Source organism: Microcaecilia unicolor, chromosome 6 (assembly GCF_901765095.1).
Source record: "Microcaecilia unicolor chromosome 6, aMicUni1.1, whole genome shotgun sequence".
In the NCBI taxonomy this organism is placed as follows: Eukaryota; Metazoa; Chordata; class Amphibia; order Gymnophiona; family Siphonopidae; genus Microcaecilia; species Microcaecilia unicolor.
The window spans coordinates 40174803-40383541 of record NC_044036.1 but is presented as its reverse complement, the minus strand read 5'-3'; the positions used below and the strand labels follow the sequence as shown (position 1 = coordinate 40383541).

General features: G+C 44.4%; 2 protein-coding genes across 8 annotated transcripts; one reads left to right on the top strand and one right to left on the bottom strand.

Moving 5' to 3' along the window:
• Positions 1–8353: 8353 nt before the first annotated feature.
• EFCAB7 (EF-hand calcium binding domain 7) lies at positions 8354–93593 on the bottom strand. Of its 3 annotated transcripts, none has more exons than XM_030207006.1 (14): positions 93532–93593; positions 78236–78423; positions 66958–67169; positions 65268–65354; positions 60926–61121; positions 59612–59730; positions 42980–43121; positions 42095–42204; positions 40720–40877; positions 35325–35458; positions 26884–27032; positions 21667–21876; positions 13219–13326; positions 8354–9192 (listed from the first exon to the last, which is right to left on the bottom strand). In XM_030207006.1, the coding sequence occupies exons 2-14, from the start codon at positions 78420–78422 to the stop codon at positions 9118–9120; spliced, it is 1887 nt and encodes a 628-aa protein (XP_030062866.1). In that variant the 5' UTR covers position 78423; positions 93532–93593; the 3' UTR covers positions 8354–9117. The 3 variants fall into 3 exon arrangements, with proteins under 3 accessions (XP_030062866.1, XP_030062868.1, XP_030062867.1); XM_030207008.1 differs by having other exon boundaries at positions 67135–67169; XM_030207007.1 differs by having other exon boundaries at positions 93552–93593.
• ITGB3BP (integrin subunit beta 3 binding protein) lies at positions 93343–197314 on the top strand. 5 transcript variants are annotated; one of them, XM_030207014.1, is made up of 8 exons: positions 93343–93470; positions 111133–111178; positions 136348–136489; positions 147397–147451; positions 155920–155998; positions 169506–169599; positions 181715–181771; positions 197115–197314. In XM_030207014.1, the coding sequence occupies exons 1-8, from the start codon at positions 93454–93456 to the stop codon at positions 197165–197167; spliced, it is 543 nt and encodes a 180-aa protein (XP_030062874.1). In that variant the 5' UTR covers positions 93343–93453; the 3' UTR covers positions 197168–197314. The 5 variants fall into 5 exon arrangements, with proteins under 5 accessions (XP_030062874.1, XP_030062872.1, XP_030062873.1 ...); XM_030207012.1 differs by having other exon boundaries at positions 93355–93470; positions 147394–147451; XM_030207013.1 differs by having other exon boundaries at positions 93356–93470; positions 111136–111178; positions 147394–147451.
• Positions 197315–208739: the final 11425 nt, after the last annotated feature.

The following is a 208739-nucleotide window of genomic DNA, read 5'->3' as shown; positions in this document are numbered from 1 at the left end:
GTTTATGTACCTTGTACCCTGTGTGAGAATCCTGAACCCTGATTCAGTCAAGCTTGTTTCTGTATCCTATACCCTGGCTGAGTCTCCTGAATCCAGAAGTCCTGAACCCTGTTTTAATCAAGCTTGTTTAGAATCCTGTTGGTCCAGTCTGTCTGTAAGCTCAGTCCAATAAGTCCTGCTGGCCACCTGCACCTGGGGGCTCAACCCCTGGGGAACGGTAGTCAAGCACAGGTGAAGACCAGTTGCTCTGTCCTGCTTATCCCCTGCTTGCCTACTGCTTTAATTCCAGTCCTGTGGTTCCAGTTTGGTTGTTTCAGCTTTGCCTGTCTACAGCTTCTCCTGCCTTGCTTGTTTACCTAGTCCTGGTTGGGGGGTCTTGCCTACTGCTGCCGCTTGGTGGCAGCAGTCCAAGGGCTCACGTGGTTCCAGTGTCCGACAGCCTGAGACCCTAACACTAATTAAGACGATAACCCAACTCCATTGAGGTAACCTTGTCAAAAGATATATATATAGTCTGCTGAAATTGCCACAACATAATCCCTTCACCTCATTGGGTATTTCTCTGAACATGTTGTAAAACAACTGGACTCAGTATGTCATTCTATACAAATAAATGCAAGATCTTGAAAACCATTGTTGTTATCTGATCACATGGTATGCAAATTCCACTCGGTCTACAGACTGCCAGTAGTGAAGCTTAATTGTTCCCCAACGGAGGACCACATTTTGTTTCTTTCTTCTTCAGGAGGAACAAGTAAAACCTTTGTAAAACAGAACCACACTAATAATGCATCCAATATAGTTACCTATGCACATATCATCATAATACTAACTCAATGTAAACCTTACAAAAATCAACCTTATGGCTGCTTACCGGAGGGACTACATCCACACCATGCCCATGGAAACTGCAAACCTCAAGCAAGAATGCCCTTAAGATCTACTTCTGGGTTTACATAGAAACTCAGTGAATTACTACACATGAAATCAAGATCAAAATGATCGAGCTACCATTCTACTTCTAAGTTTAACCCTCCGGGGACCACGGTGTTCCAATAAAAAATAAACCTTTGCTCTTTAACCAGCAGTATGTCAGTAACCGCCCCCTCTATGCAAAAAAACCTGTAAGAGCGCTGTAAATCATAGGTCATTCACAGAATGACCCTCGGTCACCCAGTGAGCCACCAAAGCGGCTTCCATCTTCAGGTTTTTAATGTTACTGATATGTTCCGCCATTCTCTGCTTCAGTTTCATCTTTGTTTATCCAATGTAATAAAGGTGACAAGTGGAACTTTGGAAGGCTAAGTGCTTTGAAAATATGCCTCAAGGACACACAATGCAATACATGACCTGATGGCTATCACATGTAGTCTTACATTTAAAATAGAATTTTTTAGTGGTCCCTGGAATAGGTAAACTCTCAGTAGTCAATGAAAATTTACAATAAACACATTTACCTCAAGGGGAATGCCCTCCTGCGGACTGAATAAGAGGGTTAATCTGTCAAGTGGTGCTTAGATGGCAAATCTGGCTGCATCAACTAAGACCACTGCTGGACTGGATTGTACAGTCTGAGTTCTGCATAAGGGAATCTGGTTTAGGATGGGCTACAGAGAGCTTCGATGGAAACTCCAGTGGTTGTGAATGTGAAGACGTGGCCGGGCAGACACAAGATGAATTTGGATAGGCTGGAGTGGGCTTTGACGGCAACTCCAGTAGTTGGAACATAAGGACAGAGCTGGGCAGACTTCTATGGTCTATTTCCCAGCAACACCAAAGAAAGACCATGATCAAGTATATAATATCACATTCATTGTTGATTTAAATCTTGAATTGTTAATGAATGTGACTGTTGGGCAGACTGGATGGATCATTTAGGTCTTTATCTGCCGTCACTTACTATGTTACATTTAAAATAGAATTTTTTAGTGGTCCCTGGAATGGGTAAACTCTCAGTAGTCAATGAAAATCTACAATAAACACATTTACCTCAAGGGGAATGCCCTCCTGCGGACTGAATAAGAGAGTTAATCTGTCTTGGAGTCAACATAAGTATCCCCCCCCCCCCCCCCACACCTTTTACAAAGCTGCATGGCAATGCTGACACAGCCCATTCACTCTGACTGATAAGAAACCGAAGGGCCAAATAAGAGGTACACTCATCCCCTAGAAATGTGTCCAGAGTGATTGCTATTTAGTAATTTTCTGCCAGCCCAAGTACCTCGGCCTATAGAATAGGGGCTCGTTCTACTCTTTACATAATAGGAACATCTCCTACTGTTAGCCTACACACTGAAGTTTGACCCCTGCAGCCCTAACAACCTAGGACAGTGATGGCGAACCTATGCACACGTGCCAGAGAGGGCATGCAGAGCCCTCTCTGTTGGCACGTGTGCCGTCGCCAGGGCCACCGAAAGGGGAGGCAGGGGGGGACAAAATTCCCCGGGCCTGGGCCTCCAAGGGGAGCCTGGCCCTGCAGTCCCCTCGCAAAAGCCGGTTATTCTTCAGGGCGAGCCGGCTCTCCTCCCTCCCCTGAGCTACAGGGTCCTTCCGAGTACCTGAAGGCATTCTTCGGGGCAGGCAGGAAAGATCCCCAGTCTTGCCTGTCCGCTGCTGGCGCTGACCCTCCCCTGCTGCCGGATCGCTTTTTTAAAATGGCCACCGAGACTTTCAGCGCTTGCGAGACTTCTGCTGAAGTCTTGGAGGCCGCCCTTGTAAGTCTCGGCAGCCATTTTGAAGAGTGATGCAGCAGCGCCGGCAGTGGGCAGGCAAGACTGGGGATCTTTCCTGCCTGCCCCGAACACTGGACAACCTGGGTGGCTGGAGGGGGGGCAGGGGGGAGAGAGGAGAATCGCTGGGTATGGGTGACTGGAGAGGGGGGCAGGGGAGAGAGGAGAATCGATGGGTATGGGTGGCTGGAGAGGGGGCAGGGGAGTGAGAATCGCTGGGCATGGGTGGCTGGAGAGGGGGGTAGGGGACAGGAGAATCACTGGGTATATGTGACTGGAGGGGGGCAGGGGAGAGGAGAATCGCTGGGCATGGGTGGCTGGAGGGGGGCAGGGGGAGAGGAGGGTTGCTGAACATGGGTGGATGGAGGGGAGGGCAGGGCTGCTGGACATGGGTGGATGGAGGGAAGGGCACGGGGAGAGGAGGGTTGCTGGACATGGATGGAGGGGAGGGAAGAGTGAGGAAGGAGATGAGATGAGGGAAAAGGAAGAGAGGAGAAAAACTGCACATGGATGAAGAAAATAGGCAGAAGCTGGATCCACTGGACAGTCAAGAGACCCAGCTTTTACTTACGGATGTAGGGCAAGAAATGAAGAAGAAAAGCGGAAAGTAAAGAAATAAACGGAAAGGAAGCCCTGGAAACGGAGTTAAGAGGACAGATAGCAGCAGAATCAGATACTGGGCCAGCATGATCAGAACAAAGCCACCAGACAACAACGGTAGAAAAAATAATTTTATTTTCATTATAGTGTTTGGAATATGTCCACTTTGAGAATCAGGTGCTCAACATTAAAAGTTTATATTTATTTACTTATTTATGGCATTTTATCCCACATTAAACATGAATTAGATTGGAACCTGGGATCATTTAATTTGCAACAGCAAAAATCACATTAATTATTCAAAAGCATGCCAAATGCTTTTAAAGTTCTGTAATTCAGGTTAAATTGCCCTGTTGGCACTTTGCGATAAATAATTAGATTTTGGGTTGCTGTTTGGGCACTCGGTCTCTGAAAGGTTCGCCATCACTGACCTAGGAGCATCAATTAAAATCTTATCCCCCCCACTTTAGCCCCTCACTGGCTTGGGGTTTCCTCTGCCTCACTGCGACGTTAGCCACAACCGGAAAGATTATCAGCAACATACACTAAATGGAAACAAGACTGACCCACCCAGGGATGGACGGGATGCATGGCTAACCACTGCAACCTGCTCCTGCTTCTCCCCACAAACACAGCTCCATGCTACAAATGCACTGTTTGTGACCAGCCCACGCGGGATTCAAAAAGTCCCAATTCACCAGTCGAATGTTTGCTCTGCCCACTGCATCCAGGCCTCTACCTTCTCTAGCATCCCAGGCACCCTCTCACGGGAACTAGTGTGGGGACGGTGCACCCCTGGACCTGTTGGCTCAGTTACTTCTGCTACTACTACTACTTAACATTTCTAAAGCGCTACTAGGGTTACGCAGCGCTGTACAGTTTAACAAAGAAGGCCAGTCCCTGCTCAAAGGAGCTTACAATCTAAAGGACGAAATGTCAAGTTGGGGCTGTCAGGCTTTTCCCAACTTCTGATTGGGAAAAGCCTGACAGCCTCTCTTCTTTCACTTGAAGCCCCTGAAGAACACGTCCTCCCTACCTGTTAGGTTGCACAATAAAAATGTACCAACATTTCAAGATATTAATAATTATAGCTGTCATACCAATCCACCTCACACTTTCAAAGGTTTGTTAAATTCAACAGTTTTCAATATGGCAAAGTATACATCGTTCAGTAATAATTATCCTCCCATGTAGCAAAGTGTACCTTGTGTAATAAGAAATTATCTAAGTACTGGCAGCAGCCAGCCCTATAAATGTTATTGCACAGCTGACATTTACATGCCTAGTATACTATTACAGCAGAAAAAGATAGACAGTGCAAAGGTCACTGGTAAAAATAGCTTTCGTGCACTGCTTGCTGCCCTCTTAAACAAGTTCAAATAAATCAAACATTTCTTCATAACTCTAAACTGAAGCAGAAAGTTGAGCCCAGTTCATATGAAGTTTTCTCTCACATGCTAAATAACTTTCTTACTGTACAGTATAATATATTGTGAAGGTTCTTCATGAGTCAGTCAGGTTGCAGGTAAAATTGTAATGCTGTCCTTTACCTTTTTACTTCCCATGGGGGTCCATTTATCAAGCTGCGCTAAAAAGTGGCCGGTGCTGGCGTCAGTGTGTGGGTTTTCTGCGCACTGCAGCCATTTTTTAGCATGGCAGTAAAATGTCCGCCTCGCCATATTTTTTGGTAATGGCCATACACTAATTTCCCCATTAGCGTGTGGCCATTACCGCAGGAGCCCTTACCGCCACCTATTTAGGAGGTGGTAAGGGCTCCTGTTCTACTTCTGTGCTAATCAGGTAGCATGAGGTAATGTGCCTGCGCTATTCGATTAGCGCAGGCATGCCTACTCTCTGCCCATGGGCATGCCTCCCACACTGGAAAATATTTTTTATTTTCCAGTGTGGGATTAACACGTGCTGAGCGGTAATCTCGTAAGGCTGCCGTAGGAAGTCTCGGTGGTCATTTTGAAGAAGCAGCAGCACCAGCCCAGAGCAGCGGCAGAAGCAGGAAAGAGTGGGGTTCTTTCCTTCTCCAAAGAGGTACTCCCAGTGCAGCTCCTCCTCCTACCATAATGGACTTGTGTGTGCAGGTGCGGGGGGGATCTGGAAAAAATGGAGTGTGACTGTGTGCAAGGGGGACTGGACAAATGGAATTTGGATGGAGTGTGAGGGGCTCAAAAAGGTGAATGGCGCATGAGTGCAGGGGGAGGTCTAGAAAAAAGATGGATGCTATGGGCGCAGGGAGGGGGATGGTATCTGTGTACAGGGAACGGGGGAGCGGTAATATTGTTTAAATTATGACAAATAAAATTGCAGAATTTGCACAGAATTTTGAATTTTTTTGCAGAATTATGGCAGGAGTAATAGGGAGAGGAATGTACCAGTGATTTCACAGTGAGAATACTGAAAGGTAACTTTAAAACCATACAAGAACGTAAGACCTTTGAAGTCAGAATGATTGAATATTTTAACACCCAACAGAAAGGACTTAACAAGGACCTGGGGTTCCTAGCCCATTATAAACCATAAAGCTGTATGTCTCTGTTGATCACCCCACCCCTCACCTATCCACATCCATCCTGTTAGAATATCAATGATATGCTTTGATGTCCCCATGCATACTTCCTACCCACCCCCCTCCTCCCACCCTGTCAGACTATCATAGTAATGCTTGAATTTTTCACTTATATACACTGTCAGCTAGCACATTTGCTTATTTCCGATCTGACGAAGAAGGGCAACCTTCGAAAGCTAATCAGGAAATGTATTAAGTTATGTCCAATAAAAAAGGTATCATCTTATTTTCTTTTCCATGTTTTATTTTGTTTGATTTCTATTGATAACCTTAAGAGACTAACACGGCTACCACACTCCTCTCCATAAACTTATATAAATGCATAAATGTTCATAAATAGATTCCATTAATTTTACAATAAGTCTGCTTCTCAACAGCAAAAATTTCCATAGTTTTCTTCTATTTTGGTAAAATCCTTATTTTAAGTCCAATAAGGTGTCTTCTGTCTTCTTTAACAAAGAACTATTTGATCCCATTCTTCCCAATAAAATGATTTTCTAAATCAAAGCTATAATTCACATTTTCATCACAATGCGGCATTTATAGAAGGTCCTAGCTTGTATGTTACGCTACACTGGCCAAGACGACTTCAATATAGAGTTTGATGACACCACCTAATGAGCTGCCTAGTATAAATTATCGGAAAAAGTCAAAAATTTCAAGACTTCTTCTTCAATAATCACCCAATTTGATAAAAGATCAGACAAGTTAGCACTTAAAAGAGCAACTGTTATATGCATACATTGTATACGGTCAACTGAGAAGCCTAATAACAACATTCTTGTTAGTCAGTTTGTGAGGCACTGCAATAATTATTTTTGAACAACAGATTCAAGTTTTGCAGTTTTCTATCAAATGTTTAAAAAAAAAAATTTAAATTCACAATATTACAAGCATACAACCTGAAACTTAGGAGGCACTAAGGGCTCCTGCATTAAGTCCTGAATAGCACTTTCATACCCATTCTCCGCCTCTGACACCCCCCCCCTCCAAAAAAGAAAAAAAAATACCTCATGGTTAGCATGTGCAAATGGCAAAACAAAGACAAATCGCTTCATTGGATCCTGCATTAGGCCATTTTTCCTGTGCTAAGCATACATGAACAGTAAAACAGCCCTACTGAGTATAAACTACAACCCCTCCCCCCAAAAAACAAAACCAAAACAACAAAAAAAAAAAACACCAAATCAATCATGAAGTTTCTCAAACAGATAATGCAAATATGCTTTGTGGAGCATGACACACAGAATACAAATGCAGCAGATTATGGGTACAGAGATGGCATCTGCTGCTTATGCAAACTATTTTTAAATGCTGCTTGTAGATTATTTTCATGAATTCCATAGTATTCTTTAATTAGGACTACAGTAGGCACTATTCAAATTTTAAAAATAAATCACATGTTCATTAACTTCCAAGTATGCAATGCAGAGCAAAAGAGTTGAGAACTTAAGGTGCAGTAAGTGCAAAGCCTGTGTGGTAAATGGGGGTATGTGCCCAGCATCTGCCCTGGCACTTATCGTACAGGGCAGACACTTATCACATGGGTCTCTGCACTATCTGCTGGGGCATGTAACACAAGCCCCGGTAGAATTCACAAAACATATGCTGCCAAGGAGGCACAACACACCCAAACCAAACCCTCCAGACAGCATCCTCCTGACAAATGACCCTACCTCCCAATCCAGCCCACCTCCCCAACACCATACTCCAACTCTCTTCCCCATCCCTGAAATTCACCTGAAGCCACTCTCATCCTGGTAGTTTAATTGGCCAGGGTAAGAGTGCCCCCCCCCCCCCCTCTGCCTTCCACCCTGGAGCTTCTATGGGCTCAAAAGGGCACCTATAACCCCTAGTGGTAGTCTGCTTATATGACAGGATGACCGCTAGTGGTAATACTGCAAGACTACTGCTAGGGGTGACAGATACTATTATGAACCTGGTGCAGTGCTGGGACAGGAGCAGAGGAGAACACCTCCCACCCTGGTCCACCAGACTACCAGGAAGCCCCCCCCCCAGGGAGTCCTGGTGTTAGAGGAGGTGGAATGGGGAGGTGTCCCTGTCAGGAGAGTCTGGATCGGGTGCTCTGGATCGGGGGGGGGGGGGGGGGAATAGGACGGGTGCTTCATTTGGTGAAACCTCTACTACTGGACTCAGTGGCGTAGGAAGGGGGGGGCGGTCCGCCCCGGGTGCATGCCGCTGGGGGGGTGTCGGCTCTGCTGGTTCACTGCTCTCTCTTCCCTGGAACAGGTTACTTCCTGTTCCGGGGCAGAGACAGCAAGGAACCAGCGGAGCCGATGCATCTCCCAGTGATGACGTGCACTCGGGGCGGAGCGCCACTAGTAAGAATGCGCTCCGAGGGGGGGGGGGGTGTACCGTGCTGCACCCGGGGAGGGGGGGGGGGGGTGCGCAGCGGCGACACGCCCCGGGTGTCAGCCGCCCTCGCTACGCCACTGACTGGACTTCTAGTTGGGAGGCTGCACTTAACACCACCTCTTTGAGGTGATATTAAGTGCAGAAACACTATTGGCATTTGCAACAGCTAGTGTGCAGGACCATCACATGCTTTGTCTATGCTAGCGATACCAATTCTTTGCCCATGACATGCCCCTACCTGCTCTAAGCAGCTAGTGTGGGGTATTTACCGTGCTGGTTGGGTTTAGCATGTGGGTATGTGCTAACAACCTCTGAACGCTAACACCTGTGCTAGCTGCTTACTGCAGCTTAATAAATATCTCCTTTAGTATGTAAGGTATTTTTCACAGAACTGTAAATACAATACAAATGGCTGAGGGTACAACACCCTCTGGTAAAGCTTTACCACAGCAGCTAATTTCCTTCTCTATACATTGTTCAGGGCTTACAGCCTTATATTTAGAGGGCTTTATTAAACAGTAAGAAACAATGAAATGTTAAAAAAATATTGTAGTTTTTAAAATTACAAATGTATAATAAAAGATTACAAATGCCATTTTATGCTATTGAATCTAGTCGAAGTTTTTAGAAAATCTCTTCCTTGTATATTACTTTGCTTAAATTGCAAGTTCCAAACACTTTTATGAAAGTAGTTTGAAATTCAGAGACTTTTAGCTATATTTTGTAGCTGCACAACAATATTAAGTAGTTTACAAAGTCAAATAATAAAATACAATTTGAATCATCTTTGGAGTTTCAGCAGATAGAAAAAATATTAACTTGTTTCAGTAAAAGTTAAGCTATAATATTTTGCACACAGTTATAGATCCATTCTTGGTGCTCATTTAAAGGCATCACATGTTGACAAACCTGGAGATAAAAAATGAAAATGATATGAGCTGTGAACCTTTATATTTTATTAATTAAAATTACACTTTGCTTTCTAAATATCAACCATGTTATTGGTACTGTATGGTATAAAAAAGCAAAGTGACAGCCATGCAAATCTGTCTCATGCATGTTCATTAGGAATATCCTGAAAACCCGACTGGTTGGCGGTCCCCTAGGACAGGTTTGAAAACCACTGCTTTCGAGTACATCTTACTGTACTGTTTTGCAAGCCTTGTGATAACATTTTAAATCAGGTCACCAAAAGTAGCATACAACGAATTGCCTATCTGTGGGTACAACATACAGCACTAGACAGCTTTCAGAAGTAGATAAAACTTTTGAACTGAAAGTTATTGTGTTCCATTTCTGCAGATCAAGCTTAAAGTTACGGTGCTGTGGTTGCTTTGACACAGCTGGACCCAGTAAAATTCATTTGCATTTTGCTCATGCCTTTTCATTGGCAGCTTAAGGCACATTACATTCCGGTATACAAGTCTTTTCCTGTCTCTAGAGGGTTTACAACTAAAGCTTCTATTTACAAAACTCTGTTATATGTATGCATATTAACTGCAAAAGTTAACCTGTAGTAGCTGCAAAACCTCCATGGTAGTGGTTGGGGCAATCCCATCACTTGGGGACTTGGGGGAAGGCAGTCTTGGCACTAACATGGGAGAATGGTAGTTGGCACATGCTAATGGTGTGACCTGGGTGGATCTATGATTTACTTCTTTATTTATTATTAGAATGTATTTACTGTTTTTTCGAAAACAATTCACCCAAGGCGGTGTAGAACAAGAATAAGTTGAACATAAGCAACAGACAATTAAAGCAGTAAAAATATTCAAGTATATAGTGTGATATAGTATGGTGTTTACAACATCCACAATACACATGAAAACATTTGAATAGACAGCACAGGGTGTAAGCAAAGGTGGAATAAATAGATAAATAAGGTAGGGTAACAGAGGTTAGAAAATAAAAGGACAAATTTTAAAAAAGATGCAAGTGAAATCAGAAAGGTGCATGAATATAATCTCAGCTAGGCTAGGAGTGGATAAATAAGTCCTGCTACAGTATGTGCAGTTGGTGTTAGTTCTTGTGTGTGTGCGACCAGCAAGTTAATTGCTTCTTCCATTAAAGGCCTGGGTGAAGAGCCAGGCTTTCACTGCTTCCTGAAGTAGAGATAGTCTTGCGTTGAGGGAAGCCTTCCAGGGAGTGAATTCCAGAGTGTGGACGATCTGGAGAAGGCTCGCAGGACTCTTCTTATTCATCAGTTGGAGCTCTACTTATTAATATGCGTAAAGGACTAGATTCTATATATGGCACCTGAAAAATCTGTGTGGAAAAAATACACCTAGGCATATTCTATAAAGTACGCCTAAATCTAGGTGTACCTTCATAGAATAAGCCTAAATTTCCACACGGATTATAGAATACGCTGAGTGCCCGTCTATGCAATAAATTTAGTTGCAGGCTGTTACAAACTGGGTGTAAAATCCCGATACCTAAATTAGGCGCGGACAAGGTATATACTATAACAACGTGCATAGATTTGTGAAACCCCCATGACCCGCCCATTCCACGCCCTCTGTTCAACTATGCGAGTTAGAATTTATGTGCATCACGTTACAGAATACGCTTAGAGAGTTCTGTATGAAAATTCTAATTAATGCCAATTAGTGCCAATAATAGCTTGTTAATTGGCTTTTATCAGTGCTGATTGCCTTGTTAACTAAATAACTTGCACGCACAAATCCAGAATACGACTGGATTTGAGCGTGCAGCTTAAGTCGAGCTATATAAAATCTGGGGGTAACTGGTTAACACTAATTAATACAATTTAACATATGGTAAATAATGGGGCCTATGTAAGAACTGTGGGAGTAATTCTACAATCTAGGCACCCACATTCACTTGCCCCTTGTTTGCACCAATGTCCACAATACTAGCTCTTACATGTGTAAATGTTCACTTGTGAAAGTGCCAGCAGGGCAACAAAGAACTATTCTGTAACAGAGTGCCTAAGTTACAAAGCATGTAAATGCAAGGGGGGGGGGGGGGGGGGGGGGAATACATGGGTAGGACATGGGTTGGTTCACTAAGTTATGTGTGTGTCTACCACATTTAGGGCCTCTTTTACAAAGCTGTACTATTGATTCTCGGTGTGGCAAATGAAAGAAAGCCCATTCAATTCCTATGGGCTTCCTCTCATTGGCGGAACAGGAATCGCTAGCGCAGCTTTGTAAAAAAAAGCCCTTAGGCAGGCACTATGGCTGGTGAAACTGCAGGTGCCTAAATGCTAAACACTGAGACCAGGTTACACTAGAATTCAAAGAAGAGTGACCCAAATGATAAAGGAAATGGAACTCCTCTCATATGAGTATCAATAGAAATCAAACAAAATAAAACATGGAAAAGAAAATAAGATGATACCTTTTTTATTGGACATAACTTAATACATTTCTTGATTAGCTTTCGAAGGTTCCCCTTCTTCGTCAGATCGGCAACCTTCGAAAGCTAATCAAGAAATGTATTAAGTTATGTCCAATAAAAAAGGTATCATCTTATTTTCTTTTCCATGTTTTATTTTGTTTGATTTCTATTGATAACCTTAAGAGTGGACTAACACGGCTACCTCACTCCTCTCATATGAGGAAAGGCTAAAGAGGTTAGGGCTCTTCAGCTTGGAAATCAGAAGGCTGAGGGGGGATATGAATGAGGTCTATAAAATCCTGAGTGGTGTAGAACGGGTAAAAGTGAATCAATTTTTCACTCTTTCAAAAAGTACGAAGACCAGAAGTTACATGGTAATACTTTTAAAACAAATAGGAGGAAATATTTTCCCACTCAAAGAATAGTTAAGCTCTGGAACTCATTGCCGGAGGATGTAGTAACAGTGGTTAGTGTATCTGGGTTTAAAAAAAGGTTTGGACAAGTTCCTGGAGGAAAAGTCCATAGTCCGCTATTGAGATGGACATGGGGGAAGCCACTGCTTGCCCTGGGATCGGTAGCATGGAATGTTGCTACTACTGGGTTTCTGCCAGGTACTTGTGACCTGGCTTGGCCATTATTGGAAGCAGGATACTGGGCTGTATTATTTATTTATTTAGCACATTTGATACACTGCTATGGCCCATATATGAAGCGGTTAACAATGGATAAAAGCAATAACTCAAAAGAAAGGAGAAATAGAGAAGACTTACGGGACTCAGTCAGAGAGTCAGGATGAGAGGAAAGAAATAAAGAATAGATGGGTTTTCAGGGCTCATTTAAAAGTATTATTCTGACCCATTATGGCTATTCTTGTTTTATAACAGAACCTGGCAGTCCAGGTGCACTTATAGAATAGGCTCCTACCACACATCTCCAGGGTGGCTACACAGAGGCACCTACTTCTTGCCAACAGCTGGTGTAAATGCAAGTGCCCAGCTGATGGGAATGCAACTGACCTGCCTATGCCCCTCCAATGGCCACGCCCCCTTTTGAGTGGCATGCTATGAAATTTAGGCACACATTTTACAGAACAGGATATAGGACTGATCTATGCATAACTCCTAATTATTGCCAATTAAGTGCTAATTAATGCCAATAATTGATGGTTGGGCATCTAATTGACAAGCTAGTTTACGCACGGATCTGGAATCCACACCCAAATTTGGGCGCCCTATATAGAATCTGGGGGAACGTGCTTAACTTTAATTAATGTGTGCATGAATATGCATTAAAGAACAGTAGTAACAGACCCCTAAATTTGATATTTTTCAAATCATGTATCATGATCTTTATCATGTATGTTATGAAAGCTATAAATACAATTTCCACGAGTAAGGCAAAGCTATTAAAAATAGCCCTCTTTAACAGTGAATTACTTCCTGCAGGGTCCTGAATTATGGGGAGAAAATGTAACGAAGACTGCTTATCCTTCCATGATTTTGGCTACAAAAATGTGAGGACTTTTGTTTTTGACTGTAAGTATGAAAATTAGAAGATAAAAAACGTCATTACCGTCTGGGATTTTGGTGGCACTTCCACTGCAAATGTGTTGAGTCCCCTGTTACTAACACAGTTTTTACTTTGCTCATTGTTGACATGAATAATCACCTTATTTGTAGACTAAAAGAAAACAAAGAAATATCAGCAAGTACTATGTATAATTACTAGTTTTTTTAAAACAAATTATGTTAAAGATTTGAAATTCTGCTTTACACTCAAGAAACATTAAAACTAACATTATATTGGTGTAGAAACTTCAACATTCTCTTCAAACAATGAATGGACTGAGCAAGAAATAATTTGGCAGAAATACAAAACAACTTTATAGTCTCACTTGCATTAAGAAACACAAATGGGAGTCTAACCCAGTAGCAATGGTGAGTAGTGTTGCACGGGTGACTAAGAGATGTTGGGGTACTGTAGAGACAGTACTCACAAACACCGGGAAGGAATCCCAACCATCACTCAACAGGCATATCTACTGTTGATTCAAGAGTGCACTTTTACTTTGATCCAAGCATAGCATTGTTCCTGCAATGCCTGAGAGAGATGGGAGAAGGAATTATGGGAAAATTCTACAGTCTGTTTGTTTGGCAATTTCTTGAAAATCATTTTATGTTTGTTCTCTGGGCAACTAAGTCACCATCGGGTTCATTTTTGAAAGAGAAGGATGTTCATCTTTCGACATAAATCGGAAGATGGACGTCCTTCTCCCAGAGAAGTCCAAATCGGTATAATCGAAACCCGATTTTGGACGTCTCCAACTGCAGTCCGTCGCAAGGACATCCAAATTTCAAGGGGGCATGTCGGAGGCGTAGTGAAGGCGGGACTTGGGCGTGCCTAATAATTGGACGTCTTTGACCCATAATCGAAAAAAGCAAGGACGTCCCTGACGAACACATGGACATTTTCACCCGGACGTGTTTTTTTAACGAATAAGGCACAAAAAGTTGCCCGAAATGACCAGATGACCACCGGTGAGAATCGAGGATGATCTCCCGTTACGCCCCCAGTGGTCACTAACCCCCTCCCACCCTCAAAAAACATCTTTGCCTCAGATGTCATACTCAGGTCCGTGACAACGCATGAAGGTCCCAGGAGCAGTTTTAGTGGGTACTGCAGTGCACTTCAGACAGGCGGACCCAGGCTCATACCCCCCCCTACCTGTTACATTTGTGGAGGAAACAGCGAGCTCTCCAAAACCCACCACACCCATATATAGGTGCCCCCTTCACCTGTAAGGGCTATGGTAGTGGTGTACAGTTGTGGGTAGTGGGTTTTGGGGGGCTCAGCACACAAGGTAAGGGAGCTATGTTCCTGGGAGCATTTTATGAAGTCCACTGCAGAGCCCCCTAGGGTGCTCAGTTGGTATCCTAGCATGTCAAATGCTGGCTCCTCTCACGTCCAAATGGCTTGCATTTTGGATGTTTTTGACATGGACGTCTTTGGTTTCGAAAATCGCTGAAAGATAGAAACGTCCAAATCTAGGGATGTCCAAATTTAAGGATTTGGACGTCTCTGATGGTATTTTCGAAATGAAAGATGGACGTCCATATTTTTTCGAAAATACAGGTTTCCCCGCTGCTGGATTTGGACGTTTTGCAAAGACATCCAAATCACAACTTGGATGTTTCTTTCGAAAATGCCCCTCCATAGGACTTATACTGGACCATATTGTGCATTTTATTGTAGTTTTTATTTGCACCAACCAACAATTATACTTAATTGGGGCCAGGGGACAATTTCCATGCTGTACTCCACCTCCCTTTTTCACTTTTCCATACTTGCACTAGATGTTTCGTGAAGGGATTGGATATTGAAATTATTTTCATTTCTTCTTCTGGAAACCAGGGCAGATAATGCAATGGGCAATTCTCAAAAGGACTGGTTCTATCTGCACTGTTGGTTATGCTCTCACAACCTGCCAGTATAAGATATGCTTAAGTTAGTGGCCAAATAAAACAACCTGCAGTTATGTAAACCCCCCGCCCCTCCACCACCTCCTTCCCAGCTCCTATATAGTATGGCCTCAGCCACCCTAGGGGGTTTCCTACCCCATATAAACTGAGAAACCTTCTTATGCTGTTTAGATAGTGCTCTTTCTGAGACCTTAATGGGCAGTACCTGGAAGGGATACAACAGCATTGGTAGAATATTCATTTTCAGCTCAGCTATTCTCCTTCACCAGAACAAGTAGCTCTTGTGTCATTTGTGCATATCCTCCAATGCTGTAAAATAACTTGTTGAAGTTAAGCTTGTAGAGCTTACCCAAATTCTTTGTGATCTGCACACGTAAATACCAAGTAGACACTTGGGCCCACCTGAAAGGGACATACTTCTTTAAATTATTCACCTCATCTTAACCCATTTTTACATTTAGGGGTAACTGAAGTGGTCAGTTCCCAAACCTGTTAAATACATTTTTTTCAAATATGAGTTCATATTGGAAACAGACTATCTTTAGAGATAGCTATAGGATGTGTGAAATTTGCACTAAACGTTATTTATTTCTAAAGTATATGGTATCCTGTGAAAACAAATTTTCTTTTGTTGGCTTGAATTCTTGAAAAAACTTGCATTTATTACACACATAAATGTTTAGTATACCAGCAGTGGCAAGAGAAGGCACAGTATTAGCCTACACTCAATTTGTCTCACATTGATTTTTTGCAGTGGGCATCCTGTCTGATTATGGTATTCCTTTCATTTTGACTTTAATAATGTAGATTATAAACTGGTTTGATGTGCTTTACAAAAGGCGGTATGGTAAATGCCTAATATATAGACATAGTAACATAGAAAAATGATGGCAGATAAAGACCTGTACGGTCGATATAATAAATATAAGTACATAAGTATTGCCATACTGGGACAGACCGAAGGTACATCAAGCTCAGCATCCTGTTTCTAACAGTGGCCAATCCAGGTCACAAGTACATGGCAAGATCCCAAAACAGTACAATACATTTTATACTGCTTATCGTAGAAATAAGCAGTGGAGTTTCCCAAGTATATCTTAATAATGGCTTATGGACTTTTCTTTTAGGAAGATATCCAAATCTTTTTTAAACCCAGCTAAGCTAGCTGCTTTTACTACATTCTCTGGCAACTAATTCTAGAGTTTAATTACACGTCGAGTGAAGAAATATTTTCTCTGATTCGTTTCAAATTTACTACTTTGTGGCTTCATTGTGTGTCCCCTAGTCCTAGTATATTTGGAAAGAGTAAACAATCGATTCACCCACGTCTACCTGTTCCATTCCAGTCATTATTTTATAGACCTCTATCATATCTCCCCTCAGCTGTCTCTTCTCCAAGCTGAGGAGACCTAGCCGCTTCAGCCTTTCCTCACAGGGAAGTCGTCCTATCCCTTTTATCATCTTCGTTGGCCTTCTCTGTACCTTTTCCACCATATCTTTTTTGAGATGCGGTGAGACAGTGGTGTGCTGGAGCCGGCCCGGCAGGGCGAGCCGGCTCTCCTCCTCCCCCCCCCCCCCCCCCCCCCCCCCCCCGGAGCTTCAGGGTCTCAGGCTCCAGCATATACCTGAAGGCAGCCACCCTGGTGGTGCAGTGGATTCTTCGGGGCAGGAAAGATCCCCAGTCTTTCCTGCCTGCTGCTGGCGCTGACCCTCCCGCTGTTAGATCGCTCTTTAAAAATGGCTGCCGAGACTTCCGCTGAAGTCTTGGAGGCTGCCCTTCTAAGTCTCGGCAGTCATTCTGAAGAACAATGTGGCAGTGGGAGAGTCAGTGCTGGCAGCAGGCAGGAAAGACTGGGGATCTTTCCTGCCCCGAAGAATCCACTAGACCACCAGGGTGGCTGCCTTGAGGTATGTGCTGGGACCCTGTGGCTCGGGGGAGCAAGTCTGGAATAGGTCGGGTGGGTGAGGTGAGGTGGGGTAGGGACCAGACCGTGGGGAAGATACTGTTACAAAAAAAAGTTGTATTTTCAAACATGCCAGCTTGTGCATAGGATGTACACAGAGGAAGTATAACGAAGGAATAATTTTTCACAGAGGGAGCGGGGAGGACACCTGGGTGAGGTGAGGTGGGGACCGTAGGGAGGATACTATATAAAAAGTTGTATTTTCAAACATGCTACCCCATCACCAATTTGATCCACCTTATCACTACAATATAATTTGTACCCTGGTATGACAGTGTCCCACTGGTTCTCCTCCTTCCACCGAGTCTCCGAGATGCCTATTATATCTAATTTTTCATTTAGTGCAATATATTCTAACTCTCCCATCTTATTTCTTAGGCTCCTGGCATTCGCATATAGACATTTCAAACTATGTTTGTAGTTCCTATTTACATCATGCTCAGTACTTGACTGTATTAAATTGCAATCTTTTGTCTGTTTTTTATTTTTATTGAAGGACTACTATGGTCTCTTTTGATCTACTATGGTCTCTTTTGCAACCTCACTATCAGGATACCCTATCTTCTCTGTTTTGGTGATATCTTTGAAAGATACCTTATGCCGAACCAAGGCGCTTTTGAGTGACTGTCGGCCTTCCCCCCATTTCTAGTTTAAAAGCTGCTCTATCTCCTTTTTAAATGCCGATGCCAGCAGTCTGGTCCCATCCTGGTTAAGGTGGAGCCCATCTTTTCGGAATAGGCTCTCCCTTCCTCAGAATGTTGCCCAGTTCCTAACAAATCTAGCATTCCTAACAAATCTAAAACCCTTCTCCCTGCACCATCGTCTCATCCACGCATTGAGACTCTGGAGCTCTGCCTGTCTCTTGTGCCCTGCGCGTGGAACGGGTAGCAATTCAGAAAATGCTACCCTAGAGGTTCTGGATTTGAGTTTTCTACCTAAGAGTCTAAATTTGGCTTCCAGAACCTCTCTCCCACATTTTCCTATGTCATTGGTACCCACATGTACCAAGACAGCCGACTCCTCCCCAGCACTATCTAAAATCCTATCTAGGTGACGCGTGAGGTCCACCACCTTCACACCAGGCAGGCAAGTCACCAGGCGATCCTCACGTCCATCAGCCACCAAGCTATCTATATGCCTAATGATCGAATCACCAACTACAACAGCTGTCCGAACCCTTCCCTCCCGGGCAGCACTTGGAGACATATCCTCGGTGCGAGAGGATAGTACATCCCCTGGTGGGCAGGTCCTGGCTACAGGAGTACTTCCTACTTCACCAGGGTGATGCTCTCCTTCTAGGAGACCTCCCTCCTCCAAGGTAGCACAGGGGCTACCAGACTGGAGGTGGGACTTCTCTACAACATCCCTGTAGGTCTCCTCTATGTACCTGTCTCCCTCAGCTCCACGAAGTCTGCTACTCTAGCCTCAAGAGAATGGACACTTTCTCTGAGAGCTAGGAGCTCTTTGCATCGGGCACACACATATGACATCTCACCAACTGGGAGATAATCACACATGTGACACTCAATGCAAAAGACTGGATAGCACCCCTCTCGCTGCTGGACTGCTGACTCCATCTTAGTGTTTTTGAATTTTTCAATAATTTAAAACTTGCTACAGTATTAAGGATATTAGCCTAATATAATAATGTCTTTTAGTTTATATAGGATATTGTATGATTTATTTAGTGTTGCCTTCTTAGATGTTAATGAAATGTATTTAAAATTCTGTGAGAGCACTCTTTGCTTGTTATCCTAATTACAATAACTGACTATAAATGTTGTCCTAGGGGTGGGCAGACTAAACTAGATCCTGCAGTGCCTGCTAGAGTCTATCTGTTAATGCTGTGGTACAAAGTGTTTAAAACTAACGGGAAAAGACTATGGAGATTAGTTGATAAAATTTGCTTTTTTATATTTTTATTTTGCCTATCACTAACCTACAATTCCTCCTTTAAACCCCAATCTTTAAGTTCCCAAAGCACAAAGCAAAATAGTGTTCACTTACCAGAGAAATGTCCTCTTCTCTTACAACTTCTCATTTCTGCCTTGAGGAAGATATCCTCTCTTTCACTCCTGTGGCTTAATCTCTCTCCAACTGACTCAGATCTGGAGGCTTCCACACTCAGCCCCACCATTGTGCCATATGCCTCTCAGTCACTGCCTTGCTCCTTCACTACTACAGGGGTGATTTAAAATTTACTGGCCAGTTCCTCACAGATATCCTTATCTGACCAACTCAGCAGGGAGATTTTGACTTTATTCAGGCAAATGAGCAGGCACTATTTTGGGATAATTATTTCTTGCCCTCTCTGAGCTCTCCATTTAGGCGACCATCACTCTTTTCTAACACCACTTTCTCTCAAGTGGGCTATACATTTTTAAAGCAATAAAAATGAAGCTGTAAATGAAGGCTGGAGCCCCAGCAGGAACAGGTAGAGGTCCAGCACAACCCTCTACTTAAAAACATTGTTGACGTTTCTTCTAGAGAGTTTCTTATCCTCTCCTCTCTACCCCACTACCCTAACCTACAGCTTATAATCACTACTTCTAGAAAGACTTAGCAAGGTTATAAGAGGAATCAAGAAGCTTAACCATCTGTTTCAAAGTTATGATTTTCAAATGTGTCCCGCAAAAATACATGAACACACTGCATAAAACTTTCTTCTTATGCAGTAAAAAAGTGAAGTCCTTTCTATAACAGGCTTTCAGCTCAGAATGAATGACTTAGAGGACATTTTATTTATATTTGTTTTGCCCTATGTTTGTTTTTAATGTATTATTTTTAAGCTTTTATCCTGTAATTCACCAAGAATATTTTTAGAATTTGTAAAATATAAATATGTTAAATAAATAGACAGGGAAGGGTTATTTATACCTTAAGATTATACTGGGCTTTAGGGGACACTCCGTGAAACTAGCAGCAGATTTGAAACAAAACGTAGAAAATATTTTTTCAGACAATCATCAAATCACATCAAATCAATTCTTGTATACCGCTAATATCCCCTTTTCCAGGGTTCAGTGTGGTTTACATTCTAAGTGAAACAAAAGCCGATAATGTTAGTGTGAGGTATGAGAACAATTAGAATCAATTGGTGTAATACATGAGACCAAAAACATTATAGAAAAGGATAATGGATGATATTATGAGGTAGAAGTCAATGGATTGTTATGAAGCAGTCTTTGGGAAGAGGAAGATTTTTAGGCTGTGAAATTATTTTGCTAGAAGATGATGCAGTCAAAGCCACATAGCATAGCTGGATTTAACAGTAGCTTGTATATACTGATAGAAAAACAGTCCATAAACAACTATTAACCACTAGCAGACCTCTGCTGCTAGTGTTGACCTCTGGGAGTGAGCTGTAAGGAACAGAACAATTCTTTGCAATTTGCATAGGCCACTGTGAAATACAAGATGCTGGTCTTGATTGACCCTTGGAGCAGTCTTATTTTCTTCTGTTCTTAACATCAGATGAAACTATTTGGCCATTTTACAAAAGCTAGTATAAGGGATTTCCCCATTAGAAATTTTTACTAGATTTTTGAGAGAAAATTTAAATTTTCCACACGAGGCAATCCCGCCATTAAATAAAATATATTATATACCTAATACAATTAAAAAAGTAGAAGGAGAGAAATCAGTGGATTTAAATAACATTACAGCCATTCTGGAACAATCTTTAGAAGAGGCAACCGAAAGAGCAACTTTGATCGTTTCTTTTGTCTTCCAGCAAGATTTGAACTCAGTAATGAGACTTTATTTTAAAACTACAAATCGTATATTTGGAGGACAAAAAATCTGGATTTATCCAGATGTAACAAAGATTACCCAACAAAAAAGAAAATTGTTTTTTTCTATGAGGTCTAAAACAGTAGAAATAGGAGGTTCCTTCCTTCTTGCATATCCATGTAAATGTGTTGTAAGGTTAAGTCAAACAAAATATGTGTTTTTTAATCCTGATCAGCTTAAATCTTTCCTAGACTCAAAACAACAATAGAGACTTTGAAGGAGTAAAACGAGAATTTATGCGGCATCAATTTCTTATTTAGAGATTAATATAATGTAATCTTCACAAATTCCTACCCCCCTTCTTAAATTGAGGTCTAATGAAGCTGAATGACATGTTACTATTGGGGAAAGTAAACTCCTGTATATTTAATTTGTTCCTAAAGCTGTATTTCACTTAACAGTTTTTGTATGTCTGTTTAAGTTGCAAAATTCAATAAATAAATAATTTAAAAACAAAACAAAACCAAAAGCTAGTATAATGAAGAGTGTACTCAGACTGGGATTTAATATTGTTCCCTAGATGTAGGAGAAATCAAGTGTGTGTTGGGGAGTGGTTGCTAGTGTTTTCTTCTTTAGGACCTGAGATTTCCTCTGTAATAGGTGGACCATTAAGATAGGGCTGGAAGGTAAACATAATTGATTCTTTAATGGACTGTACTCTGTGTTGGTGATGCATCAACTATGTTTATGTTGCAAACTTTTTCTGATAAGGACAGAGGGGATGTAGTGACATCATACTGGCATCAAAATCATTTTTAAAAAGTAAAAATTAAATATTACAATACCTTATTTTCAACAACAGATGTGATTCGTGTGTCACTCTTGTACGTATGGATAATCACATGTTCATAACCATCCATTACTTTGGCTTCCCCTTTCAGAATGACTGATTTGCAAATAGCCTTTTCAAGCTGACCACTTCCTGCCTCCAGGCTGGCAGCTTTAATTCGAGGTTTGCATTTTTCAGCATAAATATCAATAATGAAAGGGCATGCCTATTGTGAGAGAGAAATAAAGTGAACTGGCAGAAGCTATAAAAACTGATGCTGCAAGCATGTCTTTGATTTTGCCCAGGGTTCTCTTAACCCTTCAGATTAATGTGTACCAATACTGTAGTTCTTGCAACAGAAATTCTGATTAAGCTCAGCAATTCATGCCCTTAGTGCCAAATCATTCCTTCTCTTATCATGACTAAGGCAGCAACTCTAAACAATAGTGCCTCATTTTAGGTGCCATGAAGGGGTGCGCTTAGCGCCAGTTCTGTAACGGCTTAAGGGCACTCCTAAGCCATTATAGAATATCAGTGTAAAGCCAAATTAAAGTGCCGAAAGTTTGTCACGCCTACTTACGGCAGGTCAATGGCTACAACATGCCTACTTATAACAGGCCTAAGTGCGCAATCCAAGTGGCATGCAAATGATACTATTCTGTAAATTGCGTATGCCACTTGGAAACACACCCATGATTTGTCCATGCTCTGCCCACGTGTACGTCTCTTCACCTCCGACAGTTGCATGCTAAGCGATTTAGGCACACTGTGGCTGATACTCAAAGTGAGATAACTAGCTGGGAATGGCTGTCACCAGTTAACCCGCTTGTTATGCGGTTATCTGGTCATTTTCAGCGGTACTGGTTAATGGCGCTCAAAATGACTGGTTAATGCCGAAGTGGAAGCCGCCTACATTGGGAGTGTTCCGAGTCCGATTAGCTCCCAATATTTAGAACTAATCGGCCATGTTTAGCGCATGAATAGGACCATGTAATAGTTGCCCTATCTATATGTGCTAGCCCATGGCCAGCTAAGTCTGAATACTGAATTAACTAAAAAGGTAGAAAAGAAGAGCAACGAAACTTCTCACAGATGATGTTCAAACCAAAAATTTATTAAAATTTCTTCTAAAAACATGGAACACGACCCATGTTTTTAGAAGGATTTTGAATAAATTTTTGGTTTGAACATCATCTGTGAGAAGTTTCGTTGCTCTACTTTTCTACCTTTTTTGGTGCCCCCTTTTTTGAGTAGAGTATTTTCCTTCTGTTTGCAACTGTATTGAATTAACTAGGCATGAGCTATCCAGCTTAAAAAAAAAAATAGAAATTCAATGCTGAAGCCTGCACAGGGCCCAGCATTGAATTTCTGGATTTAGCACCGGCGGCGGACAAGAAAAAAAAAAAAATGCTGTCCTCACCAGCTGAATATCAGCCAGGCTGTTTATAGAATAGCTCCTAGCACTTATGTACACAACTGCCAATTACTGACAGCAATCATGCCCGTAAGCCTTATTTAGGGATTGTTGTGACAAAACAGTGGGTTTTAAATCTGTAAACTGTATTATTTCTTGAAGTGTATTTCTCTAGTTTGGCCAGCAGGTGGTGCATGTTTATGTTTAAAAGCTGTTACCGAGAAATAACTGTTCCTTCTTTAGTTAACACAGATAACAGGTAACCTGCAGTGATGTGGCCAGCTATTTTTAAAACTTGTCTTTCTGGGGCTCTGACTGGCTCAGGGGCTCAAATTCATCTAGGAAATACTCCAGTCTCAGTTTGGGAAAAAGAGAGAAAGATCTCTTTGCTGAGGCCCTATGAACAGTTATATTTGATAACCTGTGAGCAGCTATATTACCTGTACTCTCCAGGCACTATTCAGGTAGTGAATAAATGTTTAGATAGTTTTATAATTGGTCCATATTCAGTTTGTTTATATGAGAAAGATAAACAAGTTACCTGTTATTATGTGTTGTTTTTGTTCCATCTGTTTTTATGGTTCATTGTTCAATATGTTTTATGACAAACATTTTTAGTTTATTGCCTCTGCTTGTCTGGACCAACTAAGAATCCTGGTGGTTTGTGTGTTGGGTCTGTGAGTGCTTCCTAGGAACTGTAGGACCACTGGGAGTGTGGGCCCAGTAAACTAGAAATCACTGGGGAACACCTTGAGAGTAGGAGACTTACCCAGAGGTGGTTGGGACCCAGTCGGTGGGAGGAGGGTGCTAGTATAGAGCACAAGCAGCTAGTGCAGGCGGACCTGAGCTCTGCTGGGGATAGACCCTCTAAGTGGCCATGGGGTAGCCCCAGGTGGGTGTCTAGGCATTTTGTGACAGTTGTCATTGATTTTCAGCTTAGTTTATGTTGATTCATTGGTTAGGTGGGGTTTTTGGTACTTCATAAGTTGCGGGCAGTGAGGGATTTTGTTGATCAAAGGAGTTTCAGCTATTGATTCATTAACTTTTTATGTCAAGGCTTGATTATGCTAATAGTAGTGTAGTTGGAAATTCTACGGGTAATATTAAAGTAGCTTCAGATGCTCCAACATGCTGCTTTGCGAATTTTGGTTAAAGCAGCTTGGTTTGATCATATTATGCCTTCATTTGTGTATTATCATTGGTTGCCGGTATTTTATCGCATTCAATTTAAATTTTTGGTTTTAACACATTGAGCTTTTATGAAAAAGCCTCATCACTTCGGTACAGAGATAAACACTGAGGTTGATGTATTTTGTGGCCTATGCATGCTCCATGTCTGAATTTGTATCCTCCAGCACCCCCCCTTTTTTTTTTAACTTCTCCACCTCCTCTTTCTCCCCCCCCTTTTCTTAATGTGTTTCTAGTTGTGGATAGTTGTTTTTTGAATGTGAGCTCCAGTTTTGCCATGTTTGTAACTGTTGTTTGTTGAACTGTGGTGCGCTCTTGCTTGTATTGTATTATGATAAAATCCAATAAAAGATATTAAACTAAAAGCCTCATCACTGTTAATGTTTTTAGTTCACAAACATATACCAACCAAACCTTTGAGATCTAAGGACATGTTATTATTAACAGTTCCTTCGGTAAAGGAGACTCATTTGATGGCTACTAGAAAAGCGGCTTTTTTTTCCCCTTGGCATCCAATTCTCTTCCCCCTTTTTTTTTTTACAAGAAGTGCAGTCTTTGTCCCAGTTTAAATGACTGTTGGACACATTTTTTTTATTTGGCCTTTCAGGTGTATCTTCCAGATGGTTAGCTGGGATGGAGCTTTGGGATCTGCTTCAGATTAATTTTAGTTTAATTTTTCAAATTGTTTTTTTAAATCATCTTTCCTGTTTTGTTAATGAAGTTCTTTTCTGTTTCATTTTATTTATTTATTTATTACATTTGTACCCCACGCTTTCCCACACATGGCAGGCTCAATGCGGCTTACATAGCAACAATATCAAGAATTACAAAGTCGTAAGAAGAATATACAGTTTGTAGTAAACGCAAAATTGATGGGGTTAACGGATAAGTGAATTGAACATAGGAGGGATTGGGTGCAGAAGGAAATGGGCGTTGGGAGGTAGGCGTAAGATGATGGAGAGGAATGGATATGGGGTACCAAAAAGGATTTTATCTTTTATGGTATTGTAAACCGCTCTGATCTTAATTTTTTTAAAGCCTAGTGGTATAGAAAATTGAAAAAACTAACTACTATTCTGTAAACTATGAACAGTATTGATGCCTAAATTTATGCATCAGATTATAGAATTGCCTTTTAAATGTTCACATGCTTTAAATATGAAAATCCTCTTTCAGTCAATATGTCAAAATAACCATACTATCTGCCGAAGCATTTGGTTTAGGCCTTTGAGCTGGTCACTCCCCCTTCACTTACTGCATTTTAACCTTTGCAATTGCGCCTACTGTCTTTTATAGAATACTAGTGTACTACTACTACTATTTAGCATTTCTATAGCGCTACAAGGCGTATGCAGCGCTGCACAAACATAGAAGAAAGACAGTCCCTGCTCAAAGAGCTTACAATCTAATAGAGAGCTTACAATGTATGTGTTTAGGCATGGGCACGTGTGTCAGCCATAGAGCTGGTATAAACGCTCCAGTGGCATAGCTACAGGGGGGGGCCAAGGGGGGCCTGGGTCCCTCAAATTTGTTCTGGGGCCCCTGGTTTGGTTGGCAGGGGTCCCCAACTCCCTCCAGCTGAAGCGTTTGTCCAGCACTGGTCTCCAGCTCTCTGCCGCACTGTCTGCCCTGCTCTTCTCCTCACGTCACGTGCATGCTCGTTTTAGTGAAACTGAGCAGGCACGCTATGTGAGGGGAATAGAAGGGCAGGCAATGCGGCAGCGAGCCAGAGACCAATGCTGGACAAACGCTTCAACTGGCGGGGATTGGGGACGCCCGCCAGTCAAGGTATGCGAGGCGGTGGCGGCAGCAGCGGGGAGCAGCAGGCCAAAAAGTGCCTTTCAATTTGGACTCTGAATCCCCCCCCCCCCCCCATGTTGAGGTCTGGCTATGCCACTGAAATACTCGTGCCTAGATTTTGAAGATTCTATAAGTTACATGCATGTGTGCCCTGCCCAGACTCTAGCCATGTGAATGCTCACCTGCTATCAAAGACATGCGCATGTTTACAGAATAGAACTAGCCAGATTATTGCTATGTTCAGGCAAATGTATTCACATATGTGCATAAATGAGTACAATACCAGCATTTAATGTGAATTTGCAGCCTAATTTAAGCAGCTCCTTTGTGCCTATGAGAAAAATTCTTAGTAAATAGCAGGGGCATAGGCAGACACCCAATTTTGGGTGGGCCTGGGCCAAAGATGGGTGGGCAGAACTCAGCCCTGTCCCACGAGTGATTTGGTCTCTCCCTCTCTTGCCTGCATACCATATGTTCTCTTAAACGTCCCCCTCCCCCCATACCTTTTAAATAGCAGATTTTCACTGGCAGCAAGCAGCAAATAATACACACTGCTCATATTGGCTCCACAGCCTTCCCTCTGATGCAACTTCCTGTTCCGCATAGGTGGGAATACATCAGAGGGAAGGCTGGAATGCAGGAAGGACAGGAATTTTCAGCTGGTGGGGCTTGGGAATCCCTGCTAGACACTTCATAGGTGTCCTGCGACTGGGTGGGCCTGAGCCCAAATTAGGCCACTGGTAAATAGGGCCCATTGTGCCTCTAAAGAACTGTTTCAGTATAAGTGCATGCAGCAAGTATAAAACAGATTTTATTGTAAAACTAATATACCTCTGCCATTTCCAGTGCTCTGTTGTAACCCATTGATTCCAAAGTCACCCACAAGTCATCAGGATCCCCTTCACGATCATTTGCTTCCATGAGGTTTAGGTCAATAAATCCTTGCTTTGTTAGTTCATTTTTCTTTGTTTCAAAATTTTCTGTGTATTAAAAAACAAGAAAATCACACATAGATATTTTGAATATATGGAGGGGCATTTTCCATTGGGGACGCCCATCTCTAAGGGTGCCCATCTTCAAGGATGGCGCCATGAAGGGGCGGGGCCAACTGTATTTTTGAAATGAGATGGGCGTCCATCTTTCGTTTCGATAATACGTTTGGGGGCATCCAAATCTCGACCTAAATGATGAGATCGCCGGATTTAGAGATAGGCGCCCTCGGTTTTCCCCCATAATGGAAACCGATGGCGCCTATCTCAAAAATGAATAAATCCAAGGCATTTGGTCGTGGGAGGGTCCAGGATTTGTAGTGCACTGGTCCCCCTCACATGCCAGGACACCAACCGGGCACCCTAGGGGGCACTACAGTGGAGTTCGCAAATTGCTCCCAGGTACATAGCTCCCTTACCTTGGGTGCCGAGCCCCCTCAAACCTCCCCAAAACCCACTCCCCAGAACTATACACCACTACCATAGCCCTAAGGGGTGAAGGGGGGCACCTACATGTGGGTAAAGTGGGTTTCGGGTGGGTTTTGGAGGGCTCCCATTTTCCACCACAAGTGGAACAGGTGGGGGGGGGGGGGGATGGGCCTGGGTCCGCCTGCCTGAAGTCCACTGCACCCACTAAAACTGCTCCAGGGACCTGTATACTGCTGTCATGGACCTGAGTATGACATTTGAGGCTGGCAAAAAAAGTTTTGAAAGTAGTTTTTTTGAGGGTGGGAGGGGGTTAGTGACCACTGGGGGAGTCAGGGGAGGTGATCCACGATTCCCTCCGGGTCAGTTCGGGCACTTTTTTGGGACTTGGACCTGAAAAAAAAGGGACCAAATAAAGTGGACCAAATTGTCGCCACAGACGCCCTTCTTTTTTCCATTATCGGCCGAGGGCGCCTATCTCTTAACCACACCCCGGCACACCCCTGTCCCGCCTTCGCTACCCTTCCGACACGCCCCCAGGAACTTCGGCCATCCCGGCGACGGAAAGCAGTTGGGGACGCCCAAAATCGGCTTTCGATTATGCCGATTCTGGCACACCTGAGAGAAGGACGCCCATCTCCCGATTTGTGTCGAAAGCCTGGATGGTGGCACACATTATTGGCCCAATAGTCAAAAAGCACTTAATTATAGGGCTCTTTATTAAACTGCGCAAAGAAATGGGCTTAGTGCGCCCTTACACTCATTTCTTGTGTGGCTGTAATAAGGCCTTAAATTTGTGTCATTTATGGGGGTGTGCTAATGTTTCCACTCTCTGCCCCAACATGCCCCCTTATAAAAAACAAAACAAAACAAAATAAAAACCGCACACGTAGGGTTCCTTTTACTAAGGCGAACTAGAAAGTGGCCACCACTGTGATTAGCATGTGGGTTTTCCCGTGGCCATTACCTCCAGGAGCCCTTATCACCACCTATTTAGATAATAAAGGGTCCAGTACTAATCAGGTAGTGCGCAGTAATGTGCCCGCACTACCTAATTAGTGCAAAGCATGCCTACTCTCCACTCCCAGACATGCCTCCTGCGGCAAAAAATTTAAAACATGCACTAAGTGCCCTTTTACCATGTGTTAGGCCTTCTGCGCCTTAGTAAAAGAACCCATTAGGGTGTGCAGGTGGCAAATCTAACACAGGTCGCTTTAGCGCGGCCTGTGTTAGGCCATTTTTCTTGCCTTAGGCAGATGTTAGCGTCTAACGTAGCCTTGTAAAAGGGCCCCTATATATGTTCAGTGCAGCACCGAATGTATAAGTGTTTAAAAAAAAAAAATCAACCAGCATTATGCATGTAGAATGTAATTCTATAACTGTGTGGCTATATGCGATCATCTGTGGGAAAACATGACTGAAGTCACCAGAAACAAAAAATTAGTTATTAATGAATTTTATTAGAACAATTTGTTATACTACAGGAGGTTAGAAACTTGTAGATTAGATAAACTAAAGGCCCTTTAGATTGTGCTAAAAATTGGCGTGCCCTAACTGTGCAGACGCCCATAGGAATAGACTGTAGCATGTTTTAGCATGGCTTAGTAAACAGGACCCTAATTATCAGAACTCATTAACTTGTTTGATATTTTGGACTTAAGATGTGAAAATCAGTCCATGTTTTCCCAGAGACAATCACATATATACAGAAGCCTAATCAATAAAGGAAAATAGATGCCTGCTTTCCTTTATCCTTATCTTTTTTCGGAGCCTTGGCAGACGTATCAGCCCCCCCCACCTTGTAACAAATTTGTCCATAAACAACCGCTCAATGAAGGTGAGTGCTGAGATTCACCACGGATTAGCAGTTTCAGGGCAGATGACGTGTGATAGGATGGGGGACCTCAGAGCAGGTCAGCTGCACATCTGTCTCTGTTCACAGCATCACGTGACTCCATTGCCTGCTTTTCTTTATAGAATACTAGCGTAACTAAAATATGCGCTTTTGATTTAGGCGCAAGCACTTATGCCACTTATAGAGCTGGCGTGGGTGAATTTAAATGCTAGAAATACAGCAACAATAAACTTCAAGAAATTTTTAAAAATTATTTATAGTTCTAATAGACCATCATAGCAGAAGCATTTCTAGGCCTAATGTCAACAACAGCTTCAGGATTTTAATCAGGAGCGGGCTGGGGGTGGCGAAGGGGAAGAGTCGGGGCTTATGTGGACACCGGCAATATTCAGCCGAGACCTGCAAAAGTTAAGCGGATGAATTTAGGACAGCTCAAAAGGCTGTCCTAAATTCACCTGCTTATATTATGCAGGCCCCAGCTGAATATCGGGCTGGGACCCGCGTAAAAGAAAATTTATTTTCCCCCTTCCCCTGATGAGGTCTGTAGGCCCCCTCCTGCCCCCTGATGTGCAATGGCACCCCCCCCCCCCCCCCCCATCAAAAGCTCCTCCTGGTCAGCATCTCCCTCCCATCCTCAAGTACATAAGTATTGCCACACTGGGCCAGACCGAAGGTCCATCAAGCCCAGCATCCTGTTTCCAACAGTGGCCAATCTAGGTCACTTTCTTATAAGGGCCCCCATAAGCTCTGGCAGCCAGCCCGTCCTCATTTAGCCCATGATATTCAGTGCCAGTGCCCGGATACGGCCCAGAACTGAATATTGGGGGCTAAACTAGCCAGCAACAGTAGGCATTTAAAAAACACTCACTGCTGCCATTGACTGAATATTAGGGGGACTGTGTTTAAAGTTGATTTCAGCACTTAGTAATATCTTTTAAAATGAGTTCGTCTCCCAATATGATACTTTTATTTTGAATAGTGTTGTATAGTAGCTAAGTAAATGTTACTAGTTACTGTACTTCAGTAAAAGTAAAAGTAACAAATGTTATCCTGTACTTCTTTATAAGTAAAAGTAACAAAACTTTTACTTAAGTAATAATTTTGCCAATTTTTATTACTTTTACTCAGTTACATCTGATGCTTGCAGTAAAAAAAAAAAAAAAGAAAGTAAAAATGGAAGGGAGATGTATATGACAATTCTTCAGTAAACCAAATGAATCTGCAAAACTGGGAACAGGATTTTGCTATTGCAAACCTTTTCACGCAAAGAGTGGATCATCTCATCTCATCTTAAATTTTGTTTTCAGTGAGTATAAGCTATAAGAACACTAAAGTTGTCTGTGGTTGTTGAACTGGTTACTAGTCTCCAGCCAAACAGAACAGTGATAAAGTTGGGTCACTTTAAAGTAGAGATGAAGCTGAAGCTGGTACAATTCTTGGTGAGCAGACATATGTCTTTATCAAAACAGACTGCTCATCATCCATGGGAAATTTTACATTGGGGTAACTGTCCACTGGATTGATAGACAGTCTTTAGAGAGGAAGTCTGGTTGTCTGGCATTAAGACTGAAGGGTTCCCACACATTTGACGTTCTTGCATCAATTCTCAAAAATATTCAAACAGAGTTTACCATCAGATGAAAAATTGTTAGAACAACGAAAGGTATTAATCCGCAAACGAACTTTTTCCGGAGATACGAAGGCGGTAGAACGAGAGGACATAAAATGAGATTGAAGGGGGGCAGACTCAAGAAAAATGTCAGGAAGTATTTCTTCACGGAGAGAGTGGTGGATGCTTGGAATGCCCTCCCGCGGGAGGTGGTGAAGAGGAAAACGGTAACGGAATTCAAACATGCGTGGGATAAACATAAAGGAATCCTGTTCAGAAGGAAAGGATCCTCAGGAGCTTAACCGAGATTGGATAGCAGAGCCGGTAGTGGGAGGCGGGGATAGTGCGGGGCAGACTTATACGGTCTGTGGAAGCGGGACTGGAGGTTGGGAGGCAGGGATAGCTCTGGCCAGACTTATACGGTCTGTGCCAGAGCCGGTGGTGGGAGGCGGGGATAGTGCTGGGCAGACTTATACGGTCTATGCCAGAACCGGTGGTTGGGAGGCGGGGCTAGTGCTGGGCAGACTTATACGGTCTGTGCCCTGAAGAGCACAGGTACAAATCAAAGTAGGGTATACACAAAAGTAGCACACATGAGTTGTCTTGTTGGGCAGACTGGATGGACCGTGCAGGTCTTTTTCTGCCGTCATCTACTATGTTACTATGTAACTCTGAGAAAGCCTTCTTTGTAGCTGAACAGCATGAAGATGATAATGACGATAATGATGAAGTACATAAGTACATAAGTAATGCTACACTGGGAAAAGACCAAGGGTCTATCGAGCCCAGCATCCGGTCCACGACAGTGGCCAATCCAGGCCAAGGGCACCTGGCAAGCTTCCCAAACGTACAAACATTCTATACATGTTATTCCTGGAATTGTGGATGTTTCCCAAGTCCATTTAGTAGTGGTTTATGATTAATTAGACAGCACTACTTCTAAATGCTGATGATAATGACAATAATGATGATGAAGTATTTGTTGCTATATGGAAGTCAAGTGTTTCAGAGATTCCCTTGATCATAACCTGCAGACCCAGTCAGACATCAGTAATACTGCAACCTGGCCTGATTTGAAGGAACTATTTATTAAACTGAACAATTCACTTCCTGCTAGTGCAGTTGTTGAATCTTTTTAGCTGTGCTGAATTAATGGCTCACAAGCATACTTGCATGAGTGGCAGTCAATTTCAAAAACTTAGTGGACTGAATTGTAGAGCAATAAAGTTGTTGGGATAAAAACATTAACAATAGTTGAAGCCATTGTAGTTGTGGTACTTTTATTTTTTACTCAAAAAGTATTAAAATAGGCAATAACTTTTTTACTTTTACTTAAGTAAATGTTTTAATGTGTTCATCACTGTACTTTCTACTTTTAATTAATTAAAATATACATTTAATTTTACTTTTACTTAAGTACTTTGAACAAACCTGCCTGTCCTACATTAATGTTAATTAATGTCTGTGTCCCGCAAATGACAAGGTGGATTCAGATAGGTTGGAGTAGGTTTTGACGTCAGCTCCAGTAGTTGTAACCTATGGACACTGTCAGGTGGACTTCGACGGTCTATGTCTCATAAATGCCAAAGACTATAACCAAGTATTTTATATCATGAATTGATAATGAGTTTATAGTTTTATTGAACTTACTATACTGTTCTGACAAGCAGAGCAGAGCGGTGTACATACTAAAATATAAAAACAATAAAAGAAAAAAGAAAGGAACTACAATATCAACATGAAAGCACACCAGGCAAATAGAAATAGAAGGAAAAAGGGCAAGGGAATAAGGGTCAAACAGCGTACAAGGAGGAGAGCTGGACTGCAATTACGACCTTAGAATACCATCCTCCTAGGCCTGGGTAAAAAAACAAGCTTTCAATTTGCTTTTAAAACTTTTTGAAAGAAGAATTACTACAAAGTAATAAGGGGAGCCCATTCCAAACAAAAGGTGCAACAAAAGAAAGCAGATCGTCTAGCAGTTTCAAGTTGAGCAGACCCAGGACAGGGAAGAACCAAACGGTAGTCGTTCAATGATCACACAAGTCTAAACAGTGAGTTCAGAATGGCGAGGCAAGTTAAATAATTAGGAGTACCTATCCGAAATGCTTTAGATGTGAGAGTTGCTACTTTATGAGTGATCCATTGATTAACCGGCAGCCAATAATGGGCTTTCAAAAGTGGAGTAATGTGGTCACTATGATGACCGTGACAAATAAGACAAACATCTGTATTCAGTAATGAATAAAGTTTCTTTAATGAAGAATGGGGAAAGCCAGCATAGATGATGTTCCAATAGTCATGTCATAAACAGAGAGAGAATCAATGAATGAAAGGTATTGTGATTAAAATAGTGACGTATAGCCCGTAGTTGGCAGAAGACAAAAAAACTAAGTTTAGTCAGGTGCGAAATCTGAGGTAAAAATGTCAAAGTTGAATCCAGAATAATGCCTAAAAACCAAAAGTGCATTACAGGGGTGATAGAGGTATCAAAGACGGTTACAAGGGCAGACGATGGAGGATAAGTCTTTGAATGAGTGTGTCTGTTGGGCAGACTAGATGGACCGTTCAGGTTTTTATCTGCTGTCATTTACATAAGAACATAAGAATAGCCATACTGGGTCACGCCAATGGTCCATCTAGCTCAGTATCCTGCTTCCAACAGTGGCCAATCCAGGTCACAAGTACCTGGCAGAAATCCAAATAGTAGCAACATTCCATGCTACCATTCCTGGGGCAAGCAGTAGCTTCCCCCATGTCCATCTCAATAACAGACTATGGACTTTTCCTCAACGAATTTGTCCAAACCTTTTTTAAACCCAGATATGCTAGCTACTGTTACCACATCCTCTGGAAATGAAATTCAGAGCTTAACTATTCTTTGAGTGAAAAATATTTCCTTCTATTTGTTTTAAAAGTATTTCCATGTAATTTCATTGAGTGTCAACTTGGTCTCTGTACTTCTTGAAAGGGTGAAAAATCGATTCACTTTTACCCGTTTTACTCCACTCAGAATTTACTGTTACTATCAGGCTTATTTTCAAAGAGGACGCCCATCTTTCGACACAAATTGGGAGATGGGAGTCTTTCTCCCAGGGTCGCCCAAATCGGCATAATCGAAAGCCGATTTTTGGCATCCCCAACTGCTTTCTGTCATGGGGATGACCAAAGTTCCTGGGGGCGTGTCGGAAGCGTAGCGAAGGGGGGTCTTGGGCATGCTTAACACATGGGCGTCCTTGACCCATAATGGAAAAAAAAAGGGAATCCCTGATGAGCACTTGGACGACTTTACTTGGTCCTTTTTTTCTTACGATCAAGCCACGGAAAGGTGCCCAAACTGACCAGATGACCACTTACTCCCCCAGTGGTCACTAACCCCCTCCCACCCTCAAAAGTTTTTTAAAAAAATATTTTTTGCCAGCCTCTATGCTAGCCTAAAATATCATACCCAGCTCAATGACAGCAGGTCCCTGGAGCAGTTTTAGTGGGTGCAGGGCACTTCAGGCTGGCGGACGCAGGCCCACCCCCCCTACCTGTTACACTTGTGGTGGTAAATGTGAGCCCTCCAAACCGCCCACCATTTCTCCCTCCTCTCCACCCCTATGTTCAACATTTCTCCCCCTCTCACCACCTATCCCCTCTCTATGCAGCATGTCTCCCTCCCCTCCACCTCATATGCAGCCAAGACTTCTCCCTTCCTCACCCCTCCACCCCCTTCTTCCCCGTGCAGCATCTCCCCCACCCACCATGCCTCATCTTTCCATCTTCCCTCCTCCCTGTGCAGCTGCTGTCCCCCGCCTTCCCTCCCCCGTGCAACATCTTTTCCCCATCATCCCTTCCCCTGTGCAGCAACTTTCACCCCATCTTCCCTCACCCTCCTTGCAGGCCCACCCAGCAGCAGTGTTCCTGTACCTCGCAGCGATTCTGGTCGCAGGCTCGGCTTGCAGCGATTCCCACATGCTGCCTGCTGCTCAACAATCTCCTTGCAGCTTCTAAGTGCTAACTCGGAAGCCTCTCCTCTGCCACAACTTCCGGTTTCTGCCCAGTCAAGATGCGGCAGAGGAGAGGCTTCCGGGTTAGTGCTTAGTAGCTGCAAGGAGATTGTTGAGCGGCAGGCAGCGTGTTGGAATTGCTGCGAACCGAGCCTTTGACCGGAATCGCTGTGCAGGAACACTGCTGCTGGGCGGGCCTGACCCCAAATTGGGTGGGCCCGCCCGTGGCTACGCCCCTGATGTGAATGGTGTTAATTTAGTGCAGGTTAGCACGCTTTCAAGGTGGTCTAATGCTGAATACAAAATAAAAATGAACGCCTTAAAGAAATTCTGTGCTATACTGAGATGCGGTGACATTTAAAAAAGATTATATGTTTTTTAATAAATTAAAAAATAAATACCTTTGCAAACAGCCCAGGCGTCATCATCACACTTCTCACCACTAGTTCTCAGCTCAAAAAAATTGTACTCTTCAAGGCTTAGGAGACCATTTCCATCTAGATCAATTATATCAAATATGTCTGATAAAACTGCTCTAAAGTACAAAAAAAGGAAGTATTCAATGACTTCAAATCCATCCAGTCAGTACAGCCCTGTATTTTTTATGCTTACACAAAGTGCTTCAATTAATATACATTTATTTGAAAAAAAACATTAATGTCTTAAGGGGCCCTTTTACAAAGCTGCAGTAAGCACTAATGTGTGCATACTGCAGGAAAAAATGGCATACTGCAGGGCACATTGAGGTGTCCCGTGGTAATTTTCCCATGTGCGCACGCTGCCCATGCGCAAAAAATATATTTTATTTTTTGGCGCAGGGGGTATGGACTGGGGGTGATGAGTGGCATGTTCTGTGCTAATCAGCGCAGCTACATTGCTGTGCAATAAGTAGTACAGTTTTAGCACGCAAGTCCCTACCGCCTCAAAATAGGTGGCGGTAGGGGCTCACGTGCTAATGGCCACACGATCATGTGAAGATCCGCCAAGGTGGAGGAATGCTGAGATCCCACGACGAAATAACAGAAATGCACAAGGAGTGGGAAATAGACCAGGCGACCAAGAAACAAACGAGAAGACTTCAATCGCATAATTTATATATGTTATTCAGCAGATATATTTGTTCCCTTTTAGACCATATTTTACCATCTTCCTGTATCAACGTTAATTGACCATCTGATGATTTTATATAATTCATAATAAGATCAGTCTTGTGTTCACTTTGGTTGTTTACATATTGTTCTTTTTATTTTATTTTTTTATATTTATTTTTAATTATTATTATTTATGTTTTTTTAACATCTTATGCATATTTTATTGTTTTTCATTTAGAGTCCTGAGGCAGGCCAGTGGCTAAAACATGGTACTGTGTCGAGTGTTCACCAATAAACTTTCTTTTTTTTTTTAAAATTTGTATTAGTCTTTATTAGGTTTTGAGAAACATTACAGAGGCAAATAAGTCACAGCCATCAACATAGGCAAATACAATGCAGATATAACATAGTAACATAGTAGATGACGGCAGAAAAAGACCTGCACGGTCCATCCAGTCTGCCCAAGATAAACTCATGTGTATACCTTACCTTGATTTGTATCTGTCTTTCTCAGGGCACAGACCGTATAAAAGTCTGCCCTCCCCTATCCTCGCCTCCCAACCACCAACCCCTCTTCCCCCCACCTGCTCTGCCACTCAATTGTAGCTAAGCTTCTGAGGATCCATTCCTTCTGCACAGGATTCCTTTATGCACATCCCATGCATGTTTGAGTTCCGTTACTGTTTTCATCGCCACCACCTCCCGCGGGAGGGCATTCCAAGCATCCACCACCCTCTCCGTGAAAAAATACTTCCTGACATCTTTTCTGAGTCTGCCCCCCTTCAATCTCATTTCATGTCCTCTCGTTCTACCGCCTTCCCATCTCCGGAAAAGATTTGTTTGCGGATTAATACCTTTCAAATATTTGAACGTCTGTATCATATCACCCCTGTTCCTCCTTTCCTCCAGGGTATACATGTTCAGGTCAGCAAGTCTCTCTTCATACGTTTTGGAACACAAATCCCATACCATCCTCGTAGCTTTTCTTTGCACCGCTTCCATTTTTTGGACATCCTTCGCAAGGTACGGCCTCCAAAACTGAACACAGTACTCCAGGTGGGGCCTCACCAACGTCTTATACAGGGGCATTAAAACCTCCCTTCTTCTGCTGGTCACACCTCTCCCTATACAGCCTAGCAATCTTCTAGCTACGGCCACCGCCTTGTCACACTGTTTCGTCGCCTTCAGGTCCTCGGATACTATCACCCCAAGATCCCTCTCCCCATCTGTGCCAATCAGACTCTCCCCGCCTAACACATACGTCTCCCTTGGATTTCTACTCCCTAAGTGCATCACTTTGCATTTCTTCACATTGAATTTTAATTGACAAACGTTAGACCATTCTTCTAGCTTCTTCAGATCTTTTTTCATGTTTTCCACTCCCTCCGGGGTGTCCACTCTGTTGCAAATCTTGGTGTCATCCGCAAAAAGGCAAACTTTACCTCGTAACCCTTCGGCAATGTCACTCACAAATATATTGAACAGAATCGGCCCCAGCACCGATCCCTGAGGTACTCCACTACTCACCTTTCCGTCCTCCGAGCAAACTCCATTTACCACCACCCTCTGGCGTCTGCCCATCAACCAGTTCCTAATCCAGTTCACCACTTCGGGTCCTATCTTCAGCCCATCTAGTTTATTCAAGAGCCTCCTGTGGGGAACCGTGTCGAAAGCTTTGCTGAAATCTAAATAGATTACGTCCATAGCACGTCCTTGATTTAATTCTCCCGTCACCCAGTCAAAGAATTCAATGAGATTCGTTTGGCACGATTTCCCTTTGGTGAAACCATGTTGTCTCGGATCTTGCAACTTATTTGCTTCCAGGAAATTCACTATCCTTTCCTTCAGCATCGCTTCCATTACTTTACCAATAACCGAAGTGAGGCTTACCGGCCTGTAGTTTCCAGCCTCTTCCCTATCACCACTTTTGTGAAGAGGGACCACCTCCGCCGTTCTCCAGTCCCTCGGAACCTCTCCCGTCTCCAAGGATTTATTAAACAAATCTTTAAGAGGACCCGCCAGAACCTTTCTGAGCTCCCTCAATATCCTGGGGTGGATCCCGTCCGGACCCATGGCTTTGTCCACCTTTAGCTTTCCAAGTTGTTGATAAACACTCTCTTCCGTGAACGGTGCTCTATCCGCTCCATTCTCAGGTGTACTTTTGCCAGTCCCTAGCGGTCCTTCTCCAGGATTTTCTTCTGTGAAAACAGAGCAAAAGTATCTATTTAGCAAATTGGCTTTTTCTTCATCATTTTCTACATAGCGTTTTGTTGTATCTTTTAGTCTCACAATTCCGTTTTTAGTCTTTCTCCTTTCACTAATATACCTGAAGAAGTTTTTTCAATTTCAACCGTGCAATTTCAAATGAACAGCAGAAAAAAAAATGTATGTATTTTTCTCTGAAAGCTAGAGTTCGCTTACAAAGTACTCCTAAGATTTGTAACAAGATTTTACATGATACCTCTCCCACCCCCAAAAGAAAAGAAAACCCCAGCCCTCCCCCCATCTCCCCCCCCTACCTTCCAACCACAGACTCTCAACACGAACAATGTGACACAAAGGGTTCCCAAATAGCTTCCCACTTGGACAGAGTTTTGCGACGTATGGCCCAAAGTCTTTCCATTTCACAAATGTACCACAGCTTATTTATTTATTTATAGCATTTATATCCCACATTTTCCCACCCTATTTAACCATTTTACCAAAGAAGAAACCCGAGGAGACTTCCAATGAGCTAAACCCAGGTCGGAGAGTGATCCGAAATAGTAATGGGGCCAATACCTGAGAGACAACCCCCCTGAATCAAAGAGATCAAATGGCAAATGGTCAATACAGGAGTAAGAATTATGAGAATGAGAATAAAAGGAATAGTCCGTTCCTTTGGATGATGTGGTCGCCACTCATCGCACATGGCTAAAGCACGGGCTAGGTCAGCCCACGCTTTAGACTTTTTAACATCAATTCCTGACACTGCACCAGACCTATCCAAGGCTGGGTCAAAAGATGCGTTAAAGTCACCTCCTAATACCAGTTTACCATAGGGATCAGATTGGACAACTTTGCCAAGCCTGACAAAAAATTCCCTCTGAGATTCGTTGGGCGCATAAACAGCGACCAGGGTAAAAGCTAAATTATTTAATAATACATGTAAAAGCAAAAATCTACCAGCAGGGTCATGCCTGGTTTGCAACACCTGAACCTGCAAGGAAGAGTGAAGCAAGATTGCAACCCCCCGTTTCTTCGATGCATTAGCAGTAGAAGCGCAATAGACATGTGGGTATTGATGATGAGTCAAATATTTTTCATGTTCCCTCTTTAAATAAGTCTCCTGTAGAAATACAACATGAGGTTTATGGAACAGCAATTCCTTAAATAGCTTTTGATGCTTTTGAGGAGAGTTCACATCCTTGACATTGTATGTCAAGAACTTTAGATCAACACTCATTTAAACTTCAAAATACAAGCTTGTTAACTTTGGAACAACATGGAAACCAAGCAGACCTGAACATGTTGGAAGGAGAAGAGAGAAAAGAAAAAAAACCCACCTTTCCAACACCCCCCCACACCCCCTACCCAACCGCTTTTACACAACTCCACACTGACACTCTTTCCACTTCCAAGCAGCCCACCCACCACTCACACTCTATGTCAGACCCCCCCATCAACGCCCACCCCACCTAACCCCTCCTCCCATCACACACCAAACTATGGCCTCAAGGGAGACCAGGATTGGTAAAAATCAGAAAGGAAAAGATATCACAGCACCCAACCAGCCTACCCAAACCACCCCCCCACCCACCACAAGCATCCTCCCCCCTGCTACAAACTACAAAAAAATCAGAAAGGAAAAGATATCACAGCACCCAACCAGCCTACCCAAACCACCCCCCCACCCCACCACAAGCATCCTCCCCCCCTGCTACAAACTACAACCCCCCCCCCCCAACCTTCATACCTTCATGTATTGCGAAGAAAGCAAATCCACCTTCGAGGCTAGATCAGTGAATTGCACAGCTTGCTCCTCCACTCGTCCCTCTAGGTCCTCCATGCGACCACCCAACTCCTTCAGGTCAGTGCTTAAAATCTCTATCTTTTCAAGTATTTCATTCTTAGAGCATTTAATCTCCTCTCTTATAGTTTGGAGAGATTTAGCTAGCTCTCTCGGTATCTCTTGTGTCGCAGCAACAGGGCGCAACTCCGACTGAGATGCCGCCAAATCCGAGTGCGAGAGAGGAGCCGGGGACACGTGGCGCCACAGGCCTTTGCTAGTTTGCTTCGCTGCATGGTGCTCTGGGTCTTTAAGGGATTGCGACGCACTCTTACTCAAGGTAGCTCCGAGTCTTACCTTCGCCTCTGCTGCACATAAGGGCAAAATTTATATGGAAGAGGGCGAATAAAGCCTTTAAAGATAGGAGGGTGCTGGAGCTTTCAGTTCAGGCAGCAATTTGGCACCGTGACATCACCCAGTTCCTTCCACCAATAAACGTTCTACTAGTGATTGAAGTCTCCTCGTTTGTTTCTGGGTTGTGTGGTCTATTTCCCACTCCTTGTGCATTTCTTTTCACACACCCATGTGAACATTAGCGCATGGCCATTATTGAAAAATTCAGAAAATCGACCATTTTAACCCAGCAGTAGAAATGCCCTTAGCATACAGTAAAAGGGTCTCTAAATTTCTGAGCATAAATAACTACATACAACTCACCTAAATTCCTTAGTGAGTACCAAGTCTTTACTTTCATCTCTGTAAACCAGTTTGGCTTCTGCAGTAACCGGCTTTCTTTTCTTTCTCAGTCTACACCCAGATGTGAATGGGATTAACCAATAAACACCAGACCCCATTTCACCTTTCCATCCAAATGTCTATGTTTCAGATAACAAACAAAAGAAATTAGTCCGTAGGCAGTAGAATGTGGTGGGCCACTGGGGCCATAACCCCTCCCACACTCTACAGCCCTCTCCCTACCACTGCCCCCCTCCCACACAATACAGTATTACTACTACTAATCATTTCTATAGCACTAATAGATGTACGCAGCGCTGTAAACATTATATGAAGGTACTTTCTCTGTTCCTAGTTTTTGTACTGGGGCAATGGAGAGTTAAGTCACTTGCCCAAGATCACAAGGAGCTGCAGTGGGAAATGAACCCAGGTAGCCAGGATCAAAGCCCACTGAACAAACCATTAGGCCACTCCTTGTGCCTCAGTATGCCCTTTCCAGTTCTACCTTGAAGGGCCCTAGTGGTCTAGTGGCTTCTTCAGGGGGCAGGAAAGAATCCCATTCTTTCCTGCTCACTACTGCTATTCTGCCCCGGCATTGCCGTGTTTTCAAAATGGGTGCTGAGACCTCCCATGGTAGTCTTGCGGGTTTCAACAGTCTCGCGAGACTGCTGCAGGGAGTCTCGCCAGACATTTTTAAAACACGGCAGCAGGCCGGAAAGAGTGTTGTTCTTTCCTGCCCCGCAGAGGATACTAGACCATCAGAGCCCTTCAAGGTAGGCCCGAGGAAGGCTCACTGAGGATTGGGGGGGGGGGCTGTTGTGTGCGGCAGTGGTGGGGGGATGGCCTCTGGGCCCCCTAGAGCTTCTGGCCCCTCGGGCACTGCCTGGTTGCCAAATGGTCAGTCAGTCGAATGGTCACTCTGCCCCTGTGGACATGACACCATGGATTATGAGAGACGTTTTTGCTCCTCATCAGGTGCATTGCTGGGCACCTTCACAACACTCTTTGTTAAATCATGTTATCCATGGCTATGCCATGAACAGGAAATCTACTATTTATTTATTAGGATTTATTTACCGCCTTTTTGGAGGAATTCACTCAAGACAGTGATATGAAGGATTCACTAACCTTAGGCTAACCTAGAGTCCAATTCATTAAAGGTTTTTTTGTAGATAAAGAACTAAGAAAACCCCATGGTGTATCAAGAATATAGTGACTGCAGGACTGATGACATCTTTCAACCATATGTGCAAAGGCCATCCTGCAAACAAGATTTTAGTCTAATTGGTTTTTTTAATCTGCAAAATGTAGTATTTTCCATCTTGCTGTAAGAGATGCAAAACATTAAATATCAAACCTCTTTGTTTCTTAGTTCTGTGAAGCACACGAGCTGTAAATCCTCTTCATAGTCATCCTCCTTTAGAACATATAAAGCAGTATCCACTGAAATCCACTGTGATGGTTTCCCTGGTTTTTATTTAAAGAAGTTAAAGTAATGAAAAAAAATGGCCATCTAAGACACTAAGAGGGTCTTTTACTAAGGCGCATTCACGTATTTGGCGCATGCTAAAATTGTGGGCGCGCTAAACGTTAGAGACGCCAATGCATTCCTATGGGCGCCTCTAACGTTTAGCATCCACAATTTTAGCGCGCACCTTAGTAAAAGACGCCCTAACAAAACTATAGAACAGCACAGTTAAACCTTGTATGTATCTTGTGCATAACATTTTCAGAAATATTTGAATCCTTTTCTATTAATATTTCTTAATGACTAGGCATTCATGGCTTTGGAGTTGTCACAAGGAATGAGAAAACGCTTTTTTTATTTTTTTCCTTTTCCATTTTTTTCTGTTCCTATCTTAGATTTAAAAAAAGCAAAAAAAAAAAAAAAAAGCAGAGAAACCTAGCTGGTGAAGGTCTGGGAAAGAAGCTTTCTCAAAGAATAAATCCTCTCAGCACAAGGAACAGGAATCTTTATTCTACAAAATTAATGAACCAAGCAAATGGCCAAATATCTAAGTAAGTGGCATGACAATTTTCCATGGTAGTAAATGATATTTGGACAAAGTCTCTATTGGAGAAAGTGTTTTATGCCCTTTTTAGTTCTACGGACTAGAGAAGCCCAGGTACCTGTGCACCTTTACCCCTAAAGATCTCCCCCAGACCCTGATGATTCTAATAAATTTACCCTTGTTCCTCACTGGATTGAATACCCAGTTTATTTGCATATAAACAAATATACCTTCTATTTGGCTGAGGTTCAGAGGTTTAATAGTTAAATGCACTGTTGATTTCTGAGGAATGTGCAATCTGTAACGATGTGTAATTATTTCATTGTTTTCTTCCAAGAAAAAGCATCCTTTTGACTGTGCGCATTGCCATTCCTACAAACACAAACCAAGAGAACAAACAAACAACACCAAATTATTACCAGAACACTGATGCAACAACAAAAAGGGAAGCACTATCATCCTCTCTAGTCTAAAAATATTTGTTTAGATTTTTTCTTACAACATATTCAGTAGTAGATTAAGTGAGTTATATTTGTGTTCACTGTGTATTTCCCTGTCCCTGGAGGGCTCACAATCTAATTTTGTACCTGAGGCAATGGAGGGTTAAGTGACTTGTCCAACATCACAAGGAGCAGCGGTGGGATTTGAATCGTCCACCTCTGGATGTCAAGACTGGTGCTCTAACCTGTAGGCTACTCCTCCACTTCATATCTGCATCTATTCATACCGTACCATCTTTATTCTTTACAACCCAACAGAAGGTGGAAAGAATTATAGAAAAGGGGTTTAGAATTTCTCTCTGTGGGCAAAATACCTCTCCGAAAATCTAACAGAATGGGATGAAACATGGCATTATGGAGAAACTGGTAAAAACACACAAGTTTGAAAACATCGCTGGTCCCAATATTTTTGTTCATGGGTAAAAAACAAACCAATGTAAAAAAACTCCATGTATGGAGAAAAATCATTTGTTTCTCAAAAAAACCTGACTGAACAACTAACTCCGACTATTGTGAGAAAAAGTGCCCAAAACTATTTCTAAAAAAGATGTAATCTAATTATGTTAACTAATCTAAAGCAAGCCTGTATTCAATAACCACGACCCCTTGTCCAAAATGCCCTTTGACTTATCTTTTCAAATCATGGGTTATTGTGTCCGTATTACATGGCAGTGTTTGGTCCTGCTGACTGTAGACAATGGCCATTGCTCTGCCTCCGCTGGTAAATGTCTATCTTCACATCCAGCGTCATTGTGAATATAATCTGCTTTCTCGCGCTATCATTATCTTCTACAAGAGCACCTTGTTTTGCGAAAAAATTAGCTGCCTCAGGAAGGTGAAAAGGAAATTACAAACATAAGATGAAGAACACTAATGACCAGGGAAAAATATTTAATTTGTGATAACAGTTATTAAATAGTTAAAATGGTTCTGGGCCAGCCCAGTGGCTCAGTGCAGAAGGTCCTTAGTTCAGTCTTAAAGTCAGGTCTTGGCTAGAGCAAAGGATGCTGTGGGGACAACTCTCACAATCTCTAAGTGGTGGTGGTGGTGGGGAGGTAAGGGATCCAGCCATGGCCATTGCTTAAGTTTGCCATCTAGTGGTTGGATTAAGACCCATGATCAGAGAGTTCAGGAAGGACCCTGCCATAGCCTCTAGCCCATGACTGTCACTGCAATGACTACAATAAATATATTAAGAGGGGTTGTAAGATAGTAGAAAAATCACTGGGAAGTTGCAAAAGAATGCATATGGTGCCAAACCAAATCCAATGGTTGTAACTGGGTTGAAAGTACAAGCTGTAGGAAGAGATAGCTGGTAAAAAAAAAAAAGGTTCCTATTTATTGGTGGGAAGGGAGGTTTGTTTTCTTAAAAACCTGAATCTTTAAAACATTCATAAACCATACTATTATATCTACTCCAATTAATTTTTTGGCTGTTATTTAGTTGCATATTAAAGACAATTTTTTTGTGATGTCTTACGTGTGCTGTAGATATAAATTAAATCATGGATTGCTATGCATATACAGTACAGGAGATGGTGCTATGCACACTAAGTTATCATACTATTTTGCAAAAGCATCAGCTAAAAATTACACAGACATATGGCAATCTTACAACACTGCGATAAAAATCCAATAGTCTGTTAGCTATGATTACTTAACTCTGATCAGTTATTGTTGTGCACATTTATAGCAGATACCTGCTCTTTTTGATGAACAAAAATATGATGATGTTTCAAGCAACTGCCTTTCAATAAAAGTGGGTAAGGATTTTACTGTTTTTTTTTTTTTTTTGCAAAGCAGGATGTCGCTGGAGTGTAACCATTGGCTGGATGTAGTGAATCATTTTTTCTCTTGCTTATCTTGCCCTGTGAGGCCTTGCCACATGTTCTTTTCCCCCAAGCTCTCAATGTGAATGACCTCCAGTACTGCCATCATCTCCCACCACCAACAGTGCTAAATGCAGTATCTTTTCAGAGCAACTGTCAATGCTTCAGTCACTGTGCCCTTAAGAACGGTGTTTGGCTGTTCTATAAATGATGAGAGCTACATCTACAGCCCTTCCATTTCCTGGCATAACAGAGAAGAAGCAGCCCGCTATACAACAGGAACCCAGATCCTCTAATGGACTAATGGAATATACTCGGTTAATCATTTCCAGCATTCGCTAGCCATTTGTTTACACTCTATTTGGCTGTGAAGTGAAAAATGGCTCCTGCACAGAAAACCTGATGTTTTGTACACTTACTATTATGTTTGAATAGATTAGAAAAGCAAATTAAATTGCATGAGGGTTATAAACTCCTGAACTGAATTTGAAAAATAATATATGTTTCTTGAAGGCAGTGGTTTTAAATTTTAATATAGAACAAAAATGTCACCGTCTCGCAGTTTACGATTTAAAGCACTTCAGAGCCCAACAAACCCGGAGTTGTTATTTGAAACAAAAATGCTTCTCAAGAGAACAATGAGTTCAGTTTTTCCAGTGGTAGTTACGGTATATGGTCATCATAATTTTTTTTGCACACAGAGGTCTCCAGGTGCCCATTTTTAATGTGTCCTAGCAGTTTCCAGCTTATGCTCTATATATTTGTAGCTATTATTTGCTGTTGAATGAAAACTAGAAAAGGTTGAGTCAAGAAAGAGAAAACAAAAGGAAAAAGATCAATATTAACACTCAACAAATATTGACTTTGCAAAGGGACTTTGCTATTTTCCCCCCATAGGAACTGATATTGAATGAATGATTTATTGTAAAGAAAACAGAAAGAGCACGTTACTCTAAATAAAAATCAATATCATCAAGTTATAACTACAAGTTAATTGACAGGGAAGTAAATCAGGTCTTTGGTGGAAATCCATAACTCAGAAAATTAGGGTTAACCACAGAACTTTGGTAAAAAAATATGAGATGTTTACGTTTGAAAGGATGGAGCCTCGCCCTAGTATAAGCCTGAGGAAACTTGTTCACTAATGGAATTTCTCAGGGAATAAATCCAAATATTATGATAACACTGTATTGGTTACATAGCCTTCTGATTTTGAAAGCTTTTTAAAAAAGCATACACATTTTGGAAAACTCCATTATACTACTGGGTAGACTGGATGGACCATGCAGTTCTATACCTGCCGTCATCTATTATGTCACTATCAGGCTTATTTTTGAATGAGAAGGGCGCCCATATTTTGACACAAATCGGGAGATGGGCGTCCTTCTCCCAGGGTCGCCCAAATTGGCATAATCGAAAGCCAATTTTGGGCATCTTCAACTGCTTTCCGTTGCGGGGATAACCAAAGTTCACGGGGGCGTGTTGGAAGTGTAGCGAATGCGGGACTGGGGCGTGCCTAACACATGGGCGTCTTCGACCAATAGTGGAAAAATAGAAGGGTGTCCCTCACGAGCACTTGGCCGACTTTACTTGGTCCATTTTTTCTTACGACCAAACCTCAAAAAGGTGCCTGAACTGACCAGATGACTACCGGAGAGAATCAGGGATGACCTCCCCTTATTCCCCCAGTGGTCACCAACCCCCTCCCATCCTAAAAAAAAAAAAAAAAAAAACTTTTAAAATATTTTTGCCACCTCTATGCCAGCCTCAAATGTCATACCCAGCTCCATGACAGCAGTATGCAGGTCCCTGGAGCAGTTTTAGTGGGTGCAGTGCACTTCAGGCAGGCGGACCCAGGCCCCCCCTACCTGTTACACTTGTGGTGGTAAATGTGAGCCCTTCAAAACCCACCTGAAACCCACTGTACCCACATGTAGGTGCCCCCCTTCACCCCTTAGGGCTATGGTAGTGGTGTAGAGTTGTGGGGAGTCGGTTTTGGGGGGGGGGGGGCTCAGCACCCAAGGTAAGGGAGCTATGCACCTGGGAGCAATTTGTGAAGTCCACTGCAGTGCCCCCTAGGGTGCCCGGTTGGTGTCCTGGCATGTCAGGGGGACCAGTGCACTACGAATGCTGGCTCCTTCCACGACCAAAGGACTTGCATTTGGTCATTTCTGAGATGGGCGTCCTTGGTTTCCATTATCGCTGAAAATTGGGGACGACCATCTCTAAGGACGAACATCTCTAAGGTCGACCTAAATTTCGTGATTTGGGTGTCCCCGACTGCATTATTGAAATGAAAGATGGACGCCCATCTTGTTTCGATAATACGGGTTTCCCGCCCCTTCGCTAGGACGTCCTGCGAGGACGTCCTCAGGAAAACTTGGGCGCCCCTTTCGATTATGCCCCTCCACGTCCATCCAATCTACCAAACAGTCACATTCATTATTAATTTATCATTGAACCAACAATACAATAATATTACCAAAAACATTTTACTCACTAAGGGCCCTGATTACTAAGCAATGTTATAGGCGTTTTTAATGCGTTCTAACCAAGTACGTGCCTACAATATCCCTATAAACACTAACACACCTTAGTAAACAGAGCCCTAAATTCTACCTTACGTTTCCCCCTCCCCCACTGAGATATACAGTACTTGCATATATAGCATTTGATATGAAGGTGGTACAAAATATGCATACTTAATCCTGATCTGTCCTTGCCGTTTTTGGGCATTAGACTGTAAAAGTCTGCCTGGCACTGGCCATACTTTCCAACTATTAGAGCTGATGTCGAAGCCCACTTCAGCCCATTCAGATCTGTCTTGCTATATATTTATTTATTTAGATAATTTATACCCCGCCTTATACCGCACAAAGCACCCTCTAATCGGCTTACAATGAACTAAAGAAGCAAATGCATTGTCAGAAGTCTTTCTGGCATTGGCCTCACTTCTCCACTGCTGGAGTTGCCGTCTACGCACCACTCCTGCCCATCATAAATGAACTCAGAGCTGTTGATGTGTTAAATTTTGTTTTGATGCTACACGCTTTCAACTTATGGATCCTTTTCTCCAATATTCAAAACCATGTAACCACTGAATATTCCCAGTTAGCGCCTGGGAGATAACCAGCAATATCACTCGATACAGCTGGCTATCCCCACATATTATTTTCATATTCAGCTATTGTAAGCCGCTTAAGTAGCTGGCCCGCTTAAGTAGCTGGTATACCTTTAGCTGGTTTAAAGATAACCGACTATCTTTGAATATCAACTTAGCCGGTTAATTTTAAACCAACTAAAAATAAACTGGATCTTCAATGCTGCTTACCGGAAATGGCCCAGAATTGAATATCCAGGCTGACTGCCAACCGCGGGAGTTAACCGGGTTCCCTCCCACGGTCTGAATATCAGCCTCTTTGAGTCTATCCCACACAACTATCATTTGGGAAGAACCAAAAAGCTTAAGAAAATGAGAATCTGTGCAGTTAAGTTGACAGATTGAGACTGAGAAGGTGATTTTAGGTTGCCAATAAGAACATAAGAATAGCCAAACTGGGTCAGAATAAAGGTCCATCTAGCCCAGTATCCTGTTTCCAACAGTTGCCAATTCAGGTCACAAGAACCTTACAGAAACCCAAATAGTAGCAACATTCCATATTACAAATCCCAGGGCAAGCAGTGGCTTCTCCATGACTATCTCAATAGAAGACAATGGACTTTTCCTCCAGGAACTTGTCGAAACCTTTTTAAAATTCATATATGCTAACTACTGTTAACACATCCACAGGCAATGAGTTCCAGAGCTTAACTATTTGTTGAATGAAAAAATATTTCCTCCCATTTGTTTTAAACTTCCTCGAGTGTCTCCTAGTCTTTGTACTTTTTGAAAGAGTAAAAAATCGATTCACTTCTACTCATTCTACACCACTCAGTGTTTTATAGACCTCTATCATATCTCCACTCGGCCATCTCTTTTCCATGCTGAAGAGCCCTAACCTCTTTAGCATTTCTTCATATGAGAGAAGTTCCATTCTTTCTATCATTTTGGTCGCTCTTCTTTGAACCTTCTCTAATTCTGCTACATCTTTTTTGAGATACTGTGACCAGAACAGAACACAATACTCAAGGTAAGGTTGCACCATGGAGTGATACAGAAGCATTATAGTAGTTTTAGTCTTATTTACCATCCTTTTCCTAAAAATTCCTAGCACCCTGTTTGCTTTTTTGGCTGCTGCCACCGCACACTGGGCAGAAGATTTCAGCGTATTGTCTACAATGACATCTACAACTTTTTCTTGGGTGCTGACTCCTAAGGTGGACCCTAGCATCAGGTAACTATGATTCAGATTATTCTTCCCAATATACATTACTTTGCAACTGAGTACATTATATTTCATCTGCCTTTTTGATGCCCAGTCTTCCAATTTCCTAAGGTCTTCCTGCAATTTTTTCACAATCCACATGTATTTTAACAACTTGAATATTTTTGTGTCATCTGCAAAGTTAATCACCTCACTTGTCATTCCAATTTCCAGATCATTTATAAACATGTTAAATAGCACTTGTCCTAGTATAGATCCCTACGGCACTCCATTATTTACCTTCCTCCATTGAGAAAAATAGCCATTTAACCCTACCCTCTGTTTTCTGTCCAATAAACAATTTCTAGTCCACAAAAGGACATTGTCTCCTATCCCATGACTCTTTAATTTTCTCAGGAGTCTCTCATGAGGGACTCTGTCAAATGTTCTCTGAAAATCTAGATACATTGCATCAACTGGCTTACTTTTATCGACCTGTTTATTCACGCCTTCAAAGAAATGAAGCAAATTGGTGAGGCAAGACTTCCTTTAGGTGAATCCATGCTGGCTTTGTCCCATTAAACCATGTTTAGTTATATGTTCTGTAATTTTATTCTTTATAATGGTTTCCACTATTTTGCCTGGTACTCATGTCAGGCTTACCAGTCTGTAATTTCCAGAATTACCCCTGGAACCTATTTAAAAAATTGGTGTTACATTGGCCACCCTCCAATCTTCAGGTACTACGGATGATTTTAACAACAGGTTTACAGATCACTAACGGCAGATCAGCAATTTTATGTTTGAATTCTTTCAGTAACTTAGGGTGCATGCCATCTGGTCCAGGTGATTTACTACTCTTTAATTTGTCGATTTGACTCAGTAAGTCTTTCAGGTTCACCGAGATTTCTTTCCGTTCTTCCACATTGCCACCCTTGAAAACCATTTCTTTTTAACTGCAATTTATTTGGATCCTTGGTATAGTGCAGCATTTTCCACTCTGGAGTGTTCTAAAACTGAATTTAAAAAAGCTGTTGTGAAACAGTTAAAGTGGCTCATAAGTCTTGAACCTAGTGATGTGTTGACTGGGGCTCTTGGAGAGTCCCTTGTTAAAATTATTTTATGAGAATAATGTGTAAAGCAGCACTGGTAAAAACCCTTTAATAAATCTTGGTAACAGTGAGAGCTCTTTGTAAGAACTTGGTAGCACATTGCTGTTTGGATCACTGTGCTGATGACCCTTATGGTTCGTTGCACGGCATGTTTTCTGCTATCCTCTCAGGCCTTGAGAGTATGGATGCTGGAGGAAACAGAAGGATGTGCTACTAAGCAAGCCAGCCAGGCTGGTGACACTGACTGACTGTAGTCTTCGTAGCTCAGGGCAATGTGCTGAAATTAAATCCACTCACCAACTGAAGAAAAGAAGCATTACAGCCTTCAAAAACATCTTAAGATTTACCAGGCAGACTGATTTCCCCCTTTTATTTTCTATACAGTACATTTTATTTAAACCAAACCAGCACACTGACATTCAAATACCAGCTCCTGCCAGCAGGATCAAAATGCAACCCAATTTCTCACCATAGTTGTGTGGCAAATGTGACCTTTATTTACACTCTGTTATTAAGAATGCGATTTTTTTTTAAACAGAAAGCTTGTGCCTTTATAAAATACGATCCTAGAATCTGTCCCAGTAGAGCACAAACAATGATTTAGACATTTATCTTTCTCTGAAAAGGTGTAATCTGTGCATCTATTCTACATATATAGAGGCATATTTTGTAAAATACATGCAAACTTAGCAACTCCTTCTAAATTCAGGAGCCAATAAAGCAAACAGGATGCTAGTAATTATTAGGAAAGGGATGGTGAATAAGTCTGAAAATACTATAATGCCTTTGTATTGCTCCATGGTGTATCAGCACCTTGAGTATTGCATTCAGTTCTGGTTGCCATGTCTCTAAAAAAGATACAGCGGAATTAGAAAAGGTTCAAAGAAGAGCAACCAAAATGATAAAGGGGATGGAACGCCTCTCAAATGAGGAAAGGCTAAAGAGATTAGGGCTCTTCAGCTTGGAAAAGAGATGGATGATGAGAGATAATGATTGAACTCTACAAAATCTTGAGTGGTGTAGAATGAGTAGAAGTAAATTGATTTTTTTACTTGTTCCAAAAGTTCAGAGAGTAGGGGAAACTTGAGGAAGTTCCATGGAAATACTTTTAAAACAAACAGGAGGAAGTATTTTTTCTCTCAACAAATAGTTAAGCTCTGGAACTCTTTGCCGGAAGATATGGTAACAGTGGTTAGCGTATCTGGGTTTAAAAAAGGTTTGGACAAATTCTTGGAGGAAAAGTCTATAGTCTGCTATTGAGTTGCCCTGGGATTTGTAGTATGGAATGTTGCCACGATTTAGGTTTCTGTCAGGTACTTGTGACCTGGCTTGGCCACTGTTTGGAAAAAAGGATACAGGGCTAGATGGAATATTGGCCTGACTGAGTATGGGTACTCTTATGTTCTTATGTTAAATTCCACCCCCTGGAAAACCTACACCCAGACTACATAAAAGAAGGCAGGCATGCTCTTTCCCTGCGCATACTTTTTAAAAAGAATTTTATTTCTATTCAATGAAACTGTAAACAACAAGTTCTACAGTGTTTGCATTACAATAACCAACCCCCAATAAAATATATCTTGTTCTGTTGTATTTTTCCCAACAACCAAATACAAGATTTAGTGAATGAATATCAGTCCCACTGCTCTCCCCGAATCTTTCCAGACGCCATCCCATTGCTAGTATGCCCCAACCTATAAACCCATAAAACACTTACCATCTCTTATTACAACTTATCAAATCTTGAAGGGGTGAACAAACATGTGGATAAAGGTGAGCCGGTCAATATTGTGTATCTGGATTTTCAAAAGGCATTTGACAAAGTACTTCATGAAAGACTCCAGAGGAAATTGGAGAATCATGGGATAGGAGGTAGTGTACTATTGTGGATTAAACTGGGCAAAGGATAGAAAACAGAGAGTAGGGTTAAATGGTCAGTTTTCTCAAAGGAGAAGGGTTGATAGTGGGGTTCTGCAGGGGTATGTGCTGGGACCGCTGCTCATTTACATATTTATAAATGATCTAGAAATGGGAATAACTACTGAGGTAATTAAATTTGCTGAACACACAAAGAGGGGCATAATTGAACGGAGCGCCCAAGTTTTCCTGAGGCCGTCCTCGGACGGCTCCGTGAAGGGGTGGGGAAACCCATATTATCGAAAGAAAATGGGTGTTCATCTTTCATTTAGATAATACAGTCAGGACGCCCAAATCTCAACATTTAGTTCGACCTTAGAGATGGTCGACCTAAATGTTGAGATGGTTGTCCCCGGTTTTCCGTGATAATGGAAACCGAGGACGCCCATCTCAAAAACGACCAAATCCAAGGCATTTGGTCGTGGGAGAAGCCAGCATTCGTAGTGCACTGGTCCCCCTCACATGCCAGGACACCAACCGGGCACCCTAGGGGGCACTGCAGTGGACTTCACAAATTGCTCCCAGGTGCATAGCTCCCTTACCTTGGGTGCTGAGCCACCAAACCTCCCCCCAAACCCACTCCCCACAACTGTACACCACTACCACAGCCCTTACGGGTGAAGGGGGCACCTACATCTGGGTACAGTGGATTTTGGGTGGGTTTTGAAGGGCTCACATTTACCAGCACAAGTGTAACAGGTAGGGGGGGGATGGGCCTGGGTCCGCCGGCCTGAAGTGCACTGCAGTAGGGACCTGCATACTGTTGTCATGGAGCTGGGTATGACATTTCAGGCTGGCATAGAGGCTGGCAAAAAAAGTTTTTTTTAATTTTTTTTTGGGGTGGGAGGGGGTTGGTGACCACTGGGGGAGTAAGGGGAGGTGATCCCCGATTCCCTCCGGTGGTCATCTGGTCAATTGGGACACTTTTTTGAGGCTTGGTCCTAAAACTAAATGGACCAAGTGAAGCCAACCAAATGCTCGTCAGAGTCAGCCTTCTTTTTTCCATTATCGGCCAAAGTCGGCCATCTCATAAACACGCCCCCATCACGCCTTCCATACCCTTCCGAAACGCCCCCTTTAACTTTGGCCGGCTCTGCGACTGAAAGTAGTTGGAGCCGGCCAAAATCGGGTTTCCATTATACCGATTTGTGTCGGAAGATGGCCGGCGATCTCTTTCGAAAATAAGCAGGATAGTAACATAGTAGATGACGGCAGAGAAAGACCTGTACGGTCCATCCAGTCTGCCCAACAAGATAAACCCATATGTGCTACTTTATGTGTGTACCTGACTTTGATTTGTATCCGCCATTTTCAGGGCACAGACCGTAGAAGTGTGCCCAGCACTAGCCCCGCCTCCCAACCACTAGACTCGCCTCCAACCACCGGCTCTGCCACCCAATCTCCGCTAAGCTTCTGAGGATCCATTTCTTCTGAACAGGATTCCTTTATGTTTATCCCACGCATTTTTGAATTTTGTTACCGTTTTCATCTCCACCACCTCCCGTGGGAGGGCATTCCAAGTATCCACCACTCTGTGAAAAAATACTTCCTGACATTTTTCTTGAGTCTGCCCCCTTCAATCTCATTTCATGTCCTCTAGATCTACCGCCTTCCCATCTACGGAAAAGGTTTGTTGGCGGATTAATACCTTTCAAATATTTGAACATCTGTATCATATCACCCCTGTTTCTCCTTTCCTCCAGGGTATACATGTTCAGGTCAGCAAGTCTCTCCTCTTACGTCTTGTAACGCAAATCCCATACCATTTTTGTAGCTTTTCTTTGCACTGCTTCAATTCTTTTTACATCCTTAGCAAGATACGGCCTCCAAAACTGAACATACGGCCTCCAAAACTGAACACAATACTCTAGGTGGGGCCTCACCAACGACTTATACAGGGGCATCAACATCTCCTTTTCTTCTGCTGGTCACACCTCTCTCTATACAGCCTAGCAACTTTCTAGCTATGGCCACCGCCTTGTCACACTGTTTCGTCACATTCAGATCCTCGGATACTATCACCCCAAGATCCCTCTCCCCCTCAGTACCTATCAGACTCTCACCGCCTAACACATAAGTCTCTCGTGGGTTTCTACTCCCTAAGTGCATCACTTTGCATTTCTTCGCATTGAATTTAATTGCCAAACCTTAGACCATTCTTCTAGCTTCTGCAGATCCCTTTTCATGTTTTCCACTCCCTCCCGGGTGTCCACTCTGTTGCAAATCTTAGTATCATCCGCAAAAAGGCAAACTTTACCTTCTAACTCTTCGGCAATGTCACTCAAATATATTGAACAGAATCGCCCTAGCACCGATCCCTGAGGCACTCCACTACTCACCTTTCCCTCATCCGAGCAAATTCCATTAACCACCACCCTCTAGCGTCTGTCCGTCAACCAGTTCATAATCCAGTTCATCATGTCGGGTCCTACCTTCAGCCTGTCATGTTTATTCAAGAGCCTCCTGTGGGGAACTGTGTCTATAGCATGTCCATGGTTCACTTCTCCGGTCACCCAGTCAAAGAATTCAATGAGATTCGTTTGGCACGATTTACCTTTGGTAAAACCATGTTGTCTTGGATCTTGCAACTTATTGGCTTCCTGGAAATTCACTATCCTTTCCTTCAGCATCGCTTCCATTACTTTTCCAATAACCCAAGTGCGGCTTACTGGCTTCTTTCCTACCACCAATTTGTGAAGGGGGACCACATCCGCTGTTCTTCACTCCCACGGAACCTCTCCCGTCTCCAAGGATTTATTAAACAAATCTTTAAGAGGACCCACCAGAACCTCTTCGAGCTCCCTCAATATCCTGGGGTGGATCCCGTCCAGTCCCACGGCTTTGTTCACCTTTAGATTTTCAAGTTGTTCATACACACTCTCTTCCGTGAACGGTGCTATATCCACTCCATTCTCATATGTACTTTTGCCAGTCAATCGCAGTCCTTCTCCACGATTTTCTTCTGTGAAAACAGAACAAAAGTATCTATGTAGCAAATTTGCTTTTTCTTCATCATTATCTACATAGCGGTTCGCAGCATCTTTCAGTCTCACAATTCCCTTTTTAGTCTTCCTCCTTTCACTAACATACCTGAAGAAATTTTTGTCACCCCTCCTTACATTTCTAGCCACTTGTTCTTCCGCTTGCGCTTTCGCCAGACGTATCTCTCTCTTGGCTTCTTTCAGTTTCATCCGGTATTCCTCTCCGTGTTCCTCTTCTTGAGTTTTTCTGTATTTCAGGAATGCCAACTCTTTAGTCTCTATTTTCTCAGCCACTTGCTTGGAGAACCATATCGGTTTCCTTTTTCTCTTGCTTTTATTTACTCTCCTTACATAAAGGTTTGTGGCTCTATTTATAGCTTCTTTCAGCCTGGACCACTGTCCTTCCACTTCTCATACGTCCTTCCAGCCCATCAGCTCCTTCCTCAGGTATTCCCCCATTTTACTAAAGTCAGCATGCTTGAAATCCAGGACTTTCAGTTTTGAGTGGCCGCCCTCCACTTCAGCTGTCATATCAAACCAAACTGTTTGATGGTCACTGCTGCCCAGGTGGGCACCCACTCTGACATCTGACACACTATCCACATTTGTAAGCACCAGATCCAGCGTCGCTCCCTCCCTCGTGGGTTCCGTCACCATTTGTCTGAGCAGAGCACTTTGAAAAGCATCCCCGATCTCTCTACTTCTTTCCGATTCTGCAGATGGAACCTTCCAATCTACATCCGGCAGATTGAAATCTCCCAGCAACAGCACCTCTCTCTTCTTTCCCAACTTTTGAATATCTGCAATCAGATCTTTATCTAGTTCTTCCAATTGTGTCGGAGGTCTGTAGACAACACCCACGTGGACAGAGGTTCTATCATCTCTTTTTAAGGTGATCCATATCACTTCTTCCTTTCCCCAGGTCCCTGTCATTTCAGTCACTGCGATATCATTTCTCACATGCAGAGATACTCCTCCACCCTTATGACCATCTCTATCCTTCCTAAACAGATTATAGCCTGGTATGTTTGCATCCCATTCATGGGAACCATTGAGCCATGTCTCCGTGATTGCAACAACGTCTAAGTCTGCCTCCAACATCAGGGCTTGAAGGTCATGAACTTTATTGCTTAGACTGCGAGCATTTGTGGTCATCGCTTTCCATCTACATTTCAGTGGAATTTTTATCTTCTGTTTAGTTTCTTGTTTAGTCTCACTTCCTGCTGTGTTGGTAACAAGTGATTTGCTAAGATTGTTGTTTTCTTTGTTCTCTTTTCTACTGACGCATCTTAGTAGCTTTAGCTGGGGGTGACCACTTGAAGTGAACTGCCTCCATATGCCACCCCCGCCTTCTAGTTTAAATGCCTAGAAATATATTGTCTGAATTTCTCCCCAAGGATTTTTTTTCCTCCCACAGTGAGATGTATTTCGGGAAAATCCACTGCTTATTTCTATGACAAGCAGCATAAAATGTATTGTACTCTTTTGGGATCTTGCCAGGTTCTTGTGACCTGGATTGGACACTGTTGGAAACAGGATACTGGGCTTGATGGACCTTTGGTAAGTCCCAATATGGCAACACTTATGCTCTTTTGTTATTCTGAAGTCATGTTATTTGAGTTGGACCTAGGAAGGCTCAGCTGTCCAGGAAGAACAGAGGCCAATGTTTACATTTGGGTAGATATGTTCAAAGATGTCTGGTCAGCATGACATTCTCCTTGAAGGGAGATCACGTCAATCGAGATAAGCTCATCAGAGAAGGGGCTGAAAGGTGAACCCATTGGAAGTAACAAATAGTAGGCTGACAAGATGTCAGAATAAACATTTCTCCCTGGAATTTCCCTAGAACTCACCTTGGACTGTTTAGTGCCACGTCTTCATTATCACAGGCCTCAGGACACACAAAGGAACAGGGGCAGATCTTCATATTGAGGTCCATAATCAAAGTTTATTATAAAAGGCAAGAACTGGAAACAGTTTTTTTCTGGTTGTTGAGATCTTGCGTGTTGGTGAGTAGATGAGGGAAAAAAAGTCTCACTGACTGATTTACCTTCAGGGAAAAGCAGCTACGTTCTCATTCCTGTGTTTTGGGCTTCCACTTTATCATTTATCTCAGAGTAAACAGGCAAGTAAGGGGATAGTTAGCTAAGTAAATAATCTGTATGATGGAGGAGTAGCCTAGTGGTTAGTGCAGCGGACTTTGATTCTGGGGAACTGGGTTTGATGCCCACTGCAGCTCCTTGTGACTGTGGGCAAGTCACTTAACCCTCCATTGCCCCAGGTACAAAATAAGTTCCTGTATATATTTAAACCGCTTTGAATGCAGTTGCAAAATACCACAGAAAGGCGGTATATCAAGTCCCATTTCCCTTTCCCCTTTACTTTGGATAGAACTGATTCTGCTAATGGTTAACATATTCTTTACATGTAGTTAAAAGAAAGTATGATCTCTACTGATCCAGACATGCTTCCTGCTATATTGTCATAGGCACTTTTCCCTTAACAGCGTAACCTGAGGAAATACTTTACCGAAAGGGTGGTGAATTATAGGTGGTAGAGACGAACCCCCCCCCCCCCCCCCCCGATATATAAAACCATTTAACCAGCCAGGAATGGCTCCTGGCCGGTTAAATGGCACTAAACCAGTTATCCGGTTAGCATTTATAGGATAACCGATTTGTGCGATATAACCAGCTATCTGCTAATATTCAGTGCATTGCTGGCTAAGTTTGGCAGTAAAATTAGGCTGCTGAAATAGCAGACTTACCTTTGGCTGGCTTAAACTTAACCAGACAGCACTGAATAGTGGCTTGGTTGGTTAAATTTAAACCGGTCAAAAAGCACTCGGATATTCAATGCTGGTCACCGGAAACAGCCTGACACTGAATATCTGGGCTGACTGCTGATCGTGGAAGTTAGCTGGACTCCCTCCCATGATCTGAATATCAGGCCCAAAGACTGTATCTGAATTCAAGCAAGCTTGGGACAAGTAAAAAGAATCTCTAAGGGAGAGGAAAGGATATTAAATGGCATGGATGTGCAGACTAGATATGTTATATCGTCTTTATCTGCCTTCATTTTGCTGTGTTTGACCTTACACATTGGATGTTCACTCAAGGCCACTACCATTTTGCATATTTTCCTTGCAAATGTCCACACCGTCTGCATACTCTGTTAGCTCCAGTTCTCCTCTGATCCTCAAGTTGTTCCATCACTTTTTTTTCCCAAGTCCTCAAGCTTATCCAAAAGCAGATTCTTACACACCTCCACTTATGCCAACCTTTTATTTAGTTTACTCATGTCCTCCATAGACTCCTCCACTCTCTCTTCCATTTTCTCCATCTGTTGTTCTAGGTCTTCCACATCTGAACATATCTTCAGCAGTACCTCCAAACGGTTGCCTCTTACCACCAATACTTCTACCTTTAATTCTTGAAACCAGGCCCTCAAATCTTTTCTAGTGACCTGGGCTACTGCCCGGTGCTGCTCTCCCTTCTCTCCCACTCTGATATCAATCGCGGCTACCTTGGAAGCCCTTTGACCTGCTCTGTGACTTGTGCTGAATGCATAGTCCTTCAGATCCATTGTTCTGCTGCGAGTGCTCAACGTGGGTAGGTATAGCTCTCGGTTCAAGGTCTGCTGTTATTGGCGTCTTAACAGTCCTGCTTGGTCAATGACGTCATTTCCTCCACCTACACATATGTGTGCATGCAGTCAAACAATTTTATAAAAGCTCTTTTCTGATGCAAAATAGGCTTTACATGTGGAAAATGTTTTATAAAATTACCTCCTATAAATATCAATATTACAATAATATAAAGCATCAGTATTCATATGCTCAAGACTTATATTGAGACTTACTCTCATACAACTGGAATCAGTAATAGTTTCTGCAAAACCTATGTTTTACAAATGGCAACTTTAACTGCTCCTAAATTCAAATGATCACTGTAAGTAGTTTTACCACTTCACTGTGCTGCTTTTAAAGTAATTTATTAATATTTAAAAGTGTTCTTTGTAGCTGTGACATGCTTGTTTTAATACTTTGCTTACACTGTGGACTCATATCTTGCTTTGCTGATAATGGTGAGTAATATGTTTCCAAACAAGTAAATAAATTAAATTTCAAGCTGTCTCCCTATTGCCTTACCTTTGAAACTAAAAGTATAAGTATAAAAAAATAAACCCAGAAAGTAACAGCAATGATATTAAAGATTACCTTTATAGCGTTTGGTTCAATTAGCTTTGAATTTTTAGCACTGTTGGCACCCATGCTGATAATGGACGAAATAGATGCTTTGTAGCTCCGGGCTGAAGAGGGCCGTGAAGATCTGTCAACTAAAATATTGCTATTAATTACTTACATGGTTCACTTGCATGGGTGTTACACTTTTGTCATAGTCAGGCAAAACTAGAACAATTAGCAGGAAATTTGCAGGCCTAGACCAGAAGTATTGGAACAAAATGATCCTCGGTCTGTTACACAGCTCAGATGTGGTAACATCTGATCTGTGTTAGTTGGTTGTCTTCATTTAACAGCTTAAAAAGGCAATTCTCCAAATGAGTGTGCACGGTTATGCATGCGTAAGTGCACAGAAGAGCAGCACTATAAGACAGCACGCACTTGACATGCATGCCACAGTGGTTTCACAGCACAGTAGGCAAACTATTTAATATGCAGCCCAGAATAGCTCCACCTGGAATTTCACCGTCTCTGAATCGGAGGGTCACAGGTTCAAGGCTGGCTGGTGCGCCAATGGAGGGGAAAAAAAAGCAGAGAGTTTTCTCTGAATTCAAGAAAGCTTGGAACAAGTATATAGGATCACTAAGAGATCCTTTTACCAAGCTGAGGGAAAAAGGGCCATGCGGTAGCGGCGGGGGCCCTTTTTTCCCATGTGCCAGGGCCCTTTTTCCCCGCAGTGGGTAAAAAGCCCCTAAAAAAATGGCCATGCGGTGGGGAGCACTCACTGCCACCTATTGAGGTGGCTGTAAGGACTCCTACAGTAACCCGGTGGTAACATGGCGCTGTCCAATTACCACTGGGTTAGTACCATGGTAACAAATTTTCACTGTGCCGGAAATGGCGTGTGCTTGAGGTGGAACTACCACCGGAGGCCACGTTGGGCCGGTGGTAGTTCTGGGTTGCCGTGCATCAACCCTTTAGTAAAAGGGCCACTAAGGGAGTGATAGGGAGAGTAAAGGGCACAGATGGGCAGATTGGATAGGCCATACAGTTTTTATCTGCCTACATTTGTCTATGTTTCTATGTAAGAAGGGCAAAGACATAGGTGGAGCATGGGAGGGGCATGGGCGTGGCTGAAATCTGCACACACAGCTTATAGAATACTTTTAAGTTACATGTGTTATACAGCTGTCTGAACTGGACCTCAGCAGAAGAAAAATGCAGCCTGCATAAATATGTATATGCCTGTGTAAGGCAGGTTGTGGATGCCATCTGTTACTTCATTTGCAAAAAGATATTTAGAAACTTATTTCCAAGAAAGGACTGCTTCCTCTTGTGCTCTCTGAATACCTTTTTTTGGTATGCTGTCAAGGCCAGTTTTCTTTGGGGTTCTTGGAGACGGTTTAGAGGCTGATGATGCTGTACCTTCAGGAGACTTGCCGGCATGACTTCCAAACTGCTGCTGTCTTATTTTACCATCAGCTTCCAGCTTTTCTACTGCTGTCTTGAGACACTGCTCTTTGGTTGCAATAAATAATCTACAAAACTATAGGGCATGAAAGTACAAACACATCAGTTAGATGTTACATTGTGCAGTTTAAGCAAATAGTTTCCAGTGCATCACATTTACTTGTGTAATGTAGAGAAAGCATCACATGACCAGACTAAAATGCTAGGGCCATAAAAGTTCATAGAGCACACAAGTACAGCCTTTATCTATTGGCAAACCATTATATATTCTCAGCCTGTTCAAAGACAAGAAAAAACTGAGGAAACCCTATGATAAAATTCAGAAGCAAAACAAGCTGAGTTTGCACAGAAGTTGTGAAAGACAAAATATTTATTTGTTGCATTTGAATCCCAGATTTTCCCACCTATTTGCAGGCTCAATGTGGCTTACAATTTTCCGTCATGACTTATGTCATTTCAGAATACATATACAATTATTTGTTTGTTACATTTGTACCCCGCGCTTTCCCACTCATGGCAGGCTCAATGCGGCTTACATGGGGCAATGGAAGGTTAAGTGATTTGCCCAGAGTCACAAGGAGCTGCCTGTGCCTGAAGTGGGAATCAAACTCAGTTCCCCAGGACCAAAGTCCACCACCCTAACCACTAGGCCACTCCTCCTTAAATCAGCATAAGGTTTGAGAACCACTAGTCTCTCTAAATAAAACATGTCTACTTGTGTATGGTAGTCATTGGATCTGCGTTAGTTAGTTAGTTAGTTGGCTTCATGTTACAGCTCCAATATGACGCTTCGCTCTACCACCCCAGTTGCAGTCTGGCACTAAAGCCTATCTGTTCTCTAGTTTCACTAGCTGTACACTGCCCTGGTAAAATTCCTTTTCCAAAAATGTGGCCAATAAATAATAACAAATAAATATAAAGTATTATTAGTGTTTCTCTGTAACACAGAACATGATAGAAAAGATTATATGGCCTATCCAACAGAAGGATTTCCAACATGACACTATTACAAATGAGTTCAACCATGATGCTGGAAATGTAAAAGTGGGTGAATGCTCCACTTCAGCAGAGCTGACCCAGGGGCAGTGCCAATATCCAGATCAAGGCTACGCAATTCCAGTCCTCGAGGTCCACAAGCAGGCCAGGTTTTCAGGATACCCACAATGAATATATATGAGAGAGTTGGGTTAAATGGTCAGTATTCTCAATGGAGAAGGGTAGTTAGTGGGATTCCCAGGGGTCTGTGCTTGGACCAATGCTTTTTAACGTATTTATAAGTGACCTAGAGATAGAGTAACTAGTGAGGTAATTAAATTTGCTGACGACACAAAGTTATTCAAAACTGTTAAATCACAAGAGGATTGTGAACAATTACAAGAGAACCTTACAAGACTGGGAGAAAGGGCATCCAAATGGCAGATGACATTTAAATGTATTGTACTGTTTTGGGATCTTGCCAGGTACTTACAGTATAACTTAGATTGGCCACTGTTGGAAACAGGATGCTGGGCTTGATGGACCTTTGGTTTGTCCCAGTATGGCAACACTTATGTATTTATGTAGATTTGCATACCAAGGAGGCAGTGCATGCAAATCATTCTCATGTATATTCATTGTAGATATCCTGAAAATCTGGCCTGCCTGTGGACCTCGAGGACCAGAACTGAGTAGCCCCGATCTACATCTTTGGAAAAGATTTGCTGAAACCAATTCAGGAACATAAGCAGGGAATCTCAATACTGTTTGATTGTTAAGACGCAAGCCAGGAGAGATGGGTTGGGAGGAGGTGGTGGTTGAGGTTGGATAACATAAGAAAAACTTTCCAACTGTAGAGATTTTGTGACCTTTATATTGTTTGTGTTAATGGTTGAGATGTTGTAACCTTGTTTATACTGTTTTGAACCTGTTCTTTGATTTTGTTGTATTGTTGGTCACTTCTGATTTTGGAGTCAATAAAGATATTTTTTAAAAAAAAGTGAGTTCAACCTTATAAGTACATAAGTAATGCCACACTGGAAAAAGACCAAGGGTCCATCGAGCCCAGTATCCTGTCCACGACAGCGGCCAATCCAGGCTAAGGGCACCTGGCGAGCTTCCCAAACGTACAAACATTCTATACATGTTAGTCCTGGAATTGTGGATTTTTTCTAAGTCCATTTAGTAGTGTTTTATGGACTTGTCCTTTAGGAAACCGTCTAACCCCTTTTTAAACTCTGCCAAGCTAACCGCCTTCACCACGTTCTCCAGCAACAAATTCCAGAGTTTAATTATGCATTGGGTGAAGAAATATTTTATCCGATTTGTTTTAAATTTACTACACTGTAGTTTCATCGCATGCCCCCTACTCCTAGTATTTTTGGAAAGCGTGAACAGACGCTTCACATCCACCTGTTGCACTCCACTCATTATTTTATATACCTCTATCATGTCTCCCCTCAGCCGTCTCTTCTCCAAGCTGAAAAGTCCTAGCCTCCTTAGTCTTTCTTCATATGGAAGTCATCCCATCCCCGCTATCATTTTAGTTGCCCTACGCTGCACCTTTTCCAATTCTACTATATCTTTCTTCAGATGCGGCGACCACAATTGAACACAATACTCAAGGTGCACCAAGGAGCGATACAACAGCATTATAACATCCTCACACCTGTTTTCCATACCTTTCCTAATAATACCCAACATTCTATTTACTTTCCTAGCCACAGCAGCACACTGAGCAGAAGGTTTCAGTGTATTATTGACGACGACACCCAGATCCCTGTCTTGGTCCGTAATTCCTAATGTGGAACCTTGCATGACGTAGCTATAATTCGGGTTCTTTTTTCCCACATGCATCACCTTGCACTTGCTCACATTAAATGTCATCTGCCATTTAGCCGCCCAGTCTCCCAGTCTTGTAAGGTCCTTCTGTAATTTTTCACAATTCTGAGGCCATTTCCAGTTCTAGACTCTTGGTTGGGCTACATCTCAAGTTTGACCCTGATCAGTTCACTTAGGGTAAAATTGTTATTTCACCAGATCGAATAATCACTGCACATGCACTTTTCCACTGTGTGTCGTGGTGTGGTGTCACGTCTGTGGCCGTGACCACCCTCAGACTTACCTCATTTCTGGGGGCCAGCAGCTCTGCTGGCTTCTGTCTGTCTTTGTGTTAGTCTTGTCTCTGGCTCTGTGTGCTGATTACTTCACTAGACCTCACCTGTGCTATGCCTCTCTGGGGAGCCAGCATCTAAGATGGCTGCCACCGGCTCTGTGCCAGCTTCCAAGATGGCTCCTGCCTGTCTTTCCTGTGGGCTCACTTCCTATGTGTGTCAAGCCTCTCTTTGGGGTCAGTGTACTTCCTGCTTCTGTCCTGCTGCTGGTGACTCATCAGTGAGAGCCTTCATAAGGAAGGGCTGTGCTTGCAGTCAGGGCCTTTTGCATAAGTGTTATGCTCTTAGGCCAGGTCAGGTTAGTAAGTGTCTGCTGCACTACTGCTTAGCCTCTCTCTGGGTTCCAGCCCAGTTTCTTTCTGTGTCTGTGTCTCTGTTGTCCTTCCGTGGGGGGTCTTCCCTGCCACTGTCTGTCTGTGGACTGTGGGTCCTTCCTGGCTTACCCTGTGTTTGGGGTGAAGCCTCTGCTCCTGGCTTACCCTGTGTTTGGGGTGAAGCCTCTGTTCCTGGCTTACCCTGTGTTTGGGGTGAAGTCTCTGCTCCAGGATTACCCTGTGTTGGGGTGAAGCCTCTGTTCCTGGCTTACCCTGGGTTGGCTCATTTTCGAAACAGAAGGACGTCCATCTTTCGACATAAAATGGAAGAGGGATGTCCTTCTCCCAGAGACGTCCAAATTGGTAAAATCGAAAACCCATTTTTGGACATCTCCAACTACAGTCCGTTGCAAGGACGTCCAAAGTTCAAGGGGGTGTGTTGGAGGCGTAGTGAAGGCGGGACTTGGGCATGCCTAACACTTGGACGTCTTTGACTCATAATCGAAAAAACACAAGGACGTCCCCGACGAACACTTGGACGTTTTCACCCAGATGTCTTTTTTTAATGAATAAGGCACAAAAAGGAAATGACCAGATGACCACCGGAACGAATCAGGGATGACCTCCTGTTACTCCCCCAGTGGTTACTAACCCACCCACCCTCAAAAAACATCTTTAAAAATACGTCGTGCCAGCCTCTAATGAATAAGGTTCTATAACTGTCTGGCAGGTTTTTAAATGTCTTTATTGACAATATACCTTGTTGTAGTCAAGTCTGCCATGGTTGTTTACATCAGCTAGACGTATGATGGTCTTCACTTCCTCTTGACTCATTTTCTCTCCTCTCTGCAAAAAGAATGTTATATTTCACTTTCTCTTACAATCCCATGGAACTTTCCTTTGTTTACTAAAATTAGACCAAATAATTTGCATTAGAAAATTCAGAATCTGTAATATTTGCAGAGGCAAAAAATGAAAATAGATTATTAACGTACTGACTGCATTCGCTAATCTTTTCTGTATGTAAAGATGTATTTGATGTTTTTTATATTGAAATTATTTGCTGTATTTATTCTATTATGAATTTGTATGCTATGTTTACAAAGATGAGCTAAGAAATAGGCTTAGCTTTAAACGCAGGACTTTCCCACGGGCCAAGCCCATTTCTAATGCATCTCTAAAATAGGGTTTTCTTTTTGCAGCTCCCCTGCTAATTTTTTCATTAGCATGCAAGACCTGCAAAAATATTAATGCAGGAGCACTTAACACCTCCTATTTAAGAGGCCTAAGTGCTCCTGTATTGTCTGCATTTTCCAGTTAGTGCATGTTAATGAGAACATGTGAACTGGATATCACTTCCTCACCCATTCTCCACCCGCTTCCAAAAAATTATAAATTAAATATATAGCACATGACTAGCTCGTGATGACAGGCAAATTGTGCGTTTTGCGCTAAGCTTTTTCTCATGCATATTAGGGCTTAGTGCAACTTGGGGCCCTTTTACTAAAGTTTAGCAACACTACTGGACATTAGTGTGAGCTAAGTACCATACGGCCCATAGGTATAAAATAGGACACGCAGCATTTAGTGAACACTAATGTTCGTTACTGCGTACTAAAGGGTCCATTTACTAAAGTTTACAATGCGCTATTGGACATTAGTGTGCGTTAAGTATCACATGGCCCATGGGTATATAATAGGACATGCAGCGTTTAGTACACGCTAATCTCTGTTAGCGCACACTAAGAGGGCCCCTTAACTTGTTAAAAAGCATATGGGCAAGCGGTCCGCTAGTCTCAGTAAAATGGAAGATGAAGAAGCAGACACAGTGGAAGATGAAGTTACGAGCTTTTATTGCAGAGAGTGGGTAAAAGGATGCCCAACACGGCCGTATTTCGCCTAGTGTGGTTGCTTCAGGGTTGATATAATAGCTCAAGAAGTTATTCTGTCATGCTAGTGAACGAGCAAAGACCTCCTGATTGTTGAATGCTCTGTGTTTCCTGGGTGTTGTTTATACCACAACTTAGGTCTCTTACCTTGGGGAAAGTGACAGGATTAAGTCTTTGAGTTATTACATTGCCCCTAAAGTAGCCCCATTGGATGAAACATGGCCTTGTTGGGCGTTCTTTTACCCACGCTCTACAATAAAGGCTTGTAACTTCATTTTCTACCGTGTCTGCTTCTTCATCTCCCCTTAATTTGTTATGCATCATATTTTTATGCTACTGTCTTGTGACGAGTATTGAAAGGTATGTGTAAACTGAGAATAGATTTGATAGAATCGGTTAGGAAATATATACATTGTGGACATAATTCCAGCTCCTTCTTATGGTACTTTTAGTTAATTCTTTTGCAATAACAAAATAACTCATGAAACCCCATGCAAAACTGCATCTAGACAGACAACGATTTCAATGTAATTTCAAAGGCACTCTGTAACATTACTTACTGTAGTAAGAATTTTATAAAGATCTTCATGCAAAATATAGCCTGTGTTACCCGGATCAATTTTTTGAAATGCTTTCAGCAGCTCGGTTTTTGTAGCAGGGTTTTCTTTTTTCAAGATAACACAAAAATCATCAAAATTCAACCCTTTGGTTTTTGATGTCCAGTACTTATTTAGTACCTTTTGAGATGGATTTCTTCCAGCCTGCTGAAGAACTGTAAAATTCAACAACAACAAAAAATGTCTATTTAAAAGCAAAAAGGAAAACAAATGTCTTCTGTTCATCTTAGATGATGCGACTGAAAATGTTTGCTCATGTATCATAAAGGACACCTTCATTGTTTTCTATATTATACGAGCAAGAGATCAGGTGAATAGTTCTATCAGTTAGTAGGACCTCTGGTAGTCTAATAAAGCTAAAGGCTTTATTACCACTACCTTTTTATTTTCTCTTAATTTAAAGTTTTCCAACCAAAAGATCTGTATGGTGAATGAGGTAACTAACCTTAAGGAGATAATTTTATAACAGGTTACCTATGAGTTAAATCAACATAAGCGCCTACTTTATAAAGTTACAGAGGTGCAAAGGGGATCATTTTCAAAACAATTAGGTTACTTGGAGGCTCATTTTCCGAAGAGAGAAACGTCCAAAAAGTGTCACAAAGCACCATTTGGACAAATATCTTCTCAAAACGTCCAAATCGGTATTTTCAAAACCTATTTTGCAGATGTTTACCTATGCAATTCGTCTGCAGTGTGTCCAAATCACAAGATGGCGTGTCGGGGTGTTTTGAAGGTGGGATTAGGGTAGGCTTAGGGCATGCCTAACACTTGGATGTTTTACAGCCATAACGGAACAAAAACTTCAATGTTTTGATCTAGACCTGCTTTTCTAATGAATAAGACAAAAAAAGGTGCCCTAAATGACCAGATGATCACTGCAGGGAATCAGAAATGACCCCCCCCTTACTCCCCCAGTGGTCAGTGACCCCCACCCACCCACCCCCCAAAAATGTGAATAAAAATAACAAACACCAGCCTCTATGACAACCTCAGATGTTATAGCCAAGTCTATTAGAGAAGCATGCAGGTCCCTGGAGTATGTGTAGTGGTGGGTGCAGTGCAGTGCACTGTAGACAGGTGGACCCAGGCCCATACCTTCCCCTACCTGTTACACCTGTGGTGAAAAATGTGAGTCCTCCAAAACTCACTAAAAACCGACTGTACCCACATATGGGTGCCCCCTTCACCCATAAGGGCTACTGAAGTGATGTATAGTTGGGGGTGGTGGGTTTTGGAGGGCTCAGCGACAAGGTAAAGGAGCAACAGTGAGGTGTGTACCTGGGAGATTTATATGAAGTCCACAGCAGTGTCCCCCTGTGTCTGCCCCATTGCTCTCCTGGGATGTCTGGAAGACCAGTCTGCTAAAAATGCTGGCCCCTCCTACATCCCAATGGTTTGATTTTGTGCGTTTTTAACTTGTGCACTTTTTTTTTTTTTAAATGGCCTAAAAAGATAAACAAATAAAGCATAAACCTTGTTGAAAATGGTATTTTCAAAAAGAAAGATTGATGTTTTTCTTTTTTTGAAAACGGTTACATTTGCTATTCAGATTTGGGACGTTCAGCACAAAAAGTCCAAAGTCCGACTTAGAAGTCATATCAAAAATGCCCCTCCACGTAACTTTGTCAGTCTAAATGCTTTGAAAATACGCCTCTATGCATCTTTAAAAATACTAGGAAATTTTCTTTTGGTGTACTATCTTGAATTAACATTACTTTAAGTATTAATAAAAATAATTCCAGTGGTAAACATACAGAAATCATGGCTAGACTGAAGCCACACACATTTATTTACGCTTGCTCATTAATGTTGAGCATAAATGTTAGTGCATAAAGTATACAAGTATTTTATACAGTACAAACATAAATTGCAACTCTGCCCACACCCTGCCCCAGAACGCACCAGCATACAGACCACATAAAACTATTCACCTTCTTAGCACCAGATGCACTTTTACATACATAACCTGTAAGGTTTTATGTGCAAAAAAATGTGTTTATAAAATTACCCCCCCCCCCCCCCCCTCACATTGAATGCCATCTGGAAGGCGCTTCGGGACCTGACTGTAGAGCGAATGCTACATACCTGTAGAAGGTATTCTCCGAGGACAGCAGGCTGATTGTTCTCACTGATGGGTGACGTCCACGGCAGCCCCTCCAATCGGAAACTTCACTAGCAAAGTCCTTTGCTAGCCCTCGCGCGCCCGCGCGCACCGCGCATGCGCGGCCGTCTTCCCGCCCGAAACCGGCTCGAGCCGGCCAGTCCAGTATGTAGCAAGACAATACACTTCAAGGGAAGACTCAACTCCAAAGGGGAGGCGGGCGGGTTTGTGAGAACAATCAGCCTGCTGTCCTCGGAGAATACCTTCTACAGGTATGTAGCATTCGCTTTCTCCGAGGACAAGCAGGCTGCTTGTTCTCACTGATGGGGTATCCCTAGCCCCCAGGCTCACTCAAAACAACAACATTGGTCAATTGGGCCTCGCAACGGCGAGGACATAACTGAGATTGACCTAAAAAAATTTACCAACTAACTGAGAGTGTAGCCTGGAACAGAACAAACAGGGCCCTCGGGGGGTGGAGTTGGATCCTAAAGCCCAAACAGGTTCTGAAGAACTGACTGCCCGAACCGACTGTCGCGTCGGGTATCCTGCTGCAGGCAGTAATGGGATGTGAATGTGTGGACAGAAGCCCACGTCGCAGCTTTGCAAATTTCTTCAATGGAGGCTGACTTCAAGTGGGCTACCGACGCAGCCATGGCTCTAACATTATGAGCCGTGACATGACCCTCAAGAGCCAGCCCCGCCTGGGCGTAAGTGAAGGAAATGCAATCTGCTAGCCAATTGGATATGGTGCGTTTCCCTACAGCCACTCCCCTCCTATTGGGATCAAAAGAAACAAACAATTGGGCGGACTGTCTGTGGGGCTGTGTCCGCTCCAGGTAGAAGGCCAATGCTCTCTTGCAGTCCAAAGTGTGCAGCTGACGTTCAGCAGGGCAGGAATGAGGACGGGGAAAGAATGTTGGCAAGACAATTGACTGGTTCAGATGGAACTCCGACACGACCTTTGGCAGGAACTTAGGGTGAGTGCGGAGGACTACTCTGTTATGATGAAATTTGGTGTAAGGGGCCTGGGCTACCAGGGCCTGAAGCTCACTGACTCTACGAGCTGAAGTAACCGCCACCAAGAAAATGACCTTCCAGGTCAAGTACTTCAGATGGCAGGAATTCAGTGGCTCAAAAGGAGGTTTCATCAGCTGGGTGAGAACGACATTGAGATCCCATGACACTGTAGGAGGCTTGACAGGGGGCTTTGACAAAAGCAAACCTCTCATGAAGCGAACAACTAAAGGCTGTCCTGAGATCGGCTTACCTTCCACTTGGTAATGGTATGCACTGATTGCACTAAGGTGAACCCTTACGGAGTTGGTCTTCAGACCAGACTCAGACAAGTGCAGAAGGTATTCAAGCAGGGTCTGTGTAGGACAAGAGCGAGGATCTAGGGCCTTGTGCTGAATCATGGGGAGAAGGGTGCCCAGGGAAAGCATCCTGAACTTTTCTTTTACGAGATATTTGTTCAGGGCCCTTAGGTCTAGGATGGGACGCATCCCCCCTGTTTTCTTTTCCACAAGGAAGTACCTGGAATAGAATCCCAGTCCTTCTTGCCCGGATGGCACGGGCTCGACCGCATTGGCGCTGAGAAGGGCGGAGAGTTCCTCTGCAAGTACCTGCTTGTGCTGGAAGCTGTAGGACTGAGCTCCCGGAGGACAATTTGGAGGTTTTGAGGCCAAATTGAGGGTGTATCCTTGCCGGACTATTTGGAGAACCCACTGATCGGAGGTTATGAGAGGCCACCTTTGGTGAAAAGCTTTCAACCTCCCTCCGACAGGCAGGTCGCCCGGCACTGACACTTGGATGTCGGCTATGCTCTGCTGGAGCCAGTCAAAAGCTCGCCCCTTGCTTTTGCTGGGGAGCCGCGGGGCCTTGCTGAGTCGCACGCTGCTGACGAGAGCGAGCGCGCTGGGGCTTAGCCTGGGCCGCAGGCTGTCGGGAAGGAGGATTGTACCTACGCTTGCCAGAAGTATAGGGAACAGTCTTCCTTCCCCCGAAAAATCGTCTACCTGTAGAGGTAGAAGCTGAAGGCTGCCGGCGGGCGAACTTGTCGAATGCGGTGTCCCGCTGGTGGAGAGACTCTACCACCTGTTCGACTTTTTCGCCAAAAATGTTATCCGCACGGCAAGGCGAGTCCGCAATCCGCTGCTGGATTCGATTCTCCAGGTCGGCGGCACGCAGCCATGAGAGCCTGCGCATCACCACACCTTGAGCAGCGGCCCTGGACGCAACATCAAAAGTGTCATAAACTCCTCTGGCCAGGAATTTTCTGCACGCCTTCAGCTGCCTGACCACCTCCTGAAAAGGCTTGGCTTGCTCAGGGGGAAGAGCATCAACCAAGCCCGCCAACTGCCGCACATTGTTCCGCATGTGTATGCTCGTGTAGAGCTGGTAGGACTGGATCTTGGACACGAGCATAGAGGAATGGTAGGCCTTCCTCCCAAAGGAGTCTAAGGTTCTAGCGTCCTTGCCCGGGGGCGCCGAAGCATGTTCCCTAGAACTCTTAGCCTTCTTTAGGGCCAAATCCACAACTCCAGAGTCATGAGGCAACTGAGTGCGCATCAGCTCTGGGTCCCCATGGATCCGGTACTGGGACTCGATCTTCTTGGGAATGTGGGGATTAGTTAATGGCTTGGTCCAGTTCGCAAGCAATGTCTTCTTCAGGACATGGTGCAAGGGAACAGTGGACGCTTCCTTAGGTGGAGAAGGATAGTCCAGGAGCTCAAACATTTCAGCCCTGGGCTCGTCCTCCACAACCACCGGGAAGGGGATGGCCGTAGACATCTCCCGGACAAAGGAAGCGAAAGACAGACTCTCGGGAGGAGAAAGCTGTCTCTCAGGAGAGGGAGTGGGATCAGACGGAAGACCCTCAGACTTCTCGTCAGAGAAATACAGTGGGGGAAATAAGTATTTGATCCCTTGCTGATTTTGTAAGTTTGCCCACTGACAAAGACATGAGCAGCCCATAATTGAAGGGTAGGTTATTGGTAACAGTGAGAGATAGCACATCACAAATTAAATCCGGAAAATCACATTGTGGAAAGTATATGAATTTATTTGCATTCTGCAGAGGGAAATAAGTATTTAATCCCTCTGGCAAACAAGACCTAATACTTGGTGGCAAAACCCTTGTTGGCAAGCACAGCGGTCAGACGTCTTCTGTAGTTGATGATGAGGTTTGCACACATGTCAGGAGGAATTTTGGTCCACTCCTCTTTGCAGATCATCTCTAAATCATTAAGAGTTCTGGGCTGTTGCTTGGCAACTCGCAGCTTCAGCTCCCTCCATAAGTTTTCAATGGGATTAAGGTCTGGTGACTGGCTAGGCCACTCCATGACCCTAATGTGCTTCTTCCTGAGCCACTCCTTTGTTGCCTTGGCTGTATGTTTTGGGTCATTGTCGTGCTGGAAGACCCAGCCACGACCCATTTTTAAGGCCCTGGCGGAGGGAAGGAGGTTGTCACTCAGAATTGTACGGTACATGGCCCCATCCATTCTCCCATTGATGCGGTGAAGTAGTCCTGTGCCCTTAGCAGAGAAACACCCCCAAAACATAACATTTCCACCTCCATGCTTGACAGTGGGGACGGTGTTCTTTGGGTCATAGGCAGCATTTCTCTTCCTCCAAACACGGCGAGTTGAGTTCATGCCAAAGAGTTCAATTTTTGTCTCATCTGACCACAGCACCTTCTCCCAATCACTCTCGGCATCATCCAGGTGTTCACTGGCAAACTTCAGACGGGCCGTCACATGTGCCTTCCGGAGCAGGGGGACCTTGCGGGCACTGCAGGATTGCAATCCGTTATGTCGTAATGTGTTACCAATGGTTTTCGTGGTGACAGTGGTCCCAGCTGCCTTGAGATCATTGACAAGTTCCCCCCTTGTAGTTGTAGGCTGATTTCTAACCTTCCTCATGATCAAGGATACCCCACGAGGTGAGATTTTGCGTGGAGCCCCAGATCTTTGTCGATTGACAGTCATTTTGTACTTCTTCCATTTTCTTACTATGGCACCAACAGTTGTCTCCTTCTCGCCCAGCGTCTTACTGATGGTTTTGTAGCCCATTCCAGCCTTGTGCAGGTGTATGATCTTGTCCCTGACATCCTTAGACAGCTCCTTGCTCTTGGCCATTTTGTAGAGGTTAGAGTCTGACTGATTCACTCAGTCTGTGGACAGGTGTCTTTCATACAGGTGACCATTGCCGACAGCTGTCTGTCATGCAGGTAACGAGTTGATTTGGAGCATCTACCTGGTCTGTAGGGGCCAGATCTCTTACTGGTTGGTGGGGGATCAAATACTTATTTCCCTCTGCAGAATGCAAATAAATTCATATACTTTCCACAATGTGATTTTCCGGATTTAATTTGTGATGTGCTATCTCTCACTGTTACCAATAACCTACCCTTCAATTATGGGCTGCTCATGTCTTTGTCAGTGGGCAAACTTACAAAATCAGCAAGGGATCAAATACTTATTTCCCCCACTGTATCTGGGATCTTCCTCTTCCTCCCACGAGGCCTCACCCTCGGTGTCAGACACAAGTTCCCGGACCTGTGTCTGCAACCTCACCCTGCTCGACTCCGTGGAACCCCGTCCACGATGGGGGCGTCGAGAGGTAGACTCCCTTGCCCGCATCGGCGAAGCTCCCTCCGCCGACGTGGTCGGGGAGCCTTCCTGGGAGGTGGCCGCGGTCGGCACCGCACGCGGTACCGACGTCGGGGACCTCAACCTGGGCGATGGGCCAGCCGGCGCCACGCTCGACGGTACCGGAGGCGCAAGCACCGCCGGTACCGGAGGGGTAGGGCGCAACAGCTCTCCCAGAATCTCTGGGAGAACGGCCCGGAGGCTCTCGTTTAGAGTGGCTGCAGAGAAAGGCTGAGAGGTCGATGCAGGCGTCGACGTCAGTACCTGTTCCGGGCGTGGAGGCTGTTCCGGGCTGTCCAGAGCGGAGCGCATCGACACCTCTTGAACAGAGGGTGAGCGGTCCTCTCGGTGCCGATGCCTGCTGGGTGCCGAATCCCTCGGCGACCCAGAGCTCTCGGTGCCGACACGGGGAGGAGACCGGTGTCGATGCTTCTTCGATTTCTTCCGAAGCATGTCACCGGAGCTCCCCGGCACCGACGAGGAGGACGTCGAATCCATCCATCGCTTCCTCGGGGCCGAGACTGAAGAAGGTCGATCTCGGGGGGGCTGTACCGCAGGAGCCCTCAGGGTAGGCGGAGACCCACCCGAGGGCTCACCGCCACCAGCAGGGGAATGGACAGCCCTCACCTGCACTCCACCCGATGCACCACCGTCCGACGACATCAGCAGACGAGGTCCTGGTACCACCGACGTCGATGCAGCTATCCGATGTCTCGGCGCCGATGCAGAGGCCCGATGCCTCGATGCACTCGATGCAGGGGCGGCCGAGGAAGATGGTCTGGATGCTGACGACGTCGATGCACTCGAAGATCCCGGTGCCGATGCCGACGAAGAGCCCGAGAACAACACGTTCCACTGGGCTAGTCTCGCTACCTGAGTCCGCCTTTGAAGCAGGGAACACAGACTACAGTTCTGAGGGCGGTGCTCGGCCCCCAGACACTGAAGACACGACGAGTTCTGAATTTGGATAATTTGGTGGGACAGCCGATCTCTGAAAGCCTTCAGAGCGTTCCAGATCGCTCGCAACTCCAGAAGATTGATCTGTAGATCGCGTTCTTGGAGGGACCAACTTCCTTGGGTGTGAAGCCCATCGACATGAGCTCCCCATCCCAGGAGAGACGCATCCGTGGTCAGCACTTTTTGTGGCTGAGGAATTTGGAAGGGACGTCCCAGAGTCAAATTGGAGCAAATCGTCCACCAAAACAGGGATTCGAGAAAACTCGTGGACAGGTGGATCACGTCCTCTAGACCCCCAGCGGCCTGATACCACTGGGAGGCTAGGGTCCATTGAGCAGATCTCATGTGAAGGCGGGCCATGGGAGTCACATGAACTGTGGAGGCCATGTGGCCCAGCAATCTCAACATCTGCCGAGCTGTGATCTGCTGGGACGCTCGCACCCGCGAGACGAGGGACAATAAGTTGTTGGCTCTCGTCTCTGGGAGATAGGCACGAGCCGTCCGAGAATCCAGCAGGGCTCCGATGAATTCGAGTTTCTGCACTGGGAGAAGATGGGACTTTGGGTAATTTATCACAAACCCCAGTAGCTCCAGGAGGCGAATAGTCATCTGCATGGACTGCAGGGCTCCTGCCTCGGATGTGTTCTTCACCAGCCAATCGTCGAGATATGGGAACACGTGCACCCCCAGCCTGCGAAGCGCCGCTGCTACCACAGCTAGGCACTTTGTGAACACCCTGGGCGCGGAGGCGAGCCCAAAGGGTAGCACACAGTACTGGAAGTGGCGTGTGCCCAGCTGAAATCGCAGATACTGTCTGTGAGCTGGCAGTATCGGGATGTGTGTGTAGGCATCCTTCAAGTCCAGAGTCGATCAGTGAGCGAGATAACCCGGGTGCACTGGGTGCACTTCTTGAAGCCGCTGGAAGGCTTCGATGTCATGGGCGGAAAAATCACGCCGGCGAAATCAAAAGCCGAAATGGCGAAAATTGAAGCACCAAAATTTAGAGGGAGAAAAATCTCGACCGAGGCCAAAAAGAGGCCTACCCCGACGACGAAAGAAAACTTACCGGGGCAAAAAGCTGGAAGTACGGGGAGGATTTACACGAAACCCGGCGGGGGGTTTCCGGAGCACTTCCCGACTAAGAGATAAACTTTCCCGAAGGAAAAAAACACGCTCAAATAAATTGGACGCGCGAGGTCGACTTTCCGGGGCTCGACACGGCGAAAACACGACCGTACCGAGTGCGGACAAAAGAAGACTGGCCGGCTCGAGCCGGTTTCGGGCGGGAAGACGGCCGCGCATGCGCGGTGCGCACGGGCGCGCGAGGGCTAGCAAAGGACTTTGCTAGTGAAGTTTCCGATTGGAGGGGCTGCCGTGGACGTCACCCATCAGTGAGAACAAGCAGCCTGCTTGTCCTCGGAGAATAAATAACTTTGTTTCAGATATAGTCTTATTAGAGAGTTACATGGACAATTTGACTGAACCCTTTGAGAGTGAAAAATTGATATAATAAATGAAGTTCTACACAAGCTAGAAGTGGTTATGATCCTGAAAATGATAATGGACCAGAAACTTTGAATGATAAGGTGGATGTTGTTGTGGATGATTGATGTCGAGATTGTTGTTTTTCCCAGAGTTCCAGGTGTGACTCCTGGAAATATTTCCTTGATTATTGCTTCGAGGGGAGTGAAGCCTGTGAAGGCTTTAATCGGTGGGATTTGAGTATATGTATTGTTGGATAGTTTCTGGTTTTTGAAGGTGAGAGAATGTGGTCAGATGTGTTGTTTCTAACTAGAATCTGGACAGTGAGTGTGTTCTCAGTGGAATGAATTGACCGTGCACCGTGTTTGGTCTTGGAGAGGCCAGCCAGATGATCAATGTGGAATAATGAATTAGATGAGTAATATCTGGGGATAATCAGGTTAATACCATGTTTTCTGTTTAATTGATGATCTTGTCTTATCTCACTCTCCCAATTTTTCTTCACTTTGTGGTCTAAGAAAGAGAAAGATTGTATATAATCCATATATCTAGATGGGATTGTTTTCTTCTTATCTTGTATTAATGTGCAGTCATCTCTGTATTACTGTTTGCAAGTGACCCTTGTAAAATGAAAAATTATAAATAAATGATTTAAAAAAAATTACCCCCTAAGTAAAATGTCTCAACAAAAAGTGCAGTTATATGGAGAGGCATTTTGGAAATGACATACAGATTAGAATTGAGACATCCAGGTCAGCACATTTAAGTATTTTAGAGCTGGATCTGCCAATGTACAGTCTGTTCTAAAATACGCTGAGGATTAGACATTTATGCATTGGTTATGTACACTGGGAGAATCAATTCTTGAACCATAAACTTCTAAGATATCAACAGGGTCGACGCAGCAACATATACATGTATGTACTGGCATGTACATGAGTATGTTGCCATGTTGACCCTCTGGATAGTTGTCTTATGAAGTCTTCAGTGACACCAATGACACATAGACTGAGTTCTGATGAAGTAGATCTGATGTTACTTGCCTGGTGAAATACCAGAAGAGGCTATCAGCATCAAAGCCAATGTGCATATCATTTAGATTGCATTGTCTACACTAGGGATCCCTGTACTGAAAATGTTGGTGTTTGTGATCCTTGTATCAAAAGGGATAGTGATGTGGGATCCAATCCTCTCCTTTAAGAAGACTACTCCTTCTGATGTCACTTCCTTCAGCGCTCCCCTTCTATCTGCTTAATGGAAGATTCACTTCTGTAGTGGAGTGGTCCCTGACAGTAGAGGCAGTTTGGGACTATAGTCTACCTGAAATATCCTCATTTTTCAAGAGGTTCAACTCAGCATTTTAAGAATGTTGAAACACTGAGACTGTGACAACACCTTGGCACAATAGACAACTCCCTGCCTTATGATCTGGGCCAAAGAACTTGTAGCATGCCACATGGGAGTTGGTGACAGACACTGTTCCTCTACAATGACAGCTCTTGAACCTAGACACCGCATATGCCATGGGTAAAAGACAGCCTTTTTCAGAAGTGGAGGAGTGGCCAAATGGTTAGTGTAGCAGGCTTTGATCCTGGCAACCTGGGTTTGATTCCCACTGCAGCTCCGTGTAACCTTGAGAAAGTCACTTAACCCTCCATTGGTCCAGGTACAAAAACTTAGATTGTAAGCTCTCTAGGGACAAAGAAATTACCAGTATATAATGTGTACAGCACTGCATATGTCTAGCAGCGCTATAGAAATGATTAGTAGTAGATTTTATTTATCTGAATGGTAATAGGGAGCAAGGGTTTAAAAGGAGAGCACCTGGATCAAAAAACCTTGGAGCAAAATTATCTAAGGGACCATCAAAGCAAATACTTCCCACAACTCCTACAGTGTGTGATTCTCAATTTGGTAAACACAGTCTTCTTAGAGATCATTTTGGAGCTAGTTAATTTTTTTGTAAACTGTTTTGCTTAATACAAAGAATTGCTATTAAATGAAAACGTAACATTTATATACCTACCTAAACAGAGCTGCTCTTTAGAAGTAATGCTGTCCAAGCTGCTTCTGAACACAGAAAGATAAGCTGCCCTACAGCTCATATAGAAGACCTCCTCTTCACTGTTCTGGGACTTCTTTGCTTCTGAACCTTCAGTTAGTGTAAATTTCTGATTGGAAAGAGATGATTTACTTCCAGAAAAGATGGCCATTCTAGAATTACACAAACACACAGAGAGTCACTTTCTTTTTTTTCCACAAGAAACACAATTAGTTTCTTCTAGGATTAAAGATACAGTGTAGCACACACCACAAGATAACTCATTTCTGGATTCTTTAGCTCAAGTCATGGTACCAATGACTATAGACAGAACCATATCTCAAATCTTTGAGATGTAGGAAGTCCTTGCCTTGTACTCTTTAGCACCTTGCTGGTACTGAATATTGCAGTTTTGCTGGCCAAAGTTGACATTTCCCAAGAAATTTTTATTTTTATTTTCTCAGATTTTTTATTTAACTTCTAGGACATAGATTCAAATCCCAAGTCAGCTAGTCTAGGTGACATGAGACAATGATTTCAGTCTAGTTCCAGGGGCAACACCAGCAGGAATCTCATTATGGCGTTTGTCAAATTCTTCATGAATCTATGAATTCTGCTACTCATCTCGTCATTGACTTGTGACAAGAACACAATGAGGAAGCCACCCAAAGATATTTATGGTCCTTATGGACAAAGACATTTTGGGGCTAAACCTATGGGCAGCCCATAGGATTAGATGCAGTTGATAGCTCTGATAATGGCTCTGTGTGTTTTGAAATGTAGGCTTATCGTTTTGGTCACATCATTTTGGGGCCTATGTACTAAAATCTGTGCTAAAAAATGTTCTTTTTTTAATGGCGTGTAAGCTAAAATTGCATGCTAATATGGTTTGTAATGTCCTATGCACTATATTTTAGCTTAAACCTGCAAATTATCATCTTCAGAGCAATCCCATATGATTAACACAAAAGTGTAGTTTGTACATGGTGGATCGTGTCATTCATCTTGAAGTAAAAGACCTGGTAAGCACAAAGGGTTTCATCCAGGGGCGTAGCTACCATAAATGAGTCTAGCAAAAAGCCAGGGGCAGCCTGCTAGTAGGGATCGCCTGAAAGATGAAAAAAAAAAAAGGATGAGGCAGGGTTGCGGTGCTGGAAGGAGGAATGCACGGCACACTCTACATTTAATCTAGATGTGTTGTCATGCCATCTCCCAATCTTGTCATCAAACTCTTCCCCCTTGTGGCTCAGCTGCTAGTGGAGCACTAAAACACCTGCTGCGGGGCTGAAGTCTCACAATAAGAATCCCGAGACCTTGTGACTCATACTGTGAGAGTTCGGCCCCATGGCAGCAGGACATGAAGCCCTTTTTATTGCTGCTAGCCAGTATGATTTTCTTGCCTTTTGCCCTCCCCCCCATCACACCAAAAGTAAAAAGGCAAACTATACTGATGGACCTGGGACAACTATCTCTAATCTCACGTGCAACTTTCTTTAAATTAGTCACCTCCAGTGCCGTAGCGAGGTCAGCTGACACCCGGGGCGGGTTGCCACAGCGCACCCTCCCCCCTCTGGAGCGCACCCCCCCCCCCCCCGGAGCGCATACTTACATAGGAAAGCGGCAAGGGATGGGCAGGAGGGCCGAACCGCCCCGAGTGCATGTCGCTGGGAGCTGCATCGGCTCCGCTGGTTCCATGCTCTCTCTGCCCCGGAACAGGAAGTAACCTGTTCCAGGGCAGAGGGAGCAGGGAACCAGCGGAGCCGACACCCCCCCAGCGGCATGCACCGGGGGCGGATCGTCCCCCCTTCCTACGCCACTGGTTACCTCACTTTCTAACGCCTCTTACTCTCTTACCTATCTATATGTTCCATCTTTGCTTATACCCTACGCGGTCTATTAAAATGTTCTATTACATATTGTGTTGACATTGTTGTTTGATTTATTCTTACTGTACACCGCCTTGAGTGAATTCCTTCAAAAAGGCAGTAACTAAATCTTAATAATAAATAATAATAAACTCTTCTCCATTGCACCCTCCATACAGAGCTCAGACATCTTCCCTCTACCACGCCCCCCACACTCCCTTCCTGCAGACCCACATGAAACCCCATCCCTTCCCCCACAGACTGCAATACTGCCCCAAGCAGAACTCTTTTCAGACTGTCCCTCTATACCCTCATTATGTACCTGACAGCCCTCTCCTTGGTTCCGTGCTTCACAAACATCCCACTGCCATATCTCTGGGATGACGTCTTATCATTCTAGAGTATTCTAAAGTCCTAGTCTTTACATGCATTACAGAAGCAAGAGCCGTCGCTCCTATCAACATCACAGCAATCCTCCACATAACACTGCTTATCATTATACATGTGGCTTCCCTCGCTAGGGCTGAGACTTCTTTGGGGGTTCTTGATGTTTTGGATGGGTTTGGGATCTCGATATTGAAGATGGTCAGCCCCCTTTCTCCCCTCCCAATTTGATGGACTGATGAAAGCCATCATGCTAACTAGCCCTTTTGCTTTGAGCTGGTTAGCAAAGACAGTGTTGACATAACAAATTCAACTGCTCCAAGATAGGTGTTAAACTTTACCGGGTTAACTGTGAAATTGGTCTTTTTTAAATAAGAAATCAGGAAATAAACACTCGAAATGACATACCTTTGGTATGTGTTCTTCCTTATTCATCTCAAGCTTATATGGTTCGTTCAATAGTACAAAATTACTGGCATGTTCTAAAAATCCATCCACCAGGGGCGTAGCCAGACAGCAGATTTTGGGTGGGCCTAGGCAAGAAGTGGGTGGGCACCAAATGTTCTCTCCCCCACCCCCACACCAAAAAAATATCTCAGCTGGTGGGAAAATGCTTCTCTCCAGTCTCCAACTTGGTAGTCTGCAGCAGGCATGTGCTGAAAACTGAGCATGCGAAGGTGCCAGTATTGTGAAGAGCAGCATTTTCATTACCATGTGGTACTGTTGGATGGGCCTGAGCCCTAAGTGGGTGGGTCCCGGCCCACCCAGGCCCACCTGTGGCTACACCACTGCCATCCACAACTACAAGAAATGCTGAAATTTGCATACGCATGTAGTGGTAATATAGGAGAGATGATGGCTGGATCCACACCACAAAGCAAGGGACCATAAGGCCACTTTAAATGTGGTAGTTGTAAATAGTGCCAATATGCCTTGCAAACTGATCGAATTAAAATTTCTGTATCGAATTACAATTTCTATTTGAAGCAGCATACTGATTGCACTGGTGAGAATGTGGTATATTGTATAATTTGTCCATGTAACTTGTACTACGTTGGTCAAAGCGGAGCATTAAAGTAAGAATTGGGAGAACATTTGAGTAATTTGCAAATGCAAGAGAGTTGATGCTCTGCAGGCATCTCACTGGGAAGAACAGCAAAACACTACAAGACCTACTTTTACAGGTGCACCTTATAAATGGAGGCAATGTTTCAGAAGTACTTGTGAGGAAAGAACAACATTTTATGTTTCAGTGGGACACAGTTTGCCCTAAGGGTTTAAATAAAGAAGTTGAATGGCTTTAATTTACTGATAGGAGGCGCTGTGACGCCAAGATGTGATGTCATTAAATTGCGAGAGGAGTATTTAAACCGGCGGTTTTTGACAGTTGAGCTTTGACTGAGAATGTGATAGAGGTGGGGTTTCCTCATTTGGTAAGCAGCCAATATATGGTTTTCATTTATGGTATGTTATCATGTGTTTAAAAATGTGCCCCCAAGACTGAGTTGAAAATCACTGTCATAGAATAGCACATTTATTCAACAGATGATGGCAAAGGACACCGACCATATTGAGAAAAGGCAGATGAAAAGAATGTTCACTTATTCAGATGCCAATAGATAGGGTGTGACAAAGGATAACTGGACAAGGCTTGAAAGCTGAAGAGCTGAATGATGCTGGTATAACAAGACAGAAATAGAGCATGTCTCTTCCACATCTAACTGACCTTGGTGAAGCAGGGGTTTCTGGTTCAACTGTTTCCCTGTATAATTAAATGCAAACGCCGGCCAAGCAAGACACTTATGATCAAACATGTTTGTTTCCATTTCTGAAAGTTCTGTGAGAAAGGCAAGTATAATGACAAATTGGGCTAGTAGGTATTTTTTTTAACTGAAAGTTACTCCAGTAAGTGATCAGACATATAAATCGCACTGAACAGTGTTTATTAAAGACCAAAGGACCCTATTGACAAGCAAATATTTTTGGCTAAGAGGGTAATTTTTTCTTTACATTTAAAACAATCACAAAACATTCTATTCTATGTTTCCAGAACAAAGATTAAGGCTACGAACTCTAGAATAGTTTAGAAGGGACTCTGAGAATAAAGTAATTTAGTAATGGTAAATCTGGTTTATAATGAATAACACTTGCATTAACTGAAGGCTGTGTTCTCTTGAATGACCAATAAACTAATACAGCAGCTTCCTACCTTACTAAAAGCAGCAAGACTTCTTAGAGGCCTTCACTGTGGAACACTAAATCTTGTTGTATTGTTGGTCTAACAGTCTCTAACATTATTTTAGCTAGCTTTGACTTCTGAAAATATATTCCAGTATAATAAATTGAATATCTCAAGTTCAGCAACAAGACAACGACATGCGTAGGGTCCCCTTCAGGACTCATTGGATTCTTACTCACGAGGCCTAAATCACTGGCACCTTCATGAGTTATATAGGTCTTTTACACTTGGGAAAGAAAGATAATAATCGCCTATCATGGATGAAGTACCCTATTTATAATACACAGACCGCCTGGCTGACACTTTCATATTACAGCAGCATTAGAAAGACCCCACAGGGATATGGTGTCACAGTCTGCTTGCTGCTAACTGGTGTCAATATAATTAAGCACCAGGAGAAAAAAATAGAAGGGAGAGAAGCAGGTTCAAGTCAAGGAGGAACTAGAGGGAGGTGGAGAAAGGATAATAAATAAATGCTATTTTGGAATAATTAGCTTTCTGAGATATATGGGCTCTTTTAGTTTCTCACTACAGCTAAATGCAGGTTTACCGGTCTAACTGTGAAATTGGTCTTTTTTAAATAAGAAACCAGGAAATAAATTCTTAGTTACATTTTGGAAAACATAATAGAGCAGTCAGATGCTATAAATTATTGGCAGGGAGGGATATTTGCTGGGTACAATGGATGATTAATATCTTATCCTATCTTTCTCCCCCTTTAATTAACCTAGATAACAGAGTCTGCAGTAATAGAAAACAAAGGTAATTTTCTAACAGAAAACAGCAGTAGGGCTCTAGTAATCGTCTTCCGCAGACTATAGCAACAAAGTGACAGGGCAGTAATGAACCAGGAAATGTTGCGGCTGCTTTATTAAACACCAAGAGGTACAGATAATATCTGTATCCCATAAGGGATTGGGTACACTTTACTAAATTAAAGAATACAGGAGCCTATTTGTTAAACTGTGTTAAGCACTTGTGGGGTAATGCCATATTGTGCGCCAAATGTTTGGAACTTAGGTTATCAGTAATTAAGCGCCAAAACGGGGGAAACTGGTGCCTAAGTGTTTTTAGCATACAACTGCAAAAGGGGCGTTTACATGGGAGGGACAGGACATGGGCGGGGCAGGGGCATATCCACTATTTCAGCATGCGCTTTATTGAACACTGACAGGCGTTCGCATTTACACCTACCATAGAGCTGGCGTAACTGGTGGCGCCTAGTTGCTGACTTATGCTACTATTCTATAATTATATTTTATTTATTCGCAAAGCTTGATATGCCACAAGGGGGCCAGTAACAGTGTCTGTGCAGTTAAGTACCAGAATAAAAGAGGAGGAAAGAGAAAGGGATGAAAGGAGAATACACAAAGAAAGGAAGAAAGTTATGAAGGAGATGGCCCAAAAGGCCTCGGAAACGAGGTGAGTTTTGAGTACTGACTTAAAGTTTACAGAGAAGATAGTGTCTTGATGGGAAGTGGCAGACAGGCTCATTTTCGAAAGAGAAGGACGCCCATCTTTCGACACAAATCGGAAGATGGGCACCCTTCTCCCAGGGTCGTCCAAATCGGTATAATCGAAAGCCGATTTTGGACGTCGCCAACTGCTTTCCGTTGCAGGGACGGCCAAAGTTCAAGGGGGCGTATCGGAGGTGTAGCGAAGGCGGGACTTGGGCGTGCCTAACACATGGATGTCCTCGACTCATAATGGAAAAAAGGGCGTCCCTGACGAGCACTTGGACAACTTTACCTGGTCCTGTTTTTCTTACGAACAAGCCACAAAAAGGTGGCTGAAATGACCAGATGACCACCGGAGGGAATTGGGGATGACCTCCCCTTACTCCCCCAGTAGTCACTAACTCCCTCCCACCCTCAAAAAACATCTTTCAAAATATTTTTTGCCAGCCTCAGATGTCACACTCAGCTCCATCACGGCAGTATGCAGGTCCCTGAAGCAGTTTTAGTGGGTGCAGTGCACTTCAGGCAGGCGGACCCAGGCCCATCCCCCTCCCTACCTGTTACATTTGTGGAGGAAACAGCAAGCCCTCCAAAACCCACCAGAAACCCACTGTACCCACATCTAGGTGCCCCCCCCTTCACCCGTAAGGGCTATGGTAGTGGTGTACAGTTGGGGGTAGTGGGGTTTGAGGAGGTTTTGGGGGGCTCAGCACACAAAGTAAGGGAGCTATGTACCTGAGAGCAATTTATGAAGTCCACTGCAGTGCCCCCTAGGGTGCCCGGTTGGTGTCCTGGCATATCAGGAGGACCAGTATACTACAAATGCTGGCTCCTCCCACGACCAAAGGGCTTGCATTTAGTCATTTCTAAGATGGTCATCCTTGGTTTTCATTACTGCTGAAAATCAGAAACACCAAGTCTAGGGACGACCATCTCTAAGGACGACCTAAATTTCAAGATTTGGGCGTCCCCGACTGTATTATCAAAATGATAAATGGACATCCATCTTGTTTAGATAATATGGGTTTCCCCGCCCCTCCATCGGGACGTTTTGCGAGGACGTCCTCAACAAAACTTGGGCGTCCCTTTCGATTATGCCCCTCAGAGTGTTCCAGAGGTTAGGGCCAAGACACCTGAAGGCAGTTTCATGTGAAATGTTAAGGTGGCGAGCAGTAGTGCACAAATTTGTTGTTATAGAATATACTAGCCTAGCTAGATTTTGGGTGCCTAACTCAGCGCCCCTTATTGAATTGTTTCTTTAATGTGCAGTTTACTGCATGGTAATTTCTACTGCAGAGTTGCATTATGGGACTTTACAGTAATTCAGCAGTTACCGTGCAGTAATCTGCATGCTAAGGGGTTTCTTGTGTGTAAGGGGGCGTGGCATGGGTGGAGAATAAGCATGGAAGGCATTTGGCAGTTAACACACTACACTTGAACATGCTAACTGCCTAAGGCAGAATTAATGCAGGTCCACTTATAGCTTCCTAAGTAGTAGGTACTAAGCCCCAGGATTCTATATATGGTGTCCAAATTTGGGCGTGTTCCCGAAATGCGTAAATACATAAGTATTGCCATACTGGGACAGACCGAAGGTCCACCAAGCCCAGCATCTTGTTTCCAACAGTGGCCAATCCAGGTCACAAGTACCTGACAAGATCCCAAAACATAGTAACATAATGACGGCAGATAAAGACCTGCACGGTCCATCCAGTCTGCCCAACAAGATAAACGCATTTTACATGGTATGTGATACTTTATATGTATACCCGAGTTTGATTTGTCCTTGCCTTTCTCAGGGCACAGTACAATACATTTTATGTTGCTTATTCTAGAAATAAGCAGTGGATTTTCCCCGTCCATTTTAATAACGGCCTATGGACTTTTCTTTTAGAAAGCTATCCAAACCTTTTTTTAAACCCCACTATGCTAACTGCTTTTACTACATTCTCGAATCTCCTTAGAAGCTCACTTTAAAAGAAAAGGAGGTCCGCAACATCTCCAAGACGACCGGAGCAATGAAGACAGCCTGCTATCTCTCTGCCCTCTCACCCAATTGTCAATTCCACCTCCTTCTGAGCCCTAAATATTACTGTGGGCCCTAAAACATCAATACATCTGTTGAGAAAACTGAACAAGCCAAATTACTACAGATCACCAAATGGAAAATTCATGCTAACAGAACACCTAGCCTTGGTGACATACACAAAACACAACTACCAAATACAAAGTAAGTGACTTCAAACTAGAAATACAAATATGTAGACAGAAATTAAACTGAAACCTCAAGAAGTCAGACCTTGCATGCAGAAGACCACTGGAGACATAGAAAGAGATGCATTTCCCTCTGTACTGTACAAAATATAAAGATACAAGATGTCAGGGATAGTGTTGGGATCAGGGTGCAACCAGGGCTATTTCCATGACGCCTTGGCCAGAGGGGGCCCCAAGCCAGGGCCATGGGGGGGGCAAGATTCCCGTGACCTGGCCTCCAAGAGGGGCCTGGCACCCAGTGGCGTTCCTAGGGGGGCTGGCACCCGGGGCGGATTGCTGATGCGCCCCCCCCCCCGGATGCAGCGCGACACCCCCCCCGGCGAAAGGACACCCCCCCGCGAAAGAACCCCCCCGGGTGCACGCTGCTGGGGGGGGGGGGGTGCTGCACGCGCCTGTCCTTCTTCGTTCGTTCCATGCTCCCTCTGCCCCGGAACAGGAAGTAACCTGTTCCGGGGCAGAGGGAGCATGGAACGAAGGACAGACGTGCGCAGCACCCCCCTCCCCCCAGCAGCGGACCGCACCCACCGCCCCCCCCCCTAGGAACGCCACTGCTGGCACCAGAAGTTTCTGCTCCTTTGGTCTGTCTCTCTCCTGCTCCTGCATGTTGGGACCCAGGTGACTGCATTAACTCGATAACCCGGGTCACGGCACACAGGAGCAGGACAGTGAGAGACCGAGGGAGGAGCAGATGCAGAAGGGGGCAGCGCCCTGAGTATGTGTGTGTGTGTGGGGGGGGGGGGGGGGGGGCGCGGCAGCAGCCTGAGTGGTGGGGATGTGGCAACGGCAGCAGCCCGAGTGGGGGGAGGGGGGCAGCAGCTGCAGTGGCCGTGCCCTGGGCCCAGCTTTGTCTCAGCGGCCCTGCCCCAAGACTGCCTGAACTCGAAGAAGGCAGTCTGGTACAGAGCTTTGGGATCCCCTCCCAAATTTCTGAATTGACCTCAGCCATATCTGACATCGGCTTTGGCAGTTGTACGTTCCAAAAACTGACATTTTCTAATCACTAAATATGAAATAAAATTATTGCTCTACTTTTGTTGTCTGGTCATTTGATTATTATTTTTTTTTATTGGTCTCATCTCTGGTTTTTACTGTCTTGTCAGGGTCTTCTATCCATTTGATATTTCTTCTTTGTCCATATCCATTATCGATCTTCCCTCTGTGTCCCTGTTCCTATCTTACCCCCACGTTCAGCATCTCACTTCCTCTGCCCAACATCTCCATTCTATATTCCTATCCCCCTTGTTCCTTCTGTGTCCCTATCCCACAGGTCCAACATCAACCTTTTCCCTGACCCTATGCTCCCCGCACGTCCAGCATTTCCCTTCTGTGTCCCTAACCCCTCTCCCTAAGTTCAGCATTGGTCCTCTGTGTCCCTACCTTCTCTCTGTCCAGCACTGACCCTTTATGTCCCTGTTCCTATGCTCCTCCATGCCCAGTATCTTCCTTCTGTCTCTATTCCTCCCCGTGTCCAACTTCTTCTTTCTCTCTACCCTCCCTGCCCAACATGGCCCAGCATCTTTCCTATTCTTCACAACATGGTCCACAAACTCTCTGTCTCTATACCTTCTACTCAGCAACCAGCATATCTCCCTTATCTTCCCTCCATTCTCCTACAGTTCATCTCTCTCTCTCTCTCCTATTCCCTCTCCCCCCCCATACCCAGTGCAGCATGTGTCCCTACCTCTGTGAGTCCAGCATCTCCCCTCCTCCTCCCTCTATCTCCAGTAGACCACAGTCCCACATCTTTCCCCACTATAGTCCTACATCTCTTCCCTCTTTCTCTGGGTTCCCCCTGGGTAGTTTGGCATCTCCCTCTCTCTGTCCAGTTGCTCCCTGGTAGTTCATTATCTCTCACCTCCTCCTGCAGGTCCAGAATTTCTTTTTCCCCCTGCCAATTTAGCAACTCACCTGACCCTTCCCCACCTCCATGAGTCCAACAACTTTCCGGACACCTCCTCCTGCAAGTCCAGCAGCTTTCCCTTTCCCTCCCCCACCTTCCCCCCACCCAGCCCTGCAGAGCTTCAAACCCTGATGAAGCAGTAAACACTTGCTGTCTGCACCTGGCCCTGAAACTTTCCTCTGCTGCATTTGGCCCCTGTGTAAACAGGAAATTACATCAGTGGGGGGGGGGGGGGGGGGGGGGGGGGGAGGGCGGATGTGCACAGGAAAGGTTCCAGGGTTGGTTGCAGACAGCATGTGTTGATCACTGCTGCAGCAAGGAAACTGGTTTGAAGCACCACAGGGCATGGGATGAAGTGGGAGAGGTGTTTGGACCCTGTGTGTGTGGAGAGGGGGGGTGAGGGATGGCAGGAGAGCGACTGCAAACAAAAATAACAAAAAAAATCAAGCAATGTCACGGCCTGAAAACCGTAGGTGCCAGATCTGAATTTTTAGTTGCCATGGCAACCTTGGGCCGGGGTTTTTTCAGCCCTGCCTAAATTATTCCACCATAGCTCATACAGTGTCCTGATCTTTAATTCCTGGAACCCAAAAGGTTATGACATGCCTGAAGAACTAACCATGTTTCCCCCTTATTCAAACACTACTACTGGCTTCCTAATGGACAATGTATTGTTCAATAGGAAGCCAGTATTATCTACAAAACTTCTCACTTTCAGGGCTTTTTGTTTGGGTTTCCCTTCTTATTTAGCAACTCTCACTATACCTTATTCCCCAGTCTGTCTGCTTCACTCTACGAACGACTTCCGATTAGTTCTCCAGGGCCCTAAATCTGCTTGACTGGCATCAACTAGGTATTGTGCATTCTTTTTCACAGCTCCTTCTTATATGTTTGAACAAACCATAGTTAAATATTTTATAAATTCATTCATTTAATTCCAGTATTCATTACATTAGTTAATATAACAATAACCAGTTGATAATCTTGTCTCTTTTCTGCATTGCGAATCTATCAATATGTACACTTTTTGCAGTTTATTTGCTAATCTACTACTACAAATCATTTCTATAGCGCTACCAGTCGTACGCAGCGCTTCACAATTGAACATGAAGAAAAGACAGTCCCTGCTCAAAATCTGTTACTCTCAGTCATTTCATCATACTATTTCACTATTGTTGAAATTCATACGCTGAGCTTGTTTTCGGGATAATGTGGGATATAAATGACATAAATCAAATATGCAGTATATGCATAGAATACACACACACCTGTAGCAGATGTGTGGGCATTTTTATGCTACTGGTGCTGTTTCTGGGAGACTATTTTATAAAGACACAAAAACATCTATGTTGCCTTGATAAAACGGGAATCTTTTTGGACCTTTCACTTGATATTCCGTCTATAAAGGGAATGAAGCTGAAATCCATTTGTGAATGTTCTTTTTCGTTCCAGGGCCCAATAGTATACCAGTATCTATAAGATTAATATCCAACTATGGACTCTTTTGTAAGATCTTAAAATCTTATTTGTATACTTTGTAAGCCATTTCTCTTGGTAATGTAATTTGATTGATCCACTGGGACCACTCCAAAAGTAATCAAAACCGGCAGATTTCAGAGAGAGAATCATGAGAATCATGAGAAACCCTCTCTTCCAATACCCTAACACCTGCTTCAACCTGGTGTTATTTTTTGCAGCGGTAAGGCAGGTCTCTTTTGGGCGCTCTTTTCTGAGCATTGAGGAAGAATACAAAATGACCTCATTAACATGAGCGTGACTACATTAGCATGCTACTTGTGCTGCTCGTCTGCACACTCGTTTGTTCCCGAGCTCCAGGCCTCTGAACATTCTGCGCAGGTGGCCTCTAGACCCGCGTTTACTTTTGAGCATTGGAGCTTCAGGAAGCAGGTGAAAGCTTGACTCTTCAACCAGGCCTTTGATGAAAGAAGTAATTAACTTACTAGTCACACACAAGGAGTGACATCGGCTGCACATCCTGTAATGGGACACGTTTATCCACTTCCACCCTAGCTAAAATACTTTTCAAGCACCATTCTGACCTCATGTGCAACTTTCTTTAAATTAATCCCCTTATTTTCTTACTCCTGTTACTCTGTTTTGCCTATCTATATGTTCCATCTTTGCTTACACTCTATGCTGTCTATTAAAATGTTTTATCGCATATTGTGTTGACATTGTAATGTAGCATACTATGTCATACTCTGGGGCTCATTTTCAAAGCACTTAGGGGCCCTTTTACTAAGGTGTGCCAAAAAATGGCCTGCGGTAGTGTAGGCGAGTGTTATGAGCGCGCGCGGAATCATTTTTCAGCGCACCTGTAAATATGCCTTTTTAAAATTTTTGCCGAAAATGGGCATGCGGCAAAATGAAAATTGCTGCACGTCCATTTTGGGTCTGAGACCTTACCGCCATTCATTGACTTAGCGGTAAGGTCTCACGTGGTAACCATGTGGTAATCATCTATGCACGTAGACAGTTTTTGCCGCGCACCAGAAAATAAAAGTTATTTTCCGGCGCTCGTAGCAGATGCGCACCAAAAATGAAATTACCGCAAGGGCCATGCGGTAGCTGGGCTGTAACTCAAAACTGATGTGCTTTGAACGCGCGTAGGCGCCTACATAGCTTAGTAGAAGGGCCCCTTAGAGTTACAAAGTTCCATAGGTTACTATGGAACTTTGCAAGTCTAAGTGCTTTGAAAATATGCCTCTTTGTATTGTAACTTGAATATTTTTATTGCTGTAATTCTCTATTGCTTATGTTAGACTAGCCGTTAAGCCCGTTAAAACGGGTGAGATTTGTAATTCTCACTTCCATGTCCAGCAAACCTCCTCTCTCCCCTGCCCTCCCCTCCCCTGATCCATGTCCACCAACCTTGCTCTCTCCCCTGCCCTCCCCCCATGTCCAGCAGCCCTCCTGTATCCCCTGGCCTCCCCCCGTCCACCAACCATCCTCTCTCCCCTGCCCTCCCCCCATGTCCAGCAGCCCTCCTGTAACCCCTGGCCTCCCCCCGTCCACCAACCATCCTCTCTCCCCTGCCCTCCCATGTCCAGCAACCCTCCTCTTTTCCTTGGCCTCCCCCCCGTCCACCAACCCTGCTCTCTCCCATGCCCTCCCCCCATGTCCAGCAACTCTCCTCTCTCCCCTGCCCTCCCCCCCATGTCCAGCAACCCTCCTCTCTCCCCTGCCCTCCCCTCCATCGATCCATGTCCAGCAACCCTGCTCTCGCCCCTGCCCTTCCCCCACCATGTCCAGCAGCCCTCCTGTCTCCCCTGGCCTCAACTCGTCCACCGACCCTCCTCTCTCCCCTGGCCTCACCTCATATCCAGCAACCCTCCTCTTTCCCTTGGCCTCCCCCCCCCCCCCGCTCTCTCCCCTGCCCTCCCCCATGTCCAGCAACCCTCCTCTCTCCCCCCATGTCCAGCTACCTTCCTCGCCACCGCTCCCTTCCCCCCTCCGTGCCGGGCCCCCTGCACTGACATGAGAGAGTCTCTCACCTCCATGTGAAAGCGCTGCAGGCAGCAGCAGATCGCTCTGCTGCTGCCTGCAGCGCTTCTACAGAGGTGAGAGGCGCTGTCATGTCAGTGCAGGGGGCCTGATGCGGAGGGGAGCAGCGGTGACGTCGGGGATGGGGGGGTTGGAGGTTGGTGCGCCGGCGATGTTCTTCCTTCATCTCCAGGCTCCAGCGGCAATGTCCGTTTGCCTCTCTGTTCCGCCCTCTGATGTTATCACGTCTTGACGCGAGGGCGGGACAGAGAGGGAAGTCTCTACTGTGCATTTGCAGGTGAGTCAGTCACTTGCCATTTATATGTTTGATTTATTCTTGCTGTAAACAGCTTTGAGAGGATTCTTTCAAAAAGGTAGTAAATAAATCCTAATAAATAAATAAACATGAGTACTGAACAGGTGAATAAAGGGTTGAGAGTTAAAAGCAGCCTCAAATGCGCTCTTAGCCTGGATTTCAATAGGGCCAGAGATGAAGCATGACCTATCAAACAAGTAAGTCTCTTCTAGGCGTACAGCGCAGCAAGGTGAGAATGAATGAGATAGATTGCATACAATACAGGTAGTGTATGCAAATGGATTTCATACATATTCATTGTGGGTATCCTAAAAACCTGATTGGCTGGGTTGAAAACTACTGCTTTAATCTATGATATTCCATTATACATATATTTTTTTAATCAGTTCTTTTAATATGCGAGTCTCTAATTGTTAATTACTAAGATCTTACATTATTTTGTGGAGCAAACTCTATTTTGCACAAGTTTTCTTCACTTTTTCCGTGTCATAAGGATCACTCTAATTTAGGCCCCCTTTTACCAAGCTGCGGCAAAAGGGGGCCTGCGTTGGCGTGTGTTTTACCCGCGCACCGAGGCCCCCTTTTACTGCAGCTGGTAAAAGGGCTGGTCTTGCTTTTCTTCGGGAAATGGCTGGGCAGCAAGTAAAACACTTGCCGCGCGGCCATTTCAGGGAGGGGGGAGAGCCCTTACCGCCACCCATTGAGGTGGCGGTAAGGGCTTCCGCGCTAACCCAGCAGTAACCGGGCAGTGCCGCTGGGTAGTATCCGTCACTACAAATTTGCATAGCGCCGGAAATGGTGCGTTAGGGGTAGGAAGTACCGCCGTGCTGCTACGGTAGACCGGCGGTACTTCCTAGTGAGTCGGGCTTACCACCACTTAGTAAAAGGAGCCCTTACACCCCCCCCCCCCCCCCCGTTTATTAAGCCGCACTTGTGGCAGCTGTGCACTAATGCTAACTGTTAGCATTGCCACACAGCTAAGTAAACCGGGGGGGGGGGGGGGCTAATCCTGCTTCTACCACCTGACTGCAGCAAATTTGTAGTTCTGATTAGAAAATAACGGAAATAAGGTGCAACAAAAGAAAAATCAGAGCTACACAGCCATCATGCATTAGGTTAAACCCAAGACTGGGCCGTCCTGCCCCCCTACGAGTTGAAACCAGGTGGCAAGCTTTCTCTGCTCGTCCCTCTCACCTACGAATAGACAGGAGTTAATGAAAAAGCCAGGGACAAGAAGAGCAAGACTGAGGAGGGGGAGAAGAACATGCTCTCGCGTGGCGTGTAAGAAAGTAGGGTAACTGCTTCTTTCCAGGCTAAAGGTGCACGAGTTGCCCAGAAATACCTCGCTGCAGAACAGAATACCTCCGGAGCTCCGCTGAAGTCACAATGCCATTGCCAAACTCCTTCGGTGGGTTGCCAGGTAGAAATTTTTTTTCCAGCCCAATCCGGGCCAGAAACCAGCCCAAAACCCGCCCAAACACAAACCCCGCCCCTGACACCCCCACCCCCGCGTCACCAACCCCGCCCCCGCCGTCACCGGCCCCGCCTCCCACGTCATCGGGCCCGCCTCCCCGTCATCAGCCCCGCCTCCCACGTCATCGGGCCCGCCTCCCCGTCATCAGCCCCGCCTCCCCGTCATCGGCCCCGCCTCCCACGTCATCGGCCCCGCCTCCCACGTCATCGGCCCCGCCCAAAACATCACTAACCCCGCCCAAAAACGTCACTAACCCCGCCCCCCGCGGCCGAAAAAAATCAAAAAGCCGCCCAAAAAGCCGCCCGGAAGTCTAAAAAACCGCCCAAAAAACCGCAACCCGCCGCGGGCAAAAATTTCCCGCGGCGGGGCGCGGAAAACCGCCCAATTGGGCGGTAAAACCGCCCACCTGGCAACACTGTGTTCGGTTGCCAAGTGAACGAGCAGCATCACCGGAAGTGATGCAACCAGGGCCAGGGGGGGGGGGACGCTACATTCTTTCGTGCTCGGTTGGAAATAGAGGCGGCTGTTTTTTAGTCCCGAGAAGTTTTATTTTATTTATTTATTTATTTATTTATTTTATTTAAAACCTCCCGCTTTTCTTAAATTCTAGTAGTTCAGTTGAAGTTCGTCTGCGATATATCGCTACAGGGAGCGTACCATACTATATTTGAAAAGTGCATGGAGCGTTCGCTAATGAATGTTTTTCTTTTTTTTTCTATCATACTTCTGGGAAGAACGCTTAGTGCGTTTGGTCCGTTGACAGGCGCACTCTTAGGATAGTTTTTTATGGGTTTTAGTCTTCATCCTGAGTAGTGTCTCCGTCGGGGTTAGTTCCCACCTTCAGACTCTATTTTTATTTAAACGTTGCAGTTTTTCCGTCATGTGTGTTGATTTTTAACGTGAGCAACAGATGAGTCTCTGGTGAGGTTTCTTGCTGGGCTGCTTCTTGTTGGCGGGGAATTTGACTGGTGGTGCGGTCAGTGTTGTTTTTTTTTTACCGCGGCGCCGGCCGAGGACAGAGTAAAAGTATATCATGTCGTAAGTATTAATTCACCATAGCCTTGTCACTTTTAGTAAAATAAACTATTTATGCGTTCTTCGGTGTACTTAGCAAACGTCATTCATTGGTATCGGGAAGAATGATTGAATATTTTGACACCCAACAGACAGGACTTAACAAGGATCTGGGTTTTCCAGCCCATTATAAACCATAAAGTAGTATTGAAACAGGCTCGGAAATCAGGAGACGAAAGGCCAATTTGGTTCCAAAGGCATGACAGCTTTATTGCTAGCAATTGAACAGTACTAAGTAATCTCAGGATACTGCTCCCTGAGCGTCACCTGACACTCGTTCTTATACACTCTTATCAGTAGTCATGCGCAGTTACAGACAGAGGATCTTACACAGAACCCAGGAAACGAAACTTATCTTTGGCTTTGCTCACACCCCTCTATTTCCAACACTGGTCTCTAGTCTATTCACAGTTATTTGGCATTGCATATACCATATAAGGCAATATACTGATAAGTAGCACAAGTTCCAGCACATTTACACAATACAGCCTCTATGCAGGGATCACGAGACTGTGCTGGCAGAGCCAGCTGCCCTAAATTGCTGACTACTACAATTTGTTATCTAGCTGCTGGTTAACAAATACATACTACTAGTAAAAGTCTAAACTGCACAGGTTTTGGTCTTAGTCTAGGCTCATTATATGTAAGGCACAAAAGGTCCAGTGCATTAATAAGGTATGGCTAAAAGGCCAAAAGCAGAGTTAGAGTCCATCAGTAGGCACAAAACATGAGGTTGTTCTGGTGGTCAGTAGTATTCATAGTATTCGAATAGTATCCGGCGTTCCACCCCTTCATTCCCCCCTTTTGATACTTGAACATCCATCTGGTGGAGAGTATCACTTCCATGAACCCTGAAAAAGGAAAGAAAGGACAAGGATAGTTAGAGAGGGAGGCAACAAGCGAGCCCTAAGCCCTTGCGCAGCCGTTGGTTGCTTCGCCGGGGTTGAGACGGAGGGCCCCTAGTGGAATCCCCCCCCCTTTGTATCCGGTCTTATGCTGACACAAGGGTACTGGCCCATTAAGTGACTCAGGAGGTGAAAGGTGCACGTCAGCCACAAGGTGCTTCATCGTCAGCTTCATCAGACTGGGGAATGGGGGAGTACATCTGGAGAGCCATAAGTTGGGCAGCAGCACGGCGGTCAGCGATGCTTTCCATGGTGGAGCGGAGACACCTGAAAACTAAGGGGAGAGACAAGGGTATTAATAAGCAGGACAACAAGAACAGGCCACCCATGACGAAGATACTCTTGAGGCTCTCAGAGGTCGGTAGCCAGTTGGTTAAAGAGGGATCGGTTAGCTCTCTCCACTGTTCCACTGCTCTGGGGTCTCCATGCACAATGTAAGGCGATAGGGTCCATCCGGCCTGTGTGGGCCCTGCAGTGCATTACAGCTACCTTCTTCGGTTTCCATACTGGAATGCACAGTGGCCATTACCTCTTCACAGTCGTGGAGTGGTGGTTCAGGGGCCGGGAGGAGGGTGGCAGGATTGAGGTTGGTCGTGTTCAGGATCCGCACCTCCGGATTTTCGCACAGGAGGGCTTGGTATTTGACCAATCGGGAGTTGGTCATCCATCTGGGTCCGTGGCTCTCGAGTAGGCCGCGGATGGTGTGGGGTTTAGTCACAAAAAGTGTTTGGCCAAACGTGAGTTTATTGGCCTCGTGTATCAGCAGACAGGCCGCCGCAACGCTTCGGAGACAGCCCGGCCATCCTCGTGCCACGTTGTCCATTCCCTTGGAGAGATATGCTACAGGGCGTTGCCAGGTGCCGACCAGTTGGGTGAGGACTCCAAGTGCCAATCCCTCCTTTTCGTCGATGAACAAGTGGAACGGCTTAGTCACATCTGGCAGTCCGAGCGCTGGTGGGGCCGCAAGGGCATCCTTAAGGTCCTGAGGGCTTTCAGTTCGCTTTTCTCCCACCGGAGATCTTGGCCCTCGAGTTCAGGTCCTTTCAGTTTGGCGTACAAGTCTTGGGTCAGGACAGCAAAATTGATGATCCAAATGCGGCAATATCCAGCGGCTCCGAGGAGTGCCCGCAGTTCCTTCTTATTTGCAGGAGTGGGTTGGTTGCGGATAGCTTGGGTTCGAGGGGGTACCGAGACTCCGGGTTCCTTCTCGGAGGCGAAACCCCAGATACTCGACTTCGATCTCGCATATCTGGGCCTTTTTCTGGCTGGCTCGGTACCCCTGGGCTTCCAGGGTCTTCAAGAGGTAGAAGGTAGCTTCAGCACATTCGGTGAACGTTTCACGGGCCACCAACAGGTCGTCCACGTATTGAACGACCGGCCCATACTCGTCCTGATACGTCTTCAGGTCCTGAGCGAGTTGGTCGCCGAAGAGGGTGGGGGAGTTCTTGAATCCCTGGGGGAGTCGTGTCCAGGTAAACTGCTGCTTATTACCAGTCTGTAAGTCTTCCCACGTGAAGGCAAACAATTTCTGGCTGTCGGCGGCGAGGGGGATGGAGAAGAAGGCGTCCTTCAGATCATTGACACTGTACCACTTGGTCTGGGCTGGCACTTGGGCTAAAATGGAGTAAGGGTTCGGTACGAGAGCAACTATGTCGGCCACCTGGTTGTTGACCTTCCTTAAGTCTTGGACGGGCCTGTACTCGGGGATTCCTGACTTCTGGTAAATTTCAAGACTCCCTGTTGGGGGAGTTTCTGTAAATGCGGGGGTTTCTTCAGGGAGATGGATGAGGAGTAGGTTCAGGAGGATAGGGTTCTTGACAGGCTTTCTTGGCTGCCTCGTCCGCACGTCGGTTGCCCCGGGCTATGGAATCTGTCTTCCCTGTGTGGGCCCTACAGTGCATCACAGCGACTTTTCTTGGCTTCCACACAGCTTCAAGCAGGTGACAGATTTCAGGGGCATTTGCAGCCCGCTGTCAAGAACCTTCAGGCGAACACTACACAATCAACAGGTCACCAACGTACTGGACAACCGGTTCATATTTGATCTGGCACATCATCAGATCTCTGGCGGGTTGCTATGTCGAGCTACATAGGGTATACTGTGTGTGTGGCACTGGATGAACTTTAGGATCTTGTGTTTGCAACATGAGACAATACATGCGATCTTGAAACAATATCATACAGGAAACAATCAGTGGCTTCAGAGGCGTTAGTGATGATGCCTATACCAAGTAAGCAAAAAGAAATCATTACAATTGAGAATGTATAGCAATATTCCTATATGGACCACCAGTTCAAATGCTGGCCTAGAGTTTAGCAGTCTATCTAACAAAATGAGTTCAACCAAAATCTCCTTCCAGCATTGGTGCAACCTTAACAGAGTTGTTTTGGGATATAAAGGTTACAATTCTAGAAAGTTCATTGCAGTAATAGGCAACAACCCTGAGAACAGAGGAGAATGCGGTGGCCAGGTCTGTTTCAGGAATGGTGGACAGCAGGCCTTAACACAGACTGGTGCCATCAGTGATCACAGTCAAATGATGTCACGTCCTGCCTGCCAACTAAGGTGAGAGGACAATTTGATGAACCTGAAAAAGAAGGAAGAGGACTCCAAACGATACAGGGCCTCTATGTAGGCCTCAGGGCATAAATGATAATAATTCACTCAATATCTGGTCAAACCCTTAACAAAATGCCATTAGCTTACTTCTATACTCAAATTTCATGCTTCTTTTGATAGGTAATACAGAATAAAATGAATTGCTATTCTGTGGCCTATCCCCAAACAGTATAGTCCTGTTGAAACACTCCCACATATATCCACTTCCACAACCCTTCTATCTAACTTACAAGTGTACTTTCATAGCACATAATCATGTACTCCTGCCATGTGGTTATTCACACTATTCACACAACTTGCACATTGGCAGTATATCTTTTACAAGCTTCAAACATCTCAGTAACCTGTCAATGACTGGGAACTTGCTTCCATCTTCTTCACAATGTGATGCCCTATGATTTAAAACTTACATTTAGATCTTTATCATGGTACACCTCACCTCTCTGGACAACCTGGTTTAAGCGTCCAGCTAAAATCATGAGACATATGATTTATGGAGAAAAGTTAGAACAAGGATAATGTCAGCACGTAGGCAGGTGCCTAGAAATGTTCTATAGCAGCACAAAGCATTCTCATTCAAGGTACATTAACAACTTCTTAATCTGAACATTCAGCTAAATTCCTTTACCCTAGAGGGGGCAATATCTCTGGAGTCACAATTGCCCAAGGTAAAGTAACACAGATATATTTATCACAAGCATGATGAATTAAACACATTAAGTAGTTTAGTAGACAAACGGTTCTTTGCATAAATCACATTATTAAAAACAAAAGTCTGTAATTGTGAGTCTTATCTGTCTGCCCTAGTCTAGACCGCAAGCTCCTCTGGGCAGGGACTGTCTTCTTTTTTTTTTTTTTTTTTTTTTTTTTCCTTTCTTTCTTTCCCAAAGCAACTTGTGCAGGTAATACACACAAAGATCAGCAGAGGGAGCAAGTCATCAATAAAAGAAAGAAGAGTGACGTCATTTAGTGCAATACAATTAAGCAGCTGTGATTTGCACTGCCTACGAGACTCATAAGGTTTGCATAAAAGGCAACTGCTCATGGCTACAGGCTGTATCTGTGCAGAAGTGGGGAGGAAACAAGCTGCAACAAGCTCTCTCGGTAACTTTGACATAAGCTACAAATCTGAGTTTTAAAATCCAATGTTTTAGCTTTTGGGGTGTGGGATACCTTCTGTGGTTTTCTTTACATTCTTTAGGGACTATGGTCAGTAAATGAACACGATACCATAAATCTCACAGTAAATTACAACAGATGCACCGTGCTTTGAACCCAAGTGCAGCATGGAGCTGAAAATGCCATCATGCACCTTTCAGTAAATCACAAAGTTGAAAGTTAACATAGCGTGACAAAAACAGCTGGAGGAACATCAAGGCTGCATTCCTGAAGGGAGGCTTTATATTTAACCTCCGTAATACTATACCCATTAGACTTAAAGAAAAGCATGAATTGTCATACCCTTTTTAACAACCAGATTCAAGAAAGATAAACAACATTATGCCCAGCAACGAAATCCTGGTGCTGCATATACAAAGCTTGCACCGTCTGCTGTAGAATACATAGTTCTCCTGTTTCAGAGAAACAAAATCTTATCTCTCTATGTAAAAAACAACACGTCAAAACGTCATGACGTCGAGGGCGGAGCTATAACACTCGAGGGCCGAAATGCGAGGCAAACGCGAACCCCGAACAAGTAACGCGAGTAGCTCCGAGGGACGGAGGGAGGGGGCCCCTTGCTAGCGTCCGTTTCATTGCACTCAGAAACGGGCATTCTTTCCTAGTATCTTATAATAACTTCTAACATGATGCAACAGTTAAGTTCAAAGGCTCATATCACTCTGTTAACATGCACCCGGAGTAATTATTTCCTCGAGCCCACCCCCACCACCGGCTGTGGTCTTATGAGTGGGTCCCAAACCCTGGACTGCTTTTACGCTATAGCAGCCTGAGACAAAAAAAAAACCTGCACTCCTCAGCTGCTGAACAGTTCATCTGGTTCTCAAGCACGTTATCTAAACACATTCCATTCTACGGCTCATGCAGCTCGTGTACACAAGGTCATGGAATCTGCAGTTCAGAGAAGCCTGAGAGTCTACATTTTCATACGCCACAAGAAACCTTCCCGTTCGCCGCTCGGTTTCGTCGTCGGAGCCTAGTGAGTTTCGGGACCTAGTCTTATACCAATAGTCCGTATTAGTCACTGGCTAAAAGAGGGTGATCACGCCTCTTCTTCGGTCCTTACTGGGCCGGTCACTACGCTGAGTATACTCGCCTGTCTGTCGTCGTCGTTGCAGGCCGCGCCGTCGTACGCGCCTCTCCAGAGAGGAAAAAAGAAAAAGGTGTCTTGCCGGAACCTCACAGCCCCACTGCCAGCCAGCCAGTGTCGGTCAGTCCTCCGTCCGGTTGGACACTGAACTCAGTGGTGGCCACTTACCAGCCGGTTCGGGGGAGCTGACCTCCCTGGCACAACCGTGCAGTGGGGGAGGGGAAAGAATATAATCCATTTCCCTTTTGTACTCCTGGCTGGGCTCGCCAATGAAACAGGCTCGGAAATCAGGAGACGAAAGGCCAATTTGGTTCCAAAGGCATGACAGCTTTATTGCTAGCAATTGAACAGTACTAAGTAATCTCAGGATACTGCTCCCTGAGCGTCACCTGACACTCGTTCTTATACACTCTTATCAGTAGTCATGCGCAGTTACAGACAGAGGATCTTACACAGAACCCAGGAAACGAAACTTATCTTTGGCTTTGCTCACACCCCTCTATTTCCAACACTGGTCTCTAGTCTATTCACAGTTATTTGGCATTGCATATACCATATAAGGCAATATACTGATAAGTAGCACAAGTTCCAGCACATTTACACAATACAGCCTCTATGCAGGGATCACGAGACTGTGCTGGCAGAGCCAGCTGCCCTAAATTGCTGACTACTACAATTTGTTATCTAGCTGCTGGTTAACAAATACATACTACTAGTAAAAGTCTAAACTGCACAGGTTTTGGTCTTAGTCTAGGCTCATTATATGTAAGGCACAAAAGGTCCAGTGCATTAATAAGGTATGGCTAAAAGGCCAAAAGCAGAGTTAGAGTCCATCAGTAGGCACAAAACATGAGGTTGTTCTGGTGGTCAGTAGTATTCATAGTATTCGAATAGTATCCGGCGTTCCACCCCTTCAGTATTTCTCTGTTTATCACCCTCCTCTCCCCTACCCACCCCCACCCTGCTAGACTGTCATTGTAATGCTTGGATGTTTCACTTATATATACTGTCAGCTACCACATTTGCTTATTTCTGATCTGACGAAGAAGGGCAACCTTCGAAAGCTAATCAAGAAATGTATTAAGTTTTATGTCCAATAAAAAAGGTATCATCTTATTTTCTTTTCCATGTTTTATTTTGTTTGATTTCTATTGATAACCTTTAAGAGTGGACTAACACAGCTACCACACCTCTCTACGTATCGGGAAGAGAAATTATTTGAAGTGTCTGTGGAGTGCTGGGGATTTGTTTAAGATGCTTTTACAATACCGTCAGTATAGTGCATTTTCCTGCCCTGTCCCATGTAGTCTTTATGATAGTTGTTTTCTTTTTAAACATTATTTGGTTCTGTCACCCTCTTCTTAAACCATGCTGCATTACTGACAGTTACATATGTCACTGTTAGTGGCTACACTGCTAACGTATCACTGAAATTACAGTAGTGCACAGTTATTAGCAACCAAATCACACTTAAAGTTATAATGCCACATAAAAATTATACATAATATTGTTGAGTAACATATTTGTGAATACTAAGAGCCCTGTTTAGTTATTGATGCATTAGAGTCTTTAATGCGCGTTAACCATGTATGTTCATACAATATCCCTATAGGCACCTACATGGTTAGTGTGTGAGCTAATTGTAGGTGCGTTAAAAACGCAAACACGCCTTAGTAAACAGGGCCGCAAGTGAAGTTTTCAATCTGAGGCAAGTTCCTTTGAAATTGGCTTAATAATTGCCTTCACTCTGTCTAGAAAGTTTCAGTAAATTGCCTCAGATTTCAAGGCTATTCTCGGCATCCTGTTTGACCTCTTCCCACATCCTGGGGGAGGGGGTAAGAACACCTCTGCTTTATGTAGGGGGGGAGGCAAGGATTGTAAGGGTGACAGTGCTGAAGGAAGACTGGTGTGCTCCCAGTGTCCTGTGGCATGGTGAGACCCTTCTGTTGGCAGCTCTGTGTGCTGAATTTTGAGATCTGCAGAGGCTTATAGTAACACCCTCCCTTCACAAGGGGTAACCAGTATAGAAGTTAGGACCTTAACTTCCACTGTTGGGAGCGTCTTAACCGGGAATGTATGATAGTCATGGATTGTATTCAGTGCTAAGACTATATGTTCTACTCAGTATAAAAAAAATTATTCCCAGGATTTTAGACATACTTGGTTGGAACACAATGGAGACTTTATATTTCCCCAGAGCGTACATAAAAATAGTGTATATGCATGGAAAATAAGGTCTCTGGTTAATGGACATATGCCGCAAAGTCCTTCTCACTGGATGGCTCAGAGAAAAACTCCCAAAACGCTCCATGCACTTCAGAAAATACTATTTGTGAAAATGCTTTTAAGTATTTCCCCAAAATAAAGCATTTCCCCCCAAAAAAGTGAAAGTGACAAATCAAATAAATATCCCTTTTCTTATCTACCTATATGTTCCATCTTTGTTTACACCCTATGACATTGTAATGTAGCATTCTATACAAAAAAAAACAGCACCACGGGCCTTTAAAAATGGAACACAGTTCTTTAATGAATGAGCCTTGACAAAAAGACCCGACACGGGCCGTGTTTCGGTGACTAGCACCTGCGTCAGGGGTCACAGCGATGACGTGGAAAACTTGGGGAATAACTCGAATATATTCCTCTACAATATATTATTCCTTACCCCACGTCTCATGTAGTAAAAGCTACAAAGTGAAAGTGCCTTGGTGCTTTGTAGCTTTTACTACATGAGACGTGGGGTAAGGAATAATATATTGTAGAGGAATATATTCGAGTTATTCCCCAAGTTTTCCACGTCATCGCTGTGACCCCTGACGCAGGTGCTAGTCACCGAAACACGGCCCGTGTCGGGTCTTTTTGTCAAGGCTCATTCATTAAAGAACTGTGTTCCATTTTTAAAGGCCCGTGGTGCTGTTTTTTTTGTTTGGACTTTAGTTTGTACTTTGTTCCCTCTCTTTTGTTACAATGTAGCATTCTATGCCATACTTTGTATTGTTTGAATATTTTTATTGCTGTAATTGTCTATTGCTTATGTTTGACTTATTTCTGCTGTACACCATCTTGAGTGATTTCCTTCCAAAAGGCGGTAAGTAAATTCTAATAAATAAAATTAAATAAATGCAGTTCAAGAGAAGAACTTATGAGAATGGCAGGCTTCTCTGCTAATCCTCTGATAACACCTTTATCTTCTACTACTGGGGAAATGCTGTTTGTGAATTTTATTTTTGAATATTCTGTCCATAGTTTTTAAAAGTCTCTGTAACTGATGCAGAAAGGCTCATGTCAAAGGATGCTTCCTTGGTGTCTGTTGGCTATATTCCCTCCTACCAGCAGATGGGGAGACTGAGAACTTACTGAGAGATCACTGTATATAGTCCTGTGCAGCCCTAGTATTTCTCATTCTCTTCAGCAGGTAGGTGCCTGTGCAGACTAGGTCTCCTTTTTGCCTAATAAAAATAAGTGGGGGGGTGTGCTTTTGCCTTTCTTTTTCTGGGAACAACAGTTGGTAGCATTGCATTTGGAGAATTTTTGTTTACAGAGCATACGTTTAAAAAAGCCCCCCCAAAAACCAAAACCACCAGGAAAGAACATGGCTATAGTTTAAGAGCATTTGTAGTGCATGTTTGCTGTGTGGACAGCTTCTTCACTGTTGTTGTTGGCTGTCTGTTGGTGTGGGTCCCCGATTTCTTTTAATTTGATCGGGTGAGCCCTGGGGGTGTACACTCCATAGTGCAGGTCCCCACCCCGTCATCCCCCTCCTCACCCTGTGTGGTCATGGTGTGCCTCAACCCCTTCACCCTTCTACTAGAGAGGGGTTCCTTCAGGTTTCCCAGGGTGGAAACTGAGCAACCGCGATTTGATTTGTACTTTTTTTTAAAATTGTACTAAGCCAATATCTTGCACCTGTTTTTGTTGGGCGGCGAACCTTCCAGATGTTTTAGGAGATTTGGCTGGCAACCTGGCTAATTTAGAGACGGGGACCGCCTTCTTAGCGGATACCCTGTTTGATTTGATCTGGGCTTTGATAACACCGTAAGTGCATGTGCTCTGCTTCAGTTCCCACATATTTTCGGTGTCATTTTTCTGTAGTATGTCGCATTGTATTTGTTAGTTTCTTTGCACCTTTCAGCGTACAGTGTTATGCACAGTTTATCGTATTACCTGATTTTTATATTACTATGATTTAAGTTTTTATGCTTTTAAATGTGTATTAGTTTTTTATTATCATGATTTGGTGTATACATCTTTTATTGATATTCAAGTTTGTTTTTACAGTAATTTTTTTGCCCTGATTCAGCTGTGTTGGATGCAGTTTTATGTGATCTAATAAATGTCTATTCTATCCACCTTGCCCGCTTCTATGTTTTTTTTCCCCCGTTGCTTTACTGAGCCATGAGCTGCACCTCAATGGCAAAGAGGAGCGGCAATAATGGGCACCCCTGCTTTTTCCCCTACCTAAGGTAAAAGAACTCAAGTATGCCCCATTCACTTTGACTGTCTCACTGGAGTTGATATAAAGAGCAGCGATCCATTTTAGATAATTAGGTCCAGTATTCATTTTTGCCAATAGTTGCCTTCAAAGAAGGCCAGTGAATATGGTCAAACACTTTCTCCACATCTATAACAAGAAGCATCATCTTAACCTTAATCTTAGCCTGGCCACATAAGATGTAGGACTCTCTTTACATTATCACTGCCTTGCCTACCCACTGTATAAAGCCTTTGTGATCTAGGTGTATTACAGCCAGCAGCTATGAAGCCAGTCTCTTTGCCAATATCTTAGCTGGGATTTTTACATCTATATTGAATAAAGGAATGGGGTGATGTGATCCACAATCAGCTGGATCTTACTGTCTCCATTAAAAACTCTAGTAAGCACCGGGGCAAATAATGTGGCTTAGTGTTTTTAACAAACTTGCTGGACACCCCCCTGATCCTGGTATCTTTCTTACAGGGAGGGCCTGAGTAGTTTACAAAACCTCAGTGGCCATGATGGTTGCCTTCAGTTTGCCTTTTGCATAGTCGGATAATTATGGCAAAGTCATCAACTGTAAATATCTCTGTATAGCTTCTGATTTGTTCAAGTCCTTGCTGTACAAGGCGGTATAGAACCGAGTGAATTGATCCTGAAGGGCTTGGTCTTTATAAAACAATTTTCCTTTAGCCCCTTTGATTTTTAAGATAGCATCTGTTTTTTGTTTGTGCTTTAACTTTCTTGCTAACAGGGTCCTTAGTTTATCCCCATATTTATAGTACTAGTGTTGGGTCAGTTGCATCTCTATTTGATATTATCCCTGTAGAGTTGCTTAAGTTTGCATCTGAGATGCTCTAATTGTGATAAAACTGCCTGCTTACCAGATTTTTTTATGTTTAGTCTTTTCCACCTTAATCTGGCCCAATAAGCCCCTTTCCCTCTTTTAATGTTGTTTCTTTTTTATTGCCTCTCTCTTTACAAATAGCCTACAAATCACTGCCTTGAGGCCTCTCCCTCCCAATGCCATCCACATCCTGGCCTGCCCAGTATCAAGTTCAGTGTAATCTTTAGTGCTTTTCTCTATGTCCAGCACAGGGGCAATTTGCAGTTGATCTTCTGAGAGATCTATGGGTGTGCTCTATCTGCAGTGGCATCTCAGAGAGCTCTCTAGTTTGTTTTCATAAATCCCCTCAAATGTCTCTTGCCAAATCCAAGCAGTTGTTATAGCACTCGCCTTCTAGAACACCCCGAAAGTCTAAATTGCAGCACCTTGTTCTGTTCTTAAGGTCCTCGAGCTTCTCCCGAATGTCTCTTGTTTCTTTGAGAGCCCTGTAGGAATGCTGCTTAACCTCCTCGGTGTCCTCCTCACTCAGCCACGCAGTGCTCGGGCTCATCCTGTCTGGACCCCAACTCCAAGATCTCCTTTTGAAAACCTGAGTGCGTCTCAGCTTTAAGATTCAGTAAGAACTTCATCAAATCGCTCTGGGTTTCTATTATGTGCCCTTCAGTGCCGTTCAAGCTCAGTTCACCCTGCTTCGCTGTGGACCTACCTTGTTCATACCATTAGCCTACGGCTCCGAAGAGGAATCTTGCAGAATGGGCCGTAGTAAATTTATAGTTCTCCAAATTTCTTTTAGTGTTAATAGTAGAATATTAGGCAGTTCTTACTCAATACAGGGTGCTTTCATCACAGCTTGATGAGGAGAATCACAAAAGTTTCAGTTCAGTCTCAGTGGAGCTGTTTCAGTGTGTGGCCATCTCTGTGGGTAACATCATTTCCTCAGTAAGCAGATCTAATTTGTTTGGTAGCAGAATCTCTGCTTCCTCTCCCCAGGGGATGGGGCCTGTTAAGACAGGATCCAGTGGAGATGAAGGATCTCATTCCCTTCTGGATTATGGTTTGGCCCTTAAGAGGTGGTGCCTTGTGGGAAAGGTGTTCTCTCCTTCAGTGACAGCCACCTTTCTAAAGGCTTGTAGGACCTCCACCTCGCTGGTGTATGGCTGGGTTTGGAGAATCTTTAAGTGTAGGTGTGGGGAGCGCTCCCTGTACCTTTTGGAGAGTGCAGGTTCTGGACATGCTGGAGTGCCTCCAGAAAGGGTTTGAGGCGAGATTAGCCCTATAATTCTTTGAAAGTTCAAGTAGCAGTGCTTGCTTGTCATATGGGAAAGATCCTTTTGGTCCACTGGCAGTGCAGACAGACATTGTGTACTTTTTAGGTGAGGTTGGGGGGGTCATGCATCTGCGTTGTCCTGTCAGGCTGCTCCTAACTTGTGGAACTTTAAGCCTTTGAATCACTGAAGGTGGCTTCTATTAAGGATGTCATGCTGAAGATAGTGGTTGTAGGCTATGGTGTGTGCGAGGAGAGTTTCAGAGCTGCAGGTCTTGTTGTGCTGTAGTCTATATCTTTCTTTCTATGAGGATTCAGTGTCTGTCAGAACAGTTTGCTCCTTTTTTTTCAAAGGTTATTTCCCTATTCCATGTGAATAAGGAGATATCCTTGTCCTCCTTTCTGGAGTGAGGCTCAGATGCTCAGTTCAAAAGGCTTCACAAGTTGAATGTCAGGAGAGTTTTTTTTACTTTAGTGCTTGCAGAAAACAAATTCCTTCTGTTTCTTGGATCACTTGTTCATCCTTTTTCATGGCCTACATAAAGGCCTCAAAAGCTTCTGTCTCTCAGTGGATCAAGGCAGCCATGGAGGAGGCCACTGTTTCTCGTAATGAGTAGGAGCTGAGAGGATTGCAAGCTTTGTTAACTTATGCACAATCAACCTCCTGGGCAGAAGCCCAGGTAGTGTCCCCTGAGAATATCTGCAGAATACAACTTGGATGTCACTTCATTCCCTTATGAGGCATTACAGACTTGATGTGCTTGCTAGAGAGCAAGCATCCTTTGGCAGGTACATCCCACTTGTTCAGACTGTTACTTCAGAGCTAAGTGTGAAGAAACAGTGTGTTTTAAGCATTTTGAATTGATTTGCACTTTTCTGACTACTGACAGGCATGACCTATGACCTACAAAGCTAAAGGCTTAAATCTTAAAACTGCCTGAAAGCTGTATTTTTTCTGTGTTCTCTGTATTATTGCTGAGAGCTGTAAATGCTGTGAATACAAGGTCACACTGAACCAGCAAGGAGCGCTCATCCCCTCCCCTGGCAGAATTGGTGCCGGCTCAGATGGGGAATATATTTACAGTTTGGGAGAGAAGATGTGTTGAGTCAGAGCAGTGATAAGACCAGGGTGCTAGGCAAATTCCTGTATGAGATGGTGACTAAAAGTCTTCAGTAAAAGAACTTTGGACTTATTTTAAGATGCTTTGTTTTGTAAACATTCAGATATTGTGTTCTGTGTTCCAGAACATCCAGATACTGTGTTTCATTCTATGTAAACAATGAAGTGAGACAGAAAGTAGCTGAGATTGCAAGTTGTAGACTAGATGAGAGGGGGATGCTCAATTCACTTTATATAAGGCACTGTTGTGCTGTATCTAGTCAGAGGCTGAGAGACCATCAACAGTGAGTGCATTTTTACCACAGTGGTATTTCCTCCTCTCACAACAAATATTTCTATTTGTTGTGCTTACCCTAATTCCCTACCTAATTCCATAATTACTTTACATAATTCCTTACCTAATTCCCTAATTACTTTACCTAATTACCTTGCCTGACTACTTTGTCTGATTACCTTGCCTGATTACTTTGTCTGATCACCCTGCCTAATTACTTTGCCTAATTAGTTTATTGTCTAATTGCTTTATCATCTGATTGCTTTGTTATTAATTGTACTGGAATAAGGACTATCCCTTTGGAAGGAAAATAGCTTCTGTCTTTTCTGTCACCCCATATTTTGGGGGGTGGCTGGTCCACTGTATTTTGGGGTGAGTGTAAGGAGGTAGAAACCCTATTTGCCCCATATTTCCAAATGGTATATTTCTTATGGTAAGTAGAAGTATATCAGAGAAATAATTCCCACATAATTACAGCCCTCACTGATACCAAGTTGTCAGAGGGGGCCATATAGGCACAAACTCCACTATAAACATTTTTAAATGTATTAGATATTTTCCTGTTGTAGTTATGTCCTTAAGTGTATTTCTCCTATTTGGCCAGCAGGTGGTGTTTCTTTGCTGTAAAGCTGTTGCAGGGAACTGAATGTTCTTTTTTAATACAAGCAGGAATCAAGCAGCAGTATACGTTTGAAACTTGACAGGCCTCTGATTGGCCTGGAGTTTCAAATTACCCGAGAGAGAGAGAGATCTCTCCCTCCCACCCTCCCCTGGTACTTTCTAGGAAGTATGCAAGTGTGTAGTAAGTGTTATAATTGATCCATATTTCAGTTACCTGTTATTGTTTGCTCTTTGCACATTTTTGTCCACTGTTCAATATTTTTACGAGAATAAACACAATTGTTTGTTCGTTCTGCCTGTCTGGACTGATAAAGAATCCTGGTAGCTTGGGTCTGTGAGTGCTTTCTGGGAACTGAGGGACCACTGGGAGTGTGGCCTCCAGTAACCTAGAAATCACTGGAGATAATTTGGGAGCAGGAGACTCACCCAGAAGTGGTTGTGATCCAGTCAGTGGGAGGAGGGTGCTAGTGTAGAGCACAAGCAGCTGGAGCAGGCAGACCTGAGCTGTGCTGGGGATAGACTCTCTAAGTGGCCATAGAGTAACCCCAGGCAGGTGGCTAGGTGTTTCATGACAGTTCCCTTAGGGGCTCTTTTACTAAGCTGCAGTAAAAGGGACCGTTTTTGCCATGCACCAGGGCCCTTTTTACTGCAGCAGATGAAAATAACCAAAAATGAAATGGTCATGCGTTAAGTTCTCACTTACCGTGTGGCCATTTCAGAGGAGGGGGCGCACTTAACCTTCACCCATTGAGGTGGTGGTAAGGCCTCCCATTGTAACCAAGTGGTAAACTGCCTGATTACTACTGGGTAACTCCCTGTAGAAATTTGTTTTTCAATATTTCCGCTAGCGCTGGAAATGGCGCACGCTAAGGGTGGAACTGCCATCAGCAACCGCGTTGGGCCGGCAGTAGTTACAGGTTGCTGTGCGGCAACCTTTAGTAAAGGGGCCCCTTAGTGATTTATATGTTGAATTGCATGGTAACCAGAGAGTCTTCTCACTAAAATGCTTGTTTGCTTGAGCACAGGATTTAGGTAAGTGATGTGCTTGAGATTATTCTGTTAGTGTTGGACATGGTGTTTGAAGCAGGGTCTGAATTTTTGAACTCGGGGCCTTAGCCATTATATTGCACTGTTAGTTCTTGGCTGGCTGTAAGCATGTAGTGTACTTAAGAACAGCTGGAAGGCAGAAAGTATTAGAAGTATTCATCTTTCTTTTTCTAGCTTTGCCATTGACAGCTGAGTATTTAGTACAAGAGAGCCAATACTGGAGTGCGGGAGAGCCCTGGTATGTTCTGAATACCTCTGGTGCTGAAAGCTAGAAAATGGTTTTCTTGGCCATTTGAACTTCTGATGGAAATCCTGTTTTCTTTGGTAAAACATAGTGGGACCTGATGTGATCTCTGAGGAGACAAATCACTTTTTTTCACCTTCTTATTGCTTTCGGTTTACGTGCATTGTAACATCTACAGTGCGATGAAGATGTGTAAGTTATTTTCAGAACTATTATTTAAAGCCCATTTTACCTCAGTATTTTCTAAACAGAAGGTTTCCATTGTAGAGTACTCTACATGTGTTTGTGTGATATGCTTTTTTTTTTTTTTTTTTTTTGCAATTTCCACTTTGTGTGTCACTCTGTTCAGACATGCATGCCACAGTAGCCCTGGGAACATGGGCTGGCCCTAAGGCTAGAGAAACATCTCCTCTGATGTGTACCCTTTATAGTTCACATTAGTCAGAAGCTGCCATTGTAGTGGAATTCATCTGTCCTCCCTTTCCAGGCCTGAGCATGGTTCAATGATATGCTCACGCTGACCAGACCCAGTAGAAAAGAGAACAGCCTGGATCTTCCATTTCACAGTACTGTAAATCATGGGGGTAGCCCTGCAGCAATACTGGGTTTTTGGTTTTGTTTTAATAGAAGAGTAACAGCTGTTTTTAAAGAAATGTTAAAACTGTTTATTGTTTAATAAGATCTTTCCAATGGTGTTTTTTCTTTTTTAGAAGAGTTAAAAGATCACTGAAATTGGATGCAGCTGAAAAAGAAAATGTAAGCATTTTGTCAATTTCTGTATTTAGAGTGATGAGAAATGTATAGAGGGGAAAGAGTTTTGTCTTGTAACTAGTCTGAAAGACCAGATGGTCTGAAAATCCATTTTCAGTGCTGATTCATTATTAAAGATTACAAAGGAAATGTTACATCGTTACACAATTGGATATGGATGATAATGTTCCTTCACTAGAACAGTATTCAAACATGAAAAAGTTAAGTATGTAACCTTATGTAGATGGGTTTAGTCTGTAGTCTGAATTTAAGGGTTATTAACAGTCAAATGGATGGCATAATGGACCAGAAGGATGGCTGACTCATGACCAGTCTTCTCTTTGGATGGATATTCACTATCCTGTTAGATTTCAGCTAAGAACTGACTTAGGGGATACCAGAAAGGATTGTCTCAGTGGCAGTTTTTGTGCTGTGGTTCCACTAAGGTCAGCTTTGTTTATAAAAGAGGATATTTAACTAAGTCCAGATCCATAGGTAAAATTTATAGTAAATGTTTTACCATACTTACTCTCAGACAGTTGGCTCATTAATAAAGCATATTACTATGCATGGGATAAAGCCATGCCACCTTAATAATTCAGACTCTCATTCCTACAAGAGCAGTTACAGTAAATGACTGAAGTCCATGCCTCCATGAGCTTAAGAGAGTCTTCATACAATACTCTCATTTCCAGACAGATAAACTTACAGGATCCTGGCTAGCTCAGTACCTCAGTGAAGGAAGATGTGTTACTCAAAATCCTCAGTGGTAACAAGACAGAGATGACCTGAGAAATGAGAAGCATTTTGGTTGTTTTGCATGAATCATGTAGGAGCATTTGGAAAGTCCAGGCTAGGGTTCTGTAAAGAGAATGAAATTTTCCATGATGTTACAGGGGCTGTGCAGAGAAAATGTTTAGTACTGGGTCTCCTCCTTCAGATCCTGCTGAATTCTAGAAGGCTTACAAAAATGCGGATTTCTTGAGCTATTACCTGCTGAACCTGCTGTGTGTGGGAAATTGCGGGGTACAAATGTAATAAATAAATTACGCAGTGGCTCAAGGGAGCATATCAAAAATATATGGGAGCAGTGTCTTTCATACATACCTACCTTCTGCATTGCATTGTATATAATGAAACGTGGGTGGTGTAACAGTCACTGCAGAGGTACAACATCTTGCAGTGGGGCTTCAAGAATAATGGGGGGGGGTGGGATTTTGCAACGGTGTGATACAGATTGATTGGTGGAAGGAAGTTAAGGCATCAGGTAAGCATCACAGGGCAAAGGGGAATTTATTTATGCTTCTACACAACCTTGATAAATCTCAACTGGGCAAACTACATGGGCCATTTTGTTTAGAGTTAATGGGAATCTTTTCTTTGCATATGGGGGCCCCTCCTTGGACTCACTCCAACATAAAGCTAGGAGCATGGCATTTAAAATGGAATCTCTGAATCAATCTGATCTCAGGACTCGGATGGAGAAAAGCTGTCAAAATCTGCTTAAATTTTGTTGTTAGGGGCAGAGGTTGGGTGGTAAGGAGGGCAAAGGCTAGATATTTGAAAGTTCTGTTATCTCTATTCCTTTGTTATGTTATCTGATTTTTTACAGATATTTGTTAAACTAAGGCATCAATAAAGACTTGAAATAAAAATCTGTTTAGTCATTGGGATAGCTGTGCTCTTGTCTTTCACTATAAGGAGAAACCATGTGGATATTACAGTCTGCATTTTGTAAAATGAAAAAGTGAAATGAAAGCAAGCATTATTATATCAGAAAGAGTTATCAATCTCTTCTATGCTAATCTGATATAATTAAGCAAGAAATACCACCTCCACAATAAACATCAACATTTTTTATCAGAGTGAAAAGAAACTTGTACAGCTGCTGTTACATTTACCTTTACAAATGCAGTCATTTTGTTTTCCCAATGCCAGAAGTTTTCAGAACATACAGCCTTTACTATTGCTTCAGACTAACTGGAGGCATGGGCACCAATACTGAGTTTGAGAAGAAAGGCCATTGGCAAAAGGGATAGGCTAACTCAGTTAAAACAAAGGATGACTTATCTTCTTCCTGGAGCAATACTTGTGGATTTCCACAGGGTTCTCCACTGTCTCCACTGCTTTTCAATGTTTTTTTACAATCTTTAGGTTTCTTGCTATATAACAAGAAATTTGCACACTACATTCCAAAATCTATCACTATTAACCAAGTCATCTTTGAATTCTCTACAGTCATTAAAATGTTATGGGTGTTTATTGACAGTGCTTTAACTATGGAAAAGCAGGTCTCTTCATTAGCAAAGAAGTGTTTTTTTTCCTGATGAAAAAATTGAGATGCGTGCGATGTTATTTTGAACAAGATCAGTTTAGAATTGTGGTTCAGTCTCTTTTAGTTTCTCAATTGTTGTAATCTGGTATATTTAGGATGTAACAGAAGTTTGGTGAGGAGACTTCAAATGATACAAAACACAGCAGTTCGAATGATTTTTGGATTGTCCAGATTTGATAGGATCACTTCCAGCTATTTATCATTACACTGGCTGCCTATTGAGGACAGAATCCATTTCAAATTGGCATGTTTTCTCTTTAAACTTCTACATGGCTTGGCACCAAGACTATTTATATCCACATTTTATATTTATGCTTTTAGAACAAGACACACTGGTACTGTAGGTTATTCTTTCCCTTCATCAAAAGGTAAAAAAAAGATTACACCTCTTTGAATTAGGGTTGGCATTTCAAGTGGCAAGATTATGTACTATGATCACATCTATATTTAAATCCTCTCAATCCTATATGCTTTTTAGGAAAAATGTGAAAACCCTTTTGTTTCAAAAATATGTATCTCACACTAATTACTGACATCACTATTTAGTTTTCATTTTTATACGTATTTTTTTCTCTTTTTTTTTCTCTTCTATAGAATCTATTATTATGGCCCTTCTTCCCAGTTAAATGAAACTGGTCTCTTTTAAAAAATTGTAACCCGTTTAGAACTGCGAGGTAATAGTGGGATAGAAAACCAATTTACCATTACCAAACTTTTTTTTTTGTTCACAACACCCTTTGTGTTCAAGCAATTTTTCGCGGCACCCCTCTCCCCCCCCCAGCCACACAGTTATCTACTACACCCCCCCACCCCCCGCCACACATTTTTTTCCACTGTTCATCTTCACCTGGAGCAGCTGGGGAGGGGGGGCACCTCTGCAGTCTTCAGCTCCACTTCAGGCTTCCTGTTATGCTGCTGCTGCTTCTTCCAAGCATGTTTCTCTACTTCCTCTCCAAATCGAGATTCCTCCTCTCTCAATACCCCCTTAGCGCAGGCAACAGATGAATCCATCAACTGGTGGGTTCTATCCATCTACCAGCAGGTGGAGATTGATAAGAGGGGAAACCTAACGCTGAATTTCATCCAGCATATAATTATATATCCACATGCTGACTCTTGCTATGGCCTTGTCCCTTATTGTGCCAGAGCACCCCTGTCACCTCATCCCTATACATCCCCCCCCCCCCACAGAACACAGAAAGGACGGCCACACCCACACTAGTAGTCATGTGTGCCGCCACCCCCCCTGGGGGGGGGGTTCGGCAAGAGGGGAATGAAGAAATATGTTAGCCTTGCTAGCCCTTGCTCTCAGTAAAATACAGGCCAATGGCTCATAATAAGAGCTAGGCTTCTTAAAATCAAAATCATCTCTGATACAAAAGAGAATTAGCTTGTAAAAATCAGAGATCACCTTTGACACAGTTACATTTCGCTGTAGCAAGTGCTGAGCTGGCAAGGGAGGGGGCATTTGATCTTGTCCACAATCCTGAGACTGGCATCTGCAAGAAGTCATGAGCCAAGATGTTTTTGATTAAAATGAAAGATAGTAGAGGGTTAGATGCAAGTAGAGGGAGGGGGGAGCTGAAGAGAGCAAAGTGACCTGTGAAGTCATCTCACAAGATGCGCTCTGAACTTATCTTGTTTATAGTTAGAGCTTGAGAATATGTGAAGTCATTTTGATCAACTGATAAGGCCCAAGAGCCCTGGTAACAAAGCTGGGGTCCATTGAAATGAATGGGGCCAAAATTGTATATAAGCAGCAGTCTGAGAGATTAAATCAGAAGGGAGAAGGAAGGCTACAAGAGAAGACTCCAAAAGGCCAGAGAGAGAGAGAACGTGTCATGTAATGCTGTTTCACCATGTGAGTGTCTGATTTGCTTGTACTGCTATTGGTAAGATTGTAATAAACTATCTTATTATATCTATTGAATACTGGGTTCCTTTCTAATTACAGACATAGCTACAGCTTAGTCTGTGCAGAACTGTCATGAGCAGATACCAGGTTGGGGTGATTAAGTATTTAGAGGGGATGTGCAGTCCCTTCCAGATTAGTAGAAAGCCCATGCCGCTGCTGCCCAAACGGGTGAGGCAGATCTAATCATTACAAGTTCCATATCATCATGCTGATCAATCCATAGACTGGTGGGTTGTGTCCATCTACCAGCAGGTGGAGATAGAGAGCAATCCTTTTGCCTCCCTATATGTGGTCATGTGCTGCCGGAAACTCCTCAGTATGTTCTCTATCTCAGCAGGTGGTGGTCACACACAGCAGCAGCTCTGGCTAGGTCTCCAAGCCTAATTTTTAGGTTTTGTTGAGTACCTGGGGTTGAGGGCTCTTCTGAGCAAGTGCAAACCTGGTGGCGCCAGGTCCCTCCTTTTCTCCCCCCTCCCGCTGGCTCCGTTAAAAAAAAAAAAAAATTTTGGACGTCCTTAAAGGCGTTTATTTTGACGTTTATTTAAACGTTTATTGCAGCTACTCACTGGGACACCAGGTCGTTACAGCTCGGAGCGAGAAGCAGGTAATTTTTACCTTTTTATAGCGGGCAGGGGGTTCCCCGATCGATCTCCACGTGGCCTATGGCGTCGGAGGGCGAGGGCGCGAAGAATCGCTCCCCGGACCGCGTGTGCGCTTCTAGTGGGGATGCGGGGGTCTTAAAGTCTGATTCGCCCTTGTTGGGTGTCAGTTTGGAGGCCGGTCAGTGTCCCAGGTCTTCCTCCGGTGCGGCGGTTTTTCCCGCCATAAACGCCCATCCCCCGCTGCTCGCCTCCGCCATCTTGGCCGGCCACTCGGCTCGGACGGCTTCTTCTTGGGCCGCCCTTGAGCTGGGAGACATTAATGCCATGGCCGCCCTTGATTTGGGCGACGGCAAAAAAGCGGCTAAAGTTAAGCGCCGTTCTTCCCGCGCAGCTCCTTCGTGGAGTGTCGCGCCGGACGCCATCTTGGATGCACAGCATGTTTCTCCCCCGCTCTTGCGAGCGCCGGTTGAGGGTGCATCTAGGGCTGTGGCCCAGGCTGCTGAAGTGCACAGTCTGGGGGGTTTCTCCCCCGAGTTTATTTTGCTGCTGCATCAGGCCTTCCTTATGCAAAACGCTGCCCCTTCTCCCTTGTCCGATAAAGGGGTTGAGGCCCCTGGAAGTAAACGCCCTTGGGTGGATTCCCGGGCCTTAGAGGACTCTGTTTCCTCTGATGTAGATGAGGGCAGCGTATCTGAGTTCTCCCAACGGTCCTTTGGGGATTCCTTGGAGGAGACGGATTCCCGCTCGGATGGAGCGGATGACCCCTCTGCAGCGCGGATCTTTCGCTCAGAGGATTTGCCCAACCTGTTAGTGCAGGCCATGAGCATTTTGAAGATTTCCTCTCCAGAGGACGTCTCTCCCTCAGCCCCTGTTGGCTCCGCCATTATGCTGGGGACGAAGCGCCCGCCTAGAACCTTCCACGTGCATGATGCCATGCACACCTTAATTTCGGCTCAATGGGATGTCCCGGAAGTGAGCCTCAAAGTGGCTAGGGCTATGTCCCGCCTCTATCCTTTGCCTGAAAGTGAACGGGAGGTCTTTCTTTGGCCTACCGTGGATTCATTAATCACTGCGGTGACTAAGAAAACGGCGTTGCCGGTGGAAGGTGGCACGGCCCTAAAGGACGCCCAAGACAGAAGATTGGAGGCGGCCTTAAGGTCGTCCTTTGAGGCGGCTGCCTTAAGTTTGCAGGCCTCAGTTTGCGGCTCCTATGTGGCCAGGGCGTGCCTCACGATTGTGCAGCGGGCTTCCCCCTCGGATCCTTCCTTGAGGGCTGATTGGCCAGCCCTGGAATCGGGCTTGGCTTATTTGGCAGACTTATTGTATGATGTCTTGAGAGCCTCGGCTAAAGGTATGGCTCAGACAGTCTCTGCGCGGCGGTGGCTTTGGCTGAAGCATTGGTCTGCTGACCACGCCTCTAAGTCCCGCCTGGCTAAGTTGCCTTTTAAAGGCAAGCTGCTCTTTGGGGTCGAGCTGGACAAAATTGTGACCGATCTCGGCACGTCTAAGGGCAAGAGGTTACCAGAGGTCAGGGCTCGGGCCAGTGCTCGCCCCGGTATCTCCAGAGGACGGTTTCAGGAAGCATATTCCCATCTGGCCTCCTCATCAACGCTTTCTGCGTTTTGCAGTCCTGGGCCGACACTTCCAGTTCAGAGCCCTCCCGTTCGGGTTGGCTACTGCTCCGCGGACCTTCTCCAAAGTAATGGAGGTCATCGCGGTCTTCTTGCGAAAGGAAGGAGTTCAAGTCCATCCTTATCTGGACGACTGGTTGATCCGAGCCCCCTCTTATGCAGAGTGCGGCAAAGCTGTGGACCGGGTGATTGCTCTTTTGAGCTCCCTGGGGTGGATCATCAACTGGGAGAAAAGCCAGCTGCGCCCGACTCAGTCCCTGGAGTATCTGGGAGTTCGATTCGACACCCAAGTGGGCAGAGTGTTCCTGCCGGACAATCGGATTGTCAAACTTCAGGCTCAGGTGGACCAGTTCCTAGTAGCCTCTCCGCTTCGGGCTTGGGACTATGTGCAGCTGTTGGGCTCTATGACGGCCACGATGGAAGTAGTGCCCTGAGCCAGGGCTCATATGAGACCACTACAACACTCTCTGCTGCAGCGCTGGACTCCGGTGTCGGAGGATTATGCTGTGCGCCTTCCCTTGGACCCAGCAGTGCGCAAGGCGCTGAGCTGGTGGCTGAAGACAGACAAGTTGTCTGCAGGGATGCCTACTGTGACCCCGGAGTGGATTGTCGTCACGACGGACGCCTCTTTGTCGGGCTGGGGAGCCCACTGCTTGGGAAGGACAGCGCAGGGGCTCTGGTCTCCTGCAGAGGCAAAGTGGTCTATCAACCTCCTGGAACTCAGAGCCATTCGGTTGGCGCTTTTGGAGTTCCTCCCGGTACTGGCGTTGAAGCCAGTACGGGTCCTGTCGGACAATGCCACGGCTGTGGCCTATGTCAACCGCCAGGGAGGTACCAAGAGCGCCCCCTCTAGCCAAGGAAGCCATGAATCTATGCCAGTGGGCGGAAGCGAACCTGGAACAGCTGTCAGCTGCCCACATTGCCGGAGTCATGAATGTCAAGGCGGACTTTCTCAGTCGCCATACCTTGGATCCCGGAGAGTGCTGGATCCCGGAGAGTGGCAGTTATCGGCTCAGGCGTTCTTGGACATCATGAAGCGCTGGGGCCAGCCAAGCCTAGATCTGATGGCGTCATCGGCCAATTGCCAAGTGCCGCGCTTTTTCAGCAGAGGACGGGACCCTCGATCTCTGGGAGTAGATGCTCTTCTCCAACAGTGGCCGACACAAGAGCTTCTCTATGTGTTCCTGCCCTGGCCCATGTTGGGCAGGGTACTAGACCGGGTGGCAAAGCATCCGGGCCGGATAATCCTGGTGGGTCCGGACTGGCCCAGACGTCCCTGGTATGCGGACTTGATCAGGCTCTCAGTGGACGACCCTCTGCGGCTGCCAGTGGAGCAGGGCCTGTTGCATCAGGGTCCCGTGGTGATGGAGGATCCCTCCCCCTTTGGTCTTACGGCCTGGCTATTGAGCGGCAACGTCTGAGGAAGAAGGGCTTCTCAGACAAGGTCATCGCCACTATGCTGAGAGCGAGGAAGCGCTCTACTTCTACTGCTTACGCCAGGGTTTGGCGTACCTTTGCAGCGTGGTGTGAAGCAGGCTCACTTTCTCCCTTCACTGCTCCAATTTCTTGAGTGTTGGCGTTCCTGCAAGAAGGTCTGGAGAAAGGTCTGTCGCTCAGTTCCCTTAAAGTCCAGGTAGCGGCTCTGGCTTGCTTCAGGGGCCGCCTGAAGGGTGCTTCCCTGGCTTCGCAGCCAGATGTGGTGCGCTTTCTCAAGGGAGTTAATCACCTGCGCCCTCCTCTGCACTCAGTGGTGCCTGCGTGGAATCTCAACCTGGTGCTAAGAACCTTGCAGAAGCCGCCTTTTGAACCCTTGTCGAGGGCATCTCTGAAAGACCTGACGTTGAAAGCAGTCTTTTTGGTGGCTATCACTTCAGCCAGAAGAGTTTCCGAGCTCCAGGCACTCTCATGTCGAGAGCCTTTTCTGCAGTTCACTGAGGCAGGAGTGACTATTCGCACAGTGCCTTCCTTCCTGCCCAAGATTGTTTCTCGCTTCCATGTGAATCAGCAGCTCTGTCTCCCTTCCTTTCGTAGGGAGGACTACCCAGAGGAATACTCTGCTCTCAAATATCTGGATGTGAGACGAGTCATCATCAGATACTTGGAAGTGACCAATGATTTCCGGAAGTCGGATCATCTGTTTGTCCTGTTTGCAGGTCCTCGTAAGGGTCTGCAGGCTGCTAAGCCTACAGTGGCAAGATGGGTCAAGGAAGCCATTGCAGTGGCTTATGTGGCCGCGGGGAAGGTGCCGCCTATTCAGCTGAAGGCTCACTCTACTAGAGCTCAGGCGGCCTCGATGGCAGAGGCCGGGTCCGTCTCCTTGGAAGAGATATGCAAGGCGGCAACTTGGGCATCGGCCCATACCTTCTCCAGGCATTACCGCTTGACTGTGGCTGCTCGGGCGGAGGCCCGGTTTGGAGCTTCAGTGTTGCGGTCAGGGATTTCAGTGTCCCGCCCTGGGTGAGTACTGCTTCGGTACATCCCACCAGTCTATGGATTGATCAGCATGATGATATGGAAGGTAAAATTATGTATCATACCTGATAATTTTCTTTCCAATAATCATAGCTGATCAATCCATAGCCCCTCCCAGATATCTGTACTGTTTATATTCTGGTTGCATTTCAGGTTCAAGTTTAGTCTTCAGTTCCTGTTCAGGAGGACTTCGTGTTCAAGTTTTTTCAATTGGATTCTTCAAGAGTTGAGACGAGCTTGTGTTACAGTGAGCTGCTGCATTCCTCTCCCCTCCGTTTTACGGGGCTGGATTGAGACATAAATTCTGCCGGCGCTCCCTCCCGCTTCGTGCGGCTGTAGGGCAGCTTTGTACCCCTCCCGCTTCGGCGGTGTTAGGGTCAGTCAGCTCTTCCCGCGGTTGCGGTTGCAGGATAAGCCAGATCCCCCCGCATCGGCGGGGTGGTGTCCCTCCCCCGCTCCGCGGGGATGAGCTGGACGGATTCCCCTCCCCCACGTGTGGGGATGAGCTGGGTTAATTCCCCTCCCCCGTTTCGGCGGTGGTGAGCTGGGCAGAGTGTCCCTTTGTGGGTGTAATTCTTTAAGTGCTGAGTCCTGCGGATGGAGCTTGGATATCGACATACTGAGGAGTTTCCGGCAGCACATGACCACATATAGGGAGGCAAAAGGATTGCTCTCTATCTCCACCTGCTGGTAGATGGACACAACCCACCAGTCTATGGATTGATCAGCTATGATTAATGGAAAGAAAATTATCAGGTATGATACATAATTTTACCATAGAGATCACTAACTTAAGTGAGTGGTGTTGGACAACCCCTCTATAGACCAGTATATCTCTTTCTCCAGCAGGTGGTGGACGTCTCCTTTCCAGCTCCTGGATTCTTCTTCTTTGGGACTCCTCCTAGGCTAGCCAGTTGAGAGTGGGGGCGACTGACTCTTGTGCCATCCTTGGGGGCATACTTCTTTGGGATCCCTGCCTCACCCCGTGTCCCCTTTTGCCTCCCTGCCTGGCCTGATTGCTGTATCCTTCCTCACCATAAAAAAAAAAAAAAAAGAAAAACAGCTTCAGAGCTTGTGCTGCAGCCTCGGCTGTTTAAAAAAAAAAAAAAAAGGTTAAGCAGTGTTTAACTGGAGGGAGCAGAAAGACAGACTCACTGGTGACTTTTCATCTGTTCTGTCAGCGATTTTGGTCTGGGAGGCTTGCTGTCCTGTTTGGCTGCGCTGGGTGAGTGAGCTCCTTTATTTTCTTTCCTTCAAGAAGTGCGTTGACATGGCAGCTGAGGCAGTTAAACGCTGCTCCCGCTGCGGTAAAAAGAGATCCACAGCGAGTCTTTGCTTAGCGGGCTGCTCTAAACCTTTGGCGGTTGAAGCTGCATCCATCGTGGAGCACTCTGTTTTCCATACTGATTGTGCCGGACCGTGTGCCATTTTGTTGTCTTCCCCTGACGCGGCTCCCGCCTGTCAGCTGTTGGCGGTTTCGGAGCCATTGCCCGCGGCATCGCAGATCCCATCTAATTCGGATTGCTTTTCTTCCTCTTCAGCGTGGCTGACTGGGGAGACCCTTTCTGTGCCTGGGTGTTCTTGGAATCAGTTCTCCCCAGAATTTGTACTTTTATTACACCAGGCTTATCTTTTTGAAGAAGACTCTTTCAGCCTCCTTTCCAGGGTCCTTTGCCGCCTGTTAACACCTCTTTGTCAGGTTTTGAGCAGATTTTCTCCTTTGCTCCTGATACTCTACCTCCTAAGAGGAGAAGAACAACCTCTTTTTCTGAGGGAGCATCTTTGGGCCCCAGGTCCCCTTTACTTTCCCTTGCCGCATTGTCAAGGGACTTCCTCCGCCCTTCTAGAGCTGATGACTTTGAGGAGGGTGAATTGAGGCATGAAGAACCTGATGATCCTACTGCTGTTTGAGGTTTCCATAAGGATGAGCATCCCTCTCATCTCTAATGCGTTGACAGCTTTGGATATTGCTAAACCGGAACATCAGTCGTCTTCCTCGGTCAATCTTAAAATGAAAAGTACGCGGAAGCCTTCTAAGGCATTCCCAGTTCACGAGGCTATTCAAGAACTGATCACAGCTCAGTGGTCGGACCCTGAAGGGACTTTTAAAGTTTCCAAGGCAATGTCTCGACTTTATCTGGTGATAGCGGATCAGGCGGACAGGTATGCTCTTCCTACTGTGGATTCCTTGGTAACTGCAGTCACCAAAAAGACGACCCTTCCTGTAGAAGGTGGTGTAGCACACAAGGACATGCAGGACCGTCGCCTTGAGGCCTCTCTAAAACGTTCTTTTGAAGTTTCCGCTTTGGCTGTGCAGGCGTCAGTTTGTAGCTTGTATTCAGCCAGGGCGTGTCTTAGTTGGCTTCATCATGCATAGGAACATGACCCGGACAAGGGTCTGCATTTGGAGTCTGTCTCCGCTCATTTGGAATCAGGTTTAGCTTATCTAGCTGACTCCCTTTTATGACCTGGTTCGCACGTCAGCTAAGCTAATGGCACTAGCGGTTTCTTCTCACCGTTTGTTGTGGCTACGCCATTGGGCGGCGGATTTAGCTTCGAAGCAGCATCTCAGTTGGCTACCTTTTCGAGGCAAGCTTCTCTTTGGAGAAGATTTAGAAAAGATTGTCAAGGATTTGGGTGACTCTAAGGGTCAATGCCTGCCGGAGGACAGGGCTCGGTCGGCTCAGCGAGCTTCTTCTCGACCTTGTTTGAGAGAGGTTCGGCGTTATCAGCCGGGTCGGCCTGCTTCTAAGTTCCAGTGAAACCGTTTCCAGCAGCGTTCTTCCTTTGAAAATGATAAATGTTCCACAGCTTCCTCCTCCCACCCAGGCGCTTCAGGGCGTCCTATGCAATGATGGGGCGAAGGTCCACTCTTCCTTCCCGAGATTGGCGGTCGGCTGACCCTTTTTTATGAAGAGTGAGCCAACATTACCTCAGACCAGTGGGTTTTGGATATTATCAGAGAAGGTTACAAACTAGAGTTTTCTTCTCCCATAGGCGATGCCTTTTTGGAATCCCAATGTGTCTCCACCTCCAAATGGGTAGCAGTCGAGGCTACTATTTGTTCCCTCTTGGATCTCGGGACAGTGGTTCCTGTCCCGCCTTCCAAAATCCGGACAGGTCAGTATTCCATTTATTTCGTGGTGCCTCAAAAAGGGGGTTCCTTTTAGCCCATTCTCGATCTCTGCAAGATAAATCAGTTCTTGAGAGTCCAGTATTTTTGCTTGGAAACCTTGCGGTCCGTTGTAACAGCAGTACAGCCGGGAGAGTTCCTCACGGCTTTAGACCTCAAGGAGGCATATCTTCATATCCCCCTTTGGCATCTACATCAGTGTTTTCTCCGCTTTGCCATTTTAGACAGTCATTTTCAGCTCCGGGCGGTCCCCTTTGGCCTTGCCACTGCTCCTCGGACGTTCTCCAATGTCATGGTGGTGGTAGCAGCGTTCCTGAGGAAGGAAGGGATCAGGGTTCATCCTTACCTTGACTGGTTGATTCGGGCGGACTCAGCGCTAGAGAGCTGCAAGGCCACCGACCGAGCCATTTGTCTGTTGCAGTCGTTGGGCTGGGTGATCAACTTCCCCAAGAATTCCCTCTCAGCAGTTAGACTACCTGGGAGTTCACTTCGATATAGCTCTGGGACGTGTCTTCCTACCAGAGGCGCGTGTGCTCAAGCTCCATTCTCAGATTTTCGATCTTCTCCAGTTGTCCAGTCCCCGGGCCTGGGACTACGTTCAGGTCCTGGGTTCTATGGCAGCGACCTTGGAGGTTGTTTCTTGGGCCAGAGCTCAGATGAGGCCGCTTCAGTCCTCGCTTCTGTGCAGGTGGTCTCCGGTCTGTCAGGATTATCAGCGCCGGCTCCCTTGGCTTCGCCCGGGCGAAGCGCAGCTTGACATGGTGGCTTGCAGAAGGGAGTATCTCTGGCGGTTCCACAGTGAGTAATATAGTAGTCACAGATGCCAGACTCTCGGGTTGGGGGGGGCTCTTTGTTTTAACGTTATGCCCAGGGAACTTGGTCAATGAAGGAGGCCAGTTGCCCGATCAGTCGCCTGGAACTCAGAGCAGTGTTCAACGCCCTCCTACAGTTTCAAATGTTGTTGGAAGGGAAGGAGGACAACACGACAGCGGTGGCTTATATCAATCGTCCAGCCCTGGCGACAAAGGCAGATCGCCTGCTCCAGTGGGCGGAGGCTCATCTGAGGTGCCTGTCGGCAGCTCACATTGCGGTTCAGAGCTATGTGCAAGCAGATTTCCTCAGCCGACACACCCTGAGTGGGAGCTGTCGGCGGAGGCGTTTCGGTTGATTTGTCTGAAATGGGGAAATCCGACGATTGACCTCATGGCGACCCAGAGGAACACCAAGGTGTCCATTTTCTTCAGCAGAAGGAAGGAACCCAAGTCTGCAGGCCTAGACGCTCTTCGTGGCCGAAAAACACTCTTCTGTATGTTTTGTTTTTCCCCCCATGGCCCTTGATCAGGTGGGTTCTCCTCAGGATCGCTCTGCACCCAGGTCGAGTCATTCTGGTGGCTTCAGATTGGCCTCAGTGCCCCTGGTATGCAGGCTTGGCGCGGCTCCTATTGGAGCCGCCCTTTCGACTTCCAGACCTGCCCGACCTTCTTCATCAGGGGCCAATAAACATGGAGGATCCCTACTATTTTGGTCTTACAGCCTGGCTATTGAATGGTCACGTTTGAGGAAACAGGGCTATTCTGATGTAGTCTTAGCTACTTTATTGCAGGCTCGTAAACGGTCCACCTCGATAGCATATGCCCATGTTTGGCGCACTTTCATGGCATGGTGTGAGGCCCGAACGTCATCTCCTTTTCAAGCTTCTGTGGTTCAGCTCTTGGCTTTTTTGCAAGATGGTTTATAGAAAGGTTTGGCCTATAACTCGCTTCGAGTTCAGGTGGCAGCCCTAGCGTGTTTTGAGGGCAGAGTATCAGGGTCCCCCTTGGTGACGCATCTAGATGTGGTACATTTCTTGCATGGCCTGTGTTTCATCTCCGCCCCCCCCCCCCCTTTTACGTCAACTCTGTCCATCTTGAAATCTCAATTTAGTGCTTAGGGTATTGCAAGGCCCTCCGTTTGAACCGTTACACAGGACTTCCGATAAAGACCTCACGCTGACGACTATTTTTGGTGGCTATAGCTTTGGCGCGTAGAATCTCCGAGATTCAAGCCCTTTCGTGTCGGGATCCCTTTTTGCAGTTCTCGGAAGCGGGGGTCACATTGCAAACTGCCTTCCTTTTTGCCGAGGGTCATCTCGGCTTTTCATCTCAATCGGCCTCTTTTTCTTCCTTTCGGGAGGAGGATTTTCCCTTGACCTTTCAGAAACGTCATCTTTTGGATGTGTGTCGCGTTCTCCTCCGCTACTTGACGATGTCTAATGACTTTCGAAAAACAGATCATTTGTTTGTGGTTCTTTCAGGTTCTCGTCGTGGTTAAGCGGCTTCAAATCCGACTGTTGCAAGATGGCTTGAGGAAGCTATTTCCTCGATATACTTGTTGGCTGGTCGGATCGCGCACATTCTACTAGAGTGCAGTCGACTTCGTGGGCAGAGTCTTCGGTCTTGTCCTTGCATGAAATTTGTCGGGTGGCTATTTGGGCCTCTGTACACTCCTTTTCCAAGCATTATAGAGTGGATGTATTAGCCAGATCCGATGCTTCCTTTGGGGCGGCGGTCTTGGCTAGGGGGGCGACGGTGGCCCTCCCTATCTAGAGACTGCTTTGGTACATCCCACCAGTTGATGGATTCATCTGTTGTCTGCGCTAAGGAAGGTAAAATTGTCTTACCTGATGATTTTCTTTCCTTTAGCTGCAGCAGATGAATCCAGCTTACCGTTGCTTTTTCTCTATTCACTCTGTGTGTGTGTTGTTCCTGTCTGTTCCAGTTTTTCGTTTCTTACAGTTTAGAACACGAATTTCAAAATTTAGCAAGAGTTTCATATACAATTGGTTATACTCTTGTTCTGTTGTGATTTCTCTCCTTTTGGTGAGGAAGGTTTCCTGTTTTCTTGTGCCTATCTTTGCTTTGTGATGAGACATATACTAGCCTATAGAGGGGTTGGCCGTCCAATACCACTCACTTAAGTTAGTGATCTCTATCTCCACCTGCTGGTAGATGGATACAACCCACCATTTGATGGATTCATCTGCTGTAGCTAAAGGAAAGAAAATTATGAGGTAAGACATAATTTTACCTTCCCTTTAAGCAAAGGATTGATCAGATCTGAACTGTTGAAGAATAAAGTATGATTTCTTGACCAGATTAGAAATTTGCATATCAAAAGTACGGAATTTATCAGTTGTGCCCACAAAGATCTTTCTAGAGGCACTCAACAGATTTGAAGTGCTATGAATAGTGGGTAATTCTGGTAGTGAGAGCTGTCAAGCCTAGAATAAAGATAACAATTTATTTATAAATCTTTTATTCTGCTTCACCCAAAGTTCCCAGCAGATTACATAAAAACATAAAATTTCAAACCAAAAAGAAAACCACAGAAATTCCTCTATAGCAATCAAAACAATCCGCAGTACAAAGACAATTACAATTTGAAAAAAGCTTGCATAAAAACCAAAGTTTTGAGTTCCCTTTTGAACTCTTTCAGATCTTTCATATTTCTCATTCTCAAAGGCAACCTATTCTAATACACAGGTCCAGAAATGTAAAAAATGAGTGAGGATGAACTGTGCAAGATATACATTAAAGAACCTTGGGCCAAGAATTGAACCCTGAGGAACACCACATGGGAGAGAGTGGGCTGCAGATGAAGAACCATTCCAGTGAACACAGTAAGATCTATCTGCCAAATAAGCCAGAAGCCATGCAAGGGCTGTACCAGTGATGTTAAGATCAGAAAGCCTTTGAAGAAGCACAGGGTGATCAACAAGATCTATTGCTGCTGTAAGATCCAATGAAAACATAAGGACCTCCAATCTGTCTAGGATGAAAAGCATTAACTTTTTCAAGAAAAAGGCTTTTCAGTGAATTTGGAAAGGAAAGGCAAATTTGAGATAGGACTGTAGTTTAGTCAAAGTAGAGTCATCTGATTTTGGGTTCTTAATATGAGGAAAACAATTGCTTGCTTCCAAGTAGAAGGAAATATACCAGTCTGCAAACTGGAAGAAATAATAGAGTGCAGTAAAGGAAGAAATGTTTCAGCAAACGGTTTAAAAACGCTCATAGGTATGGGGGTCATTCAAGGATGTGGTAGTATGGAGTTGAAGAAGAGTCTTGGAAATTTCCAGAATAGCAGAATGAAAAGGACTGTAACTCACTAAATGTGTGAGGTGAAGCTCACGTGAGTTTCCAGGTATTGAAGAACAAAGAGGAGCAGCCATGAAACCAAGTAGTGGCATTGCAGCAGGAGATTGGTCTTGGGTCATAGGTGCAAGGGATATAGGGAGTGAAGAATGAAGAGCAAGAATTTATTTTTTAACTGCTGCAATATCATCTGCTGAAATAGTACAAGAGGTAGTTGGAGAAGATGAAGATGTGTATTGATGAAGAAGTGATCAACCAATTAGAATATAATTCTTTCTTTGCTTTAGAAAACTGCAGTGAGATTGTATAGAGAGCTCTTTATAAGGGGCTCAACACTATTTCTGTTATCAATACCTAAGTTGTTTCGTAAGACTGAGATAGTGGAGGTACCAAGGATGAGAGTGCTTATGATGAAATTTATATGTCATAAAAGGAAGGGGGGGGGGGCTCTCAAAAGCAGTCCGAAGGGCCAAATGAAAAGATCGTTTGGCTTGATGATGATAAAGATTCCAGATAATCTAGAAAAGGTGGGCAATTGGAGATAAAGGTACCCTTATTAAGATCTGTGATCAGTTGGAAAGATCTTACGAGTGGTGGTGATGGTGCAGGAATTGGGTTGGGAGGGGTCCAATTAAAAAAGATAAAATAATGATCCTGTCTCAAATAACTGGTCTAAACAGGGACGGACATCATCTACAATTCCCATCCACAGAAGCTTTGTTTTATCCTTTGTTCAACTTGAACTTCCAGCATTTAGTCCAATTTTCAATACAAGAAAAGCACTCTCATAATCTAGTTAAAGTAGTTGAAAGAACCAAAGCTACTGAAATGATTAGTATTATCGTCTGCATATGTAAAAAAAAAAAAAGGTACATTCAGATTAGATAGGTACGTACCAAGTGACGATATAAAACATTGAAAAGAGCCACTGTTTAGGTGCGGCTCCTTCAAATTTCACACTGTGAGATCTGTAAGATAGAAAGCCTGACAACAAAGTTTCCATGTTTATTAGAGGCTTATATCCTGCCCATCAAACATTCACTCTGCTGCCCCTCACTACCTCTCCACCCTCATCTCTCACTACACTCTTTCCCAGGAACTCCGTTCACTAGGCAAATCTCTCCTAATTGCGCCCTTCTCCTCCATCGCTAACTGCAGACTCCGTTCCTTTTATCTCGCTGCACCTTTTGCCTGGAATAAACTTCCTGAGCCATTACGTCAAGCTCTATCCCTGGCCACCTTCAAATCTGGGCTAAAGGCCTACCTGTTTGATGCAGCTTTCAATTCCTAACCTGTCACCTGCTTGTAATCTTTATCTTGTCTTTCTCTCTTCAATAGTCTCTTTTCCCTATGTGTCCTGTCTGTCCTTCCCTTATCCCTTATTTGTCCTGTCTGTCCTGATTTAGATTGTAAGCTCTTTTGAGCAGGGACTGTCTTTTCTTCATGTTCAATTGTGAAGCGCTGCATACGACTGATAGCGCTATAGAAATGATTTGTAGTAGTAGTAAGTACTTGTCAAATTCATTCAACTGTAATAATAATTCATGAGTTACCAAATAAAGGCAAATGAAAGATCAAACTGGATAAGTATAGCCTACATTCTCCTACTAAACAATAATTTCAATTATCAACATCAGTAGGAGTGTGCTATACATTTTGCAAAATTCAGATTGTGTTGAATGTAAATCTCTAAATAAGCTAATTGTGTGTATTGCTTTGGTATTGCAGCCTGCTCACTTGATCACCACACACTGCTCAAAGACTAAAATACTACAGATTCTTTTAGATTCGTATTGGGTAAATGAAACTCTCTATTTGCACTTTAATTGGAGAGTGTATAAGTCATTATTGTTACTGCATCACAATGATTAAGGAATACACACACTAATCGAGTACATTACTAAAGGAAGGCTATAGAAAAGTAAAATAAGAAATATATATATATATCTTATTTTACTTTTCTATAGCCTTCCTTTAGTAATGAGATTGCAGGCACATTATCTCATCAGCTGGGGGGCCTGTTGCAGCGAAAGCCCGAAGTTTCCATATGACCTGGAACAAGTCTTTTCTGCACGATGCGTCCATTCACAGAATGAGCCCCAAGGCTCTGCTGCAAAAAGCCCCCTTTTTATTAAGCTAAAACTTATCCAGGAATGTACATGAGGTTTCAGTCATATGCTCTCAGTTAAGGTAGACAAACCACTGGCCAGGTGGCTTATCTCCCGAACCTCAAGCATATCCCGCCTCCCTCCTGCACAAGCTGGCTTCAGAGGCATTCCAACCTGTTCTTGAGATGTGCCTTATCTCATATATTGTTCTTGAGATGTGCCTTACATTCCAGCCTGTTCTTTGAGATATACCAGGAAAGTCACTTTTGGTCAAAGACAGGGGATTTTAAAAATGTATTATCGATTAAAGCAAAACTGAAAAGCAATTTTTAATATTTTCCATCACATTGTGATAAAACAATCCCTTCTAAAATTCTTATAAAACAAGGTAAGTTAGCTACTGGTCTACATAATTAGAGGTTAAACTTGAAATTGGTATTTTACATTTTTTAGTATGGGTGTTAAAATATGTCCCAACGTGTGAGGGGAAAACAACCAGAATTTAACACCTGCTTAATCCAGACCATAAGCCATGCAATAAATTTTTATACTGTAAGAGACATGTGGATGTATATTGGTATATACATGTGAAAATAACTTTATAAAATTACTCCCATGATGGCTGTATCTACTCACAGAACCACTCAAAGCAGATTATAATATTTATTTTTAACTGAAATACTTGATTGAAAATTAAAAATGGTGGATAGTTTCAAACTGGTACATTCTGCAAGTCAAAGAAAATTAGTGAAACAATTATGTCCCCATTTACAAAGGCGCACTAGCGTTTTTAGCGCGCGCTAACCATGTAGACAGGAATATTATAGGCATCTACATGGTTAGCACATGCTAAAAATGCTAGTGCGACTTTGTAATCAGGGCCCTTAGTAATTGCTTTTCCAGGTAGGAAGATAACTTGAAAAATGTGCTCAAGATTTAGAGGGGAATTTATCAACATGGCCTACCATTAAGATGGGTTATATTACTAACTCTGGGCCCCGTTTACTAAGACACGCTAGCATTTTTAATGTGCCTGCAACTAAACCATGTAGGCGCCTATATGGATATTGTAGGCGCGTACAAGGTTAACGCATGTTAAAATTGCTAAGACGACTTAGTAAACAGGGTCCCCTCTATTACCACTAACTCATGCTATTTTAGCACAGGTCCCATTTTATGCAATGAGACTTAGGGATATGTCTACTAAAGTGCACCCAGGAAATATGGGAATTTCCAGTATTTCTCTTACAGGTCGTGCGCTAATGTTCGCGTTAGAACATGTAACCTGAAAAAAATTGATAAGGGAACACTTAACCACCTCCTGTTTAGAAGTGCTGTAGAAGCGCTAACCAGTTAGTGTGTGGTATTCAGAATGTGAAAAGTAGGAATTAAAATGGAAGAAACTTGAATGTAAAAGATGGATATAGGGTAGGAAGTGAAGGAGGAGAAAAAAGCAATTGTGAATATAAAGGAGGTTCTGGAAACAGAGTTCAGTGCACAGAATTGTGCTAGGAGCACAGAGAAGCAGAACCAGAGACAGGGTAAGGGATGATCAGAAAGATAAAATCACCAGATATCAAAGGTAAGATAAATGATTTTATTTGTGTTTTACTAATAGAAATATGTCAGTTTTGAGAATTTACATCTGTCTCCTGTACAATGCAATATATAGATAGCAATGTGTGGGGGCGCTTTATGCGATTAATTGTGAGATTAAAATTGTTTCATCAACATACAGGCCTGATTTGCATGCATTGGAGGCACTTTCTGTAAAAATTTCTCTCATGCATATTCATTGTATATAACTTGAAATTTAAACCAGACTGACTGGGTGTGCCTTAAAAATTACAGTGATATGAAGAAGTCTGGAATAGGAAATGTGGAATTTCAGTGTTTGCATTATTTTCATTTCCATATTTATAATTTATGCTTTTTTGGTATGATTCTTTTTGACTTCCTACACAATGATTCTATAATGCTGTTTGTCATAAATGCATGTTAAATATGTGAAACAGCATAAAACACAAGTATTGATCACTCTCAGAGGACAAGCAGGCCTAGTTATTCTCACAAGTAGGTAACGTGGTGCCACATTGCCCGGTGTGGCGCTTATAATAAGATTTGTAGAGCTTTGTGGAGGTCGAGACACACTCCACCGCTCATGCTTGAGTGTCTTCCCACCTGCTGCAAGAGTGCAGTTACTTCAGTTGTTTTTCTACTGCAGTGAGGAGAAGCTGTGTCTAGTTTCTCTTCGCTTCCGGTTCAGAAGAACTTCTTTTTTTTAGTACCTTTTCTGCGTCTTTTTTGGCAATCTTTTGTTGTGCCTTGTTCAGGTTTGCCCCCTGCTCTTCTCTTATACTTTTAGTTCTTTTTGGCAGGTTTTTCTTTATTTTCCATGACTTAGGCCTCATTTAGGCCTAGTCTCTGGTCGAGTCTTTTCCATTATTTTTTTTTTGTGGTGCCTTGTCCCTTTTTTTCAGGCACCATCAAGTCTTTTGATTTGGCTTCAGAAGTTTTTCCTTCCATGTCCACTAAAGCTGCCAGAGCCTTTAAGTGCTGTTCCCGGTGCAATCGGATGATCTCTGGGAAAGACACCCATTCTTGATGTCTTTAGTTCTTAGGGCCCGACCATAGCCCTGCCAACTGTGTCCTTTGTCTTCGAATGAAGATGATTCAGGTGTCCAGAGAGGCTCAACACAAGAAGCTTTTTGGAGCCAATTCGAGTCCTTGACTTCAGCATCGAGGTTGGCGGTGTTGATGTTGAAGACTGCATCAGCATTGAGAGCATTGGTCTATATGGCTGCTTCGAGACCCATGAACACTGGGAGCAGTAGTGCATCGGGTGTGTCTCCACCTGTCTCGATGCTAGCTTCTGGACAGAGCCCCCAGGACCAGCCAGTGTCGACTGATCCCAAAGTGATGAGGACTTGACGTCATCCTCATCAGCATTGAGGAGTCTTGAAGCTGAGCTTCGGACGAAGGCCAAGAATCATTGACATCAGTTATCCTTCGGGGTGTCGAGGGATTCGGCACCCAAGAAGAGTCGGCACTGGAAGCATTGCTCTCATTCTATTCAGGAGATACTGATTTGTCTGTCTCCAGGCAGCCAGGACCCGAATCCCATCTCAGCGCCGTCAGTTCTGTAGCCTATCTCTAAGCCAGCACCCCAGTCTTTCCCGGTGTCGGCTCTCAATGAGCATCTCCAGGTCTTGCTCCCTGAGCTGCTGGATGGTCTTTTGCAATAGTGTGTGTCAGTATCAGGGGTGCTTGCTCCTGCCCACCACCCTTTGCAGCCCAGTGCCACGTGTGGCCCCAGTGTCGACTACCATGTATGCCGGTATCCCCTTGACATCGGTGGAGAAAGCTTCGCTGGAGTCAAGGAGGGAACTGGTTCCTTAATGCCCTCTTGAGGACATGATTCCTCAAAGCCGAGGCAGGCTCGGTCTCAGCCCTCCCATAAGGAGTTTTTATCTGATACTGATGAGTGCTTATGGGATTCAGAAGAGGATCCAAAGTACTTTTCCTCTGATGAGTCCTAATTCCCTCTGAACTCTCCCTTCCACTTGAAAGGAGAAAGTCTCCGGAGGAGAGCCTTTCGTTTTCCTGTTTTGTGAAGAAAATGGCTGAGGCTATTCCATTTCATTTGGAAGTGGAGGTCAATCCAGGGCTAAGATGCTCAAGGTCCTGGACTACGAGTCCCCTCCAAGGGAGGTTGTGACTGTCCCTCTTCACAAGGTGCTCAAGGGAGTCCTCAATAGGAACAAGGAGTCCCCTCTGTTGGTCCCTGTCCTGCCCAAGACTATCGACATGATGTAGCAGATCCACAGCACACTTAGGCCCAGATGCACAAAAGTTTAACGACCCTTAAACAAAGAAATTTCAACTGTAGCATGCATTAAAGGTCATTTTCCGACGACGCTAGCAGCTAACGAAAATGGAATGCAAACGAGTCACTTCCAATTGAAATGTGAACAATTCGCAATGCACTAACCATACCAACGATTGCAACGAATCATTTACCGTGATATATTTAATGTGAAGTCAGATCTGTCTTTAAGGCCTGAGCTGTCATACAGACACTGCTCCCCACTTCTCCCTGCAGCATAAAAATCCAAGCTGGCATGTTTGAAATAAAAAAAAACCCCACACAAACACGTGGCTCCCCGCTTCCCCCTGCATAAAATTGAAAAAAAAACCCCAAAAGCAAAAAAGGATCAGGAGGGTGGCAAAGGCGCTCATCAGGAGCGTCCTGTATGGACGCCCTTGCCCCCCCCACCCGAGGTCGACGCTGCTCCCCGCTTCCCCCTGTATTAAATAAAAAAAAATCACTCTGCTCTCCTCTGAAGCCAATTTCCCCGGTTCTGTAAACAACTTTAAGCTGCCCCGGTCCTCCTCCCTTCCTCTGTTTCCCCCCAGCCGGGGGCGGGCCCAGGTCTCTCTGCTGAGCTAAAGGGCATCACAGTGAAAGAGGTCTTTTGTTAGAAAGGTGGGTTTGTGAAGGACGTCCCTTTTGGAGTCTTGAGGAGGATGTCTTCAACTGCACTCTCCTGCTAGGATCACAGAGCTAAACGCTCGCACGTCCCGACCCCCCCCCCCCGCACGCCCCCGTCTGACGTAAGCAACCTATGTAGGTTTAATACGTAGGTTGTTTTAATTTTTTATTTAATACAGGGAGAAGCAGGGAGCAGCGGCGACCCCGGGCGGGGGGAGGGGGCAAGGTCGTCCTTACAGGACGCTCATGACGAGTGCCTTTTTTGCTTTATGCAGGGGGAAGCGGGGAGCCACGTGTTTGTGTTTTGGGTTTTTTTTGTTTTGTTTTGACGTTTGTGGCATGCGCATAGCAGCCAGCATAACGCTTGCCTGCTCTGCGCATGATTTAGGGGCCGATTACCGACGGGGATTACACCAATTTAACGAATCTTTAAAGCATTGTCCTTTACAATACCATACCGAACATTAAAGACTTGTTTTTTTGGTGCATTCTTCGTTTTTAAAAATTCGTTAAGGACTTTTACGTTTTACATTTTTTTACGTTTGGTTGATGCATTTGGGCCTTAGTTTTGATAGGCTTCAGTTGCCTCACGGTTCCATGGTGGTGGGCACCCTTCTACCTGTGATTCAGGAAACCGATTAGCTATGCTCTCTGGACTTGAAGGATGCATACACTCACGTCCCAATACTTCCAGCCCACTGGAAGTATCTCTGATTTCGGCTGGGAACACATCACTACCACTCGTGTCAGTAAATGTCTAGCGGTAGTTCCCTTACCTTTACGATTGACTGGTGAAGAGCACATTGGATGATGGTGCTCAGGAGTCCATGCAGAGGACTATTCGGGTGCTGGAGCTACTAGGGTTCATTATAAACTATCCCAAGTTCCATCTTTATCTTGCTCAACAATTGCTATTCATTGCAGCCCTTCTTGATACACAACAGGTTCGAGGTTTTCTACTGAGAATAGACACTCTAGTCACTTTGGCTTCTCAGGTTCGAATCTCGCAGCAGGTCACAACTCGGCAGATGTTGAGGTGGTTGGGCCACATGGCTTCCACAGTTATGTGACACCCATGACACTCCTTCACATGAGATCCTCCCAATAGACCTTAGCCTCCCAGTGGTGTCAAGCAACGGGAGATCTAGCAGATGTCATCTGAGTGTCTACAGAGTTTGTTCACTCTCTGCTCTGGTGGACCATTCGATCCAATTTGACTCTGGGGCTACCATTCCAAATTTCTCAGCCTCAAAAGGTTCTGACAATGGATGCGTCACTCCTCAGTTGGGGGGGCTCATGTAGATGGGCTTCACGGGGATCCTGGTTACTTCAGGAAGCAGGTCTTCAGATCAGTCTTCTGGAGCTCCAGGAGATCTGGAACACTCTAAAGGCTTTCAGAGATTGACTGTCCAACCAAATTGTGCTCATTCAAACAGACACCCAGGTTGCAATGTATTACACCAACAAGCAGGGGGGCAACCGGATCAAGTCCTCTGTGTCAGTAGGCTGTCCGGATATGGCACTGGGCTCGCCAGCATGGAATGTTTCTTTGTGGCCACTTATCTGGCGAGCAAAAACAAAAGTCTGGCCGACAGGCAGAGCAGGGTTATGCAACTGCACAAGTGGTCACTCAACATGGGAATTGCCCTCGAGATCTTCCGAGTGTGGGGCACCCCCTCGGTGGATCTCTTCACCACTCAATCACTGAATCACAAAGTACCCAATTCTATTCCAGACTTCAGGCTCATGACAGGTCAGATGCCTTCCCAATCATGTCTTTATCTGCCATCATCTACTATGTTAATTATTCGTTACTTATCCATTTAATTTTACAACTGCAAATTTAGTGTTCCAACTTAATGACCCCTTTCCAGTTGATTTGAAGCAGAATTCTTGCTGCTGAATATTGGATCAGAAAGTTTTAAGCGGCAAATAGCATTACAAATGACTTTCCTGGAAGGTATAAAATATTGAAAGACCTGATCCACCATCACAATCTAGTCTGCCTAATTCATTTTTTAAGTTACATTAAATACTAAACTGTAGCTCTTTTAATCATAAATAAATTTCATGAAGGCTCTTATTTGTCTTGTTTAGATCATAAGCTCTGTAGAGCAGAGTTTCTCTTATCTGTACAGCACTGTGCATTTGTTGTAATGCAATAGAAATTAGTAATAATAGTACAAGTAATACTGGAGACCCCACTTTATTTCTGGCTTTTGCCTCATTTCACAAATAGTGATCCTCTGCTTATCCAATGCTTTCTTGAAGTCTGTTTTTGCTGTTTTGTTTGATTCATTGGACAGTGCTATTTTTCTTTTTGAAGTTTGTTCTTTTATTCATCTTATTTTATTTAGGGATATGACACAACACCTTGGAAGAAAAACCATGAATGGAATCAACATTTCTCCCCAACAACAGGAACCTTCCAAATTAGCTCATCTCCTTTTCCTAATGAAAAAAGCAATGCTCTCGGATTCAGGAAAGAGGTTTCAAATGGTTAGTTAAACATTTTGGTTTGTCTACTGTCTAGAGGTGATAGAGTAAGGCAGATTATTGTACCATTAAACAAACATTAGAGACAAACAAGCCCACCTATATATTTACCTGTTCCTTGCCTTAGTATTAATGCAAGATCTGTATGCAGTAAAGCGGTCATCTTTGGGGATTAGATAGGAGATAAATAGCTAGGAATGGTATTTATTACTGAAACTTGGTTATAATCAAGAACGAATCCCATTTTATTGGAAACTTATACTCCAGACTATATAAAATCACCCATGTTAATTATGAGAAAAAAAAGGTGGGGGTATAGCATCAATTCCTAAGGAATTTTTTTGAGGTTTAATTATTGGACTCTCTCTCCAATTCCAAATTAGTGATAATGGCTTGCAGTGTTTTAGATACCTCGCTGAATAATTCTTGATATGTATTTTACTATATTGCCCTCCAGGCAAGTGGTCAGATTTTCAAGCAGTAGGATATGGAGATTTCAACTTGTCTGGTGCAGATTGGAACATTCCGTCTGCAGAATCGGAAAAAAAGTAGGGAGATTGTGGACGCCTGACAAAGTGCCTTGCTCATACAAATGGTGATTGAGCCCATGAGGGATGGGTCGATGCTAGATCTGGTGCTCACGAATGGAGGAAGTGTTTCCAGTATCTGGGTGGGTGCCCAATTATGTAATAGTGATCATCACACGATATGCTTTGATAGAAAGGCAAAGGCAGAGTGTGGACGCACAAAACTCAGATGTACTGATTTTGATAAAATGGGGGAATACCTGAAAAAGGAGCTGTTGGCCTGGGAAAGGCTTAGGAGAAGTAGAAAATCAGTGGTCAAAGCTAAAGGCTGCTATAAATATGGCAACTGATCGCCAGAAAAGTAAACAGAAACAAGAGAAACAGGAAGCCTATATGGTTCTCCAAGAAGTAGCTGAAAATATAAGAGCAAAAGAGGCTTTGTTCAAGAAATACAAAAGAATGCAACAAGAGGGTCACAGAAAAGATTATCAGATTAATCTCAAAGAAGCGAAGAGGGAAATACGGCTAGCGAAAGCGCGAGCAGAAGAAAAAATGGCTAAAGTTGTAAAGAGAGGTGACAAGACCTTTTTCAGAAATATTGGAGAAAGGAGAAAAGATAGTAATGGAATTGCGAGACTGAAAGATAATGAGAATGGCTATGTGGAGAGTGAGAAAGCTAAAGCAAATATGCTAAACAATTACTTCTCTTCAGTATTCATGGAGGAAAATCCTGGTGAGGGACTGCGGTTGGTTGCTGAGGGAATATCTGGGAATGGAGTGGATACTGTGCCGTTTACGGAAGAAAGAGTTTATAAACAGCTGGAGAATCTGAACGTGGAGAAAGTTATGGGGCCGGATGGGATACATCCCAGGATACTGAGGGAGCTCGGGGAGATCCTTGCGAGACCTCTTAAAGATTTATTTAATATATCTTTAGAGGTGGGAGAGGTTCCGTGAGATTGGAGACGAGCAGATGTAGTTCCTCTTCACAAAAGTGGAAACGGGGAAGAGGTGGGAAACTACAAACTGGCAAGTCTCACATCAGTGGTAGGAAAAATAATGGCGTTGCTGCTGAAAGAAAGGATAGTTAACTTTCTAGAAGCCAATGGGTTACAGGACCCGATGGCTTTACCAAAGGAAAATCCTGCCAAACGAAACGTGTGTTAGATGTAATCTACTTGGATTTCAGCAAAGCCTTTGATATGTTCCACCACAGAAGACTCGTGAATAAGCTGAAAGGGCTGAACTTAGCACCGCAAGTGGTGGATAGGAAACTGGTTGACCGACAGGTGGCAGAGGGTGGTGGTAAATGGAATCTGCTCGGAGGAAAGGAAGGTGAGCAGTGGAGTTCCTCAGGGGTCGGTGCTGGATCCTATTCTGTTTAATATCTTTGCGAGAGATATTGCTGAAAGGTTTGCCTTTTTGCAGATGACATGAAAATAGCCAATAGAGTGGGTACCCTGGAAGGAGTAGAAACAATGAGAAGGTATCTTCAAAAGTTAGAAGAATGGTTGAAGGTCTGGCAAACAGAACTTGGGACCGACTCTGTAATGAGCTGAACCACCCATCTAGGAAGGCGATAAGTACCCCACGCTCCGTGGTTAATGGAATTTTAGCATGAGAATTAGACAGATGCTAAGAATTATTTATGAATGAGAAATATTATAACTGGGACACCACGGGTAGGCGGTAGGGAGTGCAATGATGCTAATATGGGTATTGTCACATAAGTGAATGGGCAGCCGATACAGTGTGGGATACCCAAAGTCTGAGCACAATTAGTATAAAAAAAAGTTGAACTGTGAAAAACTAAAAACTTTTTTTTACACTTTTTTTTTATTTTGATGTTTTGATTTTCAATTGATTGTGGTTTTGGAGGTAGGATTTAGTTAAAATGTAATGCCAAGAAGTGCAGAGTGATGCACTTGGGGTGCATAAACCTAAAAGAGGGATACCGGATAGGAGGGGAGAGATTAGTAAGCTTGACTCAGGAAAAAGACGTTGGGGTGTTGGTGTCAGAGGATATGAAGGTGAAGAAACAATGTGACAAGCGACAGCCGTGTCCATAAGGATGCTAGGCTGCATAGAGAGGGGTATAACCATCAGAAGAAATGAGGTGTTGATGCCCCTCTACAAGTCATTGGTGAGGCCCCACTTGGAGTATTGTGTTCAGTTTTGGAGGCCGTATCTTGCTAAAGTTGTAAAAAGACTGGAAGCGGTGCAAAGAAAAGCTACAAAAATGGTATGGGATTTGCATTGCAAACCGTACGAGGAGAGACTTGCCGACATGAACATGTATACCTTGGAGGAAGGGAGAAACAGGGGTGACATGATACAGACGTTCAAATATTTGAAAGATATTAATCTACATAAATATAAATGAGAACAAGTATTTTACTCCATTATGGCAACTGCATTATTTTTAGAGGAAAAGACTTCAGACTCCCGGTCACAGCTGTTCGCACTTAAGACTAAACTAGCTGACCGCTCTGCTCTGCGTGTCTGACATTCAGTCCACGCTGGCGAGAATCCTCATCAGTCATAAAAACCTCTTACACATCGATCTATCAATTTCATATATTTCATATGTTTACTCGCTGTGTGACTCAGATAATACTTAGCTGTGGTTAGTGCTAGGGCAAATCCAACTAGTCCAAGCCCGACGGCGAGCTCCCGCTTCGCTCGTAGCTTCTTAAGGAGCCGGACAAACTAGCCCTTCTCAGCACCTACAACCATGTAACAAATAATCATTAAATCAGCTGTCATTTAATAGAGAAAAGTAAATGAAAAAACTCACATATTCGGGAAACGAAAGAATACCTTCACGGACCACCAGCTTTCATCTGCGTGATTGCTCCTGCCAAACCGGAAGTATTTATACTACTTCCACTCTAGCTGTGATCTCATGAGTCTTTAAAGAAACACTTTCCATTCTACTCTGCTGTTTAAACCTTCTGGCATTAGGGATCTCAATCTATAGATCCAACGTTGTTCTCTTCGTATTAACTGATGATTACGATCTCCCCCTCTAATGTTTACTGGAATATGGTCCAATATTAAACATTTAAGAAACAGTTATGTCATCAGTTGGCATAGATATATTGATGATATTTTTGTTTTATGGAATGGAAGTCAAGATGAGTTAAATCAATTCCATAATTGGTTGAATACTAGAGATCAAAATATCAGGTTTACGAAACAACAATCGGCCACTCAAATTAATTTTTTAGACGTTTTGGTCATACAACAGCAAGGCATATTAAGTACTTCTATGTATGTGAAACCTACAGACCGTAATACGCTGTTGCACTTCACAAGTCATCATCCACAAAGTACCAGGGAAAGTCTTCCGTTTGCACAGTTTTTAAGAGCACGCAGAATTTGTTCTGATTTGTCTGAATTTAAAATTCATGCCAAAAAAATAAAACAGAAATTTAAAGCTAGAGACTATCCTTACCATCTAATTAAACGGGCTTACTCTCGGGCTAAATATAATCATAGAGAACATTTATTCAATAAACGAGACAAAGAAGATACTAGTCATCTACAAACTTGTGTATTAAGGTTTATGCAAGGCACAGTAAATACAGTTCGAATTATGAAGAAACATTGGAAGATTTTGCAGTTGCATCCTGTATTTAATAAAAAAGAACTTAGAGTGGCATATTCTAGAGGATCGAACTTGAAAGAAATGTTACAAGATAGACCTAGAGTTCAGAGGGAAAGGAATCCAGGACATCAACCATGTACGAAATGTATATTTTGTCCTCAAATGATAAGGACACAAGTGTTCCAAAACCCAATAGATGGACGAGAGTATTATTTACAATATGCTACAGATTGTGAGTCCAATCATGTAGTATATATAGAGGGGCATAATCGAACGATAACGCCTATCTCCATGGGCGTTTATCTCCGAGAACGGGTCCGTGAAGGGGCGGAGCCAACCGTATTTTCGAAAAAAATAGACGCCCATATGTTATTCGCTACTTTGTGAGCTGGGCGTTTTTGTTATTCAGTGATAATGGAAAATGAAAGCGCCCAGCTCAAAAACGAATATATCCAAGGCATTTGTTCGTGGGAGGGGCCATGATTCGTAGTGCACTAGTCCCCCTCACATGCCAGAACACCAACCGGGCACCCTAGGGGGCACTTTTACAAAACAAAAAAAAAAGGTAAAAGAGCTCCCAGGTGCATAGCACCCTTCCCTTGTGTGTTGAGCCTCCCAAATCCCCCTCAAAACCCACTGCCCATAAGTCTACACCATTACTATAGCCCTAAGGGGTGAAGGGGGGGCACCTACATGTGGGTACAGTGGGTTTGGGGGGGTTGGACGACTAACGCATTAAGCAGCACAATTGTAACAGGTAGGGGGGGATGGGCCTGGGTCCACCTGCCTGAAGTCCACTGCACCCCCTAATAAGTGCTCCAGTAACCTGCATACTGCTGCCAGGGAGGTGGGTATGACATTTGAGGGTGAAAAGAAAAAGTTGTGAAACGTCATATTTTGTGCTGGGAGGGGGTTTGTGACCACTGGGGAAGTCAGGGGAGGTCATCCCCGATTCCCTCCAGTGGTCATCTGGTCATTTAGGGCACTTTTTGGGGCCTTATTCGTGGAAAAACAGGGTCCAGGAAAAGTGCCCTAAATTCTCGCTAAAATCGCATGTTTTTCTTCCATTATCGGCGAAAGGGCGCCCATCTCTGTTCGCCCGATAACCACGCCCCAGTTCCGCCTTCGACACGCCCCCGTCAACTTTGTCCGCATCCGCGACGGAGTGCAGTTGAAAGCGTCCCAAATTCGGCTTTTGATTATACCGCGTTATTCGTTTTTGTGAGATAAACGCCCATCTCCCGATTTAGGTCGGAACTTGGGCGTTTTTCTCATTCGATTATAAGCTGGATAGTGATATGTCCATGTTGTAAAATATATGTGGGTAAGACCACGCGATCCTTAAAAAATAGATTGAGCGATCATAAACACAATCTGAAATATTCATGTTTAGATGCCCCCCTGGTCCAACATTGTGTACAATATTTTCATAAATTTGAAGATCTTAAATGTTTAATATTGGACCATATTCCAGTAAACATTAGAGGGGGAGATCGTAATCGTCAGTTAATACGAAGAGAACAACGTTGGATCTATGGATTGAGATCCCTAATGCCAGAAGTTTTAAACAGCAGAGTAGAATGGAAAGTGTTTCTTTAAAGACTCATGAGATCACAGCTAGAGTGGAAGTAGTATAAATACTTCCGGTTTGGCAGGAGCAATCACGCAGATGAAAGCTGGTGGTCCGTGAAGGTATTCTTTCGTTTCCCGAATATGTGAGTTTTTTCATTTACTTTTCTCTATTAAATGACAGCTGATTTAATGATTATTTGTTACATGGTTGTAGGTGCTGAGAAGGGCTAGTTTGTCCGGCTCCTTAAGAAGCTACGAGCGAAGCGGGAGCTCGCCGTCGGGCTTGGACTAGTTGGATTTGCCCTAGCACTAACCACAGCTAAGTATTATCTGAGTCACACAGCAAGTAAACATATGAAATAAATGAAATTGATAGATCGATGTGTAAGAGGTTTTTATGACTGATGAGGATTCTCGCCAGCGTGGACTGAATGTCAGACACGCAGAGCAGAGCGGTCAGCTAGTTTAGTCTTAAGTGCGAACAGCTGTGACCGGGAGTCTGAAGTCTTTTCCTCTAAAAATAATGCAGTTGCCATAATGGAGTAAAATACTTGTTCTCATTTATATTTATGTAGTAGTGCATTGTAAGAACAAGTACCAAAGAAATTGTTCAAGAAAAGATATTAATCTGCAAACAAGTCTTTTCCAGAGACTGGAAGGTGGTAGAACTAGAGGACATGAATTGAGATTGAAGGGGGGCAGACTCAGAAGTAATGTCAGGAAGTATTTTTAAATGGAAAGGGTGATAGATACGTAGAATGCCCTCCCATGGGAGGTGATGGAGATGAAAACAGTAGTGGAATTCAAAAATGTGTGGGATAAACACAAAGGACTCCTGCTTATTTATTTATTTATTTGTAACATTTATACCCCGCACTTCCCCACTCATTAGCAGGTTCAATGCGGCTTACATAGTAAATCAGGTGACAAAGTAATACAGAATGGTTGCAGCTGTAATATAGTAAGTAAAGTGGTGATCGTTTGTATATGGAGTGGAGGAGTGGCCTAGTGGTTAGGGTGGTGGCCTTTGGTCCTGGGGAACTGCGGAACTGAGTTCGATTCCCACTTCAGGCACAGGCAGCTCCTTGTGACTCTGGGCAAGTCACTTAACCCTCCATTGCCCCAAGCCACATTGAGCCTGCCATAAGTGGGAAAGCGCGGGGTACAAATGTTACAAAAAAAAATAAAAAATGGATAGAAGGAAGGAGGATGGAAGAGGTAGGGGAAAAGGGAGGAGGGTGTGTATTGGGATTAACGTGTTATTTAGTATGGGGAAATGTAAGGGGGGGGGTAGGAAAAGGAATGTACTAGATAGTGTAGGGAGGGTAGGAAGAGTGATATACGAGAGAGGATTAAATAGGGGAGCTTAGAAGGAATGGATCTCCGGAATCTTATCGGAGATCGTGTGGCATCACCAGTAATTGGGAAGCAAAACCTGTCTACAGGTCTACACCCGGATCATGATTGAATAGATATGGATGGGCTGGAATGTAAATTTTAAGGGGCTTCAATGTTCACTTCAGAACTTTTAGTACAAGAACAGTGCTGGGCAGACTTTTATGGTCTGTGCCCTGAGAAAGAAGGATAAATCAAACTTGAGTATATACTTATAAAACATCACATACCATGTAAAAAGAATTTGTCTTGTTGGGCAGACTGGATGGACCATTCAGGTCTTTATCTGCCGTCATGTACTTTGTTACTATGATATGATTTGGTTTCTGTGGTTACTTCCAAAAATGGAATAGTTTTGGGAGACTTCTACATCCAGAGAATGTATAAATGTAATAGAGTTTAACTTTTTTGGAGTCTTTTGGGTTTACTAAAGTATCAAGTACACATATTTATGATCATCTGTTAGATCTTTTTGTATATTTGACAGATTCTGATTTGCTAATTTTGGATAGTTATGGCCATTAACTCCTACAGTTGGATCATCGTTCTTTAGAATTTGTAACGAGATGGAGAGCTTATGCTAAGAAGAAGAATTACCCCAGTTAACTATATTACTAGAGGTAGAATTGATGAAAATAAGTTCTGGGCTAAAGTAAATACAGTGTTAGGTAGTTCTTTGGTTTATCCAAAGGACACGTTAGACAATTGGAATACTATAGTGAGTAGTAATATTTTAGATGAAATTGTGCCGAAGAAAGTCAGAACAGGAATATATCGCCAAAACTTTCCTTGGTTTAAATAAGGAATTACTAGAATTAAAACAGAATTTTTGATGTCCAGAGCAAGCTTGGATTAAGTCATGGGATATTAAGTTAGCAGAAAGGACATCTACTATGATTTATAAAAGAAGTCGGGAAAGTTTATTACATAGGTTTAATTGGTAAGCAACCTATAGATCAGAAAAAAACTATTTCCTCTTGTAGAAAAATTAAGCTGAACTGATGTCATTTCATGTGATAGTATATCTTCACCACGAGCATCAGAATTAGCAGACTTTTTTTTTAAATAGAAAGTCAAGAGAATCCACTCACAGATAGTTATTGATTATAATGCTTATGAAGATAGCATAAGGCAAAATCACAGAAGAGCTGACCCTCGCAAGTCTCGGAAAGAAGAGGCAACACAGTGAAGGCAATGAACTCACTCCAAACCATGCTTTATGTATTCAAAGAGCTTTAATTCTTAGAGTTCACAACATGACACGGGCTGTGTTTCATCCACAAGGCCTGCATCAGGAGTCTGGAACTGTAAAACAGATATCACACTTCTGTGACTCATGTTGTGGAGTAGCGATCCATTGTGTATTAATTGTGTATCATTTGCGAGTTATCTGACGTTGCTATTGTACATTTGTCCTTTAGATTGTAAGCTCCTTGAGCAGTGACTGTCCTTCTATGTTAAATTGTACAGCGCTGCGTAACCCTAGTAGCGCTTTAGAAATGTCAAGTAGTATTGGATGACTGCCACTAGCATTGCTTTCTCATCAGCATCCAGAAGGAGTGTTCTGTTGTACATGATATTGACAGAAGTGTGATATCTGTTTTACAGTTCCAGACTCCTGATGCAGGCCTAGTGGCTGAAACACAGCCTGTGTCAAGACGTGAACTCTTAAGAATTAAAGCTCATTGAACATTTTTTGGTATGAGTTTGTTGTCTTCGCTATGAGGATAGGGTAACATCAGGGAACCCTATTTGGACAAACTTTCAATTAGTATAAGCAATAGAAGAGGTTCCTCTGATTAAAGTGACTCTGGGCAAGTCACTTAACCCTCCATTGCCCGCCGCATTGAGCCTGCCATGAGTGGGAAAGCGCGGGGTACAAATGTAACAAAAAAAAAAGTTCACCTACTTACATTGTAATCTGGATTGCTGTCCTACTAAATTTATAAAATCATTTCTATGTTGCCTAGTTAGCTACTTAAGAGGCTCATTTTCAAAGCACCATAGACTTACAAAGTTACATATGTTACAGTCTAGGTGCTTTGAAAATGAGCACCTAGATGAGTTTTTCAGCGGGAACCTTTTAACTCCTATACCGAAAGTTACTAGTTATGCTATGCTACAGTACTTATAGCCTGCCAAATCCCTGCAAAAGCAGGTTCATGGTGGATGACAACCAGTAAAAAAAAAAAAAACACACTGACAAAAGGTAACATTAAAGTTATTTCATATCCCAAACAGATAAGATTTCAGTAGTTTTTGAAAAAAACAACAAGTTGGAGCTAATCGAATATTTAAAACTAAAGAATTCCAAATGTTTACTGAATAATATAGAAATGATCATTCATAAACGTATCTTACCTTTAGACCTTTCACAGATGGGAAAGCCAAAAGCAAACAAGAATAACTATGACCTGTAATAGATGACCCTAATAACGAAATCAAGGAGACAAAATTCTCAGAAGCCGGTTCTTACAATGTTTTGTAAACCATACAACAGATCTTAAAATCAATGCATGCTATCACAGGAAGCCATTGACGTATTGGGAGGGGTGTTATATCTAATTATAGACCTTTTGTGTGTCTGCCATTTTTTTGAGAAGGTTGTGTAAAAAGAATTGAAGCGGTGCAAAGAAAAGCTACGAGAATGGTAAGGGATTTGCGTTACAAGACGTATGAGGAGAGACTTGATGACCTGAACATGTACACTCTGGAAGAAAGGAGAAACAGGGATGATATGATACAGACGTTCAAATATTTGAAAGTATTAATCCGTAAACGAACCTTTTCCGGAGGTGCGAAGGCGGTAGAATGAGAGGACATGAAATGAGATTGAAGGGAGGCAGACTCAAGAAAAATGTCAGGAAGTATTTTTTCACGGAGAGAGTAGTGGATGCTTGGAATGCCCTCCCGCGGGAGGTGGTGGAAATGAAAATGGTAACAGAATTCAAACACGCGTGGGATAAACATAAAGGAATCCTGTTCAGAAGGAATGGATCCTAAGGAGCTTAGCCGAGATTGGGTGGCAGAGCCAGCCGGTGGCGGGAGGCAAGGATAGTGCTGGGCAGACTTATACGGTCTGTGCCCTGAAGAGGACAGGTACAAATCAAAGTAGGGTATACACAAAAAGTAGCACATATGAGTTTGTCTTGTTGGGCGGACTGGATGGACCATGCAGGTCTTTTTCTGCCGTCATTTACTATGCTACTATGTTACTATTGACGTATTGGGAGGGGTGTTATATCTAATTATAGACCTTTTGTGTGTCTGCCATTGTTTTGAGAAGGTTATGTAATTTGACCTGTCTTCTGCATTTGGTTTGATGGACCATAGGCTGCTAATAAACATATTGGATGATATTGGTATTACTGGCAAGGTCTTAAATTGGTTTGAATGCTTTTGACAAAAATAGCTTGCTACCATGGTAGTAGAATATGTAATACTTCAGGGGTCCCAAGTATTCCCTGCTAGTTATTTTATTGTAATCTGCACAGAGCCGATTGGTGTGCAGCGGAATATAAGTTTACTTGTAATTGTAGTGCTCTGGACTAGAAATATATTAAGAGAACTTCTAGGTTTTAAATTTTGTCTCACTTCCAGGCCGTCTCTCACTCTTTCATCTTTTATGCAGCTTGTATTCACTGAGCAGCCCTAAGCTGTGTTCGGTCCTGAGCACTCCCATTACGTTTTTCAACTAATTTAAAAGTATCTTTCAGGATTCAGACTTTAAGAAATGCATTCTTTTATAATACAAATAGGTAATTATGGGCAGGTGTTTCATGGGTTTTATGTTTTCTGTACAGCAGTCCATGTGGAAACAGCTGTATCCAGCAGAGGGCAGCTTCAAACAGAAGAGGATGAGTAAGTTAATACAAATGTGATTTACAATAGTACTTCTATTTCTGTGGTAAATTAATGTGTTTGACTAAGGGGCTGATTATACTAACCTGCATGTTAATGAACTCTTTGTAGGAAAGTTTGTTATCCATGCAAATGAGCTGGATAGCAAAGTTTTACACACAATTTTGTTCCCAGGATGACTGGAAGAAAGATAACTCTACCTGTACAAGTGCAAGTAACTTTTCTGTCCAATAGTTAGTGCGGAAATAAAGGTTGTTGCATAGTGGTTTAAAAAAATATATATACGTAGGGCCCTGTTTACCAAGCCGCGCTAACGTTTTTAGCATGCGCTAACGCTTGAGACACCCATATATTCCTATGGGTTCTCTCGAGTTAGTGTGCACTAATTTTTAGTGCGCCTACAGTGTGGCTTAGTAAACAGGGCCCATAATATGCTGCTTGGCATGTTTTTGCAATACATCTACTTATACGTTCTAAATTTAAATAAACTTGCTCTTAATGAAGTATGTGTGAATGTTTACTATCAAAGAGAGAAGAACTTTCCGCATTTTGTTTCACAAAAGGGAGCAATGCATGAAAAAAAATGCAAAATGCTGAAATTTCAACTTTTTGTACTTTTGGAAGTATTTTATACACTTTTCCTTATGTTATCCTTTTCAGAAGCAAATTTGCACTTTAGTGCATAAGCATCTGTCAGACATACTGAGCTGGTCCTTCAAACTTTGTAATTTGAGTGGCTTTATTTACAGAAGACCCATGTACCAAAACTCATATTGAGTGTTTTTATTTCATTTGGGTCTTGATGATCTGGGACACTATTGTTTTGTATAGTCGCGTGCTACTCCATTGAGCAATTTGTTGCTCAAGAGATTCTAATAATATGTCTGCATTTCCATTAGGTTTATAAATTCTTGACCTGACTATGGAGCAGATTGTTTATCTTTATGACTAGAGATGGAAAAATACTTAGAAAATGTAAGTGTGCACCAAAACTTTGGAGTAAGAAGAAAAGTATTTATTCTATTTTTGGGTTTTATCTTTCACTTGTTAGCCTTTCATTTTTCTTTTGTGCTGATTTTTGGAGTGGGTGAGGGAACAGAATTGGATTTTTAGTATTTTTCTCCTCTTTTTTAATTTGGAATTTTTTATTGGATTACTCTTGGAAGCCTGAGCTAAATGTAAGTTACAGATTCAGATATATTTGAAAGGTCCCTGCCCAAAGTGTACGTGAAACAAAGGAGTGTTAAGTGGCCATCACAAGTTACAAGGAGTGTTGTTGGAGAAGCAGGAGTTTTGAGCCCTAGCTTCTGAGATTCTCAGCCAGCCACTCTAATCGCTGGACTACTACTCCAGAAAAACAGCACCTCTTTCCAGATGGAATGGTTTCAGATATAGTTCTACTGCCAGGCAAACTAAAAATCAAATTTTATCTAAAGGGAATGTAGAATTTAGAGTATAGCAGAAATTGCAGAGAATCATAGATTCAAGCTATATGTAAAAGAAGAATATTTATTTATTTCATTAATTATAAAATGCACTCCCAGCCTTCACATAAAGAGAGCCATCCTTAGTGTTGTGCAGAAAGCAACAATACAGATAAATTACAACAATACAATAAAACATAATCCAGACAATTTCATATTCCTTAACCTCAGCAGCAGATGAAGCCAGAAACTGGTGAGTTGTGTCGATCTACCAGCAAGTGGAGATAGAGATTACTAGAGTAAAGATAGTGATACTAGACGACAAGCCCCTTCAGTAGCCAGTATATCTTTATCTCCAGCAGGTGGTGGGTGAAATCTCTTCAGTTTCTGCATTCATCTTCTGTGGGGCAGCTCCTGGGCCTTTTTCCAGTTGCGATTGGGGGCGATTGGCTGAGCGGTGCCATCCTAGGATGCATACCTGGTCTCCAGGTCCCTGCCTCACCCCTTAGTTCCCCTGCCTCCCAGCTCTTCTGCTGTCTTGTTTTGTTTGTTGTTGGCTGTGCCTCCCTCACAAACCATTTAAAACAAAAACAAAACAGAGGACAGCTTCAAAAACAAACAAAAAAAAAAGTGGCAGACTGCACGGAGTGCACACACACAGTGGGACCGCTTCTCGAGGGAGATTAGCATACGCCTAGGGAACTTTTTTTCCCATGTGTTGAGTAGTACCATTGCCTTTTTTTTTCTTCCATCTTGCTCCGAGGCACATCTATGGTGGCAGAAGCGGTTAAACGTTCCCTCTGCGGAAAGAAGAAATGTGCAGCAGGAATCTGTGTGGCAGGCTGCGCAGAGCTTTTAGCGGCAAGCATTTCTCTTCCTGAGGAGTCTTTTTCCCACATAGAGGTGGCAGGAACATGTGCCATTTTACCTGCTCCCATCGACACGCTTCCCACTCTGCAGGTTTTGGCGGGTTTGGACACCTCACACCTGCCGGTGAAGTCTGGCAGTACGTCACCGGGGGGCTCTAGTCCAACATGTGCTGCTTCTCCGGGTTTTTGTCTGAGTCTGCAGGCACAGAGGAAGGTTTTTCCCTGGAGCTTATTTTGCTCCTTCACCAGACCTACGTTCTTAAGTGGTCCTTGCCTCTCCCTCAGTCTGACCCTTTGTTGGAACATACAGGGCGTTCTTCTGAGGATTTGGGATCCCTGATTCCTTCCCCTATTGAGGATTCTGCTCTTCAGGACGCGCTTGACCTCTCTCTCTCTCTGGAGGGGGGTCTTTGGGCATCATCTCCCCCTCTCCTTTGCTGGTGGTACTCTCTGGGGACTCCCTCCGATCTCGCGTCAATCAGCTGGAGGAGGGCGAGTTCCAGGGGGAATCTGATGACCCTACCGTGGTTTGCCTTTTTCATAAAGAATGGATCCTAAGGAGCTTAGCCGAGATTGGGTGGCAGAACCGGTGGCGGGAGGCAGGGATGGTGCAGGGCAGACTTATACGGTCTGTACCGGAGCCGGTGGTGGGAGACAGGACTGGTGGTTGAGAGGTGGGGATGGTGCTGGGCAGACTTATACGGTCTGTGCCAGAGCCGGTGGTGGGAGGCGGGACTGGTGGTTGGGAGGCGGGGCTAGTGCTGGGCAGACTTATACGGTCTGTGCTAGAACCGGTGGTGGGAGGCGGGGATAGTGCTGGGCAGACTTATACGGTCTGTGCCCTGAAAAGGACAGGTACAAATCAAGGTAAGGTATACACAAAAAGTAGCACATATGAGTTTATCTTGTTGGGCAGACTGGATGGACCGTGCAGGTCTTTTTCTGCCGTCATCTACTATGTTACTATGAGTTACCCTCCTTGATTTCTAGCTCTTTAGAGGCACTGAATATTGTGGATCTGGAGGCCCAGGCTGCAGCCACGATCAATCCTAAGATGGCCAGCACTAGGAAGCCGTTCAAATCCTTTCCTGTTTATGAGGCCATCCAAGAGCTTATTTCAGCTCAGTGGTCAGACCCTGAGGGGAGATTTAAGGTGGCAAGGGTGATGGCTCGCCTTTACCCGGTGGGGCGCGGACCAGGCGGATAAATTTGCCCTTCCCGTGGTGGATTCTCTGGTGACGGCGGTCACCAAGAAGACTACTCTGCCTGTTGAAGGTGGGGTGGCACTGAAGGATATGCAAGATTGGCATCGAGGCTTCTTTGAAGTGTGTGTTTGAAGTTTCTGCATTGATACACCATGCCTCTATCTGTAGCTCTTATGCCGCCAGGGCGTGCCTTTTCTCGCTTTTAACAGGCTTTAGATCAAGAACAGGACGCGGTGCCTATTTTGCGGTCCATTGCACCCCACATGGAATCAGGACTGGCCTATCTGGCAGATTCCCTTTATGATCTGGCCGGTACTTCGACCAAACAGATGGCTTTGGCGGTTTCTTCCTGCCAGTGGTTGTGGCTTCATCACTAGGCAGCGGATATGGCGTCCAAGCATTCCTGACTAGATTTACTTTTCAGGGCAAACTTTTCTCTACGGGGAAGACCTGGAAAAAAATGTGAAAGATTTGGGTGACTCTAAAGGCTTTCTGAGGATAGACCTAAGCCCATGGCACGGGCAAGGGCAGCAAGGCCCCGTTTTCGGAATTCCTGCAGGTACTGTCCGGGCCGGGCTTTCACTTCCTTCCAGCACCCCAGATTTCAACATTGTTCTTCCTTTCATGGGGATAAGCGACCCATCGGTTCTGTGGTATTATTGGGGGTGTCCAGCCACCCCTCCCAATGATGGGGTGCCGGTCCAGGTGGGTTAATCTTCAGTCTCAGGTGTCCAGCTTGCTTCTCCTACTGAATCCCTGGGCATGGAATTATGTCTAGGTGTTGGGATCCATGGCGGCGACATTGGAGATGGTGCCTTGGGTGAGGGCTCACATGCGCCCATTACAGCAGTCCCTCCTGTGCGGGTGGTCTCAGATGTTCCAGGACTACCGGCGGTGCCTTCCGTTGCATCCCACAGCGAGGCACAGCATGGCCTGGTGGCTTCATGACCCCAACTTGCAGCAGGGGATGGCTTTGGCCTCCCCCCCCCCCCCCCGTGGGTTGTGGTAGTTATGGATGCCAGCCTGATTGGCCGGAGAGCTCGTTGTCTCCATTGTTGATGCTCAAGGATGCTGGACTACCTTGGAGGCGACCTGGCCAATCAATCGGCTGGAGCTGCAGGCAGTAGTGAATGCCTTCAGAGCTTTTCAGGACTTGTTGTTGGGCAAGGCTGTGCGCATTCTCTCGGACAACACAATGGTGGTGGCTTACATCAATTGACAGGGCGGCACTCAAAGCCTAGCCCTTGTCAACGAAGTGGTGTGTCTTCTGGAGTAGGGGGAAACCCATGTTCAGTGTCTGTCGGCAGCCCACATTGCAGGCCAAAGCAACATACGGGTGGATTTTTTCAGCTGTCATCTGTTGGACCCAGCAGAATGAGAGCTTTTGGCAGTGGCGTTTCTCCTAATTTGCCGGAAGTGGGGGACTCTAGGATTTGATCTGATGGTGTCCCATGCAAATGCCAATGTGGACAGGTTCTTCAACAGACAAAGAGAGCCTAGGTCTGGATGCTCTGCTCCAGCCCTGGCCCGATGGCGATCTCCTTTATGTGTTCCCTCCGTGGTCATTGATAGGTTGAGTGTTGCATTAGATCGCTCACCACCGGGGATTAGTCATCCTGGTGGCTTCAGATTGTCCACGCTGTCCTTGGTATGTGAACTTAGTCAGTCTGCTGACAGAGGTGCCCCTTCAGTTACCTCTTAGTTCCGATCTTCTGCACCAGGATCCAGTTCTGACGGAGGATCCCTCCCACTTTGGTCTTATGGCCTGGCCCTTGATAGGGCACGTTTGAGGAAGAAAGGTTATTCAGATTCTGTGATTGCTACCTTGTTGCAAGCGCAGAAGCGTTCTGCTTTGACAAAGTATGATCAAGTTCGGCTGACCTTTGTTTCCTGGTGTTCGGCCAGAGCTTGGTCTCCTTTGCATGCCTCTGTGGCTCAGCTGTTGGCATTTTTGTAGGACAGGTTGCAGAAAGGTCTGGCATATAATTCTATTTGAGTTCAGGTCGCAGCCCTGGCTTGTTTCAGGGGTGGGTGTCGGGTGCTTCCCTGGCTTCTCATCTGGACATGGTTTGGTTTTTGCAGGGGGCTCTCCCTTCTCTTTGGTGGCTGTGTCCTGCATGGAATCTGAATTTGGTTCTTCGGGCTCTGCAAGGTACTCCCTTTGAACATTGCACAAGGCCTCTGCAAGGATCTTACCTTGAAGGCAGTGTTTTTAGTGGCTATGGTGTCGGTGCGTAGTTTCTGAGCTCCAGGCTTTGTCTTGTTAGGACTCTTTTCTGCAGTTCTGAGTCGGGGATCTCCTTACATACTGTTCCTTCCTTTCTGCCTAAAGTGGTTTCAGCCTTTCATGTTAATCAGCCTGTCCTCCTTCCTTCCTCTCGGAAGGAGGACAACCCTGCAGAATTTGGGAGCGTTCGATTTCTAGATGTTCGGCGAGTTCTTTTCCACTTTTTGCAGGTGTCCAATGATTTTTGGCGTTCAGATTATCCTTTTGTCCTGCTGTCAGGACCATGGCACAGTGAGGTGGTGTCTAAGGCTACTATAGCCCGGTGGATTAAGGATACCATGTCTTCCGCGTATATTTTAGCCGGCCAGGTTCCGCCAGAGGGCTTGAAGGTGCATTCCACTAGAGTGCAGTCAGCTTCGTGGGTGGAGACTTTGGTTCTGAATCTGGACGAGATCTGTAAAGTGGGTACTTGGGCCTCTCTGCATAACTTTTCGCGCCATTATAGAGTGGATATTGCAGTTCAGTTGGATGCTTTTTCCGCGCGGTTGTTTTGCTGTGGGGAGCGTCAGCTTCCCACCCTGATTAGGGATTGCTTTGGTACATCCCACCAGTTTCTGGATTCATCTGCTTCTGAGGCTGAGGAAGGTAAAATTATGTCTCACCTGATAATTTTTCTTGGTTGGTGAGGAAGGTTCTCTATTTGTTGTTGCTATGCGACATGTACTGACTACTGAAGGGGGCTGGTCACGTAGTATCACTGCCTTCAATCTAGTAATCTCTATCTCCACCTGCTGGTAAATGGACACAACCCACCAGTTTCTGGATTCATCTGTTGCGGGTAAAAGAGAGAAAATTATCAGGTAAGACATAATTTTACTTTCCTTCAATACATTTCATGATACTTGTAGCCTGAAGTATGGAATTCTGTACTACTTGGCTTTGAGTTTGTAATAAGCACTTGAACATCATATGTTGTACTTACAAAATTTGATATCTGTATGAGTCATTCTTTTTTTGTCCTGTAGTATAATTTTTTTAATTTGATGTTTATTAAAATCATTTTGTAGTCTGTTGATCCTGGCAGCTTTCAGCCAGTTACAAGTAAGCCATACATAATAAACATCAAAACTCACAAGACAAAAATACATAAAAACTTTTCAAGAAATAAAAACTAGCCTTATACAAATCACTCAGGGACCCTTTAACTAAGCTGCACTAAAAGGTGGACTGCACTGTGACTAGTGCGTGGATTTCCCCACACACTGAGGCCACTTTTAGTGTGGCTGTAAAATGGCAGATTTTCCATTTCTTCAATTAATGGTCACGCGCTAATTTCTCAATTAGCGTGTGGCCATTAGCATGTGACTCCTTACCGACATCTATTTACTAGTCAATTGGTATGCAGCAATGTAGCTGCGATAATTGATTGGCACTGGGCACACTAACATGCCTCCAGCACTAAAAAGTACAAAGTGTGGGAAGCATTCTCAGGTGCCAAAGCTACTGTGGGGTGTGCTCATGCAGCCTGCGGTAGTGAATTTTCCCATATGGTTAGCACACATAAATGCTTACCGCCACTTAGTAAAAGGACCCCTCAGTGAACGTAAACTTATTTTTCTTTTAAGAAAAATGTCTTAACTTTTTCTGTATGATCAATCATTAGGAAAACTACGTAGCAAAACATTCCAGACGTTTGGACCTGCAGATTCAAAAACATGAGTATATAGCCTTAATGATTTAGCATGATTTCTGATTTTGTTGCTTTTTTTTATTTAATTGTATTCAGATTTATTGTATTTTTGGTTCTTTTGTACTTTAATACTAATCACTCACCCACCACTGGGCCTATCTACTGCTATCTTTACAAGTGGCATTTACAAGGTATTTATTTAAATTGCTCCTTTTGTAGGATAAGAACAGTTGCTCCGGCAGTGGGTAGATGCACACTATAAAAAAAAAAATAAAGTACTCTTATGTTGCACATTGCCATCTGAAAGATCTGGATTTGAGTCTGGAATGACTGGGACGGAGTAAGCTGCAGAGGCAGTAATAGCAGTGTATAGGAAAGTGAGGTGTGAGGGGAAGAACATAAGTATTGCCATACTGGGACAGACCAAAGGTCCATCAAACCCAGCATCCTGTTTCCAACAGTGGCCAATCCAGGTCACAAATACCTGGCAAGATCCCCAAAAAGTACAAAACATTTTATACTGCTTATCCCAGAAATAGTGGATTTTCCACAAGTCCAATTTAATAATGGTCTGTGGACTTTTCCTTTAGGAAGCGTCCAAACCTTTTTTAAGGGGGGGCTAGCTTCTACCATCACTTAATGGCAGCATGCAGTGGCAGCTCAGGTGGTCAAGTTCCAAAGAGAGCTATGGTTTATAACTCATGACGCTGCAATGGTTGTGCTATATTGAGTGGGGGATATAAAACTGGAGAAAAAGCCCTCGATAGTTGTGAATAAAGGCTCTTTGTTCTTAGCAGAACAGCTAGTAGTTCCAGTAGCTGGAGGCTCCAAGGAGCAGGCCTATCTCTCCCCCCAAATTGGAAATTGTAGCCACAGTCCAGATTTGCAGTTAATATTAGACCTCAAGTGTTTGCAATGAGTCGCAAAGAATAGAATTGTCACAAGAACTAAACTTGTCTACATATATTTACAGTGTGAATTGGGTTCCAAAGGCCTAGTGTGAAAATCATCATATTATGCAGTAACCTGGTTTATTTTTTCTTTACTCTGCAGCTTCAAGGCATTGTTATCAGAAGTTGAAAAATCATTGGGAAAGTTTGTGAAAATGAGACAAAATCTAAAGCATATTCAGGTCTGTTTTCTTAAAATTGAACTCCTTCCCTATCCTTATTCTTTCAGGAAACTGAGCCTGAGATAAACATTTTTGTAAAAGCAGTTTTCCCTTCATTAAGGAGCCCTTTTACTAAGCTTTGTTAGGCCCTAACACATGCCTAGTGATGGATGTGCTAAAGTGTTCTTTGTTGTTTATTTTTTGGGAGGGGGTGTGGCATGGGTGGGAATTGGCAGAGAGTGGGCATGGAAGCAGTAACCAGTTAGCACATGCACTTAACGTGGAAGCCCTTACCATCTCCTAAATAGGAGACAATAAATGCTTCTGCGATAATCTTTTGAAATGACCACTCACAATTAGTAACAGTGCATGACCATAAATAAAACAAATACAAAAAAAGGCCTTTTTATGTGCATGCTAAGTAGAGAGGTGTGGTAGCCGTGTTAGTCCACTCTTAAAGGTTATCAATAGAACAAACAAAATAAAACATGGAAAAGAAAATAAGATGATACCTTTTTTATTGGACATAACTTAATACATTTCTTGATTAGCTTTCGAAGGTTGGCCTTCTTCATCAGATCGGAAATAAGCAAATAGGCTTAGCACATGGGACCCGCATAAGGGTGTGCTAAGCCCATTTATTAGCACAGCTTAGTAAAAAGGCCCCTAAGGTTTTTTTCTTTTTTCTCCTCAGGTCACATGCGAGAATTAGAAAATAAGTTAAAACATCAGAAATCTAAATGCCTATTTTTCGCCCACTTTTGTGTAGTTCTCAAGTCATGCCAAATGTAAATTTTAATTATTTGAAATAAATTGAACAATTCAACAGCTGTTTAAGGAAAGAAGTAAAGAAGAAATAAAATACTTTATAATATGAGAGATCATGAATAAAAACAAATCTATCACATAGAGGAGAAGAGTTTGGCAGATCAGTATTTGATCTCGGTATAGCTTTTAAACATCTGATCTTCTGCTCCAAAAGATAGTACTTAAAATAGCTTACAGGAGCAAACCTCATTTCTGCAGGTGCTCCAGTCACACACAGAGAATCCTCCATAGGGACAGAATGGGTGAAAACATTATTGAATGTAAATCACAACTTGCAGCGTTTTCATCAGATATTGGAAAATGGGAAGTTGTTTTGTGATGAGCTACTGCCAAAGCTGTTCTGTTCCTACTGCCACTGAGCTAGCAAACACAGCAGAGGGTCACCTAAGCTGTCCAGAAGGGCATTCCAATTCTACAGCTCTGTTTAACTTCAAAGATTGTCAGACCGCATATCCTGCTTGCTCCCTGTACTTATCAACAGGGGAATATCTATTCATTTTTTTCATTCCAGGAAGCTATTTTTCTTCATTCCTAATCGGACCACAAGAGAATAAAATTGAATTCTAAAGCTATTTATCTATATCTGTCTGTCTATCTAAAAACTCTGATGCTTCTTGAGATTTTGTTTAATGATTACTAAAATAAGTTTGACTATCTTGTTTGTATACTTGTCCATATTATATGCATAATCCACACTGCATATACTACACCAAATGTTTGTCTTATTTTTAAAGTATCATATGTTGATAAGTTAAGATTTTTTCAGAGATTCAGTAGCAGTAAATTGTAGATGGCTTTTTTAGTTTTTTATTTAAATGTTTGTTTATTGAGGTTTTGAAGAATATAATACAACCAAACAAAGAATCCGGAAATTGAAAAACACAAAATGGAACCTGAAGGCTTCTTTCAGGAACAATTGAGAAAGATCTTGTCATATAGTCCTTCCCACTTTAGCAAGAGCCCTCAAATAACCAACATTAGCCCACCCCATCTCTTTAATCAACCCCCCTCCCAAGGGGGGGGGGGATATCTCCACTGGACCGAGGAACACCTATCTCCTGATATCACTCAAAGTCATAAAGTATTCAGAATGAGACTTCAAGCCTTAACAGTGAGGAAGGAAATATAAGGATCCCAGATTTACAAAAAAAGAGACACCTACCCATTTGCGTTCCATTAACATAGTGTAGTGTAACTGACTCCTACAACCCCAAAAAGAAGGGGAATCTGAAACTATCCAAACCTTCAGGATACTTTAGATTTTCAAAATCAGTTTTGAGGTGAACTACACCATATGTAATATAACTGATAAATTAAACTACTTTTCCTTCTCTCTCTTTGCAGTGTTCAGTATTTAGAATGTTCAGGACTAAGGGTATTCTGCATAATGGACATTATCCCTCCTTCCCCACCCCCAGCCAGATCAGCACCACCTGCTTGCAGTCTATAGTCCCAATTTAACTCTGCTGACAGACTCATTGCTTTGTTAATCTGCTGTTCCATATCATCAAGCTGATCAATCCATAGACTGGTGGGTTGTGTCCATCTACCAGCAGGTGGAGATAGAGAGCAAAGCTTTTGCCTCCCTATATGTGGTCATGTGCTGCCGGAAACTCCTCAGTATGTTCTCTATCTCAGCAGGTGGTGGTCACACACAGCAGCAGCTCTGGCTAGGCCTCCAAGCCTAATTTTTAGGTTTTGTTGAGTGCCTGGGGTTGAGGGTTCTTCTTGAGCAAGTGCAAACCTGGTGGCGCCAGGTCCCTCCTTTTCTCCCCCCTCCCGCTGGCTCCGTTTGAAAAAAAAAAAAAAAAAAATTTTTGACGTCCTTTAAAGACGTTTATTTTCGACGTTTATTTAAACGTTTATTGCAGCTACTCACTGGGACACCAGGTCGTTACAGCTCGGAGCAAGAAGCAGGTAATTTTTACCTTTTTATAGCGGGCAGGGGGTTCCCCGATCGATCTCCACGTGGCCTATGACGTCGGAGGGCGAGGGCGCGAAGAATTGCTCCCCGGACCGCATGTACGCTCCTAGCGGGGATGCGGGGGTCTTAAAGTCTGATTCGCCCTTCTTGGGGGTCAGTTCGGAGGCCGGTCAGTGTCCCGGTTCTTCCTCTGGCGCGGCGGTTTTTCCCGCCATAAACGCCCATCCCCCGCTGCTCGCCTCCGCCATCTTGGCCGGCCACTCTGCTCGGACGGCTTCTTCTTGGACCGCCCTTGAGCTGGGAGACGTTAATGCCTTGGCCGCCCTTGATTTGGGCGACGGCAAAAAGGCGGCTAAAATTAAGCGCCGTTCTTCCCGCGCGGCTCCTTCTCGGAGTGTCGCGCCGGACGCCATCTTGGATGCGCAGCATGTTTCTCCCCCGCTCTTGCGAGCGCCGGTTGAGGGTGCGTCTAGGGCTGTGGCCCAGGCTGCTGAAGTGCACAGTCTAGGGGGTTTCTCCCCCGAGTTTGTTTTGCTGCTGCATCAGGCTTTTCTTATGCAAAACGCTGCCCCTGCTCCCTTGTCCGATAAAGGGATTGAGGCCTCCGGAAATAAACGCCCTCGGGTGGATTCCCAGGCCTTAGAGGACTTTGTCTCCTTGGATGTAGATGAGGGCAGCGTATCTGAGTTCTCCCAACGGTCCTTTGGGGATTCCTTGGAGGAGACGGATTCCCGCTCGGATGGAGCGGATGACCCCTCTGCAGCGCGGATCTTTCGCTCAGAGGATTTGCCCAACCTGTTAATGCAGGCCATGGGCATTTTGAAGATTTCCTCTCCGGAGGACGTCTCTCCCTCAGCCCCTGTTGGCTCCGCCATTATGCTGGGGACAAAGCGCCCGCCTAGAACCTTCCATGTGCATGATGCCATGCACACCTTAATTTCGGCTCAATGGGATGTCCCGGAAGCGAGCCTCAAAGTGGCTAGGGCTATGTCCCGCCTCTATCCTTTGCCTGAAAGTGAACGTGAGGCCTTTATTTGGCCTACCGTGGATTCTTTAATCACTGCGGTGACTAAGAAAACGGCGTTGCCGGTGGAAGGTGGCACGGCCCTAAAGGACGCCCAAGATAGAAGATTGGAGGCGGCCTTAAGGTCGTCCTTCGAGGCGGCTGCTTTAAGTTTGCAGGCCTCAGTTTGCGGCTCCTATGTGGCCAGGGCGTGCCTGACGATTGTACAGCGGGCTTCCCCCTCGGATCCTTCCTTGAGGGCTGATTGGCCGGCCCTGGAATCGGGCTTGGCTTATTTGGCAGACTTACTGTATGATGTCTTGAGAGCCTCAGCTAAAGGTATGGCTCAGACAGTCTCTGCGCGGCGGTGGCTATGGCTGAAGCATTGGTCTGCGGACCACGCCTCTAAGTCCCGCCTGGCTAAGTTGCCTTTTAAAGGCAAGCTGCTCTTTGGGGTCGAGCTGGACAAAATTGTGACCGATCTCGGCACGTCTAAGGGCAAGAGGTTACCAGAGGCCAGGGCTCGGCCAGTGCTCGCCCCGGTAACTCCAGAGGACGGTTTCAAGAGGTCCGTCGGTACCACCCGGGCAAGTCGGGCTCCTCTGCTTCCTCTTCCTTCAAGAGGAACTTCTCCCCCAAGCAGCATTCCTTTCGCAGAGACCGCCGTCCCGGAGGTACGCCCTCCGGTCCTCCCCCAGGGTCTCGTACCCAATGACGGGGTCTTGGTCCATGGCCCAGTGCAGATTGGAGGATGCCTGTCCTCGTTTCTGGGCGAGTGGACCAGAGTAACTTCAGACACTTGGGTGCTGGAAGTCATCAGAGACGGCTACAAGCTAGAGTTCTGCCGACCCTTAAGAGACGGGTTTGTACTCTCTCCCTGCAAGTCTCCGGTCAAAGCTGTGGCAGTGCAGCAGACCTTGGAAAATCTGATCCGCCTGGGGGCGGTCGTTCCGGTGCCAGAAAATCAGCTTGGCAAGGGACGTTACTCCATTTACTTTGTGGTGCCAAAGAAAGGAGGTTCTGTATGGCCTATCCTCGACCTCAAAGGGGTCAATCGGGCCTTGAAAGTTCGGCACTTTCGCATGGAGACTCTCCGCTCTGTTATAGCGGCAGTGAAGGCAGGGGAGTACCTAGCATCCTTGGACATCAAGGAAGCGTACCTGCATATTCCCATCTGGCCTCCTCATCAACGCTTCCTGCGTACTGGGCCGACACTTCCAGTTCAGAGCCCTCCCGTTCGGGTTGGCTACTGCTCCGCGGACCTTCTCCAAAGTAATGGTGGTCATCGCGGCCTTCCTGAGAAAGGAAGGAGTACAAGTCCATCCTTATCTGGACGACTGGTTGATCCGAGCCCCCTCTTATGCAGAGTGTGGCAAGGCTGTGGACCGGGTGGTTGCTCTTTTGAGCTCCCTGGGATGGATCATCAACTGGGAGAAAAGCCTGCTGCGCCCGACTCAGTCCCTGGAGTATCTGGGAATTCGATTCGACACCCAAGTGGGCAGAGTGTTCCTGCCAGACAATCGGATTGTCAAACTTCAGGCTCAGGTGGACCAGTTCCTAGTAGCCTCTCCGCTTCGGGCATGGGACTATGTGCAGCTGTTGGGCTCTATGACGGCCACGATGGAAGTAGTGCCCTGGGCCAGGGCTCATATGAGACCACTACAACACTCTCTGCTGCAGAGCTGGACTCCGGTGTCGGAGGATTATGCTGTGCGCCTTCCCTTGGACCCAGCAGTGCGCAAGGCGCTGAGCTGGTGGTTGCAGATAGACAAGTTGTCTGCAGGGATGCCTCTCGTGACCCCGGAGTGGATTGTCGTCACGACGGACGCCTCTTTGACGGGCTGGGGAACCCACTGCTTGGGAAGGACAGCGCAGGGGCTCTGGTCTCCTGCAGAGGCAAAGTGGTCTATCAACCTCCTGGAACTCAGAGCCATTCGGTTGGCGCTTTTGGAGTTCATCCCGGTACTGGCGTTGAAGCCAGTACGGGTCCTGTCGGACAATGCCACGGCTGTGGCCTATGTCAACCGCCAGGGAGGTACCAAGAGCGCCCCTCTAGCCAAGGAGGCCATGAATCTATGCCAGTGGGCGGAAGCAAACCTGGAACAGCTGTCAGCGGCTCACATTGCCGGAGTCATGAATGTCAAGGCGGACTTTCTCAGTCGCCATACCTTGGAGCCCGGAGAGTGGCAGCTATCTGCTCAGGCGTTCTTGGACATCACGAAGCGCTGGGGCCAGCCGAGCCTAGATCTGATGGCGTCATCGGCCAATTGCCAAGTGCCGCGCTTTTTCAGCAGAGGACGGGACCCTCGATCCCTGGGAGTAGATGCTCTTCTCCAACAGTGGCCGACACAAGAGCTTCTCTATGTGTTCCCGCCCTGGCCCATGTTGGGCAGGGTGCTAGACCGGGTGGCAAAGCATCCGGGCCGGATAATCCTGGTGGGTCCGGACTGGCCCAGACGTCCCTGGTATGCAGACCTGATCAGGCTCTCAGTCGACGTTCCTCTGCGGCTGCCAGTAGAGCAGGGCCTGTTACATCAGGGTCCCGTGGTGATGGAGGATCCCTCCCCCTTTGGTCTTACGGCCTGGCTATTGAGCGGCAGCGTCTGAGAAAGAAGGGCTTCTCAGACAAGGTCATCGCCACTATGCTGAGAGCGAGGAAGCGCTCTACTTCTACTGCTTACGCCAGGGTTTGGCGTACCTTTGCAGCGTGGTGTGAAGCAGGCTCACTTTCTCCCTTCACTGCTCCAATTTCTTCAGTGTTGGCGTTCCTGCAAGAAGGTCTGGAGAAAGGACTGTCGCTCAGTTCCCTTAAAGTCCAGGTAGCGGCTCTGGCTTGCTTCAGGGGCCGCCTGAAGGGTGCTTCCCTGGCTTCGCAGCCAGATGTGGTGCGCTTTCTCAAGGGAGTTAATCACCTGCGCCCTCCTCTGCACTCAGTGGTGCCTGCGTGGAATCTCAACCTGGTGCTAAGAGCCTTGCAGAAGCCGCCTTTTGAACCCTTGTCTAGGGCATCTCTGAAAGACCTGACGTTGAAAGCAGTCTTTTTGGTGGCTATCACTTCAGCCAGAAGGGTTTCCGAGCTCCAGGCACTCTCATGTCGAGAGCCTTTTCTGCAGTTCACTGAGCCAGGAGTGACTATTCGCACAGTGCCTTCCTTCCTGCCCAAGATTGTTTCTCGCTTCCATGTGAATCAGCAGCTCTGTCTCCCTTCCTTTCGTAGGGAGGACTACCCAGAGGAATACTCTGCTCTCAAATTTCTGGATGTGAGACGAGTCATCATCAGATACTTGGAAGTGACCAATGATTTCCGGAAGTCGGATCATCTGTTTGTCCTGTTTACAGGTCCTCGTAAGGGTCTGCAGGCTTCTAAGCCTACAGTGGCAAGATGGGTCAAGGAAGCCATTGCAGCGGCTTATGTGGCCGCGGGGAAGGTGCCGCCTATCCAGCTGAAGGCTCACTCCACTAGAGCTCTGGCGGCCTCAATGGCAGAGGCCGGGTCCGTCTCCTTGGAAGAGGTATGCAAGGCGGCAACTTGGGCATCGGCCCATACCTTCTCCAGGCATTACCGCTTGACTGTGGCTGCTCGGGCGGAGGCCCGGTTTGGAGCTTCAGTGTTGCGGTCAGGGATTTCAATGTCCCGCCCTGGGTGAGTACTGCTTCGGTACATCCCACCAGTCTATGGATTGATCAGCTTGATGATATGGAAGGTAAAATTATGTATCATACCTGATCATTTTCTTTCCATTAATCATAGCTGATCAATCCATAGCCCCTCCCAGATATCTGTACTGTTTATATTCTGGTTGCATTTCAGATTCAAGTTTAGTCTTCAGTTCCTGTTCAGGAAGACTTCGTGTTCAAGTTTTTTCAATTGGATTCCTCAAGAGTTGAGACGAGTTTGTGTTACAGTGAGCTGCTGCATTCCTCTCCCCTCCGTTTTACGGGGCTGGATTGAGACATAAATTCTGCCGGCACTCCCTCCCGCTTCGTGCAGCTGTAGGGCAGCTTTGTACCCTCCCGCTTCAGCGGTGTTAGGGTCAGTCAGCTCCTCCCGCGGTTGCGGTTGCAGGATAAGCCAGATCCCCCCGCATCGGCGGGGTGGTGTCCCTCCCCCGCTCCGCGGGGATGAGCTGGACGGATTCCCCTCCCCCACTTGTGTGGGGATGAGCTGGGTTAATTCCCCTCCCCTGTTTCGGCGGTGGTGAGCTGGGCAGAGTGTCCCTTTGTGGGTGTAATTCTCTAAGTGCTGAGTCCTGCGGATGGAGCTTTGATATCGACATACTGAGTAGTTTCCGGCAGCACATGACCACATATAGGGAGGCAAAAGTTTGCTCTCTATCTCCACCTGCTGGTAGATGGACACAACCCACCAGTCTATGGATTGATCAGCTATGATTAATGGAAAGAAAATTATCAGGTATGATACATAATTTTACCTTCCTGCTGCCTTTACCACACAAACAGACTGAACTACTCAGCAGCAGTTGATTAGCAAAGTATTGGAGTCAGGAGGATCCAGTGTACGTTTTGGCGGATATGTCCTATGGCATCTCCTCTGAACCCTCCCCTCTACTTGAAAGGAGAAAGTCTTCTCCGGAGAGCCTTTCGTTCCTCTCTTTTGTAAAGGACATGGCTGAGGCTATTCCATTTCATTTGGAAGTGGAGGATGAGCCCAGGGCTAAGATGCTCGAGGTCCTGGACAGTGAGTCTCCTTTTAGGGGAGGCTGTGACCGTCCCTCTTCATGAGGTACTCAAGGAAGTCCTTGATAGGAACTAGGCGTCCCCTCTGTCGGTCCTGTCCTGTCCAAGAATATCGCCACAATGTATCAGATCCACAGCACACCTAGTTTTGATAGGCCCCAGTTGCCTCACAATTCCATGATGATGGAGTCCGCTCTCAAAAGTGCCAGGAGTTCTAGAGACTATGCCTTGATGCCCGCAGGCAGAGAAGCTAGGACCTTGGACTCTTGGGAGGAAGATGTTCCAAGCCTCAATGCTTGTTTCCCAAGCTTATACCAGCTCTTATACCAGCTCTTTATAAGCATGTACTTGCTGGACTCTGAGCACAAGCTGTTAGACTTGGCAGACTCTCTCCCACTGGAGCAGGCCGAATCAGTACGCCTGTTGGCCAAGCAGTAGAAGGCATATCTTAAGTACTTGGCCAGGGGTGCTTACGACACCTTTGACTTGGCATCCAGGATCTCTGCTCGCAGTATAGCAATGTGCAGACTGTCATGGCTGCATGCTTCTGACTTGGAACAGTCGATTCAGCAGAGTTTGGCAGATACCCCCTGCCGGGGGGTGGGGGATAACCTTTTTTGGAAAGAAGGTTGAGGAGGTCGCTGACCAAATCAAGAAACACACTGATACCATCTCTTCTCTCTCCCGCCAGGCGCCTTCTGCATCAGATTCCTTATCTAGAAGGTCTTTTGGCATGTCGGGGGAAGGGGTGTCTACTACTCCCAGAGATGTAGGTACACCATCTCTTCTCACCAGCCTGCTCAGGCTCAACCCCAGTGTGCTCGCTCTTGTCAACAGAGTGTGCCTAAGGCCCCTGCTGTTTCCCAGTCAAAGCAAGTGATGAGCTTTTGAGTGCCTGCAACAGAGCAAAGCTGCTGTCAGTGTCCATCCTGAATGACCTGCTGGTCGGGGGAGGCTGAAGTTTTTCTACGAAAGGTGGCCCCTTATAACCTCAGATGGGTGGGTTCTTCAAATTGTCCACCTCTGATACACCCTTAATTGGTTTTGAAAACCTCCAAATTGCCCACCGAGAGCTCATTACTTCAGCTCTCAGCATGAGCAGGTACTTGCAGAGGAACTCTCCGCCCTTCTGAAGGCCCATGTGGTTGAGCCTGTTCCACCAGGGAAAGAAGGGCTGGGATTTTGTTCCAGGTACTTCCTTGTGCAAAAGACGACGGGGATGCAACCCATCCTAGACCTAAGGGATCTGAACAAATTGCTGGTCAAAGAAATGTTCAGGATGGTTTCCCTGGGCACCCTTCTCCCAATGATTCAAGAAAACAATTGGCTATGTTGTCTGTACTTAAAGGACACATACACACATCTCAATACTTCCTGCTCACCAGAAGTATCGTCGCTTTGGGCTGGGAACATACCACTTCTGGTACCGTGTGTTTCCTTTTGGCCTCGCGTCAGCACTCAGGGTCTTTACCAAATGCCTAGCAGTAGTCGCAGTGTCGCTACGCAGGCTGGCATCTGTTCCCTTACCGCGACGATTGGCTGGTAAAGAGCACGTCAGAGGACGGTGCTTGAGAGTCCATACAAAGGACTATTTGGGTTGTAGAGCTACAGGGGTTTGTTCTAATCTACCCCAAGTCCCATCTTCACTCTGCCCAGCAACAGGCCTTCAGATCAACCTTCTGGCACTTGGGCAATCTGGAACGCACTAAGGGCTTTCAGAGATCGACTGTCTCACCAAATTGTGCTCATTAAAACAGATAACTAGGTTGCAATGTATTATACCAACAAGCAGTGGGGCACCAGATCACGCCCTCTGTGTCAGGAGGCTGTCCAGATGTGGCGCTGAGCTCGCCAGCACAGCATGTTCTTTCGAGCCACTTATATTGCTGGCAAAAACAACAGTCTGGCCGACAGGCTGAGAGGATTATGCAACCACATGAATGGTCTCTCAGCATGGGCGAGGCCCGTGAGATCTTCCGAGTGTGGGGCACCCTCTCGGTGGATCTCTTTGCCACTTATCTGAATCACAAAGTCCCTCAGTACTGTTACAGATTTCAGGCTCATGACAGACTAGTGTCGGATACCTTCCTCCAGCATTGGTGGGGGGGCGGCCTTCTGTATGCATATCCTCCAATACCTCTTGTGAGGAAGACTTTGCTGAAACTAAGGAAGACCACAGGACCATGATCTTGATCGCACCTTACTGGCTACGGCAGATCTGGTTTCCAGTCACTGGCCCTCACAGCCTGAATGTTGAAAGCCTAGAATTTGCTTCCTTAGGTCTGTCAGAGGGTGTCTCCCAGGTCTTGCTGGCTTCCAGGAAAGATTCCACTAAAAGATGTTATTCTTTCAAATGGAGGAGGTTTGCAGTCTGATGTGATGGTAAGGCCCTAGATCCTATGTCCTGCCCTACACAGCCCTGCTTGAATATCTTCTAGACCTCTCCGAGTCTGGTCTTAAAACCAACTCTGTAAAGGTTCACCTCAGTGCAATTAGTTCTTACCATCAACGTGGAGAGAGTAAGGCCATCTTTGGACAGACTCTAGTTCAGGCTTGTCCAACCTATGGCCCGTGGACCAAAATATGCCCCTCAAAGTGCTTTTTTTATGGCCCTCAGAAGCTTGGAAATTGTTGTAGTGCTTACAGTGGGATTCCTGCTTCCTCACCATTACTTGAATCTCTGTAAGTTTGGATTGATCTTGCGGTTTCAAGTCTCGCTAGTCTTCAAACCGTGAGAGCAACCCAAATTTCCAGTACCACATGGCTCAAGCTTGCAGAGAGCTGTGTTACGATGGGAAAGCAGGAATCCTGCTGCTTCTTTTGCAACTGAAGCCAGGTAAGGGGAAAGAGACTTAGTGAATACTTGGTGGGGGTGGGGTACATGAAAGAGAGAGACTGGATGAAGGCTGAGGAGGAGAGAATGTACCTTTATATTTTACCACTATTTCACGAAACGTGGCAAAATATGATGGTGCATGATTTGGCCCTCCGAATACTATAAAATGTGGTCCCCGATAGAACAAGGTTGGACATGCCTGCTCTAGTTGTTTGGTTCGTGAGAGGTTTGCTTTTGTCAAATCCCCCTGTCAAACCTCCTCCTGTGTCTTGGGACCTCAATATCGTTCTCACCCAGCTGATGAAAGCTACTTTTGAGCCACTGAATTCCTGCCATCTGAATTACTTGACCTGGAAGGTCATTTTCTTAGTGGCTGTTACTTTAGCTCATGGAGTGGAAGTACCTTATACTATGTTTCATCATAACAGAGTAGTCCTCCGCACCACCCTAAGTTCCTACCTAAGGTGGTGTCGGAGTTCCATCTGAACCAGTTGATTGTCTTGCCAACATTCAATCCCTGACCTCATGCCCATCCTGGCAAGAGCACCTTGCACTCCTTGGACTGTAAGCAAGCATTGACCTATTACGTGGAGTGGACAAAGCCCTGCAGACAGTCCGCATAGCTTTTTGTTTCTTTTGATCCCAACAGGATGGGGTCGCCATTGAGAAATGCACAATCTCTATTTGGTTGGCAGATTGCATTTCTTTCACTTACACCCAGACTGGGCTGTCCCTAGAGGGTCATGTCAAGGCTCACAATGTCAGAACTGTGGCTGCATTGTAGCCACTTGTGGTCGGCTTCCATTGAAGAAATTTGCAAGGCTGCGACGTGGTCTTCAGTCCACACATTCACATCTCATTACTGTCTAGAGTAGGATACCCGACGCGATAAACGGTTTGGGCAGACAATGTTGCAGAATCTGTTTGGGTTCTAGAATCCTGTTTTATTCTGTTCCAGGCTGCACTCTCACTCAGTTTATATATAGTTTCAGGTTAATATGAGGTATGTCCTCACCTTGTGAGGCCCAATTGACAAATGTTTGTTGTTTTGGGTGAGCCTGGATGCTAGGGATACCTCAGTTGTGAGAATTAATGTCCTGCTTGTCCTTGGAGAAAGCGAACATACTTACCTGTAGCAGGTATTCTCTGAGGAGAGCAGGCCTTATATTCTCACAAACCCTCCCGCCTCCCCTAGGCGTTGCCTCCTAATTTTTCTTTTTTATGCTGTAGTATTTAACAGCAGTAGCCGCGCCTTTACAGCGGGTGGAAAGGGTACCTGCACATACGCGGTGGAGCGTGTCTTGCACTCTACAAAGCTTTGTAAACTTGTTATAAGCTCCGGTTACCCAGTTGTGAGAATGTAATGTCTGCTGTCCTCGGAGAATACTTTCTACAAGTAAGTGTCTTCAGTTTACTGCTGTAATTGTTATTGCCTGTATCCAGGTATTCCTGTATACTACATTAGGTTAATTTCTTCAAAAAGGTTATGCTTAATTAAGGAGGGAAGTTATCAAGTTGAGTTAGGGCTTTAAGTCACGTCATTTGCCCTTTAACATGTCTTAAAGGGCCTAATGCTGTTTCACTTAATTTACAAGAGCGATATTTAAGTCGCTGCAAGTTACATAGTAATGAGCTGAAAAGCATGCCAATGCATGTTTTGCATCTCATTACTGTGCAAATGCCCTAGCGCAACTTGTGGTGATAACACCACAAGTCACATTAGGGCCAAAAAATCATGGTAAAATAACTCCAGCTGTAGTCTCATGCAGTGTTTTGGCTGATGCTGGATTGGGCACTAGCGAGTGGGCATTGCTTCTGCAAGAAAGACCCCCCTGGACCACCAGTAGTGAAAAGGTAGTTGTTTGAGGGTGTCGGGGGGCTATCTGGGAAATGAAGGGAGGGGGATGGGGAGGCTTGGGGCTGGGAGTGGGCAGGGCTTGAGCAGCAGACGTGTAAGCAGGGGGAGGGGGCCCTGCTGTGCCGGCCCAGGATCATCGGGCTGCAGCTTTGCGGCCCAGTGCTCCCGGACTACTGGAATAATGCACGCAGCGTTATTCTTTTAAAACAGGATTCAACAACCTGTGGGACAGATACCGCAAGTTGCTGAATCCCGCAGGAATTTAAGGTCAGTAAAACTGCCTTTCACAGAACCTTGATAACTTTCCTCCCCTCCCCCCCTTCAAATAAATTTAGGGCTTTCAAGAATTTAATTAACATGGCATTTGTACTTCTTTTTCAGACTTTAGAGGGCAGTAGAGAGCTTGAAAATGTCATTGGTACATCAGACAGTTTCAGAAACCTGAAAGCTGAACTACAGAAAACCAAAGTACTCAGTAAGACTGTCCTTCAAAATATTAACTTATTACTTTTGAACATAAACCCAAAAGTTTATCTTATGAGCACAACTGCTGTAATTGCACAGCAGCAGTTAAAAAATGTGCTTTTATATATTAATTATTGTGTAGTACTACCCGTGTGCTAGATAATAAATGCGATTAAGCTGTTGGAGACAGGGGTGTTGAAATGTTTCTAATTCTGAGCACAGGGAGCTTAAGTGACTTGCTCAGGGAATTTAACTAGGGTCTTCAGTTTGACTGTGTAGATAAAGTTCTCAGCAAATGGTTGATGTAGTTACATACAGTATCAGGAAACAGTCAGGCAATTAGCCTGCAAGATCCAGACCAGCAGAAGGGTGAGTAGACCAAAACAAACCGTAGTCCAAAAATATTTTATTAGGAAAAACACTGGAGGAGTTAAAAAAAAAAAAAAAAAAAAAAAAAAAAACTTTGACTTGGTCAAGTTTCTCCCTTCCTGGGCTGTGTCAGGGGCCAATGGTATGTCTCTCTCCCTCTGTCGTGGATTGAGGAACGGTGAAACTTGGCCAAATCATGAAAGTTATTTAACCCCTCCAGTGTTATTGATAATAAAATATTTATTTTTGGATTATTTTTCGACTACTTTGTTTTGTTTTGGTCTGCTCACCTTTCTGCTGTTACATATGGTGTGGTACAGGGCACTAAAAAAAAAAAACACAGTTGCCACTGATGACCAAAAACCTGAAACTGGCAACAGGTAAACAGAGTAGAACATAGGCAGTTGCCATGCACTGTGAAAATGCCTGTGGGTACTTTCTTACTCTCTGTTCCCCATAGTGCTGCTGTTGCTGCCTCTATGTATATCACTAGCTTCTAAAAGCCAGCACAAGAGCTACAAAGAGGTAGTGGCAGGACTGAAGCAGAAGCAGCTGGCATGCTTGTGAAGTTTAAACCTCCTTGGCTTACTTGCTGAGCATCCATGTTCTACTGCTGAGAAAGGGAAATAGAGACTGGGGGAAGTAGGGAGGATTGGAAAGTTGAAGATAAAGGACACTGGCTCACTGGGGGGTAGGGGAAGGGAGACAAAAAGTTGAGAAACAGAAGCAGGAAGGCAGAGGACATATATGCATTAGAAAACCAGAGAGGAGGAAGATGAGAACATAAGCATTACCTCACAGATGGAGGATTGCTGGGAGTAATGGAGATGAAAGATGGAGAGAGATGAATAAAAGAAGCAGGTAATCAAGTGAGGGGAAAGAAGAGGTAGGGGGATGAAGGGGTGAGGTGAGATACTGAGAAGGGAGATGGGCGTTTAAACATGTTTACTTATGTAAAGGCACACCAAACTTTTTCACCAGTTTCAAGCAGCAGAAGGTGTGTCAAAAGTTCTTAGCCAAGGGCTTTTAGGACACTTTTGATGTGGCATTCAGGATCTCTGCTCAAAGTATAGCAATGCACAGACTCTCATGGCTGTGTGTTTCTGACTTGGAACACTCTGTTCAGCAGCGGTTGGTGGTCGCTGACCAAATCAAGAAGCAACCTGATACAATCTCTTCTCTCTCCTGCCAGGCACCTTCTGCATCCACCTCCTCAACTAGGAGGATTTTAGCAAGCCAAGGAGTGATTCCTACTACTATTCTAGGCTTAGGTACAATCCTTTGGCTCACCAACCTACTCAGGCTCAGCCCCTGCACAGTCGTTCACGTTAACAGCATGCGCATAAGGCTTCTGCTGCTTCCCAGGCAAAGCAAGGGACGAGCTTTTGACTATCTCCAGCAGAACATAGCCGCAGTAAAAGTGTCCATCCCGGACGACTTGCTGGTCAGGGGGAGGCTAAAATATTTTCACTAAAGGTGACCTCTTATAACCTTTGACTGGTGTGTTTTTCAAATAGTCCGCCTTGGATATGCCCTCAGTTGGCATCTCAAACCTCAAAATTGCCCACAGAGAGCTCATTCATTCAGCTCTTAGCACAGGCAGGTACTTGCAGAAGAACTCTCCACCTTTCTAAAGGCCCATGCGGTCGAACCCGTTCTACCAGGGGAAGAAGGGCAGGGATTCTATTCCAGCTACTTCCTTGTGCAGAAAAGACGGGGGATGCGTCTCATCCTAGGCCTAAGGGCCCTTAATAAATTTCTAGTTCTAGAAAAGTTCAGGATGGTTTCACTGGGCACCCTTTCCCCAATGATTCAGAAAAACGTTTTGGCAAAGGATGCATAAGCTCACATCCCAATGCTTCCAGCCCATTGGAAGTATCTTTGATTTTGGCTAGGAACACATTACTTTCAGTATCACATGTTGCCTTTTGGCCTCGTGTCATCTCCCACGGTCTTCACCGAGTGTCTAGCGGTAGTTGCATGTGTTCCCATATTTCGACGATTGGCTGGTGAAGAGCATGTCAGAAGATGGTGCTCGGGAGTCCATGCAGATGTCTGTTTGGGTGCTCGAGCTACTAGGGTTCATTTTAAACTACCCCAAGTCCCATCTCCACCCTTTCCATTGACTGGAGTTCATAGGAGCCCTGCTTGACACACAGAGGGTTCGAGCCTACCGCCTGGAAACGCGAGCTGACAGTCTTGTCTCACTTGCATCCAAGGTTCGTGCCTCTCAGGTCACAGTTCCACAGATGTTGAGGTTGTTGGGCCACAGGGCTTCCACAGTGTACGTTACACCCGTGAAACATCTTCACATGAGATCAGCTCAATGGACCCTGGCTTCTCAGTGGTATCAAGCCACGGAAAGTCTAGAAGATGTCATCCAAGTGTCTCCAAAGCTTGTACACTCTCTTCAGTGGTGGACAGTTCGATCCAATTTGACTCTGGGACTTCCATTCCAAATTCCTCAGCCACAAAAAGTGCTGACGACGGATTTATCTCTCCTGGGATGGGGAGCTCATGTAGATGGGCTTCACACCCAAGATGCTTGGTCCGCCCAGGAAACGAATCTTCAAATCAATCTCCTGGAGCTTCAGGTGATCTGGAACGCTCTAAAGCCTTTCAGAGATTGGCTATCTGACCAAAGTGTTCTCATCCAAACAGACAATCAGATTGCAATGTATTACACCAACAAGCAGGGGGGCATCGGATCACACCCTCTGTGTTGGTAGGCTGTCCAGATGTGGCATTGGACTTACCAACATGGCCTGTTCCTTCAAGCCACTTATGTGGCGGGCACAAACAATACCCTGGCCAACAGGCTGAGCAGAATAATGCAACCTGCATGAGTGGTCTCTCAATATGGGCATAGCCTGCAAGATCTTCTGGGCATGGGGCACTCCCTCGATGGATCTTTTTGCCACCCAGATCAACCACAAGGTCCCTCAGTTCTGTTCCAGGCTTCAGGCCCACAACAGACTAGTGCCAGATGCCTTCCTTCTCAGTTGGGGGAAAGGTCTTCTGTACGTGTATCCTCCAGTACCTCTAGTAGAAAAACCTTTGTTGAAAATCAAGCAGAACCATGATTCTGATTGCGCCGTACTGGCCGCGGCAGATCTGGTTCCCTCTTCTTCTGGAATTATCCTCCGAAGAACTGTGGAGATTGGAGTGTTTTACGACCCTCATTACACAGAACGAGGGGTCATTTCTACATCTCAACCTCCATATTTGCTTCCTTAGGTCTCTTGGAGGGTGTCTCCCATGTCTTGCTTGCTTGCAGGAAAGATTCCACTAAGAGGTGTTATTCTTTTAAATGGAAGAGGTTTGCCGTCTGGTGTGAGAGCAAGGCCCTAGATCCCCCGTACTTGCCCAACACAGACCCTGCTTGAATACTTTCTACACTTATCAGAGTCTAGTCTCGACCAACTCTGTAAAGGTCCACCTTAGTGAAATTAGTGCTTATCATCAACGTGTAGAAGGTAAGCCCGTCTCTGGACAACTTTTAGTTGTTCGCTTCATAAGAGATTTTTTTTGTCAAAACCCCCCTGTCAGACCTCCACCAGTGTCATGGGATCTCAATGTCGTTCTCACCCAGCTGATGAAAGCTCCTTTTGAGCCACTGAATTCTTGCCATCTGAAGTACTTGACCTGGAAGGTCATTTTTTTGGTGAATGTTGCTTCAGCTTGTAGGATCAGTGAGCTTCAGGCCTTCAGACCTTCAGCGGATGCACCTTATACTAACTCATCACAACAGAGTAGTCCTCCTCATGCACCCTAAATTCCTGCCGAAGGTGGTATCGGAGTTCCATCTGAACCAGTTGATTGTCTTGCCAACATTCTTTCCCCGAACTCATGCCCATCCTGGCAAAAGCTGCTTGCACATCCTGGATTGCAAGAGAGCATTGGCCTACTACATGGACGGACAAGGCCCCACAGGCAGTCCGTCCAACTTTGTTTCTTTTGATCCTAACAGAATGGGGCTCGCCATAATGTCAGAGCCATGGCTGCCTCAGTAGCTCACTTGAGTTCAGCCTCCATTGAAGAAGTTTGCAAGGCTGTGACCTGGTCTTCAGTCGACACATTCACATCCCACTACTGCCTTGAGCAGGATACCCGATGTGACAGTTGGTTAGGGCAGACAATGTTGCAGAATCTGTTTGGTGTCTAGAATCCAACTCCACCCTCCTAGGCCCGTTTTATTATGTTCCAGGCAGCACTCTCATTCAGATTGTCTATAGTTTTCAGGTTAATCTGTTGCGAGGCCTAGTTGACCAGTGTTTGGTTTTTTTTGGGTGAGCCTGGATGCTAGGGATTCCCCACTTGTGAGAAGATAGAAGCCTGCTTGTGTTTGGAGAATGCAAAGATAACCTGTAGCAGATATTCTGCAAGGACAGTAGGCTTCATATTCTCACAATCCCTTCCACCTCCCCGTGGAGTTGTGTCCTTGGTTAATTTTACTTTATTTTTTGCGTTAGTATTAAACTGAGGAGACTGCATTCGCACGATGGGCGGGAAGGCACTCGTGCATGCGAAGTGGAGTGCAACTCGCACTCCACAAAACTCTCTTTTTAGCTTTGGCAAAATGCTGGACTGCATGACACGGATCGGCATCACCCACTTTTGAGAATATGAAGCCTGCTGTCCTCGGAGAATACCTGCTACAGGTAAGTATCTTCTCTTTGTAATCTGCTTTTGTTGTTTTGAATTCTCACATATTTATGGACTTTAGAGAGTAATGAGGATTTTTTTAAAATTTTGCTTGTTTGTTTCATTATCTCTGTTTCTGTATGTGTATACTTTGCTTGATTTGTAAATTGAATTTGCATGAATAAAACATTTTTAAAAATCTGTTTCATCTGGAGGTCACGTGATGCTGTGAGCTGGGAAGGAAGTGAATTTTCGGCTGCTGGGAGCCCTGCCCGAAATTCGAACCTTTAAAGACGTCTCCGACCCCAGAAAGTAGAGAATCTAAGGCGCACACGCTCTCCCAGTATATGGACAAATATTTAACGCGATCGGCGATGGCGCAAACCGCAAAAAACACGAAGAAAAAAGAGGAGAAACCGAGACTTGGCGAATCCAAGATGGCGGCCGCCTCGCCGGCGAATTCACCCTCCCGCCCGGCCTCTGATTTCACGCTGCCAGAACTTACAGAAGCAGTGGTGGGCGCATTGGCCCCCCAGTTTGATCAGCTTTCTGCCCAGATAACGGGGCTGTCGGCGCTCACGACAGAACTTTCACGTCGGACTGGGGAGCTGGAGGCCCGGGTTGCGGAGGTGGAAGATGGTCAACAAATAACTCGGGAGAGATAGAAAGACTACAACGCCTGGTCCAGGAGAATGTGCAGCGAGTAGAAGATTTGGAAAATCGCTCGCGCCGCGATAATCTCCGCTTTGTGGGATTTGCAGAATCCTTGGCAGATAAAGACTTAAAACGCACATTGGAAACATGGCTTCAGGCACATTTCCCGGAGGCTGGAGAAGGCCGTACGATCCGAATTGAACGTGCACATCGTGTAGGACCTAGGCCGACAAGAGAATCGAGGCCCAGAGTGGTGATAGCAAAATTTCACTGTTATGCCCAAAAAGCGGCAATATTGCGACAGTATAAAAGCTGCAGGGAAACTACAAAGTATGATGGAACCTTAATACGTATCTTTCAGGATTACTCTGCGGCTTTGGCAGCACAACGCCGTGCTTTTTCCACGGTTTGCACCTGTTTAGTGGAAAAAAAGTTCAAATTCACCCTGCAATATCCAGCAACCTTGAAAATCTTGGCGAATGGAACCTGGACAACTTATACTGAACCAGAAGCTGTAGCGGAGTGGTTGAATCATCACCAGACCTGACATTGGGGGGATTGCCATTATATTCCACAGATGGTTTAACCACACAATATGTTGATGGAGTTCTTGGTTGGCAGTTGCCGGTTGGATTGCTACTTTGCTTGAGTTCTAGAAAGTTCTTGTTGGGCTGTTAACGGCGAAAATTGACTGTGAAAAAGAGTGAGACCGAATGGCTGGGTGAACAAGATGGTAGACCAGAGACATATGGCGGAATGGCTCAGGAATGGACTGGAGCGGAAAGCTGTTCGAATACCTGACGGTGTGATCTTGGTGGCTTTCTGGGCTATGTGAGACACTAACTATGATACATTTATTTTGATATGAAGGAAGGGTAGGGCTCCTATAGCATCTAGACCTCTGCCTGCTACACTCACTGAACGCAGTGAGATTGGTAAGACAGGCCAGATAGTTAGTGGGGGGAAGATGGGGGGAGGACAAGGGGGGGAGATACAGGGGAAGGGAGAGGGAGGGAATGGAAGCAGAAGCGAGCAGATTGATGAAGGGACACAAAGAAGAGCTGTGGGCTTGGGTAAACCATGGTATGAATGTGTGTTGGCTGATATAAGGAGCCTTTGGTTGAGGCTGGGCAACCGGGGCGTTAAGTTAGGTTTGCTATATGTTAAATTAACGAAGTTAGAAGATTGCTTTGACTGAACATTTAAGATTAGTGACCTGGAATGTGGCGGGGATTACCTCTCCAATTAAGAGATCAAAAATTTTAACACACTTGAACCGCCTAAAGGCTTCCATAGTATGCCTACAAGAGACCAAACTCTCAGACGAGGAACACCGAAAGCTGCGCCAGCAATGGGTGGGGGAGTGTTATTACTCCTCCTCCGGGGCTAGACGGGGAGGAGTGGCGATATTGATTAGGAAAGGGCTCCCATGCACTTCTAAATTAATAGGGAAAGACCCTAAGGGAAGATACGTCCTACTTCATCTCAATATTATGGGACAGGAATACTACCTATGTGTGGTTTATGGGCCAAACGGTTATGATGCAGAGTTTTTCCAGACATTGATAAATCTGGGTCTCAAATACGATACGGCCCCTTGGATTGTGGCGGGAGATTTTAACCAAGTGCTTGACCCGGACCTCGACCGCTCGACGGTCGGGGCATGGAGCGCACTACCCCGCAGTAAAGGATTACCTTATCTCTGTAAATTAATGGACTTAGTAGATCCCTGGAGGTTACTATTCCCGCAAAGGCGGGACTATACCCATCTGTCGAAGGCACACAAAACCTGGTCCCGTATAGACTACATTTTAGTTTCCACATCGCTTTTTTCTCGGGTAGTTAAGACAGATATGGCAACAATGGCGATATCAGATCATACTCCAGTCTGGGCTGATATAGTACTGGGACAAAATGTAGACAGATTTAAGTCATGGAGGTTCCCATCCTACTTAGCGGGGGATGGAGACTTTGGCAATTTCCTAGTACAAAAATGGAAACTGTTTGAATCTGATAACGTAGCCCACAAAGACAACCCGACATTGTTCTGGGAAACTTCTAAAGCAGTTATGAGAGGGGAAATTATCGGATACTTAAGCGCAAGAAATAAAAAGATCTCCCAAGGCATAATTTTACTGGAGCGTAAATACCAACAAGCTAAACGTGCGCACATACGATGTAGAACCCAGACCAATTATGACAATGTGATTGCGGCACAGGTGGCCCTAGACTCACTACTCCACGAACGGGCCAAGAGGCAAGCTTTTGGCCGTAAATATCACTATTTCAAATATGGTAATAGACCTGGGAAAGTACTAGCTAAAGTTGCAAAGGCCTGGTCGGAGAAGACATTTATTTCTACGGTGTTGGCACCTGATGGTTCCCGTAAATCTTGTCCTAAGGATATATTGACCATATTCAGAGACTATTTTTCCCGAGTATACCAACCGGAGGCGCAGCAGGGGGGACCAAAATTGGATGATTATTTGAGAGACGCAGGCCTCCCGGTACTGCCACAGGTGGTCCGGGATCAGTTGAATGCTCCCCTCCAGGCCCGAGAGATTCAACAAAAGATCAAGGGTTTGTCCTTGGGAAAATCTCCGGGCCTGGATGGTTTCTCTACAGAATACTATAAATTATTGTCGACCCAACTGAGTGTTCCCCTGACACTTCACCTTGAAGCAGCTGTGGGAGTGGGGAGGCTGCCCAGGGATTCGAATGAAGCCTTAATTGTTCTCATCCCGAAACCGGGTAAACCACCCGACTTGCCAGGGTCTTACAGGCCAATATCTCTTCTCAATGTAGATGTAAAAATTTTAGCTAAAGTCCTTGCTGACAGGCTGGCTATACATCTCCCGGCTTTAGTAGGGGACCATCAGGTGGGATTCGTGCGGGGGAGACACCCAGGTCTCAATGTCCGTAGGGCCCTGATGGCAGTGGCGTATGCGGAAGCCACGGGTCATCCCTTAATGTTGGCAGGCCTGGACGCTACTAAAGCATTTGACCAAGTGAATTGGGACTATCTCTTTCAAACACTTAAATACATAGGGTTGTCCGGGTGGTATTTGCATGCAATTGATACACTATATACGGATCCTGGAGCCAGAGTCTTAGTGAATGGAATGTGTTCTCCACGTTTTTTGGTAAGACGGGGCACGAGACAGGGTTGCCCCCTGTCTCCACTTCTGTTTTTGATATACTTGGAGCCCCTGCTGCGCAATATTATAAAAGACCCAGGGGTGGAGGGAGTTCAGCTGCCACAGCTTCATGTTAAAGTATTGGCTTATGCAGATGACATTCTCCTAGTACTGACACAACCTCAGACATCGTTGACAATAGCTTTAGATCACATAGCAGAATTCGGATATTACTCGGGGTTCCAACTTAATTCACAGAAGTCCGAGGTACTACCAATACCTCTCTCCGTGCGGGAGCGCTGGGAGGGAAGGTTCCCGTTGAAGTGGACCGCTGATTACTTGGTCTACTTGGGGATCAGATTGCCAACATCGCTCAAGCAACTTTATAAAATCAACTTAGCCCCCTTGTGGAAAGAGACTCAACACACTTTAGAAATGTGGCAGCGCCTTCCCCTGTCCTTGTGGGGGCGTGCAGCTCTGTACAATATGGTCCTGGTTCCGAAATGGCTATATGTGGTCCAGGTGCTATCTCTATTCTTCTTATATAAAGACGAGCGGAAACTACACAGATTACTAGCTAGATATCTATGGAATGGGAAGAGACCCAGGGCTACACTACAACAAACATACCTTCCAATACAAAAGGGAGGATTGGGTGTACACAGCATTCAACGTATGTCAGTGGCGGGTTGCATGAGACATCTTACGGATTGGTTTAGGGGCACATCCTTTTTTTCCTTTCCCATTCCTGAAACTAAACTAGTGAGCAAATATCACTTTAGCTATTGGTTGCATGCACCAGTTGGCAAAGCACCCACCGCCAAAGGATATGCTCCCCTTTTCACGCCGCTGAGACGTGCATGGCGATGGCTGGGCAAAGCTGGAGGGTTCGAGTGCCACTCTTCCCCCTTCCTACCGATTGGTGGCAATGTAGATTTTTCAGTGGGCACGGATACTGAGACTTTTCAGACATGGAGGGAGGGGGGGGATAATATTCCTGTTTCAAGTATTAACAAAAGAAGGCAAATGTAAGTCCTTCAAGGATTTGTGTGAGAATGTTGGACTTCCAGCACAGGCTACCCTTTCCTACTTGCAATTGAGCCATTACATTGCCTCCCTCCCCCGAGCGTCGTTGACCTCGCAGAGACGAAGACAAATTACAGATTTGCTAGATTTGGAGGCGCAGCTTTCGGTTCCTCTAAAATTCTATCATTTTAAACTCAAAGAGCTTTGCCCGGAGATATCATATGATCAGATTGCTGGGGCCTGGACTAGAGACTTGGGCTGTTCTATTACTGGAGTGATGGTACAGGCTAATTTGGCAATGGGGTATAAGACCTTTAGAGAGGTGACGCTGCAGGAATCCCAATATAAATTTAACATGAGAATGTATATTTCGCCACATAGAGCGTTTAGAGCTGCCTTAAGACCTTTGGATGACTGCCCTAAGTGTGCGGGAACTGGGGCGCATTTGGGACATATGTTCTGGTTGTGCCCCCAGGTCCGTGTCTTCTGGACACAGCTTTGTGCATTCGTCTCGAGTATCTGGGGGTTGCAGTGGTGCCCCTTACCTACCCTTTTATTTGACAAATATAAGGTGAGAGGGAACCGAAGGAGGGGTATGTTACCGTTCCTACGCAGGGCGACTGCTATGGGAAAGAAAACGATTTTATTGAATTGGATCTCATCGGAACCCCCTTCCATGCCACGGTGGCGATCCCTTATGATCTCCCTAGGAGCCCTAGAACGTAGGGAAATAAATGACTTAGCATCCCCAAAAGGAGATCGACTATTACAATGTTGGTTACTGTTCTGGGATACCTTGACTCCCATGGCTCGCAGTAGAATTCTGAATGGGTAAGCTTGCAGGGTGGAGGGTGGGTGGGAGGTGGGAGGGTGGGAGGTTAGATAGGCACATTATGAAAGAAAAAAAATTATAAATGACCAGGTTGAACATGGATGTAATTAGATTATTGGAACACACTTGTAATGCAATGTTTTTTTTTTTTCCACTTTATTGTCACCTGTATCTTTTGGTCATTAATAAAAATGATAATAAAAAAAAAAAAAAAAAATCTGTTTCATCTGTCTATTAGAGAAATTTCCATTCTCTCAAATTGTCATAATTTGTATCACATAATTATGCATGTTTCCTTTAGAATTTAGATTTTGTCCACTCCACTGCTGATATTTAAATTTCAGTCCTTTTGGCTAAAACGGGAAAGACATAAAGTATCCTTAGATATTTTTAATAAAAGAGATTGTTTTGTAATTGGGTTAAATGAAGATGTTTAGAACGTTAAATGTTTATTTCCATAGGCTTGTTAAACTACCTGAGGTCCAGCAAGGCTACTGCAAGGTTTACAATCCTATATAATAAAACTCACCCTCAACGTTCTGAGGACACTGACATCACTGTCAGGTTCTCCGGGCACTTCCTTCCGGTTCGAAGCCTTCGTGGTGGTGAAGCCACCAAAAACACTGTGTTGGGGCCACACCCTCGCATCAAACGTTATGACGTCGAGGGCGGAGCAATAGCGTCAGTGGCTTCACAACCAACGAAACAGCAGATTGAAGGTGGAGTGCCGAGGTCTGCAACAATGGCGGTCAGTGCCTTCAGAACGCCGAAGGAGTGAGTAGGGAGGGGGGGAGGTTAGGAAGGAAACCGTGCTAGCGCCCATTTCATTTGCGCAAGAAACGGGCATGTTTTACTAGTACTAATATAAAATAAATGGGGAGGGTACAGGAGGGAGGAGTGTCAACAGAATGCAGATTATCCAAAGGTCTCGGAGAATAGATGGGTTTTTAGTTCTGATCTGAATTTACAATAAGAGGTTTCCATGCGGAGAAGGGGCGGGAGAGCATGCCAGAGAGTGGAACCTACGAAGCTGAAACAAGATTCCCAATAAATTGTTAGATGAAAGGAAAGTAGGGAAGGTATAGCTAACAGGTTCTCAGTGGAAGAAATTAAATGACATCTTTTTATTTCAAAAACACCATCCATTTCATAATCAAAACTGTGGGAAAGGGGGATGGGATTTGATATTCTGCCTTTCCGTAGTTATAATCAAAACAGTTTATATAATATATACATGTACTTAGTTTGTACCTGGGGCAATGGAGGGTTTGGTGACTTGCCCAGAGTCACAAGGAGCTGCAATAGGAATTGAACCCAGTTCCCCTGATTCTCAGGCCACTGCACTAATCATTAGTCATGTACTCTGCATGCCAGTAGAAGGAAGAGCATTAACAGATAACTTCATAAATAATATGGTAGACAAATATTTTAACCTGCAGATCACTATCTTTTGTTTTTCTCAGTGGCTGAAGTAGAAAAAAGAAAGCGACTGTGTAGTGCTGGACAACATTCTTCCCAAGGTAATGAGAAATTGCATTCTTTTTCTTTTTTGAGATTCCATGGATATTTTATTGTCCAACATAATATCAAATATTTTTATAGATTGACCCAGAATAAAGCTTTCTCCATCAATAGTCAGGTTTGACTTTGGTTCCTTATTCAATTTAGTCTCAACAAGTAGGAACTTAGTTTTCTCTCTCTCTAATATTTTTTTTGAAAACATTTTTATTATATTGAAAATTTTCTAGTAGACAAAGTATAGAAATACAGGACAGTGTCTAAATCATTTCATTTTTATTTATTACAGAGTAGCTAAAGTTCCAGAAGGAGGATGTTGGTAGTCCTGGCTTGTCCAAATTCAGTGTTCAAGGGCTGCAAACAGGCCAAGTTTTCAGGATATACCTAATGAATATGTGTAAGAAAGGTTTGCATTCTCTCTACATCCATAACATGCAGATAGCTCTAATGCATTTTCGTTATGGATATCCTGATAATGTGGTTTGTTTTCAGCCCTCAAGTACGGGAAACTTGAACAAGCCTGTTCTAGCCTGTCGTGATTTTAAATTTACACCCCAAAGCAGTATGATATTTGCAGTACTTGAAGTCTGTCCATTGAAATTGGTACTGCAGGTTCCGTAATGAATCGGAAGGGGACTGCAGAAATCCCAGGACTGGCCTAAAATCTCCCTCCTGAAACTGGGCAATTTGGCAGCTTTTATTAGAACTTGTATAACATTTCCTGTATATTCGTCCTGTTGGGTTGTATTTATTCTTTAAACCACGAGGGCACTAATTTTGAAACTCGCTCTGGAGTCTTCAAAGGGGAACTGTCTGCAAGTAAAGCAGGCACAGGGATTTCCAGTGGCCCTAATCTCACCCTTTTCTCAGGGTGTTAGTGACAGAAAAACAATTTTATATGAGAATTTGTTCTGTGGATAAATACCTGTCTATCTGGTGAAATCCATATTGAAAAATTTCTCCCTTTGGGGGTAAATTTTATAAGAAACCACCTAGTTTTAGGTGCTAAGAATGCACATTGATGTCAGTATTGTAATCATTTGCTCATGTAGGTGGCCTTTTAAAAATACCAATCAGCATGACTATACATGTGTAAATTTCATGGTGCATACTTTCACTAGGAGTGTGCAAGGGGCAGAGTTTGGGCGGAGTTTACACTTGAGCACAGATCATAAAATTCTCTAATTTATGCATGTACATGCAGAAAATACACGCTAACATTTACACCAGCCCTGGAGCTGCTGTTAGTGCCTGTATGTACACTTGCTGTGCATGAGTAAAGAAATTATAGTCCTGTTCAAGACATACAGGCTTAGTCCTCTGTTGTTACGCTCTGCTACACTCCTCCAGAGGTGCAGTCTGGTTGCGCAGGGTATGGGCATTCGAGGATGCGGCGGCCATCTTGGATGTGGGTATCTCCAGGTTAGGGTGGCCATCTTGGTGATGGGCGTCTCAGGTGGTGGCAGCCATCTTGGAGCTGAGCTGCTTCAGGAAGGAAGCCCATATTTGGTCCTGACCATAGCTGTGTCAACTGTGTTCTTTGTCTTCGGATGAAGAAGAGGACTCAGGTTGCCAGAGAGGCTAAGTGCGAGAGGATTTTTGGAGCCAGGTCTGAGTCCTCAACATCGGCATTGAGATCAGTGGTGTCGGCATCAATGTCGAAGGCTGCATTGGTCCATACGGCTGCATCGAGACCCATGGACACGGAGCAGTAGTGCGCCGAGTAGGTCTCCACTTGTCTTAACGCTGGCTGCTGGACAGGACCCCCGGGACCGACCAGTGTCAGACCTGACCCTGAAGAGACATAAGGATTTCACGTCGTCCTCATCGGCACTGAGGAGTGTCGACCCCGAGCTTCAGGCAAAGGCCAAGAAGCATTGGTCGTCTTCGACTCATGGTGCCAGGAGCTCCAGGGCATCAAGGAATTCGGCACCCGAGAAGCGTCAGCGCTGGGAGGATTGCTTTCCCTGTATCCAGGAGGTACTAATGCGTCTGTCTCCAGGCAGCCAGGACCTGACTCCTTTCTCAGCCCCATCAGTTCTGCAGCCTTTTGGTGCTGGCACCCCAGTCTATCCTGGTGTTGGCCTCGATGAGTGTCGCTGTGCATCTGTATTGGGGGTGCCTTTGCCTACCCTACCTCCCATTGTGGCCCTGCTTGGCCCTCAGCCTGCAGTGTGGCACCAACATCGACTGTCACCCAGGTCAGTACCCCCTCGACGTCAGTGTAGTTTAATGGGTTCTCCCCATTCGAGCTACTTTATGGCCAGAAGGTGAGAGGGCCCCAACCTAATAAGAGAACATTGGGAGGGGAAAGTTGACATCCCTGTAATTGAATATGTAGTTAATATGTGGCAGAGATTAGAAGACCTTATGGGAAAGACATTCAAAGTTTTGCACCTGCTGCATTCACCTTTTTATTATTTTCAGTTTATTAAAATCAGAAAATAAGTAGCAGATTGGAGGAGTAGCCTAATGGTTAGTGCAATAGGGCAAGAACCTAGAGAGCTGGATTTGATTCCTACTGTGGCTTTTTGTGACCCTGGGCATGTCACTTAACCCTTCATTACCCCAGGCACAAAACTTGGATTGTGAGTCTACTAGGGGCAGAGAATATGCCTGAATTCAATGTTACCCTATCTAGCAGTCAGGTATGTTCTTAGCAGGGGAACCTAAAGTGACACCAAGTTGAACATGAAAGCCAACGGAGACTCTGTACTGATAGAAAGGTAAGAACTGCTGTCATGAATTATGTTCCTGAAGCCCTTTGTCAATAGCCTCATGCTCGCCACTAAGCATTGTCGACCTCTGCCCTAAATACCGCGTACTGAATGCCAGTTAACCACTGTTTTCTTGATGTACATTCCAGTTAACCCATTAGTGCCCAATGTTCCCATATTTGGGAACATTGGGCACTAAAGGGGCTAACCGCAGTTGGTTTCCCAGTGCGATGCTAGTTATACGCGCACCACAGCGGATGAATTGAGGTGTAACACCGAGGATCTGAACTGAGGCCCAGAGTTACATGTGAGTGCGTGCATGTCACAGCTGCATTGTGAAGATGTAGCGTGATCTGAGTGCTATTCAGTGGCTAGTTGCTGGTGTGCGTGTGTAGGGTGCCATCTGTCATGATCCAAGCCATGGATACTCTTTAGTCGGATCCGGCTCCATCCTGCAGGCACCATTTGGAAAAGGCTGTATATGTTGGTATGTAAAATATGTGTGGAAGTACCATGCCCCATGAGTCAGAATGCTAGTAACATAGCGAGTTCCAGGAGATAAAGTTCTGAATGGTCCATCCCATCCACCCAGCTGTCACATTCATTATCTATTCAAGTTTAAGTCAGCAATAAGCATGAGATAATATACTTACTGATCATGAGTAGGAAAGTTAGGAATAACCATATGGTGTGCTACTTGTCCCCCAAACAGTAGACTGAATGTGTGAAGGTGCGGCAGTACCTACTGACAAATTCTACATACCTATACTAAGGCAGATGTAGTGTGTCTTGGCAGGCCAGGAAAAGTTTCACATTCGTGCCATTATTCACTGGCGCCGTCTCCCTGCCTGCTGCTTTTGAGTACTCCATGAGTGGAGGCATATCTGCAAAACTATACTGGAGAAGGATGTAAATTAGTGACTGTAATACTCTCAATCGTGTTAACAGGGAGCCTCTACCCTCAACACCAGTACAGATATTCTAAAAGTCCCAAAGCAGAGGAACTAAGTGGGTCCAAGTGGTCATAAGTTCAGTGCCAGGAGGGCAAATTTAGTGAAGAAGGGAGTGAATACTGTGTTTTAACCCTATCCAGTATCCTGTTTATTCCTATATACGCATGTCCTTGGGATTTATTACCTCTTCATCAAGCAATACGTCCTAGGAAGTGTAGCACAGGTACTGGATAACTTTAAACACACCATAGGGTCACAATGCTGGGTCACTGTCCTTATTCCTAAAAGGAGCATACCCAAATATTTGTATGTAGTCTGTATATCTACAGGACTGGGAAACTGTGTGTTAAGTTGTCCTGAAACCTGAAATTCGGCATTCTTTGCAAAGTGGGGCTAGAAGTAGCAGCAGTGGCTGCCTCAGCCAGAAGGTGCATTGATGGCAGCAAGACCAGGAAATAGAAAAAATTGGGGGGCAGGCTGGAAAGGAAGAGAAAAAAATATAAAAAACAAAAATCCCCTCTTCCTTGCTCGTCTCACCCCATGAAGTTCTATCCAAACCAGAACTAAAGGAGGCTATTCTTCCAAAACATGCATTTTCTTGGCCAACCCCCCCCCCCCCCCCTTGCCCGCCGTATTGCCTGAATATTTGGTGTGGTTAGTTAGCACTCCAAACAACAGACATAGCGATCTCATAAGCCCTCTTTCCCTTTAGAGAGAAGACTGATAATTAAAATGGAAAAAATTCCCACACCAAAACTTTGTATATAACTGGGGGTTGTTTTTTTTTTTTTGGGGGGGGGGGGTTAAAGAATTTTTCTGCTGGTGCCTAAGTTTTCCCTGCTACATATACACATTCTTGTTTTAAGATGGGCAGGGCATTTCATTCAGGTGGATATGCAGTATTATGAAGCATAGGGAGAAGAAAATTAGAAATCAGCTGAATGAAATGTACTGCTGTCTTACAATAATAAGAATTGTCAGGTGTGTCATTTTATTCACTGTGGGGTGCCCTTGTTCTAAGGTGTAGTGTATGTACAACAGTGATCCTTGAAAAGTGTTGTTATTCCTCCCCAGTGCTATGGATTTCCTCTTCCTATTGTCATGTAGAGGTCTGTGATTTCCTGTGGAATCTCCTCTCTGCAGGAGTGCGTTTCAGGGACCCTGCTGCATATGCACATTATGGAAGCTGGGGAAAAAACAATAAGAGAAGTTTACAAAACAAATAAGTGGAAGGTGTATTCTGCTTTGCTGAGAGTCACAACTTTGGTTTTGACTTTGACATAAGGAAATCTTGAGCAGACTAGGGATTCCATAACATCTTTGTGTATGGATGTGTTAGATGAATTGAGACTGCAAAAGAGATTCTGAAAACAAGATGCATCAATATCTCTTGTGAAGGCAAAATGACAAGAAAGTAGACCAGACTGTTCAATCAGTATCGGAGACCTTGAAAACTCCACTGTGTGAATACGGAGTACCAAGTCAGTTAGCCATACCACTGCAGAGAATATATTTAATGAAGAGTTATCACAGATTGTGTAAGCTATGGCCCTGCAAGGAAGAATCTGTAAATTTCTGGTCCTAGATGTTCATATCTTGCCCTCTGATATTACAGCAGAGACAACATCAAGAAAGGTTCGTGGGCATGTGAAGTTTCTAACTTGCACTAATCCTTATAGCATTACTGAATAAATGTTTTCCACATAGATGCCTGTCTTTTGAATACAGGCATAGTCTACTTTATCAGTTATTGAGCACACTGGTACGTATTGTGTATGCATGGGAAAGAGTGGGAAGTAGCAAGTTAGAAGAAGAAAAACCTCTTTGTAAATCAGTTTTGAATATGATTTTCTTAATGATTTTTGATTTTGTCATGTTGCAGATTTTAAACCTGTGTGCATTTTGTAGCTTGATATACCAATGGAATGTCACATTATCATCACATGGCTATGCATGAAATGTATTTACTTTTATACAAACAACATCTGCTTAAAATGACACAGACATTGTTTTTATCAATAGCAGCATTATTTTGATCACAAAAGCAGCATTGTTTATCCATGGCTAGCACTAGCTGTAAACAAAATATTTTTGAAGAGAATATAATCAAAGCTTATACCAGCTGCCAAAAGATGAAATTTAGAGTCCGCTGGATATTGGAACAGTTTTTACACTTTTGGTAATAGCCACACCAAATTCTGTTTATTTAAATCATACTTTCATGACTAAAAATAAGCAAAGAGTATAGTTAAGTAAAAGTTAACTATCTATATATATAAAACTCACCCTCAACGTTCTATTTTCACTGACGTCACTGAAGCCAGGTTCTTAAGTTCGAAGCTCTGAAGCCACAGAAAATCACAGTCTCTGGGCCCCGCCCTCGCGTCAAACGTTATGACGTTGAGGGCGGAGCACATTCTCACCTCCAACGTTCTACTGCACTGTAGCTGTGCTCCTCCCTCGCGTCAAAACGCGATGACGTCGAGGGCGGGGCAGACGTTACTCTATGGGTTCGTACTGCAGGGGCATTGACATCACGCTAAAATCTTCTGTTGCGGCAGGTCAGTGGGGTGGGGGGGGGGCCTTTGGAGAGGGGGGAGCGCCGGCAGCAACGACATCGGTGGGGGTGGAAGGGGGTGCACTGGCAACAGAGACATCGGGGGGGGGGAAGGGAACGGTGAAGGACGCTGGGGGACGTGGCAAAACGGCCAGGGTGAGAGGACATTCGCAGGGAGGCTGCAGGGGGCCAGCGACACAATATAATCGCTGGCTGGCTGGCTGCACGGGGGGGGGGGCAGCAGGAGACACCTAAATTGCAGGGTGGCTGCAGGGGGGGCAGGGGACACAGGAAAATCACTGCCTGGCTGCACGGGGGGGGGGGGGGGCAGGGGAGACAGCACAATCGCTGGGTGCCTGGAGGGGGGCAGGGGACACAGGACAATCGCTGGGTGGCTGCAGGGGGGGCAGGGGACACAGGACAATAGCAGGGTGGCTACAGGGAGGGCAGGGGAGATAGGATAATCACTGGGTGGCTGGAGGTGGGGCAGGAGACACACAACAAATGCAGGGTAGCTGGAGGGGGGGCAGGGAACATAGAAGACTCACTGGGTGCCTGGAGGGGGCGCAGGGGACACAGGAAACTTGCTGTGTGGCTGCAGGGGGGCAAGGGACAGAGGAGACTCGCAGGTTGGCTGCAGGGGGGGCAAGGGAGAGAACGCCATCGGTGGGTAGCTGCAGGGGGGGGGGCAAGGGAAAAAGTATAATCGCTGGGTGGCTGCAGGGGGAGCAGGGGAGAGAGGAGAATCGCACGGTGGATGCAGGGGGGCCAGAGGACACACACTCGCACCCAGCACTCTCGCTCTCTCTCACACACACACACTCGCACTCGCACATTCACTCTCACTGTCTCACACACAGTCAATCTCACACATACTCTTTCAAACATACACACTACAAGGAAAACCTTGCTAGCGCCCGTTTCATTTGTGCCAGAAACAGGCCTTTTTTTACTAGTAAAATATAAAAGTAAAAGTTGTGTATAACTAAAGTATATTTTCCTCTGTGATTTCTGTTTATATTGTTCTTTTAATGTGTAATGTTAACTTTCCATTTTCAAAAAGAGAGGCAGTGTGGGACAAATCAAACTGGAAGGTTCGTGACAACCTTAACCAATACCTTTCATTTCAACAACCACAGTCCCAGGTGGTGCTGGCAAAATGGGTTTATCAAATACAGAACGTAGATTGCATGTACTCTCCCTTCAGTCCCAGGTGCTTAGGAAATGAGGAAAAGTTATTTCATGTAAATCTTCTCAAGTTTAAAGTAATTTTCAGTTCTCTCAAGATCTTCAGGAAGAAGGATCTTACTCCAGACAGACATCCCAATAACAGATATAAATGAGGGACTGCAGAGAAGAGCTGAAATTTTGAAATGGGACAGTATCTCCCAGGCATTCAAAATGAAATTGCAAACAGACATGACTTATTCCTAAAGTTGAATGATATTTCCCAAAATAAATTTTGTTTCATTGGAAAGCAATAGGAAGCTTCCACACTCCTGCTCCAGAAGACCAAGCAAGTGCGGACTGGTTTCAGATGTTTTCAGTTAAAGAGCAGTGCATCAGACTTCTTTATGCCTATCACTCAGTTCCTCTGATAGTTCCTCCAGTACTCAAAATTGGAGGAACCAGAAAATTGTAGGAAAGGTTTTCTGTGTGGTTATATGGAAGAAAGACTTGACCCTTTTACCTGATTTCCATGGTCTGTTACAATAGTTATTCTAATTTTGATCCTCTGGTCTAAGAATCTCATATAGGTATATCAGAGTACTACAAAAACTGGAAGGTTAGTCAGATACTTGGCAGTTAAGCTTTAATGTGAAGAAGTGCAGAGTGATACATTTGGGTTGCAGGATTTGTATATAATAGGAAGAGCAAGACTGATTTGCAGAGACCAGGAGCGAGACCTTGATGTGATAGTGTCTGATAAAGTGAAGCACTGTGGTAAGTCAGTGGCCAAGGTACAGAAATGCTAGGCTGCAAAGACAGAGGCATAACTAACAGATAGAAGGTGGCAGTGCTCCTGTACATGTAATTTTATGAAGCTTCACCTGGAATACTATGTTCAGTTTTAGACTCCTTTTCAAAACAAAAAAATGTCATAAGGTGGAAGAAGGACATTTTTCAGAGAAAACCGTCCAAGTTGTGATTTTCGACATCCCAATTTTTGACATTTTATTTCACAGTTTGTCCAAATTTCAAGGGAGTGTGTTGGGGGCAGGACATGGACAGCACCAAAAGATAAGATGTTTTTCTGTAATAATGGAATAAAATGAAAATGTCAAGGGCAAAAATTAAGGTGTTTTTGGCAAGACCTGTTTTAATCATGACTAAGTGACCCAAAGGTGCCCCAAATGACCACTGGAAGAATTAAGGTGTAATCCCCGACTCCCCCAGTAGTCACTGACCCCTTCCAGCCCCCTAAGATGTGACAGTGACAATACATAGGCTGTATGACAGCTTCAGATATGATGGCTATTCCTATCAGAGCAGCAAGCAGGTCCCTGGAGTCCTAGTGGTTGGTGCAGTTGACTGTAGAGAAGGGAACCCAGGCCTATATCCCACTCCAACTGGTAAACTTGTGGTGGAAAATGTGAGCCCTCCAAAAAACACTAAATATCTACATACAGGTGACACCTGCAGGCATAAGAGCTATTGTAGTGGTGTACAGTAGGTTTTTGGTGGGGGTTTGGAGAGCTTACCATACAACATAAAGGGGCAACAGTGAGATGTGTACCTGGGATCTTTATGTGAAGCCCACTGCAGTGCCCTCTAGGATGCCATACTGCTCTGCTGGGATGTCTGTGTGGCTACTCTATTAGGAATGCTGCCCCCCCCCCCCCCAATACATGCCATTGGCTTGTTTTTGTGTGTTTTTCCCTTGGACCCTTTTTTTTTTTTAATGGTCCTAAAAGATAGACGCAACAAGCACAAAAACGTCTAGCAAATGGCCATTTTTGAAACAAAAAGTTGGACTTTTTTCTGGTTTAAAAATGGTCATGTTTGCTACTGAATTTGGGGATGTTTTTCGCAAAATGTCCAAAATTGGATTTGGATGTCATATTGAAAATGCAGTCCAAAGAAAAGCAACCCAAATGGAACTGGAGGGCTCACAATCTAATTTTGTACTTGAGGCAATGAAGGGTTTTTAAGTGGCTTGCCCAGGGTAACAAAAGAGCAGTAGTGGGGTTTGAACCAGACACCCCCCAGATGTCAAGCCCCTGGTGCTTTAACCACTAGGTGGCCAATCCACTTCTTGAGGACAAATTCAATCCCATTCTGTCTTCCACAGGAAGTATTGAAACATCATTCCACCTTGAACTGGCAGAAATTAAACCCTAAATGTGTGTTGTTTTAAAAATATTTATCTTCACTGTTTTCTCTATCGCTTCTGCATTTGCTGAGTTTAGTCTTGGTTCTGCTTGTACAGCTATTGCTTCAGTTATTACTGTTTAGTTTAGCTGTGTTAAACTGCCTGCAATGCAGTGTTACTACACTCCAACTGGAAAAATAAGCTAGCAACCGCTTAGCCAGTCGTACTCCCTCCTGCGTGAAAAGGAAGGCTTTCTTAATGGTTTATTTAGCAAAGAGAAATGAATGGTGTTACTGTATCACCATAGTTTTAGTGAGCAGATTGCATATGTATAGATTTATTGTAGTTAATCACTCCTTATTTATTTATTTCCAGGCATTTGATACACTCAAATTGAGCCTATACAGGCAACTAAGCGGTTTACAACAGTAAAAACAAAATTATTCACATTGTGAGCTTGTGGGTGGGGGAAAAAATGGGGAAGGGAAAAGGGAGGGGGGAACTCAATAGCAAGGTAGGATCAAGGAAAAAAGAAGATGGAAGATACCTAAGACAATTTAAGCAGAAGGGAAGGCGGAGGAGAAAAGCTTCCAAAAGGGTTTTAAATGACTGAAGAGGCATGTCTGCTCTAGGGCCATTTTACTAAGCAGCGGTAAGCCCCATGGCAGTCTGGAACTACTGCTGCCCCAATGTAGGCGCTGGCATTAGTTGCACCCCCAGCATGCTGTTTTTTCGGTGCTAGGGAAAATAGGTCCCTATTTGTTACTGCAGCAGTTACTCTGTGGTAATCGGGCAGCACCGGGTAACGCAGGAGCCCTTACCACCACCTCTTTGGGTGGCGCTAAGTGCTCCCCCTGGATGGCTATGCGTTAAGTGCAACCTTAACGCATGGCCATTTCTTTTCTTTGACCTTTTTACCTGCTGCAGTAAAAATGGCCGCCGCTGCTAGCACAGGACCCATGCTTAGTAAGAGGGGCCCCTAAGAGAAGGGGACAGATCGTTCCACAACTTTAACTAAATGCTGTTTCATAGGAAAGAGACAACTGGAGGACAATAGGTGAAGGAACACAGAGCAAGTTACAGCTGCTTTTCATTGTTAGGGTAAGAAAGAGTATTTGCTCACCAAGCAGGCTTCCAAAATTCCAGGCAACTATTTTATAGTTTGCTTGTTGGAAAGGCATTTGTTTTATTTTGAAGGTAAAGGGAATTCAGCTATTTTAATTCATCCCTTTGGCTGAATGGCTAGGATTCTTATCATATAGACAAGACAGTCCTCGGTGAATGTAGGATAGTGGTATGGGGGGGAAAAAAAAAAAAAGGAAAGTGTGCAATTTTCAAAGGAGCTTGATCTTTTTGGTTCTTCCAAAATGCCTTGCATACACTTTTTTCTAGTATTTGTCATGGTACCAATACCTCCTGTACTTAACAAGATTAAAGATGTACACTGGGTGGGTCTGGGGTTTTTTTTCCTTGTATTTTTTTCCTTTTTTTATATTGATGGTTTGTATGTATGATACACATTCTCTACACTTTCTGTGTCTGAGGTTGTCTTAGTGTAGTTTACGTAGAGATTTAAAAAAGCTACATTGTGACCCTTTTATCTATTCTTACAATGTTATTAATGACGAAAACTGATGTTAGGCATAAACCTAAATATGACCATATCAAGTTTTTAGTTTATTATAAATCCCTTTGTAGATATATATTTTTTTCTTTTGCCATGCCACCATGTTATGTTTCCTGGCCGTTGAGAGGACTGATTAATTTGTGAGGAAAGGGTCTAGAGGTCTGTTTTACTTATGCTGCTTTGGTTGCATTTTGCTGTTTTCATGGAGGGAATCCCCTTACCATACCACCAAGTAGAAGTTAAAAGTTTAAAACACTGGCAGTTTTAATGACAGCATCATAGTTATACTTACTGATAAGGCATATACATCTATAGCAGACATGAATCCTACAGTCAGAACACTAGGCATTCTTTTCCTCCCCTGTTTTGGAGGGTGTGGCTAAATGGCTTCATTCTTCCAAGTTTAAAACATTTAAATAGCATCGCTTTGACTGCTGCAGCTGTGTGTTTAGGAGGTATAAATTACCAGTTATTCCGACATTACAAGTATCCAGGTGCTGTGTATGTGCTGATGACAACAAAATTGAAAAGACAGACTGTAATAATTCTGACTGGTTTTCTCTACAGAAGGTATTGATTATTTGTGTGTGGTGAGAGATTTGGAAAATTCAATTAAAGGAGTTGTGCAAAGGTTTCATAAATTTTCTTTCCACAGCATGTACACAGACATTGTTGCGTATTAAATCAATGCAGCACTTCACAATATATTTTCTTTGAAACATAAAAATAAATAACATTTAAACAGTTCTGCTTACTACAGAAACAAATTTTATTTTCTGTGAAGCATTTAGTCATGTGCTACCACAGGCGCCTACACATTTGCCAGCTATAACAAATTTTATAGACATTTTCTCCAGAGACACATCTTATATACTATGAATTTTTAAATGAGCAAATGGCGAAGAAGGGATGTCAGCAATATAAAAATTGATCAGTTAAAAGATAAAAGCATAAGTAAAGAGATTTGTATGGTAGCCTTAATAGGTTTTATTAAATAAAAATACTATAAAAAGATAATAATGAACAGCCTGAGAAATAACCATGGTTGAGGGGGAGAAAAATTATTCTGGTAAAGTTTAGAAGATTGGTTGTATATCATTGAAGAGAAGACTGTTCTTTTCCTTGTTGATCTGTAAATGTATTAAGGCAATAGAACATGATGGGGAAAAAGTACAGTACATAAATACTGCCTACCTATTCAGACAAAGAGTGGTCCCAGAGACAAATCTGCTTTGTAAAAGATCTGGACAGACAGTCCTCTGAAATTATTAGTTTCATCTAGAGAACAGTGGCATACAGGCTTGTTTTTTTTTCTTTTATATATTCATAGCTTGCATGTGTGTCGGAATGTAGTCCAGCAAAAAGTTACAAACAAAGTTTCTGTGTGGAAAGTGAAGAACTCATGCTCCGTCTGGCCCTTACAAGTCTCTCTGGATAATTTCAATATATATATCTTTAAGAGGGTTTCTTATTTTTATTTATCTAAAATAATACTCCCCTCCCCCAGGGGATCCAAGGCAGTAAAACCAAGGAGGTTAGATTGAGACAGGAGATGGCACGATGTAAAAAAAGCTAAAGCCAATGAGGTTTGTCTCCCTTTTCCTTCTCCCCCGCACATCTGTCATTCCCGTTCACCCACAACAAAGCAAACAAACCTATGATCTGCTGTATCCACATCATTCTTTATTGTTGGGTAGCATTTTTATTTGATCTCACATATTTTCAAACATGCCGGCTTGTGCAGCATACGGATGAACGTAGAGGAAGTACTGGTTAGGGTAGTAATTAGTTCTAAATCGTAATCTTTGTCTCGTTTGGTGGGGCTGGTTATAAAGGACTCCCTGTATTCATGCAGAGATGTTTTCACCTAGTAAAGGGCCACCAAAACATACACGAGAATCAGGTACTTAACAATCAGAGTTACTATTTATAAGTACAATGTTTTTTTGAACATTGGGAGCATTAATATCTTTTTTGCCTGTGCTTACATCAAAAGAAAAAGATGGTATGTGGGACCTTGCTTCTTTTGTTTTGTGGAATGCAATGGTATGTTGTAAAAATGCACTTGCTTTTTTTTTTTATTGCTACAATTTCACAGAGAGGTGTACTGAATGAGGGAAGAGCTTCCTTCATGCAGCAGTTCTGTCCAGAGTCAGTTTAAATGTGCCAACATTGCCAGTTCAGCACACTATTACCCGCCAAGTTCATACAAAGTTAATTATGTTCAGTGAAAAATAAATATGTTGGCTCAGGCTGCTTGGTATGTGAATATTCCAACACTGTTTTATTATTGCTACCAACTATTACATATTCCCCCAGATTCTATATAGCGTTGCACATGCAAATCTGGTCGTATTCTGGATTTGTGCATGCAACTTAATTAGTTAACAAGCCAATCAGTGCTGATTGCCAATTAAGCAATTGACAGTAATTGGCATTAATTATAATTTACACGCACAACTGTCTAAGCGCATTCTGTAATGTGATGTGCATAGATTCTAAGTCTCATAGTTGAAAGAGGGCATGGGCCATAGATGTGGAATAAGCAGGTCATGGGTGGTTATAAAATCTATACGCATTGTTATAGAATACACCCGGTCCGCGTCTGCATGTACACCGAGTTTTAGCCATGTGGACGGACACTCGGAATATTCTATAAACCACATAGAAATTTAGGCATCTTATATAATAATTTGCACCTCCGTCTGGATACCTGGGTTTGTAACACACATCCCATTGGTCCGCCCTGGCGATGACATCAGAGAGCGGATCAGTGAGAGGGAAGGGAATCCAGCACCAGCCAGCGGAGGTGAGTAGAGAATCCCCCCCCCCCTCTCCGAGTTCCAGCCCCCTCCCCTCCAAGTTCCATGTCCTCCTACCTCCCTCCCTCTCCTCCCCTCTGAGTTACAGGCCCCCCTCCCCTTCGAGTTGCAGGACATTCCTCCTTCCCCTCTGTGTTCCACGGCCCCGTGCCTCCCTCCCTCTCTCTCCTCCGAGTGCAAGCACAACATGTATAGAATGTTTGTACGTTTGGGAAGCTTGCCAGGTGCCCTTGGCCTGGATTGGCCGCTGTCGTGGACAGGATGCTGGGCTCGATGGACCCTTGGTCTTTTCCCAGTATGGCATTACTTATGTACTTAACCTGTCCTCTGGCAGCCCCTCACCTTCCTGGGTGCCGGCTGTAATTTAAAAATTCTTACTTCAGGGTCTGGCGTCTGCAGTGAAGACGAGCGGCACTTCAGACTGCCTTCTCATGTGTCTCAGCTCTGCCTCTGGTCTCGCCCTCATTTCCTGTTTCCGGAAGGGTGGGACCAGAGGCAGAGCTGAGACACATGGGAAGGCAGTCTGAAGCGCCGCTCGCCTTCACTGCTGACGCAGGACCCCAAGGTAAGATTTTTTAAATTGCAGCCGGCATGCAGGAAGGCGAGGGGCTGCCAGAGGACAGGTCGTGCTTGCACTAGGAGGGGACAGAGAGAGAGGGCGTGAGGCGCGGGGGTCTGGAACTCGGAGGAGAGGAGGGCGTGGAACTCAGAGGAGAGGGAGGGAGGGGGCGTGGAACCTTGCTAGCACCCGTTTCATTTCTTTCGGAATCGGGCCTCTTTTACTAGTGTTATATAAGTCTTGTAAGAACTAAATAGCACCACTGTTGAAAATAGATTAGTACATAACATGATTCATTTTATTTTCATCACTTTGGGGCCCTTTTATTAAGCTGCGGTAAAAAGTGACCTTAGCACGCCCTTCTGCACGTCTTTTCTGCGCACTAAGGACATTTGTACTGTAGCCGGAAAATGGCAGATTTTTCCATTTTCTCAATGGCCATGCGCTAATGTTGCAATTAGCATGCAGCCATTTTCTAGGCAGTAAGGGCTCATGCACTAGTCAGCGTGCGGTAATGTGGCTGCGTTGATTGATTTGTGCTGTCACACCCACTCTCCACCCCCAGACCCGACCCCCACCCCCCTCTCCGAGAAAAATATAGGAATTTTTTTAGCATGTGGTTTGTGTGTGCCTGTTGAGATTTTACCACAGGACACTTCGGTGTGTTCCACAGTAAGCATGCGCTAGCACTTACTACAGCTTAGTAAAAGGATGTGATTTGTTTTTTTTCTTAAACCTAGGCCAGAGCTACAGTTTACTAATGTTCTTCTGGAAATTTGTGTTTTATTTCTCCACAGATTATCATCCACCCACCAGCAGTTATGAATTTCTTAAATCAATTATTCATTGAGTTAGATGTGCTGTTGCATATTGTAACCTTGAGAGACACTGCAGGTAATCAGTTTGGGAGTCTTCAATAATGAGCTCTAGGCTTTTAAGTCCGCTTTTGTAAAACTGGCTTTACTATTGGTTCCAAAATAAAGAAGTGTTAAATTCACCTTTATTTTTCTGTTTAACTAAAATGGATTTTTCCACTTAGTTGGGCCTACTGCTTTGTAAGAATGGAGTTGCATAAACTATGACACCGTGCTAGAAATTACATAATACACCCTGTGGTCCCTCATAGCTTTTCACCAGGTTGACATGATGTCATAGTTGCTATCCTGGAAGGGACCCAAGTATTCATGAAACATCCCCCTTTAGAGAAACAGTAGGATTCCATCTAGAGCCCAAACAAGTTTCAGTTTTGATTATGGTGCCGAAACTGGCCCAAAATCTATTTTTGGCCTAAAGATTATTTTAATTTTTAGCCATGTTTTTAGTTTTGGCCAAAACTGACCATGTGTTTTCAGTGGAAGCTGAAAAGTTGTGCTTTGTCCTGTTTGTCTTCCTCCTCCCCACCTCCTGTAGGCCCCCTGGGCCCATCACACTCCATGGTGGTCTAGGGGTGTAGTTGGGGCAAGAGCGATCCCCAATTACTTCTGCCCATATCATGTCTGCCATGACTGAAGCATTGCTCCTGCCCTGACTACACCACCAGGGATTGTAAAGTAGCCCTTGAGCATCTGCTAAGTTTTACCCTGACGGTCTTCTTTAAGCAAAGCATTGGTATTTGTAAATCATTAAAAGTGGACCTTCTGGCTCAGAGTTGTTAAATCTTCTGCCCTTCCCAACCCAGTAGAATGTTCCACACACTCATACAGTTAGGGAAGAAGTGAAGGCCACACAGAGATGAGAAAATATTCCCTTTATTACTTACCAAGCAAGAATACAGACTGTTTCTTTTCTCATGAGGGAGTTACAACAAAGCTGCACAGAAAAAGCCCCTAAACTACATTCTTTAGTAAACACCTTGCATGGAAAGTTGCTTCATGTTATCTTTTCTGCAAGCTTGTCACATGAGCTCGTGAGCCTCTGGGTTACACAGAGGGCATGATTTTTAGGTCTGGTTGATAGCTTCAGGTCTTTGAACCTGTAAATGACAGGGCCTAGTTAGGTTCATTATATACAGAGTGATGACATGGTTAAAAAAATTATATAAGCTGATATTCACCGGTGGGTGGTGAATTATCTAGATTTTTTTAAAACATCCTGATTGGGAAACTCAAAAACTTATATGGTTAGGTGAAACCTTGCTAACCAAAATTATAAACAGTGAAACAGCGCGTTGCAGAGATGTATAGAAACAAATGCGCTACCGGAGTAAGATCAAACATGGAGGAAATTTTTAAAAAAGAGGCATACCTTATCTTTAAAAAGACATAGTACTGTTCCAAGGATAACAGATATACTGCAAAGATGTGCAAATGGAGCACAACCGATGCTTCTAGAGAAGTGCTGTGAAGCAAAGCATTTGAAAAAAAGGCTCCAAAAAGCTAGATATGTTACAGGTAAATTCAGCACATGCGTTAATAGATGGAGGGACAAAATGTTTTCAAAGCATCATGCTTTTAACATATCCTGAACCTGAAAATAAACACCACATGATGAAAAATATACTAGACAAAATCAAATGAAAAAAAATATAAAAGACACCTAGCCTTGTAGTATTAATGACAAGCATAGATGGAGCCAAGTCATGATATGTCCTGCGTTCTTCCCTCCCTTAACCTCCTCCACCTCGCTACTCAAGGAGATTCCACACAGGCCTGTTCCGGGGCTTTCCTTTCTCTGGTTCCTGCCTTCTGCTGTAATTTCCTGTTTTGTGAAACAGGAAGTTGCATCAGAAGATGGGAGTCAGCAGAGGAGGGATGGCCCTGGAGCAGGGTAATCTTGCATCACGACGGGGAGGAAGGAGGTAAGGGAGGAAGAACAAAGGGAGGAGACGCCAGACCCAGGCCATGGTAATTGCGTTTTTTATTTTTTTACCATGGGAGCATGGCTTTTAACCACACCTGTGGGGCAGTAAAAAGTTTTACTTCCACACCCACGGTAAACCAAAAAGTTTACTGCGTATTTACCAAAGTTTACCGTGGATTACTGCAGGTCCCCATGCCATTCTCTATTGGACACCTTTGTTCTAGAGCATCAATATTGACTGCTGCAGGCTAACTGCTCTGTTAGCAAAATTAAAAATTGGGCTAGTAGGCAATGCTTCCTTTTTTTATGACTTTGTGCTGCTTTTATTTGCATTTTAAATTTAAACTTGGGATGCTGCTACCGTGTTTTTCATTTTAAGATACAAAGTTTGAGAGGAGTAAAGATTAGGCATTTGTAGTCTCTTGTAAGAGCACACTGTATTTTTATAGTGCAGCAGAGAAATGCCCTCCTATCCAAATACTGCACATTTAGGGTAGCATTTTAGAAAGGATGTTCAAATTGGAATTGAGACATCTTAACTTCCACTAGTATTTTAGAACAGGATCTTCTAATGATTAGCTTGTTCTAAAATAAATGGAGAAATGGACGTTTGGGTGCAGGTTCTGTGTGAGATGATCATCTATTTTAGAAAAATAAATGTCTATAATATCAGTGGACCAAAAATGGGCACATAAACTTATTATATGCCTACTCATAAATGTTTGTTGTGGATAGCAACATAAATGTTTGTGTCTGAACATCAACGTTTATCTTTTCCATTTTAAAACTGTAAATGTTTATTTTCCTTGAAGCTGTCATAGAGCCTGGTATCCCCTTGCAGTTTGACATCAGGGGGTGGGAGGATATAAGTGGTGGAGGACTAAGTGGGTGACTTCCTCTAATTTCTGTATTGGAGCGATGCTCAATAGGAACATTTTTCTGAAACATAGACATCCTAGGTAAGTGTAAATCCTGATGTAGATATGTTAGGACACCGATGGATGCTTATTCTCCTTCTGAAATGGGGAATAAAGATTACACACACACACACGTCTAGGTAAGTGTAAATCCTGATGTAGATCTGTTAGGACACCGATGGATGCTCATTCTCCTTCTGAAAGATTACACATACACTTTTTTTTTCATACAGATCACTTACTTTATAATTTTTTATTAAAAATAACAATTTTTATTACAATTTTGCTAATAGAGAATTTTTTTCTCTTTCTTCTCTATTTTGCTCTCCTCAATTACCTATTTTATTTACTTCAACATTTGTATCCCGTACTTTCCAAAACTTATTTTGGTTCAGTGTAGCTTACAATAGAAATTTTACAAACAGTTGATCTTACGTTACATCTTAAAATACCTAATACATCAGAATATCTGAAAGCAGAATCAGTTCTTAATTTAAAATTGATCTAACCCGATTTATTATCATCACCAAATAATTTTCTAAAAAAGAAAGCTTTAAGATGCTTACGGAAACTCAAGTAACTTGTCATACTTCTTCATTCTTTTGGTAAAGAATTCCAGCATTTTATTCATTGGAAAACAAATCCCATAGAATATATTGCTTGATATTTCGGGTTCTGACAGCTGGGGAAATGAAGAAAAATTTTATCAGACCTGACACACATTCTGGAGAATATTAAAGACTTTAATGGTATATTTCTCATTTCTCTTCAATTGTTTATATATATACATAGTGCACTCCATTTAAGTGCACGTCGGATAAGCGCATGCTCTGTTTAACTGCATGCCGTACTTCGGTCCCGTTTTTGGCGCCATCAATTTCTATGGGGACAAACTTCGGTTTAGCGCACCACTGATAAGTGCAAGATTCGCTTATATGTATAGTTTAAGACCGCTCCTCTGCAGGAAAGACTCCGCATAAGTGCGCACACAGAATATGGAAGCCGATTGGCACATGACAACCAAAAAGATTTTAAATTTACTGCCCCTTTAACTGCCACAGGCACAGAATGTTGTTAGAGTGTACACTGGAGTCGTCGTTGTTGTCGTTGCGCAACTGTAAGTCTTTAACACTGGCTGAACGAATAGACGTTCTTAAAAAATTAGAAAACAAACAAAGTCAAGCATCTATTGCTAAAGAATATGGTGTCAATCCCAGTCATATTTCACGTATCTTGAAGCAGAAAGACCAGCTTCTGGAAGACTGGCAAAACAATACAAATCCACATCGGAAACGAAAACGGGCGGGAAAAGCTGAGGATGTAGAAGATGCTCTTCTTCGGTGGTTTTCTCAAGTCAGGAGCAGACAGTTTCCTGTCAGTGGTCCACTGCTTATGGAGAAAGCTAATCAGCTAGCTGAAAGTCTTGGACTAAGTGAATTCAAAGCCACTGTTGGATGGTTGGAAAGATGGAAAGAGAGGAACAACATAAAATTCAAGAAACAGCATGGTGAAAAACAAGATGCTGATGACTTTGGTGCTGAAAATTGGGTTGTTTCAGTTCTTCTTACCATCTTGAATGAGTTTGCACCTCGTGACATTTTCAATGCTGACGAAAACGGTCTCTACTGGTGAGCAATTCCTAATGGAACATTCAAACAAGCCGAAAATACAGGAAGTAAAACGTCGAAGGACCGACTGACAATCCTCCTTTGCTGCAAAATGGATGGGAGTGAGAAGTTGGAACCCCTCGTCATTGAAAAGAGCAAACGGTCCTGTTCCTTCAAAAAAGTTAAGCGACTTCCTGTGTCATACAAGGCTAATGCAAATTCATGGATGACTGAGGAAATTTGGAAGCAGTGGCTAAAGAAGTTAGACACTAGAATGCAGGTACAAAAGCATCAGATTTTGTTGCTTTGTGATAATTGTGCTGCACACAGGGATGATGTCAGGCTGTTTAACGTCAAGGTGGTCTTCCTGCCACCAAACACTACCTCTCTGATCCAAGCTATGGATCAGGGCATAATAGCCAATTTCAAACAACATTATCAGGCTCTTGTGCTACGTCGTCTGATGAGCATTATGGATGACCAGACTGGCAAGGATAAACGTGCTGTTGAACTGGCTCGTAATCTATCACTGTTGGATTCCCTACATATGCAGAAAGAATCCTAGAAACATGTTACACAGGCAACCATTGTGAACTGCTACAAGCGGGCAAGCTTTGTTAGGGATGTGGAGAGGGACGATACAGATGCAGCTGTAGCAAACGTGTCAGATGAACAGGCTATTGACATCCCAGCCGGTGTTACTGAAGAGGAGTTACATCACTATGTAGCTGTTGATTATGATCTACAAACAGCTGACGACAGCACTGATGTCGAGGTATGCGCCTACACGCAGGCAACGGCTGATGATGAAACAGATGATGAAATGAGCAGCGAGCACATGCTGACGAAATTCAACAACCTCCTGTCACTTTTGCAAGAGCGCTGGAGAGTCTCAACACCGTGCGGGCCTATCTGGAGGCCACTGGATGTCAGTGCTATGACAGTTTTTACCGTCTGGCAGACGTAGTCTATGGAACTCACAAACACAAGAGTGTACAGAGGACTATGACTGATTACTTCAAGTAACCCTAACGTCAGTTAATGGAGGTTACATACTGTACGTATAATAAACAGTACTGTACATATGTTTTTCAGATGTGAAGCTTATTTGGGTCACAACAGTTAAGTGCATGCTCCGGTTAACTGCATGTATTTCTTTGGTCCCAGACCCTTGCACTTAAGCAGATTGCAGTGTATATATAGGGAACCTCAAAAATATGAAGATATCACCCCGTGTAATCAGAACACAAGATTTTCTGGATCGGGGATACAGAGGCTTTTTCCTCCATCACAGTGTGTGAATTATTGCCACGTTGCTTGCAACCACTCTTTGAAGATTAAGTAACATTGATATTTAATATTATGGTTGAGTCCTATTGAACAGTAAATAATTGCCATTAAGAACTGGATAATTTTTGTATAAACTCCAATTGAATTCTTCTAAGATAGAATTCTTATGGGTTCATACAGAGAATTGTCCCTATCCTCATCATGTTTTGATATGGGATGTATCAACAATGATTACTAAAGATCAAGTATGCAGTCTGGGAGCTGAGTCAGATGTGGGGCTATCCTTTGAAAGTCATATTTGCATGTAGTTAGTTCATCATTTTATTACCTTTGTCAACTCTGAAGGAGTTACTATATCGGATTTTACCCAATTAGTGTATGCCTATGTGATTTATCGCATTGATCATTACAATGTGTTGTTTGTAGGTCTGCTGGAAAAAAGCCTTACGTCCTGATCGTGACTGAATAGATAGGGATGGGCTTGAGTGTAAATTTTAAGGGGCTTTGATGTTAGCTTCAGAACTTTTAGTACAAGAAGAGTGCTGGGCAGACTTATACGGTCTGTGCCCTGAGAACGGCAAGGACAAATCAAACTCGGGTATACATATAAAGTATCACATATCAAGTAAAATGAGTTTTTCTTGTTGGGCAGACTGGATGGACCGTACACAGTGGTGTGCTGGAGCCGGCTCTTAATTTTTTAAAGATCTTGCGAGCCGGTTGTTCAGCACAGCGAGCCGGTTCCGGTAAACGAGGTAAGCATGGCAGGAGGGCGCCACAAGCCATGCTTACCCCATTTACCTCACTTCCCACCACTGCCCTCATTTGCCTGCGCCACCCAGTGATTCTCTCTCCCCTGATTACCTCCGTCGAAGCAGCCACGTCATTGAAAGTTAGTTCCCTCCGAGTCCCGCCTTCTGACGTCATTTCCTCTCTCCGTGAGGGCGGGATTCTGAGGGAACGAACTCGAAGGGAAGGCTAGAGACGGGCAGGGCTTTCAATAATGTGGCCGCTTCGACAGAGGTAATCAGGGGAGAGAAGAGAATTGCTGGGTATGGGTGGCTGGAGGGGGGGCAGGGGAGAGAGAATCGCTGGGTATGGGTGGCTGGAGGGGGGGCAGGGGAGAGAATCGCTGGGTGGGTGGCTGGAGGGGAGGCAGGGGAGAGAAGAGAATCGCTGGGTATGGATGGCTGGAGGGGGGCAGGGAAGAGAAGAGAATCGCTGGGTATGGATGGCTGGTGGGGGGGCAGGGAAGAGAAGAGAATCGCTGGGTATGGGTGGCTGGAGGGGAGGCAGGGGAGAGAAGAGAATCGCTGGGTATGGATGGCTGGAGGGGGGCAGGGAAGAGAAGAGAATCGCTGGGTATGGATGGATAGAGGGGGCAGGGGAGAGAAGAGAATCGCTGGGGGGCCTGGCACCGGGGTCTCTCCTTCTGCTCCCAGGCCGCCGGCGCTGCAGTCCCCGATCTCACCTGCCTGTCCTCGGCTCTGTCGACAGCCCCCGTCCGTCCGCCAAGGGCCCCCTGCATTCAAATCGGCAGCGCCTCACCTCCATGTGAAAGCAGCAGGATCACCTCCCTTTGGGCCCTCCTTCACTGTGTCCCGCCCTCGTCTGATGTAACTTCCTGTTTCCAGCAGCGCCGGCAACCTGAGAGCAGGAGAGGGAGGCGACAGTGGTAGCAATTGGGGGGGGCGGCCTTGCCCTGAGCCCGGCTCAGTCTCTCTGCGGCCCTGTAGGTGGGCAACTTTGCTTTTCCTTTGAAACATAAGAATAGCCGTACTGGGTCAGACTGATGGTCCATCCAGCCCAGGATCCTGTTTCAGACAGTGGCTAATCCAGGTCACAAGTGCCTGGCAGAATCCCAAATAGCAAGATTCCATGCTACCGACCCCAGGGCAAGCAGTGGTTTCCTCCATGTGTATCTCAATAGCAGACTATGGACGTTTCCTCCAGGATCTTGTCCAAATCTTTTTTAAACCGCTGTTACCACATCCTCTGGCAACGAGTTCCAGAGCTTAACTATTCTTTGAGTGAAAAAATATTTCCTTCTATTTGTTTTAAAATTATTTTCATGTAACTTTGAGTGTCCCCTAGTCTTTGTACTTTTAAAAGTAAAGAATCGATTCACTTTTACCTGTTTTGCACCACTCAGGATTTTGTAGACCTGTATCATATCCCCCCTCAGATTTCTCTTTTCCAAGCCTAAGAGTCCTAACCTCTTTAGCCTTTCCTCATATGATAGGAGTTCCATACCTTTTATTATTTGTTTGCTCCTCTTTGAACCTTTTCTAATTCTGCTATATCTTTTTTGAGATACAGCGACCAGAATTGCATACAGTACTCAATGTGAGGTTACACCATGGAGTGATACAGAGGTGTTGTCATATTTTTGTCTTATTTTCTATCCCTTTCCTAATAATTCCTAGCATTCTGTTTGCTTTTTGGTACGCCGACACTCACTGGGCAGTAGACTTCCATGTCTTGTCTATGGAGTAAAGCCATATAAGTGGTTTTTGCGCATATTTTAACTTTTGATGTGTTGTGCTACGTGCCCTTAGTTTGAACTTATATCATGGAGGTAGGATGCTTGCTCAAAGCTCTGACAATATAGCGAACAGCGCCCACCCCATACTGCAGGAACAGTGCAGAATAATAGCCCTCTGGTTCTCAAAGCTAATGGTATTCAACTTATATGTGCGTTGTGAGACCGAAAGTAAGGAGGAGGAATGTGCCTGGCATATGTGCACAAGAGTTTCACTGTAAGCGTAGCTTTTGTGTGCATGCCCAGAAAAACCCAAAAGTAAAACACCCATCAGCACCATTCTTCTGCACATTTAAATATAAACTTCATTTTTTTTTCCACTTTGAAAGGCTTATATTTAAGCACAGAAAGTGCTTTCACTTTCAGGTTTGCTTGTACTCACACTCATTTGTTTCTCTGTACTCTGGTGCTTAGAGGCTTGCATGAGATTCCTTCCATTTCTGAAACAAATGGAAACAGGCAGATTTTAAACAGAAAATTATAAGAAATCCTCTCTTCAAACCTTCTAATGCCAGCTGGCATTGGTTTTCTAGCTGTAAGAGCAGAGTTTGTTTGTGCGCTGTTCTCTGAGCATTGGAATGGCATAGCAAATGACCTCATTAACATCCGTTTGATTACAATTAAATACAATTTGTGGCTGTCTTTGGTGTGCACGTTGTTTCCTGTGCTAAAACCTTCTGAGCATTCTGCACAGATTAACGCCAGCGCAAGTCCAGTGCTAATTGGCTCTAACACTGGTGTTAGGCTCTGAGCATTGGCTCATCTAGCTATCTCTGTCCAGTTTCACATAACATCCTCAGAATGACTTCATTGAGAGGCCTCACAGTAAGGGCACAACAGATGGCTGGGAAGAGCGCCCTGTGACTCAAGTAGCAACAATCTTAGAATATATAAGAATGAAGTAGTAGTTAGGAAGCCAATCAGCCACTGCCTGAATGCAAAAATTAAGCTGGGTAAGGTTCAGAGAGTTGGGAGCCATGGAAACCAACAATAGGATGTCATCAGTGTAGAGAAGGTACTAACTCCCCAGGATTGTATAAGAGTGGCCAAAACAACCAAAAAGATATTAAAGAGCAGAGGAGCCAGGACAGAACCATGGGATATGCCCCAAGAGAATTTACATTGACAAAAAAACAAGGGAATGTGACTGTGAGGCAATGGACAGATAAGAATGAGGAACATCACTGATACACTATTCCTGCAATGCTGATATTGCTGAGCTGCTGCAATACGAGCTGGTGGTCTACCAGATCAAATACTGAGGGCAGGTCAAGAGATACTAAAAGAGCTATCTTACCACCATCTAGGATGCTATGATAGTTCATTAATCAGACTTGTTGCACCATTTCATGTTTCTGATGTGCTTTGCCATAATAGTTCAGTACGTACTTCATAAAAGTTTACAAATTTTAAACAAATTTATGAAGTGTAATTACAAATCTTGATTTATACATTGTGTAAGAGGGCATGGCTTTCTACCCAGAGGGAAAGCTTTTAACTCACCCACAATGAACTATTATGAAAGTCCTTTTCTTGAACAAATCATGAATATTCATAAGAGAGATTTGCAAGCAGTGTAGGCAGTGCCTGCAAATCTCTTTCATGAATATACATTGTGGATATCCTGAAAACCTGACTGGCTGAGAAGCCCCCAGGACAGGTTTGGGAAGAGCATTCAAATTACTGCTGCATTAAGAAATTAGGCACAGTCAGAAAAAAACAGCACTGTCGCGGCAATCTGCAGCTCATTGCTAAAATGGCTTCCCTCCTGTCAATGACTGAAGTGAAATTTGCTCAAACACTGACAGGAAATTGGACATTTTAAAAACTTCCACTAGATCTGCACCCCCTCCCGTCCCTTCAACATCACAAAATTATCCCTAGTAGTGCAGTAGTTCCCCTTCACATCCAGTCTGACCCAATCACCTTGCCCCCGACTCAAAAGCCCTGGATTACCAGGGCATTATGTATGGGGGTGGGGCAAGACTACTAGGGCTTTTGTTGTGTTTTGCGTTGGCTCAGGTCAGGGGGGTCAGTCCACTAGAACATGGCTCATCTGTGGTGAAGTATTACACTCACCTCAGATGACTCTCAAGGTGAGATCTACTCCAACGTAGCCTTGGCGTTACCACCCTGGTGTTACACTCAGCCTCTCAACCTCCTTGGCACTTCTCTGCATTGGCACTGTATTTCCATGCATTTTAATATTGCGGGTGCTCATCATACCAGAGATCCGCACTATGTTCTTTAATGCGTGAAACACTTCTCTGCATCACATGGTCATCAAAATGCGCGCACTCGGATGTCTCACCAACTGCACACTTCTGCCTGTGTTAGCTTTATGCATCAGCCCCTGAGAGGGCAGAGACTGTTGTGTATGGGAAGCTCTGTGCATAGCCAGAACTTCACACATAGGCATTGTGAGATGACATCATCCACTTGTGTTCCCAATTTATTTCTGCTCTATGCAGTAAACTACTATTACAGGTAAGTGACTTTGCTTTATTGTAATGTTAGGGTTTTTTTAAATTCTTCATATAAAATCATAAATTGATACTAAACCCATCGCTGCTGTCCTATCAATCAAATTTTGTTTGGTTCTTCATTTCTCCCTGTGGATTCTTTTAAGTATCTTGGAGTCATGATAGATTGTCAGCTTTTGTTTAATCCACAGATATCAAAATTGACAAAAATCTGTTTACTTGTTTTGTGTTAGCTACAATCTGTATAAGGTTTTGATGACGATATGCTGCATTCTGCACTTCATGTCCTTGTTTGTTGGTTAGATTATTGTAACATATGTGCTGCTATTTCACAGTCCAACATGAAAAGACTTCAATCATTACAGAATGCAGCAATGTGTTTTTTAAGTTGCACCTGGAAAACAGATCATGCAACTCCGTTGCTGTGTTTGTATCATTGGCTCCCTGTTCAATACCGGATCAAATTTAAAATTATTTTGACTTTCAAAGCACTTCACGTGGGCCTTCCATGCCGCCTAGCATCTCTGACTATAAGTTGCGTTCCAGCTCATATCTTTCACTCTGTAAACGATCATCAACTAGTAATTCTGAGTCTATCTAGGGTTAAATTAGAATCTACTAGATATTCAGCATTTTTTTTTCCTGGCAACAGCTTTGTGGAATGATTTACCTTTTTCATTACAAGCGGAGGCTTTCTTCAAAAAATTTAAGGCATCATTAAAGTCTCATTTTTTTCCTGTGCAGCATTTGAATGAGAGGTGAGAGAGAATTTGAAAGTGAGGGC

Coding starts and splice junctions, on each gene's coding strand:
- EFCAB7 (XM_030207006.1), bottom strand. CDS start 78,422: ATGGCCATCTTTTCTGGAAGTAAATCATCTCTTTCCAATCAGAAATTT. Junction 67,170..78,235: donor TAAAGAGCAGCTCTGTTTAG/GTAGGTATATAA, acceptor TGAATTTTACAG/TTCTTCAGCAGGCTGGAAGA. Junction 9,193..13,218: donor TGCCACCAAAATCCCAGACG/GTAATGACGTTT, acceptor TTTTATCTCCAG/GTTTGTCAACATGTGATGCC.
- ITGB3BP (XM_030207012.1), top strand. Junction 147,452..155,919: donor CTTCAAACAGAAGAGGATGA/GTAAGTTAATAC, acceptor TTTACTCTGCAG/CTTCAAGGCATTGTTATCAG. Junction 181,772..197,114: donor TGGACAACATTCTTCCCAAG/GTAATGAGAAAT, acceptor ATTTCTCCACAG/ATTATCATCCACCCACCAGC.